This window comes from Oryzias latipes, chromosome 21 (assembly GCF_053564925.1).
Source record: "Oryzias latipes strain Hd-rR chromosome 21, Olatipes_Hd-rR_3.1".
Lineage (NCBI taxonomy): Eukaryota > Metazoa > Chordata > Actinopteri > Beloniformes > Adrianichthyidae > Oryzias > Oryzias latipes.
This window is the reverse complement of record NC_136257.1, coordinates 5,606,293-5,843,207: the sequence shown is the minus strand read 5'-3', so window position 1 is coordinate 5,843,207 and position 236,915 is coordinate 5,606,293. Positions and strand designations below refer to the sequence as shown.

At 39.8% G+C, this 236,915-nt stretch overlaps 1 protein-coding gene and 1 long non-coding RNA gene across 9 annotated transcripts; one reads left to right on the top strand and one right to left on the bottom strand.

The window, feature by feature from the left end:
- Positions 1–25,698: 25,698 nt before the first annotated feature.
- On the bottom strand, positions 25,699–235,770 carry sema5ba (sema domain, seven thrombospondin repeats (type 1 and type 1-like), transmembrane domain (TM) and short cytoplasmic domain, (semaphorin) 5Ba). 8 transcript variants are annotated; one of them, XM_011489256.3, is made up of 24 exons: positions 235,418–235,770; positions 194,538–194,602; positions 143,774–144,001; positions 125,890–125,989; positions 125,472–125,517; positions 100,441–100,503; positions 99,669–99,767; positions 99,352–99,565; positions 90,172–90,457; positions 74,817–74,952; positions 73,434–73,641; positions 73,150–73,357; positions 57,553–57,670; positions 53,594–53,778; positions 51,469–51,612; positions 50,626–50,773; positions 49,852–50,077; positions 47,033–47,245; positions 41,975–42,145; positions 39,640–39,795; positions 39,099–39,236; positions 36,596–36,640; positions 32,362–32,567; positions 25,699–28,196 (listed from the first exon to the last, which is right to left on the bottom strand). In XM_011489256.3, the coding sequence occupies exons 3-24, from the start codon at positions 143,952–143,954 to the stop codon at positions 28,020–28,022; spliced, it is 3,468 nt and encodes a 1,155-aa protein (XP_011487558.1). In that variant the 5' UTR covers positions 143,955–144,001; positions 194,538–194,602; positions 235,418–235,770; the 3' UTR covers positions 25,699–28,019. The 8 variants fall into 8 exon arrangements, with proteins under 8 accessions (XP_011487558.1, XP_020569009.1, XP_078795780.1 ...); XM_020713350.3 differs by having other exon boundaries at positions 39,688–39,795; XM_078939654.1 differs by lacking the exon at positions 235,418–235,770 and adding an exon at positions 195,614–195,827.
- On the top strand, positions 212,450–216,196 carry LOC110016991 (uncharacterized). Its single transcript, XR_002872452.2, has 6 exons — positions 212,450–212,586; positions 214,028–214,108; positions 214,269–214,412; positions 214,503–214,676; positions 214,791–214,912; positions 215,376–216,196. It is a non-coding gene; the product is annotated as an uncharacterized LOC110016991 (long non-coding RNA).
- Positions 235,771–236,915: the final 1,145 nt, after the last annotated feature.

Sequence of the window (236,915 nt, the reverse complement as noted above, 5' to 3'; positions counted from 1 at the left end):
GGGTTTTTCTGTCATCTCTTTTATCTGCACTTTGCCCTGATCATTGGTATTTATTTAAAAAAGAAGTAGAGCCAAAGGCATAAATCTTGAAATATATATTGTAAAAATGTTGTAAAGCTACAGAAATAAAAAAAAAACTAATACAACAGTGTTATTTTCATTCAAAGACTTTAAGTGGTTAAAATAATTTGTCATTTTTATAGTGTTATTTAGCTTTTTTTTTAGATGGGGAAATGGTTTAATAAAGTTGTTATAGAAAAATTTTAAACACATTTTTGTCTAGACTATTTCTCAGATATCAGATGGGTTTTTCAAATTCCTCTGTTGATCAACTATAAAAGCGATCCCAGTGGTCTTTTAATTATGAGTATGCTGTTTTCTGCCAAAATAAAAACAAAACCGGTTGTTTTTTAGGACATAGTTTCTGCACAGCAGCAGTAGTTCATTAAATATTTGCTTGAGGACAGGACCGTCGGTGCAGAGCAACCCCACCCCCCCTTCCCTTCCCTATTGGTGAGATCTCTATTACGCAATCACAACCTCAGCCTAACTTTTAGCGGTGCAACAAAAACGGTGATCAAAATCAGAGCTATCCAGCCTGATAGAGATGCCAGCTCAGACGAGGACAACAAAGACGTACTTGGATCTGGTCGTCCACGAACGGATGCATCAGACTGAAGCGGAGCAGGGAGCTCGTGGCCCGTCCAGAGGTAAGTAACAAATATGATCTTCTCCTAACAGTCTTTTTTCTTCTACCTCTGATTCACAACGATTTGAAAAAAAAAATCCTTAGAAATGCTATTTTAAGCTTAATTTGCATATAACCCTTGTGCCATCTTGTTGGGTCCAGATGACCCCACCCTTACAATGACGTGTTATCCCTGGCATTATCCATGATAAAGATGGAGAGGATTTCATGTCATCCATGAACACCAGTGCAGATCAACAATCATTGAAGAAATAAGGTTCAGTGCACTGTCTTGTGGGGTCCGAATGACCCCACTCCCAACGTTAACGTGCCGGCACGTTAACGTTGGGAGTGGGGTCATTTGGACCCCACAAGATGGCACAAGGGTTAAATGTCCTCTATATCAGAGCGGGTCTATAAGGGGTTAAGTATTGCAAGCCATAGCTGGACTAAACTACACACTGACAACACTCAGCTACACAACGAACGGTATCATGATAAGCCGTTTCTGACACCCCTATACAAATGTGCCTCTGCACATAGCTGTCCAAACCGTAAACATATTTACATTTAGGCACCTCTGTCTGATGAGGAAAACTCATTTTATGTATTTTTTTCTAACAGCACAGTTATAAATGGTGTAACTGTTACACAATCACCCTGTGATGGAAGTAGGAAAGCACAGCAGCTCTCAGAGGACACCAGTATTCCACTGAAATCATTTAGTCACTTTGCTCCCTTTTTCTTTAGACCGAAAGCACTAAGATGATGTCTGACCTACAGGCATGACCTCACCTTTTTTTTTAAATGATGAGTTTCCTGTTACTGATGGTCCAGCTGGGGATGAGCTCATGCTTTGCTTCTGTGGAGACTAAAAATCTCAAAGGGTGAGTCTGCACGCAACAAAGTAAGCAGTTTTAGCTCATTTAATAGATGCTTCAAGATGATCTGTTTCGCCTGAATCAGATTCCCAAATGAGGAAAAAAAATGGTCTGAAAACTTTGACTTTAGCTCACACTGGGTGTGCCTCAGATTATGTCATGAGGTCTGAAGTCAACGTTTTCTGGGATGTAAAACGAATCCGTAGTTGATTAATAGTAATCCACGGGAAACTTCCTAATGGTTTTGTTTTTACGTGTTTTACATCCCTTGAGTCAGCGCCAGGATTTCCTGGCAGCTCTTTATTCTCCAGTGTTCCTGTTTACTGGGATAAAGCCAAAATCAGTGAAATAATACCAATCAGAAAGACACAGACTCACAAAAAAATTAAACGAAAATTGCAGTTGATTTGCAATTTTTGCAAAAGTTCATTTATTTTAAACGGTTGCAGCCAACTTCACATAGCTTATTTGAAAAGTTATACAGCCCCGCTAATATGCTAACGAGACCTCCAGGCTGACGATGTCTACTTTCAACCCTTTTAATGGTTAATCTAACCTAGAGGTGGGCAAACTTTTTGACCTTGGGCCACAAAGGGTTCTAAAATTGGACAGAAGGGCAGGACCTGGAGAAAATGCATGGAATGTCTTGGTAATCCACCTTAAACGAAAAAAAATGGAATCTAGGCCAAAACACAATACAATTTTGATTGACATTTAATATATAGCTTTTGGAACAGAATATTTTTGGATTTTTTTATTTCAAAATGTGTGGCTTTTGTTGTCATTTTAGTGCCAATTGCACTGATGGGTTAATGTCCCTCAGGGAAAAGGTCAAATTTAGAGAAATGCTGCGTTCATGTGGCGTTGAAATGATCGGAAAAATGACTTTTAGACCCAAAAAAACCCCCAAAACACAGGAACGTCAGTAAAACAACATATACCATATGAATGCAGAATAACTTTATGCACCTAAAAGGTCAATTTATTTGTAGTGCACCAGAATTACAAGGAAAAGAAAGCAATAACAAGGATTATTAAAATAATTTATCCCAGTTTGACGTGCTGCCTTAAATATTTACATACATACATCACATTTATCAAATCAAACTTTATTTATAAAGCACTTTTCATATAAAAATATAACACAAAGTGCTTTACATTAAAACACAACAAAATATAAAAACAAGCATGACAATTAAAATAAATAAATAAAAATAAATAAATAGGGCCCCCCTCACCGTACCTAGCCCCCCACTCCTTTCACAGCTCCCACCCCCTAACTGATGGGAAAAGACACTGAGAAATAGGCTGAGCACAAAAAAAAGATGCCCCCTCCGTGAACAGCCACATAGACAGCCAAATGCAGTATCACAGGCGGGGACCGCTCCACCACAGCTAAGTGGTGATGCAGGTCCCCATCTAGAGCTGCAGTGGCTGAACAGCAGCCGACCCAGAGGGAGAGGTTCCAGCTGGGGAAGCACTGGAAATAAAAATAAATAAAAATGAGAATGAAAAAGTAAACATATTGATAAAAACTATAAAACATTAAAATGAGGTAAATTAAAATAAAAATAAAAATCCATTTCAAGTTCATAAATCAAGATAAAATGGATAAATAAATAAATAAAAATAAATAAATACATATAAATAAATAACTGAATAAATAGATAAATAGTAGTAGTCAAAAAATTTGCTAAAAGCCAGGTTAAGAAGATGGGTCTTTAGCCTTTTCTTAAAAGCACTAATGCTCTCTGCGGCTCTCAGGTCCTCCGGCAGACTGTTCCATAAACGGGAGCCATAGTGCTGAAAAGCGGCCTCTCCATAGGTTTTGGTTTTTACAGTTGGAATGGTGAACAGACCAGTGCCAGAGGATCTCAGGGTCCGCGAGGGTTCATACCTTACTAAAAGATCTGATAGATAAGAAGGCGTAAGACCGTTAAGAGATTTAAAAACTGTTAGAAGTATCTTAAAATCAATCCTGAAGCATATGGGAAGCCAATGCAGGGATTTTAAAATTGGGGTGATGTGAGCTCGCCTCCTGGTCTTAGTGAGAACTCGTGCAGCAGAGTTCTGGAGAAGCTGAAGGTTCCTAATGTTGGTTTTTGGAAGACCAGCAAGCAGGGCGTTACAGTAATCAATTTTACTCATGATAAAAGCATGCATTAGCATCTCCATATTAGCAAGAGAGAGCAGTGGGCGGACTCTAGCCAGATTTCTAAGATGATAAAAACCAGTTTTAACCACCTGTTTTATGTGGGGGATAAAAGTCAGCTTAGAGTCAAAAATAACGCCCAGGTTTCTGACTGTTACTGAATGAATTAATGAAAGTTCCTGTAGCTTCAGAAACTGTTTCTCTCTCTTGGCTTCGGGACCGATAACTAAAATGTCAGTTTTCTCCTGGTTGAGCTGCAGAAAATTATTTGCCATCCATATTTTCACATGTAAAATACAGTTAAAAAGTGCTTCTATTGGTCTTGTGTCATCAGGAGACATAGCTATGTACAGCTGGGTGTCATCAGCATAGCTATGAAAACTGATGTTGTGGCTCCTGATGACATTCCCCAGAGGAAGCATGTAAATGTTAAAAAGCAAGGGGCCAAGGATGGAACCTTGAGGCACACCACAATTAATTTCATGGACCCCAGAAAAGTGTGTGTCCATGCTTACCATAAAGTTTCTCTCCATGAGATACGATTCGAACCCCTTGAGAACAGTCCCTGAAAGGCCAAGACTTTTAAGTCTGTTTACAAGGATCAGGTGATCAACAGTATCGAAAGCTGCGCTTAGATCTAGTAGAACTAGTACTGAGATCTGACCTGAATCCAAGGCACACCTGCCATCATTAATGATTTTTAACAAGGCTGTCTCAGTACTGTGGTTTGTTCTAAAGCCAGACTGGTTTATCTCAAAAATGTTATTTTGTAAGAGAAACTCATTCAGCTGAATAAAAACAAGTTTTTATTATTTTATTTTTATTTCACCACTGCCGTTTTAAAGGCAGCAGGAAAAATACCCGTCTGTAGAGAGGAGTTCATGATATTTAAAATCTCACTCTCAAAAGACGCGTACAATGATTTAAAAAGTGATGTAGGGATGGGGTCTAAAAAACAAGTTGTTGGATTAACTTGGGAGAAAACTCAACCAAGTGTTGCAGCTTCAACCAGGTCAAAACTGTCCAGTGCTTCCTCAGATAAGATCAACCCATCATTACCAATAAAAAGGCTTTTCTGTTCATTTATGATGTTTGAACTGACAGAATCTATCTTGCTCCTGAAGTGGTCTGCAAAGTCCTCACACAATGAGGCGGAGGCTGGCTTTGTGTTTTGTTCACATTTGAGCTGATTAAAGATTCAATTGTGGTGAAGAGGACTCTGGGGTTATTTTTATTTACAGAAATGATGTTCGCGAAGTAGGAATTTCTGGACTGTTTTACTGTTTGATTGTATAGTTTTAGTTGGTTTTGGTATAGTTGATAGTTTATTTCAAGTTTGTGTTTTCTCCAAAGTCTGTCAGCAGATCTACAACGTCTCTTCAATTGTTTAATTTCCTCAGTTCTCCAGGGGGGTGTGGGTTTGATTCTTATCTTTTTAGATTTATGGGAAATATTTATGTGTGACAAAGTTGCTGCAAAACTGCTACCTACTTTGTGCAAAAAAGACCCATAGAATGAGCCCACACCACTTCCTCACACAGGTTTCAATGACCCAGCCCACAGCAAATGCTTGAGCTGGCTGTAAGGGTGGTCAGTGCACAGCCTGATGCAGATGGGTGTGCAATTAATTGAAAACTAAAAATAAAAGTGATCAATTATCTAAATTATTCCCAGATGAAGTCATGGGGATGCTGAAGCTGACCTAGAGCTACAGCCTGGACAGTTTGCCAGTCCATCAAAGGGCAGCCTAGAGACAAACAACCCCACAAACACAATTGCACACAAGGGACCATATTCTACAGTCACCAATTCATCTACACTGCATGTTTTTGGACTGCAAGAGAAAGCTGGAGTGCCCAAAGAAAACCCACACTGGCAATCAAATTTCACACTGAAATAAAACCCAGCTGGGATTTGAACCAGGAACAGAACAAATGCCGACAGCAACACATTACAAAAGTCCTCCACAGAAAAACAAATAAAACCTAAGGTGACCAGTATCTGTAGTTTTCAGATGGTACATTTTTAAGCATCGTAATAAATTTATTATATTTTATTCCCTCAAATTTTTAATCTGCTATGGAGAGCTTTTCTGGATCAGAACTTATTTTTAAGATGGAGCTGAAACATGCATTTAAGGATGTCTAGGTGGTTTGTGCTTTTATTTTGTGCTGAAGTGCTAATGAGCCCAGAAATATTACTGTATTTAAAGTGACACTCCCATTACCTGTCACACTCCTAGGTTTGTGAAATTTGCTTTCCACATTTGACCCATCCCCTGGGGCAGCAGAGCCGCAGACACAGCTGTGCTCGGGGACCATTCGGTGGTTTAACACCCCCAATCCAACCCCTTCATTTTGATTGTCAAGCAGGGAGTCAAAGGGTTTATTAATGATATATCTTAACGATGCATTTCAATCTAGTAGAAATTTGATGCGTTGTCCTTTGACCTTAGATCTAAGCAGGTTTTCTCAGTATTTTTAAGCTTTGAAAACTATGATTTCAATGTCTTTTGCATGGCATGAGGATGAGGGCCTGGTGTCACTCCATGTAGTCAACACTGCATACAGATAAAGCACTTTAACAGAGCACTTTTAACTCTGGAGCTTTTGACAGTAGCTGCAGTTTTCCTGCCATGGATGCAATATTTCTTGCCTCTTTGAGGGAGGAGATCTTTTTGGGCAGTAAATTGTCTGTGATAACAGATCACATGCCATGATGAGTGTAATTTTTCTGTTCAGAAGCTCCTCTAACTACCTGGTAAAGGCCTGTTAGGTCTTTGTTCTCTCTGATCTGTGTTCTTTCTGCCTTCTAGGGGCTGACAGAGCCACAAAAAGTGCCAAACCAGTCACGGTTTAGCCCCAATCAATTAAGTTTTTCTTGCTTTTGTTGCTTTCCTTGTCAAAGCTATAAAAGCAGTTGAGTGACTGGCTGACAAAAAGCGGCGTCAAAATGTCAGCCGATCAGTAGTTTTCCATTTTTAGATTCTGTTGCTGGTGTCTCCTGGCTCTGTTTCCTTTGAGGCTCACTCGTGTACCCTTAGTGCTGCACAGCAATGCATCTTTGGGCCTCCCTCAGCTCCACAAGCCCCTTAATTGACTTCTCCAGGATTATGAAAAATGAGGCATGCTTTCAAATGGCTCATTTAGCAGAACCGCTATCACAGAGCCTGTTACTTTGTCTTCAACATATTAGAAGGGCTTGGTGCTTCTGATGAGGAGCGATGGGCTGCAAAAACCCAACCTGCTGGCATTTGACAGCTGGCCTCTAATTTGTCGTTTCATCACAGGAGGGTTTGAGATATCTGGCTGTGTCGCTGGGAATTCACACATTAGAATATGAACAGGCTCTCTATACTTCTAAAAAAAAAATGCTGAAGGACACAAACGGCAGGTTTGTTTACTGCTCTGTGGACAGTGACAGTCACCAGCACTTCCTTAGTCAACCAATCAAACAGGCACAGGTGTGAACACTTCAGTAATATGCACGACAGTTAGGAACAGGCGCATGAATGCAGCAAATAATCTGTGTGAGGAAGAAAGACTCTGCAGTTTCAGTGACACAAATCATGATGTTTACAAAAAAAATCAGTTTTATTAGGAGACAAAGAACAATTAATTGTGTATCCTGGTCTTTTAACGACAAATGCACTTTTATTTGGAAACAAATTCATTTCATTTTCCTTTTTTTAGTGACAGACAGACTAATGCCCTTTTTTTAATGTGTTTTTATCTATTTTTTTTATTATTTTTTGCTGATAAGTTTTACCATAGGTTGTTTTAGAGTATGAGTGTTGCACAGACCAGGAGGCCCTTTTGGGGTCTCATTGTACTCATCATCATAGCAGGTGAATCACAGAAATAATATTTATACTCCCTTCTTGATAAACTAAGTCCCCTTTGCTTGCTAAGTGAAGGGATTACTGAAAGATCTTTGCCATAATGAATGTGCCACTTAATTCAGCTATTGGTAAACTGCATTTGACACAGTGGGGAAAATTCAAATGATCTGGAAATCATATGACATCAATAGTAATTATTTTAAATTGATTTAATGTTTCTTAGTGTTCACATTTTGATATTGAAGTAAAGAGTTCTAATTGATTGAAATCCATTGAAATAAATTAGATTCCTTCAAAAAAAGATTGGAGAGAAAAAGTAACAAGTTCACCCGGTTTTTGAATGTCGCTTATAGGATTTCTAACCAGCATAATTTAAGCCTAAAATGGGATGGACTGCTTAACCGCAGTTTATTCCGCTCACCCCAATGTTCCAAAAAATGGCGATAGGAAGAATATGTACAGACCAAGAATCACAAAGCAAAACAAAACAAAAGCAGCTTAATAACGCACAATTTTGCGATAACCGCAATAGAAAGTAAAGCGGTAAAATTGTTCATGAAAGATTGTAGTAAATGTTTATTTTTGATTGGTAGTTTCAAAAAAGAGGAGATATGTGGATGTCTTAACAGAGGACATGAAGTTGGCCAATGTTAGGGTAGAAGATGTCCATGATAGAGTGAGGTGGAAAAGGATGATTCGCTGTGGCGACCCCTGATGGGAAAAGCCGAAAGAGAAAGAAGAATCAAAAATGTTCAAACCAGCCTCTAGTGGTCACTTTAGGATTTGCAATATAGAGGTTTTTCTACTTTGCTTCAAACGACGAAAATGAAAGTAGGGACTTAGTTTAAAGCAGTCTTGGAAACCTTCACTGACAGCAAAATTACCCAATCCAATGTCACAACAACAACGGAAAAAGTTCAATCATTATTTTAAAATTTTTTTTATCTGTTTGACTAGATTTAAAATCAATGACGGCAATTTCTTATGTTCCTGGTTTTATCTTATATTTGGTATGGAAATCATGCTGAAACAGGTTTTTGAATGAATAATAAATCCTCTAAATTAAAACTTTTCCTCTTTTGTACCACTTATGTGTCTGTTTCCGGAAATGCCCGGGGTTAATTATTTTTATAGACCTAAAACTCAATAAAGATTGCTTTAAATAGCTCCAACACAGACAGACCCGGGGGTCACTTGTCCTCATATTTGGGATTACACTGGAGATGTTTTTTGATGTTTAGAGATTTAGAGCATTAGAAAAAATATATATAATTCAATTATGAGTGTTAACAGTTTGCTATACACAACGCTGCAACTGAAACATGATGTTTTTCCTTTCCAGACAGTGAAAGAACACACTAGTTACAGAATATTGTGCTGAATTTGTTAAACCCTGGGCCTGACGCCGTTCCATTCCCTTCTCGTCACTCCTAAAACTTGCTGTGTCAAACAGTTCAGAAGAGAGAGAGAGAGAGGAAAAAAAGTGTCAACCTGAAACGGCAGGTTCCTCTCAGCTGAGGCGCCTCAGCTCTAATGCAAGAGGACGCGGCCCTGACGGAAGCAGCATGTCCTCCGAGCAGGAGCAATTATGATAACCATGCAAGCGGAAAGCCTGCAGCCAGAGGAGCAGCAAGGCAGGGTTAGATCCAACAGGCTGTCTATTTAAATCACAGCTCACCTCTTCTGCAAAGTCCAGCCCAGGCTGATGTAGATAGCCTTAAAAGAAAAGACAGGAACCCCTTCTGACTTCTGCACGGTTCCATGTTGGGATTCAAAACCCTTTTACCCCTAAAACATCATATGCTTCCATGAACTGTCTCTTTTGTCAAAAATGATTGCAGCTGCTTTTTTTTGAAGAAACACGGGACTGGAAGCAACCTGTGCTCACAGCTGATAAAATGAGTTCAAATGTACATCTCAACACGTTTTTGGGCTTTATGGGGGAAATAACAACCTTGATTCAGAAAGTTTTGTAACACGTAAAGTAGAAAAACCAGGTAAGACAATAGTCAACAGAAGCAGAAATTCCTTTTTGCATCCAGTCAAAAAACATTTGTCACAGTTAGGCAGAAAGACAAAAACTATAATCTGTCTGCTCAGCTGTTGGACATAACAAGTTAAAAAAAAAAAAAAAAAAAGGTTTAAAATGTAATACTGGCAGTCTAAATTTCATACCAATAGTGAGAAGAAGCCCTTCTTAGAACAACTCCATTTATTTATCCCTATTCATTAATTCATGAAGTCATAAAAAAAAAACATTTTTTTTAATTTAGATGATTTTCTTATGGCATAAAAAGTGATTAAAATGTGCAATGATTACAATTTTGGCACCAAAAAAAAGAAAAATCTTTTTAAAAATTCTTTTCTGAAGCTACAGACACACCAGTCACGTGACGCTCATTCAAAGACATTCCAAAAAAGATCTCCCCCCTGTTAGGTACCAGGAGGGGCCAGGGCGGCCGATATTGTTTTTGATTCACTTCCTGTTTTAGTTTGACACTTCCGGTTCTGGTCACTAGTTACACTCGTTGTCTTTACCTCATTGATTGTTTTCACCTGTTTCCACTTTAGTCACTGTATATATTCTTTGTCAACCCAGTCATGGTCACAGGATCGTTTTGTTTGTTTGTACTCTCACGAGAATAGTCGATTAAATTCGAGTTATACGTATCCGCTGGCGTCCTGCGTTTGTGTCCACCACCCGACCCTGACATTACGATCCTGTCAACAATGGACACAGCGGGCGCTGATCATTCTGGAACTGATGCCGGTAACCAGGAGCGGATCATCCAGCTCCAAGCAGAACAGCTTGATTACCTGCGTCGAGGGATGCTGGAGATGGCCGGTCGCCAGGAGCAACAGTTAACTGCGCTCCACAAATGCCTGGACCTCCTGGCCACGCAGGTTCAGCCGTCTTCTTCATCTCACACGCCTCATCCTTCCTCCTCCTCGCCGGCTCCTGTGGCTCCTTTTCAGACTTCTTCGGCTCCTGTGGTGCAGCTGGCCCGGCCAGAGAGGTTCTCCGGTGACTCTGGGGACTGCAGGGCGTTCATCACGCAGTGTGAGCTGCACTTCGAACTGCATGCCGAAGCGTTCCCTACGGAGCGGTCCAAGGTGGCCTTCATGATATCGCACCTCACGGACAGAGCTGGAGCATGGGCCACAGCAGAGTGGCAACGTGGAGCCACGACCTGCGCATCTCTTCCTGCCTTCCTGGAGGCGTTCACCCAGGTCTTCCAGCACACAAAGCCTGGGAGGGAGGCAGCTCGGGCGCTTATGCGGCTGCGACAGGGGCCTCGGCGGGTGGCTGATTACGCCATAGAGATCCGGACTCTCGGTTCAGAGAGCGATTGGAACCCCGCTGCGCTGACGGACGCTTTCCTGGAGGGTCTTTCCGAGGAGATGAAGGACCATCTCGCGCCGTTGGAGATCCCGTCGTCCTTGGAGCCCCTGATAGCCCTCGCTATCAGGATTGACAATCGCCTCCAGGATCGCAGAAAAGGACGTCGGGCGGAGGTTCCCCGTTTCGAGGGACGCCCCGTGGACTCTTCACGCTCCTCATCATGCTTTGTCTGCTGCTCCCACAGATCCTTCGGAGCCACTGACGGACGAACCTATGCTTTTGGGACACGGGCGCCTATCCTCCGCTGAACGTAAACGCCGGATAACGGCAGGTGAGTGCCTTTACTGTGGTCAGCGGGGTCATTTCTGCAGGGCCTGCCCAAAAGTCACCGCTCGTCATTAAGTGTGGGCACACTGACGAGTGGAGGTCCAGCGCCCACCATTTCTAGTCCTGCCTCGTGCTTACTGGAGGCTCATATTATGTTTAAGGTTGGGGGGGTTCCCGTTCGGGCCTTATTGGACTCTGGGGCTGAGCAGAACCTCATGGATGCCGAGCTGGCCAAACAGGCGGGTTTTACCACCGAGTCGCTTCCCCGTCCGTTATTAGTTAGGTCTCTTAATGGTGAGATTGTTTCCACCGTCAACCAGATTACTGAACCAGTCCATCTCATAATTTCAGGTAATCATCACGAGTTCACCCGGTTTTACGTATTCAAGTCATCTCTCAATTCTATAGTTTTGGGGTTTCCCTGGCTCTTGGCTCATAACCCCGTTATCGACTAGCCCTCTGGTCGCATCACTCACTGGAGTGATTATTGTCATGAGACCTGTTTGCGCTCAGCTCGACATCCGGAGGCCGATCCCGCTGTCCTGGTGGGGCAGCCGCCCTCACCTGACCTATCCGGGGTGCCTCCCGAATACCATGACTTGGGGGAGGTTTTTTCTAAGGATCGGACTCTATCGCTTCCACCTCACAGGCCTTATGACTGTGCCATCACACTGCAGCCAGACGCAACGCTGCCCAAGAACCACCTCTACAACCTGTCGAAACCGGAGAGGGAGGCCATGGAGCGGTACGTGGCTGATTCCCTCAGGTCTGGACTCATCAGGCCGTCCTCATCGCCTGTAGGGGCCGGGTTCTTTTTTGTTGGAAAGAAGGATGGGTCGTTACGACCCTGCATCGACTATCGGGGGTTAAACGCCATTACTGTGAAGAACCGGTATCCCCTTCCTCTGAACTCCGCCTTTGAGTCACTGCAGGAGGCCAGGGTGTTCACCAAGTTGGACCTGCGGAACACCTACCATTTGGTGCGTATCAGGGAGGGTGACGAGTGGAAGACTGCATTTAACACCCCACTCGGACACTATGAATATCTGGTGATGCCTTTCGGTCTGTCTAACGCCCCTGCAGTGTTTCAGGGATTCATTAATGATGTGCTTCGGGATTTTGTTCATCACTTTGTTTTTGTCTACCTGGATGATATCCTGATATTTTCTAAGGATTCCAGCGAGCATAGGCGGCATGTTCGTCTGGTTCTCCAGCGGCTTCTCGAGAACAAACTGTATGTAAAGGCTGAGATGTGTGAGTTTCACTCCCCTTGTGTTTCGTTTTTGGGGTTTGTCATCGCGGGTGGGGAGGTACGAACCGATCCTGCCAAGGTTAAGGCGGTTGTGGAATGGCCCACCCCTGTTAACCGTAAACAGTTACAACGGTTTTTGGGGTTTGCCAACTTCTTACGCCGCTTTATCCGTATTTTTAGCTCTGTCGCAGCACCCATCACGAGCCTGACATCCACCTCCTCTGCTTTTCAGTGGACGGAGGCCGCTGAGGCTGCTTTTGTCAAGCTGAAGCATCTGTTCACCACCGCGCCTGTCCTGATCCAACCAGATCCCTCCAACCAGTTCATCGTGGAGGTTGACGCTTCTGATATTGGGGTAGGGGCTGTGTTATCACAGCGGTCGAGCACGGATGACAAGCTCCATCCGTGCGCCTTTTTCTCCCGCCGGCTTAACCCGGCCGAGGTGAACTATGATGTGGGGGACAAGGAGCTTCTAGCGATTAAGTTGGCTCTTGAGGAGTGGAGACACTGGTTAGAGGGGGCGACTCAGCCGTTTGTGGTCTGGACCGACCATAAGAACCTCTCGTACATCCGGACCGCTAAACGGTTGAATCCCAGGCAGGCAAGGTGGTCGTTATTTTTCACCAGTTTTGATTTTGTTGTTTCTTACCGTCCTGGCTCCAAGAATGTAAAACCTGACGCCCTCTCTCGGCAGCAGGAACTTATAGTGAAGGATCAACAACCAAGAACAGTCATACCGGCATCCTGCGTTCTAGGTGCCCTCACTTGGCGGTTGGAGAGGGACATCAAGGCTGCTCAGGCGCAGGACCCAGACCCAGGTGGGGGGCCGCCTAATAGACTTTTTGTTCCCAGGACCTGTCGCAGCCAGGTTCTCCAGTGGGCTCATGCTACGCGCCTGACCTGCCACCCTGGCATCCGCAGGACCATCTCATTCCTACGCCGACGGTTCTGGTGGCCCAGTCTAGCAAGGGACACCCGGGAGTTTGTTTCTGCCTGCACAGTCTGTGCCCAGAATAAGACCACCAACCAACCTCCTGCTGGGCTCCTACACCCTTTACCAGTCCCGAACCGTCCTTGGTCCCACATTGCCCTGGACTTCGTCACCGGTCTGCCGTCCTCAGCTGGCAGGACGGTCATCATGACAGTGGTGGACCGGTTTTCGAAGGCAGCCCACTTTGTGGACTTGCAGAAGCTGCCTTCGGCCGCGGAGACTGCCAAACTCATCACTAATCATGTTTTCCGGCTGCATGGTATTCCGGTGGACCTGGTCTCGGACCGGGGTCCACAGTTCATTTCCCAGGTGTGGAGGTCCTTCTGTGCAGCTTTCGGTGCCACTGCCAGTCTCTCCTCAGGGTTCCATCCTCAGTCTAACGGGCAGGCTGAGAGGACCAATCAGGACCTTGAGGCGGCCCTCCGATGCATCTGCTCTCGTCACCAGACCTCCTGGAGCTCCATGCTTCCCTGGGTGGAGTATGCCCACAACTCCATGACCTCGTCTGCTACTGGTATGTCTCCTTTTGAGTGCTCCCTGGGTTATCAACCTCCTTTGTTCCCGGAGCAGGAGACAGAGGTGGCGGTACCGTCCATCCAACACCTTTACCGCTGCTGCAGACGAGTCTGGAGGGAGGCGCGTGCCGCACTGCTTCGCTCTTCCGCAACCAACAAGAGGCTGGCTGACCGGCACCGCCGCCCAGCCCCCGCCTACGCGCCAGGTCAGTCAGTCCTCCTCTCCACTGCTAATATCAAGTTGCGGACAGAGTCGAGGAAGCTCTCCCCCAGGTACATCGGACCTTTCGAGGTGGTGAGGGTGATTAACCCCGTGGCGGTCCAGTTACGCCTACCACAAACCATGCGGATCCATCCAGTTTTTCACGTGTCTCAGCTTAAGCCACACATCACGAGTCCCCTGCATCCGTCCCCCAAACCACCACCGGCGCCTCGCATCATCGACGGTCAGCCCGCATGGACCTTCCGGCGCATAATGGACGTCAGACGGAGAGGACGGGGCTTCCAATACTTGGTGGACTGGAAGGGGTGTGGGCCTGAAAAACGGTCCTGGGAACCGTCGTCCCGTATTCTGGACAAGGACATGCTCCGGGAGTTCCACCGGCGGCACCCTCACAAACCTGGTGGTGCGCCCATGGGCGCCCCTTGAGGAGGAGGTACTGTTAGGTACCAGGAGGGGCCAGGGCGGCCGATATTGTTTTTGATTCACTTCCTGTTTTAGTTTGACACTTCCGGTTCTGTTCACTAGTTACTCGTTGTCTTTACCTCATTGATTGTTTTCACCTGTTTCCACTTTAGTCACTGTATATATTCTTTGTCAACCCAGTCATGGTCACAGGATCGTTTCGTTTGTTTGTACTCTCACGAGAATAGTCGATTAAATTCGAGTTATACGTATCCGCTGGCGTCCTGCGTTTGTGTCCACCACCCGACCCTGACACCCCCTCAAAGAGGCAAGAATTATTGCATCCATGGCAGGAAAACTGCAGCTACTCTCAAAAGCTCCAGAGTTAAAAGTGCTCTGTTAAAGTGCTTTATCTGTATGCAGTGTTGACTAGATGGAGTGACACCAGGCCCTCATCCTCATGCCATGCAAAAGACATTGAAATCATAGTTTTCAAAGCTTAAAAATACTGAGAGAACCTGCTTGGATCTAAGGTCAAAGGACAACGCATCAAAGTTCTCCTAGATTAAAAAAAAAGAAAAGATAAACTTATATTATTGGATATGCATTCAGCTCGAGTTGTTCACACTGAATAAGCAGGGAGGGGTTATTTCTTCTTTTTCTGTCACAACTGTCTACTTGCTCATGTCCGCCACTTACAGCTGGAAGAGGTTTGGGGCGAAATGTTGAAGCTGTGCAAATCCTGCTTCAGGCTTTTTCTCTCACAGTTCTATTCTGACATATGAAAAACAATTGTTAATTTTCCATAGATGATCAATTTATAAACTTCCATGAATTAAAAGGGAAGGCATCCATATGTCACCACCAAATTGGAATCCCTGATCAGAGTCCAACTGGTATAACTTGTGCTATCTTAGATGACCCCACCCTTACATTGACGTGTTCTCCCTACCATGACAAAGGTGGATAAAGGTGGAAAGATTTCATGTAATCCATGGACGCCAGTGAAGATCACAAATCATTGAAGAAAAAAGGTTCAGAGCACTGTCTAGTGGGTCTAGATGACCCAACTCCCAATGTTAAAGTGCCTAGGATAGCACAAGGGTTACCTTACAGCATGCATGCTTTTTTTGTACCTACAACCCAACAAGGGATGTAGAAACCGTGGACGCCTGAAACGCGCATTTTTCGCTCGTTTACATGAACTTTTCATTGGAAACGGTTACTTCAATGGGAGTTACGGAGTGTAAACATCGCTTGAGATCTTCATCTAAAGACTCAAAAGAACAGCAAGGAATTTGAGGGCCCAAACAGCTGATTGTGTTACATTTAGCATATATTATGAATTGTTGATGATCTAGCACTATTTCTGTTTCATCTCATGACAAAGTTGTTAACATAAAAAAGGAATCTGTTCTACAGTTTTTGGACTGTCATGACTTTTCTGTGTTTCAGAATGCCATCAAAAGTCCTTTTTTTCATGTGACCTTACTGTGCAAAAGATTGAAGGTGCAATAAGTTCAGGAAATGTCTGTGCCGGGTCATCGGTTTCAACGACCACTCCCGTTTTTTTATGGTGTAGTGAAAGATTATCATTTAACAGCGTGATAAAAACTTCAGAGAGCTGTTGTTGCACTTTAACCAGCCACACGAGAGTCAGGAGGGGAGCGTTGTGCTTGTGAGAAACAGATAAAATGGGAATACATGTGGGACAACGAATAATGAAATGAAACACAGGAAAATGAAGCTTCAATTTAGAACCCAAGTGACTCACAGATTAAAAAAGAGAAAAGAAGAACTCCTCTGGAGGTGTAAAGAAAACAGCTACATATAATTGTGTTTTCTTACTTTCATAGCAAGGCTGAATGAAACTCATTATATAGCAATATTGTATACCTTTTCCAGCACTTTAGCCACTTAAATAAGAGGTAAGTAAGTAGACGGGTGTGACAACCAAAACATGTGCCTAGCTTATATAATGTGCTATTTTTGCTTTAAAGGAAGGTGATATTGATGGGATATTTCTCTAGCTCTTCTCACCATATTTCCCTGTTGAATGTGTTAGTGGTGTGGAGAAATGGTGGGTTTCTTTTGATCATATCATAGCCTGAGGCCTGTCTCAACTGCAGAGTTTGTACCTGTTGAAAGACATAAAATAAAAATACTCATAGCAATATTCAACCTTATTTGATTCAGCTGAATAAAGGCACAGATCATTTGCTGCTCCTGGCATCAAAATTAGAACTAAATTAAATTTAGATGAAACACCAGCTTCATGTTGTGTCATTATAAACAGTCAGTTACAATGGATTCTACGGAGCCCTCCAGGTGCCAGTGGTTCAAAAGAAAAAAAATCTGATGATCTGTGCGGACAAATTAGTAAACCGTGTGCATGGATTCATCGATTGTGCTCGTACTGTTGAGCAATGTGAATTTGTGTTACCAGTCAGGTCCAGACAAAATAAAGGCTGATGTTATTCCAGTTTAAATTCATCCATGGCTAAATGTTGTTAGCACGTATTAACCTAATCCTAACCCTTCTTCTGGGTTCGGCCAAGAAAAACCACTGGGGGCACGGATTTAAAAAAAACTTTAGGCGAACATGAACTTAGTAAGATCATCTCGCCTTTATGTTGGAGCTTTGTTGACAACGGGACTCCCAAATTCATCTTCTATGGTTGTTCGGGGGTCTGCAAACACAACTAATGATGACGTCACACTATTTGATTGGTTGTACGCTGGTCCGATGACATGTAAGATAGTATCTATTTCCGAATTCCCACCCTAATCCCTAACTACTAAAAAACTAAATAGTGGGGGCACTATAGTGCCCTGAATTTTAAAAGCAATCCGGACACCATGCTCACTACTTTTTATTTTTATTTTTAAACGGCGGATATGACGTCATCGATTTCACGAAGTTAAAATCTAATTAATATGATCGTTTTGCGACGATTATTTATGAATCTACTGTCTTCAGAAGATAAAAACGTTGATTTATTTAAAAAATACATTTTCTTGGGCAAAAATTGTTCAAACGCAATGCATTCTGGTCTATACTCGCCGATCTAGTGAGGATCAATGCACACTGATTTTTCGCAGACTTCTGGGAAATATCTAGGGCACTGGATTTTGGAATTGTAGATTCGGACAGCATTACAAAATGGCAAACACACTATATAGTCCGCTATATAGGAGTTTGGGTGTAAATTCGAACGTAGTCCATGATTGGTCTGGATAAATCACGGTACATAGTTGATGAAATAAAGTGTATACCTGGGAATGTCCAAAATAAACCGAAGTGCCATGTCTATACTTATATTGACCAAAAATGTTCTAAGCAACTGAGCTGGTACATATGTAAATATTCTCATATATCAGAGTTAATAATAGGCACCAAACCATGACAACCCACCAAACAAACACAACAAGCAATATGTGACAATACAGCTATTAAATGCAGTCCTTCTTGGTCAATAATACAGGTTTACAGAGCATCATGCAGCCTTTTTCTGATGTGCAGCTGGAACAGCTAAAGGCTGTGAGCCTCAGTGTGGCATTATCTTTTGTTTTCATTCCATTGCCTCGTAGTGTCTGGTTACCATGGTGATGTGGGACGAGCCCATTCTCTTTGACTGTATCAAAGACATTTGTGAGTTCAGTGTCAAGCAGCCTCTCTTTCTGACCCAAATATTGACACCTCCTATGGGCTCCTGGTTCAGAAATTGTATTCGACTCGTGCAAGAATTGCTCCCACATTTCAAACATTATGAAGAAGAATAAACCTCTAAAAAATGAATGGACTCTACTCTTCTATTTTTCTGAATGGACCAAAAGGAGAGGAGAGGGGTCAACCTATTGGTTCTTTATGTATCAAAGGATCCAAATCAAGCTGAAGATCTCACAAAACTCAACTGGTGGGGGGTGGGGGGGGGGGGGGGGCATGCTGCAGCAACAGATATATTCTGGGCGACCATGGTGCAGTGGTAGGACGGTGCACCTAGGATCGGAATATTGCAGGTTCAATTCCCGCCTTGCCCGTGTGTCGATGTGTCCTTGGGCAAGACACTAAACCCCACCTTGTCTCTGGTGGAAGGTTGGCTCCAGTGTTCGACAGCGGAGCTGCCGCCAGTGGGTGAATGGGTCTGTGACTGTAAAGCGCCTTGGGGCTTCGAAGAACATAGAAAAGCGCTTTACAAGTATACATCATTTACCATATTTGATATATCTTACTACTGGAATCAAAGTGTAACCAAACACAATATTTGATTGCAGAATTTAGAAATACCAGCCAGGATTTGAACTTTTGCTGTCAGCTGCCACTATCTCTTTGGTCGAGAATTTTAGGGAGACCTAAATGGAAAAAAGAAATAAAAAAGATACGTGTGCATTTGATGACCCGATCCTTACATTGAGGTGTTCTCGCTATCATGACAAAGGTGGATAAAGGTGGAGAGGATTTCATTTAATCCATGGACAGCAGTGAAGATCACAAATCATTGAAGAAAAAAGGTTCAGAGCACTGTCTAGTGGGTCTAAATGACCCAACTCCCAATGTTAAAGTGCCTAGGATAGCACAAGGGTTAAATCTGTTTCTCCGCTGTGTTTTGTGACTTCTTCTGACTCTACAGAAGGAAATTGATCTCCTTTGTATGCAACAGTGACCAAAACTTGACACTTAAAGGACAAAAGCTTGCAGGTGCTTTCTTTTTACATTAACCGATTTCATAACTGATCCTAAATGGGCCCATGGTGCCTGTAATTCCACACATCAATAGCTCCCACTCCCACTCTGCTCTGTCTCAGAGGTGCACTCATGGATATGATTAAAAGAAAAGAACAATATCTTTCCTTTAGATAAAAAAAGGTACGTTTAGCCCTGCAGCAGGGAGATACCCAGTGACTTATGTCAGAGGTTAGCTGTACATTACATTTCAGTGATCTCTTCAAAGAGTCAATGAAACAGCAAAGCTAAAACTGGTAATCAATAGTGGCTGGAAGGCCAATAAGGAAGACTGCTTCCCAAAAACCCTACACCGTCTCATTTCCTCATCCCTGCGAAGCTGGGCAGCATTGAAACAATTCATCATGGGTGCACAAATGTTTTCTGAGATACTGGAATGTTTCTTTGTAGACTCGACATTCTTCACATTAGTTGTCTGCAAGTGGATGCATCAGAATAGAGCTGACGTTGGCCCCGCCCATTTCAGCAACTGCGTCACAACTGAGAGCTTTTTCAAATGACGAGTTTTAAATGTGCTCCTGATCCATAACGACTTGAAAAAAGAAAAACTTAGAAACACAGATTTAATCTTAAATTATTTTATATGTCCTCCATCATGAGAAAAAGGCTGCAAGAACACATAAAAAACACGTAAAAACACGATTTTCATTAGAATAAGTATGGTAAAATTGAAACCCTTAAACGGGACAGAAACATATTATACATGTATGTTTCTATCTTCCCTTTACAAATTGTAGTTACTCTATCCACAAATTGTTATCTTTAAATCTTTGAATAAACAAACTATATTAATTGAACTATAAAAAGTCTATAGAAAGAAATGCATGTCATTGTCATTAGGCTTATCACTGCTTCTGGGTTCACACAGTAAACCAAATCCACGAGTCACTACCAAATCCCAATTTCTTATTGGTCAATGTTCTACCTGGTTTAACTGGCAACATATGTTTAATGGACGCATGTTTTGTACGTAGAGCCCGAAAATGGTGGTTGAAAACAAAATGCAGAGTTTTGACTGCAGAAGCTAAAATGCGCGTTTACATAGACTTTTCATTGAAAGTTGTCACTTGAATACACATGGCCAAGGGCGATGTGAACGTAGCTTAATAGAAACAACAGACCTAAACACACTGTTGATATAATTAGGTGTAAATAAAAACAGCTGGAGTGATTAGTAGCTTAAACCTGGTTTGAATGAGACAAGGCTGGAGTGGAAGGTTAAATGAATGATCACTTAATACGAATTTCGCTAAGACAGACGTGAGTTTGTCCAAGTGCCATCTTAGATGACCCCACCCTTGCATTGACGTGTTCTCCCTACCATGACCAAGGTGGATAAAGGTGGAGAGGATTTCATGTAATCCATGGACACCAGTGAAGATCACAAATTATTGAAGAAAAAAGGTTCAGCGCACTGTCTAGTGGGTCTAGATGACCCAACTCCCAATGTTAAAGTGCCTAGGATAGCACAAGGGTTATTAAAAACACAGGCATTAAAAACTAAACCTGAGCATCAAAACTTAACAAGAGCCTTTAGGAACCCAAGCTCATCCACATCCAAAAACTGCTGTTAAAGCTCAAGCAAACACAAAAATATCAAAAAAAGCTTACTAAATCCCTGTTCTAGCAGCCATTTGTAGTTTCTTTGTGAGGCTAAATTCTTTTATTTGCTTCAATGCCCCAGTTCTTTTTTTGTCCAAGCTGGCAGTGCATGAAAAACAGCTTGGTCATTTTAGAAAAACTGCTTAAAAATGAGCATAAATGTGTTTCTTTGTTTGACGTCTGTATGGCACAAGAGTGGATTTGAAAAGAAAAAAAGGATTATTGATATAAAAGATTTTTCTTTGAGTTCATATGTATAAAAAAAGTCTGCACTCATTGTTTAGCAAGTTGGAAAGAGTACAGCAGAAATTAGATGCATGATTCTTAATTCTGAGCATCCTTGCATCCGACGAATGTAGTTTAAATCTTGAACTCCTGAAAAAGCTGGAGCTTTGATGGCCCCTGTTAACTGGCAGAGGTGTCCCCCTCACTACTTCTCTGTCATCAGCAGTTTTATATACAAGCCAGTCATCAATGTTGCATCCACTCAGTGTTGCTGCCTGCCTTTACTACTGCTGTCAGCCAGATAAGTAGATTGCATAAAACACAAATGGCTCGCTCCAGCTCCGTGCTGCACAACCACCATAAACCCAATGTTTGTCAAACGAGCTTCTTGGAATCAAGCCCCAGAATCTGCAGCGGATACTTTAACAGTTACGACTTGGCTCGGTGTGAGAGGAAGGCACAGGAGGTGATTTAACATCGTTTGGTTACCCCTTTCTGCTTTATTAGAAGGAGGACAGTCCTCTCCATCACTGCCTACTCACTTGCTCCCATTCATCTCTCTCTGTCAGCTGGGTTTACGTACAGTGGCACCTCTGAACCATCCTGTCCTCTAACAATGACATAGGAGGACAGCTTGCAAACTTCTTTACCTGCATCACCTGCTGCTTTGAAAGGAGTGCGTCAGAAACCATCCTGCTTGTGATCACGGGAAAGGTTTTCCAGATGTTATCAGGAAAGTTACTCTAGCACACTGCAACCAACTGATAAGAATTGTTGGTTTAAATAAGCATCATTTGTTTTCTTTGTAATTACAAATTTAATAAAAGTATAAATCCTTTTTTGAGTTGTCCTAAGATGTTTTGGCAAGACTGACACATCTGCTCCTCTATCCTGGCCATCTCATATGGGAGAAACTCAAGAATGACTCAGGTTTTTTGAAAGGCTTTAGAAGAAGAAACAGCCTGGGATTCAGAGGGGAGTCCCTGATGATTTATTTTTACTAGATCCCAACGACGGCCTCCTGTTGGACTTACCTCACCTTCAACCTTTGTCTGGACGAATACAAGTTTTACTGAGAAATTTCGGCGAAAGCAAATAAGAAAGGGAAAGCTGCACAGAATTCGGGCTACATTTGTTCTGAACTGCTTGGCCATCAGCAAGTCGGTGGTGTAGACTTGCAAGTGTGAATGCGTGTGATCTGCCTGTAACTTTTGTGTTGGTCTGATGTTAGAATTTATTGATGCAAATATTCGTCGAATCACTTCAGCTCCAACATGACCTCAATTTAACTTCTTGAAAGCAGCTTTTTTTTGTCATAGCTGGAAAAAATTCAGGCATCAAGAGTGAACACTGCTAATATTCAATTCATTTATCTATGATAGCTTTTTTTGTTAAACACAGACTATTGTTCCTATGATTTATTAATGTATTTATATATGTTTGCCTCTCAGGTCTTTGATAACAGTAAATCTTTTAGAAGTAGAAGCAAAAGATTAAATTTGGTCTGTATTTTTTGAGGTAAGATCAAAGCAAAATGACTTGAAGAAGATCATTGTTTTATACACCTTATAATCTCAATTGATGTCCTTCAATTCCAGCTCAATTATTTCCTTCAAGCTCTTTGTGCCGAGACTAACTTTACCAAATGAGCAGCCCCTGGAATAAGAATTAGTTGATAAATCCCATCAGAAAAAGCCATTTTTATCCTTGAAAGAAGTGCTGCAATGTCAGATGTGGTTAGTTATAAATGGGGCAGCATCCTTACAGACTGCAGCATTGTTTGAGTCAAACCATTTGCCCTTCCTGAGTGAGAACATGTCTCTGCATCCTCACAGGATGTTTCAAAACAGCCATCAAACAACCGGCTGTTCACTCTGAACCTGTCTGCAGAGTGAATATCTCGTGATCATTTGCTGCTGCATTGATCTGTACGAAGAACTTTTTTTAGGAAACTGCAGCACAGATGCATGTAACAGTTCTGCACCATTTGAAACAGTTAGCTCAAGTAATCATTCTTGATATATAATCTTTTCTTTCTGCTAGACGACAAATGTTAAGCCTAGGGAGCCAGTTTAGCTCGTGCTGGTTTGCGGTGCCTTCCGTCCGTGAAACCCAGGTTCGACTCCGGGCTGCTCCCTGTTCCCTTCCCTACCCTTGCCGGTTCCAAGCCCGGCTTGAGAAGGTTGCGTCAGGAAGGGCATCCGGCGTAAAACATTGCCAAATTTACCATGCGACTTGTTCGCTGTGGCGACCCCTGATGGGAGAAGCCGAAAGTGGAAGTAAGACAAATGTTAAGCCTAAAGAGTTAGATTCTTACTTAGAACTACAGTAAGCTAATAAGGACAAAATTTCTTTTACAACCCTCAATGCTGAGAGTCAAGCAGGGAGGCACTGGGCGTCATTTTTGGGGTCTTTGGTATGACTATGACATTTAAACTCATGACCTTCCGGTCTCAGGGGGGCACTCTACCATAAGGCCACTGGGCTGATAGTAATGGATTAATTGTAATATTGTGTCAAAAGATTGGTCATCTCCTTGTGTATAACAGCCCAAATGTCTTCTCTTTGATTAGCAGATTCTTCATCATAAATGGGGATGATAAATGTCTATTGTGTCCCTTTAGTTAAAGATGCTGACTCTTTCTAAACCTTCTTGGTACATCATCATTCCTCACAAACCGAACACCGGGTTTGCATTTCCTTCCCCTCTCCTTAATGTTATGAATGATGAAGCCAGGTCTTCCTCGTCTCTTCTGCCTCTGATCCTTCCTCGACCAGCCAGCATCCTGCAGCCCGATATCTACAGCCTCTTCTCAGCAGAATACCAGCTGATGAATGCTTTCACTGTGGCCGTTAGTAAAGGTGGAGGGAGTCAGCTCTAATTCAGAGGTACAGCTTTGGATGCACTGAACCAAATGAGGATGACATAAGATCTCCAGAGCTTGGATGTTTATGCATTTGGAGATATGAAGAGTGGGTTGCTCTCTGTTTTGACATTGGGTGATATAGTCGTCTTCCGGAGAAACACAAACAGAGTTCTATTATTGATGTGTGAGCTACATCCAATAAAATGCTTTTTTGTTAGTATCTTTGCTGGTCCTGCGTGGCAGAGGACGTTCTTGGAGTTTGATCTTGATTTTCTGCACAACAGAAGCCTTGTGGTGCCATGATAAAGTACTGGTGTCAAAGCCACTGGCACCAGCAGTGATCCACCGGCACTCTGCTGGACACACCCTGACTACCCGGCTCATTGGTTTCATCCATCTCCTCTCTTTCCACACAGCCAAGAATTTCAGAGCTGCAGTCATTAGTTTTTGAGATGAAAGGCAAAGGATGCACCACTGAGGGTCTCTGAATGTGTTTACACCGGCGGTGGAGTAAGGCCGAGCACACACATTCATCGACAGAGTAGAAGGGTGGTGAAGAATGAAGCAGAGTTAAATTCCTTGTATCCTTTCACATTTTTCCCTTGACATGGTATCACATGCTGTGCTGTGTAGCCACTGTTCCTGCAGACCCCTCAGCCATCAGGAATGGCCTTCATATCAGAGTTTAAAGCATCCCATTGTTCATCCAAACAGCAAAAACCATCATCTTTTTGTCGATGATCCATTTTTTCTTCTTAAAGTGACTAAAATCAGCAATAACTATCCTTTAAACTTTCACTGTTCTTTACATAACAATGTAAAATCGCTAAAACATCTCAAATGAAAAAGATGCTAGTGTAGACATAATGCTTGTAGACTGAATGGATAATCTCTGACATCACACATTGGATGCTGGTTACAAAAATAAGTCTACGGACACATTGAGCAGCTTCAACTCCGCCCACCATGCCATAGAAACAAGGACCAATTCTGACCAATGGCTGCTTATTGATGATTTCATTGCTTTGGAGCTAGAAAGCCTGTTTCTTAGAGTAATGTAACGATCACTTGGCCCAATTTTCATATACAGCCAATGGTTGGGAGCACAGACAAAAATAAAATGATGGAGTTACTGTAAGGAAATGTGAGCAAATAACTGAGCCTGACTGCCAATTAGCATCTGTTAACATCATGGCAGCACATCAATGGAAGTGTTCCAGCTAAACAGCGGTAGATATGGAAATGACATTTTGACACTACCAACAGAAATCTGTAGGAAAAAAAGCAGATTATATGATCAATACCTTTCCTAACAAGGCTGTTTTATTAAATGCCTTTAACCCTTGTGCTATCCTAGGCACTTTAACATTGGGAGTTGGGTCAATTAGACCCACTAGACAGTGCTCTGAACCTTTTTTCTTCAATGATTTGTGATCTTCACTGGTGTCCATGGATTACATGAAATCCTCTCCACCTTTATCCACCTTTGTCATGGTAGGGAGAACACGTCAATGTAAGGGTGGGGTCATCTAAGTCTTAGATGACCCCACCCTTACACTGACGTGTTCTAAGATGCCACAAGGGTTAAAACTTCAGCCCTTCAAAGTCTAACAGTTTCCATCAGTCAGAGCTCAATGATCAATAGTTCATGTTTGCATTAAGGTTTATTGTCTCTTATAATGTACAATATACAAAAATATAGAGTACAAAAAATTCACAGTGTCTAAAAGGCAGTGATTATAGTCTACATGACAGATCTAACAGTACACCTGGTAAGTTGCATAGAAGGGCCTCACGTCGCAGGGTACAGAGTTGAGATACGAATGATATGATGGGGGGAGGGTTTTAACCAGGCTAGCAGGAGCTTGCTTTAGATCAAAATGATTTGCACTTAACCACTATTTGCTAGTTCAAATTGTATAATAGTGTCAGGTCAATATCAGTGCTTCACAAAGTTGTTGTTCCTCTTGATTCCAACTCTCTGGAAACCTGGTGTTTGATCAGCTGCAGAGGTCATTGTCAACAGGCGGAGAGACACGTGGCGAAGCACTGTCCCCAGACAAACTTCCCAGTTTGCCTGTTTACTTAGCTGCTGCCCTTTTTTTTTTTTAAACAAACAGTGTTAACTGTACAATATACAGATACATTTACACATTCCTCGTCGAGAACGCTGAATGGGCGGAAAGCTGATGCTTCTATGTACAAATAGAGCTCTGGCATTGTGCGTGTACACTTAGCTGAACTCAAAAGTCAGATTAGAATTCATCAATCAGAAAAGGAGGATAAAATACAACTGTGAAAATGCCCTTTATAATTCAAACTGACTATAAATTATGTCAGTACTGAAAATGATGCGATTCTTTAGCTTGTAAACCCACAATAGAGAATAAAAAAAAAGGATGCTTAAAGAGGGACTACAAAACCAGAACTCAGGAAATGTATGAAAGCATTTACATCATTCAAAATACAACCCACACATAGGACATGAGCCTTCACCTACACACATTCACACACTCATGCATTCATTTTTTTTTCTTTTTTTTTTTTTAAACGGACAAACTTCTAGGCGAGCATAGCTAGGTTTTCTCTTTAAGTTGGGCAAAGTGTTGTTAGTATTTATAGAAGAAAAAAAAATCCAACAACCTCCAAAACAGTAAAAATCATGATTTAATTTAGAATATTTAACGTGTTGAAGATTAGAAATGTAAAACCCTTCAATGAAGTGAAAAAAAAGCTAATCTGTTATATTTTTTTTAACAAAAATATTTCTTCCTATGCTACAGCTCATTGCAACATACATCAATCAACATCCTCAAACAAATGGAAAAAAAACAAGTGCTTCTCTGCTAGCTTATTCTACTTTCATAGAAAACCCACTTTCTAGAACCACGGCCATATTTGATTTGACCGCCGCGTTAATTAGCACTCCGTAGAATTGCAGTCCTTCAATAGAGAATGAATTGGAGAATCAATTAATTCTCTTTCAGAAGTTTTTGTTGTTCTTGCCGAAAAAAAGAAAAAAAAAAAGAAATCAAAGGAATCACCCCTGCCATCCATTGGATACAGGCAACCTTGGCTTTCCCAAAGCTTTCAGAATCACCCCACACTCCTCACTTTGACCCCGTGAGTAGATGTCCTCGTTGACAAAAGGCTTGAGCCTGGAGTGGAGACGGGATTTCTCTTCAGCTGAGGGTGATGCTGTTTTGTTCTTAGTAGGCATACAAAACCTCAATCAACTTTAGTTCTTATCTTTCGTGTCTCGTGAAGTTCCAACAATAAAAGGAGTGCACCCCCCCCCACCAAACAACCAGGTCGATACAGATCTGTAATTTATTTAATCAATGAACTCATTGCATTTCCTCTTTTGTTGTTGTGAGCTTCCTCTGTGCTGTGCGGCAGGACAGGAACCATGTGAGCCTCCGTCCTCTGTAGCTGTTTGTGTTCCTCGGGAACTCGAGCTTGTTACAAGCTGAGAATGTGGAATGAGGCGTACAGCAGTGAGTCAAAAGTGTTTACTCGTCATTCATGCCTTATTCATATCAGCGGCTGGAAGTTGGGGAGGGCCCACTAGACCCGGCACCAGCAGTCCCAACAATCCCGAAAGTGGACGTGTTCTCCTTCAACTTTTTCCACTTGTTTTCAATCCAAAGCAGCCAGTTGACACAGCTTTATCCAGTCAGGCTCTTCAAAAAACAACCCCCCCCTCCCCCTGAATGGCTGACTAACGCTGTACTTCACATTGTACTCCAAAGCGACATCTTCTGATGGAAAAGTTCCACAAATGGCACTGAAATCACAAACCCCACCATGCAGAGAACACTGGGAGCGAGCAGAAGAGCAATGGTGCGCAAAGAAACCAAGCCAAGCTCTGAAAAAGGACTTCAGTGGATGTTGCTTCAGCCAGCGTGGCAATGGGGCAGTGTCCTTCTGGGGCAGGGGAACAAAGAGATGTCTGTGGGCTGCGTCTCAGCTGTTGTTACTGTTGTTGTAGGTTCTGCATGGCGAAGGGGAGGAGTTTGGTTGGTAGTCGAACTTTCCAAGCGTTGTGGGATAGTAGGTGGTGGTGTAGACGTTAGTCTGCTGGAGGGGCGTCGGGTACAAGTTTGATCTTTCATCTGGATTCAGGTTGTTCTTGTTCAACGTCTGGAGTGAGACATCAAGAAAAAAGGCAGAGCTTTATTGCCCAATATCTACAAAGCAGGACAAACAATGAATTAAACTTGTTTTTTTAATTTACACAAGATAAAAAAGCTGTGTGCAATTACATCTGCTTTTGTCGCACTGATGCCACAAAATTCTATCTTAAAAAAGCAAGACGTTTTTTTCATTTTCGGCCCTAAAGTGCAAATTACATCACCAAATCACAAAACCAAAAACTGCATTCCATTTTAGAGAACAAAACAACATTCATTGTGTTTCATTTTTTTAAAGTTTCATTTTGTTTTCTGTAAATTACTTTTGTTTTCCAAAAATGTTAATTTGTTTTTTTATGCTTATTACATTTTGGTTTCTGGATTTTATTTTGTTTTCTAAAATGGAATGCTGAGATTTTTCTAAAGATTTGATTTGCTTTTTTAATTGTGGTCATCTTTTAAGATGTTTTTGCGTGGCGTGATTTGGACTTTAGGGCCACCATTCATCCTTTAATAAGCTTCTTTATTGAAAATAATAAAAAGTCAAATTAGGAAATGTCTGATCTGCAGTGAATACAGAGTTCTCTTGCTATATTGCAGCCTCACAGGTTTTAAACTTTTGTGTGTTCTGCGTTCTGACTGGCTGTAAACCTTGCTAATCAATCTTCTCTGTGCTGTGTCTCCTTTACACAATTTGTTTACTTTGCTACATTTACAGAAATCTTTGGAGGGCAAAGCTTTTTGCTGGCGGGGCAGATGGCCCCCCTTTGTTCCCCTGTAGCTCCGCCCCTGACCGGATGTATTTTTCTGGCAAAGGTCAGAACTTTAATAGTAAAGAGAGAGAGAAAAAAGAAAATTTTCACATCTGTCAGGTAAAAGTGTGCATACTGAGGGGTTTTACACCGGAAGAAATCCATAATCCTGTAACATGTATTTCATCTATCGTGGGTTATTTTTAGAGCCCCCAATGAACGAGGGACAACTGTAACTAGTTTAAGATTATTAAGCATTATATTAATAAAAGTGCTAACTGCTCAAACAGATATCATTGAAGAACATCTACAAAAAAATGACAAACTACACTTTGACAAATGTTTGCATCGTACAACAAATCCATCATACAAAGTCATCTTTGTGCAAAGCATGTATCCATTTGGGTTCTTTGTTTATGTAGGCAGAGCAGTACATTTTTGCTGTGTTTATTACGGCAGACAGAAGCGATTCTCGTCTTCAGGTACATAAAAAATAAGAAACCCTGACACTGTTTGTGTATTTAAAAATGTCGCTAACAAATATAATAGATTGGATTTGTCAGGTCTCTGTAGTTTTTTAATGCAAAGGATGACATCAATTTACTGGAGTTGAAGTAAAAAAGGAAAACAAATGCAAAAGCAGCAGTTTTTTTGAAACGCTGTTGGCAAGTCTGCAGTAAAGCTGAGCGTAAGGTGAAACACATTCCACAGGAAGCATTAGACTAATGTAATCCATCTGAAAAGCTCCAGGGACCAAGGCGGGGAGATAATCAGGTTAAAGTCAGTGAAATATACTTCCAGGGAACTTAAATTGGCCTGAAGAAAAAGGGAACATATTGCACAGGAGTGCTGTTGTGCTACACAGAAACATCACTGGCACATCGAGCTGGGTCTGGCCACCCTCTGTGATCATTAAACAAAACGAGTTCAGCCTCTCAACACCACAAAGGTCGTCGGCGCCACGTTCACACCACCACAGCTGCAAGAGTGACGACAGGCATCACAAAGAAAGAGAGGTGTAAATTGGCACCATGTGATTTTATAATTTGGCTGAAGAAAAACCTTTAGGATCTATCTGGACTCACACACAAGGGCTGGCTTCAGAGAAAACATCTACTCAATAAAAAGAAGTGTTAAAAAAAACTCTACTTAGTTAGGAAGAAGAAAGATACACTGATGTTATTGAGATCTAGTTTTTTGGGCTTCAGTGAAAAAGTATTTTCTTTTTTTTACTGTTTACTAGCTCATGTCCACCACCTACCGTTGGAAGAGGCCTGGTGAAAAAATATCAGAGCGGTGCAAATCTCGAGGTTTGCGGGACAAAACAGAAACAGTTCATCGTTCATTGCCAGCATCCTTGCCATGGAGGATATGGATGTCCATCATGTCAGGAGAGAGGTCTTGGCTTATTTTTATTGCAAATACAGACTTTGTCGGGATCGTCGCTGTGTCTAGGTTCCCCAGATAAACTAGCTACGCTCTAAGTCTGGTGAGTTTGCAAGTCCCTGAATAGTCAGAGTTTGACCTGGTTTAACTGGCAAAACATGTTCGTTGGCCAAGCGTTTTGTACGTGGAGCCCAAAAAACAGTTGTAAAAACATTCGTAGCTATGCGTAAACGTTTTGAATGAGGAAGCCCAAAAGGCGTGTATACGCGCGCCGGCGCGCTACATGTTGTTACAGAGTGGATTACTCCTCTATGATGGATTCCTGGTGCAATGATTTGCCTTGGTTGATTGGAAGAGAATTTTTCTACATGGAAAAGACAACTAAAAAACAACAATACACTAAATGGTGAAGGAAAACATCCTGTACTAGACATTGCTCTTCAGGGGGGCAGGACTTGAAAGGTAAACGACTTCTGATGGAGAATTCCGGTTGTTTTTGTGGTGACTTCTTCAGAGGTGTGGCAAAAAAGCTTAAGTAACTGGATGTCATGTGAGTTGATGTAAATATCAGCTTATGCCCTTTCAAGCTACGCTCACACTGGCCTCAGCAACTTCAGTCCAAGCGACCACTTCCCATGAAAAGTGTATTAAATGTGCCTTTCGGGCTCCCGAATTTAAAACTCTCGCGATCACGCGTAGCTATACTAGTTTTAAAACATTTTTGGGATCCACTGAACGAGCATTACCTAGTTGAAAAAAAAACTCGCGCCCCCAGTTGTCCCACAACTTTATCTGGACGAAGCTCATCTGCTGGACTAATTCTTCTCTAGCTAATTCTTCTCTGAGAGTTCTGGTACATCGCCTGTCCGTCCTGGGGGAGGATCCTTTCTTCATGTGGACACCCCTGAGGTTTCTTCTTTTTTTAGGAGTTTTTCCTCACCGCAAAGGAAGATCTAAGGGCAGGGATTCCCAGCTCCGTTTAGTCTGTTTAGTTTAGAATTTTTCTATTGAATTCTATGTATTCATCATCCTTATGATGCCATGTTAACTTTACAATTACCGGTATAAAGGCCATTGAGACAGCTGTTGTTGTGATTTGGGGCTATAGAAATAAAATGGAATTGAATTGAATTTATTGGAAGACGAGCTGTGATATAAAAAAAAAAGGCTGGAGCAAGATCCGTGAGATTTGCACTGCTTCCACATTTCACACCCAGCCCCTTCCAACTGTAGATGTAGTAGCGCGACAGTGTGAACACCATATGCTAAATGTGCATTCAAGAATGTGCTTTTAGCGAGTCACATGCCCGGTGTGAACGTAGCATCCCTTGTACCAGAAGTGGGACGTTTTCTACACCAGAAAACCTAAATTTTCTCAAACAAAAATACCGCACAACTGAAGCTTATGGCTGTCTGAAGCATTGACAGCCTGCTGGACAAATATGTCCCAAGTTGAACAGCGTGTAAACGATGCCAGGCTTATTTGATGTAATAATGAGACTAAGTTGCATCCATAATCACTCACTCCTCCAGCCACTTTTTACATTTTACAGAATACAGACAGAAAAATGAATACTGCCAATAGACAATATTGGTGAACTGCTGAGATGGGAAACCAAGTTGCATTTGTTTATAAACTTGAAATGCGAGGAGCGTCTTGACTCGCTGTAAATGTGAATGCGCAGTAGACAGATAGCTGTGGGAGGTGCAGGGTTTACTAATGCTTTTTAAAGTTAATGAGCCCCATTCATCGGAAGTAGGTCTGTGCGCAGTAATAAAGGCTTAAAGCTTTCATTATAGGTTCTGTTTAAAACCAGGGTGCAAAGAAGAATGGCAATTTATCTTCTGTTGTTGGTGGCCTATTTAGATAAATGAAAGAATAAAAGCTCTGAATGCGACATGAATCACTTTTGCTGCCCCTGAATCATTGTGTGTTTCTTTAATTTTTAGTAATCCTGGAAAAACTATCTTTGGTATTAATATTTATGTTTTTTTGTCACCTTAACATTTGTTCAGGTGTCACTTCAGATCCCTTACCTTAAACTCCATCGGCGTGTACTTCTCATTCTTTGGTGTGGTGTTGCCCTTGTAGTTCAGGTGGTTTGGAGTGGTGGGATGAATGACAGCTGACTCTTGTGATGGCTTGTGGAAACGTTGACAGTACACATAGATTAGGAAGGACAGCAACCCCGCTCCAAGGAAACAGGAAACACCAGTGGTGATTAGTTGGATGGAGGTGAAAGCTGGAAAAAAAAAAGGGATTACAGTGTTGGTAAAAGCCAAGCAACATAGGTGCATTGCACCCAATTTTCACATCATTAATCAAAATGAATAAGACCAGAGCTAATAGTTTTGAGATCATTTAGGTTTCGTGGTCAAAAGACTCAAATCCATTCAAGGCATCTTGATTCTCTTTGCCACTTTGTCCTAAGTGGCCCTGAAAGTATACTTTTATGTGCTAAAACAATTCTTTTCTATTTATTCTAAGAAATGTATGTTTCTTGATTGATTTCCCTTCTAATTTGACAGAAATATTTTGCACTAATTAGTTCAAACTGACTGCGCTTCGTGATTTTATTCCTTTTTTAGTTTGTGAGCGTTTAACACAGACTATTTAAGATTGGATTTCTCGATGGCTGCATGGGCTGTTTAAATTTTTAATTAAGGTTTCTTCTTTCATCTGGAATTTTAGGATGAAAAAGTGTAAAGCTGAAGGTGAGTTTGGTTAAGAACTCAAGAATGCCACAAAAAAAGTCATTAAAATGTCCTCGTCTTTCCAAGGAAATAATGTGTCACCCTGCTGTGACTTTAAGTCTTTCATGGGGAAGTCCAAGCACAGAATTGAAAGTTTTTAAATTGATTTTCAGTGTAAATGTTATATTACATTATATAATATAATATAAAATTTTGATCCTAAAAGATTTCTTGCAGTTGGGGGATAATGTGGGGTTAAGCGTCTTACTGCAGCATGTAAGTCTGTAAGTCAAACTACTGGTCAACCATTTGGTGGAAGGCTGTACAAAGCCCATTGAGACAACTGTTGTTGTGATTTGGGGCTATAAAAATAAAATGGAATTGAATTGAATTTATTGGAAGAGAGTTCTGACAGAAAAAGCCCGGGGCAAGATTAATGAGATTTGCACTGCTTCCACAGTTCACACCCAGGCTCTTCCAACTGTATATGGCGGACATGTGCTAGTATTGAGTGGCGCGACAGTCTAGTGTGAACACCATATGCTAAATGTGCGTTCAAGAATGTGCTTTTAGCGAGTCACATGCCCGGTTTGAACGTAGCATCCCTTGTACCAGAGGTTGGACGTTTTCTACACCAGGAAACCTAAATGATCTCAAACAAAAATACTGCACAACCACTGAAGTTGGTGCAATATTGAAGTTTGTGCAACCGTTTGGTGGGAGGCTAGCAACACGTGTTTTTGCTCTACAGAAGCATGTCTGCCACATGAAAGAACATGGGAAGGGCTTTGTTTCCTATGTCCATCATAGGCATGGCTGGTCATGACCTGATCAGCGGTTTTCCAGTTTTCTCCTCTAGGACATCACAGTAACTACTCTGACATTATTAAATAGATCCTGTCATTTTCGTTCCAACACTTGCATCCATTCATCTTCTATTTCGATTTTGTCCTGTGGAGGGTCACATTTGGTGATGGAACCAATCCCAGATACTTTAGGGCAAAGATGGGGTACACCCTGGACCGTTCCCCATCCCATCACAAAGCCACAGACACACTCCCACCCATGGAAAAACAAACTATAAGAAGTTTTTTTGTTTTTTTTTGTTACATTCTTCCACATTTTTCATTTTTTTTAAACATCAGGGCAGAAAAAAGCTTACTTACTATCTTATTCCTCACACACCCCAATAGTTGCCATGATGAAATAATCTCTTATTCCTTTTCCCTGATAGCGGACACTATGTGATGTTCAATCAGTGATTCCTAAAAACATTCTTGAGGTAGTTTTATGCTAAACAGTTGCAACTATTAAATAAATAATTTTCAATTTAACATTTTAGCCTCAAATAAGCAGACATCAGAAACTACTGAACTACTTTTTCAAATTGATGTGCTTGTAAGTTGAAGTAAGGTGATTGACTAGACCAGGCATGGACAACTCCAGGCCTTGAGGGCCACGATCCTGCATGTTTTCCAACATACCCTGCTCTGGCATGTTCTGACTGGCTGTACAAACCTGAACCAGGTAATCAGTCATGATCAGGGCTTGGATATCTGGAAATCATGCAGGTACACCGACCCGCGAGGCCTGGAGCTGGACTCAAAAAGCCATCATTCACTGGACCGCAGATCAGACGCTCAAAGGCAAATTGATTGAATCTGCATCCATTCAGAAAACCTTTGGTTGTTCCCAAACGATTCATCATCACCCCTATCAAACACCTTTTGCCCCTTAAGGAGAAAAATTACCACAGGAATGAGCATCTTCTGCAGCTCGTTTGCCTTCGAGGGTTCAGACAGCGTCGCCAATCTTTTAGGAACATTTCAGGAAGCCATGTGGAAGTGTACCGCTCAGCTAGGAGCCACAGCAGGTATGTGTTTATGAACTATTAGTTGATCATGTGTAATAGCATTGTGTTGGTGTCCTTATCAACCCTAAAATTACCATTAAACACAAACCTTGCTGGCATTACAGTGACGGTAAACTCAAAAGCGACCACTAATGTGATGACAGCTGTCAAAATCAACGAGTCAGCTCTGAATAGTTGATGCAGCTGAACATGCTGAGTAAGGCAAACCTCATCAGTCCCTGCTGCAGTCACTTCTGCCTCCCAGGTTCTGCTTTGATGCTGTGAGTTAGTGTGTCACAAACTATTAAAGCAGAGCAGGTAAGAGCAATGGCACAGGGTTACACTTCCCTAATAAGCTGCAGCTGCACACTTCAAACAGAGTGGTAAAAGAACGAGAGGCCTTTAACATTTTTAATACTAACAAGTGATGAACACCTCATTTGTTTGTAGGTTTTACACGTTGAATGTGCTATTTTCAGAACGCACCAATCCAGTTTTGACTTTTTCTCAGAAATGACAAACAGGTGCGATATGGTCCTGTGCAGTATTCCTTCCAGAGCTGAGATATAAAGTTTGTGTGTTTTTGGTAAATCACTTAAACTACCAAATGTTTGTTGGACATTTTTAACCTTTGATTGTAAGTAAAAAATAAACAAAAAATTAGGGCTATGATAAAAAAAAAGATTTTACGTTTTCTATCTAACTGAAAAACTTATGTTACAAGCAGTTTAAAGTTGCATTCCATCAATAAAGTAAATTAAAAAATTTATCTAAACATATTTTTCTTACTCTTGCTTAAAGAATATGAACCCATCAAAATTATATGTACAGGTTTAGAGGTGCATCTAACAGAAAATTCCAATTTTATATGTACCTGGGTGCCAGAAAAGATTTGTGGCAGAAAGACTTTTAATATGACAACAAAAAGGAATTTTACTACTTAAAGTCCCACTCCAATCATCTTTTGTTATAAGTGTTCCCAGTGGTCTTTTAATTATAATTATTCAATTTTTAGCCACAAAAAAACTGTAATTTTCTAGAACATAGGTTCTGCAGAGTAGCAGTAGTTCATTAGAAATTTATCTCTGAGTTGTGGACGGAACCATTGGTGCACAGCAACCCCGCCCCCACTTCTTATCACCCACATGCTCTCCAGCTACCTTACAGCCCCTCACACCCCCAAGCTGACATTACTGTTGCAATGAAAATGGTGAGCAATATTGAAGTTATCAGACTAGGAAAACAAAGACGTATATGGATCTATGGCTTGTGGCCCGCTGATTGTGGCTTCAAGTCATTGCTACAAGCTTTTTCCAACTGCACTGTTACATCTGCCCCTGATTCACAATGATTTGAATAAAGAAATAATGCAATTCTGAGCTTAATTTTCTTATATATATGTCCCCCATCATCAGAAAAATGCCACAAGAACATGTCAAAAACACCAGAAATACCATTTTTTTATCAAATTGGGTCTCATAATTTTGTCCACAAAAGTTCTTGGTTCAACTGTCGGCGTTTCTTTTGCACTTAATACGCACAAAGTGGGTTCCTCTTTATTTTTTGGCTTTAAGAGGTTTATACAGGATGATATACTAAACATGAAAGAAACATTTGATGCATGAAAACAGACATCATGTTCCAGACATCTGTGGAAACATACAGGGGCAAAACAAACTTGAACAAGCAGGCAGACAAAGCAGAGGCAGCTGTTAATCCACTTACCTCCACATTGCTGGTCCTTATCAAAACCAGATGCAGGGAGAATGACTGTGGAGAGGAGAGGAACACAAGTCAGACACACATGCATGCATGCACACACATACACACACATGCACTTCCCACGGAGATACGGTCTTCAGAGGACAAACCGTTGATGGTGATGGTGGACGCAGGCACATGCAGAGACAACAACAGTGAATGACAAACTGAAGTGTCTGTCTCCAACGCTTTCGAAATGTAGAAGATCTTGTTGGGTCCTAATGAGCCTTTTTTTAATTTCTGGTAAAACAATTCACTGCAGAAAAAAATATATATCTTGAAATTTCCTAATTTGCAGGAATCAGGAGAGTTTACTGTGAAGGTAAACCGTTTTAATTTCACTTCCACAGTAAGTGATTAGTTTTATTTTTCTAACTTCCTCAGAGCGCTCTCCCACAGCATGTGACCTTAATCAATGCATCCACAGCTTCATTGACATTTTGCAATAAAATACGATGTGATTTGGTGTTGTGATATCCTATTAATATTAATCACATTCATCTTGACTCATCAGGTATTCCGAGGCGGGAGAAGCCGGTGCTGGAAGGCCACCAGAGATCATTTGAGAGGAAACTTTTGGAGATTGGCATCAGCATAACAAGCTGCACTGAGGGCCAGCAGAGTGAATTGCTGACTTATTAGATTCACGTGAACTTAATTATGGTAATTAAGAGCAGCAGATGAGTTTAGTGCACAAAGACAATTTCAGCTACACACAAGCAGAGTTTAGGATGACACATACAGCTAAACGACTGTGATACACTAAACACATCTGACAGTGACAGACACAAAAGGTCTCCAAAGCCCAACTGGATCTTGAATAATGGAGTAATTGTAAAATAGTAAAATAGTAAAAATGAAGAGTTATTTTAAAAAGAGCAAATATATTTACAGTGTGGCCGCATTTTAAATAAAAACATGCTTTGACAGTGTTTTAACTCCTAATGAATTGCACTCTTTCATTTTTGCATTCTTCAGTTTTTCTAGTTTGCTTCAACCTGAAAGGCCACAAACTGTACACATACTCTGGAGTTTAATTAAAACTTATCACACAGGTAAAGTGTTTAAATTTGTAGGTAAATATAAGAAAACAAAGCATTTACATCGTACTGTTTTAACACTAGGAGCCATGTTCATAGACATTCTTTAAATGCGTCGGGGACCACTAAAGTCTGCCAAACTTCATTATTTAAGTTAATTTGTGATGAATATAATCATTCTAAGTGGGGTTTCTTTGTAGAAGATATTTCAAGTGCAGATTATTGCTTTAGGTATAAACTTAGTATTAGTAGACACATCACATTAATGCCAAAACCCACCTTTAAAAGGTTTTCATCTATTAAAAGGGGTTGAAGCTGATTTGTTCAAATTGAACTTATCTATCAAAAGCTCAAATTTGACCAAATCTTATTTTGCCTCATAGACTCAGACCTAAGATCTGAGAAGTTTCAGTCAAGTTTACATAAATGACATTAAACAAGAAAGCAGTAAATGAAGGTTTGTACCAGAAATTACTTTACTTACATCAACCTTGATGAACCAAAATATATGATAGATATTTACTAAATTTTAATAAAGAAGAACATTTTTTAAAACATTTTACAAATTTACATAGACTCCTCCAGCCAGTAGATAACGATCAGAACTAACTTGGCCTTAGTGAAAGTGAAGAATTATTTAGGCTGTAACTAGGATCTAAGGATGTTTTTGTAATTCATGGGGAACATTCTCCTTAGCGCAAATTCTTGGTTATTTTCAAAAAAAGATAAAACGATGATCTCAATCAATCACAGCAACGCCTATAAGAAAAACTGTCTGTTATGCCCTTGGAGCAGTTCTGTTAAGACGTTGTAAATTATTCATTCTAAATGGAATGATGATCATTTCCACACCACTTCAAGTTGTTTTACACACCAACCATGCCATGTGTGTGATTGTCGTTGCCTTCAAATGGACACATATCCATAAATATATAATAATAAATTAAAAACAATGTCAGATCACAAACCTATTTTAGAGTCATATATCTACAACATTTGAGATAAAATGACATACTACTGTGTTTTATGATTCCCATCATTGGTGTTACGCTGTGGATTCAAGTGGTGATTTTTTTAGAAGCTCACTGACAATAAAAAGCTGGGAAACCATCTTATAAACAAAATTCCTCAGTTGTTGGCCAAAACCTTTCTTTTTATAAATACCATAACTATAGATAATCTGAAAATGGTGACGTCTTGGAATTTATGACAATAAAATACTTGAAATATGTAAATGTGAGTACCTTTTTATGTTTGAGCTATTACGCTTCTATAGTATTTATCTACACTCACTGGAAAACACAGGAAATTATTCTTGCCCCATTAAATACCTTAGAGAAGGCTCAGCAACCAAGTGAAAAGACCCCTCATCCTCCTCTAACACTACAGGGAGGGGCTGCAGGAGTGCAACATCTATTCTGGCTTACCGGGTATTTCATTGCAGTCTCTGCGCTGAGTGCTGTTCCCCACGCAGGGGATGCTGCTCTGAGAACCGCACACCCGACTCCTCATCTGCAAGCCTGAGTCGTCACAGGCGGACCACTGAGACCAGGTCATCCAGCCACCTGAACACAGAAAAGAGATCAATCAATGCACAGCCAGGCAGCATGAGACCAAAGAGTGCCCACCAAGCGCTCACCACCTGCCCCAGTAACCTTACCAGATGGCCAAACAACCCAAATGCAACAAAAAAAGCTGTTGTGCTGTTAACAGGACTGAAAGAGTGAACCCAGACAGTTGGTTTAGTGCATAGCGGAGATATTTGTCTTCCGAGCCAAGCTTTTATGCTGTTTCCCAGGAGCAGCTCACCAAGCAGTAAACAAAAGCTTCAACCCCGGAGAAAAGGAACAGTCCCAGCTCTCGGCTCCTCTCTTTGAACCGTGCACTCGCTGCACTCGTCTGGCCCGCATGCACGAGCACCGGAGTGGCAGTCGTGCAGGCTATGGCAGTGAAAGGCTCGAGAAAAACCTGCTGGAAGTCGTTGTGCTCTCAAGTGTGAGGTTTTGGCACAGTCACCCCCAGTGGTGGCAGAGGACAGGCTCCTTTTGCCTTTCCTATCAGTCTGGTGTTCAGCGACTGGCTGCAGAGTCTCCACCACCTGTTCTTTTCTTTCTGCATAAACATCTGACAGACACAAAAAAACACCTGAAATATGCTTAACAGCCATGCCCACCCCCCACCCTACATAATTGCCTAATTCATTCCCTTTCTTTTCGGTCACTCAAAGGGACTGTGATTAAATTTTTGCCTTGCATAAAACGCTCTCAGGCTTGTTGCTCCCTGTTAGGATGCTGTCCTGACAATTCTTCCTGCTAGCCTCCAAGAGCCTTTAATCAAATGACCTGTGACGAGGGCCCCAAATATCCCTGTGAATGACAGCCAGTCTGGCTGTAATTACACATTCAAAGATGGCGGTGGCTCCAGGAACGCCGTGATAAGATGACTGATGGCGTTCCTATCAAGAAATATGCAAACAAGGAGACAAATAAGGACCGGTGCAAGGGGGTTAGCGGGATGCGTTGGTCAACGTCAAACAGAATGACATTAACTTGATGTAACGGAGGTGGATCAGCATCTGGTGATGGGGGGGGGGAAGGCAGAAAGCCATTAGGCTTGCTTTGTAATTACCAGGGAGGCTGACTGTATGCGTTACACTCCCTGTGACTGACGGTTAGATTGATTTCAAATGAAAAGCATCCGAGGAAAGGGTGCTGAGACAAAAATGTTTTATGGATCATTTCTGCTCTCTGTATTGTTATTATAACAGCAAATGGACAGAAAAAAACAACAAATCAATACAAAGACAAAAAGGAAATGGCAGCAAATATGTTCTCATGTGGCTCCAATTAAACTCTTCAGTTGTTTAAAGTCCCATTCTGATCATCTTTTGATTTTTTGTAAAAGCGTTCCCAGCGTTCTTACACTCTCTTCTCTTCGGCCCCTCACAACACCAAGCTAACATTACCGGTACAACAAAATTGCCACAAATATCTGAGCTGTCCAGCTGTACAGTTTTGAGCCAGATACCAGCACCGACGATGTTAACAAAGATGTACATGGATCTATTTGTCTGCAAGTGGATGTATCAGAAGGGAGCAGAGCAAGGAGCCCACCCAGTATTGTCTACGCCACAAATACGATCTTTTTCAAAAGGCTGCTCCTAATTCACAACTATTTGGAAAAATAAATATTCAGAAATGCATTTTTTCATTCGTCATCAGAAAAATGCTACAAGAACAAGTTAAAAACCACCAAACACACTTTTTACATCAACGTTGCTGTTTATTACCTATCATAGGTCCACAATGTTCAAGATGCTTTTAAGGTGGAGTAAATGCAGAGGGACATGAAGTTGTATAAAGAGACAGATGCTCAATAAAAGGTCACCTGATCTGTGACGTCAGTAAGTCTGATGGGTCAAATCCTCTCGTCGATAGACATACCTCAGAATTCAGCCGCCTTAAACAAGGTGGCAAAGTTGTCTAATAGGGAGGTTTTGTGTTTCTGGCAGCTGCTGCAAACAATCTCAAACAAATTTATTTGTCCACATTAAGTCAATAAACCACATTTCGGAAAATTTCTTCAGTTTGACTGGACCAATGTGAACTTTCCTATACAGGTTTACTTTTGCACTAATATTGCAGTTTAAACCACTGTTTTTTTTTTTGGTCTATGCTTTTAAAGGCACAATATGTTTTTTGATTTCCCTGTTCATAAGAGCTCAGCGGGTGCAGAAAAGACTGTTGAAAGTACGACTTGTGAAACCATATGAAGGTAAAATCCTCTGGAGGTCCATACATAGTTTTTAAAGGGATAGAAATTCATGAACGACCTGAACTGAGACAAAAAGTAGTGCAAATAAAAACAAAATACCTTTGTTTAAAGATGAAAAATAACTTTAGAAAATGTTTTGTGTTGAAAAGGTTGATTATTTTTATGCAACTGAAGTTCAGTTTTAGAAGGAACCCTTCTCCAGCACAGTGTTCTTTCTTTGTGTTGCATCAGACCAACACAGCCCCAACTGTAGAGAGGCACTCAAATATTCAAATGCATTATGTGCAATTTTCATATGTGCAACATCATTGAATCCATTTTTGGAGCTTCTCTGAAAGGCTATTATGACACTCAAAGCTTTAGCTACGCACAGGAAGAGCACTACGTAGGAGGACGCCTTTTTTCAGCGTTGGTGTTTACCTTGGATTTAAGAGATGAAATCAGGCATTGTGCGCTCAGAAATGACACATCTGGGCATGTGTCTCGGCGCCATGACAGAGGAAGGCTATAATCTTAGGCGGGATCTTACCGTCACATGTGTGGGTGTTGCACAGGGCTTCCTCTGTGTGAAGACCTATGCAAATGTCCCCCCCACTGGCAGGTGTGGGGCTGTTGCAGGAGCGCGTCCGTTGATAGTGACCACCACCGCAACCCACGGAGCACTGAGACCAGGGCGACCAGCAGGACCAGGCACCGTTCACTGCTCAACACATATGCAAGCCGGTTTACAGACATTTCAATTAAATGGTTGTAATGTCTTGAAGATATTTTCTTTTTTTATTTAACACTACAGTACTTTGAAATTGTTTGAGGCAACAAATGTTGCTTTAAATCTCCAAATCTTGCACCTATGCTGTTGTGGGGTTAGGGTTAAGATTGCAATTGTTCAGTATTTTTTAGTCAATTGGTTTGATTCTGAGATTTCAGCGGTGCACACCTTAACCCTTGAACACCAGAGATGTTGGCAGCGACACCTAAATAGCACACACTCTTTGACAAACCGTAGCTCTTCGACCGTTTACGCGATCAAAGTAAATCAGTGACAGAATCAGCTGATTTATGGCGACTGCATCGGCACTTGACTGCAGTCACGTGTTGCACATCATCACAAGGCTGCTCTTCTGCGCGTCAGAACCCGTTGGGATTACATGAACTGTGTAAACAGTTAAAGAGTTATGGTTGTCGAAAGAATGTAAATACTGGAGCTAAAGATCCAATGTTGAAGGATTCAAAGATTTTTTTAGAATATCCTTTTTTTGGGATTGAGCTACAAGTTGGGTTCCAAAACCTGCAACTTTCATCACTTCAGAGTCAGTCAAAGAGAAAAAAGCTCAACACGCATCCTTTAAATGAGGAGCTGACGGCAGCCAGACAATTGCATAATGTGAATGATATGTGTTTTTTCCAGGAATGTTCCCACATACATATGAATATATATTTAATGACCTACTCAAATCATCTTTGATCTCTTTTAAAAGCGTTTCCAGTGGTCTTTTAATTATGATTATGCCTTTTATAAACAAAATAACATAAATAAATAATTCTTGTTTTTTAGGACATAGTTTCTGCACACCTCTAAGTCGTGGGTGGGACCGTTAGCACAGAGCAACCCCACGCCCCCTTCCCTTCCCCGTTGCCTAGAACCTAAAATAGGGAGCTTGTCGTCTGCGCAGCAAATTTTCTACGTCGCAAACACTCTGTTTTAGAAATGACATTTTTTCTATCTGCTTGAGATTCATAACGATTTAAATAAAGAGATACTCGGAAATAAAATCTTGAGCTCAATTTTCTTTGTATATTTCCTCCATCAGGAGAAAAATGTCAATAACATGTTAAAACAACCAAAAACATAATTTTCACGGTATTAGGTCTCTAAAGAATCTGCTATTTCTACAAAATGGAGGTTAAATCATTTAAGTGTTGAAGCTAGATTGTTGATGCAGCTTACACAAGTTTTGCCTCTATGCTTGTGTGTAGTGATTTTCCTAAAACTGCCTGGATTTTAAAATAACAATTGATAAATACTAAATAAACCATTAATATACATAAGCTATAAAGTTTTGTGTTTATAAAATAACATTTCTCAAGATGTGTAATTTGCGCAGGAACATGGCAGAATGACAGGTCTCCCTGTGGGAAACATAATTAGTCTTTTGTTTGTCTACGTGGTCGTGTGTCATCTTCCAACACTACTATTCTTCGCTTTCCCTCCTTCCGGGTTTCCATCCTCCTGATCACACTTTATCTAACCACTGATTCTTCCTTCCCATAGGAACAGTTATCCGATTGAATCAGAAAAGCGTGACTGACTGACTGACTGACTGACTGGCCGATGTCTGTCTGACTGATGGAGTGAAGCAGTGTTGCCAGGTAACATCACATTACTGCAGAAAACTCCTTTAGCTGAGTGGATAAGCGTGACACGGAGCGAGGCACACTGCGATCACTTAACTCTGACCGGCTCTCGCAGCCAGCCAACGCTTCGCCTGACTGACTCTCACTAACCAGCTATTTATCCGGCTGGCTGGCTGAGCATCTGAGTGCTGAATTACAGAACAACTCACTGATCACCTGGACGACTGTTTTTACTACTGTCTGCTGGTCCCGCTGTGTGGCTATGCTTCTTTGTTCTCTTTTGTTTTGCAGAACGCTGACGTCCATGACTGTCGTGGGGGAATTTAGCTGCTGTTCAAACCCTGAGGTTGGAAAAGTAATTAGCTGAAACCAAATCTTAGCAAAACTGTTGACCAAAGAACAGAGAGTGAATTGTCATCTTAATTCTGTAATATTTTTGTTTTAATTTTTACAGCGGCACGGTGGAGCAGTGGTTAGCGCTTGTGCCTCACAGCAAGACGGCCCCGGTTCAAGTCCTGGCTGAGGGACCAGAAAAGCAACATCAATGGGGGCCCTTTCTGTGTGGAGTTTGGATGTTGTCCCCATGCATTTTCTCAGGGGACTCCGGCTTCTTCCCACCCTCCAAAAACATGCTTCATAGGTTAATTGGTTGCTCTAAATTGTGAATGTGTGTGTCAGCCTGCGACCGACTGGTGACCTGTCCAGGATGTCCCCTGCCTTTGCTCACAAGACGAATGAATGATTTTTTTTTTTACATTTTTATCAAACCATTGAACTTGTCAATGTTATGTAAGATGTATAGATAGAAAAAAAAAGATTAACATCGCATTTCTGAATATTGCTTTATTCAAATTATTGTGGGCAAAAAGATTGTAGCAGTGACATAGAAGCTACAATCAACGAAATAGGGTAGGCTTACTCCACCCCATCAGTTCCGGCCAAAACGTAACCCTTGTGCTATCCTAGGCACTTTAACGTTGGGAGTTGGGTCATCTAGACCCACTAGACAGTGCTCTGAACCTTTTTTCTTCAATGATTTGTGATCTTCACTGGTGTCCATGGATTACATGAAATCTTTCCACCTTTATCCACCTTTGTCATGGTAGGGAGAACACGCCAAAGTAAGGGTGGGGTCATCTAAGATAGCACAAGGGTTAAAGGTGAATTTCAGATGAACTCCTGTTGCTTTACAGAAACTAAGACCTAAAAAACGACACAGTTTTTCAAATTGTGACTAAAATGTCATAATTATAATTGAAAGACCACAGGAAACACTTTTACGATAGATCAAATGATAATTGGAAAAGGTCTTTAAGAGTTATAGTGGAAAATGTAAGAAAAGTCTCTAATAATATCTGTTTTTAGACACGATTGTTTTTCCAATTTTATCTACAAATGCAGTGATGTTTATCCAGAGTTCTTATCAGAATAGAAGTGTTTAAACCAATGCTTGTGTTTTTTCCCCTCCTTTCTTGGGTGGGAGGAAGTGCTGGTCCAGAACTTTCTGTAATAAAACTCTAAATTGAACTGGAGCTGTCAAACGGAAATGGCCACATACACACCTGTTTCCCACACACTAACAGCCTATTCATTTTAATCTCCCCAGTAATCTATATCGCCTCCATCCTTCTCTCTAATTTCATCATCAATTACTATTCGGCACTCATTCTCTCTTTTGTCACCGGCCTTGTCCTTCTCACCTGCATGTCTTCTGGGGACACACGTGACCAAACTGCAGTAATCATGGCTTTCTCCAGCGGCTACTTTCATCTGAGAGGTAACCAAAGCTGCCGTCTTTGTGCCCCCTTAGGTTAAATCTGTCAGTAACTCCCTACCGTTGAGGGTTTCAAAAGCTGCTGAAAAATCAAACGGGCTCGCAGGAATTTGTCCCACAGCAGCCAGAGATAAAAAATGTATTTATAAAGCTACAGGAATGAATGATTGAGGCAATCTAGCAAGACGAGTTCAAATATTCCTTTACAGCCTGGTTTGTTGAAAGTAGAGTTCTGGGTCAGCTGATTGTGGTTTGATGGGGGGTAGAAAATGGAGAAGTTCATTTGTGGAAATACTCTTCCTGCACTGCCACTAATGCTGATAACTATTAGCTAATGAAGTTAATGATCCACTCAGCACCATTTCACTTTCTACACTGACCTCTTCTTTATTCTTGGGGCTCGTCTATCTAAAGAAGAAAGAAATAAGCTAAGAGTTGATTTTTTTATTATTATCAAAGTACATCCTTGCAGCTGTTTCCAATTTTTAAGTAAGTGAGGATGCAGTATGAATAAACAAACTTGTGACTCTATGGCTTAAAGCTGCCAAATACTGATCAGGAATCGTAAGGAACAAGAGAGAAGAGATCATGATGGAGGATTTGAAGTATGGAGGGTCAACAGTCCAGAGTAATGGAGAGTGTGGAAAAGAAGGGAAGAAGCAAGTGCAGGCAGGTTAGAATGGGTGGAGAAAAGTGTCAAGTGTGATTTGTGATAGAAGAGTTTTGAGCTCAAATGAAAGGAAAGGTCATGTTGTTGGGCCTTGAGACACTGATGAAAATTTAAGGAAGCAGAGCTGGAGGTAGCAGAGATGAAGAAGCTGAGGTTCTCTTTGGGAGTGACCAGGATGGATCAGGAATGAGTACAGTAGTACCTTAGAAGCACACGTTAGAGGTAATGGAAATGATGTCAGAGAGGCCAGAATGAGATGGTTCGGACATGTCCAGAGGAGAGACGGTGAATCTATTGATAGAAGGAGGCTGGGTCTAGAGCTGCCAGGTAAGAAGTCTAGAGGAAGACTAAAGAGGAGCTTTATGGATGCAGTGAATGAAGACATGAATGTAGCTGGTGTAAGAGGAGAGGATGCAGAAGACAGGGTAAGATGGAGGATGGTGATTCGCTGTGGCAGCCCCTGAAGGGAAAAGCTGAAAGGAAAGAAATCTACAATCCAGTATGTTCATTCTTTGATAATGACATGGCTTGATTGGTTGACTTTGTTAGATTGAGAAAAAAACATGAAACTATGCCTGTTTTTAATTTAGGTCTTCTAATGGAAATTTTGTGCACTTTAAAACCCACAAAAAGTCTTCTCTTTTGCAAGTGATACTCTATTGGAACTAAATCTACCGTTGAGGTGTCATTTAGACATTTTACATCCTTGTTCCTCCACTGTTTTGAAATGTCTTTCCTTTGTGTAGCCTTTAAGCTCCTGAATCCACAAGTAGTTCACATTCACTCACCCGGACACGCCTGCACGTTACAGTCCTGGTATTCCACGGGAGAACCACGGCACGCCACGGGAGCACTCTTCCCCTCTGGCCCGGTGCATGTCCGCCGACGGGTGCGGTAGCCTTTGGAACAACTCTGTGAGCAGCTGGACCAGGTCTCCCATGACGACCAGCCCAGACCGGCCACCCTCACCACCGGTATCTTCAGAAGCTCCTCGACGAGGCCTGCACGCGAAAACAAAATCACCCAAGTCCCGATTAAGACAGAAAATGTGCAGTGGTGTAATATTGACTGCAAAGCTTGTCTGGAAGTGTGGTCTCTCATGCCTCTAACAGCTCCCTGCCGTCTGTACTTCAGCTTGTTGGAGTCGATGCCGGACCCCAGGAAGCTGACACGTGGAGACAGGTAATCGATTTAAGATTTGGGGGTACGAGAAAGCCACTAGTGGAAAGCAGTGGACTGCAGCTGAGTGCAACTCTGTGTGCTGTTGTGTATGAGCACACTGGACCATGTGACTCTGTCACTGACAGCATGTAGGGAAGCTAACAGGTCTAACAGGGGGGCCATTTCAACATGTCACGCACGCACCAACTCGGAAAAAATCTTTTCTGCTGCTGCCTTCTTTCTTACGGTGTCAATACAGGAGTACGTATTGGTTTTTGTGTTGTAACTCCGTGTATCACGTCACATTTAAACACTGGTCAAATCCTGTTGAAATGAGAATGTTCATTGAACATAAATGGTGATTTTTCACCCACAAACCAATTATTGATTCCTCTTTAAACTTATCGCAGTTTAAAAAAATGCAAAAATGATTTATTTCTGTGATTGAAGTGAATTAGTTAGATGTTTTCTTTAGTGAGAAAATGTTATATTATATTTTATCTGTCAATAGAGTGGCCTTTTCAATTTGAAACTAGTAAAATCAAAAATGATCTTGCAAAAATAAAGAGCTGTTCTCCATTTCATTTGTCTTAATTGCTTTATGTGTATTGATGCAAAAATGCATCAAACCACTTCAGCTCCAAAATGACCTTCATTCAGCATCTACTTAAAAAGCAAAAACATAAGTGATTTTATTTTTTCAAAGCTGAAAAAAATTCAGGCAACAAGGAGCCTTTCCAGGGGCAAAATAAAGTCAGTTTTCAGGATTATGCTGTCATGACATTATGCCATAAGTTACTATTTGATGACTCTGTGTGTGTTTTTTTACACGGAGAGACCAGTGGATTGCGGAAGAAATTGATCTTAACACCAGAGTGTGTAGCTCTTTAAGAAGAGTAAACATGCCACTACTGACCATAGGCCAGAATTTGTGTCATTGTTTTATCAAAAAGGTTCATCCAACCTTTCAGCTTCTCTTTTTTTATGTTTGGTCTACTTGTCTTTTTCTTTTTTAGAGGCTGCAGGTGAAAAGCAGATCTCAGCTGTCAGTGGGGGAGACTCATACGCCTTTGGACAGGTTGCTGCTCCATTGCAGGGTTTGCCAGGAATAAATAAGACAAACATGCATGCATGCACTCCCTCCTGCAGAGACTCTAGAACCTCCAATCAGGCCATCAACATACACTGGACCATGAAAAGGAGCGGGAATATTTGGAAAGAATCTATAGACATGTGCGTGACATGTTGAAATGGCCCCCCTGTAAGCTCAAAGAAGTTCAAGGCCTGCAGAGAAAAGCCAGGATTTGAACCATGACCAGATTGCTCTGAGGCAGAAACGAAAGTATAAAATGGTATTTTGCTCTCATTGGTGTGTCAATGTATTGTCATTGGGAGGAAAAGTATGGAGTGTTAGGCACTGCTGCCATTTTCTATTCTTCTGTTTTCATGGAGTGGGACATTTCATTGAATGTACACAGATTTTTTTGGCCTAAAAGTGTGTTTCTTCAGTTCTTTCTATATTTTAAAAGACGGAAAATATTATTAAGTTTCACCTTTTGAATAAGTGACTGAATAAGAGACATGGTGTAGTCAATTATTAGCAATCGGTTTTTGTAGGCTACCTCTTCTAAAAGTGTAGAACCCATGGAGGTATAAAGCAGGCTCCAAAACTAGAAATTGTCAGTGGGCCTAATAGTTTATGCACATTTTAGGACCAAATGACATTGAAGTTATCTAGTTGCTGCTTTTTAAAGGTAACTTTTTCCTGTTTCTAAGGAAAAACTCTATGTACCTTCAAAGTGTTTCTGCCAACTCATCTGTTCCTGTGCCATTTATGTTAAGATGTAAAGAAACTGCTCTTCCCCTAAAAGATTACTGTCCGTACTCTGCTTTAGAAATATTGATCTTGCACCACTTCCTATAGATTAGTGCTTTTAGTGTCAAGAGGACTCCTACTTCCAGAATGACGGCTGCCCGAGCTCCACCACGAGAACAGAACCGGGCCTTGAAGAGGCTTGTTTTGGAATTCTTCCACCTGTTCGTATGCACTTTTTAAAGTTTCCACAGCCCCATCATAGAAATATGAAATGAAATTAAGAATCGATTTTACTTTATAATAAAATAAAAAAAAGATGGAAACTTCAAACTTTTAAACTGCGGCCATAAGATACTGGTTGAAAGAGGAGTGAAAAAAATAACAATTTTAGGACTAATGCAGTAAAATTCTGATATCTGTTTTTTATAACAGACACACAATGGTTTCACTCAGTTAAAAACCTGACAGAACAAAAGCTACTTTCCATCTTTTTGTGAGTAACACATTACTATTTCCATACCATTACAGAAAAAAAACAACAGAAGTTAAAATTAAAAGTATTGACTCTTGGAAAGTGGTGATGGCAGAGCTGCACACATCCACCCCTCTTCACTTAACCGCTTAACTTACTGTCGGTTTCGCACGCTGCCGTCCCGTCGTGCTTACAGATGCGTGTCTCCGTCTTCCTCCGTCCGATCTGCAGCTCATGCGGGTCCGACAGATGAGCTCGGCACATGTACCGCGTCCTCTGCTCATGACGAGCGCCACTCTGGGTCACATTAAAAGGCATCCAGGGTGTCCACGGTGTGTTCCTCTTGACCTCAGGACAGGCTTCAAGGTTACAGGCTTTGTACTCCTGAATAAAAAAAAAGAACAATGGCTTAGACTCTCACTCAAAATTTTAAGGACACACGACTATAAAAGTCAGAACAGCTTTCATCTTATACTGAGATAAGTAAAATCAACCCTTAGCATGAACTTGCAAATGTTTTATCTTCATATTTCCTCATTTTACTTTCACATTTCCAGAAGAAAACTTTATTAACCTTTCATGTAGTCATATTTTTACTGTACCTATGGTGGGTTTTAATAGCTGTTTTGCTAATATTGAAATTATTTTTTTAATAGACATCATACAGGTTAAAGAAGAAAACAGGTTGTGTATTGTAAATGTGGAGGTTATACACCATAAAAAAGAATTTTCAAATATGTCACAATCTGATATCTTGTTTCTCTAGCAAATAAATACAAAGTCAAGGACTTGTTTATGAATAAACAAAAACGGAGCATAGAGATAGAAAACATTTGAGTGTTTGGACGTATACGAATTATATACAGTTTCCTTTGTTTGTTTTCTCTATTTTTTTCAGTTTGAGATGATTTTTTTTTTAGTGTGTGTCCCACCAGAGCACATCCAGGGCAGCTGTTGCCGTTTTCACATGTGCGGACCCTGGAGTGGACACCGCCCCCACAGGCTGTGCTGCACTTGGTCCAGGAGCTCCACGGGGTCCAGAATATCGGCTGTGGACAGGGAACGCCCTCATTGCAAAACCTGTGGAGTCAGCAGTGGTGGGAGAAAATAACATGTGTTTTTAAGATAACGATCGTACAAAGAAAAATGGGATAATAATGTACCTTTGTAAAATACTGGAGAAATAATAGGGAAAAAAATGCATGTTGGTTAATTTTCAACTGTATATTGCCTTTTTATTGCTTTAGGCAAAAAAAGGCTTAATGTATAGGCTTCTGATACTGCCAGCTATCCTAACAAACTTGATTTAAGACCCTCTCTTAAAATCTTTATATCTACTGTAAAAGCATTCAGTGTTCTTTTCTAATCTAAAAATCTGCGTCATAGTTTCTGTAGAGCAGCAGTGGGGCACGACCGTTGGTGGAACAACACCGCCCCCCTTCCCATCTCCGTTGGTGAGAGCAGGGAGCTTGAGGCCCACCGGGTGTATTTTCTACATAACAAATATGCTCTTTTTCAAACTGCATTTCTTTCTTCTGATGATTCAGAACGATTTGAATAAATAAATGCTCAGAAATACAATTTCAGCATGATATTTGTCCTCCATCATCAGACAAACGGCACAAGGATAAGCTGAAAACACCAAGAACACGATTTATACCAGAGTGAGTCTTTAAATGTGCATTCAGAGTTAAATATGCTTTTTTAAATTGAGTCTAAGGGTAATTTACTCGGGTTTGATCCGATTTTTTTGACTACGTTGCTGTTATTGTCACCTTTCATCCCTGCTTGGCCCCACGCACACTCTCCCGCCGTGTCTGGGTGAGGGGTTGTTACAAGATCGCTGGCGAAGCTCAAAACCTGTCCCGCAGGTTGTGCTGCACTGTCCCCATGACGACCAAGGTGTCCAGCCTCCATTTCTAATGCAAGAGAAGCAGAAAAGAGTCTTAGCGACCCAAACTTTACAACCGTCCAGAAGCCTCAAATGCCAGATATCCAGGATGATTTTTTTCCCCTGCTAAATGGAAAAAGAAAAGCGTCTGCATCGTTGCTGTCCAATGAAAGGTTCCAAACCTCTTGGAGCAGAAAATTAAACACAAAAGCAGCTCATTATGACTGAAAAACTTCATTTAATTTGCTTAAGTGATTTGTGTCTGGTTAGCTCTTTTCTTGATTTAATTGGCCCTCTCAACAAAAGCACATTCAGTTTCAACTCTTCACGATTTGATCGGGCATAGCAATCCGGCAGAATCAAAGTGTCCAAACTCTTTGCATGTGTTCTCCCACTGGTGAAATTCTCTTAGAAAGGAAGCCGTCAAAAGTGTCACAGAGACAATCCAGATGCAGATTTTCTGTGAAACAAAAAATCTTTATAATCAAAATGTTCCTTAGAATCTGTCAATCTTAACTGCTCCCTGAGGAAAATACTTCAGTGTTTTTTAAGAACATTGCTGAACCTAAACCTGGGTTTGCAGAAGACTGGGTGCACTTAGCCTGAGCCAGACTCATTATAGCCCTTGTGCTATCTTGTGGGGTCAAAATGACCCACCCTTACAATAATGTGTTATCCCTAACATGACTAAGGTGGAGAGGATTTTATGTAATCCATGTACACTAGTGAAGATCACAAATCATTAAAGAAAAAAGGTTCAGCGCTAGTGGGTCTAGATGACCCAACTCCCAATGTTAAAGGAAGCTTAATAAGTTACTGCGCAGCTTTTATTTTGGCAGTATGAATAATTAATATTTCAACCAGGCAAAAGTGATTTAAAGTGATTTAAGTTTGAATTTCCCCTAACCTGGAAGAGGAGAAAATTCTTACTTACTTTTACTTGAAAAGTAAAACTGCAATTCTGCTCCAGATGTCATTTAATTATGGAGGGCAACATGTAATCAATGTGCTGTGTACTGCATGTGGGTGAAATTCTGCTAAACACCCTCCGAATACCAGCAATGCAAATGTGTCCTCTGTAGAGGACACTTCTGAACCTGAACTCCACTGCATTCCTCTAAATTAACTAACTCCTTTTGGTATCAACAGGAGACATTTGGGGCTTTTCAATGATACCAAATGTGAAGAGGTGTGGATTTGGGAATAATGGTTTTTGGTGGATTTAGAAACATTGTCACTAGACAAACTGGATTTTCCTCTATGAAAATAAAAAGTTGATTTAGCAAATGAAAACATTATTTTGGGCCAGGCAGCTTAGTGCATGGGCCATAAACTTGGAGGAAATGGAAATAAGTAACACAAGGATGTATGTAAACAGCTGTGTTCTTGTTAAAACCACATTCAAGATAAATAGATCTTTATTGTCATTGTCACAAGTACAATGAAATTTAAAAAGTGCTTCCTGGTCCATTAAACAACCCATGGTAAAACCTATGACTAATAATAATAAATATTACACAAATACAAAATAAACGAGCATTATTCTGTAACTAAAAACAGGAAACTAAAATTAATTTGTTGCCAAATAAAAGTGCACCTATCAAAAAACAGGATAAACATAAGTGTTAAAATTGTCAAAACAAACAAAAACGAATACTAGATGAAGAAAGCACAACATGACCACAATACTGTGGACAAAAAAAAAGTAAGAAGATTAAACATAAATTTATTACTGTTACTATTTATTTCAGGTTTTATGGATTTGTTTGTATAATGGAAGCACATCTGCATTGGTCATAACTGACATATTTGCTTTTTTTTAAGCTCTAACGTTTTAAATCCAAGCAAAGGAGCAAAACAAATTCTCCTCATCTTCTCTGACCTTGAGTTGATTAGAATGTAGCTCATCCTGTAAACAAAACTGCAAATTCTCAAGAATAAATCAAAGATCTAAGACTGGATTTGCAAAATGCACGATGATGAACTGCAAAGTTTTGTTTTCTTTCTACCTGGAACAGTTGGAGACTTCAATGGTGGTTCCTACACAGTTTTTGCCTCCACATCGCGGAAGGGGGCTGTCACAAGACCTGGAGCGACACAGACAGGAGCTCACGCCGTCCACCGGATCATCATTGTTGCAGGGCTGCCATTGTGCCCACGGTCCAAACCCGCCATTGGTGGTCTGGTTTCTCAGCTTGAAAGGCGTACATTGGGGATATGAACGGACCAGTTAAACAATTATATAGAAAATGTCACCTTGTCTTTATCCACTTCCTTTTAAACTATAAGCTAAATCTTTATTTGGGCCATTTGGATATAGAGACATGTAAAATGGTAGTTGTCAGTAACAGATCATGTAACATATGCACTGCTGTCCTCTAACTGGACAACAATTAACAAACAAACACAATAACATCAAAAACACCTTACATAATTTAAAAAAGCATGATAATCTTTACATAAGATTTGTTGATAAGGTAATACTGTACGAAAAAGTGATTGACTTGACTGATTGACTGATTTTAAGCAATTTGCAGTATGTACAAACAACCGAAAAAGACAAATGCAATACATATGCAGTAATATATATACGTATATATTTTTGTGTACAAACTTTTGGACACAAATATATATATATATAAACAGTACAAAGTTTTGTGTCCAAACTTTTGGTCTTTACTGTATATATACATATACATTAAATGTATTTTATCACTGCGCTGGCTTCTTTAAAACAACCTTTTGCTTCATCATTTGGACAAAAACAAGCGGTAAGAGGTGAACTTTCTCTCTGAACTCATGCTTTATTCAACCCATCGGAAAGATCAGCATATATATATATCAACAAGACTGGCTATGGATACCGACTCAGAAATGGGGCCAACATCAGTCACCTCCTCTACATGGATGACATCAGGCTATATGCTAAGAGCGAGCGTGACATTGACTCCCTGATCCACACCACCAGGATCTACAGTACTGACATTAGGATGTCATTCGGGCTCGAGAAATGTAGCCGGATGGTGACAAAGAGAGGCAAGGTAATCCACACAGGAGGGGTCTCACTCCCAGAAGGAACAATAGCAGACATTGAGGACAGTTACAAGTACTTTGGAATTCCGCAGGCAAATGGCAACCTGCAGCAGGCAACAAGGAAAGCTGCAACAGCTAAATACCTCCAATGAGTAAGGCAAGTCCTGAGAAGCCAGCTCATTGGCAAAAATAAGACCCGGGCAATAAACAGCTACGCACTGCCAGTTATCAGATACCCTGCAGGAATAATAAGATGGCCAAAGGAAGAGATACAGACCACGGATGTTAAAACACGAAAGCTCCTCACCATGCATGGAGGGTTCCATCCCAAATCCAGCACCCTGAGACTGTATGCTAGCCGCAAGGAAGGAAGCCGAGGACTAGTTAGCGTAGAAGCCACTATCCAGGATGAAACATCCAAGATGCATGAGTACATCAAGCTCAAGGCCCCAAATGACAGTGTGCTCAGTGAATGTCTCAGGCAATGGAGAGCAGAGGATACAGTGCTGGAGGACAGATCCTCATGGGAGGACAAACCCCTGCATGGGATGTACCACCGGACTATAACTTAAGTGGCTGATATCAAGAAGTCCTACCAATGGCTAGATAGGGCTGGCCTACAGGACAGCACCGAAGCGCTCATCCTGGCAGCTCAGGAACAAGCCCTGAGCACCAGAGCAATAGAGGCTCAAATCTACCACACCAGACAAGACCCAAGGTGTAGATCTACCACACCAGACAAGACCCAAGGTGTAGATCTACCACACCAGACAAGACCCAAGGTGTAGATCTACCACACCAGACAAGACCCAAGGTGTAGGCTGTGCAAAGAGGCGCCTGAAACAATCCAGCGCATAACTGCAGGGTGTAAGATGCTGGCAGGGAAAGCATATATGGAGCGCCACATGAATATGAACTGGAAACCCCAAGGTCAAAATGGGAAACACCTCAGAAGGTGGTAGAGAATGAGAGGGCAAAGATCATGTGGGACTTCCAGATCCAGACTGATAGGATGGTAATGGCGAACCAACCAGACATTGTAGTGGTGGATAAAGAACAGAGAAAAGTCGTTGTGGTGGATGTGGCAGTGCCAAGCGATGGGAACATCAGGGATAAGGAACATGACAAGCTGGGGAAATACCAGGGACTCAGATAAAAACTGGAGAAGGCCTGGAAAGTGAAGGTGACAGTGGTGTCTGTGGTAATTGGAGCACTCGGGGCAGTAACCCCCAAGCTGTAGGAGTGGCTACAACAGATACCTGGAAAGACCTCAGACCTCTCAGTCCAGAAAAGCGCAGTGATAGGAACAGCTAAGATACTGCGCAGGACCCTCAAGCTCCCAGGCCTCTGGTAGAGGACCCGAGCTTGGAGGAGAAACCCCCCACGGAGGGTGAGAGGGGTGTTTTTTTTATTTTTTATATATATATATCGCTTTATATTGCCAAATCTTGACGGCAGCGCTGGTGCACCGCGCACCACCACATTTAGGCTAGGTGACCGGAACTTCTTTTTTCACCATGCGGTTATCAGGTTTTATACCATGGTCCGGGTGAATACTCGATTCTGATTGGCTGCTGGGTATGCGTTAAAACCTGATAACCGCACGGTGAAAAAAGAAGTTCCGGTCGGCTAGCTTAAATGATTTGTATCACTGCGCCGGCTTCTGGAAAACAACCTTTTGCTTCATCATCTGGGCAAAAACAAGCGGTAAGCGATTAACTTTCCCTCTGAATTGATGCTTTATTCAACCCATCGGGACGATCAGCATATATATATCGCCGAATCTTGCCTGCAGCGGTGGTACTGCGCGACGCGGACTATATGTTATTTCTATGTAACATATAGTACGCTGTTTATGAGAAAAGTGATCCAAATCGAAAAAAAAACAAGAATAAAGTACTAAAACTGATTGAAAAATATTTTTGTTTGTAAATGACCATGGTATAAGCGGGTTAATGGCCTTCGAAGTGTGCGGTTACTACTTTTTAACGCACTTCGCGGAAGCAACCGTCCTCCGCTTCGCTCAGGCTTCCACGGCGTGTGTTAAAAAGTGATAATGCATACTCTGTCGCCCATTAACCTGCTTTTATACTATGGTCCGGGTGAATACTCAATTCTGATTGGCTGCTGGGTGTGCATCGACAGACGAAGTGTGCATTATCTGAAATTAATGCACGCTGACCGGGACTTCTTTTTTAGGCGTGAGATTATCACTGTGGTATGTAACATATTAATGTAAATCCATCAGCCCAACAGAATTGAGTATTCACCTGGACCATGGTTCCACGAATCTGCTTTAAATCTATATAAATCTGCTGTATACATTTCGCAGCGGTGTGCAGTTTGATGTCAAAGTAAGTATCGTGATACAAACAAGCCATGAGACAGCGCTGTGCATGTCATAGTATGACACTGCAAAAAAGTGCTCCAATAGAACCTGAAGGAGCAGCAACAAGGAGCATACAATTCAAATCATCCTATTATATCATTTAAAAAAAGAGTAAATGCAGAATGAAACTTCCAGAATAAATAGAAATCTGCATGCAGAAGAATGTTGAATGTGAAAAAGTTTAAAGGCGGCTTTTACAATTGCATGCAAATAGGTTTTATGTGTTGCAAGGCACTGAGATCTATAGATATTAATAACACAGGGCCATGGATGTTTATTAATTACAACAAGAGGGAACATGGTTTTGGGGTTTAATTAATGTCAGGGGGAAGATCATGCATTTTCCACTCTTTTTTTTTCCCTACAATTTTGAAAGGCTAAATTTCTATATTATATAATTAAAAAACTTTGTACTGTCCAAATGGACTGTGCGCCTTTTCTTAATGATGCTTCCATATGAAACCAGTTGACAACTTAAGCAAAGCAGCTGAGCTTTGAAGCCTCAGTATTAGGATGCCCTGAAAACTACAACTATGGCTGTCTTACCGGACAAATCGTGATGTTTTGCTTCCACTGGCTCATGTTGGAGCTGTCTTCCAGGGTGGTGCATCTGCGCTTTCTGAAGTCCCAGCCACAGTACGGGTCCCTCGCCTCCAAGCACATGCTGCAAAAGTAAGAACAGGGAGGAAATTTACATATCAATAAATGTATAATCACAAAAAATCTATATTCATTTGTAAGTTTTGCGTTATCCCTGAGATGGTATAGACCACCTAAGAAAAGAAGACTAAAGGAACACACACTTTGGTGAAGTCACACATTTCTTAACGTTTTTCCTTAAATAAACAAGGAAAACTGTCATCTGAAAAAACGTAACCTCCAAAAAACAAAGCGACATGTTTTTCTTTTACACTGAAAGCTTAACACTTGGTTTTACCATGAGCACCTTTGAAAACCACAAACTCCTTCACATCAGTAGTCCGGGACCTTTTTGAGTTTTTCTTTCTACTTTACAATTTTATCGATTCATTTACCTTCAAAATAGTTTTTTGTGTCAATACTTCACATCCATCTTTTCAGTACTTCAGCCTAATTTTATTTTACAAATACATTTTTGAATATATGACGCAACAATTCCACAATGAACCTGAAACTGTCCGAAAAAACTCAATTCCTAATGCACATTTAGGTCCTTTTTAACTGCAAAAATCACACAAATTGTGTTCTTATGTTTTATAACAAAACATCAAACATGCAGAGACAAAATAAAAATGTAAACAAAGCAAAGAAAAGGTCAAAACTATTTAAAAATGTCTTGAAAATCAGGCGAAGCTTCACTGAACTTATATACAATGTTCCAAGACTTTATTCCAACTCGTGGTTTTTTTTTGTTTTAAAACCCAAATTTTAAAAGCTACAAACTTTTTTTAAAACCTTGACGTTAAATTTTGAATAAAACAATGCTAATAGGGGGGTCGGTTTTATTCCTGCATCACTGTAGACAGACGATGTTATTGGCAAACTCTCCGGTGAGTTCAGGGACTGTACCAATATAAAATGACATTTTTTTAATTTTGCCTTTCAAGTTTGCCAAAGTCCATAATTATTAGAGTAAAAAAGTCTGGAAGAAAAGTTGCCAAAGTTTACACACTGGTTGAACAAAATGTGGAAGAAACCGGCACAACAGGTAATTTGGTCCAATTAAAACAGTGTACCCTAAAACAGTTATGAAGAAGTTAATTTTGTGGAATTACAGTGATCAAAACGGCTTCAAAGATGCACTTCCGTGTGTAAAAAAAGAGACAAAAATCAGAAAAAATGCATCATTCCTTTTGCTGCGCTCACTTCAGCAGCGCTGTACATGGTACATGACCCAAACTGATTAAATATTTGTAAGCTCCTCCAGTAAAACAGAGGCTTAATGAAGGCTAATTCAAATTAAAGCTGGTAATGAAGAGGCTAAGCTGCTGGAGCTGATCTGGATGCCTTAGGAACACAGAGAAAAACAGGCATCAAGGAAATAACTGTTTTCTCTCAAAGGCTTTTCACTCTCCTCATCCTTGTCTTCCCTTTGCCCTGCTTTACTCTCTCCACTCTTTAATGACAACCTTTTAGCTTCTTTTCCTTTACTCTTTCCTTTCCCTTTAAAGAAAGTAGACTTAATTCTCTGTTTCACGGCAGAGGCTTTGGTGGTTTTCATGAAGAACCCTGTAGAGTTTAGCTTTAAGGTTGAAGAATCTCCATCTGTTGGTCTTGTTTCAGTGTCATCATCAGTACGGCAGTTACCCTTCATCGTCCAATAAAGATGTAACTGCTGGGTCTTCCAATGATCAAACACACCGCTTTAGGACTGAGGAGTGACCTGTGACCGTCCCCTGCTGTGTGCCACTTTTGACAGGCCACTCCACCGCACTAATATTAGATGCATGTCCTCTGTATATTAAACAGTCGTAATGAGGTCAGCCACAAACGTCTGTGAACATAATAGTTCATTTGGAAGGGCAGCAGAGGGAGCTTGTTGTCATTGTGGCACAAGGTTGTCTGTAGTGAGTCTGGGATGACTTTGATGTTTGTTTCCGTCTCCCCGTCACAGCTGACGTTTTCTCATTAGGCTTCCTAATTAGCCTCACACTTCGCCCCAACCCAGACTAAATCTGCTACGTGGCACAATTGAAGGTTTTTGTAATTTTTTATATGAAACAGTAAACTAATACGGATTTCAAAGCTTTTTTGACAACATTTGGGTGGGGGGGATCCTGAGAGACAAATATGTTTGATATGTTTAATGTTGTACTTAGGAAATGTAAGGACCCACTCCACTGAAAATTGAGTTTTTGGTGTTTTTAACATGTGCTTGTTGCACTTTTCTGATGATGGAGGACATATATAAAGAATATTCATCTTTAAATTGGATTTCTGAGTATTTCTTTATTCCAATTGTTGCCTGTAGCAGTGACATAGAAGCGGTCAGCTGGATAGCTCCACCATTGCTCACCATTTTTGTTGCTATTTTTCTTTTTTTATAAATCTGAAAGGGAAAAGTTTTCTACATTTAGCATTTTTTTTTTAATGTAAAGTCACATTCTGATCGTATTTTGATCTATTTCAAAAGTGCTCCCAGTGGTCTTTTCACTGTGCTAACATCTAAAAACCTGTCGTTTTTAGGATACAGTCTCATGCAAAGAGGCACCAGCTAATTAAAAATTCACTGTTTGCGGGACCATCGCTGTGTGGAAACCCCGCCCCTCCTTTTCTTTCTCCGTTGCGGGGCAGAGCAGGGAGATTTTCTACGTCAAAAATCTGTTTTTTTTCAAATTGTATGTTTTCGTCTGCTCTTGATACGCAATCAATCAAGAAACTCTCAGAAATGCAATTTTTTGGCTTAATTTTTCTTCATATATATGCCGTCCATCATCAGAAAAAAGCCACAAGAACATGTTAAAAACACCATTTTCATCGGAGTGGGTCTTAAACGAGTGACAAATCAAGGATTTCAATCCCTGATTAGTCACCTTTACATTGAGCTCTCATCATGAGCTTTTCTCAGAAGCAAGCTCTCATGTATTCCAGCGCTAATGACTCATAAGAGCACATCATGTGGGCCAGCCGTGGCTCCTTAAAGTGGATGTCTGCTGGACCCAAGCCCGCTTCATGTTCAAGTGGTCCTATTCATAAAACAAGACAGTAGCTCTTTTCACACAGCTGTTCACTGCAGCTTTTTTCCCCCTGCCTCAGTGCTGTGTGAAGTGTGAGGAGGCACTGAGGATAGACACTTTGTTCTCCCTCTGCTAGGCCACTGTGCTGCCTTCAGGGGCAGTGGGAGAGCGATGCGTGACCTGTCAAAACCTGAATGGCAGCCCACAACACTCCTGACGGGGATGGTGATCCTTTCCTGCAACACTGGCTCACTGTGTCTAATATAGCACCGTTTGATTGTAAATAGCTATTGTGTAAAGGTTTAAGTGTCCAAAATGTTTCCTTTTACTCTGAAGTCTTGCAAAAGCACAACAGTGTAGAACAAAATAGTCGGCGTTAAACACCACTGAAATCATACATATTCTATAAGGATTTAGAAAAAACAACTCTTAATAAAAACAGCTTTTACAAAATAGAACAGAGTCTGCCTTTACTATCTCATGTTGTTTCAAGATGTTCTGAAAACAAAGAGCACGTCATGTAATTTAGAAACTTGATTTATCGTAATTTCCGCGCAAAAAGCCAAACTTTAAAGTCTATTTTTTTTTTAATGACAACGTGACTTATAATTTGGAGTGCCTTATGTATTAATTCTGGTTGTGCTTACTGATTTTAAAACAATTTCGAAGAGGCACATGGCGTTCTGTCAAAATGTTTGTTTAGGTATTATTGTGAATATTCTACCGCGGCTAACGCGTAGCGATGTTGGACTGTGTTTTTATTTTTATTTGTATGAGTAACTAACGAGGAGTTAGTGTTAGCTTAGTCACTGGAATGTTTGTTTTAGCTGTATCATATTGTTTTTTTTATGTGTTGCAAACAAGGTAAGGAGTTAATGGTATTGTGAATTTGCTAGAGGCCGGTTTATTATGAAATGATATTTATGCCACCACATTGCAAACAAAACCTTCTGAGTAGCAAATAAAAATATTAAATAATAGCTTTCAAAAACTTTTTTTTTTTGCTTTCAAAAGATATTTTTGCATTTGCAACACACATGTTCTCACATGCGTTGTGTCTCATCTCGCTTTCTCTCTGTCTCTGATTTTGTGTTCAGAGTTTTAGTTTAGCATGATATCTGCAGTAAAACTAAGATTAAGATTGAATTAAGATTAAGATCAACTTTATTTATCCCTGTAGGGAAACTCAGTTGAATTGGTGAATTGTTTCACGATGGAGCTGCAAATGTTTTCCGATTGTGCTTAGAAGTCTATGTAACCCTTGTGCTATCCTAGGCACTTTAACATTGGGAGGTGGGTCATCTAGACCCACTAGACAGAGCTCTGAACCTTTTTTTCTTCAATGATTTGTGATCTTCACTGGTGTCGATGGATTACATGAAATCTTTCCACCTTTATCCACCTTTGTCATGGTAGGGAGAACACGTCAATGTAAGGGTGGGGTCATCTAAGATAGCACAAGAGTTAATCGATACTTAACCTTTAGATTAGCGAAAAAGCCGACTTATCAAAATGGGGGACTGTAAAACTTTCTGGGTGTCTTCCAGGACAGGATACACACAAGTGAATGCATGAGTGTGTATGTGTACAATCCAGTTGCCGGCAATTATTTTAGCAAGCTGCACGCCTGGTGGCTCGGTGTATTAAAACAGAACACAGCCTGTTAACTTTTAAATAGACTGAGAAGCAACACTCTCCAGCCCATATAACAACCCATCGGGCAGATTTGCATCTGGAGATAAATGGCTGTACAGTATTTCTTCATGTGGAGATGTAATTGATATTTTAAATCACAAGTGAATGCTGTAAAAACTGCTATCTTTTTTTTAATTACAGGATCTTTTACAGCTTGACATTAAAACAATACTTCGGCTAACTTTTAATAGCAAGTTATTGTATAACTTGAACTATAATCTCAGGGTCGGCTAAATTATAGATTGCTTTATAGGCCAATAATGACTGCAGGCCGGACACTTTTTTAACTTTAGTTGTCTTGTTCCTGTAGATTTGACTGATTACTCTTTTTTCCATGAGTTGGGCCTTTGCTTAGTGCCGGATGGCATGGGCTCTCCTCAACCTAACCTAAGGGGATGAGTGAGTGTGAGGATTTTTTTTCTTTTCCCGCTAGCCTGACCATGAAGATCATTATTGATTACAAGCAAAAATAAGCAGGCTAACAAACGCAGCACTTTCAAACCCTCAGATTCTCTTGCAGTTCTCTTATCTTCACACTTTGGAGACCCGCTGAACAACGCAAGCAACCCCAGAGATGCTGAAGTAACAACATGCACTTCTCATCCAGATTATTTCACCATCAAAGGATAAAGCATTTGTAAAGATATAAAAATGGTCTGCAGTGTTTTGTGGAGGATACCTTGAATTGTTGTGAAGTAGCCTGAGGCAGCACATGGTGGTGCTGATAAAAAAGATAGTGTTTGTTTTAAGGACATTTTACAGAACATGTCACCTTGTAAGGAAACTTATTACACTTTTATAATCTGCCTTTTCCTTTTTTGACCAATCAGCTAAGCCAGTCCCATATCTAGAATTTGAATTGGTCCACCATTTTCCTGTAGACTAAAACCTTTTTTCCTTTCTATCATATGTGCTTTCTTTTGCAAATTAACTATTATGAAAGGAAAAAAATGGTTTTAGAGGTTCCCAAAAACCCTTTACTGAATTTTTGCTATAAAACTATTCACTGAAATTCCTCCATTTAGTGCATTTATTAGTACAGTATTTTCAAAATGCAATCAATATGACAAATGATTTAAATGGCTTAAGATGGTGTGCTCTGTAACCAATTTACATGTTTGCTTAAATTCAAAAGGGTCAAATTTTTTTCCTCTGCTATTAATTTATTAAACCTTTACAAGACTTTTTTCAGAAAGCAGGGGCAAAGTTTTCACACCAAAAGCTGAATTTATCAAACCTGGCACAATGTGTCTCCATATGTAAAGAATGATAAATTTAGAATCTTTTAGCACAAGTTTAAATAATACTTCAGACCTTGTTTTGAAAGAAAATTAACAAGTCAAGTTTAGAAAGCATACAAACATTTATACAAATAAACAAGATTGAATGTGGGAATACAATGGAAAAGTTATAATCCTCTCAATGTGTCACTTTGAGGTTCTGTTTTGATAGTTCTTTGGCTTTTTTTATTCATAAATGATGGTGGATATTGACTTTTGTAAAATATTTTATTAAAAATCAGGAAATAAAATGGGATAAAGATGCAAAAAGGTTTCAGTGTCCAATATACTTCAATCTCACCATGAATGCTAAGGTTATAATAAATTAAATGTACCCAAGCTTTTTAATATGTCAGTCTCCTAGTGTTCGACAAAAAGAACAAAAATTTAATAAAACACGATTTGTAAAAAAGTAACAAAAAGATGTTTTTTTAGAACAGTTAAGAAGCAATACAGACAGAAGGAGAGGTTGAAATTGAGGCAGACACCGACATGATTACTCCGAGACTCTGCTCCAGCGCAGCTTGTAATAAAAGTAATAGCATTCTGGAGCAGTAATAACTACATCCACCGTGTGAACACTGTCTCTCTGGCTCAGTGTTGGGGTGTTCGGTGGTCATATAGACTCAGCAGGAAGAAGCTCCAGTGGGGTGCTGGGGAGCAGACAGTATATGATCTGGTCCAGCCTGCAAACTTCATTTATACATAGAGAAATGGTGAAGTCTGCAGTTTGGCTGTCACTAAACCTTTGGTTCAGAAAAAAAAGGATTCTTCAACAAATACAAAAGAGCTATCAGTATGTTAGAAATGCTTATAGTGACCTGTTTCCTTAGTGGCCATTCTGTCTTTGTTCTACATTGTTTCAAACTACCTTTTCTGGCACCACAACTAAATTATCACGTAACAGCATACTTTCATTGATAGAAAGTTGAACTGAAGCCCTTTGAATCAAAATGTAATATAACTGTAGCTCTTGCAGAGAAACATGATGTTTATGGAAGAATATTTGTAAACTGCAGTTTTGGCACAGCAGTTCAGTCACAACAGGAAGTCTGATTTATTCTGTTTCATCTGACTTTAAACTTAAGTCACAACCGCCCTTACGAGCTGATTCGGGCTGTCTGTGGGCAAAGATGGGGAAACCTGCACGGAGCATGCAGGTGGCTCGCACCAAATGATATAGTTGTCGACTACCCAATCAGCCCATAGACCAAAATTGTTTTTGCACAATTTTGTCTACAGGGATGCCGCAGGTAACAGGTCGAGGTGAACACTTTTAAAACACGGAGGGGTAAAGTAAGGTTGAAGTAGGTGAGGCGGAGGTGTGACAAACAGATTTTTCCTTTTTACAACCCAGACCAGTACTCGCACCTTTTTACTGAGTACAGCGAAACACAAGACCACCGTAAAACAACATCACCCGTGAGTGCACGTAACTTCCATTAGCCTCATGAATACTTCACACACGACAATCGCATGTTCCATTTTCAACAACGTCCTTAGAAGTGACCGTACGAGCCTCAAGGGGACTGCAAGACACTTCTGTCATCCCCTCACAATGCGGCCACTCCTCTCTACAACCCTCCATGGGCCCAGACAACCCAAAAACCTGAAGCATTGTAAGGGTGCATGTGACTAAGGTTTAACGTTCACATTTGTGTTTTTTTTGGTCTTTGCGGTTATTATTCTTATTTCCATCCTAACCTTTTTCTTTTCACCATCAGTTCTTAAAACAAAGGCAATATCAGCGTCTTGCTTAATGCCATGTTCACACCGGACATGTGAGGCGCATTCAAGAACACGCTAAATGTGCATTCTTGAGCATCCTTCCAGCTAATGGTGTTCACATTAGACTGTCGCTGACCGATGCTAGAATATGTGCCTATACTTGGAAAAGTTTTGGTGCAAAATGTTGAAGCAATGCAAATCTTGTAAATCTTGCTCTGGGCCAGGGGTCCCCAAACTTTTTCCAGCGAGGGCCACATGACATTTCCATTCTCTGATGGGGGGCCGGGGTCAGTTAGAAACAGAAAAAGTGTGACAGAGGCAGGGGTGCCTAAATGTAAACTGAAAGTCACATATAACCAAATATTAATAACCCAATTGGATATCAAATACTCCTCTCTGGGTTCTTCACCAAAAATAAAAATAAAATGTAATAATCAGCAAATATAAAAGAAATCAATAAAAAACAAATGACCCTCTATGGGTTCTTTACATTAAAAGTCAGGAAATATATTGTAACAGTCTTTTAGATTTTAGAAAATCCATAATAACCAAATAAATCTCTGTGGGTTGTTCACAGAAATAAAGCTTCTGTTGTCCATGCACAATCTTAGGGAAATGTGCAGACTGTGCAGAATCTCCTAAATGACTCTTTAGGTTTTTGTATTCTTTCCTTATGATCCAGTCTTTGAGGTTCCAGGAGGCTAGTCTAGTAGACACCACTGTTTGTTCTCTCTGATCAACTTCCTACGTTAAATACCCGGCATTCTGAATCAATGTTTCCCTTACCTAACCTATTTGTCATTTTTCCGTTTTGATGGGGGGGACGGGGTCACGTTCAAGTTCTATGACTGGGGCAAAGTGAGGTTGCAGTAGCAAAATTTTTAGCTTAGCTCACATTTCAATTCAAATAAGCTTAATTTACGTGTGGAAACAATACCAGGGATTCCGTTTTCCATGCTTCAGTGGCCAGCCTAAAAAAATAATAATGCAAAAAATAAAAAGGTCTCTATCTGGTGTCATTCAAGGGGCCGGGTTAAATGGGTGGGCGGGCCGTAGTTTGGGGGACCCCTGCTCTAGGCTTTTTCTTTCACTGCTCTCCTCACGCCATGACAGCCTTGGTGTCATAGAATTCCGGCCAGACACAAACTGCATTTCTTAATTTCTCCTTCATGATCAATTTACAAAACATTGGGACGCCATCCATGCATCGCTACCAAATCCAAGACAGATTGGTCAAAGTTCAACCTATTTTAACTTAAAAAGGGGGTTCAATGGCTACAGGTTTTATTTAAAAAGACTGTCTTCAAACGAGGAAGCCCGAAACGAGCAAACTTTATAATATACGTTCAAACTTCCCTCTGTAACGTGGGCAGTGCAAACGTAGCTTTAGGCTTGTGTAAAAACACACTTACTCAGTACTACACACTAAGTCCTGTCACAAGAACAAAACTTTTGTGAAAGTCATAAGAACCAAATCACTGTAACTTTAGCAGTTTGATCCGGTATTAACAACCAGCATCCCTTGAGGAAAGCAGAAAAAATAAATAAATGGATGCAACATTGCTCCTAACAAAAGAAGGTTATTGACACCAAAAGAAATCACTTTTCCCACAGAGTGAAATGCAGAGATAGGAGCTGTGTGGGGGACAGAGTGGTGGTGTTAGCCAGAGGTGCCAATTGGCCAGGTCAAATATAATTACCACCAATAGAGGACAAACACACAGTCATGTACACAGACAGGAGCTGCTGTGTTTGTCTAAAGCGATCACTGAAAGGATGTGAACCCCTGGCTATTAAAAAGGGTTTAACAGATTAAAAAAAACCCACTTGTGTTTATATTTTAAATTGAAGAAGCTAATTTTTGCTGTCCCCTTACATTTTGCAGTGCAGCTGGCTATAGCTGCTACAATAGCTGGAAACGTAGTAAAAATACACATTAAGGGAACTTCATGATAAAAGCTGTATAGAAATCCCAGCAAAAAACCAACATGTTGCACTGAAGAAAGAGCAAGGGTCAGCAACTAGATGCAAACACTTAAATAATCGGCAGATGTTTGCATTACGGCTTCTGCAGACACATTTCATCTCTCACTCAATTAACTGCTGGACATTTTCTAACAGCCCAGATTACTGGAGTTAATGTATAAATGATGCGGTGCATCAATTCATTAAGCTGCTCTATGAGCTGCTATACATTTGTTTTGTGTGTGATGATAAAAGCAGTGCTTTGTGTAACGCTTTTATGCTGCTATTAGACAGAGGGGGGGGGGGGGGGGTGTCTCATAACACTCAGCTGTTCCCAGTTTAAATGGCAGACTGTAAATGAAAAAAGGACAACCTCACACAATCTGGAAGAGTCGATCAGAAATCCGTTTCACTCCTTCTGACAGAACACGATGACAAAGGTGTTTTATTTTTGGAGCAGAAATTGAATAAATCTATAATATATAATAGACGAGTGCCTGAGAAACGCACAGAAGACACTTGCAACCAAACCAAACCCAAAACAAATTGCTTGAGGAAAACTAAAACTGACATGTGCTCTGTTCACTGGGAAGGGTGCTGTCTTCTACGCAGAGTAATAAAGTTTGACCTAAAACCATCAAAATCCCAAATATGTTTGCAACCGAAAGGGAATATTGTTTTTCTGTGAGTGACGTCTATGACTGATTGGTAAAACGTTTATCTCTGAGTCAGAAAACATTATGGAGAGATCAAAAAGAGGTCAAGGGTGCTGACACATCAGGAATGACAGCAATTTTACAGCAAAAGGATAAAATAAACCATGGAAACTGCAGAAAATTGATCAAAATACAGAGACTAGAAATGGTTTCAAGTTTAGTACACAAAAACAGGGATTGTGTCTGCAAATCCTCAACATATATCCTCACATGAACTTGTTTCATTAAACTATGCCATTTAAATCTAAATTAATAAATTGTGGTTAAATAGCAATTAGGCATATTCCTAATGAATTTGAAGCATGTGTGGAAAGATCAAATCTAAAATAGACTTGCAAAAGTCAACAATCTGGAACCTATAAACTCCATTAACCTGCTTGCTGTATTTTCAGAGGGTACTCTTCATAGTTCATATTTCATTTTGAGCTGCACAATGGTGTAGTGGTTAGCGCTCTCCCCTCACAGCAAATCCCAGTTCAAACCCGTCTGGATCCTTTCTTCAGTTTACATGTCGTCTCCATCATGTCTGGGTTTTCTTCCACAGTCTAAAGACTTTCATCTGAGTGGAAGTGGTTTTGTGTGGCCTTGTGATTGGTGACTTTTCCAGTTTGTACTCTGCCTTTGCTCATCAATAGCTGGGTAGGGTGTAGTGTCCCTGTGACCCAAAAAAAGGGATCAAAATAGTTAAATAAATGATTGCTTAAGAATTTGAATTTTCTGAACTCTGATTATTTTGTATCGTAGTCTTTTGAAGGGGCATTTCCATATTTCCATACTTCCATATTTACTACCATAGCAGGTCTTTGTTATTGAACCCAGATGATTTTGTTTGAAATTTCCTAAAAAAGGGTTTTCTCAATTTATAAACTTTTTCTAATAGAACCTTAACCCTGGTGCTATCTTAGATGACCCCACCCTTCCATTGACGTGTTCTCCCTACCATGACAAAGGTGGATAAAGGTGGAAAGATTTCATGTAATCCATGGACACCAGTGAAGATCACAAATCATTGAAGAAAAAAGGTTCAGAGCACTGTCTAGTGGGTCTAGATGACCCAACTCCCAACGTTAAAGTGCCTAGGATAGCACAAGGGTTACGAAGACTTGTTCTTCACTATGATTCAGACTAATACTTTCTGTTGAGGAGACTGAGGTCTTTTGGAGTCCAGGGACCACTCCCAAAGACTTTTTCTGACTCTGTTGTGGCATCAGGCATTTATGGAGTGGTTGGCTGGAAACTACAGCGGCAGACAGGAAGAAACTGGAGAAGCTTGTCCGGAAGGCCAGCTCCGTCCTGGGGCTGCCTCTGGACTCAGTGCAGGAGGTGGAAGCAAGGAGGATGGTAGCCAAGTTATCATCCACTAGAAATTTGTTCATTTGTTTTTTTTTGACACTTTAGTCTATGTTCTAGTCACTTCAAAATGTTTTGTGCAATTTTTATTACTCTGCATTATGATGACCTCAGGTGCAATTTCATCTGTATGATTTTGTAAATATGCAATACATTTATTTTATTTTTTGAACTGTAAACACGTATCCTTCTCCATTATTTGCATCTGTAACGCTGCAACATTGAAATTAGTCCACTGCGGGACGAATAAAGGGTTCTCTCTTATCTTACACCCACAAGCATTTGAGTGTATTATTGTTTCAGACTCAAGGCGTTTTATAAAGACTTACAGTACAGACCAAAAGTTTGGACACACCTTCTAATTCAAATGAATGGGAAGGTGTGTCCAAACTTTTGGTCTGTACTGTAAGTGTTGGAAAGATATAAAGGCTTAAGGTGATCAAGGAACTTCCCATCTGACAGGACTTCTTGTGGATTGATAAAATAAATACCCTTTTTATCCTTGATACTAAGAAGTGGTGGTTGTTGCTGTTGGCAGATGCATTGCACGGAGCGTCAGACCAGGTGTCCTCATGTTTGCACGGGGAAAGTGGGGAAGGTGGTAGACAAGCAGCAGATGGGACAATGGATGGGCCTAAACTGTCGTGCATTCATGAATACTAAATGAGACAAAAATGAAGAGTTACATCCTGGCTATTTTAAGACATGACATGATTTTTGTTTAATCTAAATGAACACTTTCAATTATGCAGTTTTAATTAACAGTGTTTTAACTTTGGGAGAACTCAATCCTTGCCACAAAGACTTAAGTATCCGAGGAATTCGAGTGGTCCTGTTTTTATCATTTAATGTATGAGCTGAATTTAAGCATGTTAGCTGTTCTATCAATTACTTTGTCTCACTATTAGGAAGTTTTTTTAATCCTTTATCTCTATCTCCATTTGTCTTTCTCTACTTCCCGGAGTCCAAAAATGTGACCCTAATCGACGAGTTCGACATCTGTTGGACTTTGCAGCTCAGTAAGCCTCAAGCTGCAGTGCATTTGAAAGATTGTAAGCGTGAGTGAACTGCAGAGGTGAGCAGAATATTGCAAACTAGATTAAGGGCAGCTTGTCCGCACCCCCTCCCTTTTCTCCTCCCTCCTTTCAGGTGCCCTTGGGGCCCACTCTTCTAAGTCTCCGCTTTTTCTTTCCATTTGTCGTGGCTTCTCTCTCTTTGGCTTCCTGTTTCTCTTTATGTCTGACTTTAATCTTGCGTGTGTCACCAGCATCGTATGGATGCAGCACTTACCTGCCTTGTGTATGTTTGTGTGTGTGTGTGTGTGTGTGTGTGTGTGTGCGTCTTTGCAGGTGTCTCCTGTGTCTAGGAGTTAGTAAAAAATAGCAAGCTGACTCATCACGCAGCGCTCAAATGAGAACTTGTCCAAACACCAACCCACACACAAATGACACTATGCACTCTGTTTTCCACACACACAGCAGAAGCTGCATCAAGCCATTTGTATGCTAAAATGGAGCTGACTTTGAAGGACCGCGATGGCCAGCTGAGGCTCCTGATTGAGAGCACTGATGAGATACAGAAGGTTGCACAAACAGCCAATGAGCTTGGCCCCTCTTGGCTCATCCTTGAGACCGACTTTCTCACATGAATAACGCCAAAGACGGAGATGGCAAAGAAGAAACCTGACATTTTCAGCTTCACCGCTTTGATTCAGACGAAAGGAAATAAACAAGCATCCCAGGAAAAAAATACTTTCTCTACTGTACAGAAGTCAAATAAAAGCTGGAGCAAAACACATTTATTTCTAATTTATTTCTTTTAATGACCAGCGAAAGATACCGCCCTCATCATCTGTCTTGCTCCATAAGGAGTTCAGTGATTGCAGTGGTCTTTTAGACATTAATCCTTTTGAAGACGGATAATTACCCTCAACTGAGGACAAACTGACTTCAAATAAATTCACTCCACAACCTCAACTCTTATAAAAAGAAAACACTTTTTATGACACAGCATTTAGGAAATTAAACAAAAAGTTCCTTCAACAATTAATTACCAAAACAAATTAAAAGTGTTGACTGGTACTGATTTAAAGAGCCACTCTGATGAAAAAGGTGTTTTTGGTGTTTTTAACAATGTTTGTGGCATTTTTCTCATTATGGAGGACATATATTAAGAAAATTCAATTCAATTCAGATTTATTTATATAGTCACATATTACAACATAGTTTTCTCAATGGGCTTCATACTAGTAATTGTATAGGAACATGAAATCTTTCATTAAAATTCGAAATTAAGCTTAAAATTTAAATACTGAGTACTTTTCTATTAAAAATTTTGCTAATCAGGAGCCGATTCACAACTGCCCCCAAAATGTACAGCTGGATAGCTCCAATATTGCTCACCATTTTGGTTGCACCGCTAATGTTAGGTTGGGGGTGTATGGGCTGTAAGCTGGCGGGAGACAGTGTAAACAGATGAGTGATGGGAAGGGTGGGGGCTTCTTTTGCGCCAACAATCCTGCCCACAACTCAGAGGCGAATTTCTAATGAACTACTGCCACTCTGCAGAAACTATGATCATAATTAACCCTTGTGCTATCCTAGGCACTTTAACATTGGGAGTTGGGTCATCTAGACCCACTAGACAGTGCTCTGAACCTTTTTTCTTCAATTATTTGTGATCTTCATTGGTGTCCATGGATTACATGAAATCTTTCCACCTTTATCCACCTTTGTCATGGTAGGAAGAACACATCAATGTGAGGGTGGGGTCATCTAAGATAGCACAAGGGTTAAAATATCACTGGGAACACTTTTTTTTTTTTACTTGTTCTGTCCAACAACAGAGCAAAAAGATGAAAGCTGAAGGCCTTTTGTGTTGGACAGGTTTTACTATCACAAAAAAGGGTTAAGAATCTTTGGATAACCAGGGTGTAAATTTATATGAACCCTTTTTTGTTTTTTTACTATTTTTTATTGGTAACACTTTACACACTAGATCAAAAGGTGATCGGAGTGGAACTTTTAGGCAAGATATTTTTTCATGTATTAAAGGTTTAACAGCTGGATCAACTTTCAAACTATGAGGGATGTCTAAAAAGTTAATTGATATTGATTGAAGTGTGAGGAAGAACTGTGTTGGTCTCACAAGACCAACCCGATCAGAGAAATGGTGTGTTTTTCAGATCTGGCGTGTTTCCAGTTAACTCCAACATTTCTAACAGATACTCACCTGTACTGTGCTGCTTGAATTCTCTAATGTTGTGCACAGACCCCCCCCCCCCCCCCCCCCCCCTCCTTTTATTGAGCCTTTTCTGAACAGCTTTGCAAAAATACAAAATGCAAAAATGGGTTTAAACAGAGTCAAATCTGTTTTTGGAATACATGTGCTCCATTCATCTAGAGACTAGACTGGAAGATTTCATTTTATTCAGTTCATGGCCCTAATCCTCTTCCGTAAATCAAAGCGACATTATGAAGACCTTTTCAAACAATCAGTGCTTCATTCCTATGACAACTTTCAGTGGGTTCATAATAGCTTAAAATTATATTCTCCATATTGTTTCATTTTGTCATGAAATCTTTTTTGCAATACAAAACGCCCAGAAACCTCCATCGTCCTTGGATATCACTCAAAATTGAGTGATTTTCTGGTGTGTTTTGCACTTCAGGGCCATCGTAAGCAATCACTTAAACATCCCACTGTGTAATTCTAGTAAAATTCTTTGACTCTAGTATGATTTTAGTAACTTACCTCTCAGTTTTGTAGGTGCCACATCTCTCCAGAGGGATCTTCATGACTCTGTCACTCAGCCCAACAAAGAGAGACCTGTCGCTGTGCAGGATTTGAAGGCTCAGGATAGGTTCTTGTACACCCGGTGGGAGGAGCTCCATCTCCTCCAGGTAACACCCCTGCAAGTTCTTGTTGGGTGTAGCCAGCGCTTTCAGAATAGTGCCATATTCTAAAGCCAACAATGAATATAGAAATTAACTTTGATAAACTGTTAAGAAACAAATAAAGTCGTCCTTGTCACCAACCTGTGCTGATGTACATGACATGGTAGAGCGTGTCCATTCCCTGAACGATGTCTACAACCAGGTTTGAAAAGCGAACGTCATCCTGCATGACAAGCGGATCAACAGACTCGGGCTGCACGACGTCATTCATCAGGTATAGCCGCTGAGCATCCTGCAGGCTGCGCTCCGTCAAACCCTCATTGGGACCATGATCGCTTATAGTTCCACACTGAAGGAGAGAGACAGACACTGAGATGAGCCGCTGAGGCGGATACAGAAGTAAAAAGTCCGACTGTTACAGGGTGTTGTGTCAAACAGCATATTCTGGATGCATCTTCCAACAACAAAAGGTAAGGACCACAGAATATGCTAAGGCATCAAACCTGGTTATGGTTTTGAAGGCATTAAATATAGGTACAATTCGAGCATGTCACCTTATTTGATATCGTGTTTTAGTTTAAAAAACAGTAAAAAGCTTGGAATAAATGTATTACAGTTCCAATCACGCACCATATGCAGAACTTTCAAAAAAAAAAAAACGTGCGGTGATGGGGTGATCGTCACACCCCTACTAGGATCTGTTTATTTTTGTCGTGGCCAGAGTTTTTGATAAATAGGATCCCCCTGTTATGAGCTTTGACGTTTTGTCTTAATATTGATGCTTGTGAAGCTATAGAGACAGACAGGGAGAGTCAATAAGGTACACAAACATTATCAATTTATCAGTAATTCATGAGAAATAATCTCAAAAACACCACAAGTACTCGACATCATATTTACAACTGTTGCAATTTTACTAAAAGCGCTAGCAGTACAATCCCAGAAGACAAATAAATATCTCTGTTCCCACCACCTTCGACAAATCATGGATGTGGGATTGTTTTAAACAGAAGCATCACTTTGAGAAAACTGGGATCCTCCACAGTCATGAGTGTATAAAGTGAAATGAGTTTATATGCAGCAGATTTAAGAACAAAAGAGTCTTCATTCTCAGGGGAAACAGTTTAACGGCCCACCAGGGCACTACCTGGAACCACTGATAAGCCGCTTCGCATATGAAGGGCTTAACGCTCCCTAACATAATGTACCACTGAAAACAAAGGTAGAATGTAATAGGCTGCATCATCCTAATGTGAGGCTAAAATGGGTCGCATTCTGCCTAAAGCGATTTGCCGTTTCCTCATTTTCTTAGCTGTGTCAGTTCAGACATGTCCTATAGCATCAACTATAACCCCTCTGCTCTGACATTTTCACGGCTGAAATACAAGGTTGAAGTGTTCATTTGTTTGCCATGCTCTGTGCCGGGTTTTTGGCGATGTAGTGCAGACGCTCATCAGTAGGCTGATTATACTTTTAACTAGCATTATATTCGATTTTACAGCAGATGTAGGAGGAGAAGCTGACCTGGAAGTCGCGGATGGGATTGGGCGTGGGAAGCCATGTGGAGCGAGGATTCTCCTGGGAGCGGAAAGGTCCATTGAAGGCCTGGGTGATGGCGCTCAGGTTGAATGCACACACGGCAGATGCTGCAATGCTGTTACTTTATAGGTAGGGACAGAGGAAGGACAGACAGTAAGCTTCAGAGCCATTTTTAATACTGCAACTCCTTTTTAAGCAATTAATTAATTTGATTTTGACAAACCTAATATCTAATGGTCTCAATGTAGTTATGTAACTGTTCACTTGTCAATTTATGATTTAAAGTAATTAGAACTGAATTATTGACGAGTATGTGGATGTATGCGTATTTATACACATTTTCCAATCAACCCAGGACTAATTATTCTAGTGGAAAATATCTATCAATAGATGTTTATTTCTGTTCTTTGACTTCTTTAAATTTATTTTTGTTTTGATTGCTTGAAATAAACCATTTTCAAATCCCAAATTAATAAAACAATGGTAGCAAATAAAAGGGCATCAAAAATGATGCTATAATAAAACAATTTAGCATATATTCTCTCCTCTCTATCCAACTACTTTTACCAACAACAAACAGGAAATGTGTTTTTGGCTGCAGGCTAAATCAAGCCATCAATGCTAAACGACTAATGAAGACAGTAGTAAGCTTAATTAAAGGATGATGAACATTTCTATGTGTAATTATGCACAAATGTGAGCTAGGCTTGTGATTCTTTTTACCAACAATAAGCTGGAAGTTGATAGGTCTTTTATCCGCAACCAAATGTACGTTTTTTTCCACTTACCATTTGTCAAAATATAAAAAATGAAAATAACAGATTAAAAAAAGCACACTCTGAGAACAGTATTGCATAGAAAGTTAATAATAACACGAGGGTGAAAGCTATAGAGAATGGATTGCAAGAGCAATCCGTTGCTTATTTCACTTACAAAGGTAGGACAGAAAACTGTTTTAATAATAGCAAAATGGAAAATGTGGCTGGAATAATTTTTCTCTGAATAAGTCAATAAATAGCAGAGAAAAAAAGACTAGAAGGACAAGTTGTTGTTTTTTTTTTGGCAGCTTGTGTGAAGTGCTAATTTGAAGACTGATAATTGCTTGATTTTTGGAAACTTTTTCATTTCCTTCATTGTTTACTCGACTAAATTTTCATTTAGAGTTCTGGGAAAGCACATTGTGCAATCACAACAAATTCCAAGCTTTGCAGATGCACCCCACACTGATAGACTTACTGTTTTGGAACCGTTTTTCTCTACAATCGAAAAATAACGTTTATACATTCACAGCTTGTACAAAAACAAATGAGCAGTTAAGTGATGGTGATGTCGTACATTTTTATGTTTTAAAATGCAAAACAAAACCAACAAAAAAAAAGCTTCATACAAAAATAGAAATTTTGCGGCTCCAACGTAAAAAAACAAACAGATGAATAAATAAATACACAATTGTTAACTGGCATCAAATTCTTCAAGTCTTTGCTTTGTTTAAGAATTTAGAAATTTTTATTTTGTCTCTACATGTTTGATCTTTTCTTCTAAAACATAAAAACTATTTGATCTAAATTTGTTGGATTTTTGCAGGTTCAAATGACGAAATCTACCACTTGGTATTGAGTTTTTGGACAGTTTCAGGTTCAGTGTGGAATTATTGTGTAGTATGATTGAATTTTATCTGTAAAAAAAAAAGAAGCCAGGGTTGTACTAAAAAGATGGATTGACACAAAAAACCGTTTGAAGATAAATCAATTGAGCAAATTGTAAAGTCGAAAAAATAAATAAATAAATAAACCTCAAACTACTGCAGGCTAAATCGAAATAAAAAATAGAAAAGAGTTTTTACTTCATCAACTTTTGAGAACCACAGAGGAGTTGTGCTTGGCAGTAGTAATCCTGCAGAGTTCTGGATAAACACCAAGGGAAGAGGTGATTCTTCACTGACATGCAGGCTGTGGAGTTAAACTGCTTCCAGAATGTAGTGAAAAAACTTTTTCCTTTTTTTTTGAAAACTAAAATGGCTTGGAGGCAAAGTCAAAGTGTCGGTGGCAGAACGGGAGCAACGGTGAGCCGACAGTAACTACAACTAACTGGAAGAGACCACAGGCTAATGAGATGCATTCACTGAGGTTCAACCACAGCAGGCTGCACTTTTACAAGCTCAAAGCCAGTTTCACAGCGTATGAAGTTAACATGTGGGCTTGTGGTTGAACCGCGACTCGAGTTTGACCAAAATCCTACTTCTGCCTCTGAGTCTGACACTGCAGAATTCTGGCAACCCTACTTTAAAAGTGTGTTGCTGTACTCTCTGTAAAGAGAGGAAAAAGCCACCTGCAATGAAAGGATATGGGCTTCTCTAATGGAGGCAGCCCATTTGTTTTGGGTCATTTGGGAAAGCTTTACAGAGGGGCTGAAAGTCTCTTTCATTTGACTGACATTACTCAGGCTGTTTGCTGATGCTGCACAGCTGCTTTCTGGTAAAGTTCAGGCCCATGATGATGACAGTAATCAAACACAAAGTTACTTATTCCTAAGATTGGTCAATATTAGTCAACATTGGTTCTCCTTACATAATTTGATGTTTAAATTCCCACTCCGATCATCTTCGGATCTATTACAAAAGTGTTCCCGTTGGGCTTTCAATTACGGTGATGCCGTTTTTAGCTAAAACCCCAAAACCTGTGTTGTTTCTATAAGACATAGTTTCTACAGAGCAGCAAGAGTTCATTGGAAATTTGCCTCTGTTTAGCCCCTCACAACCCTAACCTAACATAACTGGCGTGCGATCTTGGAGCTAACCAGACGTACAGTTTGGAGGCAGCTACCAGCTCAGACGAGGAAAACAAAGACGTCCATGAATCTATTTGTCTGAAAGTGGATGCATCGGAATGAAGTGGAAACATGGAAAGACCTGCCGATTGCAGTTTCTACATCACAAATACGATCTTTTTCCAAATCCATTTTTTCATCTGTGCGCTGTGCACATCAATTGCTTGTCCTGTGGGTGTCACTGTTGTGGGTTTTGACATGATAAATACAGCTGCAATCTGTAATCAAATCAGAGGTGCGTTGGTCTGAAGGGCCTAATGGTCTTCGACCATTGCCACCAGGTAAAAGTAACGCTGTAAGTGACGATCCTCAGTATAGAAATTAATGAATAAATATTGACTTTACTTGCAACAATGGACAGAGCTGTGAATCGGTTAGAGACACCACAAACACAACTTTCATCGGAGTGGATCTTTAAAGGAATCCCACTCATTCTCTTGTCTCTGTTTTCATCACTTGCATGTGGACAGTAGAATTTTATGTTCTCCATAGGCTTTTCCGGTTTGTGTCTGAACGGAGTTTGCAGCTTCCCCTGATGTCAGACGCCTGATGAGCACTGCTGCTGGCTGGGGGACAGATTGAGCCTCATGAATTCTACATAAGTGTCCAGAAAAGAGCTGCTGCTGCTGCTGCCATTGGCTGCTCATCTGTCAAACTCCTCAGGAAAGGATTGAAGCAGCGTCGGCTCAGTTTAAGACTGCAGACACTGAAACCTGGTTGGTGATATTGGATCAGCAGAAAAAAAAAAAAAAGTATTTTCATGGCAAACAGCCAGTAGGCATATTAGAAAAGATAAAAAGTTTCCTGCTACGTAATTCTAAATCAAATGTGGTTTACAGGTGAGGCTTAGTCTGGTCTTTTCAATGACATCCAAGTTTCTTCCGTGTTGTCATTTATCTCTATTTGATCCACGTCCTGCCTGCTTTCAGCCCTTCCATCACATTTCCTCTCAATCAAAAATGTTGCTCCCCTCTTTGTCTCACAAATACCTTTGGTTGAACTCCATGCATCTGGTAGCTTATTGGCTGTTTTTTAAATATAAATCTGACAAGCACGACATGGAAGTAATCCTTAAAACTGTACAGAGCTCTCTTGGTTTTAGACTCTTGAATCGTTTCTTTTTCAGAGCTGACTGCTTTATGTGGTGTCAGGACCTGAAAGAGCACTTTTTATCTTAGAAGGAAATAAAAAAAAGATTATGAGTACCAAGGGAGAATTACTGACAAGCCCGTCTGTGCCATCAGTGAGAGCTGTCAAGCTGAATGCTGGGGTGCCTCAAACAGCTGCTGCTGCTCCCGTTTTCTATGTTTACATGCTCTGCAGTTATAAGCAGCGCTCAACTCCTGCTACCAGATTGCTGGAATGCTGATTAAATGTTGTAAAATTGTAATAACTCAGGAGGGGGAAAAATTGCAAACGCGTTTTCCTCTGTCCTAATTTGTTTTTGTTTTTTACTTGCTAGACGTATATAATACAAATAATCAAACCAAATAAAAATATTATAACAAGATAAGTCAGATGAATGAAAATGTATTTTTGAAAAGTTTCAATTCAAAAAGATTTATAAAGCTGTCAAAAATGTCCAGGATCTTTAAATGACGAAATTGCTTTTCTAGGTAAATACCTAATGACGTGCAAAATATCAAATGTCAAAGTGTCAGTCAGTTTTTATGAGTTGCAAAGGTTGAGAACATGCTAATGCGTGTGAAAGCTATAATGCAGATAATACGGCAAATACAGGAACATAAAATATGTTTAATATTTATATTTTGACACCCTAAGGCTTTTGTTGCACAGTTTTCCATGGTTGATTTGTTTTCATAATTTATTGCATTAATCAAAAATATTTGTAACTAAAGTAGACTTTGACTAAATTGCATTTTTAAAGAGCTTTGAAAATGAGCTGAGTTGCAAAGTTAGTGAAACATTTAAAAATTAATCATTATCTCTCAGTGCAGAAAAAGTACAGAAATGTTCTGACTGACTCCAAGGTTTTTGGTAAATGCATCAATTTTCTCCTTATAGGATAACACAGCAGCTAAAATCCAAAATGATGAAAGATACTATAACTTTGGGATGATCAAACAAAACAATGAGGGACATTCCAACACCAACTGAATTCAGATTATGAGCTTTAGTTTTCAACTGGAGTTCATTTCAACTAAGATTTGATGTCAGCAACATGGTAGGAGGAAAACATTGTTTAATGTTAGAATTACTGCAAAAGTGCAGTCAGTTACACACAGCTGAACAGCATATTGTTTGTTCTTCTGTCAAAGCTGATCCCAGAGTCAGCATCATTTTTTCCTTTGTTTTTAAAGGAAGGCTAAAAACCTCCCTTTTTAATCTTGCTTTTAATTGAAATTTAGGAATGTATTGGATATTTTTATATTCTCTTTTTATCAATTTGATATAATGTGTATGTGTATATAGCTATTTTTTGATCAATTTATTTATTTATTTTAATGTATTTAGTCACTTTTACCATTTTATATGTCTACTAAGGTTTATTTATGTACTTATTTTCTTTTTTAAATTTATTTTATCTTTTATTTTATTCCTTTTACATTTTAGCTGTAATTCCAGTTATTTTCCTCCAAGGGATCCTCCACATCAATGATGGACCCTTCTCAGTGAGTGGGGTCGCTGCAATGGGATCTCACAGGTCCGGCTCCTTGTCTAAATCTGGGGGGTCCTGTGGTAGTGGACTCTGTGAACCTGGGTGGGGTGTCACTGATGTGGACATGTCCCCAAAACATCGTTTCCCCAACCTCAGTACAAAGCCATGTCTCTACATTGCATCCTTTCGTCTTTATAACAGCGAGTGAGTATATGTGTGTGTGTGTGTGGGTGTGTGTGTGTATGTGTGTGTGTGGGGGGGAGGTTGGCATTGTGCCGGTTTTTAATCACATATTTGTTTGTCTTGTCCTTTTATTTTTAAATTTCATCATGTAAAGCACTTTGAGCACCTTGTGTTGTAAAAGTGCTATACAAATAAACTTTGATTTGATTTGATTTGATTTGATCGTACTTTTGATGGATCCAAAGAGAATGCCAGGATATCCATGTGCTCTCTGATTTACTAACTATACGAGTCCTTATAAACTATTTAATCTTATAATAAAAAAAAATTTCATTCACCTCTATTTGTTCCAGCTTCATTGAGTTTAATATATCCAAAACATTCCCCTTCGGTTGGCTAACCAAATCATATTTGCTCCAAGGACAATAAAAACACTATTTTAACACTAGTTAAAGACAAAGTTAAAGTTAAATATATTGTGAATAATTCATTGGACGTAGTATACACCCTGCTTTCGGGATAGGGAAGCAATTATATTTAGATGATAGACAGACTTCATTTGGTGTTTTCCACATAATGATCTCACTGTGTTCAGTCTGCCTTACTTATTGGGGCTGAAACCCAGAAATTCTAAAAGAAAAACCTGTTCAATGTGACACTAATTTTAATGTTGTGTGTATAAAAAGCTTATTTTGTCAGTAAGTTAACCATTCAAACAGCCATGAATACACAACGTCACCTAACGAACAGCAGAACGACCTGGTAATAGTGTGCCTTCGGGTCGGTACTGGTCGGTCAGATGTTGCAGGTGAACTTGGTGTGTCTTTAAGTGCCATCAGGAGACTTGCATGAAGACACAGAATTACTAGCAGAGTCTGTGACAAAACCCAGGAGTAGAGTCCCAATAGTGACAGACCACAACGATGGCCAATACCTACGGACCTCTGCATTCAGACATGGCTTAGCAAATGCTACACAGCTGCAGGCCCGTTTCCAAGATGGGAGGGGTACAAGGGTTTCCAGACAAACCATTCACAACCCACTCCACCGCTTTGACTTGAACACCAGGCGACCGTTTCAGGTGACTCCACTAATACCAAGACACCGAGAACGTTTGCAGTGGACTCAAAACCTTGGGACCGGGACAATGCAGCAATGTTCTGCTGTTCTGTTTACTGGGTCACCGTGGGCAGAAATGATGGTGAACGATACGTTGAGGTCAGTATGGTTGTCAGGAGTCGCTTTGGTGGAGGAACTGCAACAGTCTGGGCAGTCATTGCAAAACCCATCTGGTTATTGCGGATGAGCCAGTTACTGCAGGTTCATACCAATCCAATCCAATCCAACAATCATCCCCCAATTCCACCACCCCATCCCCAACTTTCTGTTCATGGATGATAATGCTCCAACACATTGTGTCAGAATTATCACAACTGGACTTCAGGAACTGGCAGTGTCTGATGTGGTACGGCCAGCAATATCCCCTGACCTGAACACCACAGAGCTCGTCTTGAGACCAGCTGAATCAGAGACTGGATGATCAGAACACACCCCTAAGTTACCTGGCAGAACTGCATGTAGCACTTGTGGAAGAGTGAAAAACATTACCTCCAAAGAACATCATGAGGCTAGTGAGGAGCACGAGACGTCACTGTCAAGCTGTCATTGAGGCAAATAGCTAAATGAACTGCTTTTAGACATGGTCAATTTTTCCTATTTGGGTCTATTTATATTATTGTCTTCACTTTTGGGGTAATAAATATCAAACTAATGAGAATGTTGAAAATTGTTTTTCTTTCATGTTTTATTCCTTATTAGTGAGATTAAATAGAACCTTTCTTCATCAACCCATAACTAAGACCAACTATGAAAAGCACTCATGGAAATAACAGTATCCCTAACCTATTGTGACTTGTGTTTGCTATACAGTTACCTGGAGGTGAATCAGTTATAAAAAAGAAGTGTTTGTTTCTGTCAGTGGGGACGAATGTTAGTGTTCATTCATCTTTAACGTATTTTCCATCCTCTGATTTAAAGTGGAAGTTAGCAGCAGCAAAAAAAAACCACTTGAGCAGTTCAATAGATCCTTATCTGTGCTCAAAATTAAGTTTTCACCCCTTTCAGATAACCTCATTTGTCAGAAAGTTGTCAGAAAACAACAAACCGTGATATGATGATCCTATGGAGGAGACTCCTAGCAAAGGCTGACTTTTTTCTCACTTAACCTTAAATGTCACAAATAGTAAAATATAATCTATAAAGTATTTTTTTCATTTAAAACTATGGAAACATTTTGTGTGTTTTTTTAAATATTTTGCCTCAAAAAACACAAAATGATCAATCACCTAATAATAGGTGACTTCTTTTATTTTAACCTCCAGCACTTAGATGCATATAAGATGCTCTAAAACTGGTAAATTGGAGGGTCACTGAGGGCACACAGAAAAAGATAAGGAGGCTCATAATTAGTTAGTGATGGCTGGCTAAACTCCTCAGCAGGAGAATTTTGCCGGCATTCTGAGCCCAGGACAGAGGGGCCTTGCCAATGAGGACCTGGAATTAATTAAAAGACCTGGCAGAGCTCTCTGATTGGGAGATAACTCATTCTGATGGAATGCTAAAACTGCCATACATGACATGCTTGTACTAGTTCATTACATTACATATCAATATGGCTGATATTAAAAGGACATTTGATGAATTCAGGAGAATCGTTAGGAGGCCACTCAAGCCAACTCTCATTGAGCCACAAAGAAAAAAGCAAATTAGGTTGCTAATAATTGTTATGACACAAATAAAATACATTTTTATGGGTCAACTTAACTGTTATAAAACAGGTTGATTCAACTTTCAAATTCAAATATTACATTACATTATAATAAACATTTAACTATTAAAAGCTGGAAAAAGTACTTTACATTAACACAATATAATAACTTGTTGGCTAGTTTTTACTCCATCAGCCAAACATGGCTGGGAAAAATGAAATCAAAAACAACTAAAGGATCGATTGTGTCCCTGTTCTACATGCAAATGATCATTTTTGTAGCAAGTAAAAACAGTGTCTTTCCTCATTTACTTTATTTTTAAAGTCCCTCTCTGATCATCTTTTTGATTTTCTAAAAGTGTTCTTAGTGGTCTTTTAATTATAGTTATGCTGTTTTTGGCCATAATTTAAAAAAACCTGGTACATTTTTTATCAACCTCTGAGTTGTGGGTCATTGGTGTGGCGTAAGCCTGCCCCCTCTCTTCAGCATCATCCCGTTGTTTACACTGTTCCGCTACCCCCAGGCTAACATTACTGGTGCACCAAAAATGGTGAGCAATCTTGGAGCTATCTAGTTTTGAGCCAGATGCCAGCTCAGACAAGAAAACAAAGACGTACATGGATTTATGTGACAACAAGTGGATGCATCAGAATGACGTTTGACGCTGTTGTAGATTCTAAATCACATCTACAAACTTTTTCCAACCGCAAAATGCTCAAAAACCCAAATTTAAGCTCAATTTTTGCTAATATTTGTTCTCCATCATGAGAAAAATGCCACAAGAACATTCCATTGGAGTGGGTCTTTAACCCTTGTGCTATCCTAGGCACTTTAACGTTGGGAGTTGGGTCATCTAGATCCACTTGGAAGTGCGCTGAACCTTTTTTCTTTTGTGATCTTCACTGGTGTCCATGGAATCTTTCCACCTTTATCCACCATTGTCATGGTAGGGAGAACACGTCAATGTAATGGTAGGCTCATCTAAGATAGCACAAGGGTTAAATGACAAAAGAAATAACAACAAAATTTCTTCCTGTAAAACTTTTTTGATGTTGGTTTCCTAAATGTAAGCAAATAAACCCCACAAGGCTGTCTCACCAAAACAGAGAAGGTTTCTTTACAGGACTGACACTCGTCTGGCCCACATTGCAAGAAGACTGAGGTTCAACACAAACTCCATTCCAAGCCTTCCTTTTCTGTTTTACAGCCGCAAACTCCTGGGAGCAGCTGTGATCCTGTTCAATTTAAGCCAGACAGATGGAGACAGTGTCTGTGGTGATTGCATTAACATACCCAACTCCAATGAGGGAAACAGTTTGGAAAGAGGACAGATGAATTCCTTCCAAAAAAAAACAAAAAAACGGAAGAAACAATGGAAGACACACAAAAGGCTTGAAGCCCATTGGTTTTTTTCCCCTATTACTTCTTCTCATCTTCCTTCCCTTTCTCTGTCATACACTCTCTCTTTATCCTCCAGGGTTCTCAACACATTTGACTTGTTCCAGCTTCGACTTTTTCCTTCACCCCTTCAAGCGATCCCTAAAATGAGTGCTGGAAAGCATCCAGATAATGTCAAATATTGGCAGCTTAACAGGTGAGGAGGAAGAAGGGGGGAGGAAGGTGTCAATTTCTTTCATGACGAAACATATATTACAGCAAAATACCAACTTATTGATCACATACACACTTTTAATGCAACAAGCAAAGGTCAAAACCTCAGCCAGGGCATTACGAAATTTTCTGTCTGTACTCAAAAGCTTAGGACTGAGGGAGAGCTTAGAGCCAGATAAGAGTGTTTTTCGTTTTTGTCAAATTTTAAAGCATCTTTTGAAAAATTACATTTTTAGGTAAAACCTGTCAGGATTGATAGTCCAAATTACATCTGTCATGCAGAGATGCAGAGTTATACTTTATGCAGATGATGTTAGCTTCATTCAGCATCAGCCTCACAACTTTTACCGATGTGGATTGTCACAAAAATCTCACGTACATTTTCAGCATAACAAAATAATGTTCAAGGGAATCTTATGATCATGGATAAATGATAAATGGCGTATGCTTTTATAGCGCTTTAATACCTTCTTGGAAGGCCCAAAGCGCTTTACAATCCCATTCACCCATGCACACACACACACACATACACACACTGATGACAGCTCCACTACCTAACACTGGCGCCAACTATTACCACCAGGAGTTTAGTGTCTTGCCCAAGGTCACTTCAACACATAGGCAAGCAGAGCAGAAATTGAACCTGCAATTTTTCCAATCAGAGGTCAACCGCTCTATCTCGGCACCACAGTACGGTTGGTTAAAGGGAAAAAAGTCTTTACATTGTTTCATTAATATATAAAAATTTAGATTAACATTAACTTCATCTGTGATTGTGCATCTTGCTGAATAGGTCATTTTTAAAAATGTTATTTAATCAACACTGTTACTACAAAACTGCATTTCCTCCTGAATCAGGGTATAGTAGATCCACAAACAACAAAGGTCAATTTCCCAACCAATGCTTTGAAAAAACAAGCGCCTTAAAAATAAGTCCAAAATTCTGGTGTCTTACCAAGAATTCTTATTTCAAGTAAAAAATTCTGGTCACTAAGAAATGCTTTTTCCAACTAGATAATGCTGCAATTGAAACACTTTCTTTATAAGATTACTTTTTTTGCAAACAAGGGGCCTATTACTTTCTTAAGATTCAGTTTTTGTGGCAATATAACTTATTTAAAAACCCTTGAGCCTATGGTTCCAACCCCGATTGTCCAGAGAGTGACGTCATAAACTGTTCTTCTAGTCTGGATATCTTCCCAGCAAAACAGAAACAAAACAGACTCGTCCTGAGTCTTCTTTGGCTCTCCTTTTCCTTAATGGAAACTACTCTAGGCCTATTGCCTGCATGTTCTCTATTGTATAGATTTGAGACATTTTGAACCACCTCCCCCCGCTTTGAAGCTGGAGTGTAGTGCGACTGACTACTCAAACTGTGGTATCTAGAAAACCAGCAAAACCGCAAACCAGCCGTTTCTGATGCAGAAAAAAGTGCCGAAGTTGATTTGAGAAGAATCAGCGGATTCATGTTAATCGTGTAAATGGTCGAAGAGTTACAGTATGTCAAAGAGCGTGTGTTGATTAGGTGTCGCCAACCACAACTCTGGTATTAAAGGATTAAAGGTCTTCTATGTTTATTAGGGAAAGAAAGACCGAACAGTCTCATAAGCAACACAACAGAAACAAACTTAAAAGGCACAAACATCTCTAAAGATCAAATTGTGGCATCCTCTCTGTTTTAAAGTGCTTGAAATTCCTCAATCGAACCTCACAAAGACTCTCAGTCAGTCTGAGCTTGATTTAGAGCTATACCCGTCCACACCGGTCATTAGTGGCAGCAGGGAGGCTCTCAACTCTGATAAAATGGTCTATGTAGGTTTGAAAATGTCAGAGGTTCAAACCCTCTGAAGTGGTGAAACCTGGGAGCTAAATGAAAAGCAGTTGAGTGTTGCGGGTTGCTTGTTTATTAATTAGTTTTCTTGTCAGAAGCGAGGGGGGCCCGTCCGCTTACAACTGTTTATTATCTGCTCTATGGTTAAGTCATTTTTAAGTAGCTATCACTGTGCCGATATTTAACATTCAGGCTGTTGTTTGAGCCGTCTAATAAAAAATGCGCATTTAGAAAAAAATATTATATAAAAACATGGGCAGCGTACGCGTAAAGGATTCTCATTGTTTTTTTCCTGTTTCTTAGGAATACGTCAATGTATGTGTTTTAACAAAAGTGTTTGTTTTTTTTCCTCATAGAATAAAATTAATTCAAAATCTTTGACCTTAAGGTTTCTGGATGCCTCAAAGGCTCAGAGTTCATGCCAGCAAAATGTATTTAAATACCCCATTCTTGAGGAGAATATGAAGCTGTTAAAAAATGCGGCCACTCATCAATCCGACATTTTCTTTTATTAATAAAGATAGTCCAAGAGGTATTGGGTGTTTTTGCTTTAATGAAATAAAAAATGGCCAAGAATTGATCTAGCTCTCTTAAATTGAAAGAATTAAAATGGTCTTTGTGAGGTAAAAATGTAATTATGAATGAATAAAATTAACAGATTACCATCCTTTTACGGGGCAGTAATCAAGGTTGTAAGATGAAGAGCTCATTCTAATGAACAAAACACTAATCAAAAAGAGTCCCTTTTCAGATAATAACAAAAGTGCTTCAGGATTTATATTGCTGTTAATTAACAGGAACTGGCATCTTGTTCTTACCAAATTCTCAATAAAATCTTTTCTCAGGAGTGGTTTTGAACACAAAAAAACACTTCTCAGAAAATCATTACCTTGTGGCTCTGAGACAAAATACAACCTCACCTCAGAGGCATTGTTTACGACAAGAACATTTTTTATTCGACTTCCCCCTGTAGATAAATAACTTTTAAAGCAATCATGCAATCCTCATTAAATTGTGGGACGGATTTTTTTTTTAGAGTGAATGAAAACAAAATGGGAAAAAAGGTCCATTTGGAAAACAGCAGGATGCTCAGATAAACTAAGCTTTTCTCTGTCTACCTTTAACGTTCCTGTGTTCATCAGAAATGTCTGATTACCACCAGACTACTGCAAATGTTGCTGTGAACACAAACGCCAGGGACTCATTAACCAGAGCCGTTTAAATGACATTTAGCTGTGGAAAACTGCCTTATCTGCACTGCTTTCAAATATCATGCTGTTGATGCACCAATTTGACCATGCCAGATCCCCCTTACAGCAGCAAAGTTTACTATCAAGCAAAGGCCAGTATTTGCCTAGGGCGACTAAAGAGGAAGCCCAACTAAAACAGAAAATAAACCTGGAGACGTGCCATTTTTTTTTCTACTTGATATCCTTCTGGTAACTGTTTTGCTCATTTGGTTCACAATTCAGCTACCAGGAAGCCACAAGTTCAATAGACTGGTAATTAGAAATTCACGTCATAAAATAAATACTTGTTTTCTATAGACAGATTATCTCCCTTTTTGTACAGGTTACAATATTTCCTTGTTTTTTCATTAATGAGGAACATCATTCTAGAAAATGGGTCAATTTTGGAAATAAAGGATAAACTAAAGGTGTAAGAATCATAAAATGTTCGACAAATTTTGTTTAAATCTGGCCCAAATGAAACTAAATTGTCGTCTGCTCTTTTGAAGACCCACTCCAATGAAAATGTTGTTTTTGGTGTTTTGAATATGTTCTTGTGGAATTTTTCTGATCAAGAAGGACATATATGAAGAAATTTAAGGACAAATGTGCATTTCAGAGTATTTCTTTTTCCAAATTGTGTGAATTAGGAGCAGAAGAAAAAAATAGAATGTACCCATGACATAGAAAATACTCTGGGTGGACAACAAGCTCTCTGCCCTGAGCTCTCGCTCTCAGCAACTGGGAAGGAAGGAGGGCGGGGCACAACTCAGAGGTTTTTATTTTTTATTATTTTTTTATTCATTATAACAAAAGATGATCGTAGTGGTACTTTAAAGAGGTTGATTCTTCTGTATGCTTTCCTCTCCCCGACCACCTCTTTGCCTTTCAGTATCAAAGCAATGAGGCTTTGAAGCTTTATACTTGAAGGTCCAAATTTACACCATTTCTTCAATGTTACTATTATTAAACAAAAGAAAACTTTGGCAGGAAGTAAAAAGAAATCCTTTTTAACACGATTCCTTAGAAAAGGTTAGGTTTTATGAAGCTGTAAAATAAGAAGAGTTTGCGGGATCTACTCCTACATGTATGCTGCAGCAGAAGGGATTATCACCAGCAATTTGTTTCTTTTTCAGAGTGGTGTGCTGGCATTTAAGGGACGTTATCTCAACAAAGCTGTTCCAATATAGTTCTGTCTTGTATTTAAAAGTTCAAAAAGTGAGATTACAGACAAGTGACATTTTTTACCCTTTAAACAGTGTCCATTGATTTAAAGTTGTATAAAAGTGGCAGCACAGTGAAATGCAGTCAGTGCAGGGTTCATTTCTTGTGTGACATCATTTGCACCAATCCACATTTACTGTAAATAGATGTTTTTGGTCAAGTTTCTAATGAAATAGCTTATTTTGTGGAGGACAAAGATTAGCGTACGATAAGTTGTATAAATGCTACTGAATGAACACTGATCATTTGAGAACTGTGACAGGAACAGATTCTATCATTCATTTTCAATTACTCTATTGCCGGTGTTGGATAAATTCTAAAAAGTAATTGATTACTTTACTTAGCTTCTGGATCAAAATTGTAATTAACTTACTTTACTCATTACCTATTTGAAAAAGTTAGTCACTACTCAATATTGTACTTTACCTTTTTTCCTCTCATATTCAGAATATCAAGGGTAAAACAGTTAAACAAGATCCTCTTGTCTTTCTTTTAACTTTATTTTTAAAGCAATGACCTTGTGCAAAGTATGAACCTGATTCAAGGCTTAACCTGGTATTATTATTAAGTTACAACACATGCCACTGCTCAAAGTGAGATGAACCTGTTACACGTACATTTATACCTATCGAATCTGAAATGAAGTCACTGTTCTGAAAGCAGGAATTAGGAGATAAGGGTACACTTCCAGATCCATTTGCTACTTCAGCACCACACACACCATGGTTTTATCAATACGTAGCTTAGTCAGACAGCTGATGTGTTACAGTCCTAGCTGGGCCATAGCTTCTAATTTACAGAAGCTTCAGTCTGATAGAGGATCCATGAGTCAGAGTAGCTGACATTTCTGACTAAAAAAACCCTCGGGCACTCTGCTCGGCTTTTTATTTTTTATTTTTTACAAGACCTTGGTGGGGAGTTGTAGCTTGGAAGTATTGAGTTTATCTATGTCTTAGGCTGCACTGTTCATCAAAACAAAGCAAAACAATAAAAGATGCTACTTCTACTATAGAACCTATTAAAACCTATTAGAGAGATGTCCACTCACACGTTGGTGGTGAAGATGCCATAGATGAGGTCTTGCTCAGGCAGGTAGAAGGTGCTCTGCAACTCGTTGTAGTAAAAAGGGATCTCTCCAGAGCGGGAGCAGTTGAGCCTCGCCTTCATGAATGTGGTCCATGTGTCTTCCAGGAGAAATCGCCCACCAATGTCATTCTTGCAGACTCGGGCCACGCGGGAATAGACTGTCTTGCCACAGTCATGCTCCACTGCGTTTTCCCTCAGGAAAAAGAAAGTGAAGAGACCAATTTCGTAGGCTGAGATGAAGTGGGGCTCTAAGAACGAGAGGAGGAGAGAAAAAAAAGAGAATCATTATGTTTACTGCAGTAAAATAAAAAAGATTTGGAACATTTGTCTTCCAGATGTTGCTTTGACCTCTTTTCTCATTACTGATAGCAAAGTAATGCTGGAAACTATTGTTGCAAAGCTGTTGAGGGACAGGAATTCTGTGTGAACCATGTACACAGGGAAGCTGCAGATCCCTGCGGTGGATTTTAGAAAATTGCTTTTAAGACACTATAGTTTTGATGATCTAAAGATAAAAGACAAAAAAATCACATCTGCATAATAGCTGGGCCATGCTGCTTTCAGTGGGTGATTGAAGTCTAAATTACACTGGTCCGTCTGCATTGTGTCTCCCTTGCATTGGGTGGGGAGTCCGTCTCATGACCGTCACTTAGTTCACATCGTCTTCCTTGCATCTCCGGTCTGTCCCCCCTCCTTCAGGCTTTTGGAGGAGTTGAGTGATTTGCCACATCTGTGTCAATAACAACCAAAGCTTTGCCAATCAGGTCCCATGCACTCTTCTTCCTCATTGAGTCCTTCTAAAATCCATGTTTTGTGTCATCAATGATGTCATGTTTTTGTACTTCCAAAAAGAAACTTTCACTGTCCATAACGAAAACGGGCGATGGTCTTAATGTGCGTGATCCTATACGCGCATCATCTTAAATATAAAACAACGTTTTATTTTGAAAGTCCAATGAAACCTGGACCCGTTTCCCATTTCTTCCGCTTTTTGTCACGGAATGAAGGCGTCAATGGACTGGAAATCGAACTCCTGCGTAAAGGAGTGATTGACCTGGAGGAATTGTGTTGCGGAGAGACGGGCAGCGGACACAGACATGACGGAGGCGATGTAGACATTCTGATTGGTTAATGTTTCATTTTTGTGTATCAGCGCAACAGAGACGCACCACAGACAGATCAGTGGAAATCTGGCTTAACACATGCACCAATATTTATTGTTAATCATTATCCTACAATACTTTCCCAAAATACTGGAAAAAATAAAAAGGTTAAAAAAAGAAGTTTTTGCCTCATTTGTATACAAATGTTCATGTAAATTGTTTTTGTAAAAACAATATCCTGTCCCAAAAAAAACTCTTTAAATATGTTTAGCAATACATTTTAAATCCTATTTAGGGTGTTATGCAAACATAAATTGAGACATTCGTGGCTGACATTTCTATAGAGACCCCCAAATGACTGGTATCAGAAAAAAAATCTTCATGGCGCTCGTAACATTTCAATGACATTTGAAAAATTCACGGGAAAATGACAAAAGGATAAACCACGCTCACTCAGTACTGTTTTCTTTTTATCATGCTAATATTCCAAATAAATCATCTGATTCTTGCCAGGTCTAACAGTGAGCTGAATTCAACCTCAAACGAGCAACAACAAATGATGTGTCATGATTGAAGACTGAATGGATCACAGCAGCACATCGATGGCTGCTCCATGTTAAAGATGCCTCTCCTTTCAGGGTGCAGAAGGGTAGCATCTATCTAGTAAATTCCTTCTTATAGACTGACATTAACAGTCGAACAATAAAGTTAAAATAGCAGACTCTGTATGAGACTCTTTAAATGTATACTATGCAAACACAGTTTAAAATGGTTGATATAATCAGCTTAAACACATAGCCTGTGTGATTTACTGCAGTTCTTAACCTTTAAATAACAGTTGAATTAGATCCAACATTATTGTAAGGGATTAACTTCAGGATTGAAGGGATTTCGGAGAGTATTCACTGCTGTCAACGTGTGAAAGACGGAATGCATCCTAGACAGGTTGCCAGTCCATTACAGGATTTAATGGGAATGTCATTAAATGGGTCAACATGTTCAGAAAGGCCTGATTTTCATTCAGATGAATAGTGCTTTGAGCACGCAGTTTAAACACCGAAATAACGAAACCATTAATCTGATCATATTTACTTTGAGGCTCAAAAGTGTTTGTTATGCAGACTAGTGTGAGGGGAAAAAGCTTGCATTATTATTTCAGGATTTGTTTTCTTCCGTTTCTCAATCTTCCTAAAGTTTGTGGATCACCGATTTAACCAAAAAGCTAAAGTTAGACAGTGTTTTCTGTTGGTAAACGATTTACTTCCTTATTAAAATAGTCAGAATTAAAGATAAAAAAACCAGCTTAGCCTTTGTTCCGTCTGCTTACTTATGTTAGCTAAATTATCAGTAGCTGTAAAAGGTTTTAATCCTTTTACTTCCTTAACGTTAAGTTTGGTATTTTTGAGGAAGAAAATGCGTTTTGATAACTTTGTTGGTATCCATTCCATCCATTTTCCAAACACAAAAAACTCCTTTGGGGGTCACTGGGTTGCTGGAGCCTATCCCAGCTACTGTTGGGTGAAGGCAGGGTACACACCCTGGAGGCAGGCACTCACATTCATAGCCAGGGAAAGTTTAGAGGAACCATGTGACTGCGAGAGGAAGAAAACCTCCACATGGACAAAGAGGCCATGCAAACTCCAAAAAGCCTGGATTTGAACCAGGACCTTCTCTCTGAGAGATGAGAGTGCTGAGCACTATGCCACCATTGGATTCTACACTTCTATTAGTCCATATTCATTATTCCAGGAGCTTCAAATCTGTCCTCACCCAGCCCAGTGGACAGATGATAAAGTCCTGCCTTCAAAGGTTACAGCCCATGAAATTAGATACAGTATTTTTTGTGCATTTTATTGTTGTGGTAGTTGAATATTATTGCTGAACAGTTTTAACTACTTTACAGATGATACCACATTTAAATTGGACGCAGGGTAACTGAAAGGTGCATTGGTGTTATAACGGCAAAGCGAACCCAGTTCCTCTGCCAACATGCTTCAAATCTATTGTCTGTTTTTTTTTGTTAAAAAATAATGCACATTGGTTTCTCCTCCTTTTAGAAACATCTGTATAAATTAAGTCTAATTTAAATAGAAAAAATAAATAAAACACAATTGCAGAAGCCTGGTGTTTAAAGCAGGAATTTCCAGTCTGTTTATAATATTAGAAAGCAAATCTCTTGAAACTCCAACAAACGATGGAATATTTGAATAAAAAGTAGTCTGTAAATAAAGAGTAATTATGAGTATAAATTTCAAGGAAGTGACATCCTTCGTCGCTGCAAATGTCTGGATACCTCTCATCTCTTCTGCTGCAAAAGAAATCTCTTGACATTTCCATAAATTCTAAGAAGCAAACACCACCCACTTGTGTTCTGACACTGAGACGATTGTGGCTACAACACACTGCAGATTTGTTTTCAACTGCTGTGTTTTGTTCCATCTGACAGCCGACCCAACAAAGGAAATGCTTCACAGCTGCCGTTGCATCTCTTTCCTTCTGGGACCAATTTATCGTAAGTGATATCACATTCAGACACATGCAGATGAGCACAGACACAAATGGAATAAAACAAGCATCATTTGCACTTACACACACAAGCCAATAAAAAACAAAAAAAAAACACTGGTATCACCAGCACAAAGTCTGTCTCTTCCTCAGACACGTACACCATCATGCACATTGGAAATCACTTCACAGCCATGATGGAATATCCCTTGGGTGCCAGTGAGTCTCTCATCTAAAAAAATAAATTGTCGAGATGAAGCGGTAAGAAATAAAACCGCTGTCCGCACAACAGCAGTGCAGCAGCCACTTAATTTCTGTTTCATAAAAACAACCACTGGTTCCGGCGGTGCCACAAATGAAGCCTCTCGTGGTCTGTACACAACAAAGACACAATAGGCGTGAGGCGGGAGGATGACTTCTTGTGAGGTTGGAACATGATTTAGCACAAAGGACGAAAAAGAAACCCTGCCTCTTCATCGCTGTGAAGCAAGCTGATAATCTACGATTAACAAATCCGGTCTACATTTTATCATGTGGGAAAAGTGTTACCAACAAAAATAGAACAAACCTCATTAAAAAGCCAAAACACCCAAAGGTATCATTTTAGTTTTTATATTTAGGACTTCAAACTTTATTTAAAACACATCTGTTTCAGTGGGTTAATTGGTGCCAACAAGCTAGATTTACACGCACTGGGTGTCACTTATGGCTCCAATTACTAGAAAAGAGACTGATGAGAAAATCGGCTTAATGCTTTTGCGTTTCACTCCCTGCAGCTAAAGGCTGTAAAAGATCTGCTTCCTTGTATGCATGATTCAGCTGTGCAATGTAAGCTTGTGTACTCAGCTGCCAAATGGACACAAACCGGAGTGTTTGTGTTTAGATACCCGTGTTTATGCAGACTGTACACATGTCAAGCAAAGGGCAGGTGGAGCTGACAGATTCTGTGAGATATCACTGAAATTACGTGGGTGTAAATGTGATGCACAATGTTCTTTTTCAGTGTTGTGTGGTAATCAACAGATTGCTTAGTCTGACAGGCAGCTTGGCTGCTGGAGGAGTAACGACACATGATGCTTCAGATCAGACACAATCAACCATAAGAGCAAGGCTCCCGAACGAGCACACATGGAAATGCTGCAGCATGAATTATTAATGACGGGGAGAATAGTTTTTCTTTTTTGATTAATTTTGTCTAAAAAAGGAAAGGTGGAATGATGCAAAGGCTTTAAGTTGAAGCATGTTCTCAGTGGGTGCCTGGCATTTTTTTTTTTTTAGAAGATTCCATAAAAATTACCTGGATAATTATCTAGAAATTTATTGCAAAGATAATTGAGCAAAGAAAAAAAAAGGAGACCCGTCAGGTGTGTTGGAACCGAAACAACGATTTGCTTCAAAGTTAAAAGTTAACTGTGTAATGTATAATATTGATACCATCTATATATGCATTTTTCAACATACATACAAGTTCTATTCTGAATAAACGCATTTAAAATATAAGGTTTAAGTCAATATATAAAATTTTTATGTTTAAATTCTTGTCTTTTACTTGTTTAAATTGCCCACAGTCTCTTTTATAATTCATTGCTGTCCTGCATAATATCTGGAGTTTATACATGGATTTCAAAAGCTCACTTTGTTACAAACAGTGTCATCAAGTTTCCTGGGTTCTGTCCCAGCTGCCCTTGAACATAACCTGGATAAATATCCGTTTCAAAGACGTAACTGTCCATATCAAAGGTCTGCAATGCCAAAAGAGCAGTTTAGACCCTTTTCCAACAGAGCAAAACCCAACCAGAGCCAAAAAGTCCCACCTGCAAGGGATTTATTTAAAACATGCAGCTTTTAAATATTTACAATAACTGAATTATAAAGATGTTCATTTTTTCTGTATATAAGAATTTTGATTTATTTTACTTTTGACAGCCGGGCATGTGAGTTCCTTTCAAAATAAAATCCACCTTGTGTCAAATGACGCAGCAGATTTCATTGAATTATCTCTCATTATGACTTTAGTACACCGCCATTCTTGCTATATCGGTTTAGAATCCAATGTTCTTTTAAATCAAAAGATGTAAACGCATTTTTATACTTCAAACAGCAGAAGATAAGCATGTGTGCTTTAGGTGTTTTCTAATGAAAACCACTGACAGTAGATCAAACCTGTTGCCATTTTTTTTGCTCTGTTATCTGAAAAGTTAAAAATCTAAAGATGAATGCCAAAACTTAATAAGTTAAACCAAAACGTTACGACCGTTATTTTGTCTTCAAAGCCAAAGATCTGCAATGGGGGATAAAGCAGCTGCATGTGGCTCAGGAGCCTCAGGATCTATAATAAAGTTATGTTCACAGGGTATATTCTATTTGTATTTTGCTGTGTCTATGCTTCTTACTTGTTTATGCTATTTATGCTACTCTAAAATATGATATCATATATATCATATAACAATAGTCATATGTAATATGAAAATATAAATAAAAAAAGACTCTCAGTAGCATGAAATACTCTTATGACATCTCTTCAGTCATAAAAGGTACAATGATGCAATTAGATAAACCAAGAAAGACGTTCTAGGAACCACACAATAATATATTTACTAAAGAAAGTACAAGAACTTTTGTGCCAAGTGCCAGCAACACAACTAAAGCAGTGTAAATCAGTTGTAACATGAAAACTATTTTTATAGTCTAAGAATGAGGTTATTAGAATCATATTGTTTGGATTATTCAGATCCAACTCTGTGGCTCTCCTTCACAGTCAGATGGATGGTAGGAACCCGAGGGTCAGCAGCTGGCAGGCTACCAATCCAATAAAGGAACGGATAGATTAGAGGCAGGACCCCCTCCCCGCTTGAGGTTATTCTGATGCTTGGAGCTTGATATTAGATTTTTGTTCACACCCTGAATCGACTGGGAAAACAACTCCATAACCCTCCCAGAGTCACGTCACGAAGCAAAGGCGGCTTTAAGGGCTCCATGCGTGCTCCCGCAAGCTGTCATCATCCTGATGAGAACACTGCTTACTTTGTTGCACATCTTTTTCTGACTCATTTAACATTCTCGAGTCTGTCTGTGCATGTGTGCGCTCAAAGCCCACAGCTGTAACTCACACGGAAGCGCATGCAACTTGTGTGCTTGTCTGAATACACACACCCACAGGCAGAGCCCATGCAGAACGCGACGCATGCGGCGGATTGTAATTTCAGCCTCTCAGAACGGCGAGGAATAATTATATTGCTCACTGACTCCTCCGTCTATCTATTCGCTCTCATCGTCTTCACTGACCTGCAACTCTCAGAACTGCTCTGTGTCAACCCTGGAAACAACACACCTCAAAACTCCTCCATCTTTCTTTGCTCTTCATCTTCCCGTTCTCACTCCTCTACTCCTGCTGCTCCTCATTAGGTATGACATTCTGTCCTGCTGTCAGCTGCTCAGACATTTCTGCGTCTTCCTGTGCTGATAATAGTAATGCAAAAAGTTTAAGGACTCAATGTTGGTGAAAATTGTAAAATAATTACAGGTAGATTTGCGGAAACTGTTGGAAAAGTGTGATCGATCGGATATATAATTGTGTCCAACTATTATTTTTATAATTCTGGATCATTCCAGAAGTAGCAGAAGGAGGCGTACATTTATTTCCAGCAATGAAAACGATTAATTCAGTGGCTTATATTTGCAAATAGGCACCAAGGGGTTAAATACTTGCAAAATAGCATGTTTAATAAAAGTATTTATTTCTTATTCAATAGTCAGTTTCTTTGATAGTAAACCTTAGTAATCTAACTACTGTGAAACATTTCTGTTTATTACTTTTACTTCTTAAGTAAAAAAAAAGAACAAAACTGGTTCATAATAACTGAAGTAAACATAAATAAATAAATAAATAAATAAATAAATAAATAAATAAATAAATAAATAAATAAATAAATAAGGCCCTGTAACAAACTGACCACCTGTTTAGGATGTACCCTGCCGTCACTCTAAAGTAGCAGGGATAGGCTCCAGCAGCCCAGATGGATATTTTTTACGGTGCGGCCTCTTTTTTGTACAAATCCTTACACCAGAGGACTTTTATACCATTCCAAGTCCTGAAAGGGCACCAAGTATTTGTCATCACACATTGTCTAACACAAACAAATGAATCTAACCTTTACCTCCAGAATCCCATTTGCTTAAAATATCTCCTCCCACTTCACTTTTCTGTATCCCTCCATAAATCTAATTATCCACCTGTTCCTGCAAGCTGCATGGAAAAAAGTTTTGTGACAGCGATCTCTTCAGTGAAGGGCCCATCTACGTTTTTGCTGGAGTCAGGCTGTGTGAGTGAATTTTTGCAGCAGTACGTTCACAGCAAAGGCACAATGTCAGCAGCACAGGGATTATTGACACCAACACCAGCCAGTCTTTATGCTTCCTCTTTCTCATAAATCCAACTGATTCCTATAGTCAACATTCTGCACACAGTTCCAAACTTAAACACTCTTTGTAATCCTTTGAAAAGAACCTTGTTAGATGGATCTGTCCTGAATGTAGAAACCAAAAAAAGCACAGTTGATTGTGTTGTACGCCAAAGCGCACACTTGGCTCACCTGCTGTTCTGCAGAGGCCTAGGAAAATGTTTAAAGAAACAGCAGGAATTTCAGGAGGGTGCTTAAAACAACTCGTATCAGGATTACTTGAAAACCCAGCTAGGATTTAGAGCAGATCAGATAACTCGTCCATCGAGATGGAATTTCTCCTACTAAAAAACACAAAAACAAGATGTGACTCTGAAGGACTAACCTGTAAGTCCAAACAGTGAAAGCACTGATCTTACTGTCAAACTGACACTTTGAGTTGGATTTGACCAAAAGACGTTCTAAAAGTCACATTTCAAATTTTGCGACCGTTTCTTAGATTAAAAAAAGAAAAACTACTTGCACAAAGAAAAATATTTATCCATTGAAGACCCACCCTGATGAAAATCTTCTTTTTGGTGTTTTTAACATGTTCTTAATACAGAAAATTAATCTCAAATATGCATTTCTTTGTATTTCTTTGTTCAAATCATTGACAATTAGGAGCAGACGAAAAAAAACCATTTAATTTGTGATGTAGAAACTACAGTCAGCGGATCACAAGCTCCCTGCTTACATCTTAATTTTCCTGGCTCAAAACTGTACATCTGGATAGCTTCGATATCGCTCGCCATTTTTGTTGCACCAATAATGTAAAGTTGGGGGTGTGAGGGGCTGTAAGCGAGCGGGAGAGAGTGTGAACAGCTCTGAGTTATGAGTGGTGGGAAGGAAGTCTGGGTTGCTCCACGCCTACGCAATAACTCAGAGGCGAATTTCTAATGAGCTCCTGCCGCTCTGCAGAAACTATGTCCCAGAAAATGATAGTTTTTCAGGTTTTGCCTAAAAACGGCATCATCATAATTAAAAGAACTCTGGGAACACTTTTACAATGGATCAAAAGATGATCGGAGTGGAACTTGAATTAATTAAAAACAGAGACCTTCACCCAGGAGGAAAAAATTTTTTTTACTGTACCATTGAGCCACTTGGAGTTGTACTGGGCCGTACGCAGAGGTGGCATGCCTCCCAGGCTCCTGTAAATGACCGGATCCCTGCCTGAGAAGTCGATGACAGTGGCAGCATACAGCTCCCCACTTTCCGTCACCACTGACGTGGAGTTGTGACGAGGGTCGTACGGACAGCGCGCCACGCCGTTTACCCGCTCCAACACTCTGCTCATGTTTCCCACCTGACATAAAACGAGACAAAAATGAAACGAAACAGGATGAAAAAAAAGAAAGCGTTGCCACTGAAACGTTAACATCTCTCCTTAGAGGGATGTTTGACTGTACCTCTCTGGTGATACAAAGAGGCTGGAAAGCATTCGTGCCACAGGTCATGACCTCGGTCTTGTTCAGCAGCAGGACTCGGATGTAGTTTTGACATTCAATCTGCAAAAAAAAAGCAGGAGGCACCTTACAAACGGTTCATCAAAGCTTCAAAGCAGCAATGGATGAAGTCTTCTGGTGTTAGACCGGCAGCCAGTCTGGTGTTTAACTCATGATCCCATTGTTTAAACATGTGAATATTAGTTTGACAATGAATGGAAGCCCTATTCATGACGTTCACAAAGGTCCTACAGTGAGTCTAATACGTGTCGCAGCACAAATCATTAAACTGTTCAAACAAAAGCATGAAATTACATTCTGTTCTCCAAGGACCCAAGGAAATTGCAACAAAGTAGGTTGCAAGGAAAATTGTTTTGACACATTTGGATTCACTCCTGCTTCTGCACGGATGTTTGGTTCTTACAAAATCCTCCTAATAAGACAACTGAGCAGAGAAGAGTTTGAAGGGACAACCTTCTGAAGAGTGTTCATATGCCACTATAGGCCCAGTCATGCATATTCCCCTTCACTTTCTCTCTGCGCCTTTTTTTTTTCTCTGCCAGAAAAACAACTCTTTGATTGAAGGGACTGAAAGAGCTGGCCTGCGCAGAGACCTCCCCTGAGACCCACAAGGACCCTGCCACAAAGCCAGGAGAGAACGGGATGGCCTCACTGTACGCCACACACGGCTGACACGACGCTCTGAAATGAAGGGAGGGCGGGTGATAGAGGTTACCTCTGTTTTGCCTTTGCTCTGACAGGACCTCCTGGTTTCCTCATCTGGTGCCCACTCCGTCGCCTAGGAAACAAAATAGCAGAAAAGATGACACTAGTGGCAGGAAGTTACACCTAGACAATTGAGCTACTGACTTGCTGAAATTGTAAATATTGTCCAAAAGGAGTTTAACCTCACTGCCGTCTGTTTATTGTGTAAACAAGGCGTCCGGGTTGCCAGCAAACAGTCCATTCAAGGGTACTGGGCAAGGTACGCGATGAGGGCTGAGGACAGCATTAGCATGTTAATAGCCTTCCTTTCATTTCTTCTTCTCTCTGAAAGTTTGCAGCACTTGCCTTCACTCTGCCACCCCTCATCACTTCTACAAACCAATTATATTCCTGTTGACTGTTATGTCTTGAACTTAATTATGGATGCAGGCAGCAGCGCTCCACTGCAAACACTCCAGTGCATACGTACAAGCTGCTTGACTGCCAGCGTTTCTCTGGCTCCTGTTCAGAGTTGAGAGATGTTCCTCACTTGGCATGAGTTGTCTGTGAGCAGGTGCCAGAGGACCTCTTGCTGTGTGTCACTGGCCTCATTTTTACCCATCCACCACCATCTGAACTGCCTCTGCAACCTCTCAGCCAAAGCACAAAGCCTGACTCAAACCTCCTCGTCTTACAGCTTGACACAGTCTCTAACCCTTTGTTTTGGTATTTCCTTACATCCCACCGGGATTTTGTGTTTTGTGAAGCCCAGGAGACAGCTGTAGGGATTTCTTTCCAAACACAGCTGGCCAGCTGTGACCTGAGGTCCAGAGAACCACCTCGAAAGATGGCTCCGAGAGCTGTTTCTGGTCCTGGATCAGTTTGGGTGTATTAAGACTGAAAATTTGTTCCCGATTATCAGGGGAAAGGAACTTTGGTTCACTTTAAGTGGACCAACGGTGTCCAGTCTGAATTCACCCTTAGTCTTTTTAAAAAGGAACTACGTCTGGGTTGTATCAACAGCGTTGCTGCACATGTTTTAATGGGTTGATTTGGTATGTGTTTTTGTTCTTTTCATGGGTCCCCGTGTTCTTAAACTGGCTCATGTAATTTTAACATCTACGCTTTATTTATTTCCAGTATTTTATTCTCATTTGTACTTTTATTTATTTATATATATATATATATATATATATATATATATATATATATATATATTTTTTTTTTTTTCTATATACATATAGAAAAATGCTGTTTCTGTTATAAGCATTACAATCTTATTACAGTATGGGACTACTGTTTGTAGTATGTCTATGTTTTTATATTGGTCCTTATTCAATAAATAACTTCAATTCAATACATAAAAGAAAAATGATATTTTCCTATATATTTATCTCTTTGGGCATTTTTTATTTTTTTTATTTTTAAAAATATGTATTTGATTAGCAGCACCATTAATACTTAAGAATAACATACTAGAAACTGTTGTTACTTTTAACCTTCTTGACCCCTATTAATGCAAATATGCATTGAACAATCAAACCTGCAGACAACAAGTAAATGAAATGAATCTGGGATGACAACTCTGAAAGTGCAGCAGAAAAAAATATGTTTTGCAGGAGATTACTGTCATAAGAATGTCACTGATTCTGCAAAACAGCTTGTAGATGGTTACAAATCTATAAAGCACTTCCCCTCAAGACGGGGAACAATGTGGAGCCTGCCATTCAAAAAGCAACCCCGCCCCCTGAACAGCAGTCCATCAATCTGCCTGTTGAAATGAAAACACTGCTCATCCACAGCTTCTGCCTGTCAGCCCACAGCAGCCAGGGGACTAATAAGGTGACGTCATTGGCAACACACAAACACAAAAACTCGCACACACAAGCAAAAGGCTGTTGGATGCCTTTCGAATGAGTCACAGTTTGGAGAATTACCATCTTTTCGGCAAGGAGCCCCTCTTGAAGAATCCCCATAGGCTTAACCCGCTGACCTCCACCAAAAAAGTGCCACCCTCCTCTCCCTCCACTCCCCTTCCCTACTCTTTCTCTGTCCATCTCCGCTTTATCACACCAATTTGGAACAAAGTCACAGTCACACACAGCCTGTGAGAATACCGGTTCTATTGCAACATCCTCCGTCTCCCAAAATTCCTTCCCTTGGCTCCAAAACTGTGAACGGCCACACGGGGAGGATAAAAGCTTCACTCTGTATGCAGAGGAGTTCAACATAAAGATAAAGTTGTTGTGAAGGTTCTTGTGTGGATAATTAATTGCAATACCTTCTTTTCTGATCAGTTTATTTGGGAAAAAATGGTTTAAAAAAAAGATTTAAACAAACTGAAGCAATTCAAAAATGCTAATTGTGCTAAAAGAAATAACAAATTGGTCAAAAAAGAAGAGAAAACTTAATCTTAACCTTTTAAAGTCCTACTCTGATCAGCTTTTGATCTATCGTAAAAGCTAGTGGTCATTTAATTCTGTTTTTGTTGTTTTTAGCCAAAAATTAAATGTCCTTTTCTAGGACAAGGTTTCTGCAGAGCGTCAGTAGTTTATCAGAAATTCACCTCAGAGTCGTGGACGGGACTGCTCATTTCCCATAATCCCTTTGTTCACACATTCTAACGTTACAGCCTCTCACAACCCCCAACCAAACATTGCCGGTGCAACATAAATGGCGAGCAACATCGGAGCCATCCAGCTGCACAGTTTTGAGACAGATGCCAGCTCAGACGTGGAAAAAAAAGACATACATGGATCTATTTGTCAGCAAGAGGGTGATTCAGAAAGGTACAGAGCAGGGAGCTTGTGACCAGCCGTTTGTACTTTGAACGTAACAACTAGAGGCTTTTTCAAACTGCATTTTTTCATCTGCTCCTGATTCAAAACAATACGAGTACAGCATACTCAAAAATGCAATTTAAGCTTAATTTTCTTGATATATGTCTTCCATCATAAGAAAACGCCACAAGGACACTATTTTTACTGGAGTGGGTAATTAAATTATAATCCTAACATACTTTTTATGTGTAATTTTTTTATGCAAATATCCTTAATTTTTAATTTCCATCAGGTAATTTGTTTAAAAAATATGAAACATTTTTAATGCAATCAATCTATGGTCAGTAAATGTACTGATCCTTTTTTAAGTCTGACTCTTTGGTTAGAGATAGTAAAAACAGATTCTTAAATGCTATAAAAAATGTAGAATTATTAGTAGCAGTCAGAAAAGAAACACAATTAGCTTTATATCTAGGATTTGAGAAATTGCAAAATTCATCTTAGTTAATTATCTAGAAAGCAGATAAAGAGTCAACTGCAGTCACGACAGGAATAGGAAGGCTTCCCAAACTGCTAAGCTCTGACTTTAAAAACCTAAACATCCCCAGATGAGTTTTTGTGTTGCTGCAACTCCCACTGATGGATTAAGTGTTGTGCAAATGTTGGCGGTCGCTATCTGGATGTGTGAGGAAAGGCATCTGATGCAGGAACAGCTCTTCACTTCCTGTTTGTTCCTATACAGAAGGGACATCCACCCTCAGTTTTTTCCAGCAAGAACAAGAAAAGGAAATGTTGTTACTCTGCAGCACTAAAGAGAAACATTCAGGAAAAACAATTAGATAACCTTCAGCCAGAAAAGCCGCAATTGCTAACAAAAGCTCCATATGTGTGCAAGAGTTTGATCTTATATTTGAGGTTTATAGGACCATTCATATCTTCTCTTTTCCAAACTTGTGAAAAACACTCCCTTTGCGTCTCTTTTTTTACATTTAAAAGAAAAATCCTCCCTAAAACCTCCATCCATGAGGCCAAGATTCCTAAAAGCCACTTTTGTCTTAATCACTAAAAAAAATACTGCTGATTATACAATCAGTTTCACGACAGAAAACTCATCAGTTTTCCCGCCTAAAGCTGGCGTCAGGGTTCGGAAATTAGTTATATTTCTGCTAGAAAAAAACGGGGGGAAAAAAAGAGGTAAAGACTGAGGATGAGTATTAAGAGTGCGCGAGTGGCATCGCCAGCACACGTCCTTGTTCCTGAAAAGTGGAGCTATGTTGATAAGCCTGCTTCTCACAGAGACGCTGCAAACGTCGTGTGTGACACTAATTATAACTCATGAATAATGTAAATAAGTATGTCAGGGGAATAATGGTTGTTTGAATAGGAGCTGCCTGACACTTGTTATAGTCAAGATAAATGTGTGTACAGCGGTGCAGAGGGTTGGACATAACTCATCGGGATATAAGTCAGGAGAGGCATTACCAGTACAGCTGAATTCAATAACACAAATATGTGTACTTGTAATTTTTGTAAAAAAGTCTATTTGTATTCAGTAGTGTGACAACATCAAAGAAATTATTTTTATTGGTCCTTTAAAAGTTTTATCTTGTTGCATCTTCCCTACTGAGGCAAAAAAAAAGGACAATCAACAGAATCTTGCACATTTTTCTTCAATTTTCTGACATTAATTGTATTATCATCATTTTCTTCAAACAGTCAATCACACATAAATCAAGATTTTTTGGCAAAAATAAGTTCACGCTAAAAAGTCACGAAGGAAAACTCTAATGTGACGTTCATACTGAGTTTGGAAAATGGTGTTCAAGAGTTATACGCTGATGTCCATGTTGACTTGTTTGTATGTGAACATTATTGGAGCCAACAGGTGTTTTTGCAACATTTGAGTGTGTGTGGACAAGCCCCGCCCCTTTTAGATTAGTTATACATCTAAACCTGACAGTAGTGATTATAAACTTCCAGTACCTTGTTGCTTCATGATGTTTTATGATTATACCCCCCCCCCCCCCCCTTCTATAATCCCCCTCCTACCCTCACCCCATCCCTCTCTCTTCTTCCCTCCTTTTCTTTTCTGTCCGGTCCAACACGAAAATGTTACAAGTATAATTGATATAAATAAAGTTTAGCATAGATTACAAAAGGGGTGTATTCTAATATACTCCTTGTGTGTAAGATGATTGGGGTAATGCAAACAGTAAAATCTGTCCGACACTAGAGGTCTTCAGCTCTCATCTGTTTGCTCAGCTGTTGGACAGGACAAGTTTAAAAAATAAAAAACATAAAAAAAGAGCCCACTTCCAATGAAAAGTCTATTTAAACATAAGTAAGTGTGCATTTCACGCTTCCGCAATCAAAACTCTTGCATTCACATGTCGCTATGCAAGTTTTTAAGTCAGTTTTTGGGCTCTACATAAAAAAGCGCGCGGCCAATAAACATGCACTAAAAGTTAACCCTTGTGCTATCCTTGGCGCTTTAACGTTGGGAGTTGGGTCATGTAGACCCACTAGACAGTGCGCTGAACCTTTTTTCTTCAATGATTTGTGATCTTCACTGGTGTCCATGGATTACATGAAATCATCTCCACCTTTATCCACCTTTGTCATGGTAGGGAGAACACCTCAATGTAAGGGTGGGGTCATCTAAGATAGCACAAGGGTTACACCAGTTGAACTTTGACCTATCAGGGACTCAGATTTGGCAGCAACGATGTTGTTCTTTTCAAATTAACAACCATTCGAACATTGTTCATGAAGGAGGAATTAATAAAAGCGGTTTGTGTCTGGCCCGGATTATATGACACCAAGTCTTTCAGTTATTGGAATAGAGCTGTAAAAAAAAAAAAAGCCTGGAGCAAGACTCAACAGATTTGCACCGCTTGGACATTTCACACAAAGCCTCTTCCAACTGTAGGGGCGGACATGCGCTAGTATCGGGTGGCAACAGTCCAGGTGGAACATAAATGCTAAAAGCACGTTCAAGAATGCCCGTTTAGCACATTCTTGAACTCACTTACATGCCCATGTACATAGCATAATAACGCAAACATTTGAAATTACTACAACTAATCAGAGTTTGCTGTTGTGTACGTTTTCTAGATTTTACAAATACTTACTATAAAAAAAGGGTTGGACTACAACATATTAAAAAATCCCACATTTCTTAACCAAAACATGACATAACTATGTCTTTAAAAACAACAAAGCAGTCCTATTATTAATAATAAATGCAAGAAAAAATACATTTTTAGCCTGTCACAAAATAATTTATAAAGATCCAACAAAGCTTGTCTTAGTCTGATGTCTTTGTGAGTAGCTGCTTGTAGCTCTCACACTTGTGTGTCCTTTGTGATTTTACACCTATTTTTTTGACTATATGTGTAGTTCAATGGAAGGAAACTCACTAAGATTTTATTAGAATTGACACAGTTTTATATTCACTCCAACAAAGCCCGTTGCCAGAGCCACACAGGCGTAGCTGAATGAGACGCGACTTTCAGCAGCTCTTTGTCTGGCAGGTCATTGTCTCTGAGGTCTGGACACACCCACATCCTCTCCTTTGTGTGTCACCCGTCCACACACAGCAACTGCACACATTCATCTGCACTCGAACACACAAACTTGTGAAGTCATGTGCTCATAGCCCGCCGTGCCAAACAGAACGCTCCAACAGGCTGAATCATTGATGCAGCACACCTTCATCTATTTACTGATATGAGGGGGAGCAGTGTGATGTAGCAAAGCGTACGGCTCATGTCGCATCATTCAGTGTTTCAAAACTAAGATGAATTGTGTATTTCATTAGGAAATCGATGCAGGCCTGGACAGCAATATTCAAACAGTAGCAAATCACAATCAGATCGCGGCCAGCCTTAAAAAAACCTCTGAAAATGTATTCGTTTTAGGCTTATGTACTGTCATCCAGCATAAAGCATTCAAACAAACATTCTCTTTGAATTTAAAGTTTTTTTTAAATATAGATCCAAATTAAGGAGGTCTGGCATCATAAATCTGTATACAGTTTAAACTGTTATATGAGGATTTCTTAAATAATCTTATGTTTGGTTACATAAATATTATGTGCCTCATCTTTCTCATTTGATTTCATCAATACTTATGGATTTTTTAAGTGATCTGCACTTGTAAAGAATAAATGACTCAATAGAAATTAATCAGATAAGGATAAATATGTAAAATACAAAGTCAAGTAAAGCATAAAAAAATATATATATAAGCCTGATTCCTACCACTTCAGTGTGTCGTATACTGTATATGTGACTGAATAATTCACATGTGGATGCATGCATATATGTTTTCCAATCAATTCATGATCTTAAGTTTCATATATCACTTTATCTTTATATCTATCTATCTATCTATATATAAATAAATAAATATATCTGCTGTTGGTCTTCTTTTGTTTTATTTTTGTATGTTTAATTGTTTAAAATAAATTAATTCTAATCCATTACAAAAAATAAAGTATATGAATGGGACAAATTCCTAACTTTAAGAAGCTAGTATTTTGAGTCCATGTGCATTACAATGTCAGTTCCCAGCCAAATCAATGTTACTATTTGTAGAAAAAAACATGTAAAATAATTCATGGACAAAAAACTGTTCTTTGGAAAGCTTTTAAACTTCCTGAGTTTGGGAAAAAAAAAAAGGGAAACTGTGGAGAAATCCACCACTGCACGTACTGTATCTAGTGGGTCACCAAACAAAAATAAGAATTTATTTTCGTACAACCCTGTTTCTTTCAAATGTAATATTATATAAGTTTTTACAGCCACAACAGTTGCTGGGAACAGGAAGTTGCTTTTCCTCCTTTGATGCAGGAGTGAATGGCAGAGCGTGTGCTGAGAGCCTGAACGAGCAGCCCACTCACCATGCTGTGGACTCCCACTCTCTGTAATTCCACACCAGGGAAGCTGGCAGGTGAAGACACACAGTCACTCCATGACTAACCAGCCAGCACAGTGGGTCATACCTTCATGTTTTCCTCAAACATTACTGTACTGAGCACTCCCACACAAGTCCACAGAGAAAGACATTACAGCTAATAGCAGGTGCGTGTGCCCCGTGACACAGTGTTACACTGAACACTGGTTGAAATACACAAACATTACCATCTGTGGCTCACAATCTCCCTGCTCTGCTTCATTCTGATGCATCCACTTGTAGACAAATGGATCCATGTACGTCTTCTTTTTCCTCGTCTGAGCTGGAATCTGTCCCAATATTGCTCGCCTCTTTTGTTGCACTGGTGATGTCATGTTGGAGTTGTGAGGGTTACGGTAAGCTAGCAGGAGAGCCTGTAAACGCATGGATGACGGGAAGTGGAGTCAGGCTCACTCTGCCCCAATAGTCCCATCCTTAAGTCAGAGGCGAATCCTGCTCCTCTGCAGTAACTATGTCCTAAAAAACAACAAGTTTTTAGATTACGGCTAAAAACTGCATATTCATAATTAAAAGACCACTGGAAACGCTTTAAAATACTTTTTTTTAAATAAGCGGAGTTGGAAATCTTTCTTTTCCCAACTGTCCACTAAATGCTGTTGGAAAACAATGATGGGTCTCATGCATGTCTGCAGAAACAACTGCATAAAGAAAATATTTGAGCCTTTTTGTTCCCCCGGCCTAATGGTAAAGCTGCAGCACCTTACAGAGCGAGTGCTCGGCTCTGCGGTGAACAGATAATCCCTTCATTTCTTCTAAGGCTGCATCAATAATTAAATCTCTGGCCTAATTGCGCCACACTAATGAAGAGTGTGAATGAAATCAGACATGACTTATCAAACACATGGCAAGAGAGGGGCTTGATGCTGGGAGCCAAACAAGTACATGAATATCTTTTAGGGTCAGCTGATTATCTGTCCTGAGGTCCTGTCTGGTTTTGATCCCTTGCTTTATTCATAAAGCTGCTTAGTCCTTGAGAACTGTGCATTGGCTTACTTTTTTAAGTAAATAATTTTATGTAAATTGGAACAGAACCCATTTCCACCTATTACTGCCTGCAAAACAACAGACCAGAGGGTTTTTGAAATGGAGGAAGTGTCAGTTTCTCTCTTCTTGAAGAAAAGTTGAACAGAAACGCACGTTTTACTTGGCCTTGTGTGATCGCAAGAACCTCAAGGTCGTGTCAGACAGCCACTACATATATTTTTCGCATTTTCCAGGTATGAATTGTTGGTCTTTGTGATATGCACATGTGATATACGTAATTTATAAGTGTTTCTTGCATTTGTCATTTGTCGATTTGCGCAGATGTCCATCAAGGGGTTTCGGCCGACGGGTCTTTACATTAATTCGTTTTTTTTATGCATATTTTTATATTTTTATATGCAATTATTCTGTAAATCGTACTCAATTGTATGTGATTTTGCGAGATGCATGCGTAAATTTATGTTCCACTTAATGGAATTTATATGCATGTACCAACCAATGTATAACTCTGTATGCAGCGCACATGTCAGGTTATAATATCACACACATTTCCCATGTCACGTAATCGACGCACGAATCACTAATGAATTGCATATAAACAGCACAGGAATCACACACTGTGTTTTTTCCAAGTTAATTGACGTGCTCTTTGCGTTGTTTATTCGTACTTCTTCCGAGGTTTTAACGTGGTTCAGTAGTCATACATCTGTGAAAATTTCATGACAAGACCACAAATCTTCTCACTTTTCACACATATATTCATGTATGACCAACTTTCATCCGTGCAATATGTGTAAAATGTACGTAGTAGCTGGTCTTTGAGTGGTGATGTGACAACATCTTTGTTTAGGATGTTAATTTACTACCCGTTTCACAGGTGTCAAACACGAAAACTTTATTTGGTATGTAAATACATGAATCGCTGCCAGAAGGAGGGGAGCAAGTAGTTGAAATCCCTCTTGAGTAGAAAAGCCCATTACAAACGGCAGTGAAAGCGGCTGCAGTGTTCGAGCCGTCCTGACTGCTTCCGCTTTGTTTGCAGGAGATTTCAATCACAAGTGGGATGCTGATGGTTCATGTAAGCAGTCTGAGAAAGTGTCTTACAAACATGCAGTTCATCAACTCCATAAAGCATTGTGACAAATCAAAGCCATACAAATAATTGAAACAGATTACTAGTTACTTGACTGCAAAAGCTTTTACTATTCCTCCAAATATTTATATGATTTGCATTTAGTGTATTTAAATAGCCGATAAATCGATATTCCATATATTTATATTCCAACAAACCAACCAGATCCATCTGTCTGAGGCAAGTCTATATTTTACGTCAGTGAATCGGATCGTTCATAATGAACCAACATTGACAACGAATCGTATTGTCAACCACATATTATGATATGAATGGAATCGTTACTAAAATGAATTGTTACACCCCTTATTCAGAGTAAGCTTTAAATATCAATGTTTGATTTTTTTTTAACAAGTTTTTGCAGACATTTTTTAAAAGTCTGATCTGACTCCATAAAGTTGTAATTTTTCTGTGTGCAGCCCTTGAAATTAGGAGGTTAAAATATGGGCGTTGAGTAAAAAGAATGCACATTATAATCCAGAAAACATTATTAGAGTCTAACGTTAATGAAAATATGAAGATATTTTTCCAACTATTTGGTTTTTTACATTTTTATAGGAGTTAAGAGAACAAATGGGATGTTTTAACACTGTGCTTTTATGCTTGACTACAACTGTCAGTCTGCATTTAAGGAGGTAAGCATTCTCAGCACGTAGCCGGACATCCACCTGGGGAATACTCATCATCAGCTGACTGTGGGAGCCAGAGACCTCAGCTCAATTTAAACTATCACAAACACAAACATCATCTCAAGGACGAATCCCAGGCCCTAAACCACACGGGGGGCCAATCTCAATCCAGAACTTCTGACGTTTCTCAGCAGGAAAACTTATGTAACAAAGTGTTTCACGTGGAAACTGAATGACATAAACAGAGGCAACCTCAAAGGCAAGGAAGTCTCTTAAAGTCTGGAACCGTCATAGCAACGATGGGGGCCAGTTGTCCATTAAAGCAACCCCCATTACCCCGTATGCATTTACAGAAAGGCCAAAGCAATCAGTGGAAAATTTGTGCTCTGCAACACGGTGCGCTGGAGCTCAACAGCAGCACACATCAGAGACGAGATCAGAGATAAAAGTCAGAAGTCAAGCTGAAGAGCATGCAGCTCAGCTTCCACGTATCGCTAAACGCCTTTGCAGTTTGCAGGAACTTTCAGCATAGCAGTTGTATGCATGCTCCTCATGATCTGCAGCATTAGCTAAAGCACATATAACAATGTTTAGAGTCAATGTTTGAAAATTAAGGAGGAATAAAATTAAAAACTGATGGTGAGCTCTGGCTCAACATCAGGAAGAAGTCGAAGAAACAGGCCTTGCTTCTTTTTTAAACAGAATAAACTGAACCTATAGCGACATTGGAACGTGCTTTTATGCTGTTGCATGGAAGGAGACAGATATGTGGTGATCCAGACAGTAATATGGTGTTTACATTCCACCTCCATGTTTCTGCTATCTTATGTATGCAGGGATTATCAGATAGACCGACGAAGCCAGCCTTCCTCCTCCTCCTTCTGCCATGACTTTCCCTTATTTTCCCTCACCTGCACAAAATAATTCTGTTCATCTCTGACATTGTCATTAAAAACCTTTTTTTTTTTAAGAGAAAATGGACTATGTGATACATTGCACCCATATCTGCAGGTAGACTCTTAAAGACTAACATCTTTCAGAATAAGAGCTTCTATGACAAGCTTTAACCTTTTAACATTGGAGCTTTGGCTTTACTGCTTACATTCTTTCAACTGCCGTGACTCTTCCAGAGTTTACACATATACTGTAACTCTAGCGGTACTGAAGCAGAGAAAAATAGTCTTGCCCTGACATGCAACAGCCTACAGTAATGAAATGCATACACAATCAACAGAAATAGCCGGCAGATAATGATTGAGTAAACGGTTGAAGAGTTATGGTATGTCAAAGATTGTGTGTGAAGCTATGTCCATGCGCGTTCTTCAAACAGTTGGCACTTCGTAGAATTAAAGGGGCACACCATCCATACGTCACTACTAAATCCAAGTCCCTGATTGGTCAAAGTTCAACCTGGTTTAACTTGCAAGGCACATTCAATGGCTGTGCGTCTTGCGGGTAGGGTCCGAAAAAATGTGTGTAGCTTTTTTTTGAACGTGGAAGCCCAAATTGCGCATTTACATGCATATTTTATTGGAAATGGTCACTTGAAAATGCGTTAACAAAGGCGGTGTGAACGAAGCTTTACATTTTTAGGTGTCATCGGTGACATCTCCGGTGTTAAAGGGTTAACAGGGTCAAGTTCAGGTCTGGACAATTATTATTGCCATTTTATTTGTTGCTAATAAATAACCACTTTTGGGCAACGCATGTGTTAGATTTCTTATAGTACCACAAATACAAAACACGTAAGCAAACATAACTTTCAGGGTTGGGGGGGCTGGAGAGCAGGTAGGACCCAGACGCAGAGGCAGGAGGCACACGGTTCCAAGGCAAAAGGGTTTATTGCAAACAAAAGGCGCTGCCGAGCAGGATAACAAAACAAAAACAAAACTTACTGTGGTGTGGCAAGAAACATGGACATGGCATTAGGGACGAAGAGACATGAAATACATAAGCCGCTACGACATTAGTGACGTTAATGGACCAGCACAAGAGGAAGGGAGAGACGAGACTTAAATACAGACAAGGCAGACAAGACACAGGTGAACATGATCAGGACAGATAGGGACAAGGAAGTAAAACTCAGGAACATGACCAAACAGAACACCTTTCAAAATAAAACAGGAAACAGAACCAAACATGACAGAACCCAGCAATCATCTGATTCTGATAGATACAAACAAACAACTTTTTTTTCTTGTGTTGTTGATATTTTATATATTTGATATAATATTGCCTTAGGAAATTTGGAATTTATGTTGCCAATAAATGTAACCCCATAAAAATGATTAAACTTTGGTGAAAAAATAGCCTGTTAGGTGGCATGTCTTAACCTTTTCTTCTAAAGCACTCCAAACACAGTGGAGTGGTCTGTTCTACCTCTCCATCTAATCCAACTGGTTGAAAACTTTCCTTCAGACTGCTGGGTTAATGCTGGGTTATTTGTGTGTTTACTCGAGGAGCAGTCACGCAGATCCCTTCCAGCTGACAGAGGGATTACTCCTTACTGTTATTAGTCAAACTTCCCATCAATCTGGTGTGTGGAGGTGTGACTTCTCAGTCAGAGTAAAGCATGCTCACTCATGCTTCAAAGGTTGCTTTCTGTCATTTCAGTCCAAATATGCCTAAAAGATCAGAAGATGGCTCATTCTTAGCAGAGATGGATGGAGATTAATGTGAAATCACTTCACCGTCTTTTCTTCTGTTTGTTCTTTTTAGTTGTTAGTTTCTGCTTGTTAACTAAAAACTCTGAATATTGTGTTGACTTTGGATTACAAAAAATCATTGATTCTCTGTGTTTTCATGAAATAATACGACCCATGTAGCTTATATCTTCACTTTTGAATGAGTTTAAGGTGAAAGTTTTTCATTTAATGTTCAAGTGTTTCTTTTTTAAACAACACCGCCTAAGTGGCTGCTACCAGAGCAGCTCCAGCTCTCACCATCTTCCCATAAAAGTCTAAAGTGGGGCTTTTGATGCTTTGACCTTGACGAATACCTGGCCATCTCTAAGTGCACAAAAGAAAAAGAAAAAAAGAGCAGAAAAAAGGATAGAGAGCAGATAAGTGCAAATGTTTTGCGAGGATGCGCTTGCAGGGAAGGGTGTGTTTATGTGAGGAGAAAGCTTCATGAAGTAAACAAACGCCCCAAAAAATAGATATATTTGAAATAAACTGACTAGTGAACAAAGAAAAAAAATGTCAAGGAGAAAATCTTCTGAAATATTTCAGAAGTTTTCTGATCTTGTACAAATGTGCTAACAGGAGATAAATAAATATTTTATGGTGAAATGAATAAAATCAAAATCAGTGGAAACTAGGCTATTTTTGTGCAATTTTCTTAAGTCTTGAGGTCAAAAAGAAAGATGGAAAGAGGAATGAAATATGAAGGCTGCAGGCGCTAATCCCGGTCTACGGTGGAAAAAAGTTTTCTCATGAAAACCTGCTGTCCCTTATGTCTTCTGGACAGAGTTTTCAAGGCATAGCTGGCAGAGCTGCATCCTAAAAAAAATAGCAAAAACAAGGGAAAGAATTGACAGAAAACAGAGTTCTTGCTTCAGCTCTTACTTCTATCTCCCACTCATCAAACACTTGAATCTTTCTATACTTCTGCTGTGTTCACCACTCTCCCACTCCTCTGTGATGCCCCTACGCTCACACGTACACACACTCAAACCTCCCACCACCTTCATCCTGCTGCTCTGATTGCGACAGAGATCAGGTCGACCGGTGCATCAGCGAGAGGGAGCTCTGTCAGAGGGTGTTGCTTGGACAGTCCATGTGGGTGGACTGCAATCAGGACCAACTCCTGTATTAACTTAAGAGCTGCTTTCCACACCAAAAAGAAAGGGGAAAAAAAAGTATATTGAAAGAGGAAATTCAAAGTGAAGGTGGAAAACAGAAAATCCGATTTGGAAAATATGCAGCAACTTGTGATGTTTAGAATCTGCCAGAATCCTACTGTGATGTGGCCGGCTGGATGCTAGTGAGCCTGGCACTGAACAATGCTAAAAAATGGGTTTGCATGCATTGTAAATATTCTGTCCTTTGACAAAAAAAAATAGCATGACTTATTCATGCATCTCTATTCAAATCCTTGGGGCGCATGTTTTATTTTGAGTACGTGTTTAAAAATAAGTTTGATTTATGGTCACTCTGCTTCAGTTTGCTCAGCTTTACACAGCCTATTTTGCAGATCATATGATCCCAATTTAATCATGTTTGTAGACATTTTTTATTAGATATTATCTATTTTTTAAGCGTATCTTTATTGCCATTTAATGACAACCAAGCACTTGATTTAATAATGTAATTGTGAGCAATTTTCTGTCTCTAGTAAATATTTGCACTAATCTTTTGTAAGATGATTGGCTGGACTTCCAGAGCAGTGTCGAGCCGCTGCTGAGAAATTATGCTAAAACTAAATCTGCCTTTAGGGCTTTAGTCCAGTAATTACCAGAACCCCCTTTCCTCTTCCATCACTATGCTGAGAAAACATAGTTAAAGAACAAAAATAACAATGTTCAGTTTGGCTCCATGAACTGTGAAGCAGATGTTGCCCCAACTTTTGGAGCACAAGTTACTGTAGCTGTCCTACGTGAATCAGTCCATTTAATTCGCACAGAATCTGACCCCCTACAGTACATAAAATCTGTTTGTAGAACCTTTTTCCATGAGGCATGCAGGTGACCCGCACAAAATTTTAAGACTGTAAAGAAGTTGATGAACCTTTAGAGGGAAAATATTAATGCCAATGTTTTTCTATGGGTATGCTGCGGGTGACAGGTCGGGTCCTAGCGAACACTTAAACAACATGTAAGGGTAAGTAAGGGGCGAAGCAGGTGAGACGCAGGCATGTCCCATCATTTGTTTTCATATCCTGCTTTGCACAAGGAGCCTGTTGGTGCTGTTCAAGTGATTAGTGCACGGTCTTTGTTGCACACTGCGTATGTGCAGCCAAACTGTATGCACTGGTCTCAGGGAACCCACAATCAAGCACTTTCAATGAAAAGTCTTTGTAAAAATGCTTACAGTAGAAGCAGGTTTTCGGTTTCTCTCTTCTTGTGCAAGTTTTGAAGTCCATTTTCGGGTTCTATGCAGAAAACGCGGAGGCACCGAATATTCTTTGCAAGTTAAACCTGGTTGAACTTTGACCAATCAGGGACTCAAATTTAGTAGTGACGTATGAACTGTGACTATTTTAATTCACAGAAGTGCAAACAGTTCGAAAATTGATCATGGAGGAGAATTTAATAATTGTGGTTTGTGTCTGGACGAAATGAAATGACAACAAGTCTTTCATATATCAGGATAGAGCCGTTAAAGTAAAAGGAGCAAGATTAATGAGATTTGCACCACTCTGATTTGTTGCACGGAACCTCTTCCAACTGTAGACTAGAATCGGGTAGCGACAGTCCAGTAGGTATACCATATGTGTTTCTGAACTAGCGTTCAGCACGTTCCTGAATAAGAATCACATGCCTGGCGTGTACATTGCATTGAAAAATAAGGAAGTTTGACAATCAGGGTTTAGTTTGTGTGAGATTTCCGCTGGCCCCTTAAGTTTCACCGACACATCTGGTGCGTAAAGCGTTAGCACATACATTACTAACGACTAAAGTGCCACGGCACGACAGCCTTCCCTGTCCATCAAAGGTGCGTGAAACTTACATTATCTTTACAAAAACTTTGCAATTCACGTAGCAAATACACGTCTGTGGTACGTTCCATTTCCATCACATCTCTTAACCCATAAGAACCCATGGTGACATCAGCGTAACAGAAAATATCAGAAATGGATTCGGTGGTCCACTAGGTTTGTGGTAAAATAAACATAATTTTCTTTTTTAAGTAAAAATGGGTTTGGGTTCTTGTAGGTTAAAGAGGGCGCATGAGCCTCAAGGCAAACGTACGACCCTCCACAGACCCAGAAAGCCCCAAACGCAAAGCACCCGCTTGGGTCCTATTGAACCAGAACAGAACTGGTAGTTCTTCATTTCCTTCCCATTGATGCTGCGGAACAACGAGGTTTGTTCAAACTGTGCCACGTAGACTCTTCTCTTTGTGCTGCAACTTTATCACCTACTCATTAGATGCTCACTGCATTAAAAGAAAAAAAAAATCAATGTGCGGCATGAGAGCACGAGGAAGGTGTTGATTGCATATGCACAGTGTGAGAGTTGACAGCACTCCTCAGCATCTACTAACACCTATGCTCACAAGATTCAAAGCTTTCGTTAGAATTCAGCACAGGGGAGTTTTCGATCTGTCCTTGTCTGATGCTAATTATATGATCTTAGATTTAGTGCAGCCGATATCTCAGGGTGAGGTTTGAAACTGTCTGTCTTAGTATTACAAAAACACAACAACTGCAAACGTAAATATTTTACCAAGGCTTTAAAATCCGTCCACAAAAAGTTCTATTCCTTGAAGGTAAAGAACTGCAAGAAATCATTTTTCCCTGAGTGAAAACGGATAAAACACTGAGGAGTATTAAAACCTTCTCACTTGCACATCACTATTATGTAAATTCACACATTACTCTCATTTGTCCTCATTCCTGCCCTGACTCTGTGGAATTGTCTGAGCTGCCGTCTTGGTCCCACATTTTCTTTTTTAATTCTGTTTCTCCAAGTCATCTTTGCTGTCTTTGATGCTGTCTTTTCCTGGCTCCCACCCACCTCAGTATCTGCCCAGCTTCCTGCCGTTTCTCACCGCTGATTGCCCACGTGTTCATTCCGGTACGCTTGCCTGCGCACTAATGGCCATGGCAGGTGTTCTCCCAGGTGCCCGATCAGAACGGCCTGGGCCGGGCCTTTAAAAGCCTTGGAATCAGCACCTATGCAGCCCCTTTTGCCAATGAGAGACTGCAGCACTGACAATAACCCTCCACAGTCACATATGACACCGTTCCAGAGAGAAATATGTATTTCTTGTTGTCCAATCACATGACACGGGGGGGGGGGGGGGGGGGGGTGATGTGTGGTATGCCTTGAAAATCCCCCTTCATTTAGTTTATACGGATAAAAAGGACCATGGATTTCTATTTCCCCTCAGGGATTAATACAGAATTTTTGAATTGCATGGTGAATGCCGCATTGTAAGCAGACTGTGTGGCCAGGCTGGGCTCTTTGCTTTGCTTTTCACTCTGTCAGCAAGTTGCTTTTAAATAGCTTCAGTATCAATGTGACTTTCACATGCTTTCAATAGACGACCTTTATTTTAAGGTAATGCTTTCTGTCCCAGAGGATTAGCTTCATTTCCACAGGTTGGCCTGGTCCCTCAGCTCCTTTAGTGATTTTTAAATATTTTTACCTCAGAAGTTAATCAACTGCATTGTTAGCATTGAAGCCTTCAAGTTCTACCTTGTAACCAATGAGTTTATTATTTTTGGTTCTTTTTCATAAATGGAACTCTTCAGTAATGTCTGTAATGATGACACTTTGAAAGGCAAGAATATGATGGGGGTGCAATTTACCAAAAAGAACAAAGACCCCCACACTCTGGAGCCATTACATGCAAAATAAGCACTGTGACATTTGATTTAGACATTATGGGCTCCTATTAAAGGGTCATTATCAGCTTTTTTCACTTGGATGTAATCTAGCTTCAATCCAGTTTAAAGGGTCTTACTATAGGCAGCTGCAGGGGGAGATGTTATTTTCTGCCATATCTACCCCAAAAAAATCATTTTTTGTTGCACATAATAAATTATTATTATTTTGAATCCATACATCTAGATGGTAAATTGCAGTTACTTCTTATAAAGTCTCTAAATGTGACTCTATGCCACAGAAAATGCACATGTTTATTTCATCATAGCCTGGTGGTGCCAGATCCTTTTAATCACAACTGAATGTACATGACTTGACAGTGGGGCAGTAAATTTGACCACATAAGTGGTTTTCCAGAGAATATTTTAAATATCCACCAGACCAAAGTCAAGCTTATTTTTTAGCACTGCAGTCAGGGTAACTTTGTCTCTTAGATGCTGAATGACAACCAATATTTAATAAATATATACTTCATCCGGCCAAAAAATTATAATAACCAGGATGGTTTTTCCAATCTTGAAGCTCCAAAAGAGTTTTTTTATCATTATTATTATTTTAGCAGGCTACATGCACCTCAAGCCTTGGAGTTGCTGTAACTAAATGTTCAATAAATAAAAAAATGTTTAATACTAAAGTCACAACTAATTATGGTTAAAAGCTTCACTTAGCTATAAATAGTAGTGAATACTATAAATGATTTCCTTACATGACATCATCGGACAGCAGTTTTATGTCTGTATTTGTTCTGTTGCGTTTCTGTGATGCATGAACTGACTGATGCCATGTTCTTTTGCAGATATATTTTAAATAAAATGCATTAAAAACGGTACCACACTGGCTTTGTTTATACTTATTTAATAGATTGTTCTGTAAAACTCACTCACATTGCACCGAAGAGCTGCTGGTTCCCATATTTCCTCTTTATGAGTCCTTTTTTATTGACCATCACTAATCAGGACAGCAAAATCTTATTAGCAATCCAGATTATACTTAGCCTTATTTACCCTTCAAGACAAGCAAAATCAATAAACAAACCAAACATGTCTTAAAAGATGTGAAAAGGCCAGATGTTTGCTAGAATCAACCGTCAATGCTGTATGCATTTAGACTGGATAGCATTATTTTGGTGTCCAGTGGTGCAGATAGAAGCCTTGAAATCATTTTTGACATATCTTCATTGAAAAGTCTCCATTCATAAACCAAATGCTGCAGTTTTGATGGGAGTTTTTTAAAAATAGCACATTTTCTTTTAATTTATAATTTATTTTATTGCTTGCTGTAATTGAAAATTGTAAAAACCTATATTAGATAGAAGTATTTAATAACTTTAATAACTGACCGACAAGCTCTTTATCCAACTGCATTTTTTTGTTATGTCCAACGATTTGATTGAAGATATGCTCAGAAATAAATTTTTAAGCTTAATTTTTCTTTCCAAACACTTTTTCTTTAAATCAAAGTCTTTAAAGAGATGCAAAAAAAATGAGTGATTCAAAGTTTCAAAGGTAGGAGCACATTTTTGTCGTGAATTTAAACACCCTGCTCTCTCCACCATCATTCTTTCAACAACTTATTATACACTCCTTTCATTAATTCTTTCTGCTACCCACACTCTTCACTCATCTATTCCTTCCTCCTCCCCCATTTTTTACACATCTATTCATCGACTGATCCCTCTTAATCTACAAATCCAAATATTCTTTGTATGATCCCATCCATTCTCCCATTCACGTCTTCGTTCCATTCGCCATCCACTCTCTATGTATAGTCACCTCTCATCCAACCATTTATTTATCTGTCATCCATGCTCCCTGCTCATCCCCTAATCTATTCCTTCCTCCAACCTGTCCACTCTTCTCATCATCCACCTCTCCTGCCTCTATGCTCCCTTTATCCTTTCATTCCCTTTCCTTCGTTATTCCTATCATTAGGGAATGTCTGGGGTTTGGATGTCAGAGCCAACTCATCATGACATGAGATGACATGAAATTATTTAGAAATCCACACCGAGGATCAAACATTGCGGGCTACCCAAACAGCATGCTCAGGTTTCCATCCATGGTTCATATCAAATCTTGATCATTGATTTTTAAAAACATTGATGCTTAATGTATATGTTTTTTTAAACAGAATGGATGTCAGGATTTTTTAAAGTTGAAGGTGTATGTATGAAGAAGCCTGGACAGACTTGGGAGTCATGATAGCAGATGTTGCAGAATCCAAAAAAGGCTGCAGGGCTTTCCTGAATCCACAGCAACAACGGATGATGAGATGTTTGAAGGAAACAAAGTCACTACAGCATCGGAGGAGTATAGGAGGACGCTGGTGTTCTTTGGCGAGTTTAAATCCATCACAGAAATTGCATGTGTGCATTGAACACATTAGGTCCTGCAGAGAGCAGGACGCTGTAAATAGAAACGCAGTGGTGCAGTTCTAAAGTCCTCTAAAGCACAGTGGGAGGACGTTCTGCATGCCTTCTGCTTATTTGTTTGTCTGCCTGGAGCTCTGTGATGATGCAGGGGATAGCAGAGTTACCTCATATAAAAAAATAAACCTGTTTCTAACCTCTCACAGGTTAGAAACATTGAATTAGCCTTAATGATGAGTCCAAACTGCCTGTAGGAGGAACTCAACGTTATGAAGTAATTTGGCAGAAATAGCAACATGTATTTGGGTGTCGGAAACAAAATTACTTGTCTTTTTGGCAAAAGTGATGAAAATTTTCTTTAGTTTCTCATTAAACCACAGATCACAGTTCGTATTTTGGTATGTGGCCCAGCTTTGTCTAGTTTAGGCAGCTTTGGGAGGTAGCAAATGATGGCAACAGACCCTCTTTTTTGCTCCAATGAGCCGTTGGCATTACATTTCTATTCATTTGAGGCTTAGGCGTCACAAATGTCACCTCAACTCTGAACATGGCACAGAGGGATCTACGTCATTTAGCTCTACAGTTAAGACAAAATGGTCATATAGTTGCGTTCGGAGGAAAAAAGAAAACAAGGACATATTATCCTCCAATTTAAAATAACCGAGAGGCACAGAGCTGGTCACAAGGAGGATGGGCCTTTTTAAAGAATAAAGAAACCACTTTGTGTGGCTGAAGAAAACAAGATGTCCAGGGTAAAAACAAACAAAAGCCCTCATAAGTCAACATCTCCGCTCTGGAACAGACAACTGGGACGTGGAGACAAAGAGGCCACTGATACCAGCAGTGACACACGGGTAGCAGCTGCATACATCATGTCATTCAGTTTTGGCCGCCGTGAAAAGAGACTTTGTAAGATGGGTCGAGTCTGCTGTTGGAATACAGTGCGAAGCAATGCAATGCAGTCAACACGAAAAACCCTCGTTTTCAAAGTAGGCGAAAATCTTTTGAATGAGTCACCTTATTTATTTCAAAAGGAAACAATCAAACTGCTATTTTTGGCACACATTGGATATGTTTACCTGCTGGAATACATCTGATTTGGTTCATAAGCTCTTCACTGGCCTGTGTCCACAAAAAAACAAAACAAAATGTAATAAAGATTTAAAATATTTATTACTCACTAAAGTGTCACACAAAATCCCAGAAGAATTTATGATGACTAGCGAGTTTGAGTCACTTCACTAACTGCCTCCAGCATCATGTATAAAAATACTCCAACTGAAAGTTTATCTTTTAGTTTTCGAAATATCCAGTTTGGTCCCCAGTGTCTGTAATGGGGCTGATCTAGCTTGGAAACAAGATAAACGTTTTTAAAGTTACATTTATATTTTTCTAATTAAACAGCTTTTCAGAGTTTCTGCATTCTGGTGGCCTCTGGCACATCAGCTGTTGCTTGGAGTTTAGGGGTGTTTTTGTACTGGATGATTTGATTTGATAACAAGATAGGTTAAATCTGGGGGGGGGGGGGGGGGTGAAAAACACTATCTCCCGTCTGTTTGTGAGTGCCTTCGTTTCCTTGGCGGGTGAACTTAAGGGAGTAAATGAAAAGAGCCTTGTGTATTACAACTAGCAAAACAGAAACCCCACAGGGTAAAACTGAGGTAAGTTGGCAAATAAGAATGAACATGATGCAGTGAGGAGGTGCAAACACAATTCACTACAGATAATCTGAGCATTAAGCTACACTCACGCGGCTCTCGTCAAAGCGCTTTCAAGCGACCACTTCCTTCAGGCTTCTCCGATCAAAATTCTCACAACCGTTTTTGGGCTCTATGTACAAAACGCGCAACCACTGAATGCATGTTGAAACTTTGGTTTTTTAAATATTGATCATGGAGGTGAAAAAAAAGCCTGGAGCAAGATTCACAAGATTTGCACCATTTTGACATTTCGAACAAAGCCTCTTCCAACTGTAGGTGGCGGACATGCGGTAGTAAACAGTGGGAAAAAAACAAGAAGGTATGCCTCTCTACTTGTCCGGTATGAACGCCATGTACTAAACAGAATGTTAAAGAATGCACGTCACGGGCCCAATGTGACCGAGCATAAGTGTGACTAGCTGGTTTTCTTCATTTCTTTTTTGCCCATCTTTGTCAGGCATCCCCTGGTGGTTTCAGTCTTCAGTCATGCGCCGTGAGTGAAAGCAAAACCAAAACAGTTGTTTTAGTATTAAAAATGATTGGCAATCTCTGAATAATCCTGTGAAAGTGGACTTAAAGTGACCAAGATAAAATGGCTCCAATTCTGACAGCTTCCCCACACAGTCAGGTTTAAATCACACAGATAATCTGGGATTCATCATTTGTGATGCAACTGTACAGCAACCCTGTGGCCCAGAGCTCCCGCTCTAGGCTAAACCAAGGCAGACTCCTGCACAGTACTAACGATGCCAGGAGAAGACCCAGGCTTTAGTTATGTGATCACATGCTCATGCAGCCGTCAAGTTTGACTCCATCCCCCAAACAAAGCAAAATCGTTCTAAACAGGACGACATTTATATGGTCTTGTGTTTGAACTACCAACTTGTTTGATTTAACTTCGATCTTTGAGAATCTGTGCAGCACAAGTAACTAAAATTAAAAAAATGCATACTCTTTATTGTTGCAATGATGTTTTATGATATGTATCTGGTCAAAATCGTTTAAATGTTAGAGGGTCTCATTTCTATTGTAATTTCTTAATAACTGGACTAGAAATGCACTCATCGGCCACTTTATTAGCCACAACTGTATAACTGTTCTTTAACACAAATTTTCTAATCAGCCGATCAAATGGCAGAAACTCAATGCATCTAGGCAAGTAGACATGGTCAAGACGATCGAACTGAGCATCAGAATGAGGAAGAAAAGTGATTGAAGTGACTTTGATTGTGGCGGGGTTGTTGGTTTCAGACCAGCTGGTCTGAGTATTTCGAAAATTGCTGATCTACTGGGACTTTCACCCACAACCATTTCTAGGGTTTACAGAGAATCATCCGAAAAAAAGAGAAAATATCCAGTGAGCAGCAGTTCTGTGGGCGGAAATGTCTTGTTGATGCCAGAGGTCAGAGGAGAACGGCCAGAGTGGTTCCAGCTGATAGAAAGGCAACAGGTACTCAAATAACCACTGGTTACAATCGAGGTCTGCAGAAGAGCGTCTCTGAATGCACAGCATGTCCAATCTTGAGGAAGATGGGCTACAGCAGCAGAAGACCACACCGGATACCACTCCTGTCAGCTAAGAACAGGAAACTGAGGCAACAATTTACACAGCTTCACCAAAACTGGACAATAGAAGATTGGAAAAACATAGCCTAGTCTGATGAGTCTCCATTTCTGCTGCCACATTTGGATGGTAGGATCAGAATTTGGCGTAATCAAAATGAAAGCATGGATCCATCCTGCCTTGCATCAACGGTTCAAGTTGGTGTTGGGGGATATTTTCTTGGCACACTTGGAGCCCCTAAGTACCAATTGAGCATGGTTCCAAAGCCACAGCCTACCTGAGAATTGTTGCTGACCATGTCCATCCCTTTTTGACCATAGTGCGTTTTTGACCATCCTCTGATGGCTACGTCCATCAGGATAACGCACCATGCCATAAAGCTGGAATCATCTCAGACTAGTTTATTCTTCTGATTAAAACAGTTCTAAAAGAAAAAAAAGGAATCCAACCCAGTCCTGGTAAGGTGTACCTAACAACGTGGCCGGTGAGGGTACAAGAACATTTTCCAAAACAACTGAATTTCTTTCTTTTCTTCCTTTCTCTCCCATATTCTGGATGTGTGATGCAAGGGCTTTGTCGGCCCCAACAGATCGCGTACTTAACAAGAGAAGTCTTTTTAGTTTGAGATAAGATGTTTGCTTTAAAAAGTTAATCAAAGAAGTGAAACATCTAGTTCCTCAGGGGGTTCTCAAACTTTTTAATCAGATGCCACTTATTGCTGAAAAGAGACCATCAAAGCCTTCAGCACAGATGAGCAGAAAAAAGCACTCATCACATCATTGAAGGTCCTTCTGGTGATTGCAGTTTTTCCAAGCATTCATGTTTGTATTTTAGTTCCCTAAAACAAAGATGTGTCTCCTTTCAACATAACCTTAGTTAGCATTAAGGCTACAATGTTGAATCAAGCATGATAAAAAACTACTTTTGTTTAAGGTACTTTTTCTGAGGAGAATCTTGCTCATTTCAAAAAAATAACACACAGCAGGACAAGTTGCGTTATGAAACCAAATGCAAATGAAAGCTCAGAAGACACCACAGTCACTGCAGTAAACCGTGCAGAAACAGCATCATCTTCACCAAAAATACCCCAAAACAAAGCTTGCAGGTTTTAAAAATATCTCTTACAGGGAGGAAGCATGTGACTTCAGGCTATGAACATCGCTCGCACACTAAATGTGTGCACAATTGAGTTAGTTTCATGGGAATCTATTCAGAAAACACCTACACTGTTTTAAAGAGCAACCTTCTAGAAATGTAAAGCTCTTTTACCACCAAAACTGACAGCAGTAAAGTAAAACAATAAAAGGATTTAAAGGGGACATAAATATTCTCCAAATACTGACCTTAAAGCCACAGAGAAAAAGGTGTTTACTCACCTGTGCTAGTGACATATTATTTAGGTCCAGTCGGAAAAGGTAGTTTCTGAAAAAAGAAAACAAGAAAAGGTCTTTGGATTGCAGTATGTTTGTCCTAAACTGGTGTTTTTAAAACCATAAAAGTCTGTGGCTTTACACATTTTCAGTTTTATGGTGGAAATAAAGCCAACAACGCAAAAGTCAAACTGTATGAGAATTCGTGCACGCACACAGTCACTGTAACAGCATGATGTATTTTATCCAGATTTGTTCCTCCTGCCAAATCCAGAGCTTAACATGGTCCAGGGAGGCCTCAGCAGAGCACTTTGGACACGTCGTTACCCAAAACACCGCTAAGAATGGGTGAGGCAGAAAGGGTATCGTATTCTCTGTAATGTGCTCCGTGGGGTGAAGCATGAGTGGATTTACGATTTCTTACCTGGCACCTACAATAAGCTCATTCCTAGTCAGGTCAAGGGTGAGCTGTGAGTAGTCTTTCACTCCAGGCTGGGAGAAAATGGAAATCCACGGGCTGAGCACTGAGGGAAGAAAAAAAGAAGCAGGTCAGTAGGGGGTAAAACATGTCAAGACATAAAAGCATTGGCATTTGCAGACAAGACACTGGGTTGTATACCAGCGAACTTGAAGACCTGCTCCACTGAAAATTGTATTTTTGGTGTTTTTAACATGTTCTTGTGGCATTTTTCTGACGATGGAGGACATACTTAAGGACAATTGGTTCAAATTTGCATTTCTGAGTATTTTTCTGTATTCAAACTGTTGTGAATCAGGAGCTGATAATAAATGCAGTTGGGGAAAGCTTGTATTTGTGACGTAGGTGCTACCATCGACAGGCTACAGGCTCCCTGATGTTGTAGACGACTAGATCCATGCACGCCTTTGTTTTCCTCGTGCATAGCTGGATAGCTTGCCATTTTTTGTTGCACCGCTAATGTTAGCTTGGTTGTATAAACAGATGGATGATGGAAAATGAGGGCAGGCTTACTCTGCACCAACAGTCCCGCATAAAGAGGCAAATTTCTGATGAACAACTGCTGCTCTGCAGAAACTATGTCCTTCAGATCAACACATGTTTTTTTTGATTTTGGCTAAAAACAGCATAATCATAATTAAAAGACTTTGGGAACGCTTTTACAATAGATCAAAAGATGATTGGAGTGGGACTTTAAAAAGCCTTTAGTGTTCAGGGTTTTCTTCCACACAAGTGTGAATGCATGATTATGGCTGGTTGATCAAAAAAAACAAACACATTTTTGTAAAACAAAGTGCCAAATAGAATGTAGAGTCGTAGCGTCTCTTATTTTATTTAACTTGAGAGGGATTGGGTCTTCAGTGTACTGAAGTAAAAAATAAGGGTTAATCATCCACAGAATGATCAGCACCTCCATCACTGAGAAGAGGTGTAGAATCGAATCAAAAAGGCCCCTCGCTGAGGCAGAGAGGGACAAAGAGCCACATGAGAGACGAGAATCCTGATCCAAGCAGACATTTGGACAAACGCAGCCCAGTGTGGCGCACAAGTTTGAATCCACAACTCTGTTTGAGACTGGCATTTACAAGTCAGAATTTCAAAGCAGCAGGGCCGCCTGCCGGGGCTTTTAATGTCACGTTGAATAGTTCAGGAAAAGATTCTCATCAATCTTTGCGTCATCCAGTGTGCACGGCTTTAACCGGATTTCACCACATGCAAGTTTACTGGGCATAAAAAGGGATTTGCCATATTTCTCACACTCAAAGATTCAAGCAGTTAATAGTGGGAAGGGTACTTTTAGCAGCATGCATTGATGTATTACACGGATCTTAGACCCCCACCCCAACTTTCTTTATACAAGGAATTTGGTGGCGCTAAAAAGGGTGCTTAAATTATTTCTTTTTAATATATATGAGACAAGAAAACAGAGAATTTAAACATTTTTTCAGTGTTTCCACTTAAGGGAGTGGTCTTTTTTGCAAAAATAAAATAAAATAACAGTGTCTTTTTCTAGGATGTAGTTTCTATAGAGCGCCAGAAGTTCATCAGAAATTCGCTGTTGTGGGCGGTACTGTGGGCGCTGAGTAACCCCACCCCACTTCCCGTCACCCATGACTGAGCTATAAATCAGCTTTCTCAAACGACATTTTTAAGTTGGCTCTAGATACACAGCGATTTGATTAAAGAAATACTCAGAAATGCAAGTTTCAGCTTAATTTTCTTGTCAGAAAATGCCACAAGATATTGTAAAAACTAAAAACTATTTTTATTAGAGTGGATCTTTAAAAAGGAATAAAACTAAGAAGCTCATTCTGAATGTAAAACAGAAAGAAAAACTCAGACTAACATGTTTTTAAGTAAAGTAGCCCTTTTTACCCAACAGTGTGGGGCTCCAGGAGTCTTTCTGTTCTTTGTTTGGGTTATTTAATGTGCAAAGTAAACATCACACTGTCAGATAATGACTAAAGTAAATGGTTTCCACCGGAAAAAAAAAAATCAAAAAGATCAAATTCAATAGTAAAACCTGCTCAGGGGAGGACAGGGATGATGCTGAAAGCTGCTCTTAACAAGGGCGAGAAAAAAAGAAAAACATCAACACAAACAGCTACAGGGAGTTAAGATGCATCAAAAATAACATGCTGCAATTGGACAAGGTGTTCTGCCAACACGCAAAAAATGAAGATGCTCACAATTTTCCTCCTTTTCTTGTTAGGAGATGTGATAAGAATTAATTAGTCCAAAAGCAATAAAAAAATTTGAGTTGATTGAAAAAAATAAGTGGAACATCTTCAGCGGTCCTCTACATTAAGGCACCAAAGAATCCAGACAAAATGACACAGTACCTCCTAATGCAGTCTTTAGGGATTGATAATAAACTGTAAAATCATTCCACAGACAAAATTTAATCTATGTTAATCACATAATAGATCATTTGGCATCACAGGGATGTTCTTATAAATCCTGCAGCAGACCTTCTTGGTCCCTCGCTGTGAATGTTGCAGGAAATTCTCTTCATCTCTTCTGCTCTTGTGAGCTTGTCTCGTTTCAAATTCGCTAACGTGAGACGTCGACGGCCAGATCCAGATAGTTACTGGGACCTTCTGTCTGTCACTGTCTGAGCAATGCTTGGACAAACCAAATCCTGAAGAATCAAAAAAAGAAACAGCTAGAATTTCAGACTAGTTTAAGTCACACAGACTTGAGTAGATAACATTTTAAAAATGAACAAAAGATTTATTTTTTTAGGTATGCTTGAAATGAGCAAAATACCAAAGATAGTGGTTTATTACACTATCTTGCACTCTCTTTAAGGAGGATAAACATGGTGAAATGCAGAATCTGAACCTCCATTATAACAAATCCAAAGTCCTTTTAGTAGCAGACCGAAGGGCACAGGGACAAATATTGATTAAGTCTGTGTTTTTATATTAGAGATTTGGAAACATAAATGTTATTTTTAAGCAACACAAAAACAAAAAGAGACGGAGCACCTTGTATTTAAAAATTGTCTCAAATTAAACTCACTTGCAGCCTCCTAAAATATTTTTCCAGTTGTTCTTAAATCAATTTGACTTATAGGCCTTAGTCACGAGCACCCATACCGGGGGTTGATCCGTACCAGTGCTGCCGGTTTTATAGTGTCCGGACCCCGCGGGGGGTAAAACAGAGCTGTGGCCGCACCTTAAAGGGTGTGGAGGGATGTCTTGCAGTTCCTTTGTGGCTCGTGCGGACTCCTTAAGGACTGTCATGAATTGTCGTGCGTGTGGTAAGTATATCGTGATTTGGAAAGATAAAGTAAGCTACACGTAGAGGCGATGTTGTCATACAGCATTAGTGAGGGGCTGGCTCCTTGCTGACCGCGCACAAATCCTGCATGGACGGGATGAGCTAATGAAATGCAAGTGTCCGTAAGATGTCCACACAGATTATGCTCCGATTATCTAATTTCCTCATTTCTAAAGGCCAGACTTTTCACGTGCATCATTACTGGGCCCCTTGCATAGTGTGGAGGGTTCGGGGGGGTTGTTACAGTAAAAGAGACGTACGACGTGCCTGCGCCTCACCTACTTCAACTTTACTTTACGTGATAAACAGTATGCTTATAGAAAAAAATGTGCATGGAACATTTTCATTCATCTGGCTCACTGAGCGAGCTTTCGACATTTCGAGCGGACCGCCTGTGAAGCCCGTGCAGATTTGCCCATCTTTCACCAGCACACAGCCCGTATCCATCGGTAAGAGCAGTTGTGACCAAGGCATTAGCTTTTGATTTTTTTTTTTAGCCCCTTATATCTCTATTTTTAAAATATCTCTCTCTTCTTTCACTGAATAGGTTATACGAGGATTTATCTGCACTGTAATCATTACGACGAGTCTCATGCAGATTACTGTAAACTCTTTATCACAGGAAAATGTAGTTTCTGGTCTTACTTAAGGATAACCATTTAGAAAAATATCAATGCAGTCATACTAATTTGAGAAAAAGTACTTCATTTGATGCCTAAAGTTAAGAAAGAAGTAGAGATTGGAAGAACTTGTCTCCCTTTTTCCTTTTGCACCTTTTTTTTTTAAACTCTGGAGAGACAAGATCAACAGTTTGGCAGATCGCAGGCTTTCTGCACTTCCTCTGAGAGCAGCAATTTAGAAGAGGCACAGATGAGTATGACCTGCCTCGCTGAAGTCAGCTCCCCACGAAGCATGTTAGTTCCATTTGTACTTCTGTCTGAGAGGAGAAATGTGAGATGGCAGAAAGCCTCCAGGAATCCAACATGGAATCCTGGAATTTTGGACTGGAAGGAACGAAGGAGAAAATGAACAAAAAGCGCAGCTGGACTGGAGAGCTGTCAATGTCTGTATGAGAATATGTAGACATAAGTACCATAAAGACAAAGATGGTTTAAAAAGACGATTCTATTCTTGTTTTTGTTTTTTTTGAGTAAACTGCAAAACAACTTGGCGGATGGAGGACAAGTCAAATGAGAATAACTGAACATCAGTTAGAGCATCTGTTTTAAGGCCATATTAATAATGGATGGCCTTCGTTCCATTGTAAAGTGTGATGCAACTGTTGCTCTGTAATAAAAGGGCAGAACCTGAGGCAATCCAACTGCAAGGCCAAAACCAGACCCAACACTGGCGTCCCAGACGGACAACAGACAACAGCGGGCTAAAAAAGGCACAAGACCAGGAGGATAATAAAACTGCAAGAAGGATCCATGACGTTAACTTAATTTTACCATGTTTTTTTTCTCTTATTTAATAGTTACATTTTACATTTACTAGGTTTACTTTCCCAGTTTTGTTGTATCACAAATTTCCAAAGTGTTTCCCCCTTTCTCTATTTGTCTCTGTTAGTTTTTTTTATTATTTTATCCCTCTTTCTATGCCTTTTGGTTCTTTTTTTTCCCTTCAAAATAATATTTCAGTTTTCAGTCATTTTTGTCATGCTTAAGATCGGTTACTTTTTCACCCAATAATTTTGGTTTATTAAGTTTTTAGTTTCCTTTAGACCTAAAGAGCTCTGCAAGTGTCCCAAAAAAAGTTTTTTAGCTCGGAGAGTTTAATACAGAACATAATTCACTCAGGATCCATGCAACAAGTACATAAAGATTTGCTCAGTCATATTTACTTCAAAAAACAAGAAGCTGAAATTTGTTTTTCTCCCATTACAGGAGTTTCATTAGACTCTTTATTCTTTTACAAAAGGCATCAGAAGCTATCCTTTCAAGGACTGACATTTATTCCTCTGATTGCAATTTATCTGATGTCACTTTCCCTCCTCGCACCCGCCCTGCTGTGCAGTGGGCCAACAAAAGGAAAATATTGCAGCGTGAATATGAAAGCCTCTTCCTCACAGTTGACCTATGGAGCTCAATCTGAGCCTGATGAGCTCTCATGTCCTCCTTTTGCCAGTGCAATCAGCAGGTAGACAGATTAATGTGTTAGGCCGTGACTGCTGGAAGGATGAGGATATTTGTCTCACGTAGACATGTATTTAAACTTTTCCATCTTTTTTTTTAACCCAGCAGTTTTTATTTAAATATTCAATTTATTCCAGCATGTTGGAAGAGTGATGGCTCACACCGAGCCTTCTGATTCCCCCTCAAGGCCAAATGTGGATAAGGGCGATCCATTTCAGAAAAAAAGGCCGGCATTGACTGTTACGGAGAAGAGAATGTAAACATGGTGCTGATGAAAAACACGCACAGAGACTACATATGTTTAAAAATGCCCTGAAACCTGAAGAAAATGTGAGAACTCCCAGTGTCAGAACTAAAAAAAAAAGACTTTAGAATAGTTTGTCTGTTTTTCTTTTGAAGTGCAAGCCGTTATTCATCATTAAGCTGATCATTTGTAGCACAATCCTAAAGGAGCAAAGAAAACATGGTATTTTGGAAATTTGCTGGAACTAGTTCAAACCTGTGCTTGATCAAAACGATGCACTGTAATCCCTCCTCCCTTGGGTTTCCACAGTCGCTACCTGAATGATCTGCAGTCTGTGCACACGCATGCACCTGTGGATCAGCGCCCAGCCGTCTGCTCAGTCCCGTCTGTCCAACTCTCTTACAACAAAGGCAATATTTGAGTCCATCAGACCTTACAAAGCCAAGCATGTTTAAATAGGTTCCTTTGAAATGTTCGAGATGATGGAGGACTTTTATGAGGAAAATCAATATTACAATTACATTTCTGAGTATTTCTTTATTCAGATTGCTGTGAATCTGGACAAAGCTTGTAGTTGCAACGTAGAATCTTCAATCGGTGAGACACAAGCTCCCTGCTCTGCACCCTTTTATACGGCCGGATGGCTCCTATATTGCTCGCCATTTTAGTTGCACCTGTAAAGGTAGGTTGGGGTTGTGAGGGGCTGTAAGCTTGCAGTGGATAATGTAAACAGATGAAAGACAGGATATGGGGGCAGGCTTGCTACGCCCCAACAGTCCCGCCTACAACTACAACTAGAGGTGAATTTCTAATGATCTACTGCCGCTCTGCAGAAATTATGTCCTAGAAAAAGACACCGTTTTGTTTTTTTAAATTCTGGCTAAAAACAGCATACTCATGATTTAAAAGACCACTGGGAACGCTTTCAATGATCGGAGTGGGACTTTAATACATTTAAGCTTTTCTAATATCTGGGAAACACTGTTAAATTTGTTTTAGTGACTTGTGGCAAGTAAACGCAATCTTTCATGATGATCGACAAAGCTTTGTACGCAAAATATTGTTGAGGGCACTCAGTATGCGCTCTTTGCTCACTCAGGAATGTGACATAATAAAAGAAGTTTGTTGATGGTAGAAAATCAAATTTAGAAGTAGGTTTATTTGCAGTTTACCCCAAATATTTGAAACATTTTGGTATCATCACATTGAAAAAGAGGCATGAAAGCCCGTGGGGGGGGGGGGGTTCAAACCAGTTTGGGCCAAGGTGAAGCTGAAAATCCAAACCAAAGTTATGCACCAGGCTCATGTATCACTGTACAAATGAGCTGAAGTGTCTCAGTACCATGAAGGGCGGCTCCTTCCTTCCCAACGACAGACGTGCTTATGACCTATGGGAAGGGCGTGTCGCCTCCTTGGATTTTAGTCTGACTATTGAGTCAGAAGCAGTCTCTGGAGATCTTGCACAACTTTTCTGCAACTTTCTTGTAGCTCAAGAACTGCATCAGCACCATCTTCTCGCAGACTTGGACCAAATCCTTCCTGACCTTCCTGCAGAAACATTTGAGCTGACATGTATTTTCTATGGGAAAACGTCACTGTATTCCTTTTTGCTCTGAAAGTTTCTGAGATCTGAGCTCAGAGTGCAGCTGCCGTCAGTAGGTCGTTTGGCTCCAACATTGCAGAGGGGAGTGTATGTGTGCGAAGGAAGTGTTTTACTGCAATGGCATTTTTCAAGATTGTAAAGCTTTATCAATTAAAGTTTATTTTTCCATGTTATTCGCATAAGCATTTGGCAGCGGGCTACACTTCTTTTAGGATTCTTTCATTTGGCTTTGTTCTGTCATTTGAAACTGCTGCAAAGCATTATGCCCCCCCCTTCTGGCTGTACAGACCGGCTTCCCACTCACAAATATGTAATAAAAATATTTCATCTTAAGAGCTTGAACTAAAAAAAAAGATAGAAAAGTTTTAGAGAAAAAGTCAAAGGAAAGGATTAAAACCTTCGAATCGATGTCTGGTTGTTTTCTGTGAGGCTGACTGATGTGTTGTAATAAGGTCTAATAACTAAATAACACTAATTACAGTTTGTATATGAATATTCATGGTAATTTAAATTTGGGATACAACTGCAAAACTTTCTGATCATGTTTATTGTTTTGAGTAGTTAGTTTACTAAAAGTTTACTTGTGCCACTAGCATGTGGAGCATAACCTTTTGTTAAAGAATTAAGAAATATTGCTTTGTTTCAGGAAAAGGCTGACAAAAATTCTACAGGAGTCTATGAGAAGCTATGTCTTCATAATAGCTTCATGGATGCAACCACATTCGTCTGACTTTATTTATTTGTATTTTATAAACTTTTTTATTATCATGTTTTGGAAAAACAGATAGTTAGTTACAAATTTTATCTTGGGTTTAAAGTGTTTCTTCAACCAGACTGAAATCTGAGTAAAGCATTAAAACAGAATAGCAGTAAGGAAGTTGGATTAATAAAGAAAAAATATGTAGACATCATTGCAAAAGACAAGTTTTGTTTTCTTAGAGAATTCAAAAATATGTCACTGCATTGCACACAGTAATCACAATAAGCTGCAATTATTAATTGACTTTTGGTCCAATCAAGTATCAATGTGCATTGCTCCATGTCACTTGAAATAAAAAGCTTTTTACTCTCGATGTTGGTGCATATTTACATTTTTGTGTAGTTATATGAATGACAACGCAAATGCTTATTCATTTCAAATGTACTTGTGCAACACAATCAAACCTATATGTATAAAATCCAGTCAATACCAAAACTAAAATGAAACTTTCAAGCTAAAATGTGCAATTTACCAACTTTTTTACATCTAAAAATTTCCCTTTCTTATCATTAGTATAATAACCAGGCCCCTCGTTGATTTCTCCCCTCAAGCACGCTGCTGTCTAATGAGCTGTGAATGACAAACATTATGCTAAAGGTAGCTGTCTATCATCTCCCTTCAGGGCAAACAAGGCAACACACAGTTTCACTAATGGAAATGAAAATGAGAGCAAAAAGGCAATATTAAAAAATGTCTGTCTTTGGGGCATCGCAGTCGCTTCGGAACGGGTCACGTGAAGATCAACCGCTCCCTCCCACTTGGCAGGTGATTCCATGAATGAAGGATCACCCCCCGGTGCCAATTACCACACATCTGATGGCATTCTGCGTTCATTAGCACAGACAACATTATGAAAAGGTGAAAATGCCAATTGTGTTAGAATAAATGTTTGGCTGAGGAATAGATCAGCTATTGGATAGATTTATGACCATTTAAAGTAAGCGCATTGTTGTGCTAAGGGATCATTTATGCTACAGTTTCTCCCTATTAACAAAAAAGAAAGGTTCCCCTGTGCTGTCAAACATTTTTAGAGCTTGGACTGGTCAGAAATCCTTTTTAAGGCACATTAAATTAAGTTTGATCGTCTCTATATTGCCCTCTTCCTCGCATGTCAGTCTCTATCGCTTTGAAAAGCTCTGATTTGCGCGGCCGGGTTACAGCCGGTGATAGTTTGATAAAGTCTGCCATGGCTCAGTGGAGCCCTACTCTCTGTCTATGCAGCCATGATCCCTCCCTCCCTGCCTTTTTCTTTTTTCCTGTTCCAATAAACTTGGATAAAGGGGTCAGCAGGTTATGAGCAGGGCAGAGAAAAAGGCTGCAGAGATCAGGTCATGCAGCCGGCATACAGGCAACGGCGCTGAGGCCAGGAGGCTAACAGCCTCTCAGTGAGTGACTGGAAAGGTTGTCTGTCTGCATTTCAGAGGTGAGGCAAAGCTTCTGACAGGACACACTGCACTCTGGTTAAAACTGACAGGGAAAAACAGATACATACATAAGAAAGAGACCAGCTGCAAAGCAGATTCTGCATTGCAGAGTAGGCGTACTGAAAAAAAGAAGTTTACTTTTATTTTATTTTCAGATTTTATGAACGCTGCCTGAAAAGCTTTACCTTGCATATAAAAGGGCGATGCTCTCACAGTGCTTCATCAGTGAAATACATTTTGGCAGCTTTTTCCCCATGAGAGCACTTACGGATAGTCAGACTCCCAGATTACAATCCAAACCACATATGCAGCACATTATTCTAAAGTGCTACTCGTCTTTTTCCAAGATCTGACGTGAAACGCTAGAACCGAAAGAAGAAGGAAATGCAGGAGATAGTACAAAAATAGGTCAATAAATCAAATTATACTTTTTTAAAAAAAAGTACGTTTCAGCAATAATTTTTGATATTTAATTTAGCTCGTTCTTTCATAAATGTTGCCATGTTTGTTCCTCATTCATTTTAAGGATCCACTCCTATGGAAATGGCGTTTTATGATACTTTTAACATGGTCCTGTGGCTTCTTTTCTGATGACGGCGGACAATAATAAAGAAAATTAAGCTTAAATTGAATTTTGAAGTATTTCTTTATCCAAATTGCGGTGAATCAAGAGCAGACGAGGGCCACAAGCCCCCTGCTCCGCTCCATTCTGATGCCGCCACTGAGTCCCGACTTTGTCTTAGTTATTCTCATCTGGCTCAAAACTCCACAGCTGCATCCCTCCAATATTGCTCACCATTTTTGTTGCATCAGTAATGTTAGGCTGGAAGAGAGTGTAAACAGAGAGCTCTCACTTATGGGTGATAGGAAGGGGGGGGGGGGGTGTCTCTGCACCAACAGTCAGAGGCAAATTCCTAATAAACCACTGATGCTCTACAGAAACTGTGCTTAGAGTTTTTGGGATTTTGGCTAAAAAACGACATAATCATAATCAAAGGGCCACTGGGAACACTTTGAAAATAGAAGATCAGGGTGGGACTTTAACATGTTAATAATGCATGTATTTATTTTAAACAATTTTACTCATGCTTTCTGAACTTGTGTAAGCGGATTAATCTATTTCCCTTTAGCTGACTGCTTAATAAAACAGGGTTGCCATCTTATTGTTTGTAAGCAGATGCCTTCTGCTCCACTGTGACTTAAAACAAGCTGCTACAGTTTTTTTAGTGAACAGGAAAGGAGTTTTGAAAATAGTTTGTAAGTATTTCGCCGTATTTCTTCAGAAATCTAATTGCAATTTGTGTCCAACTAAAACATTTGGCAATAGATCTTTAAAATATTGGTTCGATGATGTGTCTGTAGTGGATTGTGTATGCCTTTTTTCAGACTTTGCATGAGCTGCTGCAACTTAAAAGACTTTAAATATGTCATTAGACAAAAAGTTTTCATTTTTTGTGAATAATGCCTCAAAAAGAAGACAAAAAGCATGTGTAAAACAGAGGTGCCAAGGCTTTTGATGAAATCCATTTGTAGATAAAAAACTGAACAACCTCATTACTTAAGCTTCTAAACTGCATTTAATGAGGTAGTATTGGTGAAAGTTGTAGCTAAATCCATTAAACCTAGGATACATCTCTGAATTGAAATTGAGAATAAAGGTAAAAATGTTTAAATGATATCAATTCCTTTTACCTTCCCCTTCTTCCACAGCAGCACATGAAGCAGAACAGTCTTGTAATCTTTTTTAAATACCCTCTTCAGCTAAAATATGATGACCCTAAGTGACCTGCTGTAGAGTAATCACGCTCATTCTGGCCAATAGGCTTCCACATCGACAGCTTGTTACAGAGCAGACGTCCTTCAGACAAAATGGGTGAATCACGAAAAGCAGAAGCTAAAAAAAAGAAAATAATCGGGATCTGGATCCGACGATAATTTTCCCAGAAGCACGTCTGTCTGAAAGGGTCAATAATAACCCAGAGCGTGGGAGACAGCATGGACACCGAAAAGCAAAGAGAGCAATTTTCTTGCTGCTTTTCACTTTTCAGTCAAAGTGGCAATAATGCCGTTAAATGTTCTTCATTCTGTGAAATGCCATTCAATCTCTTAAAAAAACCATCACTGGGGAGGAATAGCTGAACGCGGCAGCATGTTTAGGTCCATTCAGAAAGCCTGATTGATGGTTACAGACACACCCACAGATTTGCTATCACAGTTTCAGCTCACACAATGCCATTCATGTTTAGGAATCCAAAAGTAAGCAGGAATATGCATGCTCCCTGTGAGAAGCCAGAGAGGATGGTGCTGTCTGCTTTAGTTTGTTCTCAGTTGTGTTTTCTTGGTAATTGTTTTTGTGTGTGTGTGTGTGTGTGTGTGTGTGTGTTTTCCTTGCAGTCAGTCTCAACAGTCTCACCTCGTGCAGTTGCTGTTGTCATCCTATGATGCCCCCGTTCTACATGTTTTTTTTAATGCTCTGAATTTATATATTAAAGACACTGCAATGAAAACAGCGTTTCTATCATGATCTTGTGGCAGTTTTCTGGTTACGGAAGACACATGTAAAGAAAATTAGGCTCAAAATTGAACTTCTGAGTAGTTCTTTGTTCAAATCATTGTAATACAGTAGAAAAGAAAACATTCCACTTAAAAAACTTGTAGTTGTCAAGTTAATCATTCAATCGGCAGGCCAAAAGCTCCCTGCTCCACTCTATTCTTGTAGAAGACTAGATCCATCTGCGTTTTTCCTCATCAGACTAAAACTGGACAGCTATTTCTTTGCTCGCCATTTTTTCCCCCTGGTTACGCTAGGTTCGGGTTGTGAGGGGCTGTAAGCTAACAGATAGATCCCGTGAAGTGGGAGCGGCAACAGTCCTACCCACAACTCATAAACGGAGACGACTTAAAAGATTTTAGCTCAAGTCGCAAGCTCTATATGTCCTTTTGGGTCCTACACCTTCGGTTCCTCACAGAACCTAGAAGATACGAGCCAGCAAACCAACTCTGCCAGACATGCTCTCTGCCTTTCACAGAAAATGAATAAATTTAAAAGAAGTGAGAGCCGATCATTTTATAAAAAAGGGAAAGAAAAAGTAGTTTAAAAAAAAAGGTTTGTCAATTGTAAACTACATAGAACTAGGGGTGTCTTTTCCTCTTTTGCTGTATGTCTTTAGAGAAACATAGCTGTGATTTGAGCAGATGTCTCACAGTGTGAAGCAATTGAATTTACCAGACAACTCTCCCTCTGCTCCAAGAAGAATGAGGTGAAACCTGACCCAGAGTTCTTCCGACCAGCCATTACTTCTCTTCACACACATTCCCTTTAGGACCATCAGGATGCTTATATTGCCTCCCTCGGTGTGATGAAGTTATGAATCTTTTCTTACAATCCGCGTTGACCCTTTACTCATAAACACATTCTTTGAGCCTCATATCATTAACCACAACACCTCCATAAAACAGACTTCCTGTCAAGGCTCCAGCCTCTCCAGATGCTGACCCCCATGCCATACCCTTATCAGACCGCAGCCTCCCACTGAGGGGCTGTATCATCCATCTAAATCATGGGCTGGCAACTCGTACAGAGTGTGCCTGTATGTGGAGCTTACGTGATTACAGTGTTGTATCCCTGCACCACGGGGAGAGTGACATGAAACAGTTGCGCATAATGCCTGTTGGGATGTAAATAAAACGAAAGGGCAAGACGGACATCAGCAGCATCTTCATTAGCGATGTTTGATTAAACATCTGAACTGTGTCCTACAGCATGGCCGCAAGCAAACAAACTGACGAAAAATATTTTAAAGGTTGGTATAAACCCAAAGGAATATTGGAGAAAAGCATTTAAGAAACAGAATTAAATCTAAATTCAAACTAAACATTTTTAAACTGAAAAAAAATAAATCTGTAGTGTTCATGAACTTTTAAAAAAAGTTTGGACTTTTAAGCATGTTTTGAGACAGTAGAATCACATTGGTGTTGTCCAAATTCCTTTTACTACTCATTACATAGTGCACTATGTAGTGAGTAGTAGTAGGAGTTTGCCATTTTGTAGTGCTGTTCGCATCTGCAGTTCCAAAATCAAGTGCCCTAGAAATTTCCCAGAAGTCTCTGCAAAATCCCTGCAAAAATCGATGCTCACTAGATTGGCCGGTATAGACCACAATGTGTTGCGTTTAGACAGTTTTCATGTGAAAATTTTGTTTTTAAAATATTACAGTTATCAGAACACAGTGGATGCCTAAATGGTGTTTGTAAAATGTTCATAATATTGGGTTTTTACTCTAGGAAATCTGTGACGACATTTTGCCGTTTTTAACAGAAAAATAGTGAGCAAGGCGTCCGAATTCCTTTTAAAACAGAGGTCACTTGATAGTACCACACTAAATAGTTTTGTAGTAGCAGGGAGAAGGAAGGAAATTCAGACAGAACCCATGTGTTGTAAACAACATGCTAACTGTCAGTAACATTTTTCACACGTTTTAAGGATTTTTAACTCTCAACAAGAGTAGAGACAATTTCTACAGATTCCACTGAACTTTTTTGAATTTTTCCAAGATGTTTCAGAGTAAAAGTCAAACAGCTTTCAGGAATAACATTTCAAGCTGGGAAATCTTCTCATTCGGGGCCTGAGGCTGGCTTATCCCTGCACACAAATGCACTTTCTGGATTAAGTCTCATCACACAGTGACACAAATTGCTTCAAAACAACCCAGTCAGACATGAATACCTGCATTCAGACACAGGGGAGAAAAAAAGACGTTTGATTATAGGTGTATGCACTTTTGCAGCCTGGGTAGACACTTATGCGCTCAGAAATCTACCGAAAAATCTTCTGGGCTCTTTCTGTAGTCTCCTCCACTGGACTGCTGCATTGCTCCAGCAAGCCGCTATAAAATGTTCATCAATCACAGAGGCTAATCTCAGGTTCTTGCTGGCACTTTCATTGTGTAGGCCTTTTCTATAGGCTGCCTTCACATAATGTCCAGCTTTGCCCGCTTTGACAGGCCAGTGGCCCCGCAGCTTGCTACCATGAGAGGCATTATCAAGTGGCATGCCTTTGAAGTGAGGCACTGGCTTATCTGGACATCTGGAGTGGGGAGGACGGGGCCAAGGGCCCAGGATTCAGGTGACCTCAGCCTGTCTTTGTGAGGAAGAAAAAGTACACATTTGAATGTTTTGCTTGGCTGGGAGCTGAAAAAAAGTGGATCTTTTGAAGTCTAAAGAAAAAAAAGAATAAGAGAACCAACATCTTTTGTGTAAATCAATTAATAAAACAAAAAAAATCTGTCTAGCGAAGAAATTTACTTTGTAGGATGTTTTCTCTAATAACTTGTATTCATTCAGGATGGTTGCATGGCAGAAAAAGTTTGTAAAAAGTCACCTGAAGACGTTTACCTTTTAAAAACTAATGGTAGATGACCTTTTAGTAACTTGTGCTTTAGGATGCTTTTTTTCTGTGTTTCTGTAAGAGTTATGATCTCCTCCCCAATTTTTGTTTGTGTATTTGAAACACTTTTTGGTCCAGCAATCTTTTTTCTGCCACTCCTGACAAATAAAACACAATCTGCCATGTTCCAAAACAACAATTCTGTGCATGGTTACCTTTTATTCTGTCATATCTAGGATTCTGCACACAAAGCTGTCTCAGTGTGAAGAAGATGTGGTATCACAGACCACTCTACAGTTAGAACCAAGATTGTGAGCACCAGCTAGTGTTCTACACTACATTTTCAACATCAATCAGCCTTTCTGCTTATAGCTGTGTTGACGTCAATAAGTGCAAACTAAGAGTTTTTATTTACAAAAACGTTTTTTTTTCCTGATGCAGAGATTTTTGCTGATGGAAAACCAACAAAACCATTTGACATCACATTCATAACAACACATAATATTTAAAGAAAGGGCTTTACTATACCTGAAGAGAGTCATTAAAGGCCTTAAGGCAGACTAATTCTGCCTAATTCTTGTGGCTGAGAGATGAGATCATTTTACTTGAATATTTACATCAGTGTTGATGATGTTTGAGGAGGGAAATTGTAATATTCCTAAAATATTTATATTCTGGATAACATTCTGATAACCAGAATATTAGGAATAAATCTCTGTAATGTATTTAAAATTTCTATTTTTTAAACTATATCACTTTCTGGAAGTTAAATTAGGAGACCTGACTTTGTATTAAAAATATTTCAAATGAATGTGCATAGCATGAGATATTGAGATGCAAAAAATAAAAAAAATAAACAAAATTGACAGTCATCATTTAGTGTCATCTATATGTTAGGATAAATCTACTTGAAGGTAAAGTTTCATTAAAGACCCACTCAGATGAAAACTGTGTTCTTGGTATTTTTAACATTCTCTTGTGCCATTTCTGAATATAGAGGACATGCATAAGGAGAAATAAGATCAAAATTACATTTCTGAGGAATTCTTTCATGAAATTGTTGTGAATCAGGAGCAAATGAAAAAATGCTGTCTGAATAAGAGCTGGTGCTCTGGTCTGCAAAGAGGAGGGGGAAAGGGGCGGGGTCGCTTTACATTTATGTGAACTCAGAGGCAAACTTGAAGTGAACTTCTGAGAAGAAACTGTGGAAACTATGTTCTAGAAAATGTCAGGTTGTTTGATTCTGGCTAAAAACGGCACAACGCTTCTGAAACAGATCAAAAGATCAGCAGAGTAGGTCTTTAGATGTAAAAAATGTGCTTGAAAGAAACACATTTTTTTCCCTTTTTTAAAGAGTTGTCTTCTCGTTCCCCAAAAGGACCAGTATAAAGAATTCCCTGATAAGTAAACTACAATCAAAACAAATGGTGTATGCATGAATGACAACCAACAAACCGATTCAACTGTAAAACCTTTGTAAAAAAAAAAGAAAACCTGGGTAAACTTGGCAACACTTAAAAAAATGTAAAGAATTTGGAGTCAAGATTATTCTATAAATTGGAGCCTGTTTGCTCATTGGCAAGATGTTGCTTAGATGTTGGCCTGTGGTCCTTAAACGTCCGTGGGTCAGTCATTAAGAATAGATTTATTGATCTACCTTTTTGAAAAAATAAAAGCTTACAGTAACTACGATTCCAAAGTTGTTTTCCATCTATACACTCTTCTCAGCATGTACCTGTCGATGTTGGTCAAAATACAGCCAGACAAAACCTCTTCTGCTGCCTAGACACATGTTTTGGAAAAACCCAAAGAGTGCCTTAAAAGTTAGAGATGCATCTTCATGGTGAAGCAAACTGACGGAGAGTGGGACAGAAAGATCAAGTGGGCAATCCTCCCTATTGATGTTCACCGCTTAGCTGGGGGGCCAAATCTTTTCTTCTTTTAGGATTTTGGAAGAAAATTCAAGGAAAAATCAATTTCATGATAGTCGTTGGTTTTAAATCAAGGGGTCAAAAATCTTGGTGACATTTTGCCAATGAGCAAAAACTCTTCATACGACTTGATGAAAATATTGTTAAATATCTGGCGGACGATGGCCAAACATCAGCCATACATCCACGTGCTGTATGGGAAATGATCTGTAGAGAGACGATGCTTTTAACGTCTAGGTTTGGGAATTTGTGCACACTTGGCCTTTACCAGGGCTTTTTAAATACAGATGTAGTTGGGTCAGATTTTCCAATGTCAAAATTTTGCTGGGCCTAACATTGGCTGATAGAAGGGTAAGGGTAAAGACAACGTATTAGAAAGAGCATTCTCAGAATTGAGCATTACTACTTTGAAAGTGATAGTAGACGGATACAGTGGTGGACAAAATTGTTGGTACCCCTCAGTTAAAGAAAGAAAGTCCACAATGCTCACTGAAATGACTTGAAACGTTCAAAAGTATCAATAAATTAAAATTTCTTGAAAATTAAATAATCAAAATCAGCCATTACTTTTGAGTTTTTGATTAACAGAATTATTAAAAAAAAAAAACTAATGAAATAGGGGCTGGACAAAACTGTAGTTTAACAGCAGAACTTCAGCTTCAGAGTTAACCTTCTTTCAACTACAGGAACTCTTCAACCGTTTACGCAATTAACGTAATTCCAGTGTTCTGAAGCAAAGAAAAGTCCTGATATATGCTCTGATACTAACGTAAAGCATTGCATATCGAAGGCGATATGTAAAGCCACTCTTTTTCCACGTCACAATCAGCTGATTCATGTTGATTGCATAAATGGTTTAAGACTTGCAAGATGTCAAAGAGCTGGTCTTTTTTAGGTGTCACCGGCGACATCTCTGATGTTCAAGGGTTAAGATACTTTGTTGAGTAAAACTAATAAGCTAAAGACATTGTGAATCGACTACCCAACAAGAAAACCTTTTTGTGTTATGCACATAAATAACCATTTTGGGCAGAACGTGACATAATTGCGATGTTTACCAACCTTGAATTGAAACCTTTGGATGCTCTTTTTTTGTGCACTCTGGGCGGTTCCGCGGATTAAACAAAGGCGGGGTAGGAGTCGTTGGGACAGCAGAGTTCTGTGCAAAAACAGCTGGTAAGAGAAGGAGCAGGAAGAGGGCAGCCACAGACGAGGGGCGTGGCTCCAGTGAGGATGCTGTCATGGTGATGACCTCTCCTCTAACTGCCAAGGTGGGCCTCTGGAAAAAAGCTGGAAAAGAGAAGAGACGACTTCAGCACCTCAAGGCGACATATCTACACCAGGCTTCAAAGAAAAGAAACACACACCCTGAGTCATTTTAAAATCATTTTCATCCTCAGACTCCTAAATCCTAAGGGCTTTCTCCTCAGAATCTGGCACAAAAGAAAGGGAACAGAATGAAAGGAGATGCAAAAAGAAAAGTTTTTGTAGAAACTCAATGGAATGGGAAAAAAAAGATGTTAGATAGGGTGACTGGAAGGATAAAAAGCTGAGTAAACTAGAACGTTGAGAGTGAAAGCACAGAATATGGATTTGCAGAGTATGTGAAAGACAAACATTTAGGAAACAAAGTCATCAGTGCGCTTCCTAAAAAAAAGTACATAACCTCTGACCTTGTGATAATCATTTAAAATGTCCAATTAAGCTGAGTATGTCTCATTTAATGTTTGACTAATAATTGAAAATTGTAGGGAATTGCAGAGAAGGGGTAGAAGGTTTCCAAAAGTCAACAAAGCAGAAATGAGTCAGCTTAAAATTTGCAACTCTTGAAAAAAATATGCTGTAAAAAAATATTTGCACAAGTCTGGCGCTTTGCGATCCGTGACATTTTCACTGCAAGTGATACATCTCATAACACAAATGATTTCCCACAATTCCCCCCACTTCAATATTCAAATGTTATGCAAGCCGACTGAGCAAGCGGAGAAAGAAGCTCACACTAAAAGAACCCATAGACACACAGTCACACAGGGACAATGTTGCTCCCGGAGTCATAACTTATGAATCCACAGTGTTGAGCAGACAACAGCACTTCATCATTTCCCACCTATCATTTTTTATGTTAACATAGCAAGGTGTAAGATTATTAAAGTGAATAAAAAGGTGAAGCTTCAACTTTCAAAGCACTTTATCTAGCGGAGGTCTCTTTGTGTGTGTGTTTTTTTTCAGTCATGCTTCAATCAATAACAGATTATTAGCCTGGCTGAGCTGCTAATCAAGCATAAAGCTCTGAAATCAATTAGAAATCATTTTGTATGAGGTGGATAACCACAGTAAATAAAGCACATTGTTGGCATGTTTGTCATTGCGACATAATATTGTTAGTAGCTTGCAACACGATAAACTTTTTTTAAACAAAATATCACTAAAATCTTCCATCTTGTAAAGATTTTATTTGACAAACAGCAAAGAAAAATAAGACCCACTGTTAAAAAAAAATGTCATTGTGAAAGAGCAAATAAAAGTGTCTTCTTTTATACCCGAGTGTACATTCTTGGCAATTTAAAAGGTTTATCCAGTAAACAGCAATTCAACATGTTTGTCATTTTGTTTTAACCTTATCCAGCGTTGAGCTTTTTAAGACTTGTAGGCTCCTGTTACATCTCAGATCCACAAGGGGGCGTAAAATTAACCTGAATTGTTCTCTTGACTAAAATTTTCTATTCGGATTATATTAGAGAAAAACTAGGAGAAAAACAGATGAAGAAAAAGTAGAGAAAATGAAAAAAAAATGCATGCGCAAATAGATAACAGTCATCTGCAAAAAAGAGAACCAGAAAAAATTACTTTGGGAGATTTCCCAATCATATTTGTGGAGTAGTTACAGAAGTTTAAGCTTAGAGATCCCAGATTCCAGATTCAAGATTGGTTTATTGTCATTCCACACATAGTATTGCAAAGAAATACACGGGTGAGACGAGATGTTGTTTCTCACTAGCATGACAGTGCAAAAAACAGCAATAATAAAAAAATAGCAATAAGATAACAATCCTAGAATAAAAAATACGATGAATAAAAAATTAAGTGAAATAAATAAGATAAAAATGAAATAGAATAGAGACCAGCATTCAGTGTGAAAGTGACTATGTGCATTTGACAGCAGTGTTGTTTATGGGGGGGTTGCTAGAGTCTGTGTCCATGTATTGCGTCTTCGCGTTGTGTGGAGGGTAGAGTTTGTGAGAGCCTGAATGCATGAGGAGGACAGTCCGTTCAGCAGCCTCACAGTCTGGGGGAAGAAGCTTTTTAGCATCCTGTTGGATCTGCAGCTGATGCTCCTGAACCTCCTCCCAGATGGCATGAGGGAGAACAGTCCATGAGAGGGGTGCTGGGGGTCCCTGATGATGGAGTTGCTCTGCGTAGGCAGCGCTGCTCGAATAACTCCTCCAGGATCGGAAGAGGTGCACCAACAATCTTGCTTGCAGTCCTGACAATCCTGTCGTTGTTTGTCCTGAACCTTGCAGGTGCCAAACCAGGATGTGAAGCTCTGTGTCAGGATGTTCTCCATGGTGCCCTTGTAGAAGGTGATGAGGTGAGGTGTTGGAACTCCAACCTTCCTGAGTCTCCGGAGGGGATGGAGGCGCTTCTGTGCTTTTTTGATGACTATTGTGGAGTTGGTGGAGGAGGACAGGTCGTTAGTGAGGTGCACCCCCAGAAACATGACGCTGTGGACCTTCTCCACAGCAGCACCGTTTATGGTCAGATGTGAGTGGGGGTGATTTCCAGATGTCCTGAAGTCAATCGCCATTTCTTTAGTTTTGTCCACGTTGATCTGGAGGTTATAGGATTTACACCACACTGCTAGCTGCTCCACCTCCATTCTGTAAGCAGACCCATCATTGTCACTTATGAGACCCACCACTGTTGAATGAAACTTTATTAATCCCAACAAGGAGAAACTCAGACATATCAAGCAGGGAGGGGGTGAGTTGCAGTTATCAACCCTCGAGAACAGCTGCTGTAGTCCACTCTGTAGAGTGTTGTGTCATCTGCAAACTCATCAATGTGGTTGGTGCTGCCTCTAGCTGCGCAGTCATGCGTGAACTGACTGAACAGCAGTGGGCACAGGACGCACCCCTGTGGTGTGCCCATGCTCACTGAGATGGGCCTGGATGTGTGTCTGCCGATCTTGACTGTCTGCAGCCTGTCTGTCAGGAAGCTTAGAGTCCACTTGCGGGATGCCGTGTCCACACCTGTTAGCCTAAGCTTCTCCACCGGCTGCTATGGAATGATGGTGTTAAAAGCCGAGCTAGGGTCGATGAAGAGGACTCTACCGTAGGGGTTTTTCCTCTCCAGGTGTGACAGTGTGAGGTGGAGAGTGATGGAGATGGCATCTTCTGTGGTTCGATTTGCTTTGTATGCAAATTGTAAAGTGTCCATAGTTATTGGAAGACTGTTTTTAAGTGAGTGAGTTGTTAAAGAGGTCTGTGAAGACATCTTTCAGTTGCACCGCGCCGACTTTCAGAACCCGTCCAGGGATGTTGTCTGGGCCGGCCGCTTTGCGTGGATTGATGGTGGAGAAGGCCATCCTCACCTCAGCGGTTGACAGCTGCAATGCTGTGTCGCTGGAAGACAGCGGGAGAATCTGTGCCTGTGTGGAGTTGTTAACTTCGAACCGGGCGTAGAAGTTGTTCAGCTCTTCTGGTAGGGAGCGGTTGTTCTGGCACATTGTTGAGGGTGGGGGCTTATAGTCCGTGATCTTCCGAAACCCCTGCCACAGTTGCCGTGAATCTTTCTCACACACGAAGTGACTGTTCAGTTTTTGTGCGTACAGCCTCTCTGCCTCTCTGATCCTCCTTGACAGGTTTTTCCTTGCCAGACTATGTGCTTATTGAAGAAAATGTGTTACGGTGCCTCTGGCAGATTCCTCCCCCTCATCAGCCACACCTGGTACCTCCAGCTGCGCCTCCTCAACCTCGTCAGCCGGCAGACTCTTAAGGAGACCTCGGACCTGTAATCAACGCTAGTGCGTTGTACTCCCACGGTGCATCTCCTGGCCTCATCTAGATTCTTGTTCATGCCTTTGTCCTCGACTAATTACCTTGTCTTGTGTCACTCCAGGATCGCGCCCTCACGAGTTAATTCACTGGTTGCTGTCCACCACCCGCTCCATCGCCCTCCTGGCTACCATCACGGATCATACGGTTGTCGCCGCCAAGACCCTCCAACCAACACCTCTGGCCTTCACAGAAGAACCTGGGACTCAATATTATTCCTGCAGTTAAAATTAAACCTTTTTCTACTCACCTCAGTGCCTGTCGAGTCTCCTTACGGGTTCCAGCACTTGGGTCGGCTAAGTCAGCTAAACCATGACGGAACGAACTAGCCTAACTCCCGACCCAGCTGACCCGGACGGCCTCCGACATGCCGTAAAACAACAAGGTATCTTTTTGGGACTCCACTCCAACGCACTCACCCGCATTACGTCTGTTCAGGAGGATCTGGTCTCCCATGTCAAGGATCTTACTCGGACTATTACCAATTTAACTGATCAAACCTCAAATCCTACAGCCTCTGTTTCACCTCCTGCTTCCGGCAACACTCTGGCCGTCACTTCCTCTCCGTCAGACGAAAACATCCGCCTTCAACCGGAGCCGTTCCACGGAGATGTTGAAGCCTGCAGCGGCTTTTTGCTACAATGCCGGCTCCTATTCCTTCAGGCACCCAGGTACTATCAGTCCGATCAGCATAAAATCTCTCTCATTGTCAACTCTCTTCGCAGTAAAGCTCTCCAGTGGGCCCAGGCCTTCCTAGCCTCTAATCCCCTCACTCATCTCCCCTTCGACCGGTTCATTGGTGAGTTTCGGCTTGTTTTTGACCAGCCGCGCAAACAGGAAGAAGCGACCCGGCGGTTACTCAGCCTCAAGCAGCGTAACCGTTCGGTGAGTGACCATATCGTTGACTTCCGCATTTTGGCAGTAGAAGCAGGGTGGCCAGACATAGCCCTCAAGGGAATTTTTTATCAGTCTCTTAACGAGGGGATTAAGGATCATCTATGTACCCAACCTGAAGCGGATAATTTTGAAGAACTAGTGTCAGCGGCTCTCCGATCGTATATTCGGCTTCGTGAGCGCCAGACCAAACGAAGTTTCACTCCTCGCAGATCTTCTCGTGACTTTTTTCCCCGTCCTCATCTGTTTTCACAACCAGCGCCTGCTGGCACCAGCGCCCCTAGTCCCCATTCTGATGAACCTATGCAGATAGGACATTCCAAGCTTTCCCCTGAAGAAAGGCTTAAACGCCGTACTAATGGTTTATGTTTTTACTGCGGAGACGCCAGCCAAATCGTCTCACAATGTCCAAAACGATTAATCTCCCCCATCCCCTCGCTAAGTGACAGGTCACGAGGGGACTTGGCCGAAGGTTCCGTTAAGCCCTTCCTTTTTATACCCGTCAAGTTTTCTAGTTTTAACCAAGTCCATGAATTCAACGTCCTTATTGATTCGGGTGCTGAACACAGCCTTATTGATGCTAACCTCGCTCGTCAACTTAGACTACCAGTTGAAACCCTCGACACTCCTATTAAGGCAGCTGGTTTGGGGGGTAAACAATTATCTAAGATCACCTCACGTACTGAACCCATCCAGCTAATTTCTTCTGGCAATCACCGTGAATACCATCAGTTTTTTATTACTGACTCCCCCCAAACCCCAGTCATTTTGGGGTATTCTTGGTTACGTTTCCATAACCCCCAAATCGACTGGACTAATTCTCGGATTATCAACTGGAGTACGTATTGCATGGCCAATTGTCTGCACTCTGCTATTCCTTCCACTACTATTGCTAATCCGCCAGAAAATGAGGATATTGATTTGTCAAGGGTACCATCATGCTATCATGACCTTAAAATCGTGTTCAGTAAATCGAAGGCTTGTGCTTTACCACCTCATAGGCCTTATGATTGCGCCATTGAGCTCCTCAGTGGAGCCTCCCTCCCCAAAGGGAAATTATTCAATCTTTCGGGACCTGAAAAACTCTCCATGGAGAGTTACATACAGGAAGCACTCTCAATCGGTCACATCCAACCCTCATCATCTCCAGTCGGTGCAGGGTTCTTTTTCGTTGAGAAAAAGGATAAGACCCTGAAACCTTGCATCGACTACCGCGAGCTCAACCAAATAACGGTTAAAGATAAATATTCCCTTCCTCTTATTAATTCTGTCTTCGACTCTGTCCAGGGTGCCAACATTTTCTCCAAGTTGGACCTTCGCAATGCTTACCATCTCGTAAGGGTCCGAGAGGGGGACGAATGGAAAACCGCCTTTAATACCCCCCTCGGACATTATGAATATCTCGTCATGCCCTTCGGCCTCACCAACGCCCCTGCCGTGTTTCAGCGTCTAGTCAATGACGTCCTGCACGATTTCCTCAATCGCTTTGTTATTATCTACTTGGATGATATTCTCGTTTACTCCAGCAACGCCGCCGAACATCGCCACCATGTTCGTTTAGTCCTCGAGCGTTTGTTGGAAAACAAACTTTTTGTTAAGGCAGAAAAATGCGAGTTTCATGTAGATTCCGTCTCTTTTTTGGGTTACATCATTGAGGCTGGCAAAATCAGACCCGACCCCTCTAAAATCCAGGCCGTTTCTGAATGGGAGATTCCTGTGTCACGTAAAAAGCTTCAGCAGTTTTTGGGCTTTGCAAACTTTTATAGAAGGTTCATAAGGAACTACAGCAGCATCACTGCTCCTCTCACTCAGCTCACCTCCGTTAAAGTGCCTTATGTTTGGAACCCCGCAGCAGACTCTGCCTTCCGGAAACTCAAAGAACTGTTCACATCCGCCCCCATCCTCATACAACCGGATACTCACAAGCAGTTCATTGTTGAGGTTGATGCCTCTGATTCTGGGGTGGGAGCCGTGCTGTCCCAGCGTGAATCTCCATCCAGCAAGCTCAAACCCTGTGCTTATTTCTCCAGGAAACTCAGTCCCGCGGAACGGAACTATGACGTTGGCAACAGAGAATTGTTGGCCATAAAACTGGCTTTGGAGGAATGGAGACACTGGTTGGAGGGGGCTGAACAACCATTCATTGTGTGGACAGACCACAAGAATCTGGCCTACCTGCGATCGGCTAAGAGACTAAATTCTAGACAAGCCCGCTGGTGTTTATTTTTTGACAGGTTCTGTTTTACAATCACCTACCGTCCTGGCAGTAAGAATGGCAAACCTGACGCCCTGTCACGAAAATATAACACCACGGAGGGGAGCTCTACGCCTTCCATCATTCCAGACTCCCTTTTCGTGGGCAACCTCACGTGGGATATTGAGACGAGGGTGCAACAGGCCCAAGGTGAGAAACCGGTCACCATCAATTGTCCCCCAGGAACTTTGTTCGTTCCCGATAACCTCAGGTCTGACGTCATCACCTGGGGGCATTCATCAAAAATCGCCTGCCACGGTGGGGTTCATCGTACACTCACGCTTCTCAAACGACGCTTCTATTGGCCCTCCATGGAGGACGACGTGCGTGCTTACGTTGCAGCCTGTACTACCTGTGCTAGAGCTAAGTCATCCAACTCACCGCCTGCTGGTCATCTGCATCCGCTTCCCACACCCGGTCGACCTTGGTCCCACATAGCCGTTGATTTTGTCACTGGACTGCCTCCTTCTCAGGGTTTCACTGTCATCTTCAATGTTGTCGACCGCTTTTCTAAAGCAGCTCACTTCATTCCCCTCGCTCAACTGCCCACAGCCACCGAAACAGCCAACATCCTGGTTAATCATGTTTTCCGGCATCATGGAATACCTACCGACATCGTGTCCGACCGTGGGCCGCAATTTATATCGCAGGTTTGGAAGGCCTTCTGCTCCGCCCTCGGAGCCTCCATCAGCCTCTCATCGGGGTATCACCCCCAATCCAACGGCCAGGCCGAAAGGGCCAATCAGGAGCTGGAGGCCGCCCTGCGTTGTTTGGCGGCCCAAAACCAGGGTGACTGGTCGGACCATCTCATCTGGACTGAATACGCCCATAACAATCACCCATCTGCTGCTACGGGTATGTCACCCTTTGAAGCCTCTTTGGGATACTCACCACCCTTGTTTCCTTCTCAGGAGCTCGATCTGGCAGTGCCCTCTGTCCAACTCCATCTTCAACGGTGTCAGGACGTTTGGCACCAGGCTAGGGCGGCTCTCCTCCGCACCAAGGAGAGCAACTGCCAGATCGCCAACCGTCACAGGGTGGTGAGTCCCTCCTATCAACCTGGTCAACAGGTGTGGCTTTCCTCAAGGAACATCCCCCTCCAGGCCACTTCCCGTAAGTTGGCTCCACGCTACATTGGACCCTATGTCATTGAGCGAGTTATTAACCCCACCTGTGTCCGCCTCAAGTTGCCTGCCGCCCTCAAAGTGCATCCTTCCTTTCATGTTTCCCAAGTCAAGCCTGTCCGCCAGAGCTCCCTTTGCCCGCCGTCCGCTTCCCCGCCACCCGCCCGCCTCATCGACGGGGCCCCGGCCTTTACGGCTAGTCGGGTTTTAGACGTTCGGCGCAGGGGCCGCGGTTTCCAGTATCTGGTCGATTGGGAGGGTTACGGCCCGGAGGAGCGGTCGTGGGTCTCCCGCTCCCTGATACTGGACCGCTCTCTCATTGACGATTTTTTTTCCGCCCATCCTGGTCGTCGCCCTGGACCGCCTGGAGGCGGTCGTTGTGGGGGAGGTACTGTTACGGTGCCTCTGGCAGATTCCTCCCCCTCATCAGCTACACCTGGTACCTCCAGCTGCGCCTCCTCAACCTCGTCAGCCGTCTTAAGGAGACCTCGGACCTGTAATCAACGCTAGTTCGTTGTACTCCCACGGTGCATCTCCTGGCCTCATCTAGATTCTTGTTCATGCCTTTGTCCTCGACTAATTACCTTGTCTTGTGTCACTCCAGGATCTCGCCCTCACGAGTTACTCCACTGGTTGCTGTCCACCTCTCGCTCCATAGTCCTCCTGGCTACCATCACGGATCATACGGTTGTCGCCGCCAAGACCCTCCAACCAACACCTCTGGCCTTCACAGAAGAACCTGGGACTCAATATTATTCCTGCAGTTAAAATTAAACCTTTTTCTACTCACCTCAGTGCCTGTCGAGTCTCCTTACGGGTTCCAGCACTTGGGTCGGCTAAGTCAGCTAAACCATGACAAAATGTTTACCGATCTTTAAACATTTTAATTGACATTAATAATAAGAACATTTATTCTCAAAAGTTACTTCTTGTGTGAATTTATATTGACTTATATTGAATGATTCTTAGTTTGGTGTTTCCTGTTTTCCTTCTCTCACATTTTTCTGGTTAAAAAGGAAGAAAGAAGGAAATGCTAAAAGTAAAAACAATTTTTATTGCAAAATACAACAATACCCAAACTTGTGTATATTTATTTCGCGTAATTATACTCCAATAACTAGTCAATACACAGTCTGCAGCCTCTAAAAAAACAAAAAATATAGCATAATAGATATTACTGCATACATAGATAAATTATAACCTATATCTAAAAGTAGATAACCGTAGGATAGAGGTAAAAATGAAGATGAAATGAGACATTTTGTTTTTTACATATTTCAGCACAAAGAGACCATTCTGCTCTGAGAATCTTGAGGTGTGTTATCCACACTGAAACCTCAAAACAACCTGACAGGACTGTTATCTGTTTAATAGGGCGAGACAATAGAGCAGCCAGGCACCACTGCAAGACAGATTTGTTGTTGTTTTTGTTGTCCTTCCTCTTTTAAAACCACTGCCACTTTAGAGTGTTTGAAGTCAAGACAGTCAAAAACACAGAATGTCATTTTTGCTTCATCACTGTCTGCCTGGCTCATCATCCTCAATTGTCGGTGTGTATACTTTGACTTTTCCCTCAGAACATGCAGAAACCACAACATATTTATCTTTCTCCTCATTTCTTGGTCCACCTGGATCTGATAGTGTTGTTTATCTCGTTGCTTTCAGGCAGACAAGCAAATCAAATCCCAACGCAGAAGCTCCTATTGGCAGGCTTCAACACCCGATTTTGCTGTATGCGGCAAATTAGAAGCTGCAGGAAGTGAATTCACTCACTCTATGTGGTTTTAGCCTGAAAATATTAATACATTTATAAATCAGTAAAAAACAGAGGGGATATTTTTTATTTTGTTTGGGAACACTAAAAGACCTATTTTCCTTAAGTGACTTTGTTCTGCAATGATCTGCAAACTGTTGGCATACTGTCCTATTCATTCATTCATGTGGTCAGTCATGGGACTCAAATTTTGCTACTTCCATTGGCCTGTTTTAAAGCGACACCTTACAATGTGTGAAATATGGCAAGTGGGATACGCTATCAGTTTTCGAGTCCGTTTCAACTCTTTCCTGAAGTAGCCTTTCTCAGCTCTGAGAAATAAGAGATTAGTTTAGGTGTTTTTATTCTTTCATTTCTCAGCTCTGACTTGAATATTAAAATAAATAAGGCTGTTGTTAGGATAGTCAAATAAGGAAAAATGGAAATTAGTCCTTACCTCTTCGGTTTAAGCCTCACCTGGCCACAACCAAAAGCTTTGTTGTCTTTGAGAACTGTCAACTTGGAGAATATTGAATGATTTTCAACCTGGGTGAAAGCTTTGAAAGTTGTTTGCGTGTAGTGGGCAAATTACTGAGATAAGAAGTGCAAAAGCAAAATATGTAAAAACACTGTTCATAAAATCTATGTTCAGAAGAACAAAGCCTCTGCAGCCAGACTGTTAGAACCAGATAAGCAGCAGGAAGTAAACCAAAAAGCAAGTTTATGTTTTTGAATGAGGAGTTATCTTTGGCAGAAACTAAGATGGAAAAAGACTACACAATGAGTTTAAAAGTTTCTTTCTCAAACACAAAAAAATGTCAGCTCTGAAACGGACACCTGCTTCTGCCCCATCTTGGGTCACAGCGTGTGGGCAGAACTGATGCCTGCAGTGTGTCAACATCAACTTCTGTGTGCGAGTGTGTGTGCGAGCCCGCCCGCAAACGTGTGTGTATACATGAGGCATAAGGCCAATCAAAACCCCCAGACAGAGTCCATTCAATTTCCCATCATGCTGGGTTCAGGATAAACCGCCGTTTCTCAGAAAGAACTGGGACAATCTATACAAATGAGCAAGCTACCTTCATGAGACATGCAGCTACTTCCACAAAGAATCAGAAATCAGATAAAGTAAGTTGATCAAATGTAGTCAGTTTGTTAGAAGTTCAGGGCTGATCTGAACTAGCGGATGACTAGGACCATCATTTTTGTCAATATCGTGTAAAAAGACAACACCTACCACCGAGGGTTTTAGGGTTTTGCTGGTTGGTCATGCAAAATCTTACTGTTTTCAGTTTGAAGTTGCTGTCAGAAGTCAGAGATCTTTTTCCCCCTCTGGTCACCAAGGGGGAAATCGCCTGAGTTCTATCACACCTGACTCGTTCACTCATCACAGAATACTTAAACTCTACACTGAGCTCAGCTCAGTGCGAAATATTGTCTTTGCTTTGTGGACTTCTGGCTGAGCTAATAAACCTGCTGCATTTGGATCCAGCCGTCTGCCTGGTCTTGTTCTGAAGTGTTCTGAAGTATAGAAAATTCACAAAATTTGGGTTTGACATCTTTAATATTTTGACGGGTTATTTGAAGGGTGACTAATTTAGTTGAAAATGATGGAGTTATATTGAAATACAGACAGATTGTGATTGGCATGAACAAGGAATACATCTTCATTCGACCCCTTGTTTGGTTTTTTATCTCACAAGAACAACACTAAATGTAAATGTAAACATTTCTGGTTTTGTTCCATTTCTTTTAAGTTTGTGCTAGCTGGTATGGAACCACAACCAAACAGCAGAGTAAAACTAACAAAAATGAGAAACATTATTCTCTTTTTCTAAAGCTAGACTGTCATTATTAAATGTTTCCTACTGCCTTCCTTACAGAAGCCACGCCTCTAAAAAAATCTTTTTTTTTTAATCTTTCGGATTATGTCGTATATAAGGCACACCGATTTACAAGGTAAGACAAAAGAGTCAGACATAAGTCCATTTATCCCTCATACTTTGTTAACTGTGTTCCCAGGATTTCAGAACTTGTTTGTAATGCACTATACGTTATATACTATAGCACAGCACATATACTATAGCACCTGTAATAATACTTGTAACTCCCAACCTTATTTCCGACATGTTAAAAACAAAACTGATACCACTAAGTTAAAGGTTACTGTGACTACGCTAACTCCCAACCTTGCTAGTAATGTGTAAAAAAAAGTCGAACAAAGCGCCCAAACAACCATTTTGATAGACCGCCCTGTACCTTTCAAGATCACTTCAACATCGGTAAACACAACCAGAATTAATCTATAGATAAGGTGCACTGTATTAAAGCGTGCACCCCAGTTTTTTGAAAAAAATAAAAAGGCTTTTGACTGAATCTTACACACCTTTTTTTTTAAATGTCATAGAAAAAGATCCTTTCAGAATGAGTACACACATCAGCATAATGAGCTGCATAATCAGCTGATTGGTACATTTTAAAGTCAAATCTTTGGAAGACAGCTTAGTGCACTAAAAAATAGATGCACAAAAATTAAATAAACGCCACATGAAAGGGATCTCCTGTACAGTCGCTATGCTATCACTGCACCGAGTTTTAAACAGCCTAGAGCTGCAACAATGTTCTCATTTTAAGACTGCAAAAAAAGGACTCATGTTCCTTAGAATTGCATTCTTTGTATGACTTTTCTTTTCTTCTTTTTTTTTGCAAGGTAAGCTGCCTTGACACAAACACAAAAAATTCCAGATGGTAGTCTGTAAACCTGGACCTTTTCTATGCCGGCTTTTGTAAGTCCCTGCCAATGCCAACTCGTATCTATGGCAACAGAGCGGCAAGTTAGTAGTCAAGCAGCTGGGAACCAGGTTGAGTGTATTTGTGTTCACATATCAACAAGCTCTAGAAGTGGGGCTGGATGGCAGACTGCCGGATGATGCAACACGGGGAGGGGAAGGGAAGTGCTTCAGACAATGAAAAGCACCAAAGAGTGAATTACATTATGAAACAACATGCATGGACTGTACTGCATATGATTCCAAATTAATGTCCTCTAATGAATGGATGGGTTACTTTTTGTTTCTTTACCTCAGTCAAAGAAGCTTTGCGAGACACGAAAATGTCATTTTTTTGAATGCACATATTGTGTCTTTAAATCAAACATTTCAACCAAACAAGCTTATCTGCAAATGTTTCCAATCACACCAGTTCAAAATCCCTCTCTTCCTCAAAGCACTCTGACTTTGTTTTACATGGAAGGAAAAAATGGAGTCCAGGAGCTTTTCAGTCCAAAATGCACCACTGTTGTCATTTATGTGAGTTTTTTCTTCATTACTATGCAATATTTGGCATTTGCGAATTATACTGTGTAGGGAGTTGTAGCCTGAAAAATAGGTGAATTCATTAACAATACTGTAAAACCATTTGTTCTATCATATTATTGCATTTTGGGAGTTTTTATGGTAAATCTTCAAGTGGCAACTATTAGAAGAAAGAACAACTCAGGCATGAAGCAGAAGAGAACATAGAGTACTATCAATCACTGCTGAGGTGGAGTGAGGGGTGTGTTAAAGTCACAAAAACTCTGCCAGTTCTAAGCTGAAGGGTCCAAAACCCAACTGAGATTGAATGTAATCACAAAAACATTGCAGTCTGCGGCTTATGGATCGGGTCTCCATGGGTGAACTGTTGTATGCAATTCAAGACCAAAGCCAGGCAAATTGGAGCTACCTGCCCGACTGCACTGTGCCAGCCGTGAGGCTTGGTGAAGGAGTGGTCTTTTAAAAAATGAAAAGAGAGAAGGGTAGCAAGAGGCCAAAACTCCAATTCTAAAAAATCTATGCATTTATTCATAAATTGTCATCATCTGCTTTGAAATCTCGTTATATTTCTAAAACCAAGGCCTCTCAGTGGATTTGTCATTCTTAATCACTCATGCTTCGATGCCCTGTCTCCCTTTTATCCCTACCTATTACTTGTTGCACAGTGGAGACGGTTCTAGAATGGGAGTTTTCCAGAGTTCACCACACCTTTGTTGCCTCTTAAATTCCAAACAGTTCGCCAGGAGGGTGCCTCAAATTACAATCCTTTCCTGCATGCTCGTCAAAGTCCGTAACTGCACCCATTAAACAGCTCCTGCTCCTCTGTGGGGCAAATTCCCACGCGTGTAAATAAATTGCCTTTTTTATGCCATTTTGGATGATGATGAAGAAGGAAGTCTGGATGCCCCGAAGGAGGTAAGGGGGACAAATAACTATAAAAAAAAAAACTTTGCTACTTTTAGATGCATTTATGACTCCAGCTACCACAGAAAGAAGTGTTGCTGCAGCAAGTTCCCAGATGGGACATATTTCTTTCCTTTTTCTTTTACTAGTTTGAAGTAATTAGACATCATTGTTAAGTATCCTTTAGCAGTATTTCATGTTAAGACCCTCCAGAGCTTAAACTGAATGAAAAATGTGTTGTTCCCGCTCAGCCTTCTTACATACTCCCAGGGCTCATCATTAGCTTTTTATTGTAGAGGAGTAGCAATACTTTCTCATCTAAAACCTCAGAGGAATTCAAAGTATCACAGAAATGAAGTATAACGGGCAAAAATAAAACCCATTTTCGGAAGGAACTAAACCTGGGATTGATGCCACCAACTTCAGAGCATAAATTGAGCAGGTTTTGGGCAGAAGACAGTGGAGCAGAACTTATTTCACATACATCAGTTTAATCTGTTTTTGCAATTCTGCTCTTGGGTAAAGTGTCTACATCAGTGTTTTTCAACCTTTTTTGAGCCACGGCACACTTCAACCTTGACAAAAATCCGGCGGCACACCGGCATTCAAAAAAATAAAATAAAAAGGAGAAACTCGGTCTGTATCGATCTACAGTCCCTCCATAATCTCAGTGAATTTTTGTGATAATTATGGCAGAAAAAGCTGGAAGCTGCAGCTGTTTTTTTAAGATGTAATAAAAGTTAAGTTAAAAGATTTAAAAACTGTTTGATTTGTCGTCGTTGTGGTTTCACGACGTTAATAGGAGAGAGTTGTGCGCCCAGATGCTCACACTGTCACTTTAACCCAATGCATCATGGGAGATGTAGTTCAATAATCCGCCGAATGTATAGAGACTAGCGTCTCTGAGCTTCATTGTTTTGTTCACTTGTTCCACGGTCTGACACCGGATTCTGTGGAAAACTACACCGCAAAAGACGAACTTTAGCTGGTATTTTTGTTAAAACTGAAAGACTTTTTCAACAGAATTCAGAACAAGGAAGGGAAAACTTTAACCAGTTCTTATTGGTCAGACTGATGACATGTGATTAAGATCCCAAAAATGATTGGTGGAGACAGTTAAAGGGGCGGAACTTTTCCTAACGCAGCTGAAGCTGCGGCTAAATCGTGGTACCGTCATTCTTATCAAAATGTATTTAATAGAATCAAATAAACACAAAGAAAAAAGTATTTTACGATCTTTCATATTCCCAATTTCTTTGTGTTTTATCAGGGCCTGTAGGGATGAACAAAGAAATTAAATCCTGGAGATGGAAAATGTTGTTAAACCGGTTAATGAGGGCAATGTCCCACGGCACACTTGACCATCTCCCACGGCACACTAGTGTGCCGCGGCACACTGGTTGAAAAACACTGGTCTACATATTAGCTGCACAGCTCTTTGTCCAACCTCTTTCTGTATCATAGGCCTTTCTGAACATGTTAAAGTTGACACTAAATTTCAAAAGGAAAATACGAGTGTGTAACATGTGTTGAACCTGAATTTTTCCAAGTGATTTCACAAAAGACTCCTACTTTCAGACAACAGACGCTGTAAGACATTCATTTGATGAGTCTGTTGGTTAGAATTTCTTGCTTAAGCACTTAAGCTCAAACAATGTTCAATATCCATAAATTCAAGAAGATGTACAAAGAAAATTTTGTTTCACAAAAGGAAGATGAGATGACTTAAAGGTCATTTGATGTTCAAACAAATTCCAATATTTAAATATATATCTATATTTTAGCTAATCGGCGTGTGAGATGTAATAATGTTCACTGAAATCAATAAGTAATGTGCAGCAATGCTTTTCCGCCAAACAGGCTGCCTGGATTCTAAGGCACCGTCAATAAATAGTCTATTTTCCCACTTATGCCATCTATGAGACACATTAAGTGAGACAAAAGAGTCAGAAAATCCGTCAGTCAGACTTTAACTGTGTTCACAGTAACTCTAGCACTTGTTTGCTACACGCTACATGTTAGCCCTGTTACAATAAACACCCAACAGAGACGGGGCGCCGTCTGGGTGATTGGCGGCTCATGGGTTCTCAAAATCCATATATAAGGCTTTCCGTATTATAAGGCACACTGCCATTGTGTGCAAAAATCTAAGGCTCTAAAGTTTATAGAGCAGAAAATACAGTCCTGGATTAATGTGATAATGCATTCTGGTGATCATCAATGAGTAGAGTATTACATACCTGTTACATGAAGTGTGATCCTATTACTGTTTACTAAAATTGTGTAAGAATTATGTAAAAATTTCTGTGGATAATTAATTTTGTTTCTTGATTAATAATCTGCACTTCATCCGATCATAGCAACTATGACACAAACACAACAGGAGTGAAATCATAAATCTGCTTCCTCCCTTTCCCTTTCAAGCAACAAATTAAACTATATTTAACTCTATTTGATAATAATTAAATTGAATCAATCCAATGTGACATGTGAGTGTCCTGTATGCACAACTGCAGATATGTATATTCATGATCATGAGTGATTACACATCGTCTTTTCTTTTCTTTTTCTTTATTTTCTTATCAATGTATTCCTTAATATCTGCAGTGGGTTTGATATATCTGTCTTTTGGAACCTTTTCATTGTATTAATTCATTATTTTTAATGGCTTAACCAATAAAATAAAATAAATTAAACTAAGAAGTAAAAACCAAACCTGTACACACAATCACATGGAAGCACATTGCTGCCATATTCCCATCCTGTTCCACCTTGCTCATTCATCCCGTGGGGGGGCGGGGGGCAGTCAAAGACATATTAGCCACATCTAATTCAACAGAAAAGCACAACCCCACCAATCTCTTTAATGATGACACTAACATGCGGGTAGGCAGGGGGCAACACAGGCCTCATGGGTGTCTGGACAAAAAATGGGCAGAACAAACACTTGGAGAAATGACAGAAATTAATGGAGAAGATACTTTCTCTCCTTTTGGTAACAAGTGGTGATGTGTGGGTCACAATAAGCTCATCTTAATGCTTATAGCATTTCAGAAACAGAAGATATCTTGCATAAATGAGGGACGGCTGACACCAGAGTGAAGAAACTGTTAGTGCAGATAAGTTTTAGACACTGGGTGACGAATGAGGTTGGCGGAAATAGTCTGTATTTATGCCCCATGCCAAATCAATTCTGGTATGGAATCAAGGTTTGTGGTACCTAAGGGAAAATATGATCTGATATTCTATAGCTGTGGGACTGCTGTGATGTGAGAAAGGACATGAAAAGACAGGGCATCTCACTCTGCACAACCTTGAACACAGATCCCTGCCGCTCCATCCAAAACCACAGCTCATCTCTCCGTATCCTGTCATACTTAGAGCTGGTTTGATAAAAACGCTTTATCGTTCTTAATCGAGCAGTGCTGACTAAATCCATGATCAATCCATAAAAGTAAAGATCGACCTTTTATGCCTTTTCTTTTCCAATGACCTAATGCATAACAGCAGTAAAGCCAAAGTCCACTAGCTTGATGCTAACATATATTGGAATTTCCCATTGGATGGCTAATGCCAACACTCGTTGGACCTACAGTAAATATACATTGCTGACTAAATGAATGGCTTAATATACTCACTGGCATGAATTTTCCAAACTTTTTTAAGTAAACCTTTTTTTTAAAGTAACTATTTGTGGCCTAAATGTGTAAATCATGTAAATGCAAAATTGAATTGTATTGAATCGAGTGGGTCAAACGAACCGTAAAATCGTGAATTGAATTGATCCAAACTCGGGTGAATTGAATCAAATCGATTCTAGAGACTATTGGTGACACTCAACCCCTTTATCCTCAACAGTTTCCACAATCTCCCTTGTTCTTAAAAATCAAATCAGAAATTTTATCCGCCATTCCCAAGGCAGTGTCTTACCTTTCAAGATTTTGTTAAACAATCTAGTCAGAAACTCAACTGCAACCCCTCCTTAACTCTTCCCCCTCTCCACAGATATGCTGTCTGGACCAACTGCCTTTCCATTCTTCATCCTCTTCAATACATCTTCACTTCATCCTCACTAATCTTTGCTGCTCTCTGCTTCACAACGGCCACCTCTCTAACCCTTTCCTCATTCATCTGCTCTTCAAAGTTCTCCTTCCATCTTTCTATCCCAGTTGTAGAACCTGTCAAGACATTTCCATCCCTGTTCTTGATCAGCCTGACCTGCTGCATTTCCTTTCATCTCTGTCTTTGCCTTGTCAACTTGTATAGATCCACTCCTCTTGCTTTGTGTCTAACATGCCGTTTGACTACCTTCACTATGTACTGCATCTGTCCTACTCCTTTCTGCTCTCTTTTGCCCTAATAGTATGCCATTTCTTCATGGCAAACCTTCTCTTCTTCATTCCACCACTCAGTCTCTTTATCTACATCCCTCATTCCAGATCGCAGGCCAAGTATCTTCCTCCCCAGCCTCCTTGATCACTTTAACTGTAGCTGTTCAGTCATCTGGGAGGAACTATTGATCTACCAAAAGCCTGTTTCAACACTCTGCCTTGTTTTCCTTTGGAGATTGTAGCTTTACACAACTTTAATAAACTACACAGCATCTTTCTACATCAGACGTGGTTGTGCGCTGAAAAAGAAATCTGAAACTTTCTAACATCTATCAATGTCAACTGCAGAAAAACTTTCAGAGGTGCTCTGTGAGAACAAGAGGACCTGTATGAATACACAAGTGGAAACTTTTAAAACATGCTGTGATTCCCTTTCATACAGATAAATTGAAGACACAAACAAAAAGCATGCACATTAAAGTCACCTGGGTGAAAGTGGTATTTTCTGTGATTTTAGGCTGCAGAGAAATCTTGTCTCTGTTGGTGCAAATCTACTAAAATTGTCAGCAAATTATATAGAAAAAGCATCTAGCCTTTAATGAATGGTCTTTTCAGATAAATCACGGCTTTATCGCGTTAACAAATGTCACCAGAAAATCCCCTCCAGCAAAAATCCCCCAATTCCTCCAACAAGGTTCCATAACCAAATCCCAACCTACACATTTCCAGACTTTGATGTGAATTCCTGCTATATTCATCATACCTCCAGGGTGGCATTCTGTTAAATCATCAAGTTATGAGTGCTTTGATGTGAACATGTCAACACTGTCATGGATCTTGTGAGTTCACACATTTGCAGGGGTTTCAAACTGCTGATATGTTAACTGTTCTAAAAAAAAATATCCAAACCTGATCAATCAGTCAAACTATATTTTTGTAGCACTTAAACACAGCCAAAGTGCTTTCCGTTAGAACAAATTGTAGTAAAACTAGAGACCTCAAGCAGTTTAAAAACATTGATTAAAAATGTAAAAATAAAAAATGTATTATAAACTACAGGGGCATTAAAATGACTTTAATCCAGGTTCAAAAGATGTAAAATCTGTGAGTGGGTAAATATTCTAAAATTGAAAGTTGCAAGGTTTTGGACCAGCAATGGAAAAAGGCTTGGTCACCAAAACAAGTGTGCTTCAGTCCTGGAACTTAAAGAAAGTTCCGCCCCAATGATTACAAACTCCATCAGGGATGGTACTAGATAGATATGATTATGAATAATTGCATACTTGACATTTTCTGTTATATTACCTAATTGTTGCTTTATCAATAAAACATCCACACAGGAGTTTCCAGTTATTTTTTAGGCTTAAAATATCTCCATTACTATGATGTGACAGATATATGAATTAACTGGCAGAAAGTACAACTCAACTTTTTGTCAGGGTGCTCAAGTGGCTTGATTTACTAAGATTCAAGAGTGCAAAGTTGTGCAGGCAAAGCTGATTAATCAGGATTTGTGGGTGATATATTTAGACCCATTAACCAATGGATAACAGGCATAAACACGACACATAGCAGAATGTAAATGAGGTTTTAGGATGTGTTGGACGTTGAATCAATGCAGAATGTAGAGAAAAAGCTAAATGAATAAAATATTTCCTGTGAGAATTGGTGCCCTGTTGGTTGGGTTTTCATTGGTCATGCTTAGTTTCAGTCATCCTCTGTCACCTCTCTATTGCTGCACACCTGCTTAGTTTTTAGTGAATTAACTGATTCTATTTGTTTTGGTTACCCTCAATCTGATAAAGTTTATGCTTTTCAGTTTTCAGACAACTATGTGTGCATTTCTGTTGTATGTCTGATCTTCTTCGGGTTGTACTGAAACAACATTTGTGTGTCAGTGTATGCTATGCATAGGACAATAAACGTGATTCTGAATCAGTTCATCCTTGTCACACTTTCCTCCTTGTACCACTTTTCATTTCATAGTTTTTCAATTGCATCATTTTGTGTCACTTCTGTCAAGTTTCTTTGTGCTTTTATTCTGCCATCAAGCTTCGGGTACACCATCAAATCCTGGCAAGGTCTGCAGCCATGATGGTTTATTGACATCTATTATGGTAAACACACACCACTCGACAGGTGGTCAGTCTGTATCTGGGTTGATAATGGCCAATAACATCCTTGCAAGAATAGTGGGAGGAAGGAAGCAGACATTGATGAAGGCTTTCAGTGTAAGCTGCCCCACAGCTAACCCAGCCAGAGCCTAGACGGAGAGAAGAGCTGTTAACGGAAAATGGAGAAAACGAACGAACTCAACGTAACAGACACGTGCAAGAAAAAAAGTTATAATAATGAATCTCATGACCAGTTCCATATCAGCCTGGATCCACTCATCAAAAAGTCCAACATAACAAAAATAAGTATGTAATAATCAATGGCCCAATAAAATTTGCCTTTGATATACCAAATCCTTTAACTATTCGCAACATCTATGCCTTCTCTATTTTAGTAATGACTGCAGTCAATTGAGAATAAATCATAAAAATGGCCAATAAAATACAATATTAAAAAATGTAATGTGTTCACACTATTATTTTAAATAAAGCTTCTGCTTTTCATTTGTACCCTTAAATCAGAAGTATGTAAGCTTCAATAAAATAATCAACGCGTGGTAATCAGCAATCCGCTACATTAAAATTATATATGGGGCCTTTGACTTTTTCAGAGCACGTTCTCAGGTTACTCAATTAGCTTTCAAATGGGGCTAATAGCATGAAGTTACACCCAGCATTTATTCATTTAGTTTGACTGAGAAGTGCTCAACAGCCTTTTGTATGTAGATCTTTGTTGGATTGTAACAATTCAGTGCATCGTTGTGAAAAATTAGAAGTAAACTCATACTAATTAGAAAGAAAATCAGTCAGGTTTTTTTCTACCAAAATATGTTGAGAAAAGGGAAAACCTTCATAAATACAAAAACAAAACAGTTAGAGTTTATTTTAAAATAGTTAGTGTTTATTGTGAATTTTATCTTTTATCAGTGTAACTTTCATTTTTCTGTTTTTATTCTTAAAGGAATTACAGGTACACCTGTACATCACCAGTCTTGTATATATATTACAATATAGCCACATTCTCCTGTAACACCAGACCAATGAATGGCAGAGATTTTTATAGTGTTAGGCTAGATTTTTTTAGGTAGAACTGGAAACTTATCACATCAACAAATCGAAAAAAAATTCAAATATTTTTGGAATTAAGGTGTTTTTTAAACTCTTTGATGAAATATACAAAAAAAATATGAATATACTTGTTTATTTGAGATATAGATCGTATAAATTTTGATTCCCTGAGTGATTATTTAAGTTTTGCTTACAATAATGTAAGTCTAATGTGTAAAAATATTGACGTGTTCAGGAAAAAAACACCTTTTTTACTCACCGTCTCTCAAATTTGATCAATCAGTTTTTAACATGGTGTTACCGTATTATGGAAAATTATTTATCGATAAGTTTTGCAGTCTTTCAATACAGCAAGGAGTCATTTAAAAAAAAGGATAACAACAGATGAATTATTCTTACCATAAAATTTTAAAAATTAGCAAAATAATTCCCACCAAAAGTGTTTTCATGGAAGCAGCCATTTTTAAATGAGCAGGAAAAGCCCTTCTACTGCCTCTAGTGGAATGACTATGAACTACAGGGCAAACATGGAGCAAGTTAAATACAATGGATTTTCAAGGAAAGTTTGGATCACGCTAATGAGATAAAGGTCTCAGAAATGTCAAACATAAAACAGATGGTTATATAACATTAAGAACAGAGGGGGAGGTTATATTTACTTTTATATATTGTTTTTGGTTTGTGACATGGTACAGGAAACTCTATTTCAATTGGTTCCAAACATTCATCTATTGGTAATGTAAACATGTCTGCTTATTTAAAGTTAGGTTTAAAACCGGAGGGAGCATTAAATTGTGTTGGTGTTAAAACTTCCGTCAGAGTACTGTCCACAACTATGAGCTACATCCTTCCCTTGTTAGTAGAGGGTTCCTGTTGTCAAATGTCGTCTACTTTTACCTCAAGCCCTGAAATTATCACTTGTTGCTATTGTTTATTTCTGTCCTATACAACAGAAATTAAAACTAATAAGCAAAAACAGACATTTTCTTTCCCTGCAAAAAGCCTAAAGCATTTTTAAAAAAAACCTATGTTTTAAATAATGAGCCAAAAAAAAAACAGAGTTCAAATTGGAAACCCCTGAAAAAAGAAGAATAGCAACAAGAATATTCAGTTTTCAGACTATAGGGTAAGACTGCCAAAGCAATGAAGAAGAAGCTCAGGATCCTCTTCGTCTTTGTTGCCTCACACCTAAACAATGTTGTATCCGCTATATGTGCACAAATATTTAAGTTACAACAGACTCTGAAAGCCTAAAGCCCACACACACCTAAATAGAGATTCACCTGTCTCTTATTACAAAGACCCTCGCTTGCAACAGCCTGGCCTTCTATACAACCCTGGTTTGTAATAATACACTGTCTGGCCCTCTGAAACTCTATTATGATTTGACTTGGTGCTGTCAGCCGCAGACTCATACCTTCATTCACACACACAGAAACCGTGATGTTATCGACTGCATTCGTTACCGCGTCTGCCTTATACTGTTACACCGTGTGAACTGGGACCCCTCGGGCAGGAACTGATTCAAATTCACCTCACTATTTCAAAGAAGAGTTGGGAACAAGAGACCGCTCAAGTTAGGGCACCAATGCAAAGGGTCGAATACCCAGCATGGCACTAAATGAGGTCAGAATGAACATATCAGCTAAAATGTGGTTAATGAAAGGGCTACCATCTGATTCAAATAGAAAAAATGAATGTTTGCTTTACACAATGTTATACTAGCTACAGTTACTGGTATTGTTGATAGAAATGTCATCCAATTTGTGAATGAAACTATGATTATATCATTTAAAACATAGATGGAGCAAGTTGTAAAAGAAAAAACAAGTATCTACTCTTCTAAGACGAAACAAACAGGGCTTAAAATATAGATTCCTGAAACTCAAAAAAAAAAAAAAAAAGTAAACTGACAAAAACTTCAGCCTACATGAAAACACACGAGAGAGGAAAACCTTGAACTGAGCTGGCTGGCAAGGTCATCGTTCCAATAGTATAGATTGCAGCACAGCTAACACATTCAGTACTAGGTGAAGTTTTTCCAAAGTATTTTAGAACATAAACATTATCTTATCTAGCAGCAACAAGCCAAAAAGGCTTCAGCTTCTTGGTGTTTAATATTTAATCAGAGTTGTCACGGCTCCATTCCTCCTCTCCTCAGGGCCTTAGCTTGAGTCTGTTTTTACTTTCTGTGTTGCAGGCTAGGCTGGAGGCGGAGCTTAATCCTACTGGGTGGACCTGGCCAGTCATCCAGAGGGTATAGAAGCTGCTGGAGGCATTTGGAGTTCTATTCTTCCCTCTGGTTGAGATCATTGCAGCCAAATGCCATCCCTTTATTCCTGCATTCCTTAAACCTCATGCTAAGTCCGTACTCTGTGACATGAGCCTAAGCAGCCACTTCCAATGCAAAGTCTACTTAAACGTGTACATGAGCTTTCTGGGTTCTAAACACTCGCATTCACACGTAACTCCAATTGTTTTTGGCCTGCAGCCATTGAACACTTCTTGAAGGTTAAACAAGGTCATATTCTGACAAAGAAGAGACTTGGTTTTGGTAGTGACGTATGGATGGTGCCCCTTTTAATTCACAGAAGTACCAACTGTTTGTAAATTGGTCATAAAGGTGAAATTAATTAATTAATAATTCTCTTTTTTACATTTATTTTATCTATTAAGATTTTGGTTAAGCTTCAGCCAATATCTCTTTCTGAAACGGCCCGTTGAAGTGTGAGTAGCAATTTTCTAGTATAACAAAGCACACAATATCTGCGTTTGTCACACTTTTTACCAATTTAACCAATGATTTTTTTTTCTATTTATTAAAACTACATTTAATAAATACTTTTCTGTCTTAAACCTTCAGTAATTCATATTTTTCTGTCAGAAATATATGAAGTTTAGTTCATCTGCACTCTTGGACAAAGTTTGGGGCTTTTTCGTCTTTGCCAAAGTGATTTGTCAGAGGGTCAAAGGTACAATGCCCAGATGATGGGCTATTACAGAGAACAAAAAGGTGAGCACACGAGTAACTATTCCAACAAAAGGTCTGTTCCACCCATTTCCAATCTGACGTGGTCACAAAAGAGGAACCCCAGACACCAGGGCAGAGGTTGTTAATTGGACAGTAAAAGGTTATGGAGGGAAGGCGGGCTTTGGTGGGAGGTGAAGGTCGGGAGTTCCTTTTGCTCAAAGTTCCGTACTCAAAACTACAAACTAATTGGATTTAAGTGGGGCTTGCTTTAAACGGGTTCATAGTTGGGCTTCCTTTTATGGGAATGCAAACAAACATTTGAGCATAAATAAAACTCAGACTGATATGGACTGAGTCACCTCTGTTGAAACAATTTTCTCCTTTGTCAGGGGTTTGATTGCTATGTTCACACCGCCCTTGGCAACGCACCTTCACCTTTAAGCAGCCACTTTCAATGAAAAGTCTATGTAAAGATGCCTGGATGCGCATTATGGGCTTTGGCATTCAAAACTCTCGTGTCCATGCATCGCTACACAATTTTCTTCAACCGTTTTCATAGTTTTTCTTTGCTTTGAAAGTAAAATCAAGTTGAACTTTGATCAATCAGAGACTCAGATTTGGTAGTGACGTATGGATGGCATTTCTGTCAATTCACAGAAGTGCTACCTGTTTGTAAATTGCTCAGAAAAGGACAAATGAATTATTGCGGTTTGTGCCCAACCGGGATTCTTTGACACCAAGTCTTTCATGTATCGGAATAGAGCTGTAAAAGAAAAAGTCTGGAGGAAGACTGACGTGATTTGCACTGCTTTGCCATTTCACCACAAGCCTCTTCCACCTGTGGCAGACATCAACAGTCCAGGGTGAGCGCATAGTAGAATACGCTTTTAGAGCTTTAATCCCCAAAAAACACTGTGTGTCTGTTAGGTAAAATGATTTTTGAAAACACAATTTCGTTTTTCTTGCCTTCCCATAACGCTGCAATAAATTTATGAACAGGAAAGAACGAGAACATGTTTGTCTCTGCTGGCATAAGTATTGTGTGAAGTATATCCCATAATCCATGACAGAAGGTTTTCTGTTACAGCTTGAAGTTTCTGTTGCTGGTTCCAGACGCATTTGTGTTTTTTCAAACAAATAAATAAAACCAAATTTTGCCTGGCTGAGAGTTTACTCAGACTCGTTCAAGGACACTTGTTGTTCAGGCCCTTTATCTGGGCCTCGCATGCCTTCGCTTCCTCGCGTGCGTTGTTTGTTCTACAAAATACTTTAAACATGTCTTGGTGATGAGATCCAGATATGGCAGGGATGGAGCCTGGGCTGATAACAGCCGATAAGATGACATGGAGACATGAGACGATCCTGTCTGTTCCAATAAGAAGTTGTGATACCAGAAACAATCTTAGGGAATCTTGACAAGCTCGCACATCAACACACACACAAAAAAAAAAGAACAACCTCGCAGAAACATCTTTTATTTTCCTGATACACCTCTAAAAACTTCTCACAGTCTGACCTCCCGATGCAGAGATGACCTCCAGACAGCGGGAACAGCCTGTGCGTCATTTACGGCGCACATTTCCACCCCGCGAGCTTTTGCTTTCCGCCTTATGAAGCCGGGACTCAGACAGACCCCACTTATTTGTTGCCATCTCAAGGACGATGCGATGCATCATGTTGTAATTAACCAGAGCAGACACCAAAGAGAATCCACAGAAAGCTGAACCCAGACAGTGCAGAAGATGAGCAGATTTATTAGATCCCGCCCTGAGGAATGCTGGGAGCAAAACAGGTGATGTGAGCAGTCACAAAACGTCTCAATTTGTGGCGAAAACATGTTCATTAAGTAAACACACCGCAATTTTAATTGTGTTGTAAATAACAACATGAGTAAAATTTAAGAAAACTAAAATATGCCAAAAGTGATAAAGTGATAAAACAAATAACATTATTTTTATTGTCAACAGTTCATAGAACAACAGACAAAACAGGGATTTAGACTATTTTTGTTAGATCTAACCACATTTTGACAACTTAGTAAGTAGAGCTGGCTTTTAAGTCAATTATTGGTCCAATCAAACCAATTTTTACTTGAAAAATACAATATTTAATCTTAAATTTATCCATTCATTTTCTTTTTCGGGGTCACGGGGCTGCCGGAGCCTATCCCGGCCACTTGTAGGCGAAGGCAGGGGACAACCTGGACAGGTCGCAAGTCTGTCGCAGGGTAGAATGTCCACAAACACAAATCCATTCACTCTCACGGACAATTTTAGAGTTGCCAATTAACCTATGTTAATGCATGTTTTTGGACGGTGGGAGGAAGCCGGAGACCCTGGAGAAAACCCATGCATGCACTGGGAAAACGTGCAAACTCTACACAGAAAGGACCCCCGTTGGTTGTTTTAGTTTTTTTGTAGTTTTGTAGTTGTAGTTTTTTCACATCCCCCAGCTGGGACTTGAACCGGGGGCCTTCTTGCTGTGAGGCAAGAGCGCTAACCACTGCGCCACCATGCAGCCATCTTAAATTTAACTTGTCTTTTTTTTTAAATATTATTGGTAGATCTTTAGGCTAAATAGTTTTTTCTATCAGTAAAAAAAACAGAATTTGCTTTCTTTCATTTTTTGTGTGACAATAAACCCTTAAACTTGAAGCCAAGCCGATCAAATATGGGCAATTTACAGTCGAGATGAAAGCAGATGCTAAAGGAGGAATCAAAAGGCAGATCACAGAATAATTAACCAAGATTTTCCCTTTAAGTCACAAATTAGGCAAAACATTTTAACATGTCCAAATAGAAATCTGTGAGGGTCGGTTTGGTTTTTCGGTGGTGTTGTATTTCAGTGTCAGATCATGTGTTTTGTCTCTTTTTGGTTTCTCCATGAGTTTTGTCATGTTGTAGTTTATTTATTAAATAATTTTGCCATCAAGCCTGCTGGTCCTGCATTTTCCTAAATCACCAGTTCCTGATAAAATCTCGATAACAGAGACATTTGGGTGACTCAAGTTTACATCCACGTATTTGTTCAGTTCACTTGCAGTTTACCAGCAGACAGACATTATCCACTAAACCGAAACCTTTAGGAAAAAAAAAAATCCCTCAAAATAGGGCAGAATCCTAATTGCATCCCTACCCCTCTGGCTCCTCCCTATTGCTCCCAATGAATGGGGCATTTGAAGCCAAAAGTGGAACCAAAATTGATCCTTCCCAAGGGTGTGCTCTGAAGCACAGAAGTTCCCATTTTATATGTAACAATTGAGTGTTTTCCGAGCACTAGAAGCTACACGCTAACGTGGAAGACAGGTGACTATTGATGACATCATCAAGCGGTAGTAACGTCCAAATTGGAATACACTACTTTTTCCGGATCTACAATGTCTCTATCCCTAACAAAAAGTAGGGATAGAGAGAAGCTGCAGGGGTACGGAAGCATTTCAGACAATCAAACTCCAGTGGATTGATTGTTAGTGGTTGCCTAAAGCCTCCTATTTACCGATTGTTGTAACTGCATAATGGTTTTGCCCTGTGTGACAGGTGGGATTGAAACGCTACTGGTCTTATTTTGGGAAACATCAGGTTGGTTTGGTCTGCATCACAGCTTGTCTAATATTCTTTTAGTTATATTATTTGCTTTGATTCAGTCTTGCATTCAAATATCATAAAGCGCACCTCACTTCTATGTCCTGGAAACAAAATCTTCCCGACTTCTAAAGGTTTTTTGTACACTATACCTCAAAAATGATGCAGCAGATGAACTTGAGACAACAGATGTTCACATCAGACAGATCATCATGCTTTTTGTTCTGTTTTCCCTGTTCTTTGGCGGCATGTCTAGAAATTATTGAATGAGCTGTGAGTGAGATCACAGACATTTCTCTAGAGAATTCACCAATTCAATATGCTAATGGAGGCTGTCGCGTCGGACAATTCTCTGCAAGCCCGAGCAGCTCTTTCTACGCATAAACAGTCATGTTTACATGAATATGTTGAACCTCGCCCAACATCCTTTTACAGGCAGTAATCAAAACAGAACTTTATCTTTTGGAAAACCTTCTAAAACATTCTATTCTGAACTTTTCAGTCCTGGAATATGGGTTTTATTGTAAGAATACATCTCAAGTGGAGAATATTCAAGTATTGTTGATGCTAAATGAAGCTTGTGCATTTTCTTCTTAAATCAGCTGTTTGAAATAACTTTTAAAAAGTTTAAAGATTTGCTTCTTCAGCCACATTTTTATCAACAAAACACAAACGTTGTGTCCCAAGCTCTGCCTTCTTTGTTCATGTAAATGTTTTATTTTGATGGAAAATAACTACTTTTTCTATTAATATTTACTTTATTTGGATGGGAAATGTAACATTAATTTTAATAATTATTTCAATTTCTGGGAAAAAGACTTAGAATATCATTTTTACAATAAAACTATGTGCTTTGTTGAGTTGGGGTGAATGTGCAAACGCTGACAATCTGAAAAATCTGGTTTTCCTCTCTTCTGCTTCAGCCCAGACTCCAAGCATGTCAAGTTTTCACCAAATTGCAAACAAATCAGATTAAAACATTTACAGGAGTCTCTTGTTTTTCTTTAGCAGATGAAACAAAGCCAAACTACATGCTTATTTAAATTGAAAAAAGCATAGACTCAAACAGATGAAAACCCTTAAAAGCCTGCTTTTCTCCTATAAGTCCCATTTGTTTTTTAAAAATACTCAATTTTAATTGACTAATTGTATGTGTTATCCAGCAAATCTAAATCATGCATCCCTTTCCTCTCATTGCTTCTGATGGAGTCTAACTGTGCAGTCAAGAAAATGAAGTGCTGTGTTTACGAGAGTGACACAAGCGATGCCCGTTCCCTCAATACAAAAAAAAAAAAAAAACGGGGGGGGGGGGGGTCAGTGTTATTAGCAGTGGTGAACCGCAGCCATGATCCCATCTGCAGCCGTCATGCTCAGAGGCAGATGCAGGGGGCGTTGAACCGAGCCCCCGGCCTGCTGTTTACCTGGATTCAGTCCACAAGCTACCCTGAGCACTCACCCGGAGCTGTGCTCGGGGAGGGGGGGAGCGTTCAGAGACACAAATGATACAAACACCCAATATAACACCCCGCGTGACATTGTATGTAAATCCTCATACATATTCCAGGGGGCAAATATCACTTTGGTCCTATTTCTAAAACACCCTCAAGGCATCCAAAGATAAACTCCAAAACAACAGAAAGACGTATCAGAATATAAACAAAGAACTTTCATATTCAAGATCTATTATAGATAACGCTCAGTTCCGATAAAATGGGCTTTTCTTCTTTTCTGCATTTTCTGACTTAATTGGTGTTAAAAAAATGTTAAACTGCTATTTATATATATATATATATATATATATATATATATATATATATATATATATATATATATATATATATATATATATATATATATATATATATATATATATATATATATATATATATATATATATATATGTATATGCCACTGAGAGGGTCTTCAGAAAAACTCAAAACATTTAAAGACCCACTCTGATCCTCTTTTGGTCCATTTAAAAAGTGCTGTCAACATGGAGTAAGTCCGCCTCCACTGCCCGTCATCCATCTGTTAACAAGCTCTCCCCCATAGCTTACAGCCCCTCACAACCCCAACCTAACATTAGCGCTGCAACAGAAAATGGCGAGCAATATTGGAGCTATCCAGCCGCACAGTTTAGATCCAGATTCCAGCTCAGACGAGGAAAACAAAAACATTTATGGATCTATTTGTCTGCAAGTGGATGCATCAGAATAGAGCGAAGCAGGGAGCCTGCGGCCTGCCATAGTAACTCAGACTAACAAGCCTTTTCCAACTGCACTTTTTCATCTGATCCTGATTCACAGCAAATTTGAATAAAGAAATACTCAGAGATGCAATTTTAACCCTAAATTATTTTTTTTATGTCCTCCATCGTGACAAAAAACACAGAAAACTCAATCTTCATTGGAGTGGTTCTTTAATGTGTAGCTAAACCTTGTGTTTGGATCCCTAAAATGTAAAAATATTCAGGGAAAATCTTTTCTGAAAAGATTTAGTGACACCACAGATCCCTCAAATTCACTTTGAACCAACCCCTTGGATTGAGCTTTCAGGAAGGACATCACGCTTTTCCAGTTTTTACAACTGCGGTCCATCACCCGTTAAACATTTTTTAAACCTTCACACAGACCCCCTCCAATTACAATTATAGTGAAAGTTCTTGTAAAAACTTCAGTAATATTTTCAATTCAAGTTGGCTCTCATTGTGGTATTTTTGCAGTAATCAATTTCTTTTTTTAGTTTTTTTGCTCCAGTGTTTTTATTTTTCTGATTCAATTCAATACAATTTTATTTGTATTGCCCCAAATCACAACAACACTCATCTCAATGGGCTTTGTGCAGATAAATGCAGGGTAAAACATAAAGGATCTTGAACACACACAATTCAATAGAAAGATTCTAAACTGAACTAAAACTGGACATCCCTGCCCTTAGACCCTCCTCCGCGGTAAGGAAAAACTCCTAAAAAAAACAATATGGCTGTTGGGAAGATTTTCTGAAGGACTTATATTTGTCATGCTGTGTTTTTTGCTTTACATGTGCACCCTTACAATATAGGAAATTTGTTTTCTTAAAGCTTTTGTTGCAGTTTTATCAAACATTTCCATTTCTTTTTTGCCCATTTATTTATGTATTTATTTTTTGGTATGTTTATTTCTGATTAGTTAATTTTTTTTATTTGCAACTTTTTGATTCATTTATATTTTCTGGTTAGTTTTTAATATCCTAATGTCAGTGGGATGTTTGCTAACCACAGCTGAATGCACTGTTGGTAGACTTTGATATCAACCCTTTCTTTGTTGTCACTGTAGCTGACAGAACAGCAATGACCTTTCAATGGAACCAGCAAATAAAAAGGAGAAAACAAAATTTGAGACCCAAAAAACAAACAATAAAGACACTATAGGTCTTTATTAGAGGTTATTGAAGTTCGTAGACAACTATTTCCAGTTATTTTTATGAAAAAATGTAAATTTAATAACTAAAAATGGTCTCTCTCCTTGTGTGAAGATTTCCCTTTCTTTGCAGCTTTGCTCATTTTTTTGTTGAGACACTGGGAAGAAAGAAAAGCGTGAATGAAACTCCCCGCTCCTCAAATGTTCCCCTTCCTCTCCATACTGATGGAGCTGAATTGTAAATTAACACCTGCACACCCTTCCTAACGAGCACACTAACAAGCTTTAATTACTGGGAAGTGAGACTTGAACTTAACAGAGTTAATGTACCTTAAAACATAAAACTTTCATCACTGGGCTTTAGGTTTTGTCCAGCTTTACGTGTGATAAGTTTTGTTCTGAGAGCGAGGGGCATTGAAGACATGAGTGATAGTAATGATGACTGAGCCCCTCATTCAAGCGTATCTCATTATTAATTCTATTATAGATACTCTGCTTCCATGCAGCCCCATTAGCCCGCTGAAGCACAGCAGAGCTCGGGTTTAATTGACACCGCGGCGCACATGGGAACATCCAAGACGGTATAATCTGAGTGCATGGTTGATCAACGCAAAGGCCGGCTCCTTTCACAGCAGCCAGGGTTTCAAAGCAGAGTGGGGCACGTCTGAATTAGCATTTTATGTTGGAGTGTTCACTGGAACATGTGGGGACTAGAAAACAGTAGACATGATCAATCTGAGTTCAAACAAACTTCCAGTTGATTTAAATAAATCAATAAAGGCTAAAAATTCATCAAAGAGAATCTATTATTAATCTATTGTTAATCACACTAAATACTCCATAGTTAAAAATAACCCAAGTTGGGTTGTTTTTAACCAAAAACAGAGGTTAAAGAGGCTTTGCTGGGTTATTGTAACTCAGAATAAAGAAAAACTCATAAACATAAATTGTGTTAAAATGAAACCAGTATGACCTAAAAATTAGTATTGCTCAAAAAGTAACTCGAAATAAATACCAATATGGATAATCCAAGCATTAGGTTGGAGAAATAACCAAAGTGTTTTAAGAGTTCGAAGAAAGGGCACAAATGACTTTTGACAAAGTGACCAATTGCCACAAATTCAGACCTGGTTGTTCTTAGTGTGTTTAAAGCTGTTGTTGTGCAAAGCTCCATTTACCTCACCCTCGGCAACGAGCATTCGAGCTGCCACTTCTGATGAAAAATCTAACTGAACTTTGACCAATCAGGGACTCAGATTTGGTACGGACGTATGGACGGCGTCCGTTTTCCATCCATGGAAGTTCCAACCGTTTGAAAACTGATCATGGAGGATAAATGAATAATTGCAGTTTGTGCCCGGACAAAATTCTGTGAAAGTCTTTCATATATCGAAAGAGAGCTGTGAAGGAAAACTTCTGAGGCAAAATTTGCACCGCTTTTTGGCACCAAGCCTCTCCTAACTGTAGGGGCGGACATGCGCTAGTAAACAGTAGAAAAGAAACATAAGAAGAAGCCCATACCTGCTAGTCCAGCGTGAACTGCACGGGCTGAATGCGCATTCAAGAATGCACTTTTGGCATGTTCATCAATGCACCACATGCCCAGTGTGACATAGTACAAGACTGAGACCAGGACTCGGACACACTGCTTCTGGCCCTGTTCAAAAGTACAGCAATTTTGGAGCACCGTCCATCAGGAAATGACTAAAATTCTGTCTGCTCACCTAAATATTGATCCTTTCTTCTTACTAATTGGTTGATCTTGTAGCAAAAACAATAGAAACAAATGTTTACTTTCAGTCTTAAAAAAATTCCTAAAAACTGGATTGATGACAAAATTCCTTCTAGGTCACAATGGCAGAAAGTTGAATTAAACCAGGGGTCCTCATTACGCCGATTGATCAACAGGGGCTGAAGGGAAACAGCAAGTGCATCGTTCCATAGTCACTGCTAAGCCCATGATACTAACGCTTTACCAGCATGGGCAGCATATCTTTCCTCTAATCAGTAAATACACAGTGAATGTGACTCCACCCCACAACACCCCCCTGTTAGGGTTATGTAATTATCATTTGCTTACACGCTATTATCACCATGATATGATTGTCTAAGTTCTATCTTTTAGTAAGAAAACAATGACCTGAAAAGTTCTGATTATACATGAATATGATGTTCCTGTACTGCTTGATTGAATGACCTACTTTTATGTTGTCAACCCTGTACCACCAATAAAACCAGACTGGATACACTGGGAAGGCAGAACTCCTCTGTGACAGATCGCACTGTCACAGACTGATTCTCCTTCTGCATAAGTCTAGCAAAAATTCTCATCTCCTGTGCAGTTCTTCTCTTTATTAAGGAAAAAGTCAGAACACTGACCCCCCCCCCCCCCCCCACCCCCCAGAGATCTGGGTATCAGCTCCTGCCCTCGGGGCCACAGATGCATGATACCCCAAATCAGGACCAGAAGACTGCATTGCATCTTTCATTGAATGAAATATTCAGATACCTTTCAAAGCTAAATAAAAGATGGCTGTTTTTGTGTTCTGCTGCATTTTTATTGCAACTGTTATGGTTTCTGTTTCCAGTCCAATTGTCCTTCTCTTCTGCTCGCTCCTTGTGTTCAGCGTTCAAGTCTACTGTTGTTTTCGTAATGATGAAGGGCAATTCCCTTTGGGGCAACACAGTCCAGTGTGTTTTCTGATCAAGCCCCCCCTTTATAAATGACTGGATGAACATAAACAACTGGAACTCAGAAAACCTTCTTTTTATTATCAACACAAACACACAAATAGAAAATTTAATTAAAAAAAATGTTAATTAAAAATAGAAAAAGAAATGACACTGAAATGAAGAAATGGTAAATAATTAAAACTGTGACCAACGGGTACAAACTAAACTTCAAGGACGTTGAAAAGACAGACTGCAAGTGAAATTAGAAAAAGTAAAATAGCAATTTCTTCATCATTGTTTCTAATTTCCTTTCAAAAAGTTAATTAGAAAATTTTATTTCCTTAAGAAGTAAAACATTTTTACATCTATCTAATGGTTTCTGAAAGCCCGTATTTTAAATCATAAAACTGAAGGGTGTATTTATTACAGGTAGTGTGGTTAGCTTAGGAAACAACAGGTACCAAAGAATTGTTGTTATTGCAGTTTAAAAACAAAACAGGATTTTGGATGCTAAGGATGTACGACGTAGAAATTAGGTCAGTGTTCAACTGACAATTGAAAAGATGGCAAATATGATTAAACTTAAAAAGAATAAAACAAAAACCTTGGGCAGAAAAATAAATATAATTTAGTTGTTTATGCCCTTTTTATTCATGTAATGTTGCAATGCCAATACATTAGATTAGATTTTGGTTTGTGTTTTCAATTCTTTGGTAATGAATGAAATCAAGATTTTTTTAAATTGCTGTTTTATGTCATTTTACCACATTTCTAACTTTGCAGGAACTGTGTAACCTTATCCAATATGGTAAGAATGTTAGAGAGTAAAATAAAGAAGGATTTTTAAAATGAAATACTAAGAGAAAAGCCAATGTTCTTTAAAGACTCGCACTGATAAAATTTGCGTTTTTGGTGTTTTTAACATGTTCTTGTGGCTTATTTCAGATGATGGAAGTTGTAAAAGAAAATTAAGTTTAAAATTGTATTTCTGATTCTTGTGGTGGTGAATCAGGAGCAGACAAAAAAAACAGTTGCAAAAAGACTGTAGCTTGCATGTATAAAACTGTAACCCTGATCAAAATGTTGTTTTCTACTTAGTAGTTTTTCCAAAATTCACTTTTGAGTTTATAGACCTGCTGAGTGGACACCGTCAACAACATAACACAGTCTGCAAGATAACATATTAAAAAGCAGAAATTCAGTTAATGAAACTTTTCAAGCTCACATAAAAAAAGTGCTTGTGTGTAGCGTATGTAGTATTTATTAAAAAAATGTTTTCAAAGCTACACTTAGAGTTTACTCGACCTACAACTACAAAATAACTAAAAACAATTTCAAATAGTTGGAAAAAATCATTAACAATATCATCAGTTCAAAATTTTATCCATGTCAGTTATTTTCATGTTTGTATATTAATATTTTTATAACATTTGGGCAAAGCTGTAAATCAAAATGTTAGATCTGATTTAGCGCACGTTCTCATAGTTTCACCTGAGTTTGGAGTTTTTCCTACCAGCAGGATGCAAATAAATAAAAAAAATCCATTTTTTTTATTTTTTTACTGCCATCAAAAAATAAGATTCAGTTAGTAAACGATGAGTTTTGGAAATCAGCTCGGAAGATAAAGAGGTGAGACTATTTCACTGCACGCTGTAAAGTCTTTTATTGTGGAACATAAATACCTTCAGGGGCAGCAGAGGTTTGTTCCTGTTTTTCTTCAAGTTAATCTTTAAACGGAAAAAGGAACAGACAGTGCCTGGCAGCGACACAAGAATCTAATACAAGTCTTGCGTGCAGGTAATGAAGTGCAGGCTTATTGCATCTACTGTGGTTTGCTGCGGCGCGCAGTCTTTTGGCGCTCAAAGGTCGCACACCGCGTCAACACCAGCAGACAGCTGATGTGCACGCACAAATGAGCACCAACTGCTGCAGTGAACCCAGCCCTGACTTAAAGCACAGACTTGGCAAGACGGGCCACACAGGTGGCGTTCAATTAAAGACCCCCCCCCCCCCGTTGATCGGTGATGCTGTGGAAAAAAAGAAAAAAGACAGATTCAGAGCCGTGCGGCTTGATGAGCCATTGAGCGTGTGTGATGGCGAGAGGTTGAAAGAGACAGAGGGGGGAGAGAGTAAGTGCTGCTGTTCTCACCAAAGCCTTTTTATTGGATTTCAGCTGTGTCCATTCATCACTCTACCATTGTGCTACATGGGGATTGTCTACGAAACTCCAATAAAAACTCACAAACTGGTAAAGATAAACACAGGGGGCTTTTGTGATTCTGAAATGGAAAAGTAAATTGACAGCAGAATTAATTTTTTGTTGTTAAAGGTTATAGAACAGTATCTCATTCGAAGCCTAAAACTGCACGTGGTGCTCACAGAGGCGGGAATAAAGATGCCGTGTAGGTCTGATCGGACCTGGAGCTGAGTCTGTGAATGTCTTTTTTTTGTCTTTTACAGTGCGGCGTTTGTGTGCAGCGCTCCTCGCTCGCCAGAGAAAAATCAATCGGTGGTGATGCATCAGCCTGAAAGAGCAGCTCTCTGCTTCTTAACAAGTCTCCTCAGACTCTGCTTCGCAGACAAAACGGATGCAACAGGTCAGCTGCTGCACCGCCTGAGGAAAACCAAACTCTGCCATCTTGTACTTAATTAGCCTGATCTGTACTATAACAAGCTTCACTCCTGGCTTCCCTCACAGCAACACTCCCACAAACACTCCCGTTTCAACTCATTATGTGGCCTTTTAGGGAAATGTGTGATTACTATCTGTTTCCACGTGAAATAACTGAATCAGACACTCTCAGATGGATCTGGAGCTCATTTCAATCCTGCCTCTGTGTTTATCTTCACTCTGTAAACGTGGGCATAAGCTTTGCTAGTCATGACATGAATGGATTACAAACTGCAAGAAGAAAAAGGCATTTTCATTTTCATTCTCAATTTGCAGGAAAATATCCAAACACGATTAGAAGGGTTTATGTTAATTTTCTTTTTTTTAAATAAATATATTTCTAAAGCTCAAACCAAGTCATGCGTCAATTTAAAGGAATATTTTCAAATATATGTATTCTTTCTAGAATCTTAAACACATTTTTCTGATGATGGAGGACATAAAGAAAGAAAATTAAGATTAAAATTGAACTTTTTCTTTCTTCAACTCGGGGAGGGGAAGGGGTGACGGGGTTGCTCCCGCCCACCCCTCACAGGGGAATTTTTTTAAAAACTCCCGCCGCTCTGCAGCAACGATTTGCATTTTTGCAGCTGCATTTTGGCTAACATCCATAATTAAAAGACCACCGGGAACACTTATACAACAGATCAAAAGATGATCAAAGCGGGAGTTTAGGATTATTTGTCTGTTTACTGTCATTCCCTAAACAATTTGCAGGGAAGATCTTAGAATTATTGCCAAAAATCGAATCCCACAAAAACATGGAAATCTAACCTTGTATAACAAATGATATTGTCAGTGAATCTTTTTTTTTCTCTTTTCTTACTTGTTGTGTTTTTCCCTGCCAAAACATTTAGGTACCTCTCAAAACTATCTTGCTAACGTTATTTAAAAATCGTGACCTTCGGCTGCCTAAAACAGCTACATCAGATAACAAATCTGCAACGTTATTTGTCTTCGTTTGGCCTCCATTGTTCTTCGGTCCACATAAAGTCCGTAGAGAATTCCCATTCAATTGATCCACACCAGAGTTTGTTTTTAAGTGAAATCGAAACCCTCGTTTTTTTTAAGCAGACCAATGTTTATCTGTTTGGTCCACACCAGGGTCCAGGTGAGCTATCGCACTTGTGAAACACACAATTGGAGAAAACAGACTTTGGTAAGAATCAAAGCTGGCGGTGTGGATGCAGCCTTTTCTATAAGCGTGCCACTGAAAGGGGAGCTGTCCAGCTATTCAAATCTTCTCTGTCCATTAGTAATAATAATAATTGATTCTTTATTGATCCCACAATGGGGAAAATCTCCTCCACATTTTGACCCATCCCTTGGGGGAGCGGTGAGCTGCAGCCTAACCGCGCTTGGGAGGCAGTAGCGTTAAGGGCTTTGCCTAAGGGCCCTCACTGGGTGATGTTCATTGCTCGCCATTGATATGGTAATTGACCCAGTACCATTGTTTATCCCCCTCTGGGAATCGAACCCTGGATTCCTGCATTACCAACCAAGCTACCCAGCTGCTAAGATCATTGGTTCTCACTTGAACAGTGACACAGTTAACCTTTTTACACCGGGGCTTGATCTCCAGTCTTTACAGTCTTTCCACTACCAGAACTGTTCAACTGTTTCTGCAAGTCACAAAATTCCAGCAGATTCTGAAGCGGAGAAAAGCAACCTTGTGCTGACATGCCAAATGTGCAGAAGGGAAGCGTTTAGGTCACTGTTCATTAATATTGGATAGCACAATGAATCACAAATTTATCCTTATCGCGATATCAAGCAGTGCAATATGCATATGGCGAAAGATGGCGACAATTGCGATAAATGGTTACTTTAAGTGTTTTAAGAATTAAATAAATCCCTTTATGCAATTGACCAATCGGATGCAGCCCTTTTATGTTAGATGCTCGTCTCCTGTGTAGACTACAGTTGATTCTTTTTTATATAAACTGTTGCAGTGAAATGAAAATGATTTTTTTGGTTGTTTTGCTATTTGTTCATGTATCACAAGTTATGTCGTCATTGCAATATTGATCATTAAATTAATATCGCAAAACGCGAGTTTTCCTCATATCGTGCAGCCCTAGTAATGAATGTAAATCAGGTGATCTAACCCTAACCTGCGCCAGAATCAGCTGATTCCTTTTGAACGAGAGAAGGACTTACGGTATGGGTTATTTAGAAGTCGCCAGCAAAATCTATGGTGTTAAAGGGTTAAAGGACAGCTAGCGTGACGTGAAAGGTTTAGCTGTAGTCGTACTATAACCAAGACCTAGCCACAATATAGATAGAACACCCTAGCCGGCTCTTGCTGTTTATAGTGGCTTGGGGAACCATTGCCCAAACAGAAAACATTAGAAGAAGAATAACGATTGGAATTTCTGCGCTTTTTCAGACGCTCAAAGTGCTTACAATGTGTGTCCATTTCTGATGTACCCACAGCTGCCCTGGGGCAGGCTGTCGGGGGCGTGGCTGCCGGTGCGCACCTACGGGCCCGGGACGTTTATGCGCGTTCGCACACCAGTGTAGGCGGGGAGGGTGGGGTGTCTTGCACAGGGACACGGTGACAGTTGGGTGGTGGGGAGCGTGGATCGAGCCACCAATCCTTCGATCCTTGGCTGCCAATGCTGCGCCAAAATATCACCAGTTAGTCTTGAAACAGATAATAATAATTTCTTGAAAAAGTTCTTGTTAAACTGCGATCTAAATGCCATTATGCAAAAACTACAAGCATTATTATTTATTTTTACTTTGACAAGAAGAAATAGTTGAAGTAGGAATGATAAAACCCAATGGGGCACTTTGTTCCATTTTCTGGAAGGAAATAGGGTCTAGTGATCAGTTTCCCCATCACCATGCCCTCCCCAACATTGATTTCAGTCCAGGGAGCAAGAAAAACACGAGGTGCAAACAAAAGGCAGGCGATCATGCCTGGCACTATTTGCATTACAGCTGCTTTGCAAAACACGCAGCTCTAATTAAACCCATTTTGAGGCAATTAGAAAAAAAAAAAAACATCTTGTATCCCACTTTAATTACCATGTGCTCTCACAACACAACTTCTCATTATGATCTTCTTGTTGCATGACCCTGGCGCCAAGCCAACAAGTTTGGTGAAGAACACGAGACTGATCAATGGGGGCATTGTTTCCTGCCTTGATCCACTAAATGTCTTCAAGAACTCTAAAACAGATCCTCGCTACACTACCGCCGCCGCCACTGCTGTAAAATGATCACTTATTGTTAGTCCACTAAATCAACCAAACAACTTCTTTATTTCTACAGGCTTTCCTTATTAGTTCTGTAGATTAGCATTTCATTTGAGAAGATTTGTAGACTCCAGACTCGTCTTCATTATAGCGCGTATGCCAACAGCTCAATCACATCAAAACATCTCATACAATATAAAGAGTGTGAACAAGTACGACTTGTGCACAAAATGTCCAGAAATCTATTTTCAACTGGGATTACAAAACTATGACATTGCTATATTTCTCCTAATATATTCATATTTCTTGGTGAGAATCATGTGTCTGAATGAGTTACTTTAATGTTCACAGAGAACAGAACTAATGACAACCTGTCCATCAACGCCGCCTACAAATATTAGTGTGAGGCAACTCAGAAATATATATATATATATATATATATATATATTTTTTTTTACTAATAAGAAGCCTTAAAATGGAATAAATAAATTTAATAGGTCTACCTGTAAACAGCATATTTAGGTATGAGAATACAAGAAATCCCAAATTGATATCTTAAAAAGAATCTATTTTTGTGAAATTCACACGTATAGGGATAAAGCAATAATAGTGAGCTAAGGGTTAACAGTTGATTTAAAGATGTTTATTCAAAAAGCTAAAAAATATTCCATATTTTTTGTAATAGTTCAGCCAGTGCACACACTCGTGTATTTTATGTTTATAAAAGACACGACAATAACCTCATTCACCATGTACCCAGTTTACATTCTTTTTCATTTAATCCCTGTTCACTTCTGTTACCGTCACGTCTCCGAGGGGTTTCTAGATTGTAGTGTGAGTGGTGTGATACTCTTTGGAAAAATATGTATCTATGCAAATGAAAATGTAAAAAATCGTCTTTGAGCCATGTCTCTTATGTAAATCCTACAGCGATTCATTACTGAATCATTAGGTTTCAGGGGGTTGCTGGAGCCTATAACAGCTACAGTTGGGCAAAGGTTGGGTACCACTTGGCCACACACTTATATCCCCATCTAGGATGGATTTAGAACCATCAACTGACCTATTGAGCATGTTTTGGACTGCGGGAGGAAGCCAGAGTTCCCGGAGAAAACCCACACATGCATGAGGAGAACATGCAAACTGCACACAGAAAGGACCCCACTGGGATTCGAACCAGGGCCTTGGGAGGCAAGAGTGCTAACCACTATACGCCTGGACAGCCCATGTTAATTGTATATCCCGTGGTTAAATTATTACGCTAATCATTTTAGCCTTCAAGGAAAACACTGTAAGGTGACCCTAACCCACTCGACACGTGTTTATATGTGTGACACATTATTGCCATAAATCAATCTGCTGCTCAGTCTCCATTATAAATGTAATAGTTTTTAAACCTGACGGGTGTTAAAACAGAGGCGCAGCTAGAACATCTTAAATGGGGGGGTGTAAGGGGGGCATTACAAAAGGTGGAGTGGAAGGCCATTACAAAAGAAAGGGTTTAAAATACACATTTCAAACAGTTTCATTATTGTTTTTGATATTAAAACAGCAGTTCCTTGCCCCCTTGCCCCCTCTGTAGCTCCGCCCAGGTTAAAAATGATCTCACATATCAATAAAAACGTACATTAAACTAAACAATTTTCTGCTCTGATTTGCAGAGAAAAGTGTAAAATATGTTTGATTCCTAAGTTATATTTCAGAATTTCCCATATTATCGTTGCGGTTATTAAACTCAGAGATTTTTTTCCGGACTTTACAAACAGTTTTCCATTCATCCCTCTGCTCTCAACGAGGTTGTGCAAAAAACATGCCTCATAGCTTTTAATGCTTCAAATATTAAAATGCAACAAGCTTGACTCGAGTGGGTTTTAGCTGCCTGGTTTCTTTTTTTCAATCCCAAATATTTCTGTCACACAAAAACTTCTCATTTGCAGGTGAGGATTTGTCCAACCGTGAGCAAATGCAGTAAGAAAAAGATTCAGACCAAGATAATCAAAGTCAGGGTGACTGTTGAAGCCCCATTTCCAACACATGGAGCGAGTGTTCTCATTTCATTTTCCTAGCGACGAATTCGTTTTTTCAAGGATTATAATCCAAACGCACTAATCCAACGACTAATGGAAACTAAGACGCACTAATTCCAACTCTGCCATCATTACGTGGCCTGATTTAAGAATGCAATGAACTTATTTCAGGGGAAATTCCTACAGAGAGGAAAGTAAACTCATACAGGCTTAATTCCGGTTCTCCAGCTGCAGCCCGGTTCGTCTTTAGAAAGTGGAAACCTTCTGATTTTGAATGCTTGCTCGGCTACACTCATGGACAAAGCAATCAGAAACCCGCTGCTGGTCACAGACACACAAGCTTTGACTGAAACACAATTTATTATATTTTTGTTTTTCAGCGTCCAATTTATTCCTTTGACGTAGACCTGTTTGCCTCAGGCCTTCCCGACCCAACGACTACAAACACTTTTGTGATGGAAATGGTTAATAAGCTTTCTCAAAACTATTGTTGGCCAAGAATGAAAAGGAAGGAGGGAAAAAAAAGATGTGAAAAGGGAATGATTTATTGAGTTGGTTGAAAAAAAAAGACCCACCGTCTTTGTCTCTCAAGCCTTTCCCCATTTCCTCCTTGATGTAAGATGTGATTTATTTTGACAGTTACCTCATTGACTTTTATTTTATCCAGATGAAACATCCCAGTTGTTAACTTAATAAATGTGAAACGGACCTAAGCAGGCAGACGTGACGGCAGAACTGATGAAAAGACAAATAAACAAAGGGAGACGAGAGAAAAAAAAAAAACAGGGCCGTGAAGGCACTTGCATTTAAGAGATGTAGTGAATACGCTGATGGCTGAGAGCCTAGTGGGCTAGATCTGACCCTCCAAGAGGAGCGGAGTGCACAGTGTGGCTCTATAATTAGAAAACACACAGTGCCACTAATCCTTGTTGAATGACGAAACACCAAACAGCGACTTCAAGCCAGGAGTTGTTCTTGGAGGGGGGCAGAGGTGGTGACAGAAAAGTAGCTCTCATCAAGTTAAAAGCCAAACAGGGGAGACTATCGATATGTGGTTGCAGTTGGAGTCAGTTGTGGCTAATTTGGCTTTTTTTGTGTTTTTTTTCATAGTGTTGCAGAGATGTTAATATGCTTAAAGACCCACTCTGATGAAAATTGGGCTTTTGGTGTTTTTAACATGTTCTTGAGGACATATATAAAGAAAAATAATCTTAAATGTATGAGTACTTCTTTATTGACATGTGAATAGATGGAAAATGCTGACGTAGAAGATTCACTGCACGGCCACATCCACTTGCAGACAAATAGATCCATGTACGTCTTCCTGGTCTGAGCTGGAATCTGGATTTAAACTGTACGGCTGAACAACTCCAATATTGGGCTTTTTTGATTTTGGCTTAAAACACCATAATCATAATTAAAAGACCCCCGGGGAACACTTAAAATAGAACAAAAGATGATCAGAGTGGGACTTTTGTAGTTGAATTCACTAAACTTAATCAGGTCTCAAGTTTTGGTCTAAAAAAGATTTAGTTTTAATTGAATTTTCTAAACAATTTAGGATTTCCACTGCTGTTGCCATAGAAACAGACAAAGCCAAAGTAAAACTAGGGAAAGGTTTACTGAAATCATTGTTGGATTCCCTTTGATGAAGCAAAGTTATTTTGTCCTAAAGTCCTTTTCTTCAATGTCTTTTAATGGGTCCACAATAGTCAATAAGAAACGTGTGCATAAATACAAAATTGTTCAGGAATTAGTTCTTTGTGCACAACTTAAAATAAAATATAAATACAACATTTTGTTATACGTTTGACATGTCTGTTTGAATGTGATTTGTCTTTGTTTTTAATGACCTCTTGCTCGTCTTGAATACGGAATTTCCCCTTTTAACAAACTGTCAAAAATACGTCACAGGGTCACAGACATATACATCGAGTCTATTAATAAATAAACCTTAATAGGCATGCACAAATTTGAACAAAACATGCTTCCTGACTCTATGTACATGCCTGTGACCCTGCGACGTATTTTTTGACAGATTCCTTACTCCATACTATATCACACGTTATTAAACACTGTAAATATTGCATATCCTGCTTTAGTGCAAAACATATCACTTGCTTTTTTTTCAATGACTTGTGGTTGCAAAGAGGCCGTTATTTTTTGTCTTTGCTTTGCTGTCACAACCACATTTTTTTATTTATTTGATCATTTTATGACAAAAAAAATGTGTCAATTTCATACACCTGCCTCTGTGAGTATTCACCAAGATTAAGAGTGGGAGTCAACAAATACAAATAGATTGATATGTTCTCCAAAACCGCTCTCATTCACTCTGGCAGCATGAACAGTAGGTCCTCCAGTCCATGCAAGACAGCTAATCATTAGCCAGTTAGCCTCCATTATGGCCTGGGATCCAGGCCTGGTGATAAAGAACCAAAGAACTCGGGGCTCACAGCTTAATGATCCAAAGATCAGCATAGGATTTACGAGCTCAGGGTTTCTGCCATGGCCTGCGCACAAAAGGCTCCTCCCTTCTTTCTTTTCTTCCAGCAGAAAGATTGGCTTCATAAAGAACCAGGAAACAATGCTAGACTAAAATGAACCCCCACCACCACCACCTATCGAGCATAGGAACGTGAAGTAAAAGCATGCGGTTGATTAGCTCATAAATAAAGGCAAAGTATTTCACACACCAGGAGCCAAACATCACCTTTTTCAGCTGTTTTAGATGAAAACCAAAAGCTCAGATGTTGTGTTTAGCTTTGAGAAAAAAGCAATTCATGCCCAGTTGATGAACTCTGCTTACTCCAGACCTTTATCTACTTGAATGTGTTATAATTAATCTCTTTTATTTAGATAAAACTTTAAACGTCAACAGTGCATCCTCTTTTAAAGATTCTGCATCAGCTTTATCTTGATTTTTAGAAGAAGGAGACTAGATCCACTTCATTTTAAATCAAAGAAGAAGTAAAGAGGACTGAAAGGAACAGCATTTTCAGGATTTTTATTCATTTGTAAATTAAAAGATCCACATTATAAGAGAAATTCCAAATTCTTCTTCATTTTAGACAGTGTAACAACAAAATTAAGAAGCTTAAAGGCTACATTAGCATTAAGTTCTGCATTGAATGTTAACGATTTTCAGTGATTTCAAAATTCATCAACTATAAATCACCTATAATATCTGGAACAAATCAAATGTTTCTGTTAGGTAAAATTGTATGCTATATTTCAGAGTCTCCCAACTTCCTTTAAGTTTGATCTTTGGGGAATTTTAAGTAAAGAAATTTTATTTTTACTTTTTTGTACATTTTTTCCCCATACTCTACAGCAATAGACCCTAACTTTCATAGACCCATTCCAATGAAAATCATGTTTTTGGTGTTTTTAACATGTTCTTGTGGCATTTTTATCATGATTGAGGACATATAAAAGGAAAATTAGGCTTATTTCATATTTCAAATCATTGTGAAGAAGGAGCAAAATAAAAAAAACAGTTGGAAAAAGCTTGTAGGTGTGAACCTACAATGGAAAGTCACAAGCTTGAGAGAGTGCAAACAGATGGATGATGGGAAATGGGGGCAGGATTACTCCCACCCACAACTCAGAGGCAAATTTCTAATGAATTACTGCCGCTCTGCAGAAACTATGTCCTAGAAATCAATACAGGTTTTTATCATTTTGGCTAGAAACGGCCTAACCATAATTAGAAGGCCACTTTTAAAATAGTTTGGAGCGGCACTTTAACAGTAAAATGAAAAACTTTATGTAAACTATTGTTTTTGATGTACAAACAATTATCAATATTCAATTTTTTCAGACTGAACCAAATTCCAAAGACAATTAATGCCATGAATGTGTCTTCAATTTTTTTATTGGGTCCATGGTTTCCACAGCATAACAAAATCCGTGTCGTCACCAGTTGGCATGTGCTTCAAGACGTTTACGTCAAGTTTTGCTCAAGAAACTTTTAGTGTGGAGCCAAATTCTTCCCGTTGCTTGAAAATCCCTACTATCGCTGTCACTGCGCACCTCCTGGTGTGAATGCCTGCTCTGTGAGACGGGCCAAGGTTCCTCCAGCAGGCCCTCTTTTTGGAAGCCGAACGGGCACGGCTCTGCCACGTTTCGAGACGCCCAGATGAACCATGGCTGGACCACAAAGGCAGCGTGGTTATTTGCCGGGGATAATGACGCTCCCTTAATTTGGCTCTAGAGGCCACAGAACACAAAGCTTTACAGAGAATCCCCTTTCCAAGATGAGTCCCCCTCACCCCATTTTTTTTTTTTCCATTTCACTCTTCCTTTTACGCCACAATTTCTGTTTTATTGGTCTGAAAGGAACTTGTTTTCTTCCGGCTTATTGTCATCCCAAACCAAATATCAGCAAACAACTGTGGGGCTGGAGGAGAAAATGTGCCAACCGCGACCCGAGTCTCCTGATCCTCCTCCCAGAGGAGTGGAGCGAGCCAACGCAAACACAGGGGAACTTCTTCAAAGCAGCCAGAGATGGAGCACTGCTGCTCTACTCCAATGACACATTTTAGAGAAAGATATTTAGGCCACAAATTCAATTGAATAGTCTAAGTGAGAGGAGAGCAACAGCAAATGCCACGGATGCTCTGCAGGGAAATGGCTTAGAGACAGCAGTGGATGAGAAAGGCACTAAAAACTCCACACTTTCTGTAATAAAATCAGGATTAAACATGGTTGTTCTATAGAAAAGAAAGGCAAACCAATTGAAAAGGACATTCATTTTGGAGTAAAGCTTAATGTTAATACATTAGTGTGAATGTAAAGTTATTTTGATCACATTTCTACCTGTTGTGTAGTTCTGGAGATTTTCTCATTTAACACAATTTTTTGGTGGTTAAATACAATAGTAATAAAGTTTCTTATTGTTTTATTATATGGGAGAAAAAGCTGTTGGCTATTTTCAGTATAACAAAAGTGAACGTTTCCTCTAAAATAAATAGTTACCTATCGTGAACAAACTGAATAAAGTTTGGGATTTACAGTGAACAAAAAAAAGGTAAAAAATACACCGAAAATCACACCCACCCTTTTTTTCCACACAAAAGAATGACATTCTGTAGGAGTGGACAAAAGCAGCTGAAGGAGTGATTTGTGTTTGTACCTGGGAAGCTTTAGTTTAGTTAAGAATCACTATTGTTCGGTCCAGTGCAGGGTGCTTTGGTTCCGGCAGAGCTTCTTTAAATAGACAAAGATAAAAGTATGTAAACAGTTTCTAGATTAAATATGCAGAATGAATATGATACATATGTAAAATATATAAGTAAAACACTTAAGTAGTACAATGGGGTTGGGATAAGATAAGCTCTTCCCCCTCCTTTTCAAGCAATTAATTAAACTGTTTGGTGACAAACGTCATTTTTTCTGGATTTAATGTGCTGTATGTTTTTGTGTTTAAGCACAAATATGTCTTTATGATTAGGAGTCATTTTAATGGGATCGTGTACATGTGTATGTATGGACATGTATCTCTTTTACTTTTAATTTGGTATTTTCCAAACTTTTAATGACTGATATATCTAAGTATAGATGTATATCTCATTTGTTTGTCTTCTTTAGCATTTTGTTCATGGCTTAAAATAGATTAATTCCTAATCCAAACAAAAACTAAATCAATTAACTATATATGTTTGCAAATAAAATTTCCCATTAAACATAGAGAGCATTGCAAAGGAACTAAAAGCGTTGAAAAAGAGGCATTTTTTTGTCAGCACACAGAGAAGTGCACAGTAGTGGTTTCAGGTAAAGATATTTTTGACTGGAAGTAAAATAAAAAGAAAAAAACTGTCCAAAAACAATAAAAGATCTGATTCTTTTTTATGTTTGTTCATGTCTACAACCATTTTTTTAACCTCAAACCTGGTTAAATCAGCTACAGAACTAGTTTTCAATCCATTAGTTGAAATACCCCATCATAGAAGGATGCCTCATTTATGGTGTTAAAATTAAAAAAGCATCCCAAAGCACAATGTTGCAGCTGATTTGACTAAAAATTGGAGCAAACGATCACAAAAAACCTTAGAAACCCTAGAAAATGCTAAAAACTAAATTTTTTAAAGGCAGACTTGAGCTTTAAATGTTACTCTCGTGCAAGGACTTTACAAAAATTGTATTTTATAAAGTATTTGAGTCACAATAGTAACTGCAAGACATTCAAAGTACATATCATGTGTTGCAAGTATGTCTAGGGAAAAGACAAACGTAAAAAATGTTTTTTCTGGCCAAGTTTGTAACTAAGGTCAAAGAAGCAATTACAAATATGTACACCCCTATTTACCAGACCAACCCGAATTACCTTCAAATTTGCCATAAAAGACTAAAATATCTCACGCAATCTTAAAAACTAATGGAAACCTCAGCTGCTGCCAGTGTAATTACGTCTGTTTTGCTAATGCTGTTGCAGTTCAATTACCCAGCATTTAAAAATCCCTGATTTGTTCATTGGTTCCAGTCTCTTCTGGTGCAGGTGATTTCACAAAGTGAGTGTGCTCTCGTGTCCCATGAATAATGATTTCACTGTGTCGTGTCAATTAAGCCCAAGGCTGTCTGCAGCTGGAGCGGTTCAGTGTCACACACACACACACACACACGTGCATACACACACACACGCATACCCTCACAGAGCTACAGGTAGATATGAGATAGAGATTTAAAAAAAAAAAGACTTACCATTATGGCCTATGTGGAATCCTTTCACTTTATTATATTCCATTTTTTTTAACCACCTCAAAAACCTTTTTCGTGCTCAAGCGCCCACTTCCACTGAAGGTACCTACACACCGGCCGCGTCAACTTGCATACAAGCGGCCACTTTCTATGTAAAATCTATGTAGACGTACACCAACCCAAATTTCAGGCTTCCGCGTTCAGAATGCTCGCATTCACGCGCCGCAGTGCATGTTGGCTGCTAAATTTCGACAACGCTGCACTGTGACCAATGAGATACTCAGATTTGGTAGGGACGTGTGTGTAGCGTCCTTTTCAAAACACAGAGGTACCAACCTTAATAAACATGATCACGAAGGAGAAATGAATAATTTTGCTTATTCTGCCCAATTGGAATTATTTAACACCAAGTCTTTCATACATGTATGTCGGACTAGAGGACATGTGTCAAACTCAAAGCCCGTGGGCCAAATGTCATTTTATGTGGCCCGCGAGGGCATAAAAGTTTTTATAAAAATTGATGTGTATTTATTCATATCTAGGGGGAATCAGACTTGAAATATGGGATTGGGCAACTATACATTACGACTTAAACACTGTCCATATAACCTAACCAAACAGAATCAAATTTAAAAGGATTTATGCTAAAGTAACAAGCAAACATATGTTTTCTTTGCAACTATAATTGTCACTTTAAAAAATTATAGTAAATAAATAATGAGTTATTTAACATTAAGGAGTAGTTACATTTATTTTCATTACATTTAGTTACATGTATATGTTATATCTGGCCCTTTGATGACAACCACTATGCTGATGTGGCCCTCAGTGAAAATAAGTTTGACACCCCTGGACTAGAGCTATGAAAGAAAACACCTGGAGCAAGATTTGGGGGATTTGCTCCTCTTTGACATTTCACAACGAGCCTCCATAAACTGTAGGTGGCGACCATGTGCAAGTAAACTGTAGAAAAAACACAGTAAAAAGAAGCCCGTTGTGTGAAAATCATCGGCTGTATGCACGCTCATGAAACCACGTGTGGTTAAAAAAAACGCACCACATGCGTTCATGACATCCGGTGTGTAGGTGCCTTCACATTCACATGTTGCTACACAAGTTTTTAAGTGCATTTGCTGACAGAATGTGTGGCCATTGAACGCGCGATGAAAGTTAAACCAGTTGAACTTTGACCAATCAGGGACTCAGACTTGGTAGGGATGTCTGGGTATCATCCTTTTTTAAAGTGCCAACCATTTAAAAATTGATTATGAAGAAGAAATTAAGAATTGCTGTTGTGCCTGATCTAATAGACATGTGTAAGAAAAAGCCTAGAGCAAGGCTTGAGAGAGTTGCACCGCTTTGACATTCACACCAAGCCTCTTCCAGCTACATTCGCTAGTATCAGGTGGCGACAGACTTGTGTGAACGGCGTATGCTAAAAGCATGATTGAAAACCAGTGCTCAGCGCGTTCTTGAAAGTGCCAAACATGCCCGGTCAATGACTTTGGCCATTGTCAATAAGGCAGGGAGAGAAACTAAATTCACCACAAAGATTGTTGAGATTTTGGGGAATTTGGAGAAAAAATGGGCACTTTTCAGACTGTGAGTGACAACCACATGCATGAAAGCAGACACAAGTCTGCTGGTTGCTACCAAGTTTAGACAAACAAGGAAAAACGTTGAGCACACAAGTAAAAGAAGGCTTTTCAGATATTCAGGTATAAAAGAGCAAAAGAAAGCATTTGCAGAAATACATAAAGGCAGCATAAAACTCCTGAATGAAAGTGTACTCACCAGCTAAGCATCACTGGGGTGAAGGGACGGGGCTGAGAGGGCCGTCTGTCCTTTTCAAATCGATTCTGGAAAGACGGGAGAGGCAGAGAAAGAGGGGGGAGGGTGAGTCCTCAATGCGCTGTTTGCCTCCTTCTCATGAGCCTGAGCGCAGAGCCACAAAGAAGAGCTGGCGCTCTCGTAAACAAACCGCCAACTTTTCAATGGAGCAGAGAGGGCGGAGCGGGAATGGTATTTAAACTGGGACGTTGGTGGAGTTGGGGGGCCTGAGGAGAACGGGGCCCAGTGAGCAGCCTTCACAGGAACCAATGGCAAAGCCCAGTTAGAAACCATACATGTTAAACCTTCAAACTGTTCTGTCCCCTTATGACAGAAGTGGCCTTGCATATCATTGACAACTGTAAGTGAACACTATAGATGTAAATTAGACAAAGAGATGACCCACCGTGTTGAAACAAACATGGATGCTAATGTACTCTTTGCATATTAGCATTGGTTCAAAGCTTTTTTGATCTCAATGCTACAGAGCAAATTGGAACAAATAGCCCTGTTTGGTTTCTAAGGCAACCTGAAGGAGCAGCTCAGTAATGCAATCCCTCTAGTGCCATCAGCTGCTGTGATATGACTGCCGTCTCCTCCACCTCCAAGTGTAAAAATGAATGAAGCAGACACCAAAGTAACACTTGCATCCACTAGGCTGCTTCTAGAAGCTTTTACCGTTTACCGGTAAAAGAATACAGATGGAGATCTCAGTGGAGACAGGTGGGACCAACTTTGGGATGAAAACCCAAGAGGCAACCTTTTGGTTTCTGGATTGCAGTTCATTTAAAACCAAAGTTATTGGATAGAGATGGAGTTCACTAAATAACCTATAGGGGCGCAAGTCGATTTTCGCTCACTTGTACATTATACAAAGAACTAACGCTGCACAATATCAGGACATTAGTGTACAAAATTGCAATGACAATATGACATAACTTATACCTTAGTTCCATTTCATGGTAACACTTTTATTTAAATAAAAGTCAACACAACTTTAAATATACTGTACATCACCCTTGTCTACATAGAAGACGGACATGTAACAATTTAGGGTCGATCCGATCAAATGTTGTCACGGTGAGAGGATGAGGGAGTACCCAGGCGCAGAGAGGAGAGGAGGCAAGAGGTTGCAGGGAAACAGGAGCTTTAATAACTTAAACTAAGGAAACCAAAAACCACTGCAAAAGCAGGCAAACCACAACTAGAAACTCGAAACACGCAAAACTGGGGAAGAGTAGAATATGGACCAGCACAGGAGGAAGGGAAAGACAAGACTTATATACATACAAGGGAACAAGACACAGGTGGAAACACTCAGGACTGATGGGGAAAGGTAAAACTTGAGACAACAACAAAACAGGAAATGCTACAAAATAAAACAGGAAGTAACTCAAACAGGCCCGAACATAAAACAACTAGAACATAAAGGCAAAGAACCTAAAACCGTGACAAATGTGTAATTTGTTAAATACTTCGAGCTGCCATAAAATTGTTTTAGCATGTCTGTAAACATTTAAGGTAAACATTTATCGAAATTTATGGCGTCTTTTGAAATATGCGTGTTGCACATATGCCGGTGATGATACATTTGTAATCTACTGTGCAGGCATACTAAGCACCTTTAAACTTTCATTTTTACCTTGATGACTGATTTTACACCCACGACAAATGCAGTGGGGTCAAAATCTATCGTCCTTTTAACCTTAGAGCACTATCGCCTGGGGATTTTTACCTGAGCAGAAGTATTTACGGGAATTTTAACATGTCGTGTGTCGAGGAGTCTGTGCCTTCACCAGGGAAGTCTCAGTTGTCCCAGAAATGGATGGACCAAAGACCAAGTTTGTAGTATCATTTTATTATTTTTTGCGAATGTTTTGTTCTCAAATTCCTAATTTTTCAGTAAATTCTGAGCATGTTTTTAGGAACTTCCTATGGTTTTCATTTTGTTACACACAACACAGTTGAAAATGAAAGAAAACCACTTTAATTTATCATGTGTTGTCATGATTTGATCTATTATTTATGACAAGTACTTTTTGTTGGGTTTATTATATCAGGTAAAAAATTGGCAAAAGTGATGGTGGAACTTTTTATAGCAAAAATGTTCTAGGGTTAAGGAGCCCTCATATTAAAGCAAAATGAAGGTGTGGTTTTGTAGGGTTAGGGTTATATTTTTATATAAGCGTTCCAGATGTTTTTCTTTTTATTACGGTTATAGCGATGTTAGCAAGAATAAAACTTGTTTTTTTTAAACTGTTGTTTTCTAGGACATTGTTTCTGCAAAGCGGCAGTAGATGATTAGAAATTTGTCTTTTCAGTTGTGGCAGGCGCTGTAGGCACTATATATCTATTCCTACCATTGCAACCTGCTAAAACAAATAGGTGTTGGTTCTCCATCTTTTCTCTGGGCCTCATGCACACCTAACCATAAGCGGACTGGGGGGTTAGTGAAGCAGGAAGCTTGTGGCTCTCTCAGCATATATTCTATATCACAAATACAATCCTTTTCCAACTTCTTTTTATCATCCACTCTAGATTCCCAACCATGTCAATAAAGAAATATTCAGAAATGATATTTTAGGCTTTACGTTTCTTACTAAATGTCCTCTATTATTAGATATATGCGTCAAAAAATGTTAAAAACACCCATAACATGGTTTTCATCTGAGTGGGTCTTTAAATTCTCGAATCTAAAAGAACGTCTCTTTCTGGCTTGTTATTCTCACCTTTAACATTTTTAGAAAGGCCAGGTATTACCCTTAAAGATGGCAACAAATAGCTCACAAACTTGGTTTTGACTGGCCAATAAAAAATCAGGACGTCACATGACCTCATCCTACATCTCTTTTACTGTCATTGATAAAAACCTATTTTAGATCTACAAAGGTCTACAATAATCGGATTTTAAGCGTCTCACTTCGAGCTTCATCCGCCATGCTGGGGTGCTTACCAAGCCTGTGTCACAGGTAGACAAATGCATGAAAGTGGATTCTCTCTGGAGCTAATCTGTCAATTTTAGGTTGAGCAAAAGTTTCCACACAAACCAGTGTGAAGAAAAAAACATCTCTAAAGTCTGAAATGTCAGAGAGAAGCTTTGTGTGCTGTAACAAGTGAATCTCGTAAACTGCCTGCGACCTGACTCTTTAAGTCACACATTGCCTAACATACATACACCGATCTGATAAAAGCCAAACTATTCCAAAAACAATCAGCAGGCCCTGGTTATGCAGTATTACTTCATCCATCATGTTCCCAGTTTTCCTCTCCTGGGGACGGATGGATAAGGCTTTGTGGTTTTGTGACATATGTTCATGTACGTGCACAATGGCAAACACATATGGTTCTCCTTTATAAAACACTATCATTAACATGAGGTCTGATTTCAACCCCTTTTGTTCATGACAAATGGGTTTAGAAAGTCTCCCCCTTAATTATTGCCATGTAAAAATAAGGATAGCTTCATGATACATAATCATGATTGATGATGTGCTGAACAGTAAGATCAGAGCCAAGCATTCTATAAAGAAGTGAAAACAATGTTTTTCTGTTTTCCAACAGGAGAAATTCAGCTCAGATTTAGAGAGGATGTGTTGACAGAGACGTCCTGTAAAGATTTTAAAGTCCCACTCCAATCGTCTTTTGATCTATTTTAAAAGCTTTCCCAGTGGTATTAATTATGATTATGATGGATCTAGCCCAAATCAAAAACTTGGGTCACTTCCTAGGTCATAGTTTCTGCAGAACGGCAGTAGTTCATTAGAAATTCACCTCTGAGTTGTTAATGGGACCGTTGGCACAGAGCAACACCCCCCCCCCCCCTCTCCCATCACCCATAACTGAGCCATATCAGAGCTACCCAGCTGTACGGTTTTGAGCCAGATGCCAGCTCAAACGAGGAAAACAAAGACGTGCGTTAAACCCGTCTTCGAGTACAGGCATCAGAATGGAGCAGAACAGGGAGCTTGTGGCCACAGATACAAGCTTTTTCTAACAGCAATTTTTCGTCTGCTCCTGATTCAAAAATCGAATAAAAAAATCCTCACAAATGCAATTTGAAGCCCCAGTTTCTTCACGTGTGTCCTTCATCATCATGAAAAAAAGCCACAAGAAAATGTTTGAAACAGCAGAAACACACGTTTTTATTAGTGGGTCTGTAGGCAATGTTTGAATCAACTGTTAAATTAAAATAAAAATGAAATCAATGCTTTGCAGTTCCAGTGATATTTTGACAACAGTAAAAAAAACGCTTTCTACATGCTTCACTAAAACTTAAATGATGAGAAATTGGCTTTCATTTAAAATGCAGATAGGACCATCTATTATTGCTATGGGCATAGTATTGTGCCAGGTGTTGTGGTCCCCCTCGCACACCTGCCTGACGATTGGGTCATACGCACCTGTTCTGCATCTAATTAGACAACCTTTATTAGTCCATCCTCCAGCCATTGTCGGTTCATCTGCTTCTCTATGGAAGAATACACAAATCTCTGCTGTTGCCTTGTTGAAGCCAAGCTAAGCCGAGCTAGGCCACATCAAGCCAAGTCACTTCAAGCCAACCCAAATCAACTCAAGTCTTATCAAGCCAAGCCAAACCAAGCCATGTCAAATCCTTCTGGATTCTTCCCCTCCACGCCATCAATCTCCCCCAGGAAGAACAATTCTGGACCTACTGCCCATCTGCCAGTTGACTCTTCACTGGATCAGCCATCCACATTTCTACGTTCAATGAACGGCACTACTTCTGACCCAATCCCTGTCTGCTTTTGAATCCATCTTATTCAAAACCTGACAGTTTTGGGATGCTGATTACGATCCATTACCAACCCTTGCAATTATCTCAAGCTGTAAACATTCACCCAATGACCAGTTATTGTTACTCCCTGGTTGTTTTTACACCCAACTTAACCAAAAACCCTCCTTTGCTCCTGATTCACTTCCTTTTTGCAGCTCTCAGTAAGTTTTGTACACCCTAGATTAAGGTTCACATGTGCTTCCTACTCTGTCCTTGCAACTTCTTTGACAGCCAGTCACTAAAGCAGATGCCAGAACCACATTGCTTTTCAACAGACAGCTTGTAATAAGTGCTAGACATCAAAATGAGAATTAACAGCAGAGACTGGCTGCTGGGTTTTTGAACTGTGGGAGTTTTCTGCGTCTTGTATGTTTGTAGCTGTGGCTTGCCAATGCTGATTCTGTTTCCAGTAACCTGTTACTCATCACTCCCCTGCAGAATATCCCCCCCAGTCATCTGTAAGCTTCCCATCAGTCAACCCCATGGTACACAATATATCTGGTTTCTCCCTGCTTGTAGAACATTTTGAAGTCTAAATTCTCTGTCAAGCTCCCCTAACTTTTAGTAAAACAGTGTTTTAGACAAAACATTGTCTAAAAACACAAAAGTTGCTTTTTGAGAATAAGATTGACACTAAGATTTAGAATAACTTTGTGGAAAATAATTAAGGTTTATTGAGTGGTAATGTCAGAGAAGTCAAACTGGCGGACGGTGATTGATTCCTAGAAGATAAACATAATTAAAAGAATATTAATGGTTTTTGCCAGTTTGCTCATTAAACCAATAATATTAAAAAATAAAACAGCAAAAAAGCATGAGAGTAGAAAAGATATAGTATTTATAATGACAATTTATTTTATTTTATTAAATGTATTTATTTCAAATTGCACAGGCCAAAACCCCATCTTTAACTTTCTAATGTACCAGGCTCAGTGTGAGTTATACATGTGTGATAAGATGAAAAAATTTAAGGCACAAACATTCAGTTATCCTAAGTTGGCTGATTCATTTGCAGTAGATGTATATAAAAATTAAATATATGCATTTCCCTCTGAACAAAATCAAATACATTTTCCTGCAATAAGGAGCTAAACATTATGTGATTTACTACTTTTAGCAGAGAATATCAAACGTATCTTTAAAAAAAAAAAGACGTGTACAGCAAAAAGAGAAAATAGAGCAAAGGGTAAAGGTAAAACGGCAATTCCTTCATGAATAAAAGCCACACCCACTTTTTTTTTGCCTGTGTAAAAGCAACATGGAGAAACATGAGCAACCTGGGTTAGAACATGGGTTTAATTGGGAGGGTTAAACCACCAAATGGAGCCCAAGCGCGGATGTGTCTACAGCTCACCGCTCCCCCAGGGGATGGGTCAAATGCGGTGAACAAATTTCACACACCTACAGTAAGTAGGTGACTAATGGGACTGCTTTATCTGTCATCAAAAACTTCAGCATTGAATTGGATTTTTTTTAAATCAAACCAATTAGATGTGTTATAAATTAGAAATGGGCTCAAATGCTGTGTAAATAGGGAAACCAAACTGAACTAGAAGGAGGGGCATTTCCAAAAGAAAATGCGGGGTTGGATGCTATATTGCTGAATGAAAATGAAACTTTAAGGGTAATAATTGGTTAAAAATGGATGGATGGATGGATGGATGGATGGATGGATGGATGGATGGATGGATGGATGGATCGAAAACGCCAAACCAGGGGCAACGTTTCCAGACCTTCTGTTTCCAACAACTGTTGTATCTCAATTGACATGAATCAGGAAAAAAAGTCTCTAAAAAACAGCAAGGTCTGGTCGGCATTGGAAATACATCTATTGCTGTTGTTGATAACTTTGTATTTCTGGTCGTCGCAGTATGACGCAAAGCTACACAAAAGGTCTACTCTCCGCATGCGCCATGACAGTCTAACTTTGAGAGGAACCACTCACCTGCATTGCCTGGACCATTCTAAACCCAACCGTACCAGACCAGAACGTACTGTACTGCTTAGTGGAGATAAGGCTTCGTGTATGGTACAATAATGCCGTTTCTATCGTCATAAAGGAAGTCTAGAGATTGATGTTAAGTTCTGAGCAAACGGGAAGCGACAAACGTAACTTCAGCTCCGAACTTGTTATCTTGGTTTTTTTCTTATTTCAAACTGTTAAACCTTGTTTTCTCCAAAAATATAGACAATGCACACAGTGAGGTGCAGATTTCAAAATAGACCGGCAACCACGCAATTCCTCAAACTAGGCATTCCTTGAAATCACACATATGCATTGCAGCACAGCAACTCTTCTCCAGTGCAGTGGAGATCATGTTCATAATTAGGAGCAAACTCTTACCTGCAGCTTTGTACTTTACACTGCAGAAGGATAGTGCAGCTTTTTTGTGAAGCCACAGAATGTCAAACAGGCCTTTTTTTCTCTCCCTCCCATAAACATATAGCATATTTTCCTTAAGAGTGGCACATCAATGGTATAAAGTTCTTTTTTTTGTTATTTTACTATAAATTCCTGCATTAATTTTTAAAACTGTGTGTAAAATCACAGCAACAAGTGTATTTTTCTGTTTCACAGTTAGGCAGGAAATGGAAGAAATCACTAAAATTAATCAATTTCTTGTAAAATTTTGATGCAATTCTCTGCAATAGGTTGATTGATTAAGTACAGGGACCAAGATTTATGCTCAGTAATCAATACAATCTGTAGGAAAATACATGCTGTCGTGTCATCTAACACAGTGTTTTTCAACCTTTTTTGAGCCACAGCACACTTTAACCTTGACAAAAATCCTGCGGCACACCAGCATCCAAAAATTAAAAGAAAAGAGAAACTCATAGTCTGTATTGATCTACAGTCCCTCCACAATCTCACATGCATTTTTGTGATAATTGTGGCAGAAAAAGCTGGAAGTTGCAGCTGTTTTTTTTTCTAAAAGATGTAATAAAAGTTAAGTTAAAAGATTTTAAAAAAGTTTGATGTGGTTTCACGACGTTTAACAAGGGCGACTCATTGTGCGCTGAGACGCTGTCACTTTAACCCAATGCTTCATGGGAGATGTAGTACATACAGCCAACGAACGCAGAGAACTTTTTTTTTGAGGGGGGAGGGGGGTCTGTTAGGTAAAATCTTATAGTCCCACTTTTTATTTTAGATCATTTTTTGGATCTATTTTACAATCGTTCCCAGTGGTCTTTTCATTATGATTATGCTATGTTTTACCCAAAATCTGACAACCTATCATTTTCTAGGTCAGACATAATTTCTGCAGAGTAGTAGGAGTTCATTGGAAATTCACCTTTGAGCCCACCCCCATTTCCCCATCATCCCTTTTCTGTTTACACACTCCCACTAGCTTATAGTCCCTTACAACCCCCAACCTAACATCACTGGTGCAACAAAAATGGCGAGCAATATCTGAGCTATCCAGCTTTGACTCAGATGCCAGAACGAGGAAAACAAAGACGTACAAAGACGTTCAAGTGTATACAGCAGACCCAAACGGAGCAGGGAGCTTGAGGTTAGTCATAGACGCCTTTACAATGACAAGCTTCCTCCAATAGCGTTTTTTAATCTGCTACTGATATGAATCAGTAGCGATTTCTTTTTACATTAAAAACAATTCAACAACCTCTGCAGCATTTTCAGAAAGCTCGTGTATATTTACAGGTTTGTCCCAAAAAAGAAGGAACAAATGATAGCTGACCATACAGTCTCTAAAAAGGCCCGTACACACCGGGACGAATATTCGCCAGGCGTTATTCGCCAGCGTTTTTCGCCACGTCTTTTGTGTTCACACCCAGGCGATTTTCGCTGACGATGAGCCGAGCGAACATGCAATTTCATTCCCTGACATTAGATGGCACTTAATGTAAACAGAAATACTCCTGTACACGAGGTGGCGCTGCGCAACTTTACGATTCTTAAAGTCGCTTTTCACTCAGAAGAAGAGAGCAAGTATTTACGCGCTTGTCAGAATCATACAAAAAAAACATGAATATTTCAAGCATCAGTAGCTCCAACTGGTACTTGGTAAGGGGATATTTAAGAATGTCCGTCATTATTTCTTCGCGGCAGTGTAGACGCTACTTGGCGTCTAACTTCTTCGCTGGTATGTGTGCTCAGCAAGGCAGTTTTGTGTTTGAGCTAGTTGTGTTTTACTGTAACTTCAGTAGCTCCAGACACGTGTGCAAAAGCGCCATTCTCATTGGTCGAATAGATTTCGACGCGACGCGTCGAAAAAAAAAAACGAACCCGAGGCGCCTCGGTGTGCACACTCACATTGGTGCCCTTTGTTTAGTCACGAGGCGTTAAACGTCGGCGAAAATCGCCGGCGAAATTCGTCCCGGTGTGAACAGGCCTTTAATCCCCATTTTAAGTAATATTTACGCCTTTTTGTTGGTTTTTCATACAATTTTGACCTTCATTTTTCATATATACAGTACAGACCAAAAGTTTGGACACAAACTTTTGGTGTGTGTCCAATGGGAAGGTGTGTCCAAACTTTTGGTCTGTACTGTATGTCCTCCATCATGAGAAAAATGCCACAAGAACATGTTTAAAACACCAAACATATGATTTTCTTTGGAGTGGATCTTTAAGTAGTTTTAGGTAGTGCACAAAGTCATTAAAGCTGTGCGTGTTTTTTTTTTCTCAACAAAGTTGACTCATCTTTCTCTCCAGGAATTGTGGCTCCTCTAGTTGTTTTATTACACATCCGGTACTTTTGAATATCAGTCTCATTTGTGGGAATTAAATGAATGAAGCATTTCCAAAGAATTTCAAAATGTTAGTTATCTAAGATGCATTGAGTAAAGAGCTTGAAGGCTTTCAGTGACATTGCAGCAACAACAGTGGTGGGATGCTAAAAAATAACACACCAACAGTTTTTTTTGTACTACATCAACGCAAATATAAATTAAACCTTATTTATTTGATTGGACTAATGTTATGGTGAATGAAACCTGCTCAAAAGTGGCACTTTCACTGGTTCCATAACCCAGAAGACCTCCTGTTGCTATGGCTAAACCTGACCTGCATCCATCTCCTTTTCCAAAGGTCAGCTTGTTCATTCAAGAGGTTCTAGGTTGCACCACCTGAAACCATGACATCACATCGCCAAGCAAGGTCATCTATTATCTTTCTAGTATCTTTCTACCCACCTGGCTGAGTTTCCAGCCGGTCTAATGTGTCTTGGCTGTTCCATCATTGCACTTGACACCTGTTTATACGGCGTAACCTCTTTACCTGATCTCAGAGATAACCCCTTCAGGTCAGTGAGGGGGTCACTTATGTAATCGTGGTAGTGGTGTCAACCCCTAAAAGGCTGTACCCATGATGTAAATGAAAGACAGGTCAACACACTTAGAACTGATCACCTTCATTATTCACACACGGATATTAAATTGTATAAATGCGTTGAAGTTTTTTTTTAAGAATGTTCAATAAGGTTTCTGTTAGGGACACTCATACTGGAAGCTTAAGTTGATAATACATTAGTGCTGGGACGATTCTAGCAAACTGTGCTGCTAAATGGTTTGGGATGTGATGGAGAGCAAGTGATCATTTCTCCAATCAGTTTCCCAGTCTAAACACGTAATGTCATGAGGGTTGAGTTCAATTTTGGGGTAGAAAAAAAAGTGGTTAGTGCAAAAAGCTGTGCAAAATTGAGAGAGCAACATTGAGGTGTTTGTGATTGTGAGGCCCTGCACCCAACTTGTAGCCTGTCCAGGGGGGTACCCTGCCTTCACCCAGCAGTGGCCAGGTTAGGCTCAGGCAGCCCTAAAGGAGATGCAGCAGATTAAGAAAATGGATGGAAGAATCTTGCTGTTCAGCTATCGTAATTCTAATTTTTAATCATTTATAGTCGTCTTCAAATCATAGAAATATGTGAGCTCCCTCCTATACCTATTTGCAACATCAGTTGTTTGAAAGCCCTTGCCTAACACAATTTACGTTGTTTAATGAGTTAAATGAGAAAATTTATCTTTAAAGCAATATCAAGCTGTACAATATGCATATCAATATAAAATCACAATAAATGGTTACTTTCACTGTGCATAAACAATCTTAAGGCTGCTCGAAGTATTTAACGAATCAAATAAATCCTGTTATGCATTTGACCAATCGGATGGACCCCTTTTATGTTAGATGCTCCCCTCCCATGTAGACTAGTTTCATTTGGAGTATAATCTAAGGTATGTTGACTCTTATTTAAATTAAACTGCAGTGAAATGGAAATGATGATTTTGGTTGTTTTGCTATTTGTTCATATGTCGCAAGTTCTGTCCTCATCGCAATATTGATCACTAATATCGCATATTGCGAGTTTTCCTCCCAAAATGCAGCCCCAAAAAGAAATGTACAAGACTCTCAAATCTATATCAGAATAAAATACCAGTGCTTTGGTTAAACAAGATGTTTTGATTTAATACAACAAAAGTTTGTTATCTTGACTTTAAATCCTAAGGCAGCCCTTAAACTCATGTTTTTACGTTGAAACGTTCCGTTTTGCTTTACAACAGGACAGAACAGTGATTTGTTTACAAAGAGGAGAACATGCTTTCCTTTACTTATATCTACATTTGTGGACCTCTCTCCCTTTTCTTGCATTTGAGCTCTTGTTTCACAGGCTTGAAAGCTGCTTGCGATGTGTGCAGAGTGAATGGAACATGAGGAAAGATGTTTGCACGCAGCCCGAGGCTTCAATCTCAGTTTTACAGCAACCTTCACCTAGAGAGCTGATTATTGATCCGCAAATGTCCAAACTATGCAGCAGACAAATGACCAACCCTATCTTGCCAAGCCAGCAAAATCCAATCTCATCTAATTTTTCTGCACTAGACATGGGCATTAAGAAAACACACAGAATACATGCATTCACATCATTTGTGAATACATGGCTGATTGGGCTGAAAGTATTAGTATCCAGAATTAAGTTCAGCGTCTGTGGGCTTAAAAAACCTTATTAGCAAAACAGAGCACACATGATCTGACTTCTCATTGTTTCTGGAATTAGCAGCTGCATTTATGCCAACACTATTAGTTTGCATTCAAGGCAGCGTATTGTTTAGAATAAATTTGCACAGAACTCTTTCCTGAGCTGGAGGAAAATGCAAAACAAACTGGAGCTGAATATAAAAAAAACAACAGCTTTTATCGTGTTTGAAAAAGGGTCTAAACCTCGTATTTGCTGAAGAAAAATACATGTTTTTTCTTAGTTTCAAAATGAAAAATCCATTTGAATAACTCTCATGCACACGGGTGTTGCTTTAAGGCTTTCAGCTCCACGTTATTCCCAGGTTTTGTGTTACAAAGACAGTCTTGTATCAAAAGGCATAAAAACTTTTATATTCTTGTTACAAAAGTTGACCTACAGTATTCTTTCTGACCGTATTTTATTTAGATAAACAAACACATTCAAAATTGAAGAAGTAAATCTTTTGTCTTTTTTTAGTTGGAAACATACCTTTTTTTGTTGTGAGATGTGGGTTTAGTGTTTATTATATGCAAAATTGTCATTTACTAATAGATGCATAACCCTGACATGTGGCATTGAGAAGTAATTCTATAGCTCATATTCAAACCACTGACTTGTAACTTGACTCGTAACAGACATAAATGGATAGTTTGTTGATACTGAAGCTCTGCATATCAGCCATTTACCCGTCCACCTATTTATCCATTCATACATCCATCTTCAGAACCCGCTGAGTCCCTTTTGGGGTCACGGGGCCACTGGAGCCAACCCAGCTACTGTCAGCTGAAGGTGGGGTTCCCCCTGAACACATCACCAGACTGTTGCAGGGCCACACAACCACACACAAACACAGCTTTGCATATCATTGTTTGTTTAATGTCTCTAGTTCGTTTACTCTGAGCAGGACGTTTTTTATTTTTCTTGAAAAGTGGTTAACGATGGACTAAAATGGAAGAAACTGGAGTTAAATGTAGCAGCAACCTAAAAAAAATGAACAATCATAAACATGACTGGAAACCAAAGAGCTATTTCAATTAAACAAGACAATGGTATTATCCACTTACTCATTTTCTAGTAAAATGATAGATATCTAGTAATTTAAACCACCAACCTAAATATTCTCTGTTCTTCAAACCTTAATGATCACAGCATTGAAAGTGAAGGGAAAACTAATCTTTCATAATTGAAGAAAAGAAACAGGGAAGCATGACACAGATCAGCCAAAAAAGTTTTTTTAAGCTTTCAATTCTTGCTTAACTCCACCAAGTGAATTTGACAGACATCATAAATTAATGTCGTAAAATATTTACAAAAAAATAAACAGAACTTATCATACCTTAGATTTCCAACTTTCTCATTTGTAACTTTTTTTTGATGCAACAACTTATATTTTTTTGTTGTCGATAGCTTTATGTATTGAATGAGAACGCAGGAAGTGAAGTTTTTGTTGTCTGAGTTGTTCATTTGTAGAACCACTAGAGTAGGCGTTCATGTTTGGTGTTACAGAGTGAAGGAGACCAGTAATAAAAGGTTTCCCCCAGAAGAACAGCGATTGATTCTTTATTAACCCGCTCTGGAGGCTGTGAGGGTCCGAACAGGGAAGTGAGCCCTGAAGGAAGAATCCACCTTCAGCCCTGGAGAGGATCTCTCCTGCGTTTTCTAAACACGGCCAGGAAGAAAAAAAGTAATCGCAGGAAAGGTAGGCTAAACATGAACGACCTTTTTTAAAGTGCAAAATAAAACAAGAAGTGAACAAGTGTTTGTCTGTTGGGCCGCTTAAGTGAAATGTGCTGCTGCTTTTATTTCTCCGTTTTCATGTGGCGTGACAGGAAAACCAACATGTTAACCTTGTCAGCTTTCAGCGAGGATATTAACGGGGTGAAGATGTTTCCGGGCTGTTTCCGATGGAGTGCTCGTAGCGCATATACACATATTTTTTCTTCCCACTTTTGACAGAGGTGCAGACATCGGGACGCCTCTGTGCTCCGCCCTCGCCCCGCGGGCTCCTCGCCTCTCCCTTCCCTCGTCCGACGGCCCTCGCGAGGGGGGTGCCAGGAGGAGCGCTGCATTAAAGCGCTGTATTGAAGTGCCTTATTTGTAACTCTAAAAAACAGACACATATACCACTCAAAAAATTAAAGACTTAATGCCACCATTGTTATCCCTCTTTGGTTTGTGCCGAGAGGGCCTTAGTCCCTTACTTTGAAATCAAAAACAGGCGATAGTTTAAACCCACTGTGTTTATCTCATGAAAAAAAAGGACAGGATGCACGTCCATGTGACTGTGATTGATCAGAACAATGGTGAAAGCTTAAGAACAGTGTATTTTTTTGTTATTCTGTAATTGTCTTCAACAGTGATGCAGCCAAACAATAACCCTCCTCCACCCTTTCCTTAAAGATATCCTGCATGAGAGAAGATAGCATGTCAACCACCCACAGCCTGTCACATTTCTAATCTTTTCGTTTTTTTCTTAACCTATTCTCTGGCATAATGTAGAGCTGCATGGTGATAAAAAATTGTAATAGCCTAACATTTACCACCTTCAATAAAAAGAAAAAGTTTGTATCGGGCAGTCGTGTTGAACTCGTGTTCATGCGTTTTCTTCAAGTTTCTACAAGCGTGTTGGGGTTCTATGTACCAGTCACGCAGCCATTGAATGGGTGTTGAAAGTTAAACCAAATTGAACTTTGACAAATCAGGGACTCAGATATGGTAGTGACTTATGGATGTCGTCCTACTAAATGACAGAAGCATCATTCATTTGAAAATTGATCGTGGCAGAAAAATTCTTAATACTGATTTGTGTCCGGCTGGAAATATAAGACAACAAGTCTTTCATGTTTCGGAATAGCACACGGTTTTAGGTCAAGCGCTAGTATGGGGTAGCAAGGTTATTATAGTTAACGAAAACGAACGAAAAAACTAAAACTAGAACTGAAAAAACATTTTCGTTAACTGAAATAAAAATAAAAACGAGAGTTTAAAAAAAAACGAAAACTAACTAAAACTGTTTGTTGTGTGAATAAAACGAACTGAAACTAAACTAAAATTAACCCCAAAAAATCCTTCGTTTTCGTCTTTGTTAATACATAAGTCTTTTTGGTTGAAATAAAGTCTATTTACTTCACGCTGCTAGTTTTACTGTGTATTTGACCCCTACGGCATCACGTTGTCTGTGACGTCACATGATGTCTGTCAGACACTGCCGGCTAGCGTGGTCATAGACATTTACATGAGCGTGATGGCTGCATTAAAAGTTGGGAGAAAGCGGGAGAGTCCTATTTGGGACTTTTTTGAATATAACAGCGTCGAAAACAAAAGTAAGTGCCTTGTAGTCGAAGCAGGAGACAAAATTTATGGAACGCTCCTCAAAGGGAAAAACCCTACGAATCTAAAAGTACATTTAAAAAGCGCACACAAAAACGCAAATCAACAGTACCTAGACAAGCTAGCCTGCCGCCCGCCCTCCCCCGAAAAGGAAGCGAGAGCAGATAACGTAATGCTGTTATCGGCTGTTGTATTTTAATTTAAGGATGGTTGTCCTTGTGTCCTCTGAATAATAAGTGTTTCAAAATGTATCTTTGATTGAGTTTTTATTATAAAATACTTATTCTGGTGATTTTGAATCGAGCACCTGACAAATATCCTAATTTACAAAAAAAAAAGAAAAAACTGAAACTAACACTAAAACTAATAAAAACTAAACTAAAATGAAGCAATTTCAAAAAATAAAAACTAATAAAAACTAATAAAGCTGCCTCTAAAAACTAATTAAAACTAAATAAATTTAAAAAACAAAAATTCAAAACAAAATAAAAACTAAAACTAATAAAAAATCCGAAACTATTATAACCTTGTGGGGTAGAGATACTAGCATGTTCAAGAATACACTTTTAGTGCATTCACAAACGTGAAAACATGTGAATGCAGTGTGAATGTAAAATCACACTGCAAATTGGGTAATCCTCTTCACTTCTGTATCTCAACAAAGAAAATCTGTAGCTTCATACGTAGCAGTAAAATCCAGCTGCATTTTTAGTTTTGTGCAAAAAAGGTCAAAAGGAGGTTTATTTCAAAGGGTCGCTACACTTTGAGGGAGGGAGTCAATTTACTGAGACAGGGGACAGCAGCTCCCAGTGAAAAGATAAGAAAAGACACCTTCCTAACTTATCCTTGTTGGACAGACAAGGGAAAAAGGATGCTCAGCAGAGCAGCAGGACGGGTTACTGCTGCTGCTGTGGAAGGAAGAAAGAAAGATAGTGGGCGATGTGGAGGAGGAGGAAACAAGGGGAATAAAAGTGAAATGCAGCACAATGTGAATCCAAAGCTTTAAAAAAACACATTTGGGGAGAACTTTCTGAGAGCAAAAACTAAATTCTGTACTGCAATCACATCAAATAGAGAGGGAATCAGCTGCCTTATGGCATGCTTTTATTTGTTGCAGAAGCTGTGCTCATGTGCTTTTATTCCTTTCCACTATGTAAATTACAAGCAGAAAATTGACTAAAATGTCCCCATCAGCCTGATACATGGGATGCATTAAATTAACACCCCTTTCACCCTGCTGCACACTAAAACACAGCCATGATTCGCAATGTGAAAAACAAACCTAATGGGAGTGCATGGAACCACTTACAGGACAAACTGCTCTCTTGGTGTTTTGCAGTTTTAGTAGCCAACCAATAACAATTGACTGTCTTAAATATCTTCACATTACATTGATAAGTATTCACTTTTTTAAAAGTGTGGGAAATTAATCTGCCCGCTTGACAGCCTCTGCACCGACTGCAGGGATTTGCACTCACCCAGACTTCTGGCTATTTGAGGACAACACACAAAGTGACGTTTAAGCTCGTTTTATAGGCCTGACAACTCTATGATGGATTCAGTTCAGGTCAAATCTCTGTGTAAGCTTTGAACAGTAACTCCGTCTAATGTCACTCAAACTAAGTAATGGCTGCCAACCAACAAATATGTATCATGACTTGCGCAGAACCTTTTAACCCTTGTGCTATCCTTTGACCCCACCCTTACATTGACGTGTTCTCCCTACCATGACAAAGGTGGATAAAGGTGGAGAAGATTTCATGTAATCCATGGACACCAGTGAAGATCACAAATCATTGAAGAAAAAAGGTTCAGCGCACTGTATTGTGGGTTCTAGACCAGCGGTCCCCAACCCCCGGGGCCAAATGTCCGGGGGGTCATTTGGTACCGGGCCGCACAGAAAAAATAAAATAATTTACATTACTTCCGCTTTATTTATTACCTAATCTGAAAGATGTTTTATTTTGAAAAATTGCCAGATTCTCCGTTACATCCGTCTATGTCAATCTTGACGCAGGCCAAGGCGCTTTTCTCTGTCACGTGATAGGATACTGCTAAAATAAAACCCAGGAGCTAGCAAAATGAATCAAAAACAAACGTCTTTTGGAAAGTTTCTTTGCCAAGTGGAAAAGGCCCAGCCAGGAGACAGAAGATGAGCCTTCAACTTCCAAAAAAAGAAAGCTACATTTAATAGACAGTATCAGGAGTCCTACTTAAAATACAGATTTATCCCAGCAGGATATTCCCACGCACCATTCAGCATTGTGGTGAGTCGGATTTTACAAGCACTTATTTTGAAGGCATGTTTAAACGTTATCATAGCGATTAGTGACCAGAGAGCGTTGCGGGCAGAGAGGACGTTGCTCGTCAAAATTCGTGTTTATTGTTATGTTTTGAAAATACCACTGTTTTCATGCAGGTCATATCATATTATTTTATTATGTTGTAGTGTCGGTCACATGCATGTTTGGTCTGCTGTCAGAGTTCTGCAGGCTGCAGCCAGGGGTTACTCTCGGAGCTGGTACCACAGGGAATTGTGGGAATCAATCCCCTTTGCCTGCTTTGGTCAAAATAGGGTTGAGCACGGGTGTGGGAGGGGGGGACGATGATGACACATGTGCGATGTACAATGTTTTGCGTTTCAAAATAAAAGTGCAGGGTACGTGTCTCTGCCTCTATTGTACACAGCAAAATCTGCAGTGTTGATTTGTGTTGAATTTTCCAGTGTTAAATATTTCGAGTTGATTAGTGTTGATCTTAGTGTTGTTTTGAGCACATCCAGTGTTAAAACAGATTTGGGGGCGGAGCTTTGTGCTGCAACGGCTGACGGAGTTATTTCAAACTCTGTTGGCGGTTTTTTCTCGGAGAGCGGAGGAGGAAAGTCGTCTGCTACATTCATTTCAAAAGGGTAAGAACAAATATATAAATGTCTTCACTATTATAAACATAAAGCATGTTTGTAATGCGATAGATATTAGTTAGCTTCGATACATTTATTGCTCTTAATGTTAAGTAACGCGCTATTTTTCTTTAGCTAGTTTTTCAGTGTTACATGGCGACCCACTCCAATTAAAATCGCCTTTTTTTTGAGTATTTTTAACATATTTTGTAGCATTTCTCTGATGATATTGGAAATTAAATAATGTAATATGTAAAACTGTGTTTCTTAGTATTTCTTATTGTAATTGTAGCAGACAAAAATGCGCCGTTCGGAAAAAAAAAACTCAAATATGTGACGCAGTTACTAAAATGCGCGACCCGGTCTCTCCGCTCTGCCCCCCTCATGCGTTTACCGTCAGACGAATAGATCGATGAACGTCTTTGTCTCGTCTGCGCTGGAATCTGTATCTAAACTGTACGCATAACGCAGTGTCGGTAGTGTTACCGGTTTCCAGCCCAAAGTAATCTGAAAACCGCCAAACTCTTCTATGTCCTCGGGGTGGGGGCGCTGCGTACGCTGACACAAGCACACACACGCCCACCCCACACACAGTTCTGCTCCCAAACTTTCATTCATTTTCTTAACCCAATTTTGGACAGGCGGGGCGGGGCGGGGCGGCAAACCCCCAACAACAGGTTGTATGACAGAGCCCGGGTCCGTTAAGCGCCGTCTCTGCCTGTTGCGTCTCCAGTTTAAAAAGGATAGCGGCACTCCAGCGGCCATACAGCCTGACTTAGGCCGGTACGGTATTTTCATGAGAAAACCCCCCCCCGCTGAACCGACCCTAAAACCGCCAAAAACGCCCCCAACATAGTTAAAAGACAACTGAGCGCTGTCACAACAAGGATCCGAAATATAGTAGTAGTAGTGGGACTTTAAACATCTAATGTTATAACTATGGTACAAGGTTGGACTTTTTCTCAATTACAGGTGTGAATAAATCAAAAGCACATTTTTAAATTGAAAATGATTTGAGCATTAATAAGAAAAGTAACTTCTGCTTCGCGCCATAATTATCTAAAGATGGGGGAGGAGGACGAGAATGGACATTCATTGGAGGCTTGACAGGGGCGCGTTTTGGAAAACGTTTTGAGACAAAAAATACACAGTAATTTTATGACCTTTTTGCTACTTATTTATTATAAAATACTTAAATGTCGCAGGATGGGTGAGATTCTGTGTGTGCATGTGCGTCAGTTAAATAGAAAATCACTCCAGACACGTTTTTGATCAAGTAATAGTTGTTTTATGAAAGAAAGCTAGGAAAAGTTGATTTTGCTTATTAGACATTTTTAAAAGTATTACTGATATGAATTGTGTTCATTAGAACAAAAATGTTTATCTATGCTTCAACTTGTCTAAGAGCAAATTAATTCTGTGAAACTAAAGTACTGTTTTTTTCCTTAAGAGTTTCTGTTAACTGCCACTATGCTGCTATAATACATCCGATTACAGTCAGGATTTACCTATGCAGATCTCATCTGTGAAGGTGAGCAGGCATTCTGTATAATTAAATATTTACATCATTAGGTCTTTGTTAAAATGCAAGGAAGCTGGGAATATTTGATCAAATGTAATGACATTTTTTTATTACTGCCGATGTTATTACTTTTTTTCTTTCTTTCGTTCATGCCAATTTTTTCTTCCAGTAAAAAACAAGTTTGGACTTCCGGATGGAACTGAGCTTCACATTTTTGACGTCTCTGACACAGCAGTGGAGGAAGATGTTCTTCTTGAACTTATAGAAAGCAAACCTGACCTGTGTCTGACTGTTTGTGACAGCATATCAGAAAGTAAGTTTCAGTAACTTTTTGAATGATTTCACATAACTTATCATTAGCTCTTGTACAAATTTTTACATTTTTTCCCTTTCTCTCCCATAGAACATTCATGTCCATCCACCCTCCCTGAAGAACAGTCAGTCACTTTAAGTGTGACCGACTTCTTTAGAGAGCTAAGCAAAAAAATCATTGAGGAGGCCAAACACCTGACACGGACAAATGAATTGTTTCAACTTTTGAAAGCTGCTGAAAAATTAGCAGAGAATGATGAGACCAGTAAGCATTACATTGTCTATAGATATGATAGTATACACTGTATTATCTCTGTGTTCAGAGTGGATAATAATAATTTCTTCCCAAATTCTCTGTTATTTTTTTATATTTTGATAGACTGGGACAGTGATATGGCTTCACTGCTGCTCCTTCTTCATCTGTTGCCACCCACAGCAGGACGAAAGAGGATTAAAATAAGCCCCAATGATGCTGTGCCTAAAATGGTGCACTTTCATAAGGTATGTGTTTTACAATATTTACAAACTGGGAGTGAAAACAAAACCACAGGTAGGTGTAGGCACAAATGTGTTCATATTTTTTATTTTAAGTTGTGCAAAATATTAATTTGTGCACACTTTTGTGTTTCAGCATACATTTCTAATTGACAGTTATCTAACCAAATATTCCTCCATTAAACCATCTGTCCCCTCATCCACCTGTCTTCTGGATCTTCTAACACCAGCTAACTTTGTCTTCCTCCACTGTATCCATAAACCTCCTCTTTGGTCTTTTTCAAGACCTCTGGCAGCTCTAGACTCAGCATCCTTTTACCAATATACTCATTGTCTCTCCCCTGGACATGTCTGAGCTATCTCAGTCTGGCCTGAATTCTCTAAATTGGAGATAATGTTTGCACCCAAGAACTAACTATCATGTCCTAAAATATCTATTTATTTTGAAATCTTTGTCAATCTTTTTCAGTCATGTTGCAGCATTGGTGAACACCTGCAACAACGTGAAGGCAAACAACCTTGCCATTGGCAGAACCCAGAACAAAATTGAGACCAACATCGTTGTGGACAAACAGCTCATTCCCTGCCAAGCCACTAGTTCACTGGGCGCGTTTGATGAACTGTTTAAATCCCACTATTTTTTCAACTTGTCCTATGAGGAATCCCTGGTCCAGCTCTACACTTTTGTTCAAACAACCATCTTTAACATTGATGTCACAACAACAGACGAGTCTCCGAGAGTTCGTGAGTTGCGTGCTAAACTGCTCAACTAGCTTAAAAATGTTTAAGTGTTTCATTTGTCAGGCTGTTCATGTGACCTGTAAGTCTTTGACAATCCATTTAAGACTTGACCATAGTTTTTATCCAAGCACCAGGTTTAAGTTGCTTTGTGCACAGGGTTGTTGTAGGCGTCAGTTTTCAACTTATTCTGGTTTCAAAAAGCATTTGGAAACTGTTCACGTTACAGAGTGGTAATTCAGCAAACTTGGAACCATTTGAGGCTTCTTTCAATGACACAACAGAAGTAAATTCGGCAGATGAAACTCTGAGGTCACATTTCAATGAGCATTTATGAGCGTACAAAGTGTTTGTTAGTAATGAAAATGATTTCATTAAAGCAGACAGTCTTGCCATTCACAGGCCATTCAACTTACAAAGTGCCTACAGTGAAGACAACAGCATTTATATTGTACCTCTGTCTTTGTTGTAATGATGGTCAAGTTTACCTTGTGCTCAAAATGTTATTGTGCTTGGAGGATTTCTTACTCTTAATAAAGAGTTTAAAGCTTTCTCAAATGTCATAATATTTCTTTCACATCGTAAAATATTTTTACACTTGGTGTTTTCTCAGGCGGCTGCACCTACAACGCAGCTAGGGATAGGTAGGAAAAGATGATTGTGTATCTGCTTCTACTTCTGTATAATCAAAGAAAGCCACGCTTCAACTGATCGTCGGTTGTTTGTATGTATATATTGACATAAACATATTTACAACATTAAGGAAACAAACCTTTTATGTTTTGTATTTGACTACTTATAAAAGTAAACTTAACGTAAGATAAAACTAGTCTTTTAAAGGCACTAAAGTACAGGAAAAAAACTTATCATGGGAATCAACTCAGAATAAGAGTTAATTTTTGACACAATTTAGTGTTAAAAAAACACTGTTGAAGTGTCAAAAATAACACTAAGAATGTCAGTAATGTAACACTATTGCAGAGTTAAAATAGTAACACTTTATAAAGTGTAATTTTAACACTGGGCTGGTGAGGATTATATAAACACTCGCAAAGTGTTAAAATTGACACTATGGGAGTTAAATTAACACTGCTGATTTTGCTGTGTAGCGTTGCTGCAGTGTGTGTCCGTCACATGCAATATACCGGTCCGTAAAAAATTTTAAAATACGTCAAACCGGTCCGTGGCGCAATCAAGGTTGGGGACCGCTGGTCTAGATGACCTAACTCCTATAGGATATCACAAGGGTTACATTTTCATATCTGCTTCTCAAAGACAATGCCATTTATAACATATTGAATTATAGTAGTGCTTTGTTAATCTCTGAAGTTAGGTTCTAATATATACCCAGAAAATAGTAAACCTTTTTTTTACATTTATCACAATTGTTTTAAGGCTGTGAAACCCCTTACTACACATTTTAAACACTTTTCTCAGACAAACATTACCATTTTACAAGTGTTGTAAAGGATACAGATACGTATCAAAAAATCGATCTAATACTCAGAGTAACAGCATTGTTGGATAAAAATCACAGATGTAAACAAGATTATGTTGGTTAAGATGTATCAAATCAACCAGGAAGTAAATAATCAGTGTCTGACCAAATTTATCAGTCTTTCTTCCTGTTGTGTCTCTACTGTCTTTACATGTTTGTGTGCATCTGAAGCACACAAAAAGAAGTCCATCACAAGCTTGCTTCTGCCAAGTCGGGTCAATTACAACTGGTTGAAGGAGAACCTACAGAGAGGGATGTGTGTTGAGTGCACTAAACATATTATAACCCTTGTTTTCACAGCACTGCAAACAATGTCTGAACAAATTAAAATGTCACAATTATTTATACCACAAAGAACAGAACAGTCTAAAAGACCCAAAATGGTTGGTCTGACTGTTTAAAGCTTTTATGTACTATAGACATTTTTGCTTTTGTTACAGAAAATATAATGTGCCAGCAAGAAAAAATTGTTTTTCCTGTTAAAAGGCATTTTCATTTATGGTTTCAAATACCAAATTCATTATAAATATTTAGATATACCTGTCTAGACACATATCTAGATATCTAAAAGAGGTGGGAAGACAACAAGAACAGACAGGATTGTCTTTCTCCGACTCACATAGAGAGTCCCACGGCCGTTGCTGATAGCAGGAAATTGTCAGCAAATCTTCAGCTTTAAAATCCACTTGAGGTTACGAGACATATACTGTAATTCAATCAAAAAATTGGACTGTATGGTATTGCCACAAAGCATGTTAAATCTGTTATGATTGAATTTGTAGTCCATGTATCACGATGTGCGTATCGTATCATGACAGAGGGAAAGATTCACAACCCTAATTTTCCCACTTTTCCCACTCTCAAAGCTTAAATCTTTATAAAAAAAAAAAAAGTCCAGCATTATAGAATAAAACCAGTGTTCTAGCGATCAAAAATAGTAGTGTAAATTTGGCAAGAAGAATGCTTTCTGTACCGTACAGGAGACAAGGAATGGAGGAAACTGATTGACAATGGTCAACTGTCAATCAGGACAATGTGCTGTGAAAAAAAAAAGTTTGCCCCATGAGTACTAACTAATGCTGACATTTTTTAAATGTGAGCATTGTTTTTCTTGATATAAACCACTTAGTGTGTACAGTATTCTGGCCAATTATTTTAGATTTGATGTTTATAGTCAGTAAAATGTTTTGCTAAATTGCTGAGGAAGTCCTACGTGGCAAAACAATCTGCCTCTAAGAGCATTAAGCTGTCAGAGCACGGCCATCAAACCAGGTCTTTCAATGCAATGGATGTCTGAACTCTCCAAATAGGTACTTTTAATATCAATTTGCAGGAAACGCTGCTTGAAGTCCTCCCAACCCCAAACACATCAACTTAACCTTTCAGGCACACAATACATCACCTCATTGTCTCCAAAGTCTAAACACAATCAGTCTAGGACTCACTTCATTTTAGAGTTGATGGCTCAGAGAGTAAGGCATGTACGTGGAAACTGCACGGACTGATAGATAAGGGCAGCAGGTGATTCATTTTTGAGAGCTGGGTTTTTTCAGTTAGGCTCAGAAGTGCAGGCCACGTCTGGATTTAATCAATGGAAAATCCACCTGGAGCACAGACCGAAGGAGCCAAATAATTGAGTGGCTTAGTAAAAAGCAGAAGATCTGTAAGAGAGAGACATCATGTGAGCATGTTAAAGAGTGTCAAAACAAGCCCAAAACAAAGCTACAAAAAGGAGTTTGGGGTGGTAAAAACTAATATGTAAGTGGATGAGGGGAATGCACATTTAATTCACTAAGAGGGAATTTAAGGCAGGGCTCACTGTTGAAAGTTTGACAAGACAAGAGCATGACACACCAGACGTAAACCATTTGGGGCTGGGAGTCGAGCTCCCAATCAATCTTTTCAAGTGCAGAACAGAAACCTCATCTATCACTGTTGAGCGAGGATGATGCTAAACGGAAAAAAGTGACAGATAAACGGTACCCCTATCTGTCAGCAAATTCCTCTCCAGGGACAACAGGTAAGAGTTCCTGGCTTTCAGAACGGTAGTTCAACTTAAAAAGGCTTTGATAAAGCCATTCTGTGTTTACTGCCACAGTCTCATTCGTCATGCACCCAGTTTGCTTAACAACTCCTGAAATGGAAGCACTTAGCAATTAGGACTGGATTGCAGAGTGGAAGGACAAGTTCAAATTATATGAGACGCAGTAAAGTAGACTATTAATTTGGGTTCAAAGAGAGTATGCCCTGAGGGAGAGTAAAAGGAAGAACAGAAGTGTTGAGCTTCGTTCACACCACTATGTGATGCGCGTTCAAGAACATGCTAAACAGGCATTCTTTACCATCCTCTTAGCATTTAGTGTTCACACTGGACTGTAGACCTGCATAACAAACTGCTAATTTATTGTTATCGCAATATCAAGCTGTGCAATACGCAAATTTACCTTAAATGTGCTTAAACAATCTTATGGCAGCTTGAGGTACTTAAGGAATCAAATAAATCTTGTTATGCTTTCGACCACGTTGTTGACCAATCCCACGGAGCCCTTGTATGTTAGATGCTCGCCTCCTAAGATGACGAGGGTCATTGACTCTTATTTAAATTAAACAGTTGCAGGGAAATGGAAATGATTTTTGGTTGTTTTGCTATTTGTTAATGTACCACAAGTTATATCGTCATCGCAATATTGATCGTAAATATCACAAATCGTGAGTTTCCCTCATATAGTGAACCAGCCCTACTGGACTGTCTCAATAAGTATGTACACGGCTTTCATAAACAGTGTCAATCTGTTGATGTGTCTCCAACTCATTCACAAAGACAAAATGTTGGCTAAAGCATAAGACAAATGACATTGGATGAAAGCAAAGTCTGAAACTTCTATAAGTCAATAACAGTCAGTTAAGGGTGATAAATTACAAAGTCAAGTTTCATCAGCCTTGAAAAGACGAAAGAAAGAGTTTTTATTTCTGTGCACATATGTATGAAGCCCAGATTAAAGTCTTCCTTTACTGTCACCCTTTCAAAGAAGCAGATCAGAGCTCACTGCAATACGATCTGGCGTGAATGAGACCAACCTTAACAGAACCCTTGTGCACTTTCTGCTTCACTTCACTCAAAAAGTGAAGCTTCCACAGAAGCTGGAAATGTATTCAAACTTTTAAACGCTGTGAAAGCTCGCCTCTCCACCTTCAAATGAAAACCACTTACTGATGACGCGCAGGTCTCTGTCTGCTTTGATTACATCAGACAACTCCAAAACTTTTTCAGTTTAGGTTCTAACATGGCTTTGAGGTTTTGCAACGAAGCCAAATCAGAGTCAGCAACAAAAAAACATACAGGAGCAACTTCAACAGATCCATTGAAGTTGGCGATATCACAAAAGACAAAAAGAATGGAGAACACATCTGAGTAAAAGCTTTTTACCAAAAAGTAGTTTCATTAGTTGTTGAATGATTGGTTTTAGTGCAACCACTTTGAACTAATGCATAATTTATAATTATAGATTGTCCTGCAACAGACTGACAACCTGTCCAGAGTGTACACCATAACTTTGTTTGCAACACATTAAAAAAAAAACAGATTATATTTCACTAAACCAAACGTTACTAAGACTACAATAACTCCCAACCTTGTTAGTAACTTTTGGGCAAAGTGTACCTCCTCAAAATCGGTTCGACATCAGTAAACACAACCAGAATTATTAAGTGTCATTTTTTGAAAAACCTTTTAAGTTCTCATTTTAGTGCAGAATATACGGTATATTAAAAAAATCACTTACAAGTGCAAGTTCAGGCAAGGTGCTCAAAGAAATGCAAGATATTTATTCTCACTCTCGTTACGTTTACACATCTTCTATTACTATGATTTCTTTCTTTCTTTTACTGGAAAGTTTGCTTTGAAGTCCAGCACCTGAAGCACATTGTCTGACATCAGTTTAAGAAAGAGATAGGACAAAATGGTGACACTGGTCTGGGTCAAAGTCCTGTGCCAGACTGGTGTCTTAAGTGCTTCTAGAAGGCAGTTCTAGCACTCTTTGATCATACACACAACCACACTAAAACACCCTGCTGCCCAGGAAACTATGGAGTCTGTTGCTTCCAGCACTATAATGCTTGCTGCAAGATAAAAGGCCAGACTAATCCCAGATTTTTTTTTAAAGATATTTTCACCACCTCTTTTTGAAGAGCAAGGTCATATCACAGACCTGCGTTGCTTTAAAACTTGACTTGACTCTAATAAAAAAATGATATGTAATTCCATCAAAAGCAATGCAGAGGAATTTTAATCACAAATCATCCTTGAGGACCTTTCCACCTTTTGTGGAAACGTAAGCTTCATCAGTGATTGTCCTTGTAGCCTTCTATGCTAACATGCTCTCGAAAATCTATGTTTATTCTTGCAACAAGTTTGTTAATTGGAATAGTGGATTTGTTGATAACATTATCAAATCAAAGCAATTTCGCTAAGGGGGCATGCATATGATTACACCTGTTAATAATGCACCAGTTGATTTCAGCTAATATTCAACTTATTTTGAGTAGAGCGAGGAGAAAAATCAAGAGAGGACACTTTTTAATCAAATGCAGACGCCACAAACTGCCAGGCCCAGGGTGCAAGGCACTGGCTCTATGTCTTGGTTTTCCCCTCTTGCCACTGAACATAAACAGCCCTGTGTCGTTTGAACTGCCCTAATGAATAGAAGCACATCTTCAGCAAAGTCAAAGCACGCGTGGGCCCAGCCGCCATCACTGCTGGTTTGTGAATTGGTAAGGACGTCTGGGCATTGTGCCAGCAGTGGCATGCTGTCAGAAGCAGCAGGAGGGCATCTAGAGTGGCTGAAACAGGCTGCTGTGCGTACCACTAAAGCTACCAGATTTCATTAATCTGCACAAATCAGAATTCCCCCAAATCCTGATTACGTTTGAATCCAATGAATAAGTAAATGCATCCAAGCAGCACATTGTAAGTTGCCAAAGGTGACAGGGAAACATCTGTATACATACTAACAGATTAGGTCCTTTGTTTTGTTTTTTTTGAAAAGGTGCAGTGAGGTGACGTCTTCATCTGCATACAGACTGTCCCTCCCTTCCACCCTTAACCTGCGACATCTGCTTTCAAGAACAGCAGCTGACTTCTACTGTTGAGGCCACTGCCCTTCAGTCAAAGGCTTTGCTTTTTATGATCAGTGAAAAGAGCTTGACAGGAGTTCGGCTGCAGCGTCATAAACACACGCACCTGTTGGTTACAGCTTGACATTCTGTTATTTACACCAAACATTTAGGATTACAGCATCCCATCCGTCCTGCACAAACCTATAAACCCTTCAACTTTCCAGGCAAAACCCTTAAATTGTGTCGTGTTGAAAAGGCTTCTGGCTCGCATTTCCCGATTTAGTGTGAACACGTATTCTGCATAACACGGGCATTTGTTACATTTTTTATTATTGATTTCCCTCATGAATGTGCACATTTTAACCATTACATTACCCACCAGCATTACAATACCCATTACATTTTCACTGAGACATTTTCAAACCTAAAGTTTGATAGGCTAGTTACTTCCAACAGTCACAACACTAACAGTTTAAAAAGAACTTGTTTAATACTGAAATAAATATATTAAAATAAAAAAATCAAGGGGTTCAAAGAAAATCCTGGTTTTAGTAGCTGATATACAAACTAACCTAATTTTACAATCACTGAGTCCATTTCCACTTTATCTTTTATTTTAAAATGACATTCATTTGTATTTTAATGCAAAAAAACCTACTTACAAGTGAAAATACTGTCCTTCATAGGCCTGTTGCTTTAAGAAGCTCTTGTATTCCCCACCTGTTACCTTTATTACTGGCTCCTGTTTTTAAGTAGTTATCTATATTAACGACACAAATAATTGAAAAAACTCTAGTATGAACACAATATGTTGTAATTGGAGAAGGAAGAATGCTAAGTCTCATCCCAAGAACACCAAACCTACTGTAAAGCATGGGGGTGGACATATCATGCTATGGAGCTGCTTTTCTGCAAAAATGACAGAATAACTGATCCATAGTAAAGATTATTCCAGGATACTTTATTTAAATGTGTCTCCCACGGTTTAATGATGGAATGTATAGACCTCTCTCATCTCTTTAATTGTAGACTAACCTAAACTTTTTTGTCCCACTGTAATCTCACAGTAACTTTTCTTTTTTGGAAAACAGATCAATAAAAAAAGTGGGTCACATAGACAGTCATGTGATTTCCTGCTAAAGTTAAAGAGAAAAGTTGAACTACAATATTTTAAACTTAGAAGATGCTGTGAACTGATTTTGTATTAAGAGCTCAATACTGACACTTAAGGTTGATGTCCTTTTTTTTAAATACACCATCTTTTTTATATGAATACCCATATATTTTTAAGAGAATCTACAAGGGTCCTCTCGTCTTTACTTATACTTTACAGAGCTTGTACAGAGGCCGTTTTATAATGAAATAAAACCTTAATGTCTTCACATTTGAGGGCTATATCAAGCCTTTCCGCACTATTATAAAAATGCCAACAAAAAATAAATGAAAAAAAATCACATCTCTTGAATTTGACTGATGTGGCAGCTTCAGAAACCATGAGACAAGAAACAAGAAAGCTGACTTTAAACTTCTGCCATGACTCAACTTCAAGACTCCTGGTGTTAGTAAGACAAAATCACCAACTTCGTGATCTTTAATTATCTCAAAGCTCTTAAAGAACAATTTAGAGTTTTAGCAGCAAAAGTTTCTGCTGTAATTTAAAAGTCTTTTGAAAGTCTTGTTTGAAGTGTGTGTTTTTCTTGCTTCCTGCAGTCTGTTACCAGAGGGTGTCATAAAGTGCTACTAGTGAAAGGAAAAGGAAGACTACAATCCGGAAAATGAGAAAGCGGCATGCGTCTAAATAACTCACAGAGGGCCGCTTGACCTGTAGGATAATTGCTGTTTCTGAAGTGGTTATGTGGCAAACGCATCTTCATTGTGCAGCCAGGTGTTCAGCAGACCAAAACCATTGTAGCATAATCAAGTAAATAAAGCCCTGCAGGAGGATGTAAATTGCATTTGCTGCTGAGATAAAGGGTCAGATCTCTGAATTTAAATTAAAAAGACTATAAAGACAGGTTAGAATAAGAAGTAATGAACAGCAGAGCTTGAGAGAAAAGTAGTACTTACATGCATTCTGTAATTTAAAATGCATTTATTCATATTTTAAATCCCCAAGGTTGTTGCCTTACATGTAGGACTAAATTTTTTCAGGTGTATAGACGCAAATCAAATGTATTTGAGGTAACTGAGGCATGCAGCGAGATGTAACGTTGAACTTTCCATAAGTTTTCCGGTAATTACGTTCAAGGCATTTGAGCTAAGGTACATCTTTATGCTGATGATGCAGCTTTTTATACATCTACTCTTTCTGCAACAAACGATATACTTGGAACGTCAAATAGGCATTACAAATAGTTTCAAATGATCTCGATTTAATTTTAAATAACAGTTTTACTATTTATTTTGAGATAGTTAAAGTGGTTGGTTTTGAATCGCACCACAGGTTGGACTACCTTGATGGGAAAGATATAGTCCTACCCCACCCCTCACTGCCCTTTCCTGAATTTAAAGCATACCCAAGTGTACCACATACATGCATGTTGCAGTTCCACCAACATCTACTGGAGGCAAGTTGCAAAAAAGAGCAATTCACTTTGCTAAAAAGTTTGATTTTACACAAACAATACATGTAGGTGTAATCTGGCTTCAAATAATATTTCAATGTACTCCTTTATTTTCTATGAATTGTAGGATTTTTTTTTATTGGCTGTTTTGAACTTATTGAAACTCAATTTTTCATAGTTTTAGGGATGTTTTTTTCTGTTTCCTTGTTTGTTTACTGGCAAGTGAGTGGACTAGTGGGTAAACCCAACAAATCGTTGTCCTGCTCAAATGTTGTTTGTTGCTGTGAAAAGCAACCTCAGGTCAATGTGCCCTTCCCACTAAAGGGATCCTTTTTAGCATTCAGAACCTTTGTTGCATTAAATATGTCTATGGTCCTACCATGCACCATGGCTGTGGAACTATCTTGTTCAATTATATTTATTTCCATAAGAGACTTAACACTATCATGAAAAAAGCAGTAAGAGTAAAATCCGTTTGTTGCTTGAAGAGGACCATTATTTCCAAATGACTGTCATTCTTTACGTTTTTGCTTTGTTTTTCATATCAAAATGCATATAACTCTATTGACATTGCTTTCCAGTGTGTTACAGAGCTACACAAACAAACACACTCACATGAGTGACAAGTTAGTGCCACCTATCAACCTATGAAGCATGTCCTTGGATTGTGGGAGGAACCCGGATTCCCTGGAGAAAACCCACACATACATGAGGAAAACATCCAAACTCCTACAGAGAAGATCGAGCCAGGATTGGAACCAAGACCTTTCTGCTGAGTGTGTGTGTGTGTGTATACATTTCTATATATTTATTTTTAAACTGAGAGTACCCAACCATGCCACTGATCTGCCAAGATGTCAGTTTACGGATGCATTTCCTGTTTGAAGCAACACTTTACATTCAGGAACCTCAGCCATAGTTACAAAGCTGCTCGTGGACGGTGATGAATGGGGCTGCTGGCCAAGACTAGCAAGAGCAATCCGCTGTTTGCGGAAGCAGACATTCTCCCTACCATCAAGCTGATTTACACCGCGATAAACCGTACTCCTCCTCCAATTTCACAGTACCTGTGTACCAAAACATGTGTATGAAAATAAAATCCCTATTTGTTTCAGACCAAAAGACAGAAAAGTGAAGTATAAGTGATGCATAAATCTTTATAAACCGTTTATAAACAGCAATTCTGGGATTATACCCCAGAGTTATCAGAATATGAGACCACAGGGCGGAGGCTCCTGTCACAGAGCTCTCAAAAAGTTTGAAGTGGCTGGAAGAGGTGTAGAAATCACTGCAGAAGCAAAGGGCAAAGCTTTTACTCGTTGTTAACTGGGGCTCAAACACTGCAACATAGTGGTCAAATAGAGGTTTTGTTCAGCCAAAGTGTCATGAAGGAAAAAAAAGGGCAAAAGAGGGAGAACTGCAGAGATGTGCAAGAATCCCATAAGGGACCAAGATGGTAAAAAGGAGCTTTAATCGACCTTGAGATTGACGCGGGGAACATCAAAAAGGAAAAGGTGCAGAGCTAAAGCTTTGAAGTTGTGCCTATAGTCAAAGTGCATCTAATTGGAAGCTAAAATAGGTTGCATGCGGATGTGTAGAGATTTAACCTAATGCAAAAGCTGATGTTTGTGAGAAGTGTACAAAAGCTTTTCCGTACTAAAGCCCTTTCGTCCCAAAAATCTAGAAACAGTGTTTGTTAGGCTTTTTTGTTGAGGTGTAGGGGGGGTGGGATGAGGGTGCACGGTTGGCTGCTTATCTCCATCACACAGACGCCGGCCCCTGGTCTTCCATCACTTCACTTCCTTGTTAACAGACTGAGGCTGTGTCCGAATTGTAACCTGACTGTCACATGACTCCCCCACATTACACTATGTAATTAAACTCATCTCATTTTTACTGTGGTGGTGGGAGATGGTGGTAAAAGGTTTGGGCTGGAGGGTGGTGGGTGGTGGTGGGGGGGGGTCAAGGAGACTTTTTTAATACTCTGATGGTGACTTGAGGGGTTCTGAGAGGTAACTGTCTCTGTTTGTGCCAGGACATTAATCACTGTCACACTCCTCTCTTTCTGTATCTGCCTCATTCTGAAACAGAGCCTCTGGCCCCCTGAGGGCCACCTTTATCACCATGGTAACCCAAGTCAACCGCAAACCAAACTCAGCGGTGCTGGTGAGGTGGTGGGTCAAAAGAAAAAGTGTTAACAATTGAACTCTTCAAGCTGAGGGGAAAAATGTGACACATTGGACTTCAGCTGCATTTTTTAGCCGGCTTGGTACACTTGGCAGAGATTTAAAAAAAAACAAAATAACTTTACGCACGAAAGCTGGCATGCATATTAAAACAAAAATATTGGTCATTTTATTGAAGACCCACTCAGATGAAGATCCTGTTTTAGGAGTTTTTAATATGCTCTTGTAGCTTTTTACTGATAATGGAGAAGATATAAAGAAAAAAGTTGGATTTCTGAGTATTTATTTATTCAAGTTGTTGTGAATCATGATCTGAGCCAAAGATGTCATTGGAAAAAGAGCTTATATGTGATATAGAAAATGTGCCTCAAGCTCCCTGCCTTGAGCTCTAATGTGTGGTGATCTACGCCAACAGTCTCAGAGGCTAATATTTAGACACAAGAGAAAGTCAGCTCTCATGCGTTGTTGATGATCAACACTTTAATAAGAAATTATTAAAGTAACTTCAACCACTAGCACAACATTTTAGATCCTGACCTAATCAGAGACCAGAATATTTCTTTAAAAATAACAAAAACAATCATAAACCAATGAAAAGGAAAAATAGTCAAGACAACTTTGGCAACAGAAAAACTAAACAGTGACAAAACACAGTATTTCCCCTCTAATGCAGATTAGGCTTGAGTGGTGAATAAACACCAAACAACTGACTTAGATAATGCATTATATGCTGGCCTCAAATGCTGGCATGTCTAAACACCTAAAATGTGGAATAACCACAAAAATGTTCTCTCTGAATGAAAGGTAATCTATGCTTTTGCTCACATCTGTCACTGGATAATGTTTTGTAAAAGACCTCAAAACACCTCTTGGCTCATCTCGTACTGATGCTTTGTCACGAGTATCAAAAGTACAGAAGCTAAAAAGTGAGAATCAAAGCTTGGATTTGGATCAGGCAGACGTGCTGGAAAGCGCAGTGTCCCTTTGTCATTCAAAAGCCTAGACGTCATGTTTTGCTTTTACAGGCTTCTAGCCTCTTGCAGGTGATCCACCATTTTTCTCAACGGATTGGAATTTATGGAAACTGTTCAAAAGAAGTCTGAGACACCTTTGATAACTGTGAGATGAGTAAGGGAATCTCCTTACTACTTTTCATCCAAAGACACAAATTAGATCTAATCCTTGTTGTGACTACAACAAGTTTGGCTATCAGGGATTTGTGCGAATTACTCTTGTATAACATAAAACTTTAAATCATCAAGAAAAGTGCAACACACTACAACTAAAAAAATGAAAGATTAGGGCTATGTGAAATTTTCTACTGCTTAATTTACTAATCTGGTATAAGGTAAATGGTAAACATTTCTTGCTTTAGGGCCCAAAGTCCTATTCATCCATGCACACACTTTCACACACTAATTGCAGCCCTGCTGACACACATGGCTCCAACCTGTAACCATCTATCCATCCATTCATTTTCAGAACCCAGTTTTTGGGGTCACTGCTTTTGGACGAAGGTGGGGTACACCCTTGACAGGTTACTAGTCACACACATGTACACCTAGGGGCAATTCAATGACTCAAATTAACCTACGAAGCATGTTTTTAGACTCTGGGAGAAAACCCGAGCATGTAGTGAGAGAACCTGCAAACTCCACAAAGAAAGGTCCCCAACTGGGATTTGAACCTAAGGCGAAAGTGCTGACCACTACATGACCACCAGGAGCAAATGGGGGGTTTAGTGTCTTGTCCAAGGACACTTTAACACATGGGAAGCAAGGCTGGAACTGAACCTGCAACCTGCAATCAGACCTAATGTACACTCTCAACTTTAAATAAACACAGAATCACTTAATCAAGCATTCATACATCAACTTACACGGATACTAACAAAGTAAAATGGGTAAAATACATAAAAGGAAGACACCATCACAAGAACACAATACTGGACATTTTACAATGCTTTTCTTTGTGCTGCATCTGACTGAACTTCCAACACCAAAACTAGCAAGACCATATATACAAGAGTCGGTCTGAATATGAATCTCTTTTTGGGACTGTTCCAAATAAAAACAAGAATCTAAATTCTACAGAAATAACTTGTCAGAGTGTTTTAACTTCTTTAACTTGTAAGCAAAACATCAAATTTCAGCTTGTACTTAAAGTAACCGCATTTAAAACATGCATGATCAACGAAAAGACAAATATCAGATCACAGAAAGGAATTCTTTTTGGACAAATTATTATCATGCCATGCAATAAACTACCAACTTTACAGAGTTCTATTTAGTGCTGGACCATCACCAATCTTATCAAATAACTCCCTAAAAATGATTTTCCTTTGTGTCAATTGCAGAGGTAGAGCAGGTCGACCTCTGATCGGTAGAGCCCTGCTCGCCTATGTGCTGAAGTTTCCTTGGGCAAGACACGGAACCCCACAATGTTCCTGGTGGTTATAGTTTGGCATCAGTTTTTGGCTGCAGAGCAGCCATCAGTGTGTGCATGGGTGAATGGGACTGGGACTGACATTTACCACTTTAGACAAAAACACATGAAGATTTGAACAAACACAAAGCAGTGCAGTCACAAACACCCAACCTGCTGACTGTAGATGCATTGATCTGCCTTCTTTAAGGCCGATCAGGGTCAGTAAGTCAAAGTCCAACATTGGAAACCAACCAAAGTAAATGAAAATGTGACTTAAGTTATGAACAACTCAGGTATGCTTTTCCTTAATAACCTCCAAACCTATCCGCACTGCAATAACACACTTAGTCATGTTTTTTTTTCTCCTTCTGCTGCATCAAACATGAGCAAGAAGTCTTTGTCATGAAGTCATTCCATTCCTATTTGTAGCATAGACGAAAAAATGGTCAAACATTAGCCAATGCATCATAATTCAAGACTCGTAATTCAGACTCCAACAAAATAATTAAACTCTTTATATGTGACTGGATCTAAAAGAGATTGTTGAGGGCAGGCCAAAAAATTTAGGATATATTCCTCAAATATAAATACAATGGGAGTCTTCAAATTAAAACAGCCAAGGTTGTGAAACAATCATTTATTTTGAAAGAATAAAAATCCATCTGTCAAGTAAAACTAGATCAAAATATAAAACTAGCCAAAATGTAATTACCGTAGTTGTTTTAAGCATTACTTTGATTTGTCCTTTGTTTACATCCCAGTTTTGTCACCAAAACCCATGTACTTGGCTTGCATTACAATATGTCACATAATTATTCAGTCTCTAATTCCCAGTAAAATGCATATTACACTCATTTTTCTATATTACACCTCTAAAATCTCAGCATATTTGTTAAAAGGTCAGCTCAGCTTGTAATAAATCACAAAGTATGAATCATAGCCTGTGGAAAATGTCCTCTGAAATCATTTTAATGACTTGTAACGGGGAACGACTCACATATTTTATTGACTTTTAAAATGAAGCAGACAACCTAAAAGCCCATCCAGCCTAGCGACTTCAGCAGCTCTATGGCATAAAAGCAACTGAACGGGAACAATGTTCCCACCGACCCCACAAAAGGGCTCAACAACAATCTTCTAACCCCGTCCTCCGGGTCACATCAAGCCTTGAATGAGCTCCCTTCCTAAAAGGGTCTGGGGGTTTCAGTCATACATCCAGAGCATCAATGGAAATAGTGTCCGTCTCACCACACACATGTGCATATACACACACACACACACACACACACACACACACACAAACCAAATGTGGGAGTACCTTCTCTTTGGGTTTTTTTTTTTAATCACTTTTATTCCCACCCAGCTCAAACCTTGTTGGGGCTCAACAGAGGAGCGGTGGGACAGAAAAAGGCACATGCCTTCACGTCCTCTTTGCATGCACACAAAGAAAAAAAAAATCGGATTGCTCAGACATGCACGCATGCGCACATGCATGGATGACAGCACACTTGCAAACCTCTTCCACTCTCACATACCTGCTGTAATTTCCAGATGGGCTGTAATAATGGATGAAAACGTCTTTGGTTTCACATGAAGAACTGCCTAAAAAACATCCTTCAATGTATAAATGTGAGTCCAATTAATCCGGAGCTATAAATACTTTATTGTCTTTAAAAACTACTCTAATCCGCTCTTTCTGCATGAATTGCTTCAGCCTTAAAAATCTAATAGTGGTGCTGATTTTACATATTCTGGCTGCTTGTTCTGCCTAATTAGAACGTGAAATGGCAGCAGAGTAAAATCCCAAAAATATCGAGCAAAAGCATTTCTTCCTATTTAACTGTGTGTTTGTGAAGGTGCAGAACTAAAGAGAAGAAAGTGGAGCATAAACAAACAGGATGGCGTCCCACAAACAAATTGAGACTGTTGGGTCGGATAAAGCTCTAATTAGCTGGGTTACAGACAAAGCAGAGAAACGTCGCTTCCATATTGGATTTCACAGACAGCAAAGCTGTGTGTTGAGGCAGAAAAAGGCCAGGTTTCAAACAGACTGAGACTGCGGGTGAAGGCCACACCAAGTGCATTCAGAAACAATGGGTGGGTGGGGGGACCCAGACAGACACTGAGGAATAATTCATTTCAACCCAGTGGCTCTGACTGCTGTCCTCCCAGTTCAAAGTGTGTGGCTATGACGAGAACACACACATTCTCCCACAGCGCAAAAGGAGCCGCTGGACTCAAACGCAGATTCCCTACAGGTGAAGCAAAGTGCTTCTGTCAAACTGCAGCTTGTTGCTGACAGGGCAATTGGCCACAGCCTGATAACCATTGCTCACACATAAAAAGAGCGGAAAAAGGAGCAATCAAACGTTCAAGTTGTCCAACAAGCTGATTTCCTTTCTTTAGAATATATGGTCTGCAATCAAACGTGCAACCTCAACCAGGTTCGGATCGAAAGGCGCACCAAAACAAAATAAAACAGCGACATTTAAGTCGGCGGTGTGGGACAACATAATCACATTCTGGTAGAGAAGGGACATTAAGAGATTGCTTTGAGAGAGGTGAAGTCACATCATCAGGAGTTGCTAATTCAAATCTTGCATTTAATGAACAAAAGTGGAAGAAACGGACATTTCAATATGAGTCTCTTCTTGAAACACCTTAAAAAAATTCTCCTCTCTATGAATGTAGACCGGCTTGTTTTACTCTGCGCACCCTGACCTCATTTCCATGTGAATCCTGCTCTCAGTGTGGCCACCTAATATTTTGCTTGTTCACCTTCACATAATCAACGCCGGACAGAAGAAAAACCTTGATTAACCGACCGCGATGCCTCAGATAGACAGACTCCATCCCCTTACAAAGCTGAGGACATCCTTCCTGAAGGTAAGTCATTGTTCTTTTTTCTACAGCGTTCAGCACCAGGAGAAGGAATCCCCCTCGAAATTCCGCCCCTCCATAAAAAAATAAATAAAAAAACCAACAAAAACATAAGACAAAGGGGGCTTTTGTGAAATAAAAAAATTCCACAAGGATGGATGGACAGACAGTGCTTGTACCTGTCCCAAGCCCGGAAAATGTGGAGGGGGATGTGAGGAAGAGCAACATAAATAAATATCAAATAGATCAAAGGAGAAGACAGGTATATGGATGGATGAACTGATAAGAAGGCTGCACAGGGGCGCAGTGGTTAACGCCTTTGCCCCACAGCAGATCCCAGCTGGGACCTTTCTGTGTGGAGTTTGCATGCTCTCCCTTTGCATGTGTGGGTTTTCTTCCCAAAGAGCTGCATCACAGGTTGATTGATCAATTGTCTGAATGGGTGTGAGATTGAATGACCCTGCAAAAAACTGGCAACTTGTCCAGGGTGTATCACAGAAGCTAGGGTATGGTTCTGGCAGCCCTGTGACCCCATAAGGGATACAGCAGTTTAAGAAAATATATGAAACTGATCAAATGATAGCAGCATTTTCTATGCATTCTGGGGGCTTGGAGGGGTACGACATCCCAAACACTCAACACACGCAGCACACTGATATTCTACCTGCACCGGGGCTGGCTAAATCCGGGCCTGAACAGAAGCATTAGGTCCTGCAATCCTCAGCAACAACAACAACAAAAAACTGCAGAAATGTTGCAACTACAACAAAAGTTCTGGAAATATTTTTAGGCTTAAAAAGTTGCTCAATTGAACAGCAGAAGCAACAGGATGATGTGGAAGCTACCGGTTTACAGTTTCCGCCACTCTTCAGGTGATGAAACCACCATAAAATAAGAACAACGAAACTATCTGTGATAAAAGAGAAATATTTTCCTATTTCCTGGTTTTATCTAACTCTGATTGTAAAACCGACAGTACGGTGTGAGACCAGACATAATCACACTTATCGTTATGTTATATCCGCAAAATCTTTTGCAGGCCTGACTGCGGAGCTCACGCCCCGCTTTTCTGTTCTCCAAAGGCTAATACCAGATGGAAGACTATCTAGAGATCTTCTATCTTCAAGCTCTCATATCCGTTTGTCCCGCTCAGATGACTCCGGGCCCCTGACACAGTTACAACATAGGCATCATTAAAAAATGTGATAAGGGCACTACAGCCTCATCCACTCAACACTTATATTTGTTAGCGGCGGTGGATTATTTACGGAGACATTAGGTGGCAGGAAGATGCGACATGAAACAGAACACGCTCACGAGGGGAAGAAAGAAGAAGGAATGGTATAAAAAGGAAGAGAGGGGAAGAGAAATCCAGTTTGCATTTTGTTTAATGCCCCCCCCCCCTTCACCCATCAGGGCCTGTCAAGAGCCTTCATAAGTTCATTAGAGATGAAAACCTGTTTTCCATTTAAAAGAGCTGATCTGGGACACTAAAGCGAGCCATCAAACAAGAAAAGCCTTAATCATCCATAAGACAAGCATGTGGGCATGACAAAACCTGTAAGGATGCATGAATATCCATCAAGCGATGGGAGCGAAGTGGCCTTTTCCCACGTGGTGATGAATGGGCAAGGTCAAAGAAGAGTCCAGGCAGACGCTGGTTTGAACCCCGCAGGAGAGAAATGAAACCGGAGTCTCAAATCTCCTCAATTTAAAGCAAAAGTCTTTAGCGTTGGGAAAAAAGACAACACACACTAATAAGCAACACCTGTTGCATTTGAGAGGCGCTAATGAATACAACCTTTACGGATGATGGAAATTAAGTGTGGCTCATGCAGAAACGAGAGCCTCAGTCGCTTTCACAGAGCCTGGTGAAGGTTACTTCTGCAGCGAAATAACCTTCAAAGGAATACAGAGTTTGACTCGTTTTGTTAAGTGCATTTAATATTCTAAGTTTGAAAAAAAAAGTGTGCTAAATGTAGGCTCTGAGGACCTAGAAATTTATAATTAGCGGCAACAAAAAAGTGAGCCGGGATGTTTTTGCTGGAGAGCAGACACGCATGTCTGCTGTACTTGCGCTCCAGTCAGATGGAGCTCAGCTTCTCCATCACTGGATGTTCAAAACTTCACCTGGGGAAGGTGTCTTTACAGCTGCTCAATACTGCCCTCTGTTGTTCGACTGCGCACACCTCTGTCAGCTGTGACTCTTCAAATTTATGAAATTATATTAAAGAATTATTCATTTGTTTTAAATGTGCAGTTTGGGATGCTTTCTAAAAACAATGCCACACAAATTGTAGCTCCAAAAAAGTTATTAAATATTAACTTTTACGAGTCCTCCTAGAAGTGAAGCGGACAAAGAACGAACGTTTAATCTAATCCAAAGTAAACAATGATTAGTTAATTATTACAACAACAAAATCAAAATAACCAAAAAGAATTGAACAAACTTACTGCAAGTTTAACCTTTGTGCATCCAAACAAGATTATTGCAATCTATGGGAAAGTATAAAGCAAAAACGTAAAAACAAAGCTTTCAATAAGTTAACTCTGCATTAGAAGTGGCACACTTGAATTTTGCCTTGGACTGTGGGGCAGCGTGGAGCCCAAAGGAAGTTCAAGCCCGCGCTGCTGAGGCAGGAACAGGCAGCTCCTGCAGTCCACAAATGCGCCTCTGATCCTGGGATGAAACGTGAGTGGAAAGTCAAACTGGCGAGAAGCGAGAACACAACACCTTATATCCACGCACGGATCACTTACCCCGGAGCAAAACAAGAAGAAAAGAATATAGAAATAATATTCGTATATATATATATATATATATGCATGGCGTGTTCAAGACGTTGAGATGATAGAAGATAGCTATGCGGAGCGGGACGCGCCTTAGCCACAGCTCTCGAGTGTGTGCGCTTTTTTCTCCTATTGTGCTATTTTTTAAAACAAAATTAAAACACAAAGAATGAAGTCCAGCCTCCCTTACTCTGTATATAATGGTCAATCCGACAGACAAACTGGTGAACAACACACCCAAAAAAGTGCTATTATAGTCATTCAGGTATTTCTCCGAGAAAATAAACAGCAGGAAAGTGGTTTTTCTTTTTACCTTCGAGGATGTTAATATTTCCCAAGTTGCTGAAATTGCCACAACGAGATTTAAAAAAAAAAAAAAAAAAAAAAAAGCAAACGAGACTGCCACTTTGAGCAGACCAGAAACAGGTTCGAGGGTCCGTGGAGCGGCGTTCCTCTCCGAGCGACCTGCAGCCGACAACTGCGCTCTCCGCTTTACCGTCGGGCGATACCACCGGGCGGAAGGGGGGGGGCAGGATTAAAAAAAAAAAAGAAAAAGAAAGAAAGAGAGGAGAAAGACAAGGAGGAGGAAGAAGTGCGCACGGACACCCTGAAGTGATGGCAGCGCGTTGCAGTTGTGCGCCAGTCCACAACACACAAGCAACCGAGGACCTTAGCGAGGTTCTGGGAGAGCCAAACTGTCTCCTGGGGAAGCCCCCCCACACACACACACACGCACGCACACACAGACACACGTGGCTTTCTGGGACGCCTCCCGCATTATGTTTGTGAATGTGAGGGTAACCTGGCAATAGAGCCCAAAGGGAATACAGGTGCTCTCTTCACAGTTTTGCCAAAATAAGCTGATCAAATCAGCTTTATCCGTTCATACTGAATAACAGTAGTAACGATAAATGGTTAATTGATAATTTAATATTTTATTTCGGACTTTAAAAGGAAAAAAATAGGACAAGATTTAAAAAAAGCCTTATAATTTCTCACCCTCGTGACCTAGACTAGGGGGTCTGCAAGCTCAATGTGGCCCCTTCATCCTCTGTGAGGCTTTGCTTTAAGTCGAGGGTTGTAGTTCATTTATTTTAGCTAATTGAGTTTTGTCATTTATATTTAGAATTTGTCAGATAACTGAAATAATGGTATAGGGGATGATTATTAGAGTGAGTTTAAAGCAATTACAGATTTATTCAAAACATTGGAATCCACGCCATTGCTGTTATGTTTATATGTAATAGTAAAAGAAGAAAAAGAATTCTGGTGGACCAAAGTCACAATGGTGGAAAATGTCATGTTAGATTTAGCTTTCTTGGATTTTTAATTCAAGTAAATCTGCAGCAGCAGAAGGAACCTTTTTGAAACGGGTGGCATTATAATTTGAAGGGCACCTATATGTGCTGCTCTCAAAAGTAAAACAAATGAACTTTATTAAACAAAGAAAATTGTACTGATTCAAATATTGTAAATATTTAAAAGGTACATTTTAGAAACAAATGGCTTGATGGTCACAAAAAACAAAATAAAGCAGATTTTTCGAAATGGTGACTTTGCGGCTTTGGTTAGTAAGGAACTGGACCAAATAGCTTTTTTAGCATTAAAGGTTGTAGACCCCTGCCCTATAGACCAAATGTATTACAGCACCCAGTGATGCACCTGGGTGTATTGGGGAATAAGATTTACATGGAACCTTAAAAGATTTAATTGGGAATCCGTGTTTATATATGACAAATGAGTGTGGGATGTTTCCAGGTGTGTATGTTTCTAGATGTTTATTTATACGTGTAGTTTTATGTGTATAAATG

What these genes read in the sequence shown, in the direction of transcription:
- sema5ba (XM_011489256.3), bottom strand. Translation starts at nt 143,954, where the DNA reads ATGACAGCATCCTCACTGGAGCCACGCCCCTCGTCTGTGGCTGCCCTC. An exon ending in AGAGCAAAGGCAAAACAGAG is followed by an intron (nt 99,768 to 100,440) that starts GTAACCTCTATC and finishes TTTTTTTTGCAG; the next exon opens with ATTGAATGTCAAAACTACAT. An exon ending in TAAGGACCAGCAATGTGGAG is followed by an intron (nt 32,568 to 36,595) that starts GTAAGTGGATTA and finishes TTTTTTTTCCAG; the next exon opens with CTTTCACCTCCATCCAACTA.